Raw genomic sequence first — 288,358 nt, 5'->3', positions numbered from 1 at the left:
CCTCGATGAAAACAAGCTACATCTATGGGTAGCTACTTCCCATCTTCAACATACCCTTTTAGACATTGTACCAACTATAACGATAGACCCTTCTTCTAATTGAGGCTTTGCAAAACCTAGGTGGTTGTACCTCAAATTCACTTATATGGTACCAATGCTAAAACATACACTTGAATATTGTCAAAATTATAAAAACCCTAAATCTTATAACAATTATGCACACATCTTAGACATAGAATAGTTAATAACATGGCCAAAGAAATTGCTAAGCTAAGTGAGGGAATCCTTTTTAGTTCTTTAAAATTAAAGGGAAAAACATTTGATTAATGATGTTGATTTTAGCAAGACCCCAAATATGAAGCAACAAGAACAAGTGATCCTGTAGCTAATCAATGCCTTATCTATTGGGAAATTCCATGAATCAAACACATACATTCGTGATATCAATGACATATTTCATACACCCAGATATACAACTATCTTGTCACTTTGTGAATTAGACATTGATGTTCATAAAGGCCTCATTCTCATGAAATATCCTTCTCAAATAACCAACAACCCTGTCAAACATATCAAACATTTACTTGGCCCTTTGTTCCAATAGAAAAACATATCAGACATACAACCTTAAGGGGATGCAAATGTTTCTCAATTCTTTGTCCCTAAACCACATAAGACTTGAAGATCATAGAGATAGGATATGAGAATCAAAATGAAACTAAGAAATTTTTGCTCATTTGTATTCATTTCTTGGAAACTATACATTCAGATGCATGAAATTAAAACATAGAAATGCCTAACATATCAGAATTAGCTATATTATCTTCACTACTACTATTCATACAAGAGAAATATGCTAAATAATGTGGTGTCACAGTGATGAGAACTTATCAAAACTGGAACCCTGGGTTCACAAATTTGAGAACGCTAAAGATTGGAACACACATGGTATCACAACAATGAGTCATTTCTCCAAAAACTAGAACCAATGATGTGGTTTCATAGTCTAAACTACCAATGACCTTACAAATGGGAAAGAAAGAGAATAATATAGGAAGAATGAATTCCCAGATCCTCACTCATTTTCCCTCCCAAAAGCACAAAATATCTCCACCACTCAATGGATATCATAACTAATTGCAAAAGACAAAAATCTCTGAGAAGTTCCATCAAAAGTATTCAAATCATGAAAAACTAGAGGCAAAATACATCATTATGTATCAAATTTTGAACATACTAAGCCATCCAAACATATCAGGTGTATCACAAATGAATTGTGTAACTGTACTAATGAAATCATTTCCTGTAACTAAGCATCCCACTGAAAACACAAAAGCCCCTGTAGTGTGCACTAATGACCATCTATGCAAAAAACAACTCCAGAATCAGAAAGTTCATCTCTTGCCAACTTCAACTATATATTGGAGTCCATGTTTCAGTTCAATCTCACCCCTTGAATCTTTCTTTGAAAATAAAGCTCCTTTTATGGGTCTGAAATTGTACTTGGGAAAATATTTAACTTTTTTCAAAGTTAAAACTATAGATTTAAATCAAATTTATTTAAAATTTGAGCTTGCACGTTCAGAAGAGGAGAACAAATAATTTTTTTTTTTTTTAAAACCTATTGATCTCCCCTTATCTCTCTAACCCACTAGCACCATTTGTATGCCACATGGTGAAACAAGATTGGTCTCCTGATCGCTGGCAAGTCTCATGATTCTCGTCATTTTTCCATTTTTTCAGGAGGTCACCATGTTGCTATCAATGAGATCCTCCCATTTTCTAGTGGCGACATGGTGATCACTAGAATTTAGAAACTTTCTGATGCCTTTCAAAAGGCAGATGTCTTAAAGACATTTGACATATTGCATGCCTTAGTATTTAAATAGCTAAAAATATCCTTTCCCAGTGAATGTAGGATAAAATACTCAAACTATTTTCCCTTTGCTCCTAGTCTTTCTTCCATGGCAACAATATAGTTAGCATTCCTTATCAAAAAAAGTCACCAAGCAATGATGATTTTTGAAACACCCATCATCAGTGTATCAAGAGCTCCTTGAATAGCTCATTCTACCTCTTTCTTGGCATGGAAAGCAACTATTCATTGTGGGTTCCTTTAGGAGAAGATGTTGTGCAAGTGTAGATAAGGTGTTTGGATCCGAGTGTGTGTAGCAACACATGGAAAAATATTGTGGTCACGGATCTCGTAGCAACAAAAAATAATGAAATAGATTTTGTGGTTCCAATGCATACATTTTCAACCTTAGCTCTTCCAGACAAGTGCCCTGCTCTTCAAAGAAAGGGTTTCATGAGCATCAAATATGAAAGGTATTGATTTTTGACATCCACCTCTTACTATGGGTTTCCTTCATAGTATGTGCCTCTAGATCTCCTATGCTTACATCCAACCATGGAGCTCCCCTACCATTTTGAAAATCTTCCATTGTTGACACTTTCCTTCATAATTCCATGCCCCCCTATACATTAGCTCCTTCTCCATTGTGGAAATCTATGGACTCTCCCCTATTTAGATTGCACCTTTACACTTCCTCATGGATGCCCTATAGATTTTTTGGAGCTTCCTCTAGGGACATCAAACTAAGAGACGTAGAGTCACCAACAAGGTCTGACTGAAAGAAACTGTTTGGAAGTACAATATATAATATCCAATTAGAAAATATATTTAAAAAAAAAAAACCATGTTGAGGACTCCCATATGGACTTGGACTTCTATTTGTATCTCCCCCATCCTTCTGCATACTATCTGTACTATAAAAGAGGAAGCTAAGAGGGGAGTTCCATTAAGTGTCTGTAGTAGGGCTATTTACATCAGATGATGCCACCCCATCACTTTTTGAGTCTATTTTCCATTTCCTATGGTGTCCACATGAAATCAGTGATTTAAGGACAACAAACCAAATTTCCACTTCTTTTTTATCCTTGCATATCAAATCAAGAGATCTGTTGTTGTATATTAGCAAAAATGATTGATACTCCTTTTTAGGCCATGGATAGTTATGGAAAATTGTAGTGTGCTACCCAGGTAAAATTCTTGATACATGGCTTAGCTTCAAGTGCTTCTCCTCCTTACCTGAATACCATATCAAAAGTGACTCATCATTAGAAAGCTTGAGGATAGAACTTTGGCTTCCCCCTTCGTCCATACTTCAGCAAAAATGCCCCTTTTTTAGTGTAGTGACTGCCTCTGAAAAATAATCAAACATTGTTATACCAAGGAAACTTGGAACACATTATAAGTAAAGTACTCCACTACTATCTAAGCATAGCCTATCTTTATATAGTGGGAGTGCCATTGTTAGAAAATGGTATGTAACAACCCTATAGTGTGGAAGTAATAAAATTATATCTTAGATTACATGATGTTATCTAGAGCTCCCTTTTAACATGTGATACAACAAAAGATGCAATTAATTCATTTGGAAATTAATTTGTAACCATTGCAGGACCCGATTCCATAGTGAGTTAGTGGATTTCAAGGCACTTAAATGTAAATTTAACTCATCAGACATCTTTCTCATATGGAATCTTGATCAATTTACTCCACCATCCTTGATCAATCAAAAGCTTGGATTTCTAAAATCTAAACCAACCACATGTTGGGGTTGAATCCTCCTTTTCTTAGATAACAATAATCTTATTATTTCAAATCAATCCATCAATTTGAAGCAATCAGTCAGACCCCAAAGTGGGTCCGGCTAAAAAAATTTCATTTTTGAACAACTGATGATCTAATACTATTTTGATCAAAATTCAATCACTATCGCATCATTTACAACTGATCTTCAACATTTCTTGCAAACTGTTAACTTCATGCCAAGAGGTCCTTTGACTGGCTTTAAAAACTGACAAAAACACCTGATCGGGTTCTAAAATCAATCACACTGGTTCTCTATTCCACATACTCTAACCTTGTCGAATCTCGTCTCATGGTGAATTCTAACCTTAGGTCTTAAAGACACATGAAACTCCATAAGTGATGATTTAAACTTTTCATAGATCTGATTATCCTAGACCTTGAACACTTCCTACGACATTTCTTATAAATCTAACTATTTGATTATGAATATCCTTTTTAATCTCTACCATATCTTCAAGCACATCTTCATGTCTTGGTAAACTAATTTTAGATCTGAGATTTGATTCCATTTTAAAATAAAACTTCTACAACTTTCTTTTGGTGCTAAAAATCACTAAATAGAGGCAACCTTTTTAAACACTTGACTTCCATGAAAGAGAAACATGAAAACCAAAATACCTCAAGTGCTGATACAAGATCAAAATCTTGTAGAGTCACCACCTCATTACAAGAGGAATAAGAAATCACTGCAGTAATTTACTTTTTACACTCCACTTTCTTATAATTAGAAGATTACATACAACACTTCAAAACTTTATCAGCTAAGAACTTATATATTCTCTCTTCTTGCCTAAATCTTATCATAACTTTTAGATTTGCATAAATAAGCTGAAAACTCTTGAAAGAAGTTATATAAAACCAATTTGCACTAGTACAAAGATATTTAGAGAGTCACCACTCACAATTGTGAGAAAGATTTAGAACATGATTCATAACATGAAAAATCTAAACTAAATTTTCAACTTGTAGAACTTTGCAAATTGTTAAACACTTAGAAGAGATAAACCACTTTTAAACAATTATGACTTTGAATTTACAACAACACCTTGAAAACCAAAACTGACTGAATTGATTAAAAATAAAACTTGGTAACAATACAATATGCATTCAATCCTTCAAAGCTACTATTGTCCTAAACAAAGAATCATTGGGGAACACAAAACCTTGCATACAAAATTGAATATACACAATGTATTAGAGATTTCCAGCTCCTTATCAAGCAATTACAACATTGTCCCTAGCAGAGTCACCATTTTATTGGAGTTTTGAAATAGGCCTCAAATTACCTTGATGAGGACAAGATACATCTAGGGGCAGCTACTTCCCATTTCAACATACCCTTTCAGACACTGGGCCAACTATAAGTCTAGACCCTTCTACTTTATGCTCTACAAAGCCTAGGTGGGTGTACCTTAGATTTGCTTATATGGTACCAGTGCTAAAACATAGACTTGAATCTTGTCAGAGCAGATAAAAATATCTTCTAATACTTATGTACAAATCTTAGGAATGGAATAGCTAATAACATGGAAAATAAATTTCTACGCTAAGTGAGGGCATCCTTTTCAGTTCTTCAACATTAAAGGGAAAAACATTTGATTATTGATGTTGATTTTTAGCAAGACCCCAAATATGCAATAGTAAGAACAAGTGATCCTGTAGTTGATCAGTGCCTTATCTATTGGGAAATTCCATGAGTCAAACACATACATTTGTGATATCAATGCCATATTTTATACACCCAGATATCAGATCTATCTTGTCACTTTGTGAATCAGACATGAATGTTCATAAAGACCTCATTCTCATGAAATATCCTTCTCAAATAACCAACAACCCTGTCAAACACGTCAAGCATTTACTTGACCCTTTGTTCCAATAGCAAAACATATCAGACATACAAAATTAAAAGGATGCAAATGGGTCTCAATTCTTTGTCCCTAAACCACATAATACTTGTAGATCACAAAGATAGGAGATAAGAATCAAAATGAGACTAAGAAATTTTTGCTCATTTGTATTCATTTCTTTGAAACTATACATTCAGATGCATGAAATTAAAACATAGAAATGCCTAAAATATTATAATTAGCTTTATTATCTTCACTATTAATATTCATACAAGAGAAATATGCTAAATAATGTGGTGTCACAGTGATGATAACACATCAAAATTGGAACCCTAGTTTCACAAATCTGAGAACACTCAAGATTGGAACACACATGGTATCATAGCAGTGAGTCATTTCTCCAAAAGCTGGAACCATCAATACATTACAAATGACAAAGAAAGAGAATGATATAGGAAGAATGCATTGCCAGATCTGCTCTATGTCTGCCACATGTCCACTTGGAAAACTTCCTCAAGAAGTTATAAATAATCTCTCTAATCTCTCCCTTCAATTGGTAAATCAAATCCTCACTCATTTTTCCTCTTAAAAGAAAAAAATATCTCCACCACTCAATGGAAATCATAACTAATTTAAAAAGAAAAAGAATCTCTAAGAAGTTCCATCAAAAGTATGCAAATTGTGAAAAACTAGAGGCAAAATACATCATTATGTATCAAATTTTGAACATACTGAGCCATCCAAACATATCAAGTGTATCACAAATGAATTATGTAATTGTACTTATGAAATCATTTCCTATAACTAAGCATCTTGCTGAAAACACAAAACCCCTTGTAGCATGCACTGTTAGTTTGTGGTGATTGATTAGGAAAGTACTGTACATACTTCATAAATTTTTTGAAATTTTTTTGGGCGATGTCTGACATTGTGGATGACATATGGCTGACATGTTGTAACCCTAAAGTGTCATAAAATTACTTGTATAAAAGGGCTTAGAGTTAGGTATTTTCATTAAGTTGTGATGCAAAAATTGGTTCTTGTAGCTGTATTGAGCTATAAGGGATTACAGATTGTAATAAGGTTGTAATCACTAGATCGTAATAATATCATACTTGTTGTTTGGTGGATGTAGCCCAGGGATTGGATGAACCACATTAAATCTTGGTGTCTTGTGTTCTTTTTTGTGTGATCTATTATTTTCTATGATTGGTTATATTTGCATGTAATTGTTATTTCTGTCTATGGTTTAATCTTGCTTTGAGAATTAGGCTCCTTCTGTGGCTCTAAAATTGCACTTGGGAAAATATTTAACTTTTTTCAAAGTTAAAACTATAGCTTTAAATAAAATTTATTTAAAATTTGAGCTTGCATGTTCAGAAGAGGAGAACAAATATATATATATATATATATATATATATATATATATATAAACTTGCTGATCTCTCCTTATCTCTCCAAACCACCAGCACCATTTGTATGCTATGTGGCAAAACAAGATTGGTCCCCTAACCACTGGTGGGTCCCATGATTCTCATCATTTTTCCATTTTTTTAGGAGGTTGTCATGTCAGTATTGGCGAGATCCTCCCATTTTCTAGTGGTGACATGGTGACCATTAGAATTCAACAACTTTTTAGTGCCTTCTCCTCAGTCAAAACTATTGACTTCATCTCCATTGGCCATGACGGGCCCCTCCTTAGCTTCTACCTTTCAAAAGGTGGATGTATTAAAGACATTTGATATATTACACACCTTAGTATTTAAATAGCTAAAAATATCCTTTTCCAACAAATGTGGGATAAAAGACTCAGACTATTTTCCTTTGCTCCTAGTCTATCTTCCATGGTGGCAATATAGTTAGCATTCCTTATCAGAAAAAGGCATCAAGCAATGATGATTATTGAAACACCCATCATTAGTATATCAAGAGCTCCCTGAATAGCTCATTCTACCTCTTTCTTGGCATGGAAAGCTGCTTCTCGCTGCGACTTTCTTTAGGAGAAGATGTTCTGCAAGTGCAAATAAGGTGTTTAGATTTGAGTGTGTGTAGCAACACATGGAAAAATATTGTGGTCACGGATCTCACAGCAACAAAAAATAACAAAACAGATTTTGTGGTTCCAATGCATATGTTTTCAACCTTAGCTTTTCTAGATAAGCACCCTACTCTTTGAAGAAAAGGTGTCATCGACGTCGAATATGAAAGCTATTGACCATTGGCATCCACCTCTTGTTGTAGGTTTCCTTCATCTTATGTGCCTCTACATCTCCTATGCCTACCTCTAACCGTGGAGCTCCCCTACCATTTTGAAAATCTTCCATTGTTGACATCTTCCTTTAGAATTCCATGCCCCCCTTTGCATTAGCTCCTTCTCCATCGTGGAAAGCCATGGACTCTCCCCTGTTTAGACTGCACCTTTACACTTTCTCATGGACTCCATGCAGATGCCAGAAAGCTTCTACTAGGGACATCAAATTAAGAGATGTAGAGCCATCAACATAGTCTAACTAAAAGAAAACTTTTGGAAGTACAATATATAATATCCCATTAGAAAAGGCCTTTTTTTAAAACCATGTCGAGGACTCCCATATGGACATGGACTCCTATTTGTATCTCCATCATCCTTCTACATACTATCTATACTACCAAAGGGGAAGCTAAGAGGGGAGTTCCTTTGAGTGTATGTACGAGGGTTATTTGCATCAGATGATGACACCCCATCACTTTTTGATTTTATTTTCCATTTCTTATGGTGTCCATGTGAAATTAGTGCTTTAAGGCCAACAAACCAAAATTTTGCTTCTTCTTTATCCTTGCATATCAAATCAAGAGATCTATTGTTGTATATTAGTGAAAATGATTGATACTCCTTTTCAAGCCATGGATACCTATGGAAAATCATAGTGTGCTACCCAAGTACAATTCTTGATATATGGCTTAGCTTTAGGTGCTTCTCCTCCTTACTTGAATACCATATCAAAAGTGAGTCATCATTAGAAATCCTGAAAGGATAGAACTTTGGCTTCCCCCTTTGTCCATACTTCAACAAGTATGCCCCTTTTTTAGTGTAGTTACCGCCTCTAAAAAATAATCAAACATTGTTATACCAAGAAAAGTTGGAATACGTTGTAAGTAAATTACTTTGTTGCTATTTGAGTATAACCTATCTTTATATAGAAGGAGTGCCGTTGTTAGAAAATAGTAGGTAACGGCCCTGTAGGGTGGAAGCAATAAAATTATATCTCAAATTACATGACGTTATCTAGAGTTCCCTTTCAATATGTGATACAAAAAAAGGTGCAATAAATTCATCTGGAAATTAATTTGCAACCATTGCAAGACCCAATTCCATAGCGAGTTAGTGGATTTCAAGGCACTTAAATGTAAATTTAACTCATCGAACATCTTTCTCATATATAATCTTGATCAATTTACTCCACCATCCTTGATCAATCAAAATCTTGGATTACTAAAATCTCAACCAACCACACGTTGGGGTTGAATCCTCTTTTTTTTAGATAACAACAATCTTATTATTTCAAATCAATCCATCAATCTGAAGCAATTAGTTGGACCCCAAAGTGGGTCTGGCTATTTTAAAATTTTTTTTGAACAATTAACACCTTAAACTGATCCATTAATCATCTAATACTAATTTGATCAAAATTCAATCACTATCGCATCATTTACAACTAATCTTTAATGTTTCTCGCAAACTATTAACTTCATGCTAGGAGGTCCTTTGATCGACTTTAAAAACTAACAAAAACATTTGACTGAGCTCTAAAACCAATCACACTAATTCTCTATTCTGCATTTTGTAACCCTATCGAATCTCATCTAATGATGAATTCTCAATCAAAAGATATTGACTATTGAAGTTTCCCTCTCAAAATTGCTTGCAATAAAATATGTCAGAAAACAATAAAGCATGTTTTGTTTTTTCCTTAAAAATAGGACAAACTGACACTTGGGGGCACATAAACTAGGGCATTAGTTTACTATCATAAGGATAATATAAATCTAGGATTAGGGTCCATGATGAATAACATGATGAAAATGGAAAGTGGTTAAAGTGAGCTACTTAAAATTTGCAGACTGGAAGCATTGGCAAAAAAACATTTTTTGCAAATGAAATTGACCAAGGAAAGTGTGCAGACGAATTCATCAAGATTTGGAAATTGGCACACTTAAAGAATTTTTAGAGTAGAATGCAGTAATACAATCCATTCAATCTCACCTATCATATATTCAGAGATATGACATCACAAATAGGGGTAACACAAAATCTCCCTTTCTTTACACCAGTAAAAAGTTACAAATTGCATTTGGAATTATGTTCGAAAACTAATCAAATAGATTTTTCATAAGCTCAAAATTTAAACATAGCAAGTCTCTAACCTCTAAAATGTAATGCAAAAGGAATTTTTTCATTTTGGTTAATTGGGTCAAATCTATAACAAGTCAAACAACTCCTCCCATAATTCTAATCAATTCACATAAGCATGACAACAATAAATGACCAAATTTGAGGAATTCAAAACCTAGTCAAAAAAATTCAAAATGACTTGAAATATGAAACATAGGCTCTTTGGTATGGATACTAAACACTCCCAAAGAGATGAGTCATGAAACATTACCGGGTGTAAGATATTCAATTGAAAACAACGCTTCTTGTCACTATTTGACACTAGCAAAAATGTAGATTTGGACATTACTCAAAATGGAACTTCACAAAATGGCTCAAAATGACAATTTATCTTTATGGAACACATGGACACATTTAATGCAAGGTGTTAGAAGCATTAAACACCTCTTAGGCCTTGAAAGAATAGCTGGGTACACACTCATCAAAAAGTGCTTATAGGGCTTGATTTTTTCAATGGTACTCAAAATTAGGGCTTCAATTTTGAGTCCCAACATTTTCATTATCAAATTTCTTCTATTGAAGATTTTATCTACTTGATGTCTTCTACATACATCTATAATCTTCTCCATGGTACATCTCTCACTACTCATAATTTCTGTGACTGATAAGTATGGAAATCTCTTAAGTACATGAAATAATATATAATTGATCAATGATTGAAATCTAAACACACCATTTTTTATCCTCTTGATTTTCTCTAAGTTTTCAAGGAGTTGCATTCTCATAATTTTGCTAAGGCTAACTTTTTCCTTCTCAACACAAATCTTATAGGCTACATAGATGAATCTTGCTAACAATTTATCGAACTTAGAACTTGCACAAATGGAGTAAGCAATGTTTCTGCTTAGGAATCTTACATCATCTTGTTTAATAATGCAAATCATCATGGCCTTCCCATTATAAACTTCTTTTGTGTAGCTCTCAACCTTCTTCTTAACAAGTTTCTCACCTATAGGTACATTGCCTTGTTTGCTAAGACTAGTTACCTCATGAATAAGGTTGGCTGAAATGTCAACTACATTGTCTTCCATCCATAATTTTCCATCATGAATTCTAACTAGTATGATTTAAGTCCATTCATTGATGTCCAATTCTCAGTAGAAGTGATATTTGAAAAGGTCTAGTTCTTTCAAATGTTTAAATCTGGGCTTTACAATCATATCATGGTTAAAGATAATTTCCATATCTTTGTTCATATACTTTCTCCCAATACTTTCAAACTTGTTAAGATAACTTCCTATGTCTTCCAAATGTACTACATTATTTAGAGTAATGGATAATGCTGAATTAAAGTTTCCTTCTATGGGTTTCATAGAAACAACATCCAATATTGGTATCTCCTCATTCACAACATTATGAACTACTGACATATCCATGATTCTATCAATTATAAAAACTTTATCAAAAAAAATCTGCAGATAAATGATAAAATGCTTATTATGAAAATAGGGCTTAGTTCAAAATTGCCTTGTCAAGTCACTTTTGAGTGTTCTATGCTTCTAATGTGATTGCAATGAACTGGTAATCAAGTCTATACTCCATTTTATTCATTCAATTTGAACTTGCATTAATTGCATACTTTATAAACATGAAAAAGATACCAGTTACATTTTGAAATCAATTATCTACTCGAAATATTTGTTTGGTCTTCAAATGCTATCTAAAGTTTACCATAGCTTCCTTGCATCATGAAAATTCTCTAAGAATCTCCACTCTATGAAATTCTCTATAAAAATATAGTTTTCATCTTCTACTACAGAATTAACTTTCTTTATAATAACAATAACTCTTAATTCCTTCGCAACACATTTTGATAAGGTCCAAATTTCAAGTGACCTTAGATACCATCTAAACTTATCTTGATACACCTTTTCCCAACTTTTCTACCCATAGTTCAATCTCTAAATGAAGTTTCAACTTTTGGTGTTGTGAACAAGCTTAATTCAACTTAGTTGAATCAAACTCGATTACTGATTTCAATCTTCCCATCTCACCATCTTCTATCTTTTCTTCTAAGATGTCTAATCCTTTTACAAATGCCTCATTGAGTTCTTATCAAAGTTCACTTACTATATTTCTTTGTTCCTCATTGTCTTTCTTAGTTTTGGAGTTCCTTTCATGGTTCCTTCTATCATTCCTGACATTTCTTTCATTATTCCTTCTATTTCTGAAGTTTCTTCCATTGTTCCTTCTATCTTTAAATTTTTTGTCCATCCTACAATACTTTGTTGTATGTCCAAATTTGTTGCATAATTGACATACTGGAGTTTTGCTTCTAGGATTCTGTTGATCATTAGGTGCATGACAATTCTAGGCTATGTGTCCAAAGTTGTTACATTGATAACACACGATCTGTCTTCTTTCTTTATAAGGTCTTCCTTCTCTTAATGTCCTCTCATTATATCTTCTTCTATTTGTAGGGTTAGTATTTCTAGAAATTCTACTATTCATTCTATCACTATCATATTTAGGTTTACTAAAATCAATTTCTTTATGACCCGTACCATGACAATTATGACAATATAAATCTGTAACATGATTAAAAGACTTATTTGTACAATCTCTTTTCATATGACCTATTTCATTACATGAAAAATATTTACCTCTAAATTTATACTTGATTTCTTTAGGAGATTCTACTTGCTTTGGTTCATCCAATATCTCAACTTCCTTATCTTGTTCAACTTCTTTAGGTTTATCAAAAGATTGACTAGATTCAATTTTATCATCATATTTATCTTTTTCTTTCAGATCTGATCTATTTTCAAGTTTCTTTGTAGACATGTTAAATAGATAACCAAGACTAGTCTTATCATTTGTAGGTTTTTGAATTGACATTAAATCATCAATCTTTTCTCTGCTAGAATAAAGCTTTTCAAGTTGTTTCTTGCACTATGTTAATTCACCTTTCACAATAGTGTTGTACTTATGAAGTTCTTCATGATCTTCTTTCAATGTTTCAAATTTGGATTTCTTCTTCATCTGACTCACTCTAAAATCTATATTTTAAGTCTTAATATTAGATTCAACTTTTGTAGGATCATTCTTTAAAGTCAACTTTAAATTGGTAATCTTAAGTTCATGCTTCAAGATCTTGTACTTAGTCTTCAAGTTCTAATAATCATCATCACTAGTTTCAAATTTAGTAGATTTAGACTTGGATTTGAGATGTTCAATCTTGTCCTTAAATTTTTCAATATACACTTTGGAGTCTTCATATCTATCCTTCAACTTATCTCTTTCTTCAGTAAGGGGATTAATTTGTTCAAGTGCCACTTTTGGGTTCTTCATCAACTTTTCCATATCCATAGGACCTTACTCAAGCTATTAAGCCTCTTCTGAGTAATTGGACTTTGATACCAATTTGGAATGGAATGATAGGTGGAGGTAAGTTCAAAGGTGGAACTAAAGAAGATGATAAAACTTGGAATGGAAGTGGAAGAATTCTTGGTATCCCTTTATCACTATGAGGCTTGTAAAAATGACTAAGTTCTAGGAACTTATGTCCACTAGGTGAAGACCTTAAACCTCACTAAAATAGAGATGATGGATCAACATCTTCAAGTTTGTGTTAAATCGGAAAATGTACCTCTAGAAACCACACCTCTTCAAAAAGCACACCTGTGCACCTTTTGTCGGTGACAAATTTGGAAAATTTTCTAAATGCCTAAATTTTTTAGAAATTTCAAACATTAACTTGGGTTTTTGGGCAGAATGATTATGGACCCTCCTTCTAGCACCACTTCTATTGAGCTATCATTTTGCACAATGATGAATGAAACATATCCTTCTAAATCTCTCTCTTGAAAAGCTGATTAAAGACCAACTCAAAGGTTCCAGATGACTATTTTTCAACCTATTAGGTAACTTAATTGAAGATAAATGTGTATGTTCATGAGGAGGCCTTTGCTGGTTCTAACCAATTTGCACACTTATTTTTGAAATGTAACCACAAAAGAGATATATTTTTGTATTTTCTATTTTTTGATGAATGCAATTTATCAATGAAACTATATGAATTCCTATTTTAACCGAGTGTTTGAAAAGAAAATAAAAAAGACAGAGTAGTGATGTAAGAGCATCTTGGGTGTAAGAGAAATTTTGCATCACGCAAAAATATTTTCGTTTTAGTCTTTTCTATTTTAATAAGGACTAGTAGACAAGGTGGTTACTATTTATGGAAACTTGCTATTTTTAGTAAGTTTCTCATATGACCTTGGAATGTTCTCATTTTCTACATGAAAGTTCATTTTAGAGTTATAAGCCTACCATAAAAATCTCATTGCTCCAACTTAAGTATAATAGAAGTTATTGCAAATTTTCAACGGAAACATTTGCAAAAAAATCTTTAGGTTCACTATTGGAGGCCTTAGAGTTCTTGGATGAGGTCCAAAAACTCGATGAAAGGGTGCTTGTGCAATTCTAAGCGTGTAGATCTAGAGTTGGCATTTTTGAAAAGTGGTTATAATAGCCAATTAGAGCAACAGTTCGAGAGTTATGGCCTCCAGAAGTTGGGCTAGCAAAATTTCTAAAATAATTTGTCAAAGATGTATTTAGCTGACCCTATATGTATTATTAGGGTCTGTTGGCCCTAGGTATTAAGTTTGAGCATCTAGAACCTTCCAAGCAGCATAAAATTTCCTATTTAAGAAAGGCCCAAACATTGTCTAGGATAGCCCTGGGTGGTAGTTTGCAGCTTAGTCTTATAAATTACTATAATTGAAGTGCTCAAATGGGTTAGCATATTGCACTTATGAATTCTATAATTTCACATTTGTGGTGCAAATAAGAAGTCCATATTTTTTTCTCACAATTATTATTGTTTCTTTGTTTCTATTATGGTTTATGGTATTAAGGGGAGCACCCTTTATCAAGTGGTATCAAAGCTAGAGTTCTTGAGTGTGTGGACAAATCACCAACTGTGAGGTAGTTCACACTAGAACTATGGTTTGGGCTGAGCATGTAGATAGTTCACCAATCATGAGAAAATTTGCACTAGGGTTTTAGTAGAGGTGCAAAATATGCCTCCATGAAGAGAGCATGGTGGAAGAGCTGTAGGTGTTACACTTGAGGATTTTAGAGCCCTCCAAAGACAAATGCAAGCATTGGAAGAACAAATGCATAGAGTAATAAATCTTGTCGTAAGAGATGAAGCAAGAATTTGAACAAAATATAAGAAAATATCAAGGTAGATGCAGTTCTAAACCCAAAGGAAGAGAGGATTTTTAGCACCATCTCCAAGATTGGAAAAATACCTAAGTTTTAGGTTCCCACATTTTCAAGAAATCTTAACATAGAGGAGCTGATCAATTGGATCAATGAATTGGAGGAGCACTTTGAGTAGGAAGATATTGAGGATCCTAATAGGGTCAAGTTTGTGAAGGAAAAACTAAAGGGACATGCAAAGATCTAGTTGCAGGAGGTTTAGTTGGAGCAAAATAGAAAGGGAAAGTACAAAATCACTAGATGGGATCAGATGATAGCTAAACTGAAGAGATAATTCATTCCTATGTATTATGAGCTTTATCTATTGAAGAAAATGCAAGGGTTGAAGCAAGTGGGAAAATCTATTCAAGAGTATATCGAAGAGTTGTACTAAGTTCTCATTAGAATCAGCCATGTAGAAGCTGATAAGAAGAAAGTGGCCCGTTATATTAATGGGTTAAGGCCAAGTATTTAGGACAAGTTGAGTCTGGTTCAAATGAATAGTATTGAGGAGGCATACCAATTTTTGCTAAGAGTTGAGGAAAAATTGAGCAAGAAGTTTGATAACAAGAATAACAGAAGAGGTTGTGGTGGAAGATCTGGTGGAAGATCTTAGGGAGGTCGTAATGATGATAAAAAAAACAAGGATGATGCTAGAACTAGTAGTTAGAACCAGAGGGGAAACAATTCTAATCATTTTCATGATCAAAACAATAGAGATTAGAGAGAAAGAGGTAGAAGACAAGGATCTAGAAGAGAAGGCTTCCATGGGAAATATTTTCATTGTAGAGAGGAAGGACATATAGCATTTGAATGTTCCCATCGCCAAGGAAGAATAGATCAAAGAACAAAAGGGCAAGCCAGAGTTGCACATGTTGATGAAGATGCTAGATCCTCATATTCTAAAGATGCTGAAAGAGGAAAAGTCCTAGTTAACAGAAGAGTCTTGTTGAGTGGTGAGAATGAACCTAATTAAAGATGGAGCTTGTTTCACACAAGGTGGAAATGTGAAGATAAGTGTTGTAATGTGATCATTGACAGTGTAAGTATTGACAATATGGTGTCAGAAATGATGGTCTCAAAGTTGAAGCTGTAGACACCTAAAAATCCTTTAGAAAATAAAGTATTTTTATTTTCTGAAAAAGTCCTGATGACATCATCATTAATTAATTAATTAATTAATTTTCATGCCATTAAATCCCTTTATCTTAATTAAAAATATTTAATTAAGGAATCCCTCCCAAAAATGTTTAAATCTTATTTAAACATTATTTCCTTATTTATTAATTATTTAATTAATAAATTGACCAAAAATCCTAAAATAAATAAAAAATTTATTTTTTGCCCAAAACTTGGCCAATTTCCTTATGACCAATAACCTCTTCCAAAATCTTCTAATCCTTCTTTAATTTTGATTAAAGGCTAATCCCATCATTTCCTACCCCTAATCCCAACTCAAAATATTTAATTAAAGTTAAATATTAATCCTCATGTTTATTAAAAAAGTTTTAATAAATATCTCCTCAACCCAAACCCTTGAAATAAATAAAACTTTATTTATTTCCTAAAAATCTAATTTATCCTCATCCTGAGAAGTTCTAGACTCTTCTAGAAAGTCTTTATCCTCATCCTAGGAAATTCTAGACTATTCTAGAAAGTCTTTATCCTCATCCAAAGTCTAGACTCTTCTAGAAGATATCTTTAAACCTAATCCTAATCCCTTCCTAACCTTGTCACATTCCCTAAACATGGGTTAAGACTTACTAACCCAAGCCAAAAGTTAACAAATATCTCCTCCTTCACCCACCCTCATTAAATGCCATCCACTTGCCTATCCCTAAGCTAATCCTAAACCATCCTAATCCATCCTCTAATCATTTGCACAAGCCTAAGCAAGCTTAAAACCTTCCTAATCAAGTCCAAGTCAAATTTGCTCTCATCACCCTCAAAATATCTCAACCATAAAACTTTATGAAGTCCACTAGGTCATAAATGACTCTTACAAGTCATTATGAGGGTCTTTATGAAGGTTTTATCCCTTGAGCCTCCTTTGTTGACTCATCCTTCCCCTTTTCTCCATCCTCTCACCATGTGACATGTGTCACTCCTTGATTGGCTATAAGGAAGCACAATTCATGTGCTCTCCTCTCATGCAATCTAAGCCCTCCATAAGCTTTTTCCCATCCTTGCATCTTAGCCCTCAATCCCTCAAGCCTCTTGCCTATAAATTGGATCCTTCCCCTTTGCAAAACAACACAATCCATGAAGTAAAGTTATAATGCTATTTTGAGAGCCAAATCCATACTAAAGCCATCTATCCACACCAAAAATCCACAATCATCCATTGAAGCCTTTGGAAGCATATTGAGCATACATCCTATCCATTTAGATAAAGCTACTCAACAAGAGAGCTTCTTATTGAGAGAGTCCATTAAATGGCTCATATTCTCAATTGAGAGCTCATCTTAGTCTATCTTGAAGTTTATGAATTTTGTTTAGTTTGTAGAAGCTTTATTTAAATTTGGTTTCTATTAGCATACTAACATTGCTCATATACATTTTGGCACGCCCGGTGGGACCCCGCATGGGTCATTTTCATTAGCTTTTTTAGTCAAGTTTTGTATGTCATTTGCTGATTTTGGCTAATTTTTCTTGTTTTTGTGATTGGTAGGATTGTATAAATTGGTTTTGTAGGTCCACATGAGCATGAAGAAGACAAAGGAACTCATAATCTATCTCATAGTGTTTGCAGATTTTTCAAGCTTATAGGTGGACAAAGAACTTGAAATTCTTCTTCTTCTTCTTGTCTATATTCTTCTTATTCCATCTACTTCTTCTTCTTCTTCTTGTGGAAGATCTTGGCCATTTTTTTTTTATGGAAGCAAAATCATACACACTTCTTTTTAGTGCTTAAAATGAACCCCCAAATCATACTTAAATCCATTGAAAAATTAAAAATTTGCAAAAAAGAAAAAATCTTTTAACAAGTGAAACTAAACCAATCTAATCATTTGCATCCTTGCAACATCAAGGTTTTAGATACATTCATGAAAAATTAGGAACACTTCATTTTTGGGAATTTAAAAAGAACTTCAAGTTTCCATTTCAAAAGGTTCAAAATCAACACTAAGTGCACACTAAAGTTCTTTTAAAAAATCTCATGAAAACTAAGAGTCCTAAATGGTTGCCAAAAATTGTCCTAAAAGCTTTATTATTTGTTCCAAACAAATGTCTTATTGCAAAATCTTGAATGTTTCTTAGGATTTTCATGCATCAAAACAATCTAGGAATATCATTTTTGGGCTTAAAATATGCAAATTAGAACACAAAATCTTGAATGAAAACCAAAGTCCAAAGAGTCATTTTCACTTTTGAGTCCAAAAAAATCTTGAATGATCTAAGGTTAAAACAAAGCACTTCAAAGTTCTTAAAACAACACACAAAATCTCAATCTTGAATGCTCAAAAGAAAACACTTGAATGTTTAACCACTTTTCTTTGAATGCATGTTGCTAAAATCACTCTTGAATGCCATAGATTAAAATCAAATTTTCCTTGAATGCATGGTTAAAACAACAAATCCAATCTTGAATTCTAAGGATCAATTAACTATTGCAATATCAAACACTTCATTTGGAGCTTCTAAAAATTGAACAAAACAAATCTCTTTTCCACATGCAATCTAGGTAAAGTTTGATTTTTGGACATTTAAGAAACCTTGTTAAGTTAAAATAAAAATTTGCAAAAATCAATTTGAGTAATTCCTTGGACTCACCTCTTTTCAAATCACCCATCAAATATTAACCATTGGTTGCAATCTCAACGCCATTTATGGGGATGGGTCTACTTGAAAAAGGTGTTAAATGTTCCACAATCTAACTCACTCACTTGGTCTTTGAATTTTTGCTTTAACTTTATCAAAATTCTTAAATGATCAAAACTCTAGATTAAATCGATCACACTTCAAGTTTGGGCACTAAAATTGAACAACAACTGACGTGGAGAGCCTCTGGGCGTGCGCTTGAAATCGAATCTCACACACTTTTGTTTTGGGCTTAAAACAAACTCACACTCAATCTTGAATGCCTTAAAGAAAATTAATCGATACTTGACGTGGAGGGCCTCTGGGTGCGCGAGTTTGCTTTTTTTGACCCTAACTCTTCTTATTGTTTGCATTCTTCGATCGATTTACTTTTGTTGGCGCTTCAAGTTGGAATAAACATTGTATCTTAAACATGAGTGCTTGCAAAGTCTAGATCAAAAAACTTAAACGTCAGTTGGTAAAAGAACAAGCGTGTTTTTTAGCCCAAGGTCATCCAAGTCTTCTCTCCCCTTGTCGTCTTTCGAGGCCATCTTGGGTGCATAAGATTAGGATCCAAAACCTTGTTTCTTTTTAGGAGGCCTGCTTGGGGATTTCATCACCCCTTGGATGACCTCAACTCTAGCGTTCTGGCGGAGTATAAGAATCGGAAGGTGAATCGAAAGACACCTCTCTTGGGATCAAGATTTTGTCACTCGGGCTAAGCCTCAAGGAACTTTATACCCTTGAGAAGTGAAAGAGGAGAAGTGGGTTACCGCTCCTCTCGGCTGTGTGACATCTTTTTGGTCTCATCTACGGATTTGGGCCTCACGTACCTTGGGTATATCGAGGACTCCTTAGCTAAACCAACTGTCAGCCTTGTAGACAACCATCTAGGATGTTAATGTGTTTGAGGTGACTGATCAAAACATTTGTAGAACATACACACTCCTTGGTGCAAGTATCACTTTCTGAGAATCAAAAACTTCTATCTGGTTGTTTCTATCTATTGCTTGATCTTTTATTTGTTGAATGAATGTTTGCCAAACTTGGTCAATCCTAGCTTAGGGCATACTTAGCGTAGTCACTGCCTATTCCAGAAGTTGAACGAGTTGAAGCAAAACAACCAAGATCTCTCAAAGCCAAGCAGATTCCGAAATTGATGTCAGAGCAACCCAAACCCAAACAGAAGTTCCACAAAGTTAAACTCAAACCATCTCTAGCATACCAAGAACTTTCAGCCAAGAGAAAAGAAATAACACCAAGCCCACGAATTTCCAAACTCCACAAAGTAGAGGACAAAGCTACCGACGAAGCACTTCAAGAGGCCTGGTTAGAGCACACCATCAAATTTAGCCAACATCTAGGAGTTAATCCTACTTATGCCTTACCAACTAGGCATGATTTCTATGATTAGACACCCTTGTTTCTCCACATCTTCTTGGATAAGCTTCACTTTAGAGTCATTTTTGTAGAAAAGCTAGCCATCTTAGGTTATCCCCTTAAGCATTATTAGCTCATCCATCTCATTTAGAATCAAACCATCTAGCCAGCAATCAAAACCTCACATCCAAGCCTTAAAAATTGTTGTCACTTTTGCCAAAAGTTTGCCACTCCTAAAATCTTCCAAATCCATCAATCTCACCAAGGTTATCCCTTTGACAGAGCTTTGTCTAGGGTGATCCAGCTTTGTCACTTGTTATCCCTCATCACCTTGAGCTAAAGGTTGGGATCCACAAGTGGTCAATCTCGTGTTCTTCCTAAAGGATCATCAGTCTATCCTTAAGTTGACACAATCACCACCAAGCTTACACATAGGAAAGCAGACCTTTCGTGCTTTGGCAACATATCTTTGAAGTTAGAATCTCCAACCCAATCCTCCTTAGGTTTTGTCGTATAGCTTTGCCTTAACCTAGGAAATCATTTGCATAGAGAAGCCTTCCCCCTTTTGCATCCATCAGCATTATTGCATCTCATCCCTAGGAGCATTTTTCATGCCACCCGTCACTCGCTTAGCCAAGAAGAAAGAAACAATGGAGCCCTATCATTTGGATCGAACAGCCTCACCCCCCTTGAGCACTCAGCCATCCTTCAGCCCAGAGAAAGCTATGCCATCATGTACTGACATTGAAGCTTTCATGAACCAACCGGGAAATGCAGTGTTGGTAAATGCCATTATAGACAAGAACAAAGAGACAATCATGGCTAATTTTCGAAGGGAAAATGTAGGAACCTTTGACTTTGGAAGACCCCCTCCATTATCAGATCCATCTCACCCATTGTTTGGGCAGCTACCACCACCCATAGGCTCTTATGATCCAAATTATCCTCAATATATGCCAAAAGAAGAGCCTCCAGCCAATCCATATGATCCAACAGATCCAAACGTACCATCATCCACCCAAGTTGAAATCTCCATGCCACAAGCCAACCCAGCCACCACCACTCCATCCTTGGTTCATACCTCTCCGCTCCAAACCCCCTTTACCCAAAACAGCTCACCGTTCACCCCCTTCACTATTGCTGCTGCTGCTCCCCAACCCAGCCTTCCAAATCCACCCATCTCCCAAATCCGTGCTAGCATCTTTGGCCAACCTCAGCAATATACAACAGGGATGCCACCCATGGGGCCAAGTAATCAACCTTTCATCACCCCCAGCTTGTTCACTGCAGCCCAACACATAATCCCATCATTTCCATTAGGTCTTGGGAGCTCAATACCATTAGCCACAAATCTACAAGCTACTACCCTCACTCCACAAAGCTATCAAATCCCACAAGCTACTACCAATTTTCTACCAAGCTCTCAAGTGACCCCAGCCCCTGCCACCACTCTACCAAGCTTCCAAATCCAACCACAAAGCTATCAAACCCCATCAGTTCCATTCCCAAGCTTTCAATTCCCACCACCTCCACCACCAACTAATCCATTACCTCAAATTACCAACTACTTTTCAATGCCACTTCTAGGAGGTAATCCACCACCCTAGCCAACCACCAATTATTTGCAGATACCATCCCAAATGGGGGCACAACCCACATATATTGGTCAAACCCCACAAGCCCCCCGATCCTTTCCCCAAGCCTCTCAACCATCTTATACCTTACCTCCACAAAGCAATCCATTTATCCCACAGCCAGCTTATGTTCCTCAATCCCAACCTCAAATCCCATATCAACAGCAAGCCTCGCAGCACATGCAGCAATATGTGCCACCTACCCCTCAGCAACCTATCATCCACCATGCAGCTGCCCAAACAATGTACAATCCCTATCAGCAAATCCCTCATAGCCATCCATATTCAGTGGCCCCATCCAGCACATACCTACCTCAAGGCACTCCTACATTGGGGGCACCCCAGCCATCACCTATCAATTCAGAATCAGAGCAAATGAAGATAGCTCTGAAAGCCATCCAAGAAGGGAATGATCCGAAGACATTCAAGTTTGAGAATGTGTGTCCTTACCCATTTGACAGAGCCATTACCATGACACCATTTCCCAAACAATTTGAGGTACCCAAATTTGACAAATTCAGAGGAAAAGGAGACCCTGTCACACATATCAAAGAATTTTACATGCACTACCAGGACGTAGCATACAATGATGTCTTCCTCTTGCACCTTTTTCCCAAAAGCTTAGCTGGACCAGCTCTTGAATGGTTTTATAGAATCCCCTATGGCACAATTAAAAACTTTGCTGAATTATCTGAGGCATTTGTAGCCCAATATGCCCATCTTGTTGAAACAGAGCTATCAATAGTTGATCTTGTCCACACCAAGAAAAAAGGTGGAGAAAGCCTTGCCAAATACCTGCAAAGATGGCAAACCCTTACCACCCGCATATCCTGCACCTTGCCAGAACGCCATGTGGTGAAAATGTTTATTGATAATGCCCATCCTAGCTTGGCTCACCACATGACCATGAACTGTTTGCAAACCTACAAAGATATCAAAGAGAAAGGAATGATCCTTGAGCAAGGACTCATTAAAGATGGTGTGGTCAAGCTTTACAAGGAAGCCAACCAAAATCAATCACATTCCAATGACAAGTCTAGGTATTGGAACAAAAATAAGCACGTTGCAACAGATGGCGTCACTGACACCAGACATGTGAATATTGTTGGTCCTTCTCACAACCAGTCCAACCCACCATATCAACCAAAAAATAAACAAGCTATCAACTACCAACAACAGAATAACCAAAGCTATCAAAACCACAATCCAAGACCCAACTTCCAAGGGTCTAGCAATCAAGCTAATGCCATCAATGTAGCTACAGGACAAAAGCCTAGATTCCAACCTACACCTAGAAACTATACACCCCTTGGTGAACCATTGGATGTCATTTTTGAGAAATTAGTCAAAGAAAACCTCATCAAATTTCCTCCTACCCAGCAAATTGACCCAAGCCAATCCAAAGCTGCATGGTACAAAGATAATGAGTACTGCAAATTTCATAGGGTAAAAGGTCACACTACCCTCAGATGCATGAAACTAAAAGACTATGTGCAGGACCTCATTGATCGAAAGGAAATCACTGTTGGTGCCCAAACCTCTCCTAATGCAGGCTTACAGATCTATCAAAATGCTTTTCCTCCACACCACAACCAAAATCCTGGAAAAGCACCTATCCAAACCAACAACAACAACACCAACAACCGTCAGCCAAACCAACAGCATGGGAAGAACAATGACCACACTTCATCTTATATAGACTATGGTAGCCTTATAGGTTGTATATCCAAGAAAGAGCCTTCCATCAATGTTATCAATATCCAAGGACCAAACAATGAGTGTGCAGTCACCACTCGAAGAGCGCAATTTAACATCGCAGGCCCACTTGTTACACCAACACCATCAGCTCCATCAAAAAGCCAGTACAATATCTTGGAACACCTTGGGAACATGCCAGCCCAAATCTCCATTTTAGACCTTCTTTGCACTAGTCCTGTGTACAAGAGCATCCTTGACAGTGCTCTCATAGAATCTCGTGTCCCTTCTGATATCAATGCTACTGATTTTCGTAATCTTGTTGGACACCTCTCATCCTCATGTGCCCTATCGTTCAAATCCACCGACATACCCGTGGTCAACCCAGATCACACCCTTCCGCTTCGCATAGCCATCATGGTATCCAACTTTGCTGTAAAAAGAGTAATGATAGATAATGGATCAGCCTTGAATATTTGCACCCTAAAATTCATAAAACAAGCTGGGTATACTGAGGTAGATATCATCAGTGAGGTTATCACCATCAAAGCTTATGACAACTTGGAAAGAACCACAGAAGGAACTATTTTGCTGCCAATCAAGGTTGGGCCAGTCATCCAAGAGACACTCTGCCATGTTATTGATCTAAACCTACCATTTAACATCCTCCTAGGTCGCCCATGGATTCATACCATGAAAGCCGTTCCATCCACTTACCCTTTGCTTACTGCAATGCGGTTGAAGCTTTATATACAAACCATTGCCCTGGAATTGATATCGACACATCCATCGCCAGCTCATCCCACACTTATAATGACCCAAAAACCATCCTTGCCTCTACCCTGTCTACCGTGAAGATCAATAACAAAGTTTGTGGAGAGTATAGTCTGTCAGATGCATTTGCTGTCGGGGCACTCCCACTTGATCCACATGCCCATGGACGACTGACATATCACAAAGCTAAGGAAATTCCACCTCCTCGATACAAACATTTTGGCCCAACAACCTTTGTATCCTCAAAAATCCCTCTTCATGAGGAGCTCACTCCAGATATCAACAAATGGTTACATAAGGATGCACCTCAAAGAAATCAAGCACGCCTTGATCACTTCAGCCAAAAGTATCCCCAAGAACATAAGCTCATCACTGAAAAATGGAACTATCAAGGTGGTGGTCTAGGACCAGAAGAAAGAGGCATGCAGTGCCCCATCGACGCACACAAGTGGGAATCAAAGTCAGGTCTTGGCTTTGGCATACCCACAACTGGGGGCACCAATGAGAACGGTCACGCTTTTTCGAACATTCATCGCAACCTTGTCGAAATCGAAGACATTCCTGAGGAAGTTGAAAAGAGAGCCTACGACGATATCCTAGACCAAATCTCCCTCAGAGACTCTGTTCTCCAAGAATTATCCATCCACCTCATTGACCTACCACTCGCCCATCCACAACTCATAGATTGGGACCAACCAAGTGTCATACACATCGATGAGTTCACATCAGAGGAGGCACTTCTAAGATTCATGGGAGCTGAAACTCCTCACAAGAAAACAAAGCCAGATTCTGCCTATATCTACAAGCTAGATCCCAAGGGGTATTTTGGAGAAAATCCCCAACCTAGTTCCGATACACCCAAAACTGGAACTAAGGTGAATCTAAGACTAGCTAAGGCAACAAAGAGAACCCCTCAGCAAGAAAATCTAGAGCCACAAGAAGAACATGAGGATTTAGCATTGCCTCCTCAAGATAATCGACCAGAGGTGTCTTCTATTCTAATTGAGGACACTCGAGAAGTCAACATTGGTTCTTTAGAGATCCCCAGACTTGTTCACATTGCTGCATCCCTATCACAAGACCAAGTTGACCTCCTCTTTGAGGTCTTAAGAGAGAACATTGGCCGATTTGCATGGTCATATAAGGACATGCCAGGACTTGATCCAAAGCTTGTAGTTCATCATCTTGCAGTTGATCCAAAGATCAAGCCCGTCAGACAAAAGCTTAGAAAAATGCACCCCAAGGTGGCATTATTGGTCAAAGCTGAATTAGAAAGAATGTTAGCTGCTAAGGTTATCCGACCTATCGACTACTTAGAGTGGATCTCCAACATGGTCCCTGTCACTAAACCTTCTGGTGACATCAGAATCTGCACTGATTTTAGAGATCTTAACAAAGCTTGTCCAAAAGATGATTTTCCCTTGCCCAACATAGATATGATTGTAGATCTTACAGCTGGACATGAAATTTTGTCCCTCATGGATGGATTTTCTGGGTATAATCAAATCAAGATTGCAGAAGAGGATCAGCATAAGACAACATTCACTACCCCTTGGGGAACCTTTTGCTACAACATGATGCCTTTTGGCCTAAAGAATGCTGGGGCTACCTATCAAAGAGCTATGACAACCATTTTTCATGATCTCATCCATAGCATTTTGGAGGATTATGTGGATGATATCTTGGTCAAGTCTCATACCTTCATGGATCATCTTGCTGACTTGGAGAAAGTCTTTGATAGGTTAGCCAAATATCATCTCATGCTGAATCCCAAGAAATGTGTCTTTGGGGTCACATCTGGCAAGCTTCTAGGCTTCATAGTTTCTAAACGAGGTATAGAGATCGACCCTAAGAAGGTCAAGGCTATCTTAGACATGCCTCCTCCCCAGACACTGCGACAACTTCGCTCTCTTCAAGGAAAGCTCCAATCTGTTCGACGCTTCATCTCCTAGCTTGCAGATAAGTGTACACCATTTTCACATTTACTAAAGAAGGATGAGAATTTCAAGTGGGATCCTTTATGTCAGCGCAGCTTCGACCATCTCAAGCAGTATCTCATCAATCCCCCTATCTTGGTTCCACCAATTCTTGGTCGTCCCTTAATTTTGTACATATCAGCAACACCTACTGCTCTAGGGGCACTTCTAGCACAACTTGATGACTACAAAAGAGAAAGAGCCATCTACTACATCAGTAGAACCCTAGTTGGTTATGAACTCAATTATACTCCTATGGAAAAAGCTTGTTTGGCAGTTGTTTTCTCAACTCAAAAGCTTCGCCATTACATGCTAAGTCATACCATCCAACTAGTCTCCAAGATTGACCCTCTCAAGTATATGCTCTCTAGAACAACACTTACAGGCCGTTTGGCCAAATGGGTTATGCTCCTTAGTGAATTTGACATCCAGTATGTGGATAGAAAGGCAATCAAAGGGCAAGCTATAGCAGATCACCTAGCTGATGCACCTCTAATAGATGCTTATCCATTGATCACAGAATTTCCAGATGAGCATATCTGTCTAATTGAAGAACAACCCCCATGGAAACTTTATTTTGATGGCTCATACACATCTCATGGATCAGGGGCAGGAATATTGTTGGTCACACCTCAAGGAGATTACATTCCAAAATCCTTCAAGCTACAATTCCCTAGCACCAACAATATAGCTGAATATGAGGCCCTCATAGCAGGATTAAAGATAGCTACAGAATGGAACATTGTTGAGCTACAAATCTTTGGCGATTCTCAGCTCATCATCAAGCAAGCCCTAAATGAATATCAAACCAAAGATGAAAAGCTATTACCCTACAAAGAGCTAGTTGATTAGCTAACCCAACATTTTACAAAGCTTCAGTTTACACAAGTGCCTCGAATACAGAACAAAGCAGCAGATGCTATGGCTACTATAGGCTCGCTCTTGGAAATTCCCCAAGTAGCTACACAGTATGAGTTTTTAGTGGAGCAACTCCTCACACCTGCCTATGCGAATGAGGATTCAAACCGTGTTTGTATCTTGGTTGGTCCCTAATCCCCTTGGTACCATGAGATTCACGCTTACCTTAACGATGGTATCATATCCCCTCACCTCACACGTACCCAACGCCAGAACCTCATCCAAAAATCATCCCGCTATGTTATCATAGCCAATACCCTATATCGTCGAGGTTATCATGATACTCTCTCTTGATGTTTAGACCAAAATGAGGCCGCGATGGTGTTAAAGGAAGTACACTCTGGACTTTGCGGTGCCCACACGAGTGGTATTGTCCTAGCGTGACAAATCCTTAGAGTAGGCTACTATTGGCCTACCATTGAAGAAGACTCCTATGACTTTGTCAGAAAGTGTCTCCCATGTCAGCAGCATGCAAATCTTGTGCACGCTCCAGCACAGGATCTACAGCCTATTGCACCACCTTGGTCTTTCGCTTGTTGGGGCCTTGATCTAGTTGGAACTATCACACCCCTCTCATCTGATGGACATAAATGGATAATAACAGCTACAGACTATTTCACTAAATGGGTGGAAGTAGTCCCCCTAGTCTTAGCTACAGGAGTTTAGGTCTCCAAGTTCATCTTGTACCACATTGTTTGCCGCTTCAGCATCCCATCCACCATCTTCACTAACCACGGAGGTAACTTTGAAAATCTCAACATGGAAGAATTATGCACTTCCCTCCGCATCCATCACCGCTTTTCTAGCCCATATTTCCCACAAGGTAACGGCCAGGCAGAGGCAACTAACAAAACCCTCCTCAAAATTCTAAAGAAAGTTGTCAATGATTCCGGCCATGATTGGCACCTACAAATAAATCCAGCCCTATGGGCCTATCGAACTTCCTTCCATACATCCACAGGCACAACTCCATACTCCCTAGTCTATGGTGCCGAAGCAGTACTACCTATAGAGGTTGAACTTCCCTCCTTGCGCATATCTTTGCAAGGGCAAATATCAGATGAAGAATATAGAGTAGCTCGGCTCACCCAGCTAGATCTCTTAGACGAGAAGCGACAACAAGCCTATGATCATCTCACAGTCTATCAAACTCGTCTCAAAAGGAATTTCAACAAGAAGGTGCTTCCACGACACTTTCAGCCAGGTGACATGGTCCTTAAAGAAAACATGAAAGTCCAAGCAGATCGAGAAAAGAAAGGCAAGTTTGAACCTACATGGCTTGGTCCTTATGTTGTCACTGCTTCCTTTGGCTCCGGAGCTTATCAGCTATCTACACCAGAAGGAGAACTCTTGAATGATCCTACTAACATCATTCATCTCAAGAAGTTCTATGCTTGAAGATCCTTGGTATACCCAGCTTTTGAAAAATACAAAAAAAAAAAAAATAGTAAAGAGAAATAAGCGTCCAATGGTGAAAACTTGGCAATTCAAGCGCCTTGGATAGGTACCTTGGTGAAAACCTTGTAATTCAGGCACCTTGTGTACTAAAGACTAATCCATTATCTATCACTATCCTATCCCTCATCCATTCACCCACCATCCCATTAGACACACTTGCTTGTTCCCTTGATGTTCCAACCAAATATCCAAAATCTGATGAAGCTTGTAAATACCTCCTGTACAGCTTGTAAAATCTTGTACCAAAGCTTGTATTATACCTTGTAAATCTCATACCATACCTTGTATATCCAAATCTTGTCCAAAGCTTGTACCATACTCCAAATTGTAGATAATCTTGTATACTAGCTTGTATCCTATCACATGCACCCAAAGAATTCCATTTTCCTTAAGCTTTTCGCAAACCATCTACCTATCCACCTATCAACAATTATAGACATCCCATCCTTCACAAACATTTCCATCTCACAAAAAACCAAAACATGAACAAACTTGTACATTTGTAACATATCTTGGTCGGTCAACCTGTACATCCTCTTTAACTTAGTACCATTGTATCTATCCAGCTTTCGTGTCATTTCATCCTTGATCAGCATCTTGTACACACCACACAGCTTGTTTAGCTATTTCAATGCATCCTTTAGCTAGATCTCCTATCACCAAAGTGTTATCCTTCTTAGTTCAGCTTGCCAGATGCACCACTCATCCCGATCCACCAACTTAGGTGCTCTCTGATAGGTCCTTGCAGGATATAGCTTTCCTCAAGTCTAATCTTGGTCCGTTAGTACCTCGTCCTACCCATCTCGTTGGCAAATGGCTCTCTTTTGGATTTTCACTTTCTTTTGATTTGGAATCTCCCCTTTTGGGTCTTGAAGTATCTTTTCCAAGCAATCTCCTTGTTCCCTCCTCAAGGTTGCCACAATCTTCCATATCATGGTATGCTGCGAATGGGGCAATTAGAGTGTAAGGTCTTGATCAAGTCTTTCTTTTGTTTTTCTTTTCTGCTTGTGGGTTACCTAGTGTCGGTTCTGCACTGCTTCCTCTGGGATTCATGTGTGATGCTCAGGCAACCCTTGCGTGTTTGTTTCGAGTCAGTTTGTCAGTCCTCTGGACAGTTGGTGAACAGGCCTTGATGTTCTTGGTAACCTTGGCAATTAACCAATAGTCCTATAGAAAATCTAGTGCTCAACTACATACTGGTACTTCTCTTTGAAGTATCCCCCCGCTCAAAAAGCTTCAATGGTTTTCCTTCATCTCCATTATCCCCCATCCATATCCAGCATCCGTCTCTCCTACCCCAGCTGATGCATCAGTATCTCTTTGAATCACTCATCACTCTTAGCTTTAGGGATCCACAATCCTAGTCTTAGGGATCCACCAATCCAAATCAACCCACCAAGCCTCATCTTTCGAGATCCACAATCCTAGTCCTAGGGATCTCCGAAACCCATCTTCCGCCAATCTAACCCTTTGAAATCCTGTTGCATCAGCTTTATAATCCCCTCATCCATCTCCCTATCCTGGATTCTTTTTTATAGCGCTCTGCTCCTTCATCCTCTGCAATCCCTGAGATCTTAAGCTTGCTTCCTCTTATGCCTCTGATTCTCCCTTTATCATTCTCCCATAGTAAGAGTTTGAGCTAACTAAACCTCTTCTCTTAATCCAATTTGAGTCTCCTTGCTCATCCCATATTCTTGTATTTTTCAAGAAGCCACCAAGCCTCGCTTTCTCTCCCCGCTGCCTTCTTGGGGGGGCATCTCATAGTCCATTCCCTCCTCTTCTGCTCTAGCCTTGGGCATCTTATTTTCTTATCTTTGATGTCATGCCACTTGCGGCATCACATCAAAGAGGGGCAAAATGTAGACACCTAAAAATCCTTTAGAAAATAAAATATTTTTATTTTCTGAAAAAGTCCTGATGACATCATCATTTATTAATTAATTAATTATTTATTTAATTAATTAATTTTCATGCCATTAAATCCCTTTATCTTAATTAAAAATATTTAATTAAGGAATCCCTCCCAAAAATGTTTAAATCTTATTTAAACATTATTTTCTTATTTATTAATTATTTAATTAATAAATTGACCAAAAATCCTAAAATAAATAAAAAATTTATTTTTTGCCGAAAACTTGGCCAATTTCCTTATGACCAATAATCTCTTCCAAAATCTTCTAATCCTTCTTTAATTTTGATTAAAGGCTAATCCCATCATTTCCTACCCCTAATCCCAACTCAAAATATTTAATTAAAGTTAAATATTAATCCTCATGTTTATTAAATTTTTTTTAATAAATATCTCCTCAACCCAAACCCTTGAAATAAATAAAACTTTATTTATTTCCTAAAAATCTAATTTATCCTCATCCTAAGAAGTTCTAGACTCTTCTAGAAAGTCTTTATCCTCATCCTAGGAAATTCTAGACTATTCTAGAAAGTCTTTATCCTCATCCAAAGTCTAGACTCTTCTAGAAGATGTCTTTAAACCTAATCCTAATCCCTTCCTAACCTTGTCACATTCCCTAAACATGGGTTAAGACTTACTAACCCAAGCCAAAAGTTAACAAATATCTCCTCCTTCACCCACCCTCATTAAATGCCATCCACTTGCCTATCCCTAAGCTAATCCTAAACCATCCTAATCCATCCTCTAATCATTTGCACAAGCCTAAGAAAGCTTAAAACCTTCCTAATCAAGTCCAAGTTGAATTTGCTCTCATCACCCTCAAAATATCTCAACCATAAAACTTTATGAAGTCCACTAGGTCATAAATGACTCTTACAAGCCCTTTTATTGCTCTTACAAGTCATTATGAGGGTCTTTATGAAGGTTTTATCCCTTGAGCCTCCTTTGTTGACTCATCCTTCCCCTTTTCTCCATCCTCTCACCATGTGACATGTGTCACTCCTTGATTGGCTATAAGGAAGCACAATCCATGTGCTCTCCTCTCATGCAATCTAAGCCCTCCATAAGCTTTTTCCCATCCTTGCATCTTAGCCCTCAATCCCTCAAGCCTCTTGCCTATAAATTGGATCCTTCCCCTTTGCAAAACAACACAATCCATGAAGTAAAGTTATAATGCTATTTTGAGAGCCAAATCCATACTAAAGCCATCTATCCACACCAAAAATCCACAATCATCCATTGAAGCCTTTGGAAGCATATTGAGCATACATCCTATCCATTTAGATAAAGCTACTCAACAAGAGAGCTTCTTATTGAGAGAGTCCATTAAATGGCTCATATTCTCAATTGAGAGCTCATCTTAGTCTATCTTGAAGTTTATGAATTTTGTTTAGTTTGTAGAAGCTTTATTTAAATTTGGTTTCTATTAGCATACTAACATTGCTCATATACAGAAGCTAAAGAGATAGAAACACCCACATCCATACTGTATTGCTTGGGTACAAGATGACCACAAGGTCATGGTCAATGAGAAGTGCTTAGTGAAATTCAAGACTAGAAGCTACTAGGATGAGGTACTTTATGATATCATATCTATGGACATATGTCATATGTTGCTAGGTAGGCCATGGTATTTTGATAAGCATGCTATATACGATGGGCGAGCATCCATGAGGAGGTGAGGAAACACATCATAAAGATGAATACATAGGATAAAGTTAAGGCAGATGTGAAAAGAAGGTATAAGGAATTTTAGATTGGAGATGAAATCATGGTTCATTTGAGAAAAGAGCATTTTCTAGTGGGTACATATAATAAGTTGAAGATGAAGAAGTTTGGAACATGCAAGATAGTGAAAATGCATGATTCTTGAAATGCTTATGTAGTGGAGTTTCCTACTAAATTGAATATTTTACTAGAATTTAATATTTTAAATTTAACAGAGTATTATGAAGGAGGTGATGGAGATGAAGTTGCAGAAGCACAATGGAGTATTCCAACAGCTAGTTCAACTACAAAGGAGATTGAGGAGATACTAGACAGTTGTGTTGACAAAAGTAAAGGAACAAAACTTATGAGGAATACCTGGCCAAATGGAAAGGGAGGCCAATAGAGGATTCATCATGGCTAGCAAGAGACGAAGTTAACCATCTTGGTTTTCCTCTAAACACCTTAGACATGATGGAGTCACTTCTCAAATTGCCCTGGGTGTCTAATTTAGGAGCATCTTGGGTGTAAGAGCAATCTTGCATCACCCAAAAATATTTTCTTTTTAGTCTCTTCTATTTTTATAAGGACTAGTAGATAGAGTGATTATTATTTATAGGCACTTTCTAGTTTTAGTAAGTTTCTCATATGATCTTAGAATGTTCTCATTTTCTACATGAAGGTTCATTTAGAGTTATATGTCTATCATAAAAATCTCATTGCTCCAACTTAAGTATCAAAGAAGTTATTATAGATTTTTGGTGGAAAAATTTGCAAAAAAATCTTTAGGCTCATCATTGGAGGCCTTAGAGTGCCCAAATGAGGTCCAAAAACTGCACTTGTGCAATTTTAAGTCTATAGATTAGAATTTGGCATTTATGAAAAGTGGTTATAATAGCCAATCGGAGCAACGGTTTGAGAGTTATGGCCTTTAGAAGTTGGGCTACCAAAATTTCTAAAATAATTTGTCAAAGATGCATTTAGCCGACTCTATATGTAATGTTAGGGTCTGTTGGCCCTAGGTATTAAGTTTGAGCATCTAGAACCTTCCCAAGTGGCATAAGATTTCCCATTTAAGAAAGACTCGAACATTGTCTAGGACTATTCTGGGTGGTAGTTCACAGCTTAGTCTTATAGATTATTGTAATGAAGGTGCCCATGTGGGTTAACATATTGTACTTATGAATTTTGTAATTTTGCATTAGCAGTGCAAATAAGAAGTCAATATTTTGTTCTTGCAATTTTTGTTGTTTCTTTGTTTCTGTTATGGTTTATGGTATTAAGGGGAGCACCCTTCATCAAGTAACACAAGATTTTAATCAAATATCTAAATGATAAATTCCTAATGGACATAAGCCAAAGTAACAACATGTATGTGAATTAAATTATCAAAAGGATCTTGGTAGGAAACCAATAAAATTAGGAGCAATGCTTCCTGAACTCCACTAATGTAATCATTGATGGGAACTTCAACAATGATTGAAAGATGTTTCACATTTCATCAAATCATAAGGCCATGAAAAGTGTGCTCACATGAGACAAAATACTATGCAAGAACAAAGATGATCCTTTCTCCAATTTCTCACAATGACAAAATTCATTAACACAAGGAAAACACTAGAACTAAAAGATTGCACAATTATAATAACATAATAAAACCATTAGCTCCATCATTATTCATAAACATGCATTCACAAAAATAACACACTTTGACAATAATAACTACACTTAGGATGAGAGCACCAATAGCATATATTGTTGCATCAAAATAATGACCCAAAGTACATATTAGATCCATGTATTTAAAATAAAAATCCTTCTCCCATTGTGTTAGGAGTGAGAGTTCTTTAAATGAAAACTCATGCTAAAAAAATATAAAATAAAGCTAATTATATACAAATTAACTCTCTAAATGGTGCTAAGTAGGTCTCTACCCTTGTTTATATCAATTAATGGGTGCATAACCCTTTACATGGTAAAGAATAAAATAATGAGAAGATAAGAAGATATAAGCCATGAGATGATCTAGAAGTCTCTAGGAGCTGTAAAAATGGAAGCTCAACCTTCTCTAGGAATTTTTAGGATTTGAACTGCTATCAAAATACATTTCTAATGCACATATTTCTCTAAAATAGAAAATGGAAGTTAACTATCAGTGTACTACTTGTCTTCAAAACTGTTGGCACACCTTTGAGAAAAGAGAACCTGAGCACCTATAAACTTGCACATCTATGCACCTTGGTGACAGGTTCCAAAAATCTAAAAAATATTCTAAGTGTCGAAATTGGATTTCCAACATCTGGATTTTCTTCCCCTTAATACCAAAATGATGTCTGGATGCTTTTTCTTGAATTTATCTATTATCTTTGCTACCTCGCTAGCCTCTAGTAAATGAATGAATCATACTTATTCTTAACTTCTTTCCTATAGTTCCTTACTCCTATCCTTGTTTCCACAAAATCCTCAATCTTGGTATCTAGTTCAACAATGCTTCTTCCATTTTGAATACTTTTCATACATCCTCTTTTGATGAAGTATTTTCAAATGTATCTATGAATTTTTTAACTATCGATTGCACCAAGGAAAACTTGGTCTTTGACTCATCTTCGAAAATCTCAAGGCTAGCAACATTGTAGTACTTATTTACTTCCAAACATTGCTCTTGAGTTTTATCTTTTATTTTTTGGATTTCCTCATGTAATATTTCCATAACCTTATTTCCTAAGGATATCTTCTCTATCCAATCATCTAGCTTTTCTAGCTCCTCTACTAAGTATATTTCCATCAGCATCCAATACATTTTCCCCTTAATAGATCTGTGTGGTTTTATATTATTAACTTAGGTACAAACTTCATCTATGAGCCCAAAATCTTGGTTTATAATGAAAACTAATTTGTTAGTATTAATCTATATATTGTGTAATAGGCTCAAATTTCCCTATATTATTTGTACTCCTCTTTCTTAAAAACTGTGATGCCACTGCTGACATGCATCCAAAAATGAATCCATTTATGGTCCTAATTGCTTCCTTTCAACTGTATCTCAAAGAGAGATCATAGGATTATCTAGGTCAATGGGTCCCATCACCTCATTCAAATACCCTTTCAATAGATTGTTCTACTTTTGTAGCATTATAAGCTCCGATTCCTCCTAATCCATGTGTTTGCACACTTTCTTGAGGCCTATAGTGATCAATACATTTTTTGTATCCACTGTGGGCTTTCCCAAAATCACCTCCTTGATTTGGTAATCCTTTGGAGTGAGTTCTTTAGTGTTGACTTGAGGAGGAGGAATAGTGATATGGGCTAGAAGGTCTTGATCTTGATTCTTCATAATGAAGGCAAGTGTTCTAGCATCACCCTTAGGTGGATTAGGCTTCTTTATCACTTTTATCAATTCCTTCATTCCTTCCCCTTCTATTAGTTCCATCTGGTTCTTTTATCAAAACATGTCTTCCTTCTTTAGCCATGATGGTGTAGTCTCCATTGGTGACATATATTTGGGTGAAGAAGTTGGAAGTTGGTTCCAAAGTAGGCTCCTTTCCCTTATTACTCCTCTCCAAAGTCTTTGCATGTTGAGGGAGTTCTTCAGAGGGAGTTTAAGTGCTATGTTGGGCTAAGGATCTGGCCTCTATATCTGGGGGAAATGTTTGAGTTTCTTCTGCTATTGTCCCTTCTTTAGATACTTCATTGGAATGTAACTATTGATATTCTCCTTCCTCTGTGTTGTGACTTTCTCCTTTTTCTTGGATTGTCAAAGGAGGTGGAGCTATTGACCCTTTATCCATTACTACAACCATGTCCTATGATGGTGGTGGTAGAATGCTGAGAGGTCCTTGAGGCAGAGGAGGAAATTGATTTCAATCCTCTCCTAATGGCTCATTTGGTAGAGTATTCCTTATCTTCTCTCCTACCATCTTGGTGCCTGCTGGAATGAAATCAAAATCTCATAGGTCAAAAATATTGGCTCCTTTACCTTCCATATTAGCTATATAACTTTGTTGTTCATCTTTTGAAGTTTCAACCTAGATAGGCTCCCTAGGGGCAGATGGAGGTGTCTGTGTTGAGCTTCTCCTTCTCTCCTCCACCACCTTAGTTGAGAGAGTTCTCTTATTCAAGGGGAAAAATTCAATTTGTTCTCCTTCTTCCTCTTCCTCTGCTTCAAGAATCATTTTCTTTTCTTCTTTAATTTCCTCCCTTTTACCACTACCACTATTGTCTCTATTTATTTAGGAACTCTTAGGAATCAATGGGGAGGCTTCTTTCTCTAAGGTTCTTGATGGTGGGATACCTTTATCTTTTAGAGGTTCTACCTCCTTTTGCTCTAGTGGTTGTTGCTACTAAGCATGCTCTGGCTCTTATTCTGGCTCGACTTGCTAGGATTTTACCACTGTTTTCTTACCCTAGGGGTTGAACTTTTCATCTTTCACTTGCCTTTATTATTCTAGAAATACTCAACCTCCTGCTTATGCTGATATATGGTTTCTAGCCTCACTAGTGATTTAGTAGGGTAGGTTGGTATTGTGACTTTAGTTCCTTTTCCTTTGGTGAGCCTGGCTGTAGCTTGGAGAAATATGGCCTAGAGAATTGGATCCATCTGAAATGATTTACTGATCTATTCCCTCGTAAAATCTACTACATGTCTTCCTCGATGATCAATTCCATCATTTTCCTTGCATCCTATTTTTGCATTCATAATGGACCTATTGTAGATTTTATCCTTATTTTACTAGGGATACATTATTTTTAGCATATCCTTTTCTAAGGTCTTCAAGGGTATCACCATGTTTAGCACCTTTTATGCTAAATGTAGACATCCTATAATAGTCCCTAATGTGGACATCATAATCATCTACCACATTTGTCCAATGGTCCTCTAGGATTTCCTCATGTACAAAATTCTTTCCAATGAGATGTTGCACCATCTTGATGTTATCAAAATAGGGGCATATAGACTGATAATATTCCAAGGGATACTAATCCCACTTAGAGTCAAAGGTAAAAATATATTTTCTTCTTCTTTACCTCAAACACTCCAATGGTGATTGGCCAAACCCATGCCTTTTTTGTGTTATTTCCTCAATCTGCCATATGCAAAAGTGAGCTGGTTAGCTATCTCAAGTTGTATGAGTTAGTCTAAAGGGTACCATGGGAGATTCTTAGGGTATAGGAGAGTACCAACTACTGAGAGATAGGTAAAGGTCTTGAACTGGATGTAGTAGGCTCCTACTTCAGTTATTCTCGCCATTTCCTCTATTGACATCCATTTGGAATAATATCCTTTGATGAATCTAATGATGGAAAATATGAAACAATCATTTACTACCCTGTATTCCACACTTTACAGTGAGGGCTTCTTCTTCACCAACTATGGACATACTGTTAGAAACAATAGTCCACCAAGATAACTGAGAGTAGGGTGGGGAGGTAAATTTGTAATTCAATTAAAACATTTATCAACCTTAAATAATCTTAACCATTGAGTCAACAACCATAACAAGATGCACATACACAATTACACCATATATGTTAACTAGGGAACCCCTTGATCAGAGGGAAAATCCTAGTGGGAATGATGTCCACAAGATGATGTACTAATATAAATATTCCTTTTTAGAGGAAGGACCCTGTAAGGAGTCTATTACAACATTTAGTACATATGAGTCCCTATTAGGAGACTTTGAATCCCTGTTAGGAGATTTCAATCCTGTTAGGAGTTGTAGAAGGTAGAAGGACCCACTATCCAAATAACTTATGGGGCAAGACCACTGAACTCACCATCCAACTAATCTTTCAACTATTCCTTTTAGAATAATTGTGTGTATTGCATTTTAACTTCTTTCCTCTGTCTTGTCAACTAGACCAATCACTATCAGACCTTGTAGACTAGGTCACGAACCTCAAATTCAAATAGCAAACATTAGATCACACAATAAAAATTTGACAATGAAGTTTTCTCCACCTTTGCTTTGTTCTACTTATCTTCATATTATGCTCTTCATGTTGTTTACAACCATTCAATTTCATTCCTTATATAACAAAGAAAAATGTCCTTCCTTTATATCAAATCCAAAAAATAATTCCCTGAGTTGGCTGTTACACCTTCTCAATTAATTATTATAGAACCACATTAAGAACACATTACACTTAGCAATAACATTAATCTTTCACCTTGTAACTTGGATAGTTTTTTGTACATGTAACATTATGATGAGTGATCATAGCTACATCATCTTCAACAAGTCTTGTACACATCTGTAACTTTGACTTCCAAGAATAACAACTTTGCTAATAGATATGACAAGTTTACTATAACATGCTTCTATAAACACTATCTCAGAACAATCTTCACTAAACTTGCATAACTTCTTCCAAGCTTAATATCTTATGCTTCTAAGGCTAGCTGCATATACTAGACACTTATTACTATCTCCCTTTAACTTTGCTAGTGGAAGTACTCAACTATTTGTCTGTAGCAACTTGATCTTTCTGCTGTTCTTCTATTAGATGCCATAGAAAATTGCTATATTGACATTAATAAAAAACATAGTCATGAATATAGCATATCATCATGATAATGATCTAATAATGTTTCTACAATACTCCCCCATAGAAGTATCATCAACATTCATGCTTCCAACAATCTCCCCCTTTGGTATTGATGGCAATATAGATGAAAAATATATAGTTCCAAAATACCAACTGTAAAAGACTGTTAACCTTTCTTTTCTAATCCTCTTCATCAATCATTCTCCCCCATTGATATACCTTAATGTGCTCTATATTACTTGCAATCTCTCCCTTCAATGTACTCTATATCAAACTATTTTTCATGTTGTGATGTCTCCCCCATTGACATCAATGTTAAAGGTTTCAACAACCATCAATCTTTGCAACAAATCTCTTTAACTAGCTCAAGTGTCCAAATACACTATTCAAAATAACATCCAACAAGAGTCCTAGATGACTCTATCCATCATAGATACTCCCCCATTTAGGAAGCATCAACATTTAGTGTAGAAAAACAATAGTGCTCTGTTATACTAGACTGATGCACTCTTGCATCATCTACTCTAATGAAGGAAGCGGCATAACCCCTAACGTACCTCACAAATACTTTAAAGTTTCTTTGGGAAGAGGCTTAGCAAAAAAATCTGCAATCTACTCTTTGATTCTTACATATTTCAATCTTTCTTTATTCCTTACAACTTCACCTTGTTCATTCATCTTGTTCTTGAATACCCATTTTGTTCCTACCATGTTCTTATCTGTTGGTCTAGGGACCAATTCCCATGTCTCATTCTTCACTATCTAATTAAATTATTCTTTCATAGCTTGCTTCCAATAGTTATGTTTACATGCTTCATCTACATTCTTTGGTTCAACTTGAGATATCGGACATAGTTCTTCATTGATTCTTCTTATTGTCATCACACCTTTATCTCTACTTCTGATGATCTTCTCTAGTGGATGATTCTTTGTCATATTCTTACTAGAAGTAGGAGATGTTACCTCAACTCTTATATTTGTTGAATGTTCCAAGATTTTTTTATGCCTTTGCTCTCCTTCATTCTATAAATCATTATTAGTCTTGAAGAATACTTTATCATTAGTAAGAACATTCTCATCATCAGAATTGTAGTCAACTACTCTTTTTTGTATCCTTAATTTCTCATCAAATCTTGCATTTTCACTCTCTACAATACTCTTACTTCTTAGATTATAACATCTATAGGCTTTGATTTTCAATGAATAGCCAAGAAACATACCTTTGTCACTTCTAGCATCAAATTTACTAACATCATCATCTCTTTTGATATAACATTTTTCTTCCAAAATTTTTGAAATACTTAACTATGGGTGAGTGACCAACCTATAATTCATAAGGGGTCTTGTTTGTGTCTTTCCTAACTTGCACTCTGTTCATAGTGTAGACTAATATATCCATAGTTTCTCTTCAAAACATATTGGATACATCATTCTCAGCTAACATAGCTCTTGTTTCTTTTGTTAGTAACCTATTTCTTCTCTTTGCAATGCCATTTTTTTTAGGGGTTCTCAAAGCTAATAACTATCTTTTGATTCCATTAGCTTCACAAAAGATGTTAAACTTATTTAAAGTAAACTTTCCTCCTCTATCTTATCTTAACCATTTAATCTTCATGCCTGATTCATTATCAACTCTATTCTTGAATATCTTGAACTTATCAAATGCCTCATATTTTTCTTTAAGAAATGCAACCCACATTGTTTTAGAAAAGTCATCAAGTAAAATCATGAAATACCTTTCACAATAGAATCCTTTAGTCTTCGTAGGACCACTAAGATCTGTATGTACAATCTCCAACTTTGCTATAGTAGTAAACTTCTTGTTGGGAAAAGAAGTTCTCATACATGCTTTGCCAATACAAACTCCTTGCAAATTATGTTAGTGGGCTTAACAATCTTAGGAAAATCTCTAACTGCAACCATACTACTAGTTTTCACAATGCTATCAAAGTTTATATGAAAAAAATCTTATTCCATAACCAACTGTCATCTACCTTAGAAACCAAACATGTCATTTCAGTTGGATTTAGCTAAAATACATTACCTCTAGATTTGGTTCCTATTCCAATTACCTTTCCATTTTTGTCTTTGGTCATGCATGTCTTCTCTGTGAACTATAGCTGATAACCTTTATCCACTAGTTGTCCAACACTTAGAAGATTGTGTATCAAGCCATCAACAAAATATACATCCTCAGTGTTAGTCTTACCATCAAGAGTTATAGATCCAATACCTTTAACATGTTACACTACATTGTTTCCAACTCTGACAATGCATTCATCATGACTTTTGAAGTCAACAAACTTGTTCATATCATTAGTCATATGATGTCAAAAACAACTGTCAATTATCCATTAGATTTCTTTTCAACCTATGATACCAAAGCCATTTTCTTTGAACTTTCTTCTTTTATAGCTATAGATCCTATTTCATCATCACTAGCACTTACTGCTTGTTCATCCGAATCACCTTCTTTATTCGCATACAAACACTCTCTATCTCTTCTAGGTTTGAACTTTCCTTTATAATTTTTCTCTCTTTTAGAAAACTTAGATGCATAATGACCAAACTCGTTACAAGTCCAACATTTAAAATTTTTCTTACCATCATTTTCTCTTCTTACCAGAAGGGCTACTTCTTCTTCTATATTTCTATCCTCATCTGATCTTCTACTGCTGGCAAAGTCTCCTCTAGCACTTGTGCTCCTTGAAAAAATAGTCTGAATATTTAGGGCACTAAAAGCTATTTCTATTTTGGCCAATTGTCTAGATTGTCTAAGCTCATTCCCAACTACTTCAAGTCTCCAAAGTAGTGTCTCCTTTGTGAAATATTTAGTACAAGAGATCAACAACTATATCATTTGAACTTCTTTCTTAAATGGTAGCATTAAGATCTTCAATATATTCCATATCACCTCGTCATCTTCCTTGGTTTCTTCTTAAGATCTGATACTTGTAGTAATTTCTGTTATCCTACCTACATATGTTCTTATAGATTCATCTTCCCTCATTTAGCATCTTGAAGTGCACAAATCCAACTTTGTAGCCTCAATTTCTTTGAATTTTCATCACCTTCAAAAATATTTTCTAAAGCTTTCCAAATCTTATGAGAACTATCAAGTGATTTTACCTAGTTGTACTCAATTTCAGGAAGTGCAAACAATAGTGCTTCTCTAGCTCTCATGTCACACATGAAAAGTTCTCTCTCATCCTTGACACAAGTCTCCAACAAACTTTCAACAATAATTGTCTTTTCTAATTTTGTCAAGATCCAATAACCTGGACCCATACACAACATATGTGTCTTCATCTTTTCCTTCTAGCTATCATAATTTGCTCCATTGAACTTTAGACTATCCTTTTTGAATATGCTTTCTATGGATCTCCCAAAGTTGTTAAACTTTGTCTTCAAAGACTTGATGCTCTAATAGAAATTTTTAGAAGCAATAGTCTATCAAGATAACTGAGGGAGGGGCGGGGGGTGAATCAGTTATCTAATTAAAACATTTATCAACCTTAAATAATCTTAACCATTCAATCAAGAACCATAGCTAGATGCACATACATAATTACACCAAATATGTTAACTAGGGAAACCCCTAATCAGAGGAAAACCCAGTGGGAATGATGCCCACAAGATGATATAAATATTCCTTGTTAGAGGATGGATGCTGTTAGGAGTCTATTATCATATTTAATATATATGAGTCCTTGTTAGGATACTTTGAATCCCTATTAGGAGTTTTGCCAACCCTGTTATGAGTTGTAAAAGATAGAAGGACCCACTATCCAAACAACTTTTGGGGCAAGACCATTGAACTCATTGTCCAACTAATCTTTCAACTATTCCTTGCAAAATAATTGTCTATACTATACTTTAACTTCTTTCCTCTATCCTATCAATTGGACTAATCACTATCAGACCTTGTAGATTAGGTCATAGACCTTGAATCCAAATAATAAACTTTGTATCACACAAAAAATTGCTTTTCTTATCTTCACATTCCACTCTTCATGCTACTAATAATAATTCACTTTTCTTCCTTATGTAACAAAGGAAAATATCCTTCCTTTATATTGAATCCATAAAACAATTCCCAAAGTCATCTATTACACCTTCTCAATTAATTATTATAGGACCACATTTATAACATGTTACACTTAGTGATAACATTAATCTTTGACCTTGTAACTTAAATAACTTTCTGTACATGTAACATTATGATGAATGAGCTTAGCTACATCATCTCCAACAAGTCTTCTACACATCTTTAAATTCAACTTCTTAGAATAACTACTTTTCTAAGAGATATGACAAGTTTACCAGAACATGCTTCTATAAAATCTATCTTATAATAGTCTTTACCAAAACTTTTATAGATTCTTCTAGAATTAATATCTTATGCTTTTGAGGTCAGCTGTATATACTAGATACTTAGCAATATCTCCCCTAACCTCACTAGTGAAAGTACTCAATGATCTATTTGTACCAACTTTATCTTTCCGCTATTCTTCTCTAAGATACCACAGAAAACTATGATGTTGACATCAATGAGAAACACAATCATGAATGTAAAATATCATCATGATAATGATCTAATAATGTTTCTACAATATTTCCCCATAGAAGTATCATCATCATTCATGCTTCTAACATATACTACATAGGGCCAAGCATTCACATCTTGCATGCTTCCCTTCTTGTACAACCCTGCGTAGTCTATGATTCTATCTGCCAATAAATACATGATATAAGATGTTATGTAAAAGTGTGGGTTAGTCTTGAATGAGATCAGTTACTCATCCAAGTTGTCACTCAAGATGGTGGCCAATCAATATGCATGATGCATCTTGGTGGTTTTGATGGTCTCAATGAAGTGCACCATCCATGTCTCTAGGTGTCCTCCCATGGGAAGGCCCATAGATCTACTAAGGAGAACAATTGAATAACCAATATCATCTTTTATGTACCCTTAGGTTATGTCCACCTTTCCTACTCTCAGCCCAAGTGTATCCTATTAATCAAGAATGTTGATTGAACCAATTCCTTGGCCTCTTTCTTATTTTCTCTTTACCACCTATCCACCCCTTCATAGCATATTTTGAGGTATTGGTATTCCCTCAAGAGGTGGAAAAACTTCTCTATGTTTCATAGTCTAAGGTCGAGGACTATCTCTCCTATGACACTCTTTACAACCTTATCATCTAGCATGTAGTATTGAGCCAGTGTCATAATTAGTTCATAAGATTAGACAAATGTAAGGTGTGACATGGCATTTACTAACCCACTCCAAATCAATGTTGATAGCATTATTGATCTTTCATTTAGTTTATTGTAGATTATCAGGAAAATGTTCTAGTCAATGTGGCCAAGTTCCATGTTCTAGATATTTGCATGTTTGTCCTGGAACCTAGACTTTGTAGGAGCTCCTTGGTACTTGAATACTACAAGTTTAGGTGTCATTTTTGCTACCATAGAGGATGATGATGATGGCATTGTATCTGCACAAAAGAGGAAAAAATTAGTAATCTAATGTCGGAAGACTAAAATAGGATTCAACTAGAACCCAAACTATGGAGAAAGTGAGAAAAAACTCATCAAAATTGATAAACCACCCCCCCACCCCCCCGCCCCCCCCTTTGGTTAGTTTTATGCACTAGTGCACCTACCACACTTGTGTAGGTGTGCTAGTGTTTTTGCACTTTTTACTAAGTTAATATGCACAATTACATATATAACACACTTGTACACATGTGCAAGGTGTGCATGAGTGCAACTATGTAGATGCACTTATTTAGGTGTACTAAAAGGGGGGTTTTCTGCATGTTTTGAGAGTAGGTTATCTTTGTGGAGATGCACACCTAATTTATATTGCTTTTATACCTTATAGGTTGCAAGTATTGGATGTGCAGATTGGTGTAGGTGCAGAGCTCTTCAAGGTGTGAGTATACATGTCTAGAGGGGAGAGAAAAATACAATGAACAATGGAGGGGAGGTTAGGGTCTATTGTGCAAGTGTGGACCCCTTGAGGGTGCACAAGTACGTACCTTCACTTATGATGAAAAACTCTTCCCCTAAGCTGTTTTATTTTTTCTAACCTGTTTGACAGTGCCCGATCGAAGACCAAAGCTTTACCTAGACCCAAGGGAAGGTCCTAAATGATTGAGGCTTTGGACTAGACACCTTAGTGAGTTTTTGAAACTAGGGTATCCCCATTTTGTAACTCAAAATAGGGCATGCGTTGTGGGTACACAACAAGTAGAAGCACCATATGGTTGGGTTAGTATGCACATTGTAATAGAACCAAGTAATTTGTGGACCCCTGTAAAAGTAAAAGTGCCATTGTCATAACATTATATTAGAAACAAAAGAAAAATGTTTATAAATTATCTATCTATATTTTTCAATAAGAAAAAGGCTACATGAAGTTTGATTATAAAATATCAATTTATAAATTAGACACCTAATGTTGTGGAAACACACACTTGAATGACCTTACTCTCACTTCTTCATTATCCTTATTTTATGATGGATAATAAATGATTGGTGTAGTAAAGAAATCTCACACTATTAAGTTTTGAAAGGTTTTCACAAATATGAGCGATAAACTATATAAAGATAATGTGAAAATAAAAGGAGACCAAATATATCAAGTGTCATTTAATAGCTTAGTACTTGTCTTTAAGCAATATTGGTTTTCACTTTTTTTAGTAAATATAATTATAATTATTTTAATATATTTGTTATATGTATTTAATTTTTAATTTTTACTTTTTATATTTTTTATAATTATATTCAATGTATTTTTTAGGTGAGAAAGTATTATTTTTCTTATAAATAGTTCAAATAAGAAGCACGTATTTGTATAAGCAACATGTTATTCTTACATAAGTTTCACACATTGTAATACAAGTATATATCATATAAGTAGGATAATGATTTTATTATTTCACAATATAATATTTTTCCATTGTCTTTATCAAGCTTTTAGTAGTAGTTGTCTTTTACCTTATAAATTAATAGTCACTATAGTATTTACTATAATGCTACCATAATTTAAAAAAATACTATATTTATTTAGGTTTTATAATATTTTATTTTAAAAATAATATAATATTAAAATTCCAGTAAAGAAAATGAAAAAATTATTTAATAAATTTGATATTAGTAGTGGATGAATGAAATGACCACGATATATTTGTCAATTCAAACATGTAAGAAATATCTATTTATGGTATCAAAATTTTTATTTAAAAAATAAATAAATATTGTATTCTAATTCATTCAAAAATAAAATTTGAATTCAATAATAAGACAAATATAATAAAAAAAAATCAATATATTATAATTATAATAATTGTTCAACTTAACTAAATATATATAAGATGCAATAGTCTATATTGAAATCTTTTAATTCTTGGAATTTCTTATTTTTACTTTGCAAATAAAATTCATATTTTATATTGTTTCAGTTGCATATTATTTGCCTATAATTTGAGATAAACTCGTTTCCTTATAATTAACCATAAGACATACCATTAAATAAAATCACAATAACAATGGAGTATAGTTTAAAATGTAGTTTATAAATATCATATTCATAAACCTACAATCCACATATAAGATTTCAATTGATTCATACAATTAAAAGAGAGATAAATAATTGAAACAAATTAAAATGTTAAAAAATTAGCACATATATTTAAAAAAAATATAAGATCTGTATGAAACATCAAATATATGAAAAATTAATTGGTCAACTACAACTCATTTCATCACTAGTTAAGATGATTGTTTCAAAAAATGATGCAATACTACTTAGTCTACTGGTATAATAATATAAAGATTTTACGTTGTTCTTCAATGTGAGCTACATCAACTATAGAAACAACTATCCACTCATTTTATTATCAAGTAAGATCAAATAATAATTTTCTTATTTTTTCATAGCACACAACCACTAATTTATCAAGTGATTTCTAGACTATTTACAAAGTTCATTAACAAATGCTCATTATATTTTATTATTGCAACCAAATGATATTAATAATAATGAATACCATATCTAAAATAAGTTTTAAGTATTACTTTAATTAAGCCAATAGGCTTTTTATTGTGGCACACAATGGCCTGAAATTTGTCATACACCTGAAAAAAGCCAGATGTTAGATGTTGGAAATCAGTAACTGGAAATCAACAATTTGAAAATATATTAGCAAAGTATTCTTAAGCAATCATTGATTTGGAAAATATTTGCAGCAAACTATTCTTAAGAAATCAGTGAAAGAAAAATGTAATTTGTTTAGGTCCCATAATTTTGTAAATGGTTGTTTATGAAATTATAGCCCCACCTCTTTTCGATGTCCCCTTGCAAGGCACATGTAGTTACCTTATTTTTCCCTACATGTAGAACCTGCATGGACACTATATGCGACTCTTTACTATGAGAACTATAGGTTAGCCTAAGCATTTTTTTTGGCTGCTTTCTTTTAAGGTTTTATGCTCTAATGTAGTTGGAGGACTTCATACCACTACTACGTTGGGGTTTTTTCTTTAGTTAATGACAATGGCCGATGTGGAATAGGTGAATTTGGTGACACTAGAGTACACAAAATCACATGAATGATCATTCAAACATTGCTAATTACTAAACTCACCTAACATTGGAATGATCTTTTGTTGCATTGGTATCTTTCCTATTACACGTTTGAGCATTCTCACATTGTGGTTCAAGAAACTAGGATTTTTTTATCAAAAGATAAAAGATTTTCTAAACATGAAAAATAGGTTTACGTCCTCAAACATGTGATCCTATGTAATGGCTTTGGGCACCTTCTTCACGTTAATGGTCAAGAAAAGGGTTAAAAGTATGTTTGTAGAAGACACATTATGGATTTTTGGGACATAATATGCTCCATGTTGAGAGCTAGGTATGATTCTTCTTTCCTTTGTAAAGATTTTCCAATCATTGTCCTTCATCAACTTTAGAGTTTACCTTTTCCAAAACCCATAAGGTTTATGCTCGTAATTATTTAATTTTTAAGAAAAGGGTAATCAATTTTCGTTACTTGGGTGCATTTCAAAACCCTAAAAGCCCAATAAAAATCTTGTACTTTTTAAAAAAAAAGATTAAATTATGTAGATTAAAATAAACATATGATTAATCTTTGTTATCAATATTTTACTTCAAACTCTATGACCCAAAGAAGGAAAATGCTAGACCATATAAGAATTTCATCAAAATATGGACAACAAAAATTTTGTGAATGAAGAGTTTCCATTTTGTAGGAAGATTAGAGTGGAAGATTTGATAAAGAAGAAAGTATAGCATTTAGGCTGCTCAACTACGTTGTGTATGGAGATTCATGATATGGGCAATGGGGTTATGCATTTCTCATAATTAAATTCTTAGGCAATATTCTCAAAAAAATTGTATAATGGGAATTGGACAAGAGAATGATATTGAAGTTACATGAAATTAACAATAATAGATTTCCACAATCCATTTGTGTCCATTCTTACATGACTGACTAGAATAACGAATTAAATGGTCCACCACTTGTCGGTTTCATTTCTCTATGTTCGTGAAATCATTTTGTAAACAATTTGGAGAAGCTAGATGAAATAACATTTTAAACCCACAAATTATAAAATAAGAATTTTAAGCGATTGACAAACTTATAGAAGACATTGATAATTATATTCATGATGTAAACTTTAACTATACATGTATCATGATGAATGGTTGTAAACAAAAATAATAGATTGGTTGGTTACTTGTTGTATTTTGATTAAGTGCTATTTATGATACAAACATTCATGTTTCGACATTGGTCAACATTCCTTTGGTATATAAAGTTTTGACATGTGGTCAAATTGATAACTGAATATTGTTTTCAAATATAAGTTGTCTCGACACTTGTAAACCTAGTTTAATTCTTTTATTAATAAGTTTACTTTAGCATTTTTATTTAAGACATTATATTATATAGTTTTTGAAAAAATTATGCCTCATTTAGAATGGATTCTTGATATATTTCCATACAATCAACATAACATTTGGTTACAACAAAAAAGTATCTCCCTTTTTGTCACATTTAAGAAACTGTACAGGATATGCTGCTATCGACGTACACATTTCACCTTAGGACGGAAGTGATAGTTAAATTAAAATGATAAAATAAATTTTACATATGTTAGATTTACAAAATTGGCCCAAGTTGTCATGAACTATTGAACAATGAACAAATTCTTGAGTTGTTTAGCAGAGATACTCCATTTCTTTCTGAGAAATGCATCTCAAGGATTTGGCTAGAGTGGCAGGCATTGGGTCTAACAAATCAGAGGGAAAATGGGAGATCTTTTGACAGAGATGAGAGGAAATATGATGGAAAATGCAACAAAAAATATGGTTGCTTGTAGAGACACAACCTACATGGAAAATTGGAGTAGTGGAGGAAGCTAGCAAACATGGTGTTGATGTGAGAATGGGGAAAACTTAAGTATTCATCAAGATGAACCAATGCTTGAAGAATTAGGTAAAATCTTATAAATTCAACTTCCAGATGATGTTGTTGAGATTATTATAAATGTCAAACTAGAACTGTCATTTTTTCTTCTTTTGCGAGGTGTTTCTTCTGAAGCTAATATCATAAATGGGTCCATTTAAATTGGAAGAGCCATGAATGGGAAATTGAGGCTATGAGAGGGATTGGGAAGGGGTATGTCTCTTACATGTTTAAATTTTCTTGTCATGCTTAATCTAATTTGGAATTTTGAACATAGGTCATTTATGGGAAAATTTATTATTTTTAAGGTTGGAGTTATAATTTTCAGCTTGAAGGGCCATCCTTCTCACATTATCCCATATGGGTCAAAGTACCCTTCCTCAATTTAGCTTGACAACCATTTTTAAAGGATATTGTGACTAAATTGGGTAGATTAATTTGGTCCAAACACAACTTTGACCAATTTTCTAGTTTTAAGGGTTCATCCTAGAGTATGCATGGAAGTAGATCTCAAAAAGTCTCTACCCAATAAATTTAGACTAATTGGCCTAGGCCTTGAACTAGATCAACCACTGGTTTACTTGAACAAGCCAAGTGCTTTTTTTTATTATAGAAAAGAGGGTCATTTGATTCATGAATGTCCCATTATGAAAAGAAAACAAATGTTAGAATACACTTTTCATCCATTCAAACTTAAATTAACCATATTAGCAAGGTACAGTAAATCAACATGTAGAGATAAAACATGCAAGATCAACACATGACACAATGATTTATGTGGAAACCCAATTTGGGAAAAACCACTAGTAACATGCTACTTGATTTTCACTCTTCTAAAGTGATGCCCTGTTAAAAGCCTGCCCTATTAAAGGCTTACAACACACTGTTAAATGTGACCTTTTTAGAGGATTTTAACAAACTGTTAGGAATGGGCCTGGTTAAAGGACTTCTGAACATTCACTTGGAATGTCACCTTGTTAAAGGATTTATCTCATGGCTATTAAACCAACCTGAATCCATAGGATTTAAACTATCTGTTACAATTGCTAGAGAGTAACAATAATGACTTTTTGATCTAATACAACTTATAACATACTTTGCAGATTTCAGATCACTTCTTCAGTTCAGTCTTATTGCTTGGCTTTAATCATGTTAGCTCTGATAGCTTGTCTTCCTCTCAAGCTTCGTCTCCTTGAGTCTTCTTACTCATCATGCCAATGCATCGATATCTGAGGTCTTCTTATTGAAACAGAGTAACTATGCTCTCTTTCCTCTTTAGCATCTCCTTCAGCATTTTATGCTTTCATGCTTGATCGCCTCTCCCTCTCCTTCATGAACTTATGACTCCTTAAATAGAAATCTGATTTTCCTTTGTTGCTCAATTCTCCCTCTCCAATTTTAGGGTTTCTAATGGATTAGGTAGGATACAATGTATCTACCCCATATCTTGTTCTTATCTAGAAACTTCGTCTAGGTTCCAGTTGTAACCTCAAAAATGTTCTACATCGTGTTCTGTGCCACTAGCTCATCATTCTTATCTTCCATTTAATTCATAGACTTCTAGATAACAACCTTGTTGGCTTAGATCTGGCGAATCTTCAATTTTCAAAATAATGTAGCAACTTGACATTATTGATTTACTGGTGCTTAGCACCTCTGTGTTACTCGGGACTGTTGGTTTTACTGGTGCTCGACACCTCTGTGTTACTCGACACTTATTTATTCTTGGCACTTGTATTTGCTCGACACTTGATATCACTCGACACTTGTATTTTCTCGGCACTTGTATTTTCTCGACACTTGATATGACTCGACATCTGAAGTTTACTTGCTCGGCTTCAACTAGGAATCTGTTCGGCACCTACTAGCTTGCTCAGCTCCTTCTCTCTAATGATCTTAGTTGGGCTTTACAGATGTCTTAGCTAAATCCTTACATCTTTGATATGTTTTAGTGTGCCCATTCTTTGTGTCTTATAGTATGTCATCAACACACTTATTTCATTAATGGCTTGACTGATCCTTGTACTTCATTACAACATCATAACTTCAACCTTTCTCTTGGTGTTCTAGTTACATCTTATTGATTTCCTCATTCTTGTCAATCAACTAATTGATAGTATTTGGATCACTAAAGAAATTGTTATTCCTGCAAGTAGCAAGTTTGACAATGACAAAACAATGATTGAGAACATTCTTTACCAGTTCCATATGATCATTCCAACAACTTTCCTCATGATCTTTTCAATCATTTCCAACAACAAATTCAACCACCAAAAATTCTAATCCATATGTTTTGTAATGATAAACTGACATTTTGAACCATTTTGCGAAGTCCCATTTTGAGTTGTTTTCAGTCCTGCATTTTCTGTCGAAGTGTCAAACAGTGATCGAAGGGCATGTTTGCATTTGAATATGTTTTACCCAGTTAAGATTCATGACCTGCCACTTTGAGGATATTTAATATGCATACCAAAGAACCTATGTTCCAAGTTTCAAGTTATTTTGACATGTTTTGACTAGGTTTTGAATACCTCAATGTTGGTCAGTTGCATCTATTGTAAATATGCATATTGTTCATATTTTTGGCTAGCCCTATTTGAAAGACTATAACTTTTGACCAGTTGAACCAAATAAGAAAATTTATTTTGCATCATATTCTAGAGGTTAGAGAAATTCCACATTGTAGATTTGAGCTTATGAAGAATTCGTTTGATTAGTTTTCAAACATGATTCCATTTGCAATTTTTAAAGTTTCATTGGTAATCAGAAGTGTAGATTGATTGGGAGCCCTGTTCAAGATGTCATATCTTTGATTCCATGATTGGTGGGATCGAATGGTTTGTTCCCCTACATTCTACTCAAAAAATACTACAAGTGTGTCAGTTTGCAAGTCTTGATGAATCTGTTTGCACACTTTTTCGGGGGCTTTCCATCTGCAAAAAACACTATTTTACTGACCATCACTGTCCTGCAAATCCAAATAGCCAACTTTAGACCTTCCCCAAACTCACTCCATGATTCTTCATGAGCCCAAATCACAGAATCATATTCTCCTCATGACAATCTACCCATGCCCTAGTTTCCAGATCCTCGTGTGCCCATTTGCCCAGTTTTCAAGACCAAAACCAAACACAAATTCCAACCTTCTGACATGTTTATCTGCAGGTGATTTTAAGTAGGCAACTTTAGAGGTTGATATATTTTGACCTCAATGTTATCATCCGATGAGATTTGGCAGGCTTGTTGAACATGTCAAAGAGAACAAAGATCCTGAGTTTCAAAGCCTAGCTAGGTGTTTATGTCAGTTTTTAGGGCTAGGCAATAGGCCTTCCTGTTAGCAAATCATAGTTTTAAGAATAGTGATAAAATAAATTTTAAATGATTAGTTTTTGATCAAGTTTGATGCCAGACAGTTCAAGATGTTTAATGGATTAGTTTTCCATGATAGTTGTTTGGAAACAATTTTTTTTTAGCCGGACAGACTTTTGGGCACGACTGATTCCATTAGATTAACAATGACTATAAAAGCTTTAATGTAATTAAGTGGATGAATGTGCTTTTGTATATTGAGCACATCATGGAGTAAAAAAAAAAAAATCTCTCGAAGTCTTGTATTGAACTTTCATGATTGTACCTCGAAGGTCAAGAGATAATGGCAAACCTTGTCGTAATGACTTCCCATTGTCGGCAACATCCCTTGGTGCTAAAGATAAATTTATGTATTTACTATTGAGTGATGATTAGAAACAATTTTTTAAATTGGGCAAATAATTAGTGCATGTGAGAGGAAGTTCCATGCAGGTAGCTAAAGTTTCTAAACATCTCATGCAAAGGGAGAGGCAGTTGAGAGTTTCAATGAGGCGACTTTCCATGGAGAGAAGCTCCAGGAATAAGTAAAAATGAAGCCATAGCATGTATGGGCAATCCATGTTAAAGCTAGTGAAGGGATGGCATGTGCAGGGCACCTCACATTTTGGATGGAAGCTCACTCATTGAACAGGGGTCACCCATGATCTTGCAAGGAAATCCATGTTAAAATGAAGGCACTCAAATCCACGATTATCTCTAATATGGAGCATGCAGTAGATTTATCCACAAGCTTCACCTACACCCTACGTTGAAGGACCATATCATTGTAGGGAATGACATATAAAAGGTTTTAAATTTTATTTTTTTCCCTGCATTGCATTTTACAAAAGACCACAACTAGCATATATTTGAGCTACGACACAAGATGAAATGTAGTTTGGAGCACGGGGGAAGACATTCCATAGTGGCGATGTCATTTGTTGGAAAGAATCTACTTTTGAAGAAAATGAGATGGCATGTAAAGAAAATTGGCATCCCATATATGGAGAAAGCACAAGGCAAAGCCGCCCATGCATCTACGTTGACTAGTAGGAACACCCATGACAATGAAAAAAGAGCATCAATTTTAGATAAATGTTGTAGCATACAAAGGATTTAGGCAATGCTTAGGATATTTGTCCCATATGCATCTTGGGGTAGACATATTATGTGTATAAAAAAATAGACACTCGGTGCTTTATGTGACTTAAGGACACGAGCTCTAGTTGAGCTACTGCACACGTGGAGGGGCCCATTTGGCTGGCTAGTGTACAAAGTCAAATGTTTTGACTTACCAAGTGCCATAGGAGACCCATTGTAGGATCGAAATGCCAAGGCCAGAGGTTCACGATGTTATGCATGTTGTAGTGTCAAGAGCTTAAGTTTAATGGCCTATGATCTTATGATTGGCATAAGGTCGTAGGAGTCAAAAATCTCATGTGCGATATTATGACAGAGCCCTTGCCATGGGGTTGTAAGGCGAATATTTTAGCCCTCCAATGCTATGAAAATTTCCATGTCGTATGGTTGGAGATGCTTAATCTGAAGGCTCCGATGCCACGATCTTCTCGTGTGATCGGAGGTGCAGATTTTAAATGGAGAGATGCTACAATGGAGAGTATAAAAAGATTAATATGTGAATCATATAAAGGATGATTTCAAAATATGAATTTGAATTGAAAAGATGAAAGTCAAAACATTGTTGTATGATTGGGAATTCTAGGTGAATGGTATGCGATGTTATGATTTCATTGTAATATCGTAGATCAATAATATTTTCAAATTTCAGATAGAAAGACAAAGTGGGGCCCACCAGAGTGATGAGTAGAGAATTTGGGATAGATGTGTGGCAAAGGGGGAAAGTGTAAAATGATTTAAAATAAAATCCCATTTGTCTCCAATGCTCAAATTTTTAAAATTGAATATTTGATTTATTTTTAAAGTTTATATAGTTCATACTATGTGAACTTTTTAAATTTTTCAATTCTAATACTCTATTCAATCATGGAGGCCAGATTTTCAGAGTGGTCTCAGAGTGGCTATTTTTGTCCAAAATGTGAAGTATAATATACCTTCAGAACTGGAAAAGAGAAAATTTTCCATTGTTGAAGTTAGATTTTATGTAGGTCTTAGCCAGTAACAGCTACAAGAGGTTTTTGAATTTTAGGGGCTTCACAATGAATTGTGCAAATTTAATGTTGCAGATGAAATTGCAATCAGATATAGAGATATTTTCATCTAATTTGACTTCTCCAACAATTGTAAGGATGAATTGAATGTTTTTTGATGTAGTTGGGAGTAGTTATATTTTTGGCAACAACATAAGTTGATTTTCACGGCAAAGCAATTGAGACATGTTGAAATCAGATTTTTGGAGCCTTAGTATAGATTGTGATGATTTCTTTATATTTCTCCATGAGATAATTGCATATTTTTAAGTGGAATTATATAAGATATTTTTGCACCATTTATGGTTTTCAAGTGCAGGTAGATGGGGAAGTTCAGTTTCAGCAACTTCAGATTGAAGACTCTTTCAATGGGACAAATGTCAATTCCAAATTACAATTCTTGAAAGATCTTCTCTCCTATATATCTTCCTCTTTTGCTTATTGTAAGGGTTCCAATTCTTTGAAGATTTTAGGAGGATTGTGAGATCAGTCTGTTTCCAATTTCCTGAGATTTTCTCATAATTTTGATACCAATTTTCTCAGTGTTATCTTGTTGTGAACAACATATTGTATTCCTTTTGAGGCATTTTTTATATTACACAGTCATTTCTTTGTGTATTTTCTGAGTTTTGATATGCAGATGATGTATTGTTTTCAAGGAAATTAATACAAGGGTTTCACCTTTCTTAGTTTCATTCTGATTCTTATCTCCTTTTGTTATCTGTAATATTTTGTGTTTGAGAATGAAGAGCTTGGACTCAGTTGCAATCCATTAAGGTTGTATGTCATAATAGACTTGCTATTGGAACAAAGATCCATGTAAATGCTTGCTTATACTAACAAGATTGCAGGTTACACCAGAAGGATTTCATCATAAGTATGAGAGTTGTTATGAAGATTGATATCTATTTGCAAGTCAAATAGATAGATCATATGCCTGAATATATGAGTATACTTTAGGTATCCATCTGCATGTTAAGATTTAGTTGATGCCTAATGGATAAGGGACTAGCCATCTTGAAGGATACATATTCTCTGTTGTTGCACACCTGGATGATGTTGAGATACAAATCTTAATCGAATATCTTTCCTTTTGTATTTAAGAGTTAAAAGAGTTTTTCCTCACTTAGTTTATCAAGTTCATGTGCTCTGTTATTAGCTATTTCACCCATGAATTCTTGCATAAACATAGAAGATTAAGGGATTTTGTTTGTTTTCCAGATTCAGTTGTATGCTTTTACACTGGTGCCATATAAAGAATCTAAGGTCCACCCACCTATGTCTAATAGAGCCTGAAGAAGATAAAATATTTATCCTTATAGTTGGCCCAAGATTGCAGTCAAGTGCATCCACCATAGGAATTTGCTAACCTTAGATGTATTGGTCTGGTTTCTTGGTTATTTGCCAACAAAATGGCGACTCTGTTGGGGAATTTATGAAGAAATTCACTGTTAAAAGGACAAGAATCTCTGGTGTAAACTTAAATATTTCAGTCCTATAATTTTTATATTCATTTTTTTATGCAAGGTTTCATATTTCCCAGTAATGTTTTATTCTAAAGATTATTAATAGAAAAGTGAACACAAGGTTCTGTTGTACTTTTAAGTGTCAAGAATTTAGGTTTTCTTTCACTTTGTTAAGGGTGTGAATTTCCAAGGTTGTGTGTGGTTTTCAAATACCTATTATAAATTTTTGGACCAGCTTGTTGTTTTGTGCAAGTTGGAAAAATCTTTTCTCACTTAGTGAGTGGTGACTCAAAGCTATATCTCTGCACCAATGCAATTGTGAAGTTGAGGGTATTGTGAAGGTTGCAACAGTTGGAATGAAGATTTGAAGAATTTATCTGAGGCCCTTGGCAATAGTTGTAAAGAAAGTGGGTGATGTTGTGCAAGAATTACTAAATCAAGATGCGATTTGAATCTGTTGTTGTTCACAGCATTGAAGAGGTTTGCAAGCATCACATATAAGGTATTTTCCTCTTTCTTGGGTTTCTTTTTTAAGAAAGTAAGTGATATAGAAAGTTTTCTCCATCTAGTGATATCTTAGCACTAAGTAGGAGAAGTGTTTAATGCATCTCAACATATTCTATGAAAGGTTGTTTTAGAAAATGTATTTACATATGGGAATATGTTAGATATTTAAGTTTTTAGATGAGTTTTTAGATCTACTACAAATTATAAATTCTGAAATTTATTTTGGTGACTTGTAAGTTTGCAAGAGATGGCATGTAGTGCCTCTCTCATTTGACTTTTGTGCGTCATCCTAATGGATGCAACCTTGCTGATCTTTTGATGTCATGGGATCATGATTGTGACCCTGAGTGGTCTACATCGTTGAGGTGATTGGATGTTTGTTTCTGTGTCAGTTGCTTTGATTATGATTTTAGCTAATTTTGAGGTTATGATGTGATTTTTGGTATGATGAGGTTGTTCTATGATTACCTTGAGATGGGTGCAAAGATTGCACTATGTACTTTTACCATGCTACACTAGACTGGGTTCATGTAGCAGTGGTTAGTCATGTTTATGACTGTGTTCACCTATAGGTTTAAGTGCCTTTTCTTGTTGTGATAACAACTATTATTAAATGCATTAATGTTTAGAAATGGATTGTTCATGTGGGATTATTTGGTTATGTGTTGTGGACATTTACCTTGTTATATTTTGATCTGAGAGATATATGTTCTTATGTGATGCTTTATATTTGAGAGGACCTGAGGGTCAGATGTTATATTTTGATTTTAGTATCATAGATTTTAGACTATTATGCTATTCAGTTAATCATATTGCATGACGATGCCATTTTGAGATGACAGTGTATTTTATGATGATATCAGGTTATCTAGTATTTGGACATACCTCTGATTATGTTATGTGATGGATTTAATGCTATGGTTATTTACTTCATTCCTGTGTTGTTATGCTTTATGTGAACGTGAGTGATGTAAATATATTATTTTAAAATAATTAAATAAATGGTTAAAATAGGTTATTTAATGCATTTATTGTTTCGGCTACGTTATTATATGCAATTGCACTTGATTGTGTTGTTTAGTGTGCAGGGTTTATATCCCTGGCGATGGCACATGTAGTTAGTGATTCAGCCATTCATATTTTACCAATGTCATCCTTATATGGTTGACATATCCTTTATTAAAATGTTTAAATTAAACCTTTCGGTAATTATTAAATCCAAACTCATTTGCATTATGTGATTAGACCAGTAAGTGTGTCTGTGCATTTAGAGGTTCACATTGTTGTGAAAGTTATTAAGGAGATTTATGTATTTTTGTGGTTTTTGGGCTTTTTAATTGATTTATTTTTATTTTTGGTAGCTTTGCCATAGATGAATTCCTATTTATAAGAATAGCCCGTTTTCGTTTGGGTTGATTTGGGATTTAACTAGATTGGTTGGTTAAATGCCCTAATCGATTATTCACCCAAAAAGTGAATAAGTATCCAAAAAGGAATTTAATTCCTCACTTCTCACTTTCGAATTGAAAAGTGGAGAGTAAAACCCAAAATCCTCTTCATGAAGATTTACTGTTTTGTTCGTTGTGGGAGCTATGGGCGTGGCATTGTCGTGAGGTTGAGCTCGTTGGATCTAGCTTGAGAAAACCTTGGATTGCCATGATTTTTAGCTATTTCTATGAGATATTTATTTTATGGTTTAGATTTTCGTTTTGCCCTTTTGGCTGTGAGGTAGGGCTTTCCCATTTTATTATTTCGGCTCCGTTTCTGCTTCTATTTTTGGTAGCTGTTTGTTTGGAGGTTGAGAGCTAGTGTTCCCCTCCATTTTTGTATGCTAGTTCTACTCGGTTGGGTGGGTATGAACATTTCCCTATTTTTTTGGGATGAGGGTTTGGGTTTTTGGGCTGTTATGCTAGCCGTTTTTGCATACGGTGTTCGATTCCTTTTATTTTTGGATTTTTGAGGTTTTTGAACCCAAAGGCCAAATGGGTTTTAATTTTGGATTTTTTCTAACATTTGGAGTTTTTAACTCATTTTGCATGTCGCCATGTTTTCTCGAGTTTTCTTGGCACAATGTGGGTCATGGACTTGGATTATCCATTTGGATATCAATCTGACCACTTTTGCACTTTTATGTTGCATTGGGATGCATGTTGCATCTGTACTCCCGATGTTGTGTTTGGTTGAGTGATTTTATACTTGTTGTTATGGTTTTTTTTGGACCTTTACTTTCTTTCATGGACACTAGGATTTGTGTAGAATCCATACTCTTGGATTCAGGCCGGTTGAGTAAGTTCATGACTTTTGATCTTGTTACATCATTGAGATTCATGTAGAATCCATACTCTCAGATTGAGGCCAATTGAGTGATTTTATGATGTATGGTTTTACTAGCTTTGGGATTCGTGTAGAATCTGTCCTCTTGAGTTGCTTTCGGTTGGGTGTTTTGTTCTGCATTGTGTTCTCATTCCTATCCTTGTGTTATGATCTTCGTGATGGTGGTGCACCACACACGAGTACATGTGCATACATTTGTTGGGTGACTTGCAAGGCCCGATCCTCTGTGGATTTGTCGAAAGTTATGATCATTGGGGTTGGAATGGGAGTATGCATGCCCATGGGCACTTGTCGTAGGATGAGCATGGGTAGGGTAGGGTAGCATCTAGAGGGGGCTTCTATCTCACAGCTCAGTGTTCATGGCGTCAGAGGTTGACGGAGGATAAGAAGTTTTAAGCAAGTGATAACTAAATAAAATGTGTGATTGTTAATAAAGCTTAAGATAAGTAAAATGTGTGAGCACCCGATTAAGTTCGAGGAGATAATGTGTGAGCACCCATCTAAGTTTGAGGACACACGATCCAAGCTTGGGTTTTTCAATGCCAAGCTACTCTCCAAGATGTTAACCCCTACTTAGCAGCCTTTTGAGTGTCTGAACAGGACCTGTACTCCTTGCATTGTCTTAGGATCTTGGTTTAACCATCATATTGTTTGGCGTGAGTGTTAGCCTTGGATGTTGTGCTTTATGTGTGTTTGTGGTTGGATCATTATCTCCATCATCATGATGGGTGTGGACCTATGGGTGCCACGTGGTTGGGAGGCATAGCTACCTTCACCACTACTAGGGATCAGTGTACAGAGATGATCTTTGTCCTAGTGCGACCGTTGTTGGATGTTTTAACTTGGTACTTTGGGTTTCAGAGTATGCTTCCTTGTGATTTATGCTTTCATTGGGATGCTTGTATATCATGTTTAGATGATGTTAGTTTATTTGATGCATTCCCTTATTATGATGTTTAGCATATGATTAGATGATGTGATTTTCTTTAGTAGTATATCTATTGCTTATTGCTGTTTAGCATGTGATAGGTGATGTTATCTACTGTAGGATTATCTTATGCATTATCACTAGCATGTTAGATTTCCTTATGCTGATATTGTGCATATTTTAGTAGTGACGTCCCTATTATGACAGTACTGATGATCTGGTCGGTGGCTTGGGATGTTATGCATGAGGGATGGCTAGGACCCACGATGGTCTTATGATGCTATTGACAGTTGGGAGGATCCACATACTTAGTTTGGTTGTTTTGTTGTTGTGATGTTTATTTCAATATGTTCCTCTTTCCTTCCTATTAGTGCTTTCGAGTGTTCATTCCTCAATTTACATGGATCTGATACTCCCTGGTGTGGAGGTTTTTCTCTATGTTTTTCCCTTTTTTGTGTTTCTTGAAGTGTTTCCATGTTTCTAAGGGCGACATTTTGTCAGCATTGTGCGACATAAAAAAAGTATCGCACGCCTATACAAAATGTGTCGTACGATACTGTAAATTATCACATGACTTCTTGAGAAATGTCGTACGACACTGGAAGAGTGTCGCACGCCTTCTTGAGAAATGTTGTACAACACTAATAAAGTGTCACATGCCTTAAGGAGAAGTGTCGCCTTCCCTTAGTAAGAAGTGTCGCATGATTTTTTATAAAAACTTGCGCGGGCGGATAGCAGGCACTTTTCATTGCATTCCAAACTTTTTGAGGGTTGATATGGCTAACCTTTTGGGTGTTCTTCGACCCTATGCTGTTGCATTTCAAACTCTGTCGATTTCTCTTGAAATTCAATTTTTGTGTTTCTATTTTAGTCTCTTGGGGTTTAAGATATTTTAATATATGCGACGAATCTTTTGAGATAGGTTTTAGACCTCTCGGAGATAAGTTAAGGATTCTAAGAAATTTCAGGGCTTTAGAAATCTAGACTTAGCCAATTTTCAGGGCTTCAGGATTTTAGACTTAGCCAAATTTTAGAATTCTATATTTTACCCCAGCTTGGTGTTTTGTTGATGAGAGGTCATTTCTTGAGCCCTCATCTTGTTGTGGTGGTTGTTGGCTTTTGTTCAAGTGTGTCAGTTGGTAGTGGCGTTCAAAGATCTGTTGGTTGCTAGGATTGTGGTGAAGTCTTCCATTGTGATTGTTGTGACCCCTATATGATGTTTTCATGTGCATTCATACTTGTAAAAAAATAATAATTCTTGGCTTGTATTTCATGCTTGTTTCCAAGGATCTCCAGGCAGGGCATTACATGGCATATTTCTTTTCACCTAGTATGTAGTCCATTTACCAAAATCATAGATCCTTTTCTACCAAGAGATACACGCCATTATTTTTCAATGGTATCTATGGTTTCCCAAATGTCATTCCTGATGACATTAGAAAACATTTGTCTAAAGTCAGTGGGAACCATACTATTTCAGCTAGTCAGCATGTTCAAGTTTTCAGTGATTTAATGGGTGACTATGAGATTTCTCATGAGGATGTTTGCATGAAATTATTTGTTCAAAATTTAGAAGGTGATGCTAGAAATTGGTTTTTATTTTTACCAGCATGTTCTATTTCATCTTGGAGTGAGTTGATTGCAGCCTTCATGGAGCAATTTGGTGAGAGTGTGAGCTTATCGGATTCATATAGTAAACTTTTAAGGATTCATATTGAGGATGGTTAACTTGTCCCTCAATTTAATATCAGATTTGTAAGAACCTTGAATGAGATCCCTGAGAAATGTAGACCAGAGGATCAAGTATGTCTAATAGTTTATCTTGGTGCATTTGACAAGAAAATGAGCTACCGGTTAAGGGATAAGGAACCTCAAAATTTATATCAAGATTTTATGACTACTATGGACATTGAGAATAATTTTAAGTATGGACTTACTAGGAGTCATTTCTCTAAGGCTGCTTGCTTGCATAATGAAGACAAAAATTAGGAGTAGTATCGTGTTAAGTGTTCAAATACATATCAAAATGTCAACACCCCTGTTATAATGACTAATTAGATTGAAATTTCAAATCAGAATATGTGTGCAGAAAAGAATGAGCCTATTGCACATCAGGACACATATATTTGTGATGTTACAATAGTAGGATCTATTTCATACTTTAATAACAACGAGCAATGTGATGATATTATAGAACAAGGATTAGCTATAGCAGCGAATTCTTATAGTGCTGATTATGTACATGATGGTATTGCTAATGTTTCTAGATGTGAGGTTGCTACATATAAATCTCAATCTTGTGCCAGTGAGGAGGCTGAGTTGTGTCTCTAATGATGAGTTTGATGTTGTCAATCTAACATTCTATGAAAAGGTAACAAAAGATGAAGAATGTGAATCAAGGTTACCTTAGTCACAATCAGAAGAACATAATGCTGAAAGTGATCATATAAATGAAAATGATGAAGATAGTGATGTTGTGATGTCTTCATATGAGTCAGATGCAACAAGAGAAAAAGAAAGCAATAATGGAATTGAACATTCATATGAAAGTGAAGATATGATTTATTTTTCTAAATTTGAAAGTGAAAATGGATCTTAGTCTTTACATTTTACAAATTAGTTAGTCAATGAAGATTTTGAGAGTGATTTGTCCTTCATCTATGAAAATAAAGAAATGGTGAATCCAATTGATGATAATGAGTTTGAGTATGAAGACTCAAGGAAGGATTGTCAAATGTTTTTACATCAGACAGTAAAGTTGCAGCATGTAGTGAAGGGTTTAGGAATGAATCATGGTCTCTTCGTAATGGTTATCCTAAACAAGACAATGAAGAGAACATATTTATGGATACTATATGCATGGTAGAAGAAATAGAAAGTGAGTCTTTATTTGATTTTGATTTTTCTTCATATGCTGAGAGTCTTCATGAAGATGAAATGGGTGATGAATTTAAGGTTTATACTAATGCTTTATATGATCAAGATTTTGATGATGATTAGCCCGTCTTTTGTCAGAATGTTCAAAGAGGATCCTTGCATGGAGTGATCAATCCATTGTTTGAAGAGGACATGGAGTTTTTAGATTTAGTAGAGGATGAGTTTAATGGTGACACACTGTCATATTGCTGTAACAAATTAGATTGTTGTTCTTCCATTTGTGATAGTGAATATTTTGATGATGTTGCATTTTGTAAGCTCGATGGAACTATCTTTGAAAATAAGTCAGCACTTCATGATAAGTTTTATGATATTTCATATGAGGTAAGAACTGATCAACATTTCCATTGTGATGATGATGGTGACGTGTTAGATGAAGTGGTTATTGAGAATCTACCAACACCTTGCATGAAATTTTATGATGAATGCTTTAATATGATTGATCCATATGTTGATTGTGAAGAATCAATGGAGATCCCTAGATTGGTTTCAGTCATTCACAAGGATAGCATTGGTGAGTATAAATTTGTATACTCATTTGATTGTAAACCAGTTGTACTTGGAGATACACAATACCAAGGTGTGTTTGATCCTTTTCCAAAGTTTTATAGCATGCATATTTCATCTACTGAAGACAGTTATCAGTTTGATCCTGGTATATTTGAACATGCTGATCCCTATTTTCATAGTGAGCATTATGTTAAGGATATCCTTAGTATGCACTATGAAAGTCAAGAAAGTTATTTTGTTTTGCCAGCTGAGCCAATTGAAAAATTTTATGTGTTGGGTGAAACAAAGGATATTCAAAATTTTAGATTACCTCAAGGAAAAGTAAATGAGAATCAAGTATTTGATAGAGGTAAGAGGTTTGAAGAAGTTTGGGTGGCCCAAAGTCACCATCTTGTACAGTTAGAGTATTTTCCTTGTTTTCAAAAATTTTGTTCGGACAAAGTTTTTGAGTGATCTTCGTCATCCAAAGATATGATTTCCTACCATGACCGCAAGGGGCATGCATCCCCAGACAGAGCCACTATTGGTGCTCAAAATTTCTTTCCCATTTTGAGTGCCTATTCCAAATTTTGAGTTGCTTTGAACCCTTGTGAACGATTTTCATGCATATGTGCCCGGCTATTGTATTAATGCCTAAATGGTGTTTCATATTTGTAACACCCTTCTTTAAACCTATCCATATGTTTTGTAATGATAAAATGACATTTCAAACCATTTTGTGAAGTCCCATTTTGAGTTGTTTTTAGTCTTGCATTTTCTGCCGAAGTGTCAAATAGTGATCGAAGGGCATGTTTGCATTTGAATATCTTTTACCCAGTTAAGATTTATGACCCACCACTTTGAGTATATTTAATATGCATACCAAAGAACCTATTTTCTAAGTTTCAAGTCATTTTGACATGTTTTGACTAGGTTTTGAATGTCTAAAATTTGGTCAGTTGCATCTGTTGTAAATATGCATATTGTTCATATTTCCTGGTAGCCCTATTTGACAAACTATAACTTTTGACTTGTTGACCCAAATAAGAAAATTCCTTTTGCATCATATTCTAGAGGTTAAAGACTTTCCATGTTCTAGAATTTAGCTTATGACGAATCCGTTTGATCAGTTTTCAAATGTGATTCGATTTGCAATTTTTAAAGTTTCACTAGTAATCATAAGTGTAGATTGATTGGGAGCCTTGTTCGAGATGTCATATCTTTGATTTTGTGATTGGTGGGATTTAATGGTTTGTTACCCTACATTCTACTCCAAAAATACAATAAAGTGTGTCAGTTTGCAAGTCTTGACAAATCTGTCTGCACACTTTTTCGAGGCCTTTCCATTTGCAAAAAACACTATTTTACTGATGATCACTATCTTGGAAATCCAAATAGCCAACTTTAGACCTTCGCCAAACACGCTCCATGACTCTTCATGAGCCCAAATCATAGAATCATATTCTCCTCATGAAAATCTACCCGTGCCCCAGTTTTCAGATCCTCATCTGCCCATTTGCCCTATTTTCAAGACCAAAACGAAACAAAAATTCCAACCTTCTGACATGTTTATCTGGAGGTGATTTTAAGTAGGCAACTTCAGAGGTCGATATCTTTTGACCTCGATATCATCATCTGAAAAGATTTGGTAGGCCTATTGAACATGTTAGAGAGAACAGAGATCCTGAGTTTCAAAGCCTGGCTAGGTGTTTATGTTAGTTTTTAAGGCTAGGAAACATGCCTTCCTGTCAGCGAATCATAGTTTTAAGAATAGTTTGTGATCACTTTGTGATCAAGTTTGATGCTAGACAGTTCAAGATGTTTAATGGATTAGTTTTCCATGACAGTTGTTTGGAAACATAATTTTTTTAGCTGGACCCACTTTGCGGCCCAACTGATTCCATCAGATTAACAATGACTATAAAAGCATTAATGTAATTAAGTGGATGAATGTGCTTTAGTATATTGAGCACATTATGGAGTTAAAAAAAATCTCTCAAAGTCTTGTATTGAACTTTCATGATTATACCTCGAAGGTTAAGAGATAATGACAAACCTTGTCGTAATGACTTCCCATTGTCGACAACATCCCTTGGTGCTAAAGATAAATTTATGTATTTACTATTGAGTGATGATCAGAAACAATTTTTTAAATTGGGAAAATAATTAGTGCGTGTGAGAGGAAGTTCCATGCAGGTAGCTAAAGTTTCTAAACATCTCACACAAAGGGAGAGGTGGCTGAGAGTTTCAATGAGGCAACTTTCCATGGAGAGAAGCTCCATGCATAAGTAACAATGAAGCCATAGCATGTATGGGAAATCCATGTTAAAGCTAGTGAAGGGACCACATGTGTAGGGCACCTCACATTTTGGATGGAAGCTCACTCATTGAACAGGGGTCACCCATGATCTTGCAAGTAAATCCATGTTAAAATGAAGGCACTCAAATCCACGGTTATCTCTAATATTGAGTACCCAAAAGATTTATCCACAAGCTTCACCTACACCCCATGTTGAAGGACATGTAGTTTGGAGCACAGGGGAAGACATTCCATAGTGGCGATGTCATTTGTTGCAAAGAATTTGCTTTTGAAGAAAATGAGATGGCATGTAAAGAAAATTGGCATCCCACATATGGAGAAAGCACAAGGCAAAGCCACCCACACATCTAAATTGACTAGCAAGAATGCCCATGACAATGAAAAAAGAGCATCAATTTCAGATAAATGTTGTAGCATACAAAGGATTTAGGCGATGCTCAGGATATTTGTCCCATATGCATCCTGGGGTAGACATATTATGTGTATAAAAACATAGACACTCGGTGCTTTATGTGACTTAAGGACATGAGCTCTAGTTGAGCTACTACACACATGGAGTGGCCCATCCAGCTGGCTAGTGTGCAAAGTCAAATGTTTTGACTTACCAAGTACCACAGGAGACCCATCATAGGATCGAAATGCTGAGGCCAGGGGTTTGTGATGTTATGCATGTCGTAGTGTCAGAAGCTTAAGTTTAATGGCCTACGATCTTAGGACTGGCGTAAGGTCGTGGGAGTCAAAAATCTCATCTGTGATATTACGATAGAGCCCTTTCTGTGAAGTTGTAAAGCAAATATTTTAGCGCTCTAATGCCACAAAAAATTTCTATGTCGTATGGTCAGAGATGCTTAATCTGAAGGCTCTGATGCCACGATCTTCTCATGTGGTTAGAGGTGGGGATTTTCAATGGAGAGATGCTACGATGGAGAGTATAAAAAGATTAATATGTGAATCATATAAAGGATGATTTCAAAATATGAATTTGAATTGAAAAGATGAAAGTCGAAACATTTTCGTATGATTGAGAATTCTAGGTGAATGGTCTGTGATGTTACAATTTCATCATAATATCATAGATCAATACTATTTTCAAATTTCAAATAGAAAGACAAAGTGGGGCCTGCCAAAGTGATCAACAACGAATCTAGGATGGACATGTGGAAAAAGGAGAGAGTGTAAAATGATTTAAAATCAAATCCCATTTGTCTCCAATGCTCAACTTTTAAAAATTGAATATTTGATTTATTTTTAAAGTTTATATAGTTCATACTTTGTGAACTTTTTAAAATTTTCAATTCTAATACTCTGTTCAGTCATGGAGGCCAAATTTTTAGAGTGGTCTCAAAGGGGCTATTTTTTTCCAAAATGTGAAGTGTAATATATTGTCGAAAATGGAAAAGAGAAAATTTTCCATTTTTGAAGTTAGATTTTGTGCAAGTCTCAGCCAGTAACAGCTACAAGAGGTTTTCAGATTTTGGGGGCTTCATAGTGAATTATGCAAATTTAATGTTGCAGATGAAATTGCAATCAGATATAGAGATATTTTCATCTGATTTGACTTCTCCAACAATTGTAAGGATGAATTGAATGTTTTTTGATGCAGTTGGGAGCAGTTATGTTTTTGACAACAACACAAGTTGATTTTCACGAAAAAGCAATTGAGACATGTTGAAATCAGATTTTTGGAGCCTTAGTATAGATTGTGATGATTTCTTTATATTTCTCCATGAGATAATTGCATATTTTTAAGTGGAATTATATAAGATATTTTAGCATCATTTATGGTTTTCAAGTGCAGGTAGATGGGGAAGTTCAGTTTCAGTAACTTTAGATTGAAGACTCTTTCAGTGGGACAGATGTCAATTCCAGATTACAATTCCTAAAAGATCTTCTATCCTATATATCTTCCTCTTCTGCTTATTGTAAGGGTTCCAATTCATTGAAGATTTTAGGAGGATTGTGAGATCAGTTTGTTTCCAATTTCCTGAGATTTTCTCATAATTGTGATACCAATTTTCTCAGTGTTATCCTATTGTGAACAACATATTGTATTCCTTTTGAGGCATTTGTTATGTTACATAGTCATTTCTTTGTGTATTTTTTGAGTTTTGATCTATAGATGATGTATTATTTTCAAGGAAATTAATACAAGGGTTTCACCTTTCTTAGTTTCATTCTAATTCTAATCTCCTTCTTCTATTATCTATAATGTTTTGTGTTTGAGAACAAAGATCTTGGACTCAGTTGCAATCTGTTAAGGTTGTATGTTAGAATAGACCTTCTGTTGGAAAAAAGATCCATGTAAATGCTTGCTTATACTCACAGGATTGCAGGTTACACTAGAAGGATTTCATTATAAGTATGAGAGTTGTTATGAAGATTGATATGTATTTGCAATTCAAATAGATAGAACATATGCCTGAATATATGAGTATACTTTAGGTATCCATATGTATGTTAAGATTTAGTTGATACCCAATGCATAAGGGATTGGCCAGCTTGAAGGATACATATTCTTTGTTGTTGCATACCTGGATGATGTTGAGATACAATTCTTAATCGAATATCTTTCCTTTTGTGTTTAAGAGTTAAAAGTTTTTTCCCTCACTTAGTTTATCAAGTTCATGTGCTCTATTATCAGCTATTTTACCAATGAATGCTTGAATAAACATAGAAGATTAAGGTATTTTATCTATTTTCTAGATTTAATTATATGCTTTTACACTGGTGCATATAAAGAATCTGAGGTCCACTCACCTAGGTCTAATAGAGCTTGAAGAAGAAGAAGGATTTATCCTTATAGTTGGCCCAAGATTGTAGTCAAGTGCATCCACCATAGGAATTTTCTAACCTTAGATGTATTGGTCTGGTTTCTTGGTTATTTCCAAAACTATTAAATTAGGAGCCAACAGAGTCCAAGAGGTTAGAAGTAGTCTAAAAACCCTCAAGTAGAATCCCTCACTCAATGCTAAAGGTAGGATGACCAAGTTGGTGAAATTGAGAGTTTTTAAGGCAAGGGGAAGATGTCACTAGGAGGAGAGCAAGTTATAAAAAAATTAGTGTAATTAGATAGGGATGATTAGAGGATAATAAATAAACCCTCTTGAGGTTAGGGTGATAAATGGGAACACTAGTAGGGTATAAGAGAAGCCTAGGTGAGTCCTTAAAGAAGAAAGGGCTAGACAAAATCCAATTTACATCAGATTGGTATCCAAGCCACCAAAGATTTGGGGCTAGTGGCATGGCTTTACATAAGGAAGAGTTAGTAAGGTAGGAATACATGATGACTAAAGTAGAACTTTCCAAGTATATGAAGGAGAAAAGGAGAGGAATAGGCTCCTAGAGGATTCATTAGAGGAGATGAAGACAAAATTGGAGGAAGTTGCTGTGGTAGTTGAGAAGACAGATGAAGAAGGAGAAACAAGTGATAAAGCAAAGGGAAAGGTTGATGAGCAAGACATCATTCCTGAACCAGATCCTCCATTGACTAAGGATCCATTCCTAAAAGCCATCAAGGCATTGGGTGGAAAGGCCCTAGAAGAAGTCCCTTTATTTAATGGGAAGATAGACCTTGAACTTATGATGAAATGGATTGAAGGGATGGAAAACCACTTTGAGTGTGAAGTGGTCACTAAAGAACACAAGGTCAAGGTATCCAAATCTAGGCAAACAGGATCAACACTAACCTGAAGAGAGGGAGAAGATGGAAAATAAACCAATTAAAAATTGGAAAGCCATGGTGAGTAAGGTAAATGAATAATACCTTTCTAAAGATTATGAAATTCAATCGTACAAGAAAAGAGAAAGTTTAAGGTAAAAATATATAGATGTGGCAACATATACTAAAGAATTTCAGAAGTTATGTTTGAGATCACTGACTTAAGAAGAAGATCCTATTAAGGTTGCTAGGTGTCTATGTGGGTTAAAGTGTAACATACAATAAGAAATTAATTTATGGACACTTACACTAGTCCATAGATGTTTCCAATTGGCATTGATAGTGGAAGAAAAGAACAAGAAGAAATTAACCACCAACTTTAGAGGTAGAGATAGAGTCAAAGATGGTAGGAATTAAAGAGGTTATGGTGATAGAGGTTTAGATTTAGGGAACCAAGGGAAATTTTTTTAGTATGAATGCTAATGATACTACATTGGGGGAGTATCCTAAACATTGGAGAGTATTGATATGTTACATTCATGACTACATTTGTCATTGATGTCAACATAGCAGTAATTTTGTAAATACTAGAAGAATAGCAGTCAGTAATCTTATGATGCATAGAAGTTGAGGAAGTTTTAGATGATGCATAATGGAGGACATGTTCCTAAGGTTGCGTTAATGATGTGGTTAAGAGGACTAAGTCTGAGTCAATAGTGTACAGAAGGTACACTTGATTTACTGCAAGCAATGTAGAAATAGAGCATTCAAAAATTGAGTTTTGATAATCTATCACTATCTTTCATCTAATATGTAATGAAAAGATGAGTAGTCACACAGTAATAGAGGATAGTCATAGGATGATGCCAATGTGTGTGCAAGACATGGTTTCACATGTGTGAATTTTGGTATAGACTATGAGCCGACAATGCTATTATAATTATGAATTAATTATCTTATATTGATTATCTGGGAAAGCGTTAAGGCCAACTCAAGGAATTATTATGAAGATAAGTTATAAAGGAAAGTTTTGTTTCCTTATTTGTAATGTATCTTGAAGAAGAAGATCAAGTAGGATGCAGAGTATTAGTGCACAGTGTGAGAAGGAGCAAAATGCTTACTAGATGGATGTAACCAATCGAAGAGATCATTGGATGCATAGTATGAGATCTAGTTACAAGATCTGAGGGAGCATAAGTCTAGATGACATGACATAGATAGAGGAAGGAAGTACATTTCACTTCTATTATTGTACAAGGAATAATTCAAATATCATTTGGATAGCGGGTTCTTTGATCTTAACCTTGAAACTGTTCGGGCAATGGGTCCAGCTATCTTCCACAACTCCTAATAGGTTTGGCACAACTCCTAATAGGGTTGGAATCTCGTAATAGGGATTCCCTATTAGGGACTCACATGTATTGAATGTTGTAGTAGATTCCCAATTGGGTCTATCCTCTAACAAGGAATATTTATATTAGTACATCATCTTGTGGGTACCATCCCCACTAGGGTTTTCCCTCTAATCAAGGGTTTCCCTAGTTAATATATCTTGTTTTAATTGTGTATGAGTATCTTTTTGTGGTTTCATTTTATATTACTCACATGGTTAATTTTGTTTAAGGTTAATGTTGGTGATGATAGTTGGATAACTGATTCACCCTCCCTCTTAGTTATATCAATGGACTATATATTATAACAATTGGTATCAAAGCATCAGGACGTTGAAGATAAGGTTTAAAAAATTTGGGAGATCGATGGAAAAATATATTCAAGAATGAAAATCCAAGATTTGATGGGCCCAACTATGATAGTTGGAAGGAAAAGATGAAGATTCGTTTGCTATGCATGGGTTTAGTATGTTGGCTTTGACGAAAGATAAGAAGGAAATTGTTGAAGAGTCAAAGCTAGAGGAATGCAGTAAGGGAGAAAGAGACCTATTCATGTGTATCATAAGAACCAGAGAAGCTCTACTATCAACTTTTTTAGAGAATGAATATAATTAGATAAAGTTATTTCAAACTTCTCATGAAATTTGGAAAGCATGAGAAGTTAATTTTGAAGGTGATGCTCATGTAAAGAGAATGAGATTGCAAAATTGGATTTGCTAATTTCAAGATGCTAAGATGATGGAAGATGAATCTATAAGAAGTTATGTGGGAAGAATATTAGAAATTTTTGTAGGAATCTAGTCTCTTGGTGGAACTGAAGAAGATGATGAGGTTATATGGAAGATCTTAAAATGTTTAACACCACCATTCAAGGAAACAACTTAGATGATTCAACTAGTTATGCCCTGCACCAAATATTTCACAAATTAAACATTGCTTGGTGTTAGGAATAAGGTGTCTCAACCTTGGATAATTCCTATTCTTATTATTTGTTTTGTAAATGTATTTTTTTCAAATAATGTAATTAAGTATGAATGTACATGTCTATTTGGCATGTTGATGTGTCACTCCACTTGCATGTGTCGACATCTTGAACTATGACAAATTCCTATGATGGATTCCTATGATGGATTCTTATGATGGATTCCTATGATGAATTCCTATGATGCATAAGAGATATCTTTGGAATATTTAATTGTGTGTAAGGAAATCATGAATGAAACAGTTATGATAGGTTCCTATGATTCATAAGAACTATTTCTGGAAGGTTTAATTGTGTGTAAGGAAATAATAACTAAAATGGTAATGACAGATTCCTATGACATGTAAGAGATATCTTTGGAAGATTCCTTAAACACATTATATAAGAATTTTAAGGACTGTAGATAGTGGAGGAGAGTGTGATTAGCGTACTGTTGGTTGCTACTGGATAAGTCTTTTGTGTCTTGAAAGAGCTTGCACTATAAGTTTGTTGTAATCTTTCAGTTGAAGATAATACATTATGTAGGTTTTGGAGGGGTGAGGTTGTTTTACTAAAAGGTTTTTTCCCACCTGCATATCTTTGTGTTTATGTGTTATTATTTCTCTATCCATTTTTTGTATTCATGGTTGATTGCAATATTATTGTTTACATAATATTGAATCTATAACTATAAGGAATTTAAAAGAATTTGCACAATTCTTTCCTTAAGGGATTAGTATAGGAAGCTATTTCTCCACCTGAGTTTCCTAACAAGTGGTATCAAAGCTTGATCAACTTTTGATCCTAGTTGTTGGGTAGGATATTTGAGCTAATCTCAAGTTTGAGTGGAAGTTTTTGTGTAGAGCATTTTGAATCTTATTTGTAGATTAAGATGGCTAGTTCATCATATAGAAAAATGGAGGTGGATAAATTTAATGAAAATAATTTTGAGTTGCGGAAACTCAAGATGGAAGAATTTCTTGAAAATTGTGATCTAATAGAGGTGACTTCACTTGATGTGAGACCCAAAAAAATATCTCAAGTAGATTAGGATCTCAAGGATAAAAAAGCTAGGGGTCTCATTAGACTCTTTCTAGCTGATTCAATTCTACTGAATGTTCTTGACGAGAAGACCACAAATAGTTTGTGGACATAGCTTGGGTCTATGTATTAGGCCAAATCTCTAGTGAACAAGTTGTTCCTAAGGAAGAAGTTGCATTCTCTAAGAATGGAGGAAGGAGGATTTGATATAGATCATCTAAATGCTTTTAATTTACTAATTGCATAGTTAACATCATCTGGTGTCAAGATAGAGGAGGAGGATTGATGTATGATCCTATTATGTTCCTTGCCAGATTCATGGGACCATCTTTGGATGACTCTTGGAAGTACTTTAGTCATTTTTAGAATGTATTATGTGGTGTCTTCACTATTATCTAAGGAGATGAGGAGAAAGTCATCAGATTCGACTACAAAAGCTCTTACTATTCATGGTAGATCCAATGATAGAGGCAAGAAAAATGGAAAGTCTGGAAAGGGTAGATCCAAATCCCATGTAAAATCAAAGACTCATGGAAAGTCTAAGGAAAAATGTTGGAACTGTGATAAGACTGGGCAATTTCATAAAGATTATAAAGAGCCAAAGAAGAAGGAGGCCTCTGATTTAGGTTCAAAAAAATCTTAAGAAGATGTCAATGCTTTATTGAAGTCTTGGCAATGCATGCATTTGGTGATGTGTGGTTGATAGACTTGGGTGCTTATTTTGACATGACCTCTCATTGAAGCTAGTTCTCAAAGTATGAAGTTTTCAATGGTGGAAAGGTGTACTTGGGTGATGAGTCTCACCTAAAGATAGTTGGACAAGGATGAGTCACTATCAGATTCCCTGATGGATGAGTAAAAGGGATCAAAAGGGTAATGTGCATCCCTAGTTTGGCATGAAACCTATTATCTATAAGTATGCTAAATGATGTAGATGTGCAAGTTGTTTTTTTTAAAGATGGATGTAAGATGATGAGAGGAGCTATGGTGCTTACTAAGGGTACTAGGAGAGGTACTCTGTTTCAGCTTGATGCATGCATTTCTCAATGTAATAGTTTTTCTATTTCAAAGAAGAAAGTAGCTATCATTTCGTCCCCACCATCTGAATGAGTAGTAAAGAAGACTATGGTTATTGGTTCTGATGGCAGTGCAACATGTGTACCTAAGTTTACAAACACATTGGAAGGAAAGCTTCCTATAGAAAAGACAATGTTGTGGCATATGAGATTTGACCACATTGGTGAGAAGGGTCTTAGAACCCTAAAATAAAAGAACCTCATTGAGGGGTTAAATGATTGTAATCTTGATTTTGACTTCTAAAAACATTGTGTCTATGCTAAACAAAATCATGTTCAATTTTACTCTAGTTCTCACAAATCTTTTGATGTTTTGGATCTTATTCATTTTGATGTATTTAGTCCTGTAAAAGTTCTTTCAATCTCCAAGTCTATATTTTTTGTATCTTTCATAGATGATTACCATAGAAGGACATGGATTTATTTCCTAAAAAGTAAGACACAAGTCTTTAGTTAGTTCAAGGAATTTAAAGCCCTTGTAGAGAATTAGACTAGTAAGAAGATTAAGTGTATGAGAACTGACAATGGTAGTGAGCTTTTCTTAGCAGAGTTTGAATAGTTCTATAAAGAATGAGGTATCAAGAGGCATAAGACAACTCCTTATACCCCACAAAAAAATGGAGTTGTAAAAAGAATGAATAGGACACTGATGGAGAAGGCTAGGAGTATGCTTAGTGAAGTTGGTCTTAAACAACAGTTTTGGGTTGAAGTTGTGGCCACTACTTGCTATCTAGTTAATAGATCTCCTACATTAGCTCTTGTTAGTAAGAGACTCATGGAGGTGTGGTCTAGTAAGAATACTTTGATTAGACATCTTGTTTTTGGTTGTGAAGCTTACACACATGTTCCAAAGGAGAAAAGATCTAAGTTGGAAAATAAAGCTATCAAATGTATTTTTATCAGATACAGAGTTTGTATGAAAGGATACATGCTTTGGGACAGTGTGACTAGTAAGATTTTTTATAGTAGAAATTTTATTTTTAGTGAGCTAACATCTTCTCGTATTGTGCTACAACCAGATAAAAAGAAAAGAAGGAAGATATTGTTCAGTTGCCTCCTACCCTTGAGAAGACTGAATAGAAAGACCATGTTGGGTCTAATGATGAGGAGAGCTATAGTAGCTCTGATAGTTCAAAAGAAGAGGAATAACAACCTCAACCTTAGCCCTTGAGGAGATCCACAAGAGTAAGGAAGCAACTAGAAAGGTTTGGTTATTCTATGTTAGATTCCAGTTGTGCTTTTGCTTTGATTACTAACATTGATGAGATTGGATATGTGAAAGAGGCTTTGGGTATGGAAGATGCAAGTTCCTAGATTAAGGCCATGGATGATGAGATGGCTTCATTGGATAAAAACAAAACTTGGGACCTTGTGCCTTTTCTTAAGGGACAGAAACCTATTGGTAGAAAATGGGTGTTCAAGAAGAAATTTTGTGCAGATGGCAATGTTGAAAAGTACAAAGCTAGATTGGTTGCAAAAGGGTACTCATAGGTAGATGGAATAGATTATGGCAAAATATTCTCTCCTATTAAAAAGTTGACATCCATTAGATTTTTGTTATCTCTTGCTACATCATATAATCTAGAGATAGAACAGATGGATGTGAAGACAAATTTCCTTCATGGTGATTTGGAGGAAGAGATTTATATGTCACAACCTAAGCACTACAATGTTAAAGGTAAAGAATATTTGGTTTGCAGATTAAAGAAGTCTCTATATGGTTTGAAAAAATATCATAAGATGTGGTACCTTAAGTTTGATGCATTTGTGTTTTCAATTGGATTTGTAAGATCAAAATTAGTTCATTCTATTTACTTTAGAGTTGAAAATGATTGCCTTTTTAATGTTGCATTATATGTTGATGATATGTTGCTGTTTGGGAAAGGTAAGGATATGATTTCTAATTTTAAATCTCAATTGTCAGCATAGTTTGAGATGAAAGATCTTGGGGAAGTAAGGTACATCTTGTGTATGGAAATTAGTAGAGATAGGTCTAATAGAAAACTTTGGTTCAGTTAGAGTAAGTATGTGAAGTCTATGTTGGAAAGGTTCAACATGGCATATTGTAGACCATTTTGTGTTCCTATTTATATGGGAACAAAGTTGTTCGTAGATGATTGTACAAAATCTCCTAGTTAGGTGGAGGACATAAGTAGAGTACCTTATGCTAGTGCAATTGGCAATCTTATGTATGCTATGGTTTGTAGTAGACTAAACATTGCCCAAGTAGTGGGAGTTTTGAGCCAGTTTATGGCTAATCCTAGATGGGTACAATTGGATGCAGTTAAGTGAGGATTCAAATATTTGAGGGGTACATCAAATTACTCCATTTTCCATCAAGGTAACTCTTCTAGAGCTTTGAATTTAGTTTATATTTGTGGGTTTGTGGATTCAGATTTGGTAGGTGATAGTGACATCAAGAGATCCACTAGTGCTTATGTGCTCACTATGTTTGTGGTGCCATCAATTGGATGAGTAAGTGAAAACTTGTGGTTTCTTTATCCACTAAAAAAGCTAAGTACATGGATGCTACTCATGCTTGTAAGAAAGCCATTTGGCTTAGGAGATTATGTTCTAATATTGATTTTGATGTAGGATAGATTACTATTTGTTGCTATAGTCAGAGTGCTATTTGTGTTGCAAAGAATCCAAGTTTCCATGCCAGAACAAAGCACATTGATGTGCAGTTTCACTTTGTGAGAGATATGGTGGAATATGAAAGGGTAAATTTTGAGAAGGTAGTTACTATAAAGAATGTTGTAGATGCATTGACAAAACCAATGGGCATAGAGAAGTTCAGATGGTGTTCAGAGTCTATGAGCCTTTCGGCCTATAATTGTTAGTTCTTTTTATGTTCTTATTGCTCTTACAAGGTGTTTGACAAGTGGGAGAATGCTAAGAATGAGGTGTCTCAACCTTGGACAATTCCTATTCTTACTTTTTTTTTTTGTAAATGTATTTTTTGCAAATAATGTAATTAAGTGTGAGTGTACATGTCTAGTTGGCATGTTGATATGTCACTCCACTTGCATGTGTCAGCATCTTGAACTATGATGGATTCTTATGATGGATTCCTATGATGGATTCCTATGACAGATTCCTATAATGGATTCCTATGACAAATTCCTATGATGTGTAAGAGATATCTTTGGAATATTTAATTATGTGTAAGTAAATCATGATTGAAATGGTTATGATAGATTCCTATGATGTGTAAGAACTAATTTTGGAAGATTTAATTGTGTGTAAGGAAATCATAACCAAAACGGTTATGACAGATTCCTATGATGCACAAGAACTATCTTTGGAAGATGCCCTAAGCACATAATATAAGCACTTTGAGGGCTATAGATAGTGGAGGAGAGTATGAGTAGTGTATTGTTGGTTGCTATTGGATAAGTCTCCCATGTCTTGGAAGAGCTTGCACTATAAATGTGTTGTAATCTTTGAGTTGAAGATAATACATTGTGTAGGTTTTGGAGGGGTGGGGTTATTTTAGCAAAAGGTTTTTAATCACTAGCATATCTTTGTGTTTATGTGTTATTATTTCTCCATCTTTTTTCTATATTCATGGTTGATTGCAATATTATTGTTTACATAATATTGAATCTATAATTGTAAGGATTTTAAATGAATTTTCACAATACTTTCCTTAAGGGATTAGTGTGGGAAGCTATTTTGACACCTGAGTTTCCTTACACTTGGGTGATTAGAATCTATAGAAGAAGAAATGAGATAGTTTGTAGAATTAGCCAAAATTGAGATAACTTTTAGTGCTCTAAACATTATACCCAATTTGCCAAAAAATGCAAGTGCAAGGGGAGACTTTGCTAGTAGTAGCAGATCTAAAGAAGATAAGAAGATTGAAGAAGGAATAGCCCTTCTAGTAAGAAGAGAGAAAGATGGTAAGAAAATATTTAAATGTTGGACTTATGATGAATATGGTCATTATGGATCTAAATGTCCTAAAATTGAAAAAAAGTTTGGAGGAAAATTTAAGCCTAGAAGAGATAAGGATAGAAATTGTTTAAATGCTAATGAGGACAAAGAATCAGGTGAAAGTGATCAGAGTAAAAGTGATGATGAATTTGGATTTGTGGCTATCAAGGAAGGTGATCTTGTTAGAAAAATAAGAGAAGAGAGGTCTCAAGTTACCCAAGTTGAGAAAAAATTAGATTGGATAATTGATAGTGGATGTTCACATCACATGAATGGTGATATGAAAAAATTTGTTAAGTTTAGAAATCATGATGGAGGTATTTTTAGACTTGGTAACAATGTAACTTATCATATTATAGGGATTAGATCTATTAATCTTGATGGTAAAACTAACAGTAATGAATTTTACTTCATTGATGGTTTGAAACATAATTTTCTAAGTGTTGGATAGTTGGTAGACAAGGGATATCTATTGTAGTTTATAAAGAAGACTTGCAGTATCCAAGATAAAGATGGTAAGCTAATTGGTGCTGGAACTAGATCTAGAGGTAATGTATTTCAGTTGAATCCTATTGAAATAACATGTTTGGTTGCAAACGCTGACAATAGTTGGTTATGGCATAGAAGGTTTTGTCATATAAATTTTGATAATATTGTAAAAGGTAGCAGTACAATTGTAGTAAGAGATTTTCCTAAGATTATTAAGCTTACAAATGTTATCTACAAATAATGTACTTTGGCTAAGTAGAGGAAAGTTTCTTTTCCTAGAAAGAAGTTTTCTACAATAGAGAAATTGGAGATTATTCACATAGACCTAAGTGGTCTTTCAAGAACCAAAAGATTCTATGGTGAAAGGTACTTTATGATTTTTGTTGATGATTTCACTAGGATGGTGTTGGTAGCATTTCTTAAAGAGAAGTCTGAAGCTTTTGAGAAATTTAAGATATTCAAGAATAGAGTTGAAAATGAATCTGGTGTCAAGATTAAATGTTTGAGATCATACAAAGGAGGAGATTTTACCTCTAGAGAATTCAACATGTTCTATGAAGAGAATGGAATCAAAAGACATTTATCTTCACCTAGAACACCTAAAAAAAATAAGATTGCTAAAAGAAGGAACAAGCTAGTAGCAAAAGCAACAAGAGCATGTTATTTTGAGAATGATATCTCAAAGACATTTTGGAGAGAAGTAGTTAATGCTATAGTATATACTCTAAATGGAGTAAAGATCATGAAAGGTATGAGCAAGACACCCCATGAGTTATGGTTTGGTCATTCACCATCAATCAATATTCTAGAATATTTGGAAGTAAGTATTACATAAAGAGAAATGATGATATTGGTAAGTTTGATCCTAGAATTGATGAAGGTATGTTTCTTGGTTACTCATTAAAAGTAAAGCATACAGATGTTCCAACTATAGAACTAAGACAATAGTTAAGTGTGTAAATGTAAGGATTGATGAAAAGTTTGGTACTAAAGAGAAGACGGTCGATTTTAATTATAATGAAGAAGAAGATAATTCTAGATTGGTTTTAGATTAAGGTAAAAATAGATTTTGAGGGGACCCAAAACCCCTTTACATCATAGACTCAAAAGATATTCAAAGAAAGCCCAAAAATTCCAAAGGGATCTAAACTAGAAGCATGCTACAATAGAAAAACATTATATGTCTAGCAGCACCAACAAAAATCCAGAAAAGAAACCAACATGAACTTCTTAACTAGAAAAGGGGACTAAGAATTCCATTTCACTCCTTTTTTGTGAGAGCATAAATTCATATCAAATTGAGGAAGGGCCTTTTTAGATATTTTCCTAGTCATAGGTGTCTTCCCCTCCTCAACCATCACAGCCTTAGACTACTAATTTTGAGAATCCAAAATAGATGGAAACTTGTCCAAATTTTGATGAGGACCATTTGTCATCACTTCTTCCACCAGACTGGAACTAATACCAATAGTCTGATTACCAATTCTAGTAGTAACAATAGAGAGAAACTAATCCTTTTGACAAGGACTATCTATCATCACTTCTTCCATTAGATTGGAACTAATACCATTAGTCTAAAACTCATCCTTTTGACAAGGACTATCTATCATCACTTCTTCCATCAGATTGGAACTAATACCAATAGTCTGATTACCAATTCCAGTAGCAACAAGAGCAGAACCAAAAGAAATATTACGAAAGCCAACAGATATAAAATGACCAACTCTAATAGTCATAGCATAATGCAACTTAACTTGTCTAGAATTAGCAGTCTCAACACAAAAATCACTAGAATTATCTCGACTAGAGTCTGCACCAAGAACACTAGATTTAACACCTTGACCAGAAATAGTCTCAACCTCCTTTTGAAAGGTAATAGGACTACTAGTAGACAAGGGACCAACCCCATAAGAAACTTAGGCATCCATCTTGGAATTAGAAGCATTCACCATCTCAAAAGGAATAATTTCCAACATAAAGGATGGAGCCCCCTACTCTATAGATCCAGAAACCTCATCCATCAAAATAGAAGATTTGATCACTGAATAATGCTACTCCAATACATCCTTCCACTAGGAGGAGGGTCATTTATTTCTAGTTTTTCTAGTCTCACACTTAGCAACCATATGTCCAATATTTAAACATTTTTTACACCTAAAAGGGAGACCCTCATAATCAAGTGACTAAGTCCAAGAGCCCTTTGAATAACTTAAAATAATCTTAGTAGGGAGACCCTTTGAAACATCAATATCCACTAGAATCCTAGCTTAAGTAGAATGTAAATGCTCAAAAGATTGGGAATCAACCATAGAGAAATCCCCTAAAGCCTTGCCAATTTCTATAAAAATAGAATTCACCCAAAAATGAAGAGGAAGATTAGGAAGCCTTAGCCAAGTTGGGATTTTGAAAGACTCTATTTGAGGGTTAAAATTTGGATTCCATGGTTTAACCATTAAAGGAAATCAATTCTCCCAATAAAAGACCTGATCACAAAGAATAGCTTTCCTATCCTTAGGACTGAAAAAAGTAACAATGAAGAAACCTTTAACCAAAGGGAAAATATCGACAATAGCTATAATATATTGATCCCAATGCTTTGAAATCCAAGCATGGAGCTCTGAGAGAGTGGCCAAAAACCTTTAAAGTGACAAATAAAAGAATCCTTAGCCAAATCCCTAAAACATTCTTCAATTTCTAAAAGTGACTCATCCCCCAGATTAAGTGAAATTGGCTTATAGGTGGGGATCAAAGGAGATATAAAAGGTTTAGAAGCCTTTTGCAAACCCCTACCCTTGTGCAAGGACTCAACATATGAAAACCATTTCTTAACATCTACTACACGGGCAACCACCACATCATTCCCAAAAACCTTAGCATCAACACCAACACCCTTGCTAGATCCAACAAATACCACACTATTGCTAGAAGCCCTAGCACCATTTTTTCCACTTTCATAACCTATGCCCTTGCCAAATTCAAAGCCATCACACCACTACAACTAGTTATGACCATACCACTACTAGATCTAGCAACCACCACACCATTGCCAGAAGCCCTAGCACCATTTTCCCACTTTAGCAGCCAACACCCTTGCCACATTCAAAAGCCATCACACCACCAAAACCAGTAACAACCATATCATTTCTAGATCCAATATCCATTGCACCATTGCTAGAATCCCTAGTATCATTTTTATTACTTTTGTAGCCAGCACCCTTGCTAAATTTAGAAGCCATCACACCACCATTATTATATCTAGCAACCACCACACCATTGCCAGAAGCCCTAGCCCCATTTTTCTTGCTTTTGCAACTAGTGCCGTTGCCAGATTTAGAAGCCATCACACCACTAGAGCTAGATACAACCATACCATTGCCAGATCTAACAACTACCACATTTAACATAATCAGATTTCCACAATCCATTAGTATGTGAGCAATGTTTCTGGATTAGATTGTGTGAGTTTTTTTAGCATAAAAAAAAACTCACACAATCTAATCCAGAAACATTGCTCACAAACTACCACATTATTGCCAGAATCCCCAGCACCATTTTTATCACTTCTACAACCAACACCCTTGCCAGATTTAGAAGCCATCACACCACCAAAACTAGTAATGACCATACCACTACTAGATCCAACAACCACTGCACCATTGCCAGAAGCCCTAGCACCATTTTTATCACTTCTACAACCAACACCCTTGCCAGATTTAGAAGCCATCACACCACCAAAACTAGTAATGACCATACCACTACTAGATCCAACAACCACTGCACCATTGCCAGAAGCCCTAGCACCATTTTTCCCACTTCTATGGCTAGTGCCCTAGCTAGATTCAGAAGCACCATTTTTACCACTTTCACAACCAGTGCCCTTGCTAGATTCAAAAGCCATCACACCCCCAGAACCAGTTATGACCATATCACTACCAAAAATAGCAACCACTACACCATTTCTTCCATAATTCTAGATTTGTTAGATAGAATGATGAAGTTATTTTTGAGACTAATAATGACTTGTACAATGATGTAACTATTGAGCATAGAAAAAATTAGAGATCTAGAACTAGGACAGAGATAAGAGTTGAGATATCAATTCCTACTTCCAACAAAAACATGACAAAGAATCACCCTCTAGAGTAGATAATTTGGAGCAAGGATAAATGTGTGATGACAAGGAATAGAGTGAATGAGGAATTGTGTCTAATTTCTCAAGTGAACCTAAGAGTACAAATGATCACTGGATGCAAGTTATGAAAGAAGAACTAGATCAAATTATGAAGAATGAGACATGGAAATTAGTTCCTAGACCTAAAGACAAGAATGTGATAGGAACCAAATGGTTATTTAGAAATAAAATTAATGATCAAGGAGAAGTTGTGAGAAACAAGGTCAGACTTTTTTGAAAAGATTACTCACAAAAATACAGCTTAGATTATGAAGAAACATATGCACCTATGGCAAGAATGGAAGTAGTAAGGATGTTCTTTGCTTATGCAACAAGCAATAATTTAAAGGTTTATCATATGGATGTCAAGCCATCTTTTCTGAATGGAGAATTTGAAGAAGAATTCTACATTGAGAAACTTGATGGATTCCCTCTCACAAAAGATAAAGGTTCATATTCAGACTAAAGAAAAAACTATACAGTTTGAAGCAAGTACCTAGAACTTGGTATGCAAGGTTGGATAGGTATTTGTTTGAGCTTGATTTGTTAAAGGTACAAAAAATGGTAAATTGTATTTGAGGAAAATTAATGATGATTTATTTATCATTTTAATATTTGTGGATGACATAATATTTGGAGGAAATGATAAGGAAAGTAATAAGTTTTCTAAAGAGATAAAAAATGAATTTGAAATGAGCACGATAGGAGAAATGAAGTTTTTCCTAGGATTGGAGATTGCACAAAACCAAGATGGGATATTTATCTCACAAACCAAGTATCTGAAAGACTTGTTGAAAAGATTTGGTTTAGAAAGTTGCAAACTTGTTGGTACACCCATGATAACTAGTCACAATTTATCTAGTAAATATGAGACACCTACAGTTGAGAAGAAAAATTATAGATCTATGATTGGAGGATTGCAATATATAACTCACACTAGACTAGATATAAAAAATGTAGTTGTGATTGTAGAAATATTCAAGATGATCCTAAAGAGTATCATTATGCAATAGTAAAGAGGATATTTAGATATTTGAAGGGTACATTTGATTATAGAATTTGGTATGACAGATCAAATGATTTTACCTTGTGTGGATATATTGATGTATATTAGGAAGATAGTATGGATGATAGAAAGAGCACTAGTGGTGGAGCATTCTTTCCTAGAGGAAGATTAATTTCTTGGTTGAGAAAGAAACAAGACTGTATATCTTATAGTACAACTGAGGTAGAGTATGTTTCAAAAACAAATAACTGCAATCAAGTTATGTGGATGAAAAAAATGCAGAAGGAGATTGAGTTTGCAAAGCATGCTATCATTTATTGTGATAACACAAGTATAGTAAGTATTTCTAAGAATCTAGGATTGCATTCTAAGAAAAAGCACATATCCATTAAGTATCATGTTTTGAGAGAAAAGGCAACTGAAAAGGAAATAAGGTTGGAGTATGTAAGTAGTAAAGATTAGATTGCAGATATCTTTACAAAGCCCTTGGCTAAAGATACTTTTGAGTACCTAAGAGGTATGCTGGGGATTATGCCCCTACCTAATTTAGAGTAGATGATGCAAGGAGTGCATTAGTCTAGTGGTACAAAGCACTATTGTTAAACTGGACTGAATACCAATGCTTCCTGAATAGGGGAGTATCTAGTATGTACCGAGTCAAGGAGGAATCTTGGTAATTGGTATTGAAAAATGTCTTTGGAAAATCAACCTGGTTGATGATTTGAGTAGCTAATTAGCAATTGGTTTGGTATTTTGATTGACACCTATGATATTAATGTCAATGGGGGGAGAGATACACATGAAAAGAATCTCCTAATGCATGGGGGAGACTATGTATAAGAAGAACTCCTAAGTAATGGGAGATAGATATCTCTTTAGGGATTTTTAGAAAGATTTATGTAACAATGAAAGAATATAAACTTGATGTATTATGAGTTTTTTATTGTAAACAAATATTGAAAATCCTAAAAAAGAAGAATATGAACAGAGCAGTGTTCTAGAGAATTTCAGATTTGATTGATAAAGAGGATTTCAGAAGATGAGAACAACAACAATAGCAACAAAGTACTATCTAGTATTCTTGGAACTTAGATGTGTTTCATCTATGTTGTTGTCAATGAAAAAGTGAGAGATTGCTAGAATTAATGATGATGATACTACATTGGGGGATTATCCTAAGCATTGGAGAGTATTGGTATGTTGCATTCATGACTACATTTATGATTGATATCAACATAGCAGTAATTCTGTAAAGATTGGAAGAATAATAGTTAGTAATCTTATGATGCACAAAAGATGAGAAATTTTTAGATGATGCACAATGGAGAACATTTTCTTGGGGTTTTCCTAATGACATGGTTAAGAGGACTAAGTTTGAGTCAATAGTGTATGGAAGTTACTACTGATTTACTAGAAGCAGTGCAGAAACAGAGTATTGGAAAACAAGTTCTAATGATTTATCACAACCCTTCATTTGAGATGTAATGAAGAGATGCATAGTCACATATTAATAGAGGAAAGTCATAGGATGATGCCAATGTGTGTGCAAGGTGTGGTTCCATGTGTGAATTTTGGTATAAATTATGAGCTGAAAGTGCTATTGTAATTATGAATGAATGAATTATCTTATTTTAATTAACTGGGAAAGCCTCAAGGCTGACTCAAGGAATTATTATGAAGATAAGGTATAAAGGCAAGTTGTTTTCCTTATTTTTAATGTATCTTGAAGAAGAAGACCAAGTGGGATGCAAAGTATTAGTACGCAGTGTGAGAAGGAGCAAAATACTTACTAGGTGTGTGTAAGCAATCCAAGGGATCATTGAATGCATAATATGAGATCTAGTTACAAGATCTAAAGGAGTAGAAGTCTAGTTGATAGGACATATATAGATGAAGGAAGTAAATTTTAGTTCTATTATTCTACAAGGAATAATATAGAGATCATTTGGATAGTGGGTTCTTTGATCTTAACCTTGAAGCTATTTGTTTAGTGGGTCTAGCTGTCTTCCACAACTCCTAACAAGGTTGGAATCTCCTAACAGAGATTCAAAGTCTCCTAATAGGGACTCACATGTTCTCAACATTCTAACAAACTCTTAATAGGGTCTATCCTCTAAAAAGGAATATTTATATTAGTACATCACCTTGTGGGTACCATCCCCATTGGTGTTTTCCCTCTAATCAAGGGTTTTCCTAGTTAACATTGTTAGGATTAAACTACAAACATAAATGAAAATTACATGTAAACATAACCAATAACAAAATAATAATAGATCACATAGAAAAGAACACAGAGATCAAGATTTAATGTGGTTCACCTAATCCTTAGGCTATGTCCACCAAATAGCAAGTCCAATATTATTATAATCCAATGATTACAACCTAATTATAATCTATAATCCCTTACAGCTTAATACTATTGCAAGAACCAATTTTTTATTACAATAATGAAACAATCCCTAACCCTAAGCCCTTTTATACAAGTAATTTTATGCCACTTTAGCATTACAACATGTCGGCCATATGTAGGCCATACGTTAGCCACGACCCAAAAACCCAAAGAAATTATGAAGTATGTATAGTACTTCCCTAATTAGTCACCATAAAATAACAATCTCCCACTTGGGGACTGATCATATTCCAAACTAAACAATAATTTCCCACTTAGAGACTGATCATATAGCAAAACTACTACCTCATGGAGCTCCCAATGGATCAAACCACCCTGGACTCTACTGTTCATTTATGCATGTTCAGTCGAGAAGACCAACTAAAGCTAAAGAGGACTTCAACTTTTCCCTTGTTACAAAATTTGTAAACATATCTACTGGATTGTCATTTGTATGTATCTTGTCTAGCTTTAACTGTCCATCCTCCAAAACTAATCGAATGAAATGGAAACACAACTGTATGTGTCTTGTCTTTGAATGTAGAGCTGAATTCTTTGCAAGATGAATGGAACTCTGACTATCTGTAAATAAATAATTATCCCTCTAAGGGTGTCCCAATTCTTCTAAGAAGAACTAAAGCCATATCATCTCCTTGGCTACTTCTATAGAAGCAACATACTTTGCCTCTGTAGTGGATAAAACATTAACCTTTTGTAACCTAGAAACCCAACTCACAACAACCCCACCAATAGTAAAGACATAACTTGTAGTACTCTACCTGGTAACAATATCCCCCACCAAATTTGAGTCAAAATAGTCCTATAAATTAGTAGTAGAGCCCTCAAAGTGTAAACACTTATTGGATGTTCCTCTCAAAAATCTAAGAATCCATTTAACTTCATGCCAATGCTCAATTCCTGGATGACTCATATACCTGCTAATGACTCCCATTGCATGTGCAATGTACATACCATAGCATACATCAAGCTTCCTATAGCTAAAGCATAGGGTACCTTGGACATCTTATCCTCCTCATCTCGTGTCTTGGGACACATCTCCTTAGTCAACTTCAAATGACCAAGTAAAGGTGTGCTGACAACTTTAGCATTGTCCACAAAGAAATGTTGCAACACCTTCTCAACATAATCATCCTGAGATAGTGTCAATTTCTTGTTCTTCCTATCTCTACAAATCTTCATACCAAGGATTTTTTTTGCTATCCCCAAAGCCTTCATAGAAAATGCATCTGCTAATTGAAGTTTCAACCCCTTAATATGATCCATGTTAGACCCAACTATAAACATATCATCAACATATAAATATAAGATAATGTAGCTATCATCATCCAACCTCTTAAAATAAACACAATGATCTAAATGACATCTACTATATCCATGCTCATGCATAAAATTGTCAAATATCATATACCATTGCCGAGGTGCTTGCTTCAAGCAATATAAACTTTTCTTCAATCTGCATACTAAGTTCTCTTTACCTTTGACCTCTAATCCACATGGCTAAGCCATATATATCTCTACATCCAATTCACCATGAAGGAAGGTTGTTTTAACATTAAGCTACTCTAAATACAAATCTCCAGTAGCCACAATACTTAAAATAGTATGTATAGAAGTCATTTTAACAACAAGAGAGAATATCATATCAAAATCAATTCCTTTTTTCTATGCAAATCCTTTTACAACTAATCTGGCTTTAAATCGTTTCTTACCTTCATCCTCTTCTTTTAACCTGTAAACCCATTTATTCTATAAAGTCCTTTTACCTATAGGCAATTTGCATAAATCCTAAGTCTTATTTTTTAGTAAAGAGTCCATTTCATCTTTTATTAAAAAGTCCCACTGAATCTTAGTATCCACCTACACAACTTCATCATAACATTCAGGTTCACCAACATCTATTAGTAAAATAGAATACAAAGAGGGAGAAAATATTTTTTGAGGTCTAATTTGCCTTATTGACCATCTAACAGTCATTGGTGTGTGTGGTATTTGTTGTTGCAGTTGTTTCACATCATGAGGTGTTGCTAGAACATCATTTTTTGGAGTATCATCTAGCACTACATAGTCATCTTCTTTCTTCTCATGTTGCTACAACAAATCTTTGTACACCACTTTCTCATTGAATATGACATCCTTGCTTCTTACAGTTTTATGATTTTCAAAATCCCAAAGCTTATGACCAAATTCATTAATGCCATATCCAACAAATACACATTTCTTTTACTTAGCTTCCAGCTTGGTTCTATTTTTAGAATTTAGGTTTCTCAAAAGCTTCATAATCGAACGTTTTGAGAAAAGAATAGCTCACCTTCTTATCAGTCCATACTTCCTCTAGAATACCACAACCCAAAGGAGTAGAGGGACCTCTATTAATCAAAAATACATTAGTATTGACAACCTCTATCCACATGTGTAAGGACAACCTAACATGCAACCTCATCCTCCTTGCATGCTCCATTATCGTCTTGCTCATGCTTTTAGCCACTCCATTTTTTTCTGTGGAGTCCTTGGAATAGTTTTTTTTCTATGAATATGATTAGTGAAGTAATAATCTTCAAATTCATGATTGCAATACTCACCAACATTATCAAATATGAGACTTTTTAATTTCTTACCAGTCTCATTTTCAACCAAGCATTTTCATTTCTTAAAAGTTTCAAATACATCAGATTTCTATCTAAGCAAATAAACCCATACTTTTCTAGTTGTGTCATCAATAAATGTAACATAATAATGAGAGCCACCAAGGGAAGATACCTAAGTTAGTCCCCATACATCTATATGCACAAGCTCTAATTTATCTCTTTTATTTTCCTTCCCAGTCTTCACAAAACTTACTCTCTTTTATTTTCCATACACACAACTTTCACAGAAATCCATATTAACACATTCTAAACTTAGTAGAACTTTCTATGAATGAAGTACTTTCATACCTTTCTCACTCATGTGCCCAAGTCTATTGTGCCATAGAGCTGTATTAGAATTTACAAAAACTATTTATTCTCCCTGCTCAATTGTAGCAACTATTCCTGAACATTCATTTTTCTCTGAAACATTTAAAGTAGAAGGAACAATATCACCTATACAAAGATATAAGATGCCTACTTTCACACCTTTTACTATTACAAGGGAACCTTTTGAAACCTTCCAATTTTTATCATTAAAAGTAAGTACAAAACCCTCATCACTAAGTTGCCCTACTGAAATTAAATTCCTACTCAGCCTTGGAACATGTCTTACCTCATGTAGTAGCCAATGATTTCCATTCTGCAACTTAATCTTAACTTTTCCCCTTCTAATAATCTAACATGGTTCATTATCCCCCAAATAAACAAGCCCAAAATCTCCTTGGACATAATCAATGAAATAACCTCTATGAGGTGTAGCATGAAATGAAGCACTAGAATCTAAAACCCATGAATCATCAACACATTCTAAAGATAGAAGCAAAGCATCCTCTTCAAATTTGTTACTTACCACATTTGCCTCCTTGTCTCCATTTGGTTTATCTCCTTCATTTTTCTTTTGAGTCCAACAATATTTCTTTCTATGCCCTAGTTTCTCACAGTACCAATAGTCATTCGATCCTCTCAATTGAGACCTCCTCTCCTTTGACTTTCCTCTTGATTTCCCATGATTTTTAGAATTACTTCCTCTCTTGGTCATTTTGCCTTTGATTTGTGCATTCAAAGCACTTCCTAATGTAGATCCACCTAAGGATTTTCTATGAGTTTCCTAACTCAAAATAAAAATGACCACATTATCATATTTTAGGGTTCTAGATCCAAGAATAGAATTACTTACAACCATTACCAATCCATTCCAACTTTCAGGAAAAGAACACAAAATTAGGGGAGCCCTAATTTCTTCATCAAAATTGATACCCACATAAGATAACTAACTAGTAATAGTATTAAACTCATTTAAATAATCTGCAATAGATCTACCTTATGCCATTTTGATATTAAATAAATACTTATGAGAAATACCTTGTTTGAAGTAGAGGGCTTTTCATATAGTTTCGCTAGGTTTTGCATCAATTTTTCTATGATCTTTTCTTTTTTAATATTACATGCAACCAATGGTGCTAGGCATAATAGAATGCTTCCAAGTACCTTTCTGTCTTAAAGATCCAATTCATCATTTGACATAGATCCCTAATTCTTGGTTTTTCCTTCCAATGGCTTCCATAAATCCTTCTAATAAAGATAGTTTTCCATTTGCATCTTTCATTACTAAAAGTTTTTCCCATTAAACCTATCAACCCTCAGCTTACCCTCATCTACCATTGCTCCCACTCAACCATTGACTTTCCTATAGAGGATAACTAAAAAAACACAACCTCACTCTAATACCACTTGTTAGGATTAATCCATAGACATAAATAACAATTACATGCAAATATAACCAATAATAGAAAATAATAGATCACATAGAAAAGAACACATGACACCAAGATTTAACGCGGTTCACCCAATCCCTGAGCTACATCCACCAAACAACAAGTCCAATATTATTACAATCCTATGATTACAACTTGATTACAATCCTTAATCCCTTACATCTCAATATAGTCATAAGAACTAATTTTGCATCACAATAAGGAAACAATCCCTAATCCCAAGCCCTTTTATTCAAGTAATTTTATGCCACTTTAGGGTTACAACATGTTGGCCATATGTCAGCTATACGTTGGCCATAATGTCAGCTACAACCCAAAAATCTAAATAATTTATGAAGTATGTACAATACTTCCCTAATCAGTCACTAGAAACTAATAATCTCCCACTTGGGGACTGATCAAACTCCTCACTAAACAACAATGTCCTACTTAGAGACTAATCATGTAGCAATACTACTACCACATGGGGCTCCCACTAGATTAAACCACCTTGGACTCTACTATTTATTTATGCATGTTTAGTTGAAAAGACCAACTGAAGCTAAAGAGGAGTTCAACTTCTCCCTTGTTATGAACTTTGTAAACATATCTACTAGATTGTCATTTGTACATATCTTATCCAACTTTAAATGTCCATCCTCCAAAATTTATTGAATGAAATAGTACTGCAACTGTATGTGTTTTGTCTTTGAATGTAGAGCTGAATTCTTTGCAAGATGAATGGCACTCTGACTATTTATAAACAAATAATTATCCCTCTAAGGATGTCCCAATTCTTCCAAGAAGAACTAAAGCTATATCATCTCTTTTATCAACTAAAGTAGAGAATCCTACTTTGCAAACATGAAGTTCTATAAATAAAATTAGATGGAACACCCTACTTATAGGTTCCCTAAGAAAGATTCTACTTCCCAAGTGAGTGTGAAAAGAGTCAATTATGTGCAAGAAGAGTCTAGGAACAATAGTAAACCATTTGAAGTATCCTTAGAATTAGAAGAAGGGGAAAATATAATGATAAGAAGGATATTGATTAGGGAACTCATAAAGAAAGAACCAAGCCAATGAAGAACATTATTTAGGGTGAAGTGCAAGATGATGGGAAAAGTGGGTAAGGTCATCATATAATTAGGTTCCACAGATAATATTATATTAGAGGAGGCAACTAGCAAACTAAATATGAAAATAATTCCATATAGAAATCCCTAAAAGGTTATATGGCTCAACAAGGGGAAACATGTTCTTGTAACTAAAAAAGCATGGGTTAAATTTTAATAGGTAGGTATAAGGACAAGGTGTTATGTGAAATTCTACCTATGGATGCATGTCACCTTCTACTAGGAAGGCTGTGGAAATTTGATAGACAAGCAATGTATGATGGAACCAAAAATGCATACTAATTTAAGAAAGATGGTGTGATATTCAAGATTCAATATTTAATAGAAGAGGGAGAGGTGAAGTTCCTAAATCCTAATGTCCTCATGGTTGGTGAGAGAGATTTCTTAAAGACCTTGGAGGAAAGAGGAGTAGGGTTTTTCTTAGTATTGAAACCTAAGCAAGAAGTTGTGACAAGGCATGAAAGAAAACATAGCTACCCAAGGAAGTGCAAGAAATGGTTGAAGAGTACAAAGACATTATTAGTAATGGACAACCTTCTACCCTTCCTCCCAAGAGACTTGTTAGCCATCAAATTGACTTTATTCAAAGAGCCATCCTTTCCAAAAAAGCTACCTATAAAATGACCCCTCAATAAAATGAGGAAATTGCCAAGAAAATCCAATAACTCTTAGACCAAAGACTAATTAGGAATAGTATAAGCCCTTGTATTGTACATACTATTTTAGCACCTAAAAAGGGGGGACCTTGGAGACTTTGTACTAATTCAAGAGCCATTAATAGGATCACCATTGTAATACTCCAAAATTGGCACATTGCCATGCTAAACCAATTTTGGTCTATTAATCAATCTCAAAGTCCTATTTTACTAGGCAATCTTGATTCTAATAATCTCTACTCGACCTAAGTTCAAATGCAAAAAATCATTAATCTATATTAATCACTTTAATTAATTCCTAAATATTCATTGAATTGGCTAAATTAACCTTGTAATTGAATTAATTTAATTATAAGTCCTAGTACATTAACTAAATTAAATTCACCCCTTTAGCTAATATACATGAGGAATTAAATATATTTGATTTAATTAAATATCCTCATTCTAATTATTGAATTTAATTATTCAATTAATTAGAATATTCAATTATGAGGTCATATTTAATTTCCTTAAATCAAATATATTCTCCAAATCTTCTCTTTAGTTTAGAAATGGAAACTCTGAGTGGACTAAAATTAGAAAAGGAATTAAATTAGCTAACTCCTTATTCCACTCAAAAGTAATCAATTCACTTCCTTTTCATAAAGAAACTTTCTAATTTGATTAAATCTTCTTCAGATCTTGACCATTCATTCAAATTGATCTCAATTGTTGATCAAGTTCTTGTATTCTATTTAAGAAGTTCTTGTATTCTATTTAAGAAGCCCTCAATTCCTCATTTCGAATGTTGACAAGTGAATTGCATCAAACTTATGTTGTATTGTTGACTCAAGCATTCTTGCATTCTTAGTTTAGATTTCCACATTTCTTTCATATAGATTAATCATGCATGCATATAGATAAATCTATTATTTCTATTCTTAGATTTACTTGCATCTCATCTAACACAAATTCTATTGGAAATCTGATTGAAAAGCTCATTGTTGAAGATCAAAGAGGGAGATTGTTGCAAAGAAAAAAGATTGTTGTTAAAAGAATGTTTTCAATCATTGTTTTGTCATTGATGCCAAACTTTCTACTTGTAGGGATAAAATTTTCTTATAAGATCCAAGTACTATCACTTAGTTGATTGATGAAGAGGATTTGATCAACAAGATATAACAAGAGAACCTAGGGGAAAGGTTGAGTTATGATGTTGTAATGAAATGCAAGGATTAGTTAAGAAAATGGTTAAATGATGTATTGATAGAATTTTCAAAGATACAGAGGTTGGTCACACTTAGAAACATTGGAGGAAGAAGTTGTAACAAGGTTGACTGCAAAGCTTAAACTAAGATTATTAGTGAGTGTTGAGCAATTTAGTTGAAGCCGAGAAAAATCTTAGTTGGAGCTAAGTAACAAGAAATTCTAGTGTGTGTTGAGTGATCTTCAAGTGCCAAGTAAAGATTAGGTGCTGAGCATTAGAAATTTCTTAGTTGGTGCCGAGTGATCTTTAGGTGCCGAGCATTAGGAAAAACACAGTTGATGCTGAGTAACACAGTATATGTTGAGCACCAGTATTTCAATAGTGCCGAGCTGCTGCATTATTTCAAATGATGAAGATTTTCCAAATCTGAGCTGAGAAAGTGGTTACCTTGAATTTTGTGAATGAGTTGGAAGATAAGGATGATGAGCTGGTGGCATAGAATTCTATGTAAACCATTTTTGGGAAAATTCTAAAGGATTATTCAAGAAGTTTCTAGAGGAAAAAAAATATGGGTTAGATGCAATGAATCTTACCTAATCCATATGAATTGAAATTAAAGAATGGAAGAATCAAGAAAGAAAAGAAATCCAAGACTTCTATTTAAGGAGTCATAGACCAAGATGCAAAGAGCTGTTGATACTGTTGTTGCTAAAGAGCCAAATCTATGAAGTAGTTGGAAGGGTGTCAAGGAGAAGACATCTAGGAGAAGAAAGAGCATAGAGGGTCTACTTCTATAAGTGGTCATGAAGAGATGATTGCATTGGTACATTGAATGTGGAGACTTAAGGTGACTAAGCTTGAAAGTAGGGCAAACTGTCAAGAGTAGCAGAGATTCAAGGCCAGGAAAGAGTATGAGTTGAGAAGTGATCTGAGATCTACAAGATAAGTTGTATGTTGTGGTTAGGTCAAGATTTTCTAATACTCTCTAGCAATTGTATTAGATCTAAAAATCCTATGGACTTAGGTTGGTTTAATAGCCATTTGTAAACCTTTTAATAGGGTGACATTCCAAGTGAATGTTCTAAACTCCTCTAACAAGGCCCACTTCTAACAGGGTGGTTAAATCCTCTAACAAGGCTACATTTGATAGTATGTTGTAAGCCTTTAATAGAGCAAGCCTTTCACAGGGCATCACTTTAGAAGAGTGAGAATTGAGTAGCATGTTACTGGTGGTTTTTAACAAATTGGGTTTCCACATAAATCATTGTTTTATGTGTTGATTTCTTATGTGTTATGCCTGCATGTTGATTTATAGTAACTTGCTGATTAGAAAAGTTGAAGCTTGGATGAATGAATAGTTGAATGTGCTCACTACACTTAGTGAAAAGTTTGAATAGGAAAAGTTGAAGCTTGGATGAATGAATAGTTGAATGTGCTCACTACACTTAGTGAAAAGTTTGAATAGGACATTTGGACCTTGAATAACTAATTCACCCCCCTCCCCCCCTGCCAAGTTATTCTAAAGCATTTCTAACAAAATACTACATCTCATATAGCTTAAATCCTTCATTATAGATGTTTAGTTGCTAGCTTCTCATTCTGGGAGTCAATAGTATAGTCATTCTGGTTAGGAGGCAACAAATTGACCTATTGGTTATTTTAGATGAACAATCCAATGGTCATTCCAAAATGATTCTTAAAATAATGATCACATTGAAGTGTGGCTGATTAACATGCCATAATTAACACTCACATTTATGGCACCCACCATGGGGCCAAGAAATCAAGTTTTTGGCCTTATCTATTCTTTATTCTATAATATTTTAGTGTTATGTCACTATCATCTATACAATACCTCTGTTTCTTGTGTAAAAAATATCTTTCTTGCAAAAAGAAACTAAGATTTTGCTCCATGTCTACATTTCCTCATACAAAAAAGTGTATAATTGTGCAGTTTCATGTGCAGTACATGCCATTTTCTCATGTAGGCCTATGCAGGATTTTGCACAAAATTTGACATCAGTAAATGCAAAATGCATTTTTTAGATTCTATTTCTATCATGATGATTTAACTAATAGTTATTTCTAAAGCATTTAATTTTCAATTTCTAATTTTCAACAGTTTAATAGAAGTTTGTAGAATGCTTGTTGAAGATGCCCTATTACAAACTCTTAAACAATACTAATAGTTTAATTGTAGGACATTTTGTCAAAGATACACATGTCAAAGAATATATTCAAAAACACTAAAACATCATGTCTTCTTTACTCCTTACACATAGTTTAATAGGGATTGTGAACTTTTTAGGGCTCTAGATAAAGGAATAGGGGAGTATGCTTTTGCTAATTTGAAGTGATGCCCAAGAGTAAATCAACACATAGATGCCTTTGGAAGATGGTACCTAAGGGACGTAAGAAAGTTAGTGGTTCTCCCAAGAAAAGTGTTTAATAAAGAGATAATGATTTCTTTTTATGAGATCAAAGTCTTGGAATAGGACAAGTAGGGATTGATAAGCTAACTCAGTGATGAACATGTTCTACATGTTTGGGTAAGGTGACAAGGTAGAGGAGTTTGCTCTTTCCCCTTGTGGGAAATAAGAAACTTAGATCCTTAGATCCAAACCACTAGTCTAAGTAAACCTTTAGAGAGCCTACTAGAGTGATCTAACCTTTAGGAATGACCCAAGTGAGCACACACCTTTCATTGGTAATTCTGTATCACTATAATATAGAAGCTTTGTAAAGAAAAATACTCCAAAGCCATGTTAACTTATTCATCTTGATTCTTGATATCACATATCAAGAGGAGGCTCTGTCTATTGCACTGGCTGGCACTGGCCCCAGTCTTTCTAGTCAAGTGTGTGCACTTTTAGATGGTGGTGTGGGTTGTTGGGCTTAACTTCATTTGTGAAGCCAACAAGGATTAATATGAATGGAAGCCAAGTAAATTTTTTTAGATTGTTGCTACCTGGTTCACCTCTAAAAGGGGGCATAATCTTTGTGCAAGGAGGGGGAATAATATCTCTTGTAGGTACTCACGATAGGCATGTACCTGGACATTGGAAGGTGGTATACAAGCTTGAACCCTACCACAAGGGTGCTTATTTAGTGTATGTATTATTGAGTCCTTGGAATACACCAAATAAATGGGCATCCTCTAGTGGGGTGACATGACTATATGAGGTGAATGCATGTACATAAGTTGTGAGACAAAGGTTTTTCTTCCTCTACCATTTTTGGTTATATGGATAAAGCGTGTCTCTTTTTGAGTCTTTAAACTTGTCCAAATATTTTGAAAAAATAAAAGGTCAAGACTCCCTAATCCCTCTGAGTTTCTTGGTCCTTGGTTGGATTGTTTGTGACTACTTCTTGCTTCCTATGTTTGAAAACAATTGTTTACTTGAAAACCAAAACAATGTCCAAGATTTGAAAACTATGCTGATATCTGCCTAAAAATTGTAAACACAATTAGTCTTTTGGTCATAACTGTCAAAACCATTGAAAATCTCTTCGAGTTTAGTAAAATTTTTTTAGTCTATCCCTTTTCTTATGCCTAGTTCTGCAAATTTTCTGCAAAGAAAACTCTTTGTCAGCACTTCCTCACAAGGTTCTTTTTAGTTCCTCGCATGATTGTCTATGAATCTCCACGCAATGTTTTTCCAAATACTACCTTTTGATGCCAAAATTTTTCCTTTTTAATCAAACTATCAGATATTTTTACAGCTTTGTGCAAGTACTTGTTAGAATTCTTTAGAATAACTAAGAGGGGGGGTGAATCAGTTATTCGAGGTCCAAAATGCCCTATTAATACCTTTCTAATACTTTTATACCCTTTTCATCTGTTCAAACTTAAAACAGTCATATAAGCAAATTACTGTAAATCAACATGCAAAGATAAAACATTCAAGATCAACACATAACACAATGATTTACGTGGAAACCCAATTTGGGAAAAACCACCAGTAACATGCTACTTGATTCTCACTCTTCTGAAGTGATGCCTTGTTAAAAGCCTGCCCTATTAAAGGCTTACAACACACATTTTAAATGTGACCTTGTTAGAGGATTTCACCAAACTATTAGGAATGGGCCTGGTTAAAGGTCTTTAGAACATCCACTTGGAATGTCACCCTGTTAAAGGATTTATCTAATGGCTGTTAAACCAACCTAAGTCCATAGGATTTATCTTACTGTTACAATTGCTAGAAAGTAACGATAATGGTCTTTTGATCTGACATAACTTACAACATACTTTGCAGATTTCAGATCACTCTTTTAGTTCAATCCTTATGCTTGGCTTCAATCACTTTAGTTCAAACTTGCTTGTCACTCTCTCAAGCTTCGTCTCCTTGAGTTTACCTATTCATTTTGCTAATGCAATCATCCTTGTGGTCATCTATCCAAACAGAGTTCGTTAGCATTTCATGCTTTAATGCTTGACCAGGGCTCTCTCTCTCACTATCCCTTCTTTTTCACTCTCTTCCACACTGTTTTTTATTAACTTGTGTCTTCTTATATACAAGTCTAATTTTCCTTTGCCACTCAATTCTCCCTTTCTAATTTTAGGGTTTCAAAAATAGATTAGGTAGGATACAATGTATATACCCCATATCTTGTTTTCTTTGCCAACTGTACCTTAAAAATGTCCTACATGGTGTTCTGTGCCACCAAATCATCATTCTTATCCTCCTTTTAATTCACAGATTTCTAGATAACAATTTTGTCTGCTTTGATCTGACGAATCTTCAATTTTCTCAATGATGCAGCAACTCAGCATTATTTAGTTATTGGTGCTCGACACTTCTGTGTTACTTGGCATCATTGAGTTACTGGTGCTCGACACCTCTGTGTTACTCAGCACCTATACCTGCTCGACACTTGAACTTGCTCAGCACTTGAACTTGCTCAACACTTGAACTTACTCGGCACTTGAACTTGCTCAGCACTTTAACTTGTTCGACACTTGAACTTTCTCGGCACTTGAACTTGGTTTGAGCTTTACACAAGTCTTAGCTAAAACCTTAGATCTTTGATATGTTTCAGTGTGCTCATTCTTTGTATCTTTTAGTATGTCATACAATACACTATTTCATTAATGGCTTGATTGATCCTTATACTTCATTACAACATCATAAATTCAACCTTTCTCTAGGTGTTCTAGTTACATCTTATTGATTGCTTCCACCTTGACAATCAACTAATTGATAGTATTTGGATCACTAAAGGAATTGCCATCCCTGCAAGTAGCAAGTTTGACATCAATGACAAAACAATGATTGAGGAAATTCTTTACCAGTTCCATATATTATTCCAACAATTGTTCTTATGATCATTTCAATCATTTCCAACAATCTCCCTCTTTGGCATTGATGGCAAACCAAACTGATCAAGTAATCAATTTAGTTACCACCAAGATTGTATTGATTTGCCACATTTTTACTACTGATCACATATATCTCCCTCTTTCATATATATCTCCCTCTTACTTTGCATTGATCATTTTTCTACATATTTCTCCCTCTTTGACATAAATGCCAAAGATGTAGCATCTTTATTATGTAAAATATAAGCTTTGGCATCTTGTTGTCTTTCTCCCTCTGTCACCATGCTTGTGATTGATTTGGAGTTTCTGTTCCTGCTGTCATCCTTTGCATCAACTTGTCAATATTTCAATGATTTATTCCTGTTGATGCAAGGAAGCTTCCTTGTTGCCTTAAACTGCTTCAGTTAGGGGTATAGCCCCCAGCTTGCCTCTAAGATATTCATAGGCATCCTTAGGCAATGGTTTGGTGAAGATATCTATAGTTTGTTCCTTTGTATGAATGTATTCCAACTTCACTTGTTTGTCTTCTACCAATTCTCTGACATAATGATACTTGATTGCAATGTGCTTGGTTTTTGCATCCATCACTGGATTTTTGGATATGTTTATAGCACTTGTATTATCACAATATAATATCACCAATTTTGTTACTTCTTCTTTCATTCCATTCAATAGATGTGTAAGCCATACAATGTTTGTACAATTGACTGCAGCTGCCACATATTCTGATTCTGTAGTGGACTAGGATATACATGTTTGTTTCTTGCTAGTCCAGGTAACCAGCCTTTTGCTTAAAAATAATGCACCTCCACTTGTGCTTTTTCTGTCATCAATGTTTCCTCCCCAGTCTGCATCTATATATGTGTTGAGTTCAAATTTTCCATTCTTTTTGTAGTATAGACCAAAATCATCAGTCCCTTTGAGATATCTCATTATTCTTTTTACTGCTATGAGATGATTTTCTTTAGGATTAGCAAAGAATCTAGCCACTATTCCAACTACTAATGCTATGTCTGGTCTACTATGTACAACATATTGTAGTTTTCCAATCATGGATCTGTACATTGTTTGATTGACTTCAGCTGACTCATCATTTTTGGATAGCTTATTCCCTGTGGCCATTGGTGTGCTGACTGGTTTGGATTCCTCCAATCCAAATGTTTTAAGAATTTCTTTGATGTATTTTGATTGTGTAATAAATATTCCATGTTTGAGTTGATGAACTTGCAATCCAACAAAAAATTTGATTTCACCAAACATAGACATTTCAAATTCATGTTTCATTTTTTTTAGAAAAGTCTTTGCAAAGTACTTCCTTACCACCAAATACTATGTCATCCACAAAAATTTCAGATACAATAATGTCTTTACCTTCTTCTGCTTTGATGTACATGTTGCTGTTATCATTAGTTCTTTCAAATCCAATTTGCACTAGATACTTATGAAGTCTCTCATACCATGCTCTAGGTTCTTGTTTCAAACCATAGAGTGCTTTATGTAACTTACACACCATCTCCCTATTGTTTTCATCAACAAATCCTTCTAGTTGTTCAATGTAGACTTCTTCTTCTAGTATACCATTTAAGAAGGCAGATTTTACATCCATCTGATAGACTTTGAAATCTTTGTAGGTAGCATATGCAAGTAAAGTTCTTACTCCTTCCATTCTAGCAATAGGAGCGAATGTTTCTCCATAATCTATTCCTTCTTCTTGAGCATAACCCTTGCATACTAATCTGGCTTTATTTCTGGTAATCTCACCATTCTCATCTAGTTTGTTTTTGAATACCCATTTGGTGCCAATCACATTCTTGTCAATTGGTCTGGGGACCAAACTCCAGGTTTTATTTTTTCTTATTTGATCAATTTCTTCTTCCATATCTTTATACCAGTCGCCATCTTATAATGCACTTTATACTATCTTGGGTTCAAATTTGCTGATCAGACATGATTCATGTCTTAGTTTGTTCCTTGTCATTGGTCTTGCATCTTTGTCACCAATTATTTGTTCAGAAGGGTGATGTCTTTTTACATATTTGGATAATCTTGGCTCTGTCCTTGTTTCCCTGTTTGATCTTTCGGATTCAGGATCACTATGCTCTTCATTATCAGGTTGTTCTTCATCATGTATGCTGTCTTCTAAATTGGATTGTGCATTTTCTTCATTCTGTAACTCAGCTTCTGAATGCAGCTCGGCATTCACTGGTTGTGAATTAGCTGAAACTGACACTTGTTTTTGATTTTCAATTTGATTGACATCATCCTCATTAGCAGTTATTCCTTCATAAGAGTATACAAAGGTTGTGTATTCTTCCATTTTCTTTGGTTCTTCAGCTTGGACTTCTATGTGCTCATCAAAATTTATATTTGCACTTTCCACAATTTTGTTAGTGTTAACATTCAAACACTTATATGCCTTACTTCTTGTGGAGTAACCAAGAAATATACCTTCATCACATTTTACGTCAAATTTTCCATTTCTAACATCTCTAAGGATAAAATATTTGCAACAAAATATTTTGAAATGTTTTACATTTGGTGAGTAACCATACCATAATTCAAAAGGTGTTGTATTTGTACCTTTCTTGACTTGTACTCGGTTCAATGTATGAACCGCTGCACTTACAGCTTCTCTCCAGTATTTTAGAGCAACATTCTTTTCCATCATTAATGTTCTGGCACAGTCAATTACGGATCTATTTCTTCTTTCAGCAATTCCATTCTGTGGGGGAGTTCTAGGAGCTGATGTCTGTCTTTTGATTCCATTATCATTACAGAATATCTCAAATTCATTTGATGTAAATTCACCACCTCTATCTGATCTTAGACATTTCAAGCTTTTTCCAGTTTCCTTTTCAACTCTGGCCACATACCACTTAGACATTTGAAAAGCATCACATTTTTGTTTTAAGAACATAACAATCATCATCCTAGAATAGTCATCAAAAAATAACATTATGTATTTATCTACTCTATAGCTTTGTATTTCCATTGGACCACATAAGTCAGTGTGAACTAACTCAAGTATCTCTTTAGATGTATAGTTTTTTCTTTTGAAACTTGACTTCGTCATCTTTCCTAGTTGACATTGTGTACACATGATATTATTAGGCTTTTTCAATTTTGGTAGACCTCTAACTTTCTTCATTTTACTGACTTTGACCAGATTGTCAAAGTTGACATGACATAATCTTCTATGCCATAGCCATTCATCATCAAATTTTGCAAATAGATAGGAAGCATCATCAAGGTAAAATAAAATTACTCTTTGTTTGATCACCTTTTCCTATTAGTTTACCATCATTGCCATAGATTTTTGTAGTTTTATTTTCAAATTCTACTTTGCAACCTATATTGCCTAATTGTGAGACACTCAGTAAATTGTAGTTTAATCCTTCAACATAGTATGCATTGTCACATGAAATTTGGTCTGTGAGCTTAATGGAACCTTTTCCTCTAATTTGACATGGAGCATCATTACCAAATCTAACACTATTTCCATCATACTGAGTAAAGTTAACAAAATTAATTTTGTCTCCTGTCATGTGATGTGAGCATCCACTATCTATGATCCATCTGTCATTCTTGTTTATACATGTCACCAGTGCTATGGCTTCTTCTTCATCAAATTGGTCCTTCATGGCTACATAAACAACTTCATCATTATTGTCATCAAAATTTTCTTCAACAATATAACACTTCTTACCTTTTTCTTTGTAATCTCTCTTGTCATCATCTCTTCTATTCTTGTATTTTTTGCCTTCCTTGGAATCCTTTTTCTGTGGACATCTTGCAGCAATATGACCTACGTCATTGCAATTGAAACAAATGATAGGCATCTTACCTTTGAATTTTTCTTTGCCCCTATGAAATCTTCTAGCAAGTAATGCTTCCAATTGTTCCACATCTTCCTCATCAGTGCTACTGTCACTAGATACACACTTTATTTTTCTTCCTTTCCTTGATTTCACCTATTTGGCATCTTTTAGTGATAACTTGGCCTTAAAAGCAGATTGAACATTTTCAGGTATGTAGTTGTCAAAGTTAGATAACTCAAATGTAGTGAGTCTACCTATTATACCTTCAAAGCTTAGATTATTTCCTGGTATACATCTTAGCTCCTGTATTGCTGATACTCTAATAGCATAGATAGGGAGTAAGGTTCTTAAGAACTTACTATTAACAATATCTTCATCCAGTTGACCATTCAAGCATCTTATTGCACTTACCATTTCCTTTATTCTTGCACCATACTGAGCAACATTCTCATTTTCTTCCATTTTCATGTCATCAAATTTTCCTCTGAGACTTTCTCTTTTTGCTCTTTGTACATTTTGATCTCCTCCATAGATGTCTGATAGGGCTTTCCACATTTTGAATGTAGTGTCACATCCTTTAATATCATCAAATTCAGCATAGCTAAGTGCAGAGGCAATCTCCAGCATTGTCTGGTTGTGTTCTTGTTTTTTTTTCATGTCTTCGGCAATAGGAGCACCTGTTGGATCTACATGTTCAGTGACAATTGAATTTTGGGCATAATCTCCTATGGATCCAAGATGTAGCTTCATCAAACTTTTCCATGCAACAAAGTTGTCTTTGTTGAGCTTGGGAACTTCTCTCTTTGGCATTTTGATCTTTTCTGCTAGTAGTCCCTTTAAACTGAATCAACAGTTAGGCTTTGATGCCAATTTTTAGAATTCTTTAGAATAACTAAGAGGGGGGGTGAATCAGTTATTCGAGGTCCAAAATGCCCTATTAATACCTTTCTAATAATTTTATACCCTTTTCATCTGTTCAAATTTAAAACAGTCATATAAGCAAATTACTGTAAATTAACATGCAAAGATAAAACATTCAAAATCAACACATAACACAATGATTTACATGGAAACCCAATTTGGGAAAAACCACCAGTAACATGCTACTTGATTCTCACTCTTCTAAAGTGATGCCCTGTTAAAAGCTTGCCCTGTTAAAGGCTTACAACACACTGTTAAATGTGACCTTGTTAGAGGACTTCACCAAACTGTTAGGAATGGGCCTGGTTAAAGGTCTTTAGAACATCCACTTGGAATGTCAACCTGTTAAAGGATTTATCTAATGGCTATTAAACCAACCTAAGTCCATAGGATTTATCTTACTATTACAATTGCTATAAAGTAATGATAATGGTCTTTTGATCTGACATAACTTACAACATACTTTGCAAATTTCAGATCACTCTTTCAGTTCAATCCTTATGCTTGGCTTCAATCACTTTAGTTCTGACTTGCTTGTCACTCTCTCAAGCTTTGTCTCCTTGAGTTTACCCATTCATTCTGCTAATGCAATCATCCTTGTGGTCATCTATCCAAAAAGAGTTCCTCAAAATTTCATGCTTTAATGCTTGACTAGGGCTCTCTCTCTCACTATCCCTTCTTTTTCACTCTCTTCCACACTGGTTTTTATTAACTTTTGTCCTCTTATATACAAGTTTGATTTTCCTTTGCCGCTCAATTCTCTCTTTCTAATTTTAGGGTTTCAAAAATGGATTAGGTAGGATACAATGTATCTACCCCATATCTTGTTTTCTTTGCCAACTGTACCTTAAAAAAATTCTACATGGTGTTCTGTGCCACCAAATCATCATTCTTATCCTCCTTTTAATTCACAGATTTCTAGATAACAATTTTGTCAGCTTTGATCTGATGAATCTTTGATTTTCTCAATGATGCAGCAACTAGGCATTATTTAGTTACTGGTGCTCGACACTTCTATGTTACTTGACATCATCGAGTTACTGGTGCTCGACACCTCTGTGTTACTTGACAGCTATACCTACTTGGCACTTGAACTTGCTCGGCACTTGAACTTGGTTTGAGATTTACACAAGTCTTAGCTAAAACCTTAGATCTTTGATATGTTTCAGTGTGCTCATTCTTTGTATCTTTTAGTATGCCATCCAATACACTGTTTCATTAATGGCTTGACTGATCCTTATACTTCATTAGAACATCATAACTTCAACCTTTCTCTAGGTGTTCTAGTTACATCTTATTGATTGCTTCCACCTTGACAATCAACTAATTAATAGTATTTGGATCACTAAAGCAATTGTTATCCCTGCAAGTAGCAAGTTTGACATTAATGACAAAACAATGATTGAGGACATTCTTTACCAGTTCCATATATTATTCCAACAATTGTTCTTATGATCATTTCAATCATTTCCAACAGTACTCGTATGAGAAAACTGGTCAAAATTTGTTGTTCTAAAACTTTTCCTAGTTCTTTGTGCTTTGTCACATGGTTCTCTAGGAATCTTCATGTGGATGTTGTCCTAAAAGTGTCAAAACTACTTTTTCAACTATGTTTACATGCCTAGCTATCTGCACTTCCTCACTTTGAAGTCATTTCCTTGTGCAAATTTGTCAAAATCTATAAAAAATAGTGAGCTATTTTGAGCTCCCTCTGAAAAATTTGTTCCAAGTCTGATTCGTGTCTAGAATACTTAATCATTTCTCTATTTGCAATAGTGTAAAACAATGACTTCTTGTTTAGTTGATAATTTGGGATCTACACATGAACTAGTCTCCTTACTTTGTTATCTTATTTTGTCCTTTTGTTTTCATCATAGTTTGTTTCATGATAGTGATAACTCTTGGTTGTTCTAGCCATTACTTAGACAACTTGTACCTAAGTATACAACACCCTTATCTCATTTTGAGGCTACATTCTAGTGTGGTCCTTTTCTAGGCTTTTTCTTTTCATCATTTTCTATGAATGTTGTAACAAGAAGCTGTGGAAACATGTTTCATCCCCATAGAATTAGATGAGGTAGAGCTAGGGGTCATAATCACAATAGAGGCCACTTCTTAGTTTATACATGGTCTACATCTAGGAAATCCAGTGAGGAATCTTTGTGATCTCTCTCAACTATTAGACCACCTTGTGTTCAAAGAACATTTTCCATAAATTTACAACAAACTAGGAATTTGTTGTATGAACAAGATCCTAAAACTGGCAAAGCACATATGTCTCCAAACAACATAGTTGGATTCTTATTTAGGAGACCTTTTCAATCAACATATACAAAAACTTATCATATTCTTGACATGACTGATCAAGACCAAGAACATGGAGAACATAGTAGAGAACAAGATCACCAAAGGAATAAAAGACATAAAGAACCTTTTACTGATGAGAATGAGGAAAATGAAGAAATACCTCCTAAAGACCTCAAAAAATGTCATAAGGATAAACACTTCCAAAAATTTATGGTGATCTTGCTTAATGAAGATAAAGAGAAATACTTTCTCAAACTTTCTCAAGAGGGAGCCAAGCTACCTAATTACTTTAATATCAAAACAATTATTACACCTAAAGAGGAAACTAAAATCTCTAAGTTGCAAAAACAATGAAAGATCATGTAAGAATAGCTAGCCCAAATGATGCATGATAAGGAAAAACCTACAGAAACATATACCTTAGACGCTCTTTATTCATTTCCTTTTGATAAGAGTATAGATATGCCTCCTTTTCCAAAAGGAGTATAGTTACCCAAGTATGATAAATACTTCATAACCTTCGATCCCTAAAGATCATTTTTGGGAACTCGATGCTTAGTCTATGTAATTTATGCATAATTAGACATAACTCATGCATCTATTCTCATGAAGTCCAGATGGTCAAGCCATGAAATGGTTTTCATAGTTTCCTACTAGTATCAAAACATTTTATGAGATTACTAACATATTTGTTCAATAGTACTCACACAACATACAACATCCAATTAATATACCTGACTTGTGTAACCTTAAACAGAAGGTTGGGGAACCTTTCCTCACATTTCTTTGGAGGTGGTGACAACTTTACACCAAATATTCATGAAAGATTCCTGAAACAAATTTTTTTTTTACATCTTTACTAATAATATCTTACTTGACTTTGGGTATAAAGTTCAACTTTAATGTCTATGCACCTTTGAAGACATGGTCATACAAGCTATCTAAATGGAGGAATTCATGGTCAAAAAGGGTGAAATAACCCTTCAAAAGGACACTAAACAAGGATCAATTTATAGTAAAGATAAGACTAAGTATGTGAACAAGAGCTGAGAGGTAGTACATGATGGATTTATTGACAACATTACTCCTAAACCTGCTAAAGAAACTTTAAATCTTATAGACAATCTCAGAGTATCTAAGAATGCTAAGAAACCTCCTCTTGACAATAAGACATGTGGAAAAAAAATGAAGAATTCATCTTGGGTTATACGCCAAAAACAAGAATATACACCTCTTGGTGAACCTTTGGATGTGGTCTATAAGACCTTGCTACAATAGAAGCTAATTTATCCATTAGATAATTCTCATCCTTATGATCTGCAACCATGACCCCATGGTGGAATGAAACTAAATTTTGCAAATATAATCAAAACAAAGGTCACAAAACCAATAATTGCATCAAACTACATCACAAAGTTCAAGAATTAATTGGTGATGGTGAAATTATTGTGGATGGACATAATAAGAACTCAGATCACAAGGATTCCAAGATGCCATTCCCATCTTGTGAAAAGGGAGAAAACTCTAAATAGAAACCTCATAACAATTTCAACCATATGTACTCCAATGATGACGATGTGATCAACATGGTTGAACTTGTGGATTTTGAGTATTGTAACATCATCACCATCAAGGGAAAACAAGACAACACTAAACCTAAGATACCATTGTCTTACGGAGTGCTACATCTAATACATCTGATAAAGAACTGCACAATCTATTGTCAAGATAGTACTCAGAGGCCCTACACCTTCTGCTCCTGAGTTAGAACAAGACAAATACAAACCTCTTGTTGGTCCATCTAGAAAAGGTACAAAAATTACAACATCTTTTGTGGCTACTAGCTACAATATCCTTGATCAATTACAATACACAAGTGCTCAAACAACAATCTTTGAATTGCTCAAAATCTCACCTGCTCATAGGAAGATTCTTGAGAAAGCCCTGATTGAGGCAAATGTACCTTAAGATCTTGATCTTGACAGGTTCCAATCTATGGTAGGTCCTCTAACCTCACCTCACTATATGTCCTTCTTTGGGGAGGATGAAAATTCACCAAGTCATCCACACAACCAACCATTGCACATTGAAGTCATGATACACTAGAAGCATGTCTGTTGTGTGCTCATTAACAATGGGGTTGGTTTAAACATTGTCACTGCTACTTTGCTTAGACAATTGAGTTATTCTAAAGAGTCCATTGATCCTTGTCACAGGATAACCATCAAGGAATATGATGAAGTTGAGCATAAATCCTTAGGTCTCTTTGTGTTGCCTCTCTAAGTTGGTCCTGTAGAAAGGGATGTCACTTATCAAGTCCTTGACATCCCATTAGCATACAACATCCTACTAAGAAGACCATGGATACATGAAATGCAAGTTGTGCCTTCAACTTACCATCAGTGCATCAAGTTTCCATTTCACAACTTTGAAGTCACCATACTTGCAAATACTAGTTACAACTATAACATGCTAAAATATATTGAAAGCTTTGTGCCTACTAATAGGGAATCCAAAAACCATCATGCTGATAAGCTAAAACAAATTGAGTAGTCACTCAAGTTGAAAGAAACTAGGATGGATGAATATCACATAGAACTAGCTTTGTCTTTGACATCTCTTCCTGAGTCTCCTCATCATTATGTGAGACCATTTGAAGCAAAGAGACCATTGGTGCCATCACCTCAAATTAAGTACAATGGAAGCTACTATACCTCTCAAGGAGGAAGATGAAAACAAAGCCATTGCTGCATGGATATACAAAGATGAAACTCCAGTCGATCTGACATAATAGTCTCATGAGATTACTCCTAAAAAGTATGGTCCAGGTCTTAAACTAATGAAACACTTTGGCTACAAGAGGAATGGTTTGATTGGATGCAACAAAAATAGTCTGATTGATTCTGTCAAAGTGATAACTATAAGGTCTCAAGATAAATCTAGTCTAGGCTTTAAGAAGATTTGCTTCCATCTGGGGATTAACAAATTTATACCCGAACCTAAGTGTTCATTTGGACACGAGTCACAAGCTAAGTCAGATGACCATGAAGATGATGTTGACAATGAGGATCCTTATCCTTATCCAATTCCTATTGATCTTACTAAATTCTTCATAGAACCAGATGACTTTGTCCCATGTGTCAGTACTATGGATGGTGATAGTGATTCTTCTGATAACACTATTGATTCTCCCCATATCCAACAAGAACAAGGAGAGTCTAGTCATGCTTTAGTCATTGAGAGACTTTGTAAAAATCCAAATAATGAAGGAGAATGGGTCCCTATCACTACTTGTGATTTATAATTTTCTCCATGTAGTATAGATTCTCAAGAGTATGAATTCAACTCTTTATCAGAAGCAACTACAGATAAAGATATAGATCAAGTTCTTGTTTATAAAAATTGGCTTGAAGTAGGTGAATCATCTAGAGTTAGGTTAGATGAATCTCACCCAACTAGTGTCATCAAGTCTTCAATTAATGATATTAGAACTCTAAGGCTGTCAGAAACACTTGTGGACTAAGACACTCTAGGTCTCAAATTGCTTGTCTAAGCATTTGATGATTATACTATAAACACCATTGAACCTATCACATCTCTTTCACTCACCTATTGTGAACTCATAGACCGAAATTCTAATGCATCTAGTGAATTCCCTACATTCCAGAATGACTATGCTCTTTCCTACTATTTGAACATTTTCAAACCTACAACATCTTTGACTAGCAAAAAAAGTGTCAACATGGTTGAAGATGACATAAAATATCTCAGTCACATAATAAAAAAGTAAAAAAATAGAAGGTTAGATGGTGAAAACCACATTGTGGCACTATTAGAACCCAAACTATAAAAAAACAAAAGATGTATCCAAAGGTGAAAACCTCTCAGAGGCACCTATAGATGAGTTATTTGATGCACTTCCTAGTCATTTTTAGGAAAGATCATTAGTGTTGATAGAGTCAACACAACCAATCAACTTGGGAACAGAGGAACAACCTCACATGATACATCTTGCATAATCATTATCTCTAGAAGAAAAAGAGAAATTTATTACCTTCATCCAAGAGGAAAATTATTTTTTTGCATGGACATACTTAGAGATGCAAGGCTTGGATCCTAATCTCATAATGCATCATTTATCTATTGCACCAGGAGTTAAACTATTCAAACAAAAGCTTCAGAAAATGAATCCTCATGTTGCACTACTTGTTAAAGCTGAACTTGAAAAGATTATGAAAGCTAGTTTCATCCATGCTATTGATTACACTAAATGGATATCAAACATTGTTCTAGTCTCCAAACATGAAAAATCTATCAGAGTTTGTAAAGATTTCCAAAATCTAAACTTAGCATGTCCAAAGGATGATTTTTCACTCCCCAATATTGATATGATAGTGGATATGACAACAAGATATGAAATGTACTTACTCATGGATGATTTTTCTGGCTATAATAAGATCAAAATAACACTAGAAGATTAGTAAAAGACTACTTTCACTTGTGCATGGGGAACCTTCTATTAGAATGTGATCCCATTTGGTCTCAAAAATTTTGGTGCCATGTATCAAAGGGTAGTTACTACAATCTTCCATGATATGATGCATAAGATGATGGAAGACTATGTTGATGATACTTTGGTTAATAGTACAAAAAAAAACACTCACCTTCAAGATTGGGACCCATCCTAGATCATATGGAGAAATTTAGTCTAAGACTCAACCCCAAGAAATGTGCATTTGGTGTAACATCTAGAAATTTACTTATTTAGATTGTTTCTATAAAAATAATTGAGGTCGATCTAGAGAAAGTTCAAGCAATGATGGACATGCCTCCACCTCATAATATTAGTTAGATGAGGGGCTTACAAGGAAGACTTCAATCCATTCATAGATTTATCTCATAACTAGTAGATAGGTTAGAACATTTTACTAAGACTCTACATAAAGGTGTGAAATATAACTGGAGCCAAGATTGTGATCAGAGTCTAACCTAGATATAGTAATAGCTTGCTAATCCACTAATCTTAATGCCTCATATCTATGGGAAGCCTCTTAATTTGTACATCTTAGCATCATAGTAATCTCTTAATATCTTGCTAGCTCAAGAAGAAAATGATAACAAGAACAAAGCTATCTACTATTTGAGTTGCACACTAATTTATTATGAAATGAATTATAGTATCATTGAGAAGGCTTTCTTAGCAGTCATCTTTGCTTCCCAAAATTTGAGACACTACATGCTAGCTCATACCACATGACTAGTTGCTAAAATTGATCCACTAAAATACTAACTCAATAAGGAAGGTTAGCTAAGAGGGTCGTGATACTAAGCAAGTTTGGCATTCAATATGTTGAGAGAAAATCTATCAAAGGATAGGCAACTATTGATCAATTAGCAGAATACCAATGCAGAGTCTTCTTCTGCTAAACATTGAATTTCCTGATGAATCAATTCTAATGCTCACACACCAAACTTGGGTGATGTTCTTTGATGGTTCCTTTACACAATAGGGATCTAGTGTTGGGATCTTTTTCACAACACCATAGACGTGTTCATTGCCTAAGGTGTACAAGATTATTTTTCCTTGTACAAATAATATTGTAGAATATGAAGCTCTAATTAATAACATGAAGATTGTAGTTGAATGGAGAGTGGATGAATTGAATATCTTTGGTGATTCACAGCTCATAATCAACCAAGTCAATGATGTGTATCAGACGAAGGATGAGAAATTGATGCCTTATAAACACATGGTGGATGACCTAAAGAAATACTTTGCTCATATCACTTTTCAACAAATTCTTCAAATAGACAACAAAGCAGTTGATGCAATGGCTACTCTTGCTTCCACATTATAGATGCTAGAGAATGATCTTCGACATGAGTTCTTGGTGGAGATGTTACTCTACCTTGCCTATAATTCCCCTAAATCTTGGATGATCTATTCCATTGTAGGACATGACACATCCTAGTACCACTATATATACTCTTATCTATGTGACCAAACAATTTTGGACAATCTAACCTAGAATGGAAAATGTCACCTTATCTGCAATGCTTCATAGTATGTTATTATTGCTGATGACTTGTTTAGAAGAGGTCTCAACAGAACACTCCTTAGGTTTCTAGAACCAGATGAGTCCAAATATGCATTAATTGATGTACACAAGGGCATTTATAGATCTCACTCTTAATAGCTTGATAGTAGCTCATAAACTCATTAGACCTAGTTACTATTGGCCAAATATGGAGCAAGAGGCAATCAAATATGTCAAGTCCTACAAAAATCTCAGCTCCATGGAAATTTAACTCACACTCTAGCTAGGGAGCTATTCCATCTATCATGTTGTGGCCATTCCAATAATGGGCCTTTGATCTTGTGGGTCAGATTCACCCGTCTTCTTCAAATAGACACAAGTTCATCATTACAGCTACAAACTACTTCACTAAATGGGTAGAGACAGTCCCTTTCTTTATAGAAAATGGAAAAAATCTAGCTCTTTTCATTATGAACTACATTCTATGTAGGTATGGTGTACCTTCCTCCTTCATTACTAACAATGGAGGATAGTTTAAAAACAAAGATCTTGAGGAGTTGTGCAAAAAGTTTAGAATCATGCAACATTGGTCATTTATTTATTACCCCCAAGGTAATGGTCAAGTAGAGGCATCCAACAAGGTGATTCTTAAGATCTTGCATCACATAGTTAAAAAAATTGGAAGGGATTGGCACCTTCAGATTAATTCAACTTTATGGGCTCACAAAACTAGTATCAGAACTCCAACAGGTACAAGGCCCTTTTCTTTGGTATATGGAGTGGATGTTGTGCTTCTAATTGAGGTTGAGATTCCTACTTTGAGAATCTCCATGAAGGTCCTCATTACTAATGATGAATATAGAATATCTCAACTTCAAGAGCTCAAATTGTTAGATGAACATCGACAGGTGGCGTGTGATCATCTTTGAGCTTATAAAAAATGTATATCTAGAAGCTACAATAAGAAAGTTAAGCCACATGACTTCCAACCAGGTGATCTCATTCTTAGAGAAAACCCTAAGAATAAAAAACAATGGGTAAAGAAAGGGAAGTTTGAACCCAATTGGCTTGATCCATATATAGTTATTGTAGTGTTTGGATCTGGTGCCTACCAACTTTCTATACTTGAGGGAGAGGCACTCAAGGAGCAAGACTCTCTATCTAAAGCAATTCTATAGCTGACCTAATCTCAAAAAATCTCTATATATACTTAAAAGTCCTAAAAATTCATTATCTTGGTGAAAACCTAGCAATAGGCACCTTGGTAATACAAAAAAAATTGCAAAACTCAAAAATACAAAAAAAAATCAAAAATAAAAAAATACAAAAAAATTTAAAAAGAAAAAAGTGCCATTGGTGAAAACTTGGTAAATAGGCATCATGGTAGCAAAAAAAAAAGAATCTCTACCAAGGAGGTGAAAACCTGGTAAATAGGCACCTCTTGTTTCAAAAGCTACATCTTACAGTGCATCTTCTAGCTCCTATACATTTTCTTTACTACTTTAGTTCGCTACTTTTGCTAATGCATTCATGGATTGAATCTTGTTATAGACTTGGGGGAAACACCCTACAATTTCATAGGAATCTCTTTCACATCATTAGTCACCAGTTATTCTAACTATGTTAGCCTACTATCACTAATGTCACTCTAGAGATTCCTCTCATGGAAGAACTCTTGTTGTAGTCACCCGTTGTTCTAATTGTGTCTGTATACTATCACTAGTGGTACTCTAGAGATTCCTCTCCAAGAAAATCTCTTAAGGTTTAGCCACCATTTGTTCTAAGTGTGTCTATCTACTATTGCTTAGTTTCCTACTAAGGTTCTTCTTACTAAAGATTCCTCTTTGACTTTAGTCACTAGTTGTTCTAACAATGTCTATCTACTATCATCACCCTACTGAAGAGATTTATTTTATAAATGTTTTGAACATTGATACTTGACATAAATCTTATTACACAAACTAAACTAAAAATTTTGAACTTGTTTGGGATATGCTAAGCTTTTCTTTGGTTGTTTGGTTTTTTGTTTTATCATGTGTCTTCAAGAAACTTGATAATGTCTCTTTTGACTAGAGAAGTAAGGGCTGAGGGCATAATCTTTTCTTTTCTTTTTGTTTGATGGTCTAGTTCCAATTCTTTGAAGCATCCATATAAATGGGATGTCCACTATAAGAGCCTCTATCTTGTGTTGAATGGCTATTTGTACCTCAACTCCATTTATATGGATAACTCAGTGAACGTATGGGTCACTATGAGTATGCTTAGCACACTTCTATCTTAGGTTACAAATGTAAGGGTCATTGTAGACAAAATACTTACTACTTACTTAGCATGAGAAGGATCTCTCTTGTGTCTAGTGTGTCTGCATGCAAGAAACATTCTAGTAATCTTAGTATTTTTGTTGTGATGCTTATGTTCACTTTCTATATTAAAAAAGACAAATATTCTGGTCATTCTAGCTTCTTATGCCTTGAATGTTTACATTTAATCTCGAGAAAACTAGAACGTATGTCATATTCATATTTCCATGCTTACAATGTTAATGGGAATTGTATGACATTCGTGGATTTAACTAAATACTCAGTGATGATAATTTTATGAGCTTGGTAACTAGACTTAGAGTTGCATCTAGCATAGGGCTACATTGCATAAGCACATGGTTCAATCACCACTTTACTTCAATCCTTTGTGATGAGGGATTATTGGTTTATTAAAAGTGTCATGTTTCTTCATGACTACACAAGTGTTTAACTCTTTTCTTTGTCCTCTCAATCTTCATGGGATACTGGCCATTATCAACAAAATGGAACACTGCATGAGATGCTAGTTCATTCACATCACATTTCACATGCATACTATCATGATTCATCTTATCTACACTACATGCATACATCATATCAAATTTGCATTCATAATCATATCATTAACATCTCATGTACAACAAACTAAAAAGAAAGAAAGATGACAAATGCATAGATACTCAAATAAAATATCTCATATATATGTGAAGTCAACTGTGTACATCACTACAAAAATGAATGCTACTTGAGCATTGTCAATTTCAATATTATAAAAATGATGCTAGCACACCAATTAATACATAACCAAAGAAAAATTAGTACAAAACAAGCTAACTCTGTCCGTCTTCCTCACCCCTAGGTGGATGAGGAGGAGGCATCTCTAGTCTAGTTGGAGGTCATGTACCTCCCAAATCTCTAGCATACTATGAAAATCATGGCACTTGCTCTGCCTTAGATGGTACTATTGCAACATACATCGCATAATAGTATGCCACTCTCACTAATTGGAGCTAAATCTCATCTTGCTATTGCGCTGATCACTCTCATGATATGCAAGTCTCTCACTCCAGCTACTCTTGTAGCCCACAGATCTCTCAACCTTACTATAATATTTGACTATCCATAACAAAAAGTTATATCTACATCTCTCTCAATTGTAACTACATTATTCAAACTTTCTCTTTGAATCTACTTAGGGAATCCTAGGTTTGTACCATGATATTTCTACCTTGTGTCTTAGGGGTAGGCTAATCTTGCATATCCTCATTGCCCATCCCTCGATCTACTTACTAAGTTAGATGCTCCTCTATACGAGGCCTCTCTATGTCTCCCCCAATAGCTCCCAAGGTGTCCATCTCATTGCAAGGACATCTATGTCCTATACCATTGCCTCTAGAATTTGGATCTAACCCCATATAGTGAGGAGGAATAGGCACTTGTCATGTCCTCTATTTGAAATTCTCCTACTATGGCTGCTATGGCAGTGGCTATTGTGCTTATATTGGCTATATAAGTATGGCCATCCCTATTAGGTCTATGAATAATGGGAAAGGATGACTCAAAAAATGTGCTTGATATGCTAGAGTCATCCCCCCATCTACTACAAATGACATGTAACCCATTATGTCACCATAAGGGAACAAACATCGATCATCAATTGACCCTATTCTAATCTAATAGACCACCCACAATCTAGATCAGTAGCAAAACATGCATATGAGAACTACTCCTCTAAGATGTCCTAAGGTTAGTCATACTATTGCTAGACATGAGTAAGCATGAATCTCTCAATAACTTGTACAGAGCAACCAATTAGTGGTCAAGATGCAAACATATACCCTAGCTCTATGGGTGCATCATCCCATGCCTTTGTCCCTCTTTATGGTCTCCACACCACTATTACTAGGTCATCTAGTTGACCTCTCCACTACTCTATCTTCCCCAGAGTTGTCTAGGTCAATTGTCCCTAATATCTACATAAGTAGGGATCTAGAGCTTGTGTATCATTGGCATAGATGAGCCTCATAATGGGAAAATGCTCCCATGCCCACATCTAAAGAACATAGGCCCTTGAAGCCGTGCTCTGCCTCTCATGGCCAACTATCTTGTGCATTTGATGAAACATATGTGTGAGAATACACTGACCCCATCCATAATGTACTGACTAATTCTTCTACAACATCCATCCCCATCTACACTCAAGTCCATGTTGGCCTTTGTTTGGCATCAAAAATTAGTTAATGAATATACCTAGTATTGTTGCCAACCTGTGGGTGGGACCATATGTATGCATTAGCTCATCCCATGCAATGGCTTTGCCCATAATGAGGTCCTCCTAGAATATGGCCCTCAGTGCTGTTGTGCCTATCCGTGGCACTATGTCGTACACTACTTGTGGCCTTTGGAATGGGATCCATAGAATCTTATAGATGTCCTCAAAGATAATAGTCATCTCTCCCTAGGGAAAGTGAAATATGTTCATCTCCAAATGGAAAATCTCAACTAATGCTATCAATAGGTCATGATTGACTAGCAATGCAAGAATTTGACATAGATATGATAGCCCGAGGGCATCAATGTGTGCCATGTTAGCATCATCCAACTATCAAATCAAGGCTCCATAGGGTGGATAATGTGATCTAAATCTAATATCAAGAAAGCTAACCTAAAAAACATGAAAACAACATACATATGATCAGTCTTCGATAGGGAAAAATGACGAATGAAAGAACAATATATCAACAAGAAATCAAATTTCAAACATTAAATTTTGCACACTACACAAGTTTTTCACATAAGATTTCATCTTCTCATGCAAGATTTCATCTTCTCATGTGAGATTTCATCTTCTCATGTGAGATTGCACCTTTTTGCATGAGGAAACACATTCTCACATGAAAAAGTTCAAAATACTCAGTGCAATAACAACCAATTTTAGGGTTTTTTGGCATGAGAAGTGGGTCTCTTCCATGCAAAGAAACTCAACATGTGCAATGAAGAAGTACTAGGATGGTACTTCCTTTTGTGAAAAGAGATTTAGACCCATGAAAAAAATGAAATCTTCACACAAGATCCAACATGGAAACATTGGAAAAACCCTAAAAACATGCTAAAAATGATTGAGATTATCGATGACTCATTGGAGGTCCATAGTCCATCCTTTGGCTATGTTGCCTAGAATGCTCAAATTGATGAATACACACAAGGACCACATCTTTCTCCTTAGAGCTCTCTTCTTCACAAAAGACAAAAGCCCAATGAATTGAAAATGACCCTTTGGGCCCTTATATAGGTTTTGACCTGATTTTTCAAAGTGCTTTGATTGGCATGAAAATCACCCCCTAGCTAATTTGGTTGCTCTGAACCCATTTTTGGGATCAAATTCAAAATATGACACACTTAAATAGCTCAAAATCACATTAATTTTTTTTGGACTAACGCATTTGAATGCTTATAAAATCAATTTTTTTGATAATTTGTGAATCATGGAATCTTTTCAAATCACATTTTCTTCAAATTTTCTAGAAAAAGTCAACTCTAGTATACTTTGGTCAAACTTGGTCTTTTGGACCTTGAAATCACTCTAAATCAACTCCAAGCTTGCTTCATGCTTTTCTGATCTCTTCTACATTCTTTTGCATCTCAAATTTCTTCAATATTTCTCAATATACTACTCTACATCACTATTTTGGTGTGTCATCTTTCAATTTTTCTCCTGAAGGGGGTAGGATGATTACATCATTAAATCTTTCAAAATTGGCTCCAACTCATTCTGAATCTTATGTCCTTATCACTCAAGGCATCTCATCACTCAGGTTATCTTGTTACCCTCTATCTAGCATCTATGTTATCTATGTTATCTTTTGATTAACTGATCAATCTTATAATAGTCTTGTCAGAATTTGATGGACAAGTATCGAGAGAGTCTAACATTGACTCCTGGGGATCAAGCCACATTTTGGGGATGATTGTATGACTCATGATAGGTCTTGTTATCTTTTTCATGGACTAGTATTTAGGTGTTATATCTAGACTCTAGGTAATTAAGCTTTGTTCTAGAGACAATCCCAATTCTTGCTAAGGATTAAGCTTTGTTTTGGAGATAATCCTAAATTTTGTCAAAAATTAAGCCTCATTCTGGGGATAATTCTAAGCTCTTTCTTTCAATCACTATTTAATGGACATGTATCAAGATAGTCTAACCCTGACTCCTAAGGATTAAGCCTTATTCTTATTTTGGTTGCACAATGCATGCCCTATTTTGCCTACAAATGGGAACCCCCTACTTTATTTTTTAGCTCTTTGGATCTCTAGTATGGGGTTTAAATATTTTCTAGGGTTTTTCTAGTATTTTTAGCTAATTGGGTCTCTACTTGGAAACCTATATTTTTGAAAATCATGTTCTGGAGAGACAAAATAAAAATTGCATAGGAGAGAGGTGCACCACCACACCTAGCGCATCTCATTGGGTGTGCTAGTGTGCTTATTTATTTAGGAAAACACATTCCCCTTAAGAAGTGCACAATAGTGCACCCACATTGTTGTGCACCTCTAAGAGGTGCGCATGATCCTAGGTCTATAAAACCTGAGACTCCCCCCCTCTCCTTACCTTATTCTTTCCTCCAAGCCTCCATAGACCATACCTCCATAGCTCCCAAGCTGTGGTACTATGCTCAATCACTCTCTGTCACCTACACACAAAGGACAACTCTCATAATCAAGGGAGATTCCCAATTGGTTATAAGACAAGTGCAATTAGTATATTCTTGCAATGATAGGAGGTTTCTTGCTTACAGGAAGAGAGTATGGGATCTAATGGATGATTTTGAAGCTTTGAACAAAAAGTCCATTGCAAGGAGGAAAAACATGGTGGTAGATGCCCTCGCTATTTTAGCTAGCACATTACAACTAGTTGAAAGATCAAAATTGAAAATATTTTAGTAGAATTGGTTGCTACCCCATCTATCCCAAACAATATTATAAACTTCCAAGTCTTTTAGGATGATCAACATATACTCATATTTATCATGTGCAATGTCCACTTTATGGGCAAGAGATTGTTGATACTCTAGATGAAAAACTTGAGGATGATGGACTTGAAAATGATGATGGGATCCTCAAATTGGAAACTAACACTATTCCTAAGGGAATGGTTGAGTTGGAACACATTTTTGATCATGATGAATTAACACTTAATAGAAGAATGGTAAAAGAGAAGGCAACCAAGGAATTTGATTCATATAATTTGGGTACTGATGAAGCTCCTAGAATGGTAAGGGTTAGAAGGGCATGTAACTCATAGGAAAGGGAAGATATGCTCAAATTGCTTATAGCATATAAGGATCTCATTGCTTGGAGCTATGAAGAGCTTAAAACATATGTTCCTAAAATTATTACGCATGACATTCCACTAAAACCAAATGCCAAACCCTTTCATCAAAGGCCAAGACCTATTAATCCTATTATTTAACTATTGATAATGAAAGAAGTTAAGAAGTTGCTTGGTGTAGGAGCACTAGGGCCAAGCACAAAGGCCTATGAGGAAACTAGGCTCATTGAATAGATCCTAGGGGAATAAAGGACAAAAATGACCTTGAGAGGTCATTGGAATTGTAATAGAACCTTATTGGTCATTTAATCATGTTTTGAATATGTTTTTGATCACCTTGTAAAAAGATCAATATTATAAGCCTTAATGGCATTTTGGGGGTTAGTATAGGTCAAGATATGAGGATTTAATTCATAAGAGGATATTAAGAAGGCATTTAAATAATAAAAAATGCAAATATACCATGTATGGGTTGAGTTGACAAGGGTAGTTAGCAACTTGACAACTTTTATAAACTTGCAAATTGTAAACATACAGTTTTAGACTATTATAGGGAGTTGGGAGTTGGGAGTTGGTTATTTGGGTTGTTATTGGTTTGTAGGATTGTAGAGGATCCATTTAATGAGGATCAATGTGAGTATGAAGGTAAGAAGATTGGAATGGAGTTTGAAAGATTGTTTGTGTTGAGGAAAGAAATGTAAAACAATGTTTTGAATCAATGAAATTAAATTCTCTGCAAAGTGATTGCTTGCTGCCATAAGGAATAGTCATCCTTCTTGGCATAGTTAAAATCTCTTTTCAATATAAATTTGATTGTAAATGGAGTGAAATGTTATTAGTTTAAATTTTTTATCATTTCCATATAAGTTTGTGTGATTTTATGAAGTTTTGAATCAAGGGAAGTCAAGTTTGTATTGACTATTCCAGATTAACTTTGTGTGCAATCAACAAATTATTTTGAGGATTATATGATGCCCTAGGCTCTCCCACTATTTGTTATAGATATTACTTATGGGAGAGACATAATACAATTCATTATATGTTCTATTAGATGTTTGTATGAAGGGAAAGTTAGATTGAGAAGAAGATGATTATTGATTGAGCAAGTATAAATGAAGCTCATAATAAAATAGTCCCAGTATGGGGGCCATATCTCTCTAAAAAACTATTGTATTGGTACAAATTTGAAATATGTTGGAGAGAGCCAAGTTGCACCAAATATGACTAGAGTGATTGAAGAAATTTTATTAGCATAAAAAGTTATGAATGCCTGAGTTTGAGTCTATGTGAGGGACAATGACATGGTAGTTTGTCATGAATTTCCTTCATGAATGTGTTAGGAGAATTTTATGAAGGGAATAGGTATTGTGTGGGGATAAGAGGAAAATAGTTATTTTATGGAGGAATATTAGGATGGTTACAATGATGTAGAGCCTATGGTGGCACAAGACATTGTATGTGCACTCTAATAGAGAAGGAGTTGATGGGATCAATAAGAAGGATCCTAATGAAGATGCTTGATGGTTGTTATAGAAACACTTGGGAAGTCCCTCATAATATGAATGGTTGCAAGTCTACCTAGGGCCTTTGCATCAAGTGGTATCAGAGCAAGAAAAAGGTCTAGGATTGAGAGGATTGAAAGCCCTTTGTTGATGCTTGGAGTTGAAATATCCTCCTTGAATGTTCCAAAGTGGTGGCTAGAGATCGAATTAATCTTAGATTGGTGAGAAGAGATGGCTTTAATGAGGAGTAAAAGAGAAATTGTTAAGGAATTGAAGGAGTACCTATTTGGTGATAAGAAGGAGAGAGAAGAAAGAGAAAGAAAGAAGAAGGAAGAAGAAACAAGGAAGAATGAAATAGAATGGGTGAGGCAAGAAGATTTGAGAAGTCTAAGAAGGGTTTTGGAAGAGTAGGAAGAAGAGAGAAAAGAGAGGGATCTAGAGAAAGCCTTGGATGAAGGTGAAGAAAGATTGGAGAGACTTGAGGAGATACTCAAAGAAGCTACAAGTTTGCACTTAAGGTTGAAGAGGAAGAGTATAAGATGGCCTATTCAGAGACTAGTTGTAGTAGCAAGGATGAAGAGATGGGAAGAGGGTACTAGGATGGGTACTCTTAGAGTAGAAGATGCACCTATGATGAGAGGTGTAAAGGCTTGTGAAGAAATCTTGGTATATATTGGAGGAGATAGCATAGAGGAAGGCCTAGAAGGTCTTGAAGATAAGTTGGATTTATGGAATGAGTTTGTTGCTATAGTTGAAGAATGACAAGGTTATGGAGGTAGTTTGGAGGCACATGAGGGGGTAGCCTTGAAAGAGGACACTATGTTTGAAGATCAAGCTAAGATGCAAGATGAAGTTGCATAGAGTTACATGGGTCCATGAAGATCTATATTTGTAGAAGGTCAAGAAGAAGACCTTAATTATTTTTATTGACATGTGTTTCTTTATAGGTGTCCAAGAGGACTTGGAAATGTTTTAAAGCTGTAGAGTATGGTGTAGGAGCACCAAAGCCAAGCACAAGGGCCTATGAGGAAACTAGGGCCACTGAATAGATCCTATGGGAATAAAGGAAAAACTTGACCTTGAGAGGTCATTGGAATTGTAATAGGACCTTAATGGTCATTTAATCATGTTTTGAATATTAATGTGATCAAATTTCCACAATCCATGATAGTCATAATACTAAGTTTCTAGATTAGATTGTGTAAAGATTTTTTTCATCAACGTTTCAAATGAGACTATGTGATCCATCATCAGGATGAGAGAGCAAGAGGTGTGAAACAATGTAAGTAGCAGATTTGGTACAGGCTCACCAAATAAAGGAGACTAGGAAGAGAGGGATTGCACACAACCCAAAGCAAGAAAAATTAAATAAAATAAAGACAACAAAAATAGGGTGGAGACTAAACCAATGAAATCAACCGATATACAAAGTTAAAGCACAAAAGGAAGATAAAAAAGTGAATAATTATGACATGATAATAAACTAAAAACTAAAGCAGGGGGTGGGGGAAACTAACCAAGGAGGCACCACAAAATTGCAAGGAATAAGGTCAATAGAAGAAAAAAGGAAGGAAAGAAAGAAATTCAATCAAAAACTAGGAGAAGCCAAAGCATAGCACCTATATAAATATATAAAAGAGCCAATCTAAAACCTATAAATGTATATATAATAAAAACTTATATATATATATGTAATATATATATATATGTAATATATATATATATGTAATATATATATATATATTACATATATATATATATATATATTACATATATATATATGCAATATATATATATATATTACATATATATAAGTATATATTCTATATAATACTCATACAAAATATATAATTATATATGGCATGTATATAATATATACTTGTGTTGATATATATATATATATATACACACACACCCACAAGTATATGCTATATATGTATATATACATATATATATGTAATATATATATTATATAAATAAATAAATAAATATATTACATGTATATACATGCAAATCTAATACACATGTATATATAATAAGTATACATTATATATATATATATATATATATATATATATATATATAATGTGTACTTATAAACACCTAGATATATATATTTATAGAATATATATATCCCCCAGATGCATATAACGTAAGAGAATATTTAAAAAATATGTATGCTACGCTATATACATATATTACACATATATATAATATATACATATGCATGTGTGATCTAAAAAAGGCATATGTATAACATATATGTAAGCATGTATATGTAACCAATATATAGAGTATATACTTCTATATATGTAACATGTATATATTGCATATATATAAGTATATATTCTATCTAATAAATATAAAAATGTAATATATATATATATATATATATATATATATATATATATATATATATAGTATATATTATATACATGCATATATAAATATATATTTTGTATGAGTATTATATAGAATAGATACTTACATATATGTAATATATATTGCATATATATAAGTTTTTATTTTATTTACATTTATAGGTTTTAGATTGACTCTTTTATATATTTATAAAGGTGCTATGCTTTGGCTTCTCCTAGTTTTTGATTGAATTTCTTTCTTTCCTTCCTTTTTTCTTCTATTAACCTTATTCCTTGCAATTTTGCGGTGTCTCCTTGGTTAGTTCCCCCCACCCCTCGCTTTAGTCTTTAGTTTATTATCATGTCATAATTATTCAGTTTGTTATCTTCCTTTTGTGCTTTAACATTGTATCTTGGTTGATTTCATTAGTTTAGTCTCCACCCTATTTTTGTTGTCTTTATTTTATTTTATTTTTCTTGCTTTGGGCTGTGTTCAATTCATCTCTTCCTGGTCTCCTTTATTTGGCAAGCTTGTACCAATTTTGCTACTTACATTGTTTTACACGTCTTGCTCTCTCATCATGATGATGGATCATGTAGTGTGATTTGAAATGTTGATGAAAAAATCTTTACACAATCTAATCTAGAAACTTAGTATTATGTTTTGAATATGTTTTTGATCACTTTGTAAAAAGATTAATATTGTAAACCATAATGGCATTTGGGGATTAGTATAGGTCTAAATATGAGGATTTATTTCTTAAGAGGATATTTAGAAGACATTTAAATAATAGAAAAATGCAAATATACCATGTATGGCTTGAGTTGACAAGGGTAGTCAGCAACTTGACAACTTCTATAAACTTGCAAATTATAAACAAATAGTTTTAGACTATTGTAGGGAGTTGGGAGTTGGTTATTTGGGTTATTATCAATTTTTAGGAGTGTAGAGGATACATTTAATGAGGATCCACATGAGTATGAAGGTAGGAAGATTGTAGGGAGTTTGAGATATTTTTTGTGTTGAGGAAAGAAATATAAAACAAAGTTTTGAATCAATGAAATTAAATTCTTTGCAAAGTGATTGCTTGCTACCATAAGGAATGTTCATTCTTGTTGGCATGGTTAAAATCTCTTTTGAATATAAATTTGATTGTAAATGGAGTGAAATATTTTAGTTTAAGTTGTTTATCATTTCCATACAAGTTTGTGTGTTTTTATGAAGTTTTCAATCAAGGGAAGTCAAGTTTGTATTGACTATTCCAGATTAACTTTGTGTGTAATCAACAAATTATTTTGAGGATTATATGATGCCCTAGGCTCTCCTTTTGTCTATTATAGATGTTACTTGTGGTAGAGATCTAACACAATGCATTATATGTTCTATTAGATGTTTGTATGCAAGGAAAGTCAAATTGAGAAGAAGATGATTATTGATTGAGCAAGTGTGAATGAAGGACTATCTCAGAATAAAATAGTCCCAACATGGGGCCATATCTCCCTAATGAACTATTGGATCGAGCCAATTTGAAATATGTTGAAGAGGGCCAAGTTGCACCAAATCTAACTAGAGCGATCATAGAAATTTGATTAGGGTAAAAAGTTATGAATGTCTGAGTTTGGGTCTATGGAAGGGATAATGACATGGCAGTTTATGATGAATTTCCTTCATGAATGTGTTGGGAAAGTTTCATGAAGGGAATAAGTATTGTGTGGGGATAAGAGGAAAATAGTGATTGGATGGAGGGACATTGGGATGATTACAATGATTTAGAGCCTATGATGGCACAAGACATTTTATGTGTGCTCTAATAGAGGAGTTGATGGGATCAATGAGAATGATCCTAATGAAGATGCTTGATGGTTGTTGTAGAAACACTTGGGAAGTCCCTCACAGTATGAATGGTTGAAAGTCCACTTAGGGCCTTTGCATCATTGCTTGATGCCAAGATCATCTTTCCCATTTTTGATTCTATGTGGGTGGCTAGTTTGGTTCCTATGTGGAAAAATATTGGAGAGATTCATCTTTGTGTAGATTTCCACAATTTGAACCTTGCATCTCAAAAGGATAACTACCCTTTGCCCTCACTTGATGAATTTCTACAAATTTCCAATAGTTCCAAGGTGATGTCTTTCTTAGATGGATATTTGAGATATAATCTAGTAATGGTTGAAAAAGGGGATAGGCTAAAGATGGCCTTCACTACTAAGTGGGGGAATTTTTCCTACAAAAGAATGCCTTTGGGGTTGATTAATGTAGGGGTTACATTTCAACAAGCCATGGACAAAGCTTCTAAGGGGTTAGTAAATAAGTCTATAGTCATCTATATGGATGATTTAACTATATTTTCAAAGGATTGAAGCACTCACATTTTTGATTTAAGATAGTTATTCAATAGATGTTGTAAATATGGCATATCACTTAAACCAAAGAAATGTTCATTTGGGGTTACTAAAGGAATGCTCCTTCATTACATCATTTCTGAGGCTAGAATCTCAATTGATCCTGATAGAGTTGAAGCTATTATGAAATTTTCACCTTCGCATGGTTGAAAAGAACTTAAGGCTTTCTTTGTAAAGATAAATTTTGTGCAAAAGTTTATAAGTGGATTTTTAGAGATAGTTCATCCCCTTAATGATTTACTCAAAAAGGAAGAAACAATAGAATGGGTTCCAGAGGTAAAGAAATCATTTGAGGATATCAAAGTGGCCATTTCCATGACCCCAGTATTGGTGAATGTGGATTATGAACTACCTATCAAAATCTACTCTTTTGCTTCAAAACATTCATGTGCTAGGATTCTTATGCAGAAGAAAAAAAAGGAAGATGAAAGGCACATTGCCTTTATGAGTTTACCTCTAAGAAATCCTAAGTTGAATTATTCCAACCTTGAAAAACAATCTTTTTCCTTAATCAAAGTGGTAAAGAAGTTCTGCCATTATATGCTCAGGAGCAAGGCATATGTAATTATGCATGATCCTATGGTTAAGACATTACTAATGCAAAATGAACTAGGTGAAAGGCAAGGAAAATGGAAGGCAATCCTTCAAGAATTTGATTTAGAGATTGAACACATGAATCTAGTAAGAGGCCAAGGATTATAAAAAATGATAGTGGATAACCGGATCGAGGATGAAAAGAAATTTAGATTTGATGGTGAAACAAATGTGGAAGATCAAAAGAAGATTATAGTATCTCAAGATGATATTGACCAAGGTATAATAATAGATGTCTGGTACAAAGATATTGTTTACTATCTTTTACAAAATTAGTATCCCAATTGGATGAATAGTTCATAGTGTAGGGGATTCAAAATGAAGTGTGAATCCTACATGTTACATGATAGAAAATTATACAAGAGGAACTATGAAGGGATTTACCTAAAATTTTTGGTACATGAAGAAGTAAAAGAGGTTTTAGAAAAGTTTCATGATAAGTATGGTATAGGAGATGATTCAACAGAGGCTATCACTCATGATTTTAAGATCAAGTTATTTCTAGCCTATGACCCTTAAAGATACTTTTGAACATGTGCATAATTGTCACATTTGTTAGACTAGTGGTAATAGAGAAAGACATCCTGCAATGCCATTACAACCAATGTTTGAGATATGCCCCTTTGCAAAGTGGGAGATGGATTTCATTGGTCCAGTGAACCCACCATCATCAACTGAACACACTTTTATTCTCACAGCTACTGATTATTGTACATGCTAGACAAAAGTAGAGACTTTCATAAATTTCATGACTAAGGTGGTTACAGACTTCTTGGAAGAACACATTGTTACTAGATTTGGGATGTCGTTCTATCTAGTGTGTGATAATAGATCAAATTTTGCATTATTCTTTCTTACTCAATGGGCACTCAAAAGTTAGGTCATTATCAGGTTCTCTTCAAATTATTATCCACAAGGAAATGGTGTAGCTGAGTCTACAAATAAGAGCTTGATCATGGTAATAAGATGTTTGTTGAAGAAAAATACAAGAGATTAGCACACTCAACTCAAATATGAGCTATGGATAGACTGAGTTAGGGTCAAGAATGCTTTAGGAACATCTTCATATCTACTTGTCTATGGACAAGAACTAATATTCCCACTTAACCTCAGGATTCCTATTTTGAAATTCATGAGTGGGTATACTGAAGATGCTGACAAGGTGAAAATTAGAATAATGAATCTATTGGAGATGGATGAGAAATGGATATGGAGTATATGGTGAAACATCAGGCTATTGTTAAGAGGTGATTAACCAAGAGAACCACTATAAAATCTTTTAGAATATTTGACCTTGTTCTTCTTTGGGACAAGGCAAAAGAAAAGCTAGGCAACCACACTAAGTTTCAATGCTTGTGGATTGGTCTTATTAGATTGTGAAAATTATGGGAGAAAATAGTTCTAGGCTAATTTCCTTACAGGGGGAATTGGTTCCATTTTTAGTTAATGGGCAATTCCTAAAGCATGTATTTGAAGCCTATAAAAAATTCTTTCTACAAGTGTGTTTATTTTTGCAAGTTTGTTTGTTTTTGGTTGTGTGTTTACTTTCAATTATGTGTTTACTTTGAAAGTTGAGACAATCTAGGGGTTAGGTGCACTCAAGATTTTAATTTTGACATATCTCATAGAACATCTTTTTGGTTTCAAATTTTAGGGAGAGGTATTTCTTTGTCAAAACATTTTAATGATTTTTTTTCTTATACCAACTGAGGAATCGATGTTACTTAAAGTAATAGTGGAATTTCAGTCTTGAATTTAGAATTATAGATCGAAAAGTTTTCAAATCTTTAAAAATTTAAAAATCTACTATCTTAGTTTCTTTCAAACCAATATCTAAGGCAGCAAGGGATAGTTCAAACCATATAGGTTCAAATAGAAGGGTCTTCTTGAAGGAATTTCTAAGATCATTGTTTGTCGTGAGAGTGTATTAAAAGTTCTTAAAAGAGGAACACAAGGGATTTTCAATAAAGATTAAATCTAAGAAATAACACCAATGTCTTGGCCACATAGCCTAAGTGTGTTTAGGGTACAAAAAGAAAAGAAAAAAAAGAAAAAGGTGTCAAGATTAAAAGATTCTACAAAGTTTGAGAAAGGTAATTTGACTATATGGATGTGCACTCCAAATAGGCTATCCAGTATCAAAAAAATTGCTTCATCAAAGAATTACATGGTGACATGTGAGCTATGTGAAGCAAGTATTTAGAAGATTACCCAAAACTTTAAAAGTGATAACTTGTTAAGAGACCTCAAAACTAATTCTCTCATCTAGTCACACAAGGGATTGACAAACAAATTTTTTGAGAATTCTCAATGAATGGACTAGAAGGGGTGGAAGATTATTTCCTTTTGATAGATTGCATTCTTAGATGTTGAAAGAAAGGGATACACTACCTACACACTAAACTTGGAGATTCAAGATTTTGAGGTTTTGAATGTAAAGTGACTAAAAATATGCCTGGAGTATTGAGGATTTAGTTGATGTTTGACACATATCTGAGGAATGTTTGCTGATGAAGAAATACCTTTTGTCATTTCTTCCCTTTTTTTGGGGCTATTTGTTGTGTTTTCACAATGCACACCCCATTTTACTTAGAAATGGGGACCCCCTACTTTATTTTTTAGCTTTTTAGATCCCAAGTCTAGGAATTGAGTCTTTTCTAGGGTTTTTCCTAGTGTTTTTAGCTTATCGGGGTCTCTGCGTAGAAACCCAGATTCCAAAAATCATGTTTTGGGGACAAAAAATCAAAATTGCATATGAGAGAGGCACACAATTTCACCTATCACACCTCATTAGGTGTGCTAGTGCACTAGTTTCTTTAGGAAAACATATTACCCTTGGGAAGTGTGCAACAATGCACCCATGTAGCTGTGCACCTCCAAGAGGTCTGCACGAGCCCAGGTCTATAAAATTTAAGACTCCCCCCCTCTCCTTAACTTATTCTCTCCTTCAAGCCTCCACCAAACCAAACCTCCATAGCTCCTGATGTGTGTTTCTATGCCTAATCGCTCTCCATCAACTACACATATAGTACACATACATGAAAATAAACTAAGGTAAAGTAGTGTACCTTGCGCACCTCTTGAGGTGTGCAAGGAACACAACTTTATTTTTGCATTAACTAAAGAACACTTTAAAAAAAAGACTTAAAATAAACCTAAAATCCTAAGCTAAGTTTCACCTAGTATAAGGTACACAGGTGCACACCTATCCAAGGTGCACATTTGCACATCTTTATCGGGCTCAAACATCCCTAAAGATAATAAAGGGTGTGCACTTAGCATACCCCATGAGGTGTGCTAAGTGAAAAACCTTTCTTATTTTCACTTACCTTTGAGAAATAAGGGTGTGCACCTAGTGCAACTTTGAGGTGCACTAGGTGCACTAATATTTTGTCTTTCAAGGTTAGAAAATAGGGTTTTAGATTTTTTTTAATAGTTTTGTAAAATTGGCATTTTTGGGTTGTATTTTTTTGTCATCATTAGGATTATGTAGATTTTTTTTTTTGCCTCTAGACTAATGAATGTGTTTTTTGTGCATGTCTAATGGCTCCTTCATCGTCCTCTCTCACTAAAAAGATGGTCTTGAGACTAGTAGTTTTCAAGTTTCAAGGTGTTCCAGCAAAATTACACTTCTAGGATAAATATTTAGAGATCCAGGATAGTGAACCCAGCCATATCAATTGGAATGCTTTCTTAGTGTTGTGCAACATACCTACCCAGAGGTCTTCTATGATATCTACTCTTATCTGATCAAGGATAGTCAATGCAATGTCTCACCTAGTATTGGTAGAGTCTTCAAAATTGGGCATGCCACTAGTGAAGAACTATGTATTAGAAGAAAGTTTCATCAAAAGAATAACTGGGGAGATCATGCTAGATATAAGATCTAATAACATAGAAAATATATTCCATCTTTTGAGAGCATATTAGTACATTAGATTGACATATCATCAGGTGGAAAGGTGGTACAAAGAACATGGAGAGGAAACATAAAAAATTATTCAATCCTCATATCTCATTGAGAAGACTCATCTTGGACACAAAGTAGGAAAAGTGGACATGACAAGGGGCTATATGAAAGATGATATCAAATTTTTTATAGTACTTTTGAGTAGAGTCATGGGGTTACTAGTGTTAGATTAGGTGAAAAAATAATCTCCCAAGAACACCTGCATGCATAACCCTATCACATGGATGAAGCAAAGAATAGAGGCAAGGAAAAATCATGGAGGCCAAAAAGCCAGATCCATCTTGTGGACATGCAAAGAGCAATATCTCATATAATCCAATAAGTGAATCAATAAATTACAAAGAGGTGAATCCTTATAAAGGAATCACGAAACCCGAAAAGGGAAACTAAATCCTAAAAAAGCTAGGTTGCACAATATAATTAATAAAATATTAATTATATGCACCTACAAGATAGCTTAAGAAAACAAGAGTAATAGGAAACTTAATTAATTAAATCAAAGTGATTTAATTAATAAGTGCAAACAAATAATTACTCTAACACCCCTCCTTAAGCGAAGCTTGGGAGGAAGCTAACCTAGTACAGCTATGAAAGAAGAATTGGGTCCCGACAACAAGGCCTGATTAGGTACCCAATCACAAAAAAATCTCTATAAAGTGGAGAAATAGAGAAAAACACATGGGAAAACCCTACTCAAAAAAGAGATAGCAAAGAATGTTCTAGAAGAAGGAACAAAGAGATCAGAAGAGAATCATTGAAGCATGAAGAACCACAAAACTCTGTCAAAATGCTGATCTATAAAACCTCCATGGAAATAGAAGGCACAAACCATCAACCAAAGGAACCTCCATGGAAATAGAAGGCACGAACCATCAACCAAAGAAGCATAGAATAGCAATATAACCTCCCCTTAAGGTAGGTGAAGTGACAGGCAGCTGAAAAGATGGGCCAAAAATCTCCTACAACACAGGAGCCAAACACATCGAGAGTGAGGTACAAACACCAATAAAGGCACGTGTCATCGACACTGCATGAGAAAAAAGATAAAGAGGGCCTATAAGCGGCAAACAACTATCCCCCCCCATGGCACTTTATAAAATAGTGTGAGTACAATGAATCAAAATGATAAAAAGGATCCCAAAATGCAAGAGTGGCACTTTATCTCAGTGCGTTGCATAAAGATGCTTACAATGAATATCAACAATGATCATAAAAAGAACTAGATGAAGGAAACTAAGCCTCCAATCTAGGAAATGTCCCAAAGAAAGGAACAAGAAAGAGCATGAAGCATCTATGAAGCATGAAGCTGCAAACACTGTCAGAAGAAACTGATGGAATCCCCACTGAAATAGTGCATGACCAAGTAGAGAAGACAAAGTCTGAAGAGATGATTAATCGAAGAGGTGACCTCCAAAAGTAGGAATGAATGAGTTTCTATATAGTAGATGAACCATCTCACCAAAATGCATAGGTGCCTAGCCACTGCATCCACCTCGTACATAGGAACAAAAATTGAATACGTAGATCACTCAACCGAACCAGGGAAGCAATAGAGCCAACAGGTGAACCCCCCCATAATGCTGAACAGGGAGAGGGGTGATAGGAACACTGAAATGAAATGCCAAAAACATCTGCAAGAATAAGAATCAGGAGCACCAATAGTGCAATAGAAGTACAAGCATAGGATAAAGGGCAGTGTTACTGACACACTGCATGGGCTAATGTCATGGAAGAAAAATTCACTTGACAAAGGTGGATGAGCAAAAAATGGAAAAACATCATGACCCCCCATGGCACTTTATAACTGAGTGCGAGTACAAACAAACACAAGGTGTACAAGATCACAGATATGCAAAAGTAGACACTTTATCTCAGTGCGTTTACAGAAAAAAGAATGCAACAGAAGAAAAGCATACAATGCTCAAAAGTCAGAAAGAAGAGTGAGCCAAAAGAACAGAAGAAGAGATCCCAAGACCTGTAGAATCCAAGTAATCCACTAGAGTGTGAAAGTGCAAAACCCAGAGAAGAAAGAACTTGGAGCAGAATCTGGATAAAAGACCCCTGCAACTGGATAACTCATAGAACTAGCTTTCCAATGATATAAAGCGAGCCCAAAAAAGAGTTCGAATGAGCGAGATATGGCTCCCGAAAGGCAAAACTGGACATCACTATTAACAATAAAAAAACACTATCAAAATAGAAAATCCAAAAAAACCTAACCTCCATAATCAAAAAGAGTTCGGAAAGAGCTTTTCGATGATATAAAGAAGTCTAAAAAAGACCTCTGTATGGTCTAGATAGAGAAAAAATAGTGCGGAACGGTTAGAAAGGCTCCATGATATTTTTTTAGAGCTCATGGGGCTAAAAAAAAAGGGCCCCTGGGTGCATGGTGCATGCAGGGGGCTGGATCGGGGCTCCCGGTCACCCATGTAACCGCTGCGGGGCTTAAGAACCTGTCGAGCTAGAAGGCCGGAGTGGGGGGTGGCCGAGAGGTGGCGCTTAGTGCGGTAGAGGAGGCATTATGTTGCGGAGCATGGCCGTCAGCGGCGTCGTTGATTTAAAATATCGGCGGTAGTGGAGAAAAGCCGGTAGTCAAAAAATAGAGTCGCCGATGCAAAACCAGTCGCTAGGAAATAATAAAATCCATCGAAAAATAGGCCTGCATGCCGTGAATTAGTATCTCACATCAAAAAATGAGTCTGCGACTGGAAAATGGACTGCGACCCTTTTTTTTTTTGAAAATTCCTCGATCTATGTGTAGGAGGTCGTACGACCTTCTGAACAATTTTTTTTTTGCCTCCCAGACCAACGGTGTCGAAAATGGACAAATTTTATATGGATTCTAGAGTTTTTGGGCGCTCTGAGCACAACGGTGATGTCTGTTTGAGCCCAAAGTGACCAGAAAGAAAGGTCCCCCCTAAATCCACATAAAAAGCTTTTGAAACCCTTGAAATAAGAAGCTTTTGAAATGCTTCAAAAAACCACGAACAACGAGCAGCAAGCTTGCTCTGATACCATGTTAGATTAGGTGAAAAACTAATCTCCCAAGAACACTTGCATGCATAACCTTGTCACATGGATGAAGCAAAGAACAGAGGCAAGGAAAAATTATGGAGGCCAAAAAGTCAGATCCATCTTATGGACATGCAAAGAGCAATATCTCATATAATCCAATAAGTGAATCTGATGATGGGCCACACCACCCGTACCAACTCCCAACCAAAAAAATGCAATAATATGGAGACAAGAGAGATGACAAAATGCTTCATAAAACTTCCATTAATACTTGAAATTCATTAGAATATTCTCCAAATGGAAAAACTCCAAATTCTTACAATATAAGAGAGATTGGTCGCTAAGAGCTTCTACAAGAAATTACATCCGAAGAGCTTCTACTTGAAGAGCTTGTTTTGAAGAGCTTCTATTTCTCCAACTTCCATTAGAAGAGCTTCCATTTCTTGAACTTTTTCTTACAAATGATAATAGGCCTTTCTTAAATAGGCACTTACCACCCAAGGCATGATTTATCCACAACATTCTAGAATCTCCACAACCTTCTACAATATCTACAACCTTCTAGAATTTCCACCTAAATACAACTAAGCACCACTATGTGGCCCAATTAGAAAATTACATTTCTTTTGTGGATCACAACAAATATTAAATGCATGATGCCACCTACACACCTCAATTAATGGAATAAAAACTATTTTTATTATTTTTCTTTGCATGATGCCACCTACACACCTCAATTAATGGAATAACAGCTATTTTTATTATTTTTCTATGCATGATGCCACCTACACACCTCAATTAATGGAATAACAACTATTTTTATTATTTTTCTATTTACGCCACCTATGCATCTTGAAAATAGAAATTCCTCTTTTCTCCTTTTTCCCTTATTTTATTTTTAAATTATTTTTCCTTCTATTTTTGTCACTTTCTCTCTCCTCCACAATTTTTTTTTTTTTTTTTTAAAATTTTAATTTTCCCATGCAAGATGCTCCTGCATCAGAATCAATAAAATACAAAGAGGTGAATCCTTATAAAGGAATCACGAAACCTGAAAAGGGAAACTAAATCCTAAAAAAGCTAGGTTGCACAATATAATTAATAAAATATTAATTATATGCACCTACAAGATAGCTTAAGTAAACAAGAGTAATAGGCAACTTAATTAATTAAATCAAAGTGATTTAATTAATAAGTGCAAACAAATAATTACTCTAACAACTAGCATCAAGACACCTAAATATATGGATGATGCATTTTATTGAGACCATCTGAACAAAGAAGATGCCAATTGATTGGGTGTCAATTCTTACTGAGAACTTGGATGAACAATTGGTGGTAGTAAAGAACAATTAGAAGTTCTATATGACATCCTATTTGGTGTACTTATTAGTTGTAAGAGCAAAAAACTATTTAGGATTGTTCAAAAGGGGCAACATGCAAGATACGAATGCATGGTCTTATATAGTATACCCCCAGTTAGTGAAGAAAAATCTTTGAGAGCACAACAAAGAGTCCAAAATAGTGAATGATGCCTTCATTTTCACAATCATCCAATTTATTGAAGGGGATTATGCAAAAAGGATGTTTGATGAGGAAGTGCTAAAGATTACATAAATTGATGCCTATTACGTCCAATTTAAAAAATTCACTTATTTGAGGGTAGTGGGTATGACTATCAATCCCAAGAAGCTCCCTAGATATACATGTGATAGACTCATATTGTTGGAGATTGCACAACAACTCTTGTCTGTATATGATAGAGTAAGGAAGCAACACAAGAAAACTTGAGTATGGTCCATCATTATAGGTTTATTTAGTGTTGTCTAGAAGTAGGATATTTTGACTTTTGAGTCTGACTAGGATCAGTATCCCTTGGAGGAATATAAATCTCCTTGTCCCTATTTTGATAACATTGGCAGAGTCTAGTATTTGGCAAGAAAACAATTTCAACATGAAGATGCAATAGAGGATCATTGGATGAATGCAAAGGATAGCTACAAAATTTGTATAAGGGATTATTGTAGGATGACTCTCTATCTAGTAGGTAGTGTCTTGAAGATAAAGGTCCCTTTAAAGATAGTGTAACAAGATACTGAAGAGGTCCTAGATCCATTGTCCAATAAAGATAAGATATTTGACCAATCTATCATGAATGTATAGATCGATAAAGAGAAAAATTTAGATATTAATCATAGGGTGATGCATGCCATTCAATTGACCAAGGATTGGATTAAAAGACCATTCAAGATGGATCCAATTCCTCAAACTATAGCTTTCCAAGCTACGAATCACATAGTAAAAGATAGAGGAGCAAAGGTAATAGTGCTCACTTTCATAGCTTAGTCCCTAGTAAGGCTAGAAATAGTGTACAACCTCGAAAGAGAAGTTGGATACTATAGGGAATAGAAGGGTAAGGGTAAGAGGAAAGGAACTTCTCCCCAACAAGTTGAGCTAGAAGAAGGAACAACTCAAGGACTACTACAACAAGGGGTAGATAATCTACAAGGCTTAGAGAATGTAGAAGTCATGTAAATTCATGATAATCCTCAAGAGCCACTGCCAGATCAAGGGAAAGGAGCTGGAACAAAAGTACAAGAAGTGTCTCCCCTTGAACAAGAGGTACAAGCCTCCCCATCAGCTCTTAAGAGAAGAAAGATAAAAAATCTAGTTAAAAGGAGACAAAAGGTAATAAGAAAGGTTGCTCCTTTTCCATTAGTCATGGAATTCTAGAAGAAGAAGAAGAGGATGCTGAAGATGAAGAAGATAACCTTCCCTTGATTTAGAGGACTTGTCTTGCTAGGGATACAAAGTTAGAATGGAGAAGAAGATCCACTATTACACCACCCTCCATTCCTACATAGCTTGTTCAATCTACAACCTTTGAGGAAAAGTTGCAATAATGGATTGATGAACTAGGTGCTGAGTTGGTAGGTAATAAGATAAGAGATACTCCAAAAAATTAGCCTCAACAAGAGGATTGGAGTCAAAAACCACCTCAATCACTAGGACCTTTAATTTCTCCACCATCACCAAATCAAGTTTCATTTTGTGTGGATAAAGGTTCAACTACTCCTCTTCCTCTGGGTAATGAAGAATAGGAAAACCTGAACAAGAAGAAGAGCCACAATAAATACCCATCGATAAAGTGTCAGAGGAAGGAAAAATATATGAGCAACCTTAGTATACTTACCAAGACATAGAGGTGAGAAGTGTGGACTCAATAGATATAGAGGCTCCTGATGTGGATCTCTCACAAAAGGAAAAGACTTCAGAGAGGACTGATAAGGGAAAAGGCCTAGTAGAACAAACTCCTTCTTTAAAAGGTAAATCTCTAATGGAACATATTTTGAGATGCTTGAGGAAAGGGGTGATGATTAGAAACAAAAGACCACAATATTCCACTAAGGAATAAGGAATAAAAGAATTAATTGAAGCTCTCAAGAATCCCAAGTCACTCGTAAAAGATGCACAAATACTGGCCTTTGTAATGAGTGATCAAAATGAAGACTTGTTTTCCCATGTTGCTATCCCTCCTCCACATGTAGAAATTGAGGAATTGACTCCAAAATATTATCAAATTAGGGAGGCCGTGTTTGGGAAACCCATCATGGATACTGCCAAATTAAGGGTGACAATGAGAATCAAAGAAGTGCTTAGGCACTTAGACCAAGATGAGACAAAATTGATAACACTTCAAAAGTAGAATGAGATCCTAAAGGGATATTTGAATGAAGTATTTGGTCCATTAGATCCTAAAAATCCTAAGGAGATTTTAAATGTGGCACTTGAGAAAAGGGATACGGAGAATGTGCAACTTGATCCATTTTTGAAAGCTTTTTAGGAATGACAAAAAAGTTTTGAAGACAAAGGTGTGCTAATTATACAAGGAAATCTCAAAATACTACACCATATTAATAACAATGCAGATAAGCTAGTGTCTATTTTGAACCAAAATTTTAGGTTAATGGACAAAGTGCATACCTGGGGTAAAAACCTGCAAGAATTGCAATCAATAAAAGGTCAAAGATATCAAATGCTAATGGATGTATATACAATAGAAGAGTTAGATAAAAAAGATGATTGGATAGAGAATATTGTAGATGGCAATAAAGTAATGGAAAAATTACATGTAGATATTCATAAGCTCAAGGATCAAACCCAAGAGCAAATTTTGGAGGCAAAGAGACATTATAGTGATGCGTGCTTAGACATTTTTGAAGATGATTCAAGGGATAAATTGGTGACTGTAGAAGTAGTTGTTGAATAGTTTTGGAAGACTTTTGAAGAAGCTTCCACTAATTATGATATTAGATGGGCATTTATGACCTAAGAGGCATTATTAGATTTGGATGTAAACTCAGGAGATTTTGTAGAGACTCGCATCAAGGTGGGCAACTATAGGCAAAAAGTGAAGGATAGATATGAAGTATTAGATTTTCCATATTCAACCAAATTCACTAAGATTATAGAGAAATTCAAGAGAAAATACCCAAACATAGCTCTATTATAAAGGGGAACAAGACCTAGAAGCTAGAATTTCAAGTCAAAGGGGAACAAGACCTAGAAGCTACTTCTGAGGTGCACTTCTTTGAAGGTGTGCCAAAAGTTTTTGAGCATGTCAAAGGTGCATTGACAATTAATTGCCAGTTCCAAATTTAGAGCTTTCCATGCATCAAAAATGCATTCTAATGATAGTTTAACTCCTACAAACACCTAGTGAAGATGGAGCTTCTATTTTTGGTATCTCCAGAGACTCCCACATCATCTAATGGATTTATTCTTCTTATTTTATCATGATTTCTTTGTTTTAAGACATATAAAAGCTCATGGATCCATTAAATGATATAAATATGGATGGAGTCCTACTTAGCACTAGTTAGAGAGTTAGTTTATACATAAATAATTTTTTTATATTAGTTTAGAAGCATATGTTTGCATAAAGGGATCTCTCACTCTTAATAAAAATGGAGGAGAATATTTCTTATAAATATAGGAATGTATTATGTATTCTAAGCCATTATTTTGATGCAATAATATATGCTATTGGTGCTCACATTTAGAGTGTAGTTATTCCTTCCTGAGCGTGTTATATTTTGTGAATGTATGTTCATGGAGTCAAATTGAGCCAATAGTTTTATTGTATTATTTTGATAGAATGATCTATTGATTTTGATGTTTGCTATGGTTTTAAAAATTCTACTGATGTACTTAGTTTGAGAAGAGATCACCATATTGTTCCCGCATAGCTTTTTGTCTCACATGAGTGTACTTTTCGTGGCCTTGCAATTTGATGAAAAGTGAAACATCTTATAGTTAATAAATTTCCATCAATGATTGCATCAGTGGAATTGAGGAAGCATTGTTCCTATTTTCATTGGCTACCTACTAATATTTTCAAAGACTTAACTCACAGAAGTGTTGTTTCCATAGCTTATGTCTATTAGAAATTTAATTTTCAAGTAATTTTCTCAAATTTCTTGTTACCCTATCTTCATTATTTTCTTTTAAAAACACTTGGTTAATTTAGGAATTCATATAGTTGCATTGTTAGATTGAATTCACTAAAAAATAGAAAAATAAAAAATAATAATCCTTTTTGTGTGGTTATTCTTTTTAAATAGCAAACAAATTCAAATCTTATATGAAATTGGTCAAAACTAGCAAAGACCTCCGTATGAACAAATACATTTATCTTCAATTGAGTAGATTCTAGTAGGTTGCAAGATCACCTAGAACATTGGAGTTGATCCCAGATTAGCTTTTCAAGAGAGGAGTTCAAAAGGATTCTTTCCATTAAGCATCATGCAAAATGATAACTCAATAATTCTAGGAATAATTTATGAATTGTGATTAATCTTTTCATCTTCTAATGGACAGGTGTTGGGACAATCTAACACTGACTCTTAAGAATTGAGTCTCCTTCTGGGAACAATTCTATGAAGTTTGATAATCTTTGTTCTATCAATATCGGTATCTAGGCATTTTATTTGGATTCCCTAAGGTTAAGCTTTGTTCTAGAGATAACCTTAAAAAGCTTATCAATTTTGGTATCTAGGTGTTCTATCTAGATTCCCTAAGGTTAAACTTCATTCTAGAGATAACCTTAAAAAGCTTATCAATCGGTCTTTGTATCATCAATTTTGGAGCCAATCTCTCTTCTTGATCTATGCTTTATACTTCTAGTTTCTTTGAATCAAATGTGGTGCTAACAGATTCATTCAAAGAGGGGCAAATGTAATACCTCAAAATTTGCACATTGCCATGCTAATCTCTACTTGACCTAAGTGTCAAATGCAAAAAATTATTAATCTATATTAATCACTTACTTTAACTATTTCTTGAATATTCATTGAATTGGCTAAAAATTAACCTTTTAATTGAATTAGTGTAATTATAAGTCCTAGTTCTTTTATTAAATTAAATTCACCCCTTTAGCTAATATACATGAGGAATTGAATATATTTGATTTAATTAAATACACTAATTCTAATTATTGAATTTAATTATTCAATTAATTAGAATATTCAATTATCTTAAATCAAATATATTCTCCAAATCTTCACTTTAGTTCATAAATGGAAATTCTGAGTGGACTAAAATCAGAAAAGGAATTAAATTAGTGAGCTCCTTATTCTACTCAAAAGCAATAAGTTAACTTCCTTTTCATAAGGAAACTTTCTATTTTGATTGAATCTTCTTTAGATCTCGACCGTTCATTCAAATTGATCTCAATCATTGATCAAGTTCTTGGATTCTATTTAAGAAGCCCTCAATTCCTCATTTTGAAGGCTGATAAGTGAATTGCATCAAACTTCTGCTAAACTGTTGACTCAAGCATTCTTGCATTCTTACCTTACATTTCCACATTTCTTTCATATAGATTAATCATGCATACATATAGATAAATTTTTTATTTATGTTGTTAGAATTACTTGCATCTCATCTAGAATGAATACTACATCTCATATAGTTTAAAATTGTTCATTCTAAATATCTAGTTGCTAACTTCTTGTTCTAAGAGTGAATAGCATAATCATTCTAGTTAGGAGGCAACACATCAACATGTTGGTTATTTTGGATGAACAATCCAATGTTCATTCTAGAATGATTCTTTAGATAATTATCATGTTGTAGTGTGGTTGATTAACAGGCCATAATTAACACCCACAACAATTAGGTATAGGTTCCTAATACCTAGGATTGAAGATCTAATGGACTATTTAGGAGAACAAGGTATTTTACCAAGATAGTTCTCAAAAGTGGCTATTACCAAATAATGATAAGGGAAGGGGATGAATGGAAAAAAAACTTTAGGACTAAAAAAGCTTTGTATGAATGGTTTGTAATGCCATTTGTCTTATCAAATGCCCCATAAACTTTTATGAAGCCTATAAATGAGGTATTGAAGGACTACATTGGTAAGTTTGTTGTTGTCTATTTAGATGACATATTGATTTTTAGTAGAACTAAGGAGGAACATATTAAATATTTACAAATTATTTTCAAGAAATTGCATGAGGAAAAGCTAACGATAAATTTGGAGAAGTGTGACTTCATAGTAAGAAGTAGTGTACCTTGGGTTTGTTTTGTCTCAAGGGAACCTCACAATGCATCAAATTATGGTGGATGCCATCCTAAATTGGCCAAGTCCCAAAGTTGCAATAGAGTTGAGAAGCTTTCATGGTTTAGCCCAATATTATAGGAATTTTATGAAACATTTTAGTACTATTTGTGCTCCTATGTTAGACACTATTAAGGGAGGAATGAAGATAAAGTTCCATTGGACTCATCAAGAAAATAATGGGTTTGAAACAATCAAGAAGAGGATAGCTACTCAACCCATTCTTGTTCTACCTAGTTTTGACAAACTCTTCATAGTGGAGTGTGATGCTAGAAATGTGGCAATCAGGGTAGTCCTAAGCCAAGAATGGAGGATAGTGGCTTTTCATAGTGAGAAGCTCAAAGATGCCAAGAGGAAGTACTCTTCTTATGACTTGGAGTTTTATGCTCTAGTCCAAGCTTTAAGGAAGTGTAGGCATTACTTGCTTCCAAATGAGTTTGTGGTATATTCAAATAATCAAGCCCTCAATTTCCTCAACTCCCAAGATAAGCTCATTAGAAAACATTTGAAGTGGGTGAAATACCTACAAACTTACACCTTTAACATCAAACACAAGAAATGCATGTGTAAAATAAGGTAGCTAATGCCCTAAATAGGAGAATCCTCATAGTATAAGAGGTTCAATTACAAAGAATTGGTATTGATAGTTTGAAGGACATTTATGCTGATGATGAATATTTTGTAGAAATTTACAAGGTATGTAAGGAGTATAAGAACAATTTCTATCTTGAATTCTTTGGTTACACTTTGAAAAATGATTTGTTGTTTAAAAGAAATCAACTATGTGTCCCTAGGGTGATTATTTAAGGGTAGTCCAATATATGTCCCTAGGGTATCAATGGGGGATAATTTTATTCAAGAAAATTACAATGGGGACCTTAGTGGTCATTCTAGAGTCAATAAGACTCAAGATTTAATAACTAGGTTCTACTTTTAGCCTAAAATAAATAAGGATATCAGATAGTATGTTAAATATTGTCTAGTATGTGAAAAAGGAAAAGGCATATCTTCCAATTCAGGTCAATATCAGCCTCTTCCAATTCCTAGAAAGCCATGGGAGTGTTTAAGTATGGAATTTGTGGTAGGGTTATCAATAACTAAGTAATGGTTTGAAAATATTTATATTGTAGTGGACAAATTCAGCAAAACGACACATTTTTTCCCTTCTAAAATAATATATGATGCTTATCAAATTGCTCATTTTCTCTTCAAGGAGGTGGTAAGAATCCATGGCTTACCTTTGAGAATTGTTTTAGATAGGGACAAAAATTTTGTGAGCCATTTTTGGAAGATCTTGTGGCATAAACTAGGAACAAATAATTCTTTTGGTTCTACCTACCATCCTTAGACAAATGGTCAAACTGAGCTCATTAATAGGTGAATAGAATAAAATATGAATAGGATGAAAATGTGAGTGGGGTATGACATATGATGCAAGAGAGGGAATATAGGACCTATCCTTGATCCAAATTTCCCAAAGGAAAGATCAAAATGGATTAATCACAAAGAAGTGATCAATGCACAAATCAATCAAACAATGGAGAACATAAAGAAATGATGAAATCTTATAATCTACTATAGAAAGTATGTACTTGAAATCTTGAATGAATAGAAGACAAATACTAACCTCAAAGTAGGGAAAATATGGAAAATGCTAATTTATGATGTCTATGCATAGTTTCAGAGAATTCTACAACTTGCTTTGGACTAGAAATGCTGAGATAGAGAAAACCCAAAAAACTTTTATCTTTTTGAGGTTAGGTCAACCTTGACATAGATAGCTGGGCACAATCTTACCCTAGGGCACAATCGTACTCCTCATTAAAGATAATCCTTGACATGAACAACTTTTATAGAAATTTTGTTTGAAAAACTTAGAAGTTCACTGAAAAGGGTATCTAAATCCGAACTTCAATTCACTATCCTATACTTGTACCTACAAGAAAAATGGTTTTTTTTTGGATGGAGGTTTACCTTGGTAAAACCCTAGTTTGGAATCAACCTTGAAATGTAATTAAAATTGAAATATGTATAAACAAAGTAAATGGAATTATCCACCTTGCTGATGTTGAAATCCTTGTAGAGGATTCAAATCCTTGAATCCATAAGTATGGATGCTCCAAATGAATGTAGGATGTCTCAAATCAATGACGTTAGATATTCAACACCAATCTTGAATGGATCTTAGCATAGGAATATGTTTGAATGAAAGTGGATGGAGAAATATTCAACAAGAGGGCTCCATAGAGATTGAATCCTTAAATTGCTAACAATGGATATCCTTGATGAATTGGATGCTTGAATGCTTGAATGCTTGATAATGAATCATATGATATCATAATGCATCTTCTTCTAGTTAGCTTATGGTTCTTCTAGTTTTGTGTTAGAGAAAATGAGAGGAGGAGGCTTCCTTATATAGTGATCTAGGGCACAAAATTTTAGAGAGGGAAAAATTGGAGAATTAAATCCTAGTTAACCTTTACCCCTAGCAATGGACCTAGATTAAATGTAATTTAAGAGTTTACCATTCCAAAATTTGAAACAACCAACTCAAAAATGAAAAAATGAAACTTTATGAAGCTAAACATCTAGAAATATTTGAAACTTGAAATTTGGACCTAGGGTTAGGGTCAAGGTCGACTCTTCCCTAGGTCAAGGTTGAGGTTGACCTTGACCCTTCAAGTCATCATTGATCTAGAAAGTCAAAGTCTTTAGTTTCTCAGAAAAAGTTGTCCAAAAGAGGTTGGGAATAGGGAGAGAAGCAAAACAAAGGGGGAAAAGCCAAATCCATGCAAAGACCTATACAAGGCTCTTGACATGACCCTAGACCACTTATTTAGAGGAATAAGTTCTCTTATCATGGAAGTGCCTCCATTTTAAGATGATACATTAAGCCACCACTTTAGCAAGAGTATGGACTTGATGCAAACTCTTGGTAAAGGAGATCATAATGAAAATACAATATTATCAAAATGAAAGGGACAAATGAATCCTCTAGCTCCTAGGGACTCAAGTCTTCATCAACTCTAAGATCAAAATAAGATAGACAACTTTAGAAAAAAAGAAAGAGAAAAAGAGTGTGATTATCTCGCCCAATGAGAACTTATGTCCCATTGTGAACCACATAAGGAAATGACAACTAGAAAGATGGAATTAAACCACCTATTGAATATGGATACTCACTATTCAACCCGTCAAAGATTCACCCTCAATAATATTCTATTCCATAAGAGTAAAACCAAAAAAAAAAAGCAAAAGAGATCCAATCTTAAGGACATCTCCGATCTTAAGGGATCAAAACTTTTGAAATTGGAGGGATTAAGAGATCCTAAAATATAAATCCATGCTTTAAGGATTAGTAAATAATCCAAAAAGGGAGAAAAGTTATCTTGAAAAATAATATGTGTTTCAAAAAGTGCATGTGTGCAATAGGTGAGTAGAGAATATGCCCCCATGTTAAAGTCATTGCTAACACTTTAACATGAGAAATGAATTTAATGAAAATAGAAACAACTCCACTGATTATGTTTCTACTATGAAATTCCCCTTGATGAAGACAAATCAAGGGAAACCCAACATAAACATACATAGAACATAGAAGGAATCTACTAGTAGTAGGCTCAATATGATCATAAGATAATATATATGATGCAGAAGCATCCTGGGTTTCCTTGGAATCCTGCACTTTTTTTCATTCTACCAGTTGTTGCCGAGTAACTAGTTTCCAGTTGATGCCAAGTGACCAGTTTCCAGTTGATGCCAAGTGACTAGTTTCCAATTGATGCTGAGTGACCAGTTTCTAGTTGATGCCAAGTGACTAGTTTCTAGTTGATGCTGAGTGACCAGTTTTTAGTTGGTGCCGAGTGCCAATTTCCAATTGATCTCAAGTGATGCTGAGTGGTAGTTTCAGTTGATGCTGAGATCAAGTTTCCAGTTGATGCCAAGTCATCCAGTGGGTGCCAAGTTGTCTGTGTCTAGTTCCTGTTTGGGCTGACTTTGCTTGCATTTAATTTTGGTATAGGTAGTTATATTTGCTAAGAGCTGACTTGTGGCTTCTCTAAGTTCTAGAATGTTCTATAATCCATTTTGGAAAGTATAAATAGATTGCTTAGGCTTAGATTAGAGGGAGATTTTTGAGGAGAGTTTAAAAAGAGTAGGATATAAGTCTGGAAATGAAAATTTGAAGCTGAATCATGGATTTGGAAGTTGTATTCTATATCTGGCCCTAATCCAGAAGGCCTTACAGCTGGGCATGTATGCTATTTACTTGATGAATTAAATAAAGATAACTTGTTCTCTCTCCTTGGTGTTGTGTTTGTGTTGTGTTAATTCTTGCAAGGTGGTTTGGATAGCTAGGTGAGCCTTTGGCCCTAGTTATTCCTCCTCTTTCTTGCATTAGTTGGTATCAAAGCTTGAGGTTTATCCTTGTGGAGATTGGATCGTATAGAACCCTGATTTGGATTTAGTTGTAGGGTGGCAGATCTGCAGATTTGACCTATAACTTGTAGAGGGTAACAATCTTGCAGGAACCTGATTTGTAAAGATGGTTTGTGGTAGAGGAAATAATGTTGATAATGCTATATTGGATCAATTGAGACAAATTACAACCAGATTAGATGTTGTGGAGATAGCCCAAAGGAGAGGAGCACATCTTGATGATGTAAGTGACGATGACGCAATAGCACCAAACCATAATCCAGAACCTGAAGAAGACCAAGATGAAGCAAGATTGTTGAGAGTATTATCTAGAGCAAATTCAAAGCCTGCTATAGAAGTTGTTCCTTATGATGGAAAATTGGACACCAATGCTGTGTTGGATTGGATCTCTGATATGGAGAAGTTCTTTGAGTATGAAAACACTTTTGATAATAGAAAGGTGAAGATTGCAGTCACTAAGTGGAAAGGTCATGCATCTCTATGGTGGGAGCACTTGCAAACTAATAGACAAAGGAGAGGAAAGGAGAAGATTAGAACTTGGCCAAAGATGGTGAACAAGGTAAAGAACAAATTCCTTCCCGCTGATTACCAAGTTAGCTTGTTTAGAAAGATGCAAAATTTGAAGCAAAAAGACATGACTAGGTAAAAGCACAAACCTGTGTCACCTTTTGTAAAGAAACGTGATATCAGAATGTGACAGTTCAACATTAATGACAAAAAAAATGGTATTTGTGTTTAAAATATGAAGATGATGTAAACTGATGAAATGTGTAGAATTGTATGAATTTAATGCCTATAATTTTAATAATTTTTTTGACTAAGAATTTATTCATTTTATTTTATTTTGAAGTCCCTTTTTTAACTATAAAAAATATAGGATGTAGTTCCCGTCAAACAAGTATGTGCAAATCATCTTTTTTTGTTTTGATTTGAAAATATTTTATAGATGACATGTATAGCTAGTGAACAAAAAAATAAATAATTATTTTTGATGTATATTTTCTTTGTTATAAGTACTCAAGTTCGACCTTGTCAGAATCCAATAGTTTTTTCCTCCTGTCAAAACTTCCCTATCAAATCTATACCTTCTTGAAAAAAAATTACATATTTGTGAAGAGGATTATCTCCTCTAGTGATAAATATAATTTTTTTATTTTTTTGATATGATTTACTATTTTTTTTTCATTTTTTGAGAGAGCATCTTCAGAAATGTTGAAATATCGACTTATAATATTTTCAGATTATAACATATTATAACTAATCAAAACACTCAAAAAAATTTATATAATGATGATATAGAATCTGAGATCTATAAGAGGGTATTTTTAGTTTTTGAAAAATATTGAGTTTTGATAGAGAAATGAGATTTGACCAAAACAGGTTTTTGTATCACAAACGATGACACAAATTTGTGCTTTTACCCGATCGTGAAAAGCATACTGAGGAATTCTATAGACTGGACATCAGATCTGGACATGTGGATGATGATGTTGAGAAAATTGCAAGGTACATTAATGGATTGAGATCTAGAATACAAGATGAAATAAGTTTTGTGAAGCCAGAAAGTGTAGAAGAAGCATATCAATATGCCTTGAAAGCTGAGGAGATCTTAACAAAGAAGCATGAACAAAGATAGAGAGGTAGAGGTGGTAGATTCCATAGAGATAGAGGTAGATCTTATGGAGAAAGTGGTAGATTTGATAGTTCTATGCAGGATAAAGGAAAATCTGAATGGAAGAATGATGACAAAGGCAAGACTAAATGGAAAAGTGGTAATCCTTACCGAGGAGGCACTAATTCTTACAGAGGAAGAGGTAATTCTTATTCTAGAGGTGGATTTCATGGTAATTGTTTTAGATGTGGCAAAGAAGGGCATATATCCTTTGAATGTAGATCTTCTGAAGGTGGGTAGAATAATAGAAATTCTATGATTCAAGAAGATGATGAGGGTTCACCAAGTGGATCTAAGGCTGGAGAAAATTTGATGGCGAGAAGAACCTTATGTAATAAGGGAGGTGATGAAGAACCTGTTTTAAGGAAAAGTTTGTTCAAGACAAGATGTAAGATGGCTGAAAAATGCTGTAAAGTGATCATTGATAGTGGAAGTTCTACAAATCTAGCATCAAAAGATTTGGTTACCAAGTTGCAGTGGTAGAGGCTCAAACATCCCAAACCTTATCATGTTTCATGGATCAAAGATGAGCATAAGATATTGGTAAGTGAGCAATGCCTTGTGAAGTTCAAAATTGGACATTACTTTGATGAAGTTTTGTGTGATATTATGCCCATGGATTGTTGTCATATTTTGTTGGGTAGACCTTGGCAATATGATAGATATGCTATACATGATGGAAGATTGAATCAATATACTCTTTGGGTAAATGGGAAGAAAGAAACATTGTTGCCTTTGATCGAAAGTCTAGATGAGTTTAATTGTACAGCTATAAAAATTTGCATGGTTAATGGGAAACAATTTGAAAAGGAAGTGAAGAAGAATCAGGTTTGTTTTGCTATAATCCCAAGAAAATTGAGTTTTTTCAATGGAGACCAAGTGCCAGAAAATAATGTTAATCGAGTGCTAGTCAGTGGTGACCGAGTGACAGATGGTAGTATTGACCAAGTGCCAGGAGAAATTGCAGAGTTGCTGAATGAGTATAAAGGCATTATTGCTGAAGATATTCATGATGGTTTACCTCCTATAAGAAGTATAAGTTATTGTATGGATCTGATCCCTGGAACTAATTTTCCAAACAAAGCACCATATAGATTGACACCTGCAGAGAATGAAGCACCTAACAGACTAGTGCACGAGTTGTTGCAAAAAGGTTTGATCAGAGAAAGCTTGAGTCCATGTGCTATACCTACTGTATTAGCACCTAAAAAGAATGGAGAATGGAGAATGTGTACTGATTCTAGAGCCATGAACAACATAACAGTGAAATATAGGTTTCCTATGTTAAGGATGGATGGCATTATGGATTGTTTGAGTGGAGCAAAGTATTTTACCAAGATTGATTTGAAGAGTGGCTATCATCAGATTAGAATCAAAGATGGTAATGAATGGAAGACTGCTTTCAAGAAAAAAGATGGTTTGTATGAATGGTTGGTTATGCCTTTTGGTTTGACTAATGCACCTAGTACTTTCATGAGGTTGATGAATGAAGTTCTTAAAAGATTCTTGGGTAAGTTTGTGATTGTTTATTTGGATGATATTTTGATATTTAGCAAGATTGAGGAAAAACATCTTGAACATATTAGACAAGTATTACAGAGGTTGAAAGAGGAAAAGTTGTTGATTAATATGAAAAAGTGTTCTTTTATGCAAGAGGAGATTGTGTATCTAGGATTTGTGATTTCAGCTGATGGATTGAGGATGGATCCTGAGAAGGTTAAAGAAATTTTGGAATGGCCTACACCTGAGAATGTGAGTGAGATAAGATCATTTCATGGTTTGGCTAGTTTTTAAAAAAAGTTTATAAAGAATTTCAGTGCTATTTGCAATGCTATGAATAAAAAAATGAGGGGAGATAAAAAGGAATTCAAGTGGACACATGGAGCTGATAAGAGTTTTGAGACTTTAAAACAAAAGGTTGTTGAATTACTTGTATTGGCTTTACCTGATTTCAACAAAGTATTTCAAGTTGAATGTGATGCAAGTGGTAATGCAATAGGAGCTATATTAAGTCAAAAAGGTAAGCCAGTTGCTTTCTTTAGTGAAAAGTTGAATGATGCTAAAAATAAATATTCTATGTATGATCAAGAATTTTATGCCATTGTTCAAGCATTGAAGAAGTGGAGACATTATTTGATGCCTAAGGAGTTTCTTTTGTATACTAATCATAAAGCTTTACAATACTTGGGAAGTCAACATAAATTGAATCAAAGACATATGAAGTGGGTTGAGTACTTGCAGAGTTTTACATTTGTGATCAAGCATAAGAGTCCAGAGTTACTAACAAAGTTGCTGATGCATTGAGTAGAAGACGTTCTTTGTTGACTGAAATGAAGGTTGAAGTTCTTGGTTTTGATGAAATGAAAGAATTGTATGATGTTGATCCTAATTTTTTTGAGGTGTGGAGAGAGTGCAGAGCACCAAATCTGATAGATCACATAAGTAAGTATGATTAGTATTTCATTCAAGAAGGTATGTTGTTCAAAGGTATTCATTTGTGTATTCCTAGAAATCCTATGAGGTTGAATTTGATTAAGGAAAAACATAGTGGTGGATTAGCTAGACATTTTGGAATTGATAAGACATTGAGTTTGCTGAAAGAGAAATATTATTGGCCACAAATGTATAAGGATGTTTAGAAATTTGTAAAGAGTTGTGGAGTTTGTCAAGTTGCAAAAGGAGTGAGTCAAAATATTGGTTTGTATACACCTATTACTAATCTTGAGAAACCTTAGACTGACATTAGTATGGTTTTTGTTCTTGGACTGCCTAAAATAGTGGAGGGGTATGATTCTATATTTGTTGTAGTGGATAGATTTTCTAAGATGACTCATTTCATACCATGTAAGAAGAAATCAGATGCTGAGCATGTTGCTGAACTTTTCTTTAAAGAGATTGTGAGATTGCATGGATTACCAAAAATCATTATTTCAGATAGAGACAATAAGTTTGTTGGTTATTTTTGGAAGACTTTGTGGAAGAAGATGGGTACTGAATTGAATTTTAGTTCTACATTCCATCCACAAATAGATGGATAGACAGAGGTTGTGAATAAAAGCTTGAGTAATTTCCTGAGATGTTTAGTTGGGAATAAACCAAGTAATTGGGAGATGGTATTGGCACAAGCTGAATTTGTATATAACAATTCTATGAAGAGGAGTACAGGAAAGACACCTTTTGAGATTGTTACTAGAATGCATCCTAGAGGTATATCAGATTTGAGAGAAGTTTCTAGTGAAGAAAAGAGAAGTGCTATAGGAGAAGAATTTTTTGATTTTATGGAGTCTTTGCATAAAGAAGTGAAGTTGAGGTTGGAGAAAAGCATTCAGAAGTATAAGGAGAATGCTGATCAGTCTAGAAGACACCATGATTTTCAAGTTGGTGATGAGGTGATCGTTCATCTAAAGAAAGGAAGATTCCCAGTTGGAACATATAGCAAGCTGAAGATGAAGAAATTTGGACCTTGTAAGATCTTGAAGAAGTTTGATAGTGGTAATGCTTATGAAGTTGAGTTGCTTGATGACATGGATAAATCTCCTATATTCAATATTGTTGATTTTTATAAGTATCATGAGTTAGAGGATGAAGTTGTTGTACTTGATGATTATCCTAAGAAATAGATTGAGGAAGTTAAATAGATATTGGATCAAAGAGTTGGCAACCGTACAAGAGGAAAAGATTACTATGAATATTTGGTGAAGTGGAAGAATAGACCTATTGAAGATGCTTCATGGATTTCTCAATTTGAGTTGGATTCAGCTCAAGTTGGGACATCTCAATGATTTAGGAGAATCATTTCTTTCAACCCTGATTGCCTGATGTAGGAGCATCCTAGGTTTCCTTGGAATCCTGCACTTTTTTTCATTCTGCCAGTTGCTACAGAGTAACTAGTTTCTAGTTGATGTTGAATGACCAGTTTATAGTTGATGTCGAGTGACTAGTTTCTAGTTGATGCTGAGTGACCAGTTTCTAGTTGATGCCAAGTGACCAGTTTCTAGTTGGTGTCAAATGCCAATTTCCAGTTGATGCTGAGTGATGCTGAGTGCCAATTTTTTAGTTGATGTCGAGTGCCAATTTCTAGTGGATGCTGAGTGATGCCGAGTGCTAGTTTCCAGTTGATGCCGAGTCATCCAGTGGGTGCCAAGTTGTCTATGTCTGGTTCCTGTTTGGGCTGACTTTGCTCGCATTTAATTTTGGTATAGGTAGTTATATTTGTTGAGAGCTAACTTGTGGCTTCTCTAAGTTCTAGAATGTTTTGTAAGCCATTTTTGCAAGTATAAATAGAGTGCTTAGGCTTAGATTAGAGGGAGATTTTTGAGGAGAGTTTAAAAAGAGTAGGATATAAGTCTGGAAATGCAAATTTGAAGCTGGATTGTGGATTTGGAAGTTGTATTCTATATCTAGCCGTAACCCAGAAGGCCTTACAGCTGGGCATGTATGCTATTTACTTGATGAATTAAATAAAGATAACTTGTTCTCTCTCTTTGGTTTTGTGTTTGTGTTGTGTTTTCTGCTGTGTTAATTCTTGCAGGGTGGTTTGGATAGCTGGGTGAGCCTTTGGCCCTAGTTATTGCTCCTCTTGCCTGCGTCAATATATATGATATTATTGTAAATGAAGTGACATCATTACCCAAATAAAGTAGAAATAGAATAAAAAATAAGGAAAGATCACATAAGAGATACAAAGAAGAATATTTTTGGACCATGATCTAGAGACCAAAAAGAATTAGTGCTACCAAATCGTAGATCTAGGGATATTACACAAGGAAAGATTTACAAATAATAGCACAAGTACAATATAACATGAAACAACATATGGAAGAATAGAGATACATATAGAGGAATAGTACAATAGGTTAGATTCCTTTATCACCTTGCACCAACAGAGCAATAGGGGTCATATAAAAGAATCTAATAAAATTTATCAAACACATCATAGGAGAAGCAGAATACAATACAAAAACACACAAAAGGATACCATAAAGGACAAGCCAATCAAGCATGCTACCTACTCTCCTCATCTCATTCTATATCATTTAGGGAAGGTGGGTAACTCACAAGAGGGACTATATCCACCATAGTAGGAATGATAGTCAGTTCTAAACAAGGAATCTCTTGAGAATCACAATGTTCGATACTAGGTGTAAGTGTCAATTGTGAGGAAAGTATATTAGGTAAATCAATGTCAATGTCAATATCTTCATATTCATCATTAACATAATCAATATCATCAAGACTATATTCTTCAATCAAAATAGGATCTAAGATACAAATGGAATTTGTTGGTGTTTTGAAATGTCATAGTTTTAAATTATCCTGTTGAGAACATGATACATCTAGGGGTAGTTACTTCTCATCTTACACATACCCTTTCAGACATCAAGCCAACTATAAGGCTAGACACTTCTTCTACTTCAAGCTCTGTAAAATCTAGGCAGGTGGACCTCAAATTCACTTATATGCCAGTGCCAAAACATAAATTTGAATCTATCAAAGAAAAGTAAACCCTTATATCTTTTGTACTTATGTAAAGATCATAGACATGAAATAGCTAATGACATGACCTAAGAAATTGATAAGCTAAGTGAGGGAATCCTTTCAACTCTTAAATAGAAAGGGAAATGGATGATTATAATGTTGATTTGAGTAAAACCCCAAATATGTAGTAGTAAGAACAAGTTGATCTTGTACATGATTAGTACCTTATCCATTGGGAAATTCTATAAATCACGCACATACATCTATGATACCAGTGACATATTTCATACATCAAGATATCAGATCTATCCTAATCCCTTAATGAAATTGACATTAGTATTCATAAAGACCTTATTTTGATGAAGTATCCCTCTCCAATAACCAACAACCCCATCAAATACATCGAGCATTTATTTGGCTCTATGTTACAATAGCAAAGCATATCAGACATACAACCTCAGGGAGATGCAAAAGGGTCTAATTTCTTTGTTCCTAAACTTAAAAGCATTGAATATTATAGAGATAAGAGACAAGAATCAAAATGAAACTAACAAGATTCTTGCTCATTTTTATTCATTCTTTAAAACTATACATTTAGATGCATGTAAACAACTCATGAAACCACTAAATTGATTAGAACTATCTATATTAGCTTAACTACTACTATTCATTCAAGAGAAATATGCTTAAGAATTGTATCACAATCATGAAAACACATCAACTCTAGAACCTTGGTCTCACAAATATGAGAAAACTCAAGATTGGAACCCCCATGGTATTACAACAATAATTTTTTTTTCCTAGATCTGGAACCCCCATGTGGATCAGAAAGAGAAAGATTTATGAAAGGAGTAAAATCCTAGATCTAATTTGGAAGTGACATGTGTCCACTTGGATCTTCATTCCCTGCTATTTTAAAGCATCTCTCATCTTTCTATAACCAAAATATGATATGATTCTCATCATTGTTATGTAACAAACTTGAAATATCTCTTCTTCAATGATGAAAAACCTTGTGTTGCCAAAATATCTGAAATGAATTTGAAATGCTGATAATCCATCCACTAGACTAACTTGGAGGTGATGAAATCCACCCCTAACTATATTTTTTATACCTTTTATGTTCATCCAGTTCACCATTTCTCTGGAAATCAAATCTAAACTGTCCCAACTGAATGAAATTGAAAAAATGGATTCCTGAAACTAATCCTTGAATAACTTGAACCAGTGGCCTCCTGTATGAAAATAAGATCCAAAAATGGAACATTCATTCTCTCTCAATTTCGATGATATATAATATTTCTATATTAATTCATCAAAAATGCTTAGAATCTCATTTTGAAAATCAAGCTCCTATCATGGCTTTTTGGTTTGCATTTGCAGTTTGAATTTTATCTTATTTTTAAAGTTAAAACTTTAAATTATAACTCTCATTATATTTAAAATGCCTTTGTACCTACCTTTTTTGAAGATAATAATAAAAATTAATTTTCTACATTTTAATTTTTCCTTCCATTTTCAATCTGTGTCAAACTAGGTTTGATCGGCTAGACATGTGTTACCACTAGATTGGTTTGTCTCTATATATTCATTTGACACCAAACCTAGGTGCCATGTGTTACTATCTTATTAGTCCCTATCTTACTACATGGTGGCTTGTAATTTGGTTACGATGTCACCATCCTACTCAACATGGTGCTACATCATCATGACATAGCTATGTCATGACACATGACACCTCCCATCATGTCATCCTACCATGTCACCACCTTGTAATTGCACCATGTCATCTTGCTACATCACTGGTCAATATGTCACATGAAACCTTAGAATAGTGCCACTTCATCATGACATGTGTCAATTTTTTCCATGTCATCACCTCGAGAAGTGTGCCACATCTAGAGTCCCTTACCATGTGTCACTATTTGATTCCCCATTCTGGCTTGCCACATGCCAATTCTTGGTTTGTTGAGAAGATCCATGTCATCTTCCATGTCACAATCTTGGTTGCACATGTTCTTCAAAATTAGTTGATGCCACTGAGATGGTCATCCATGGGTGGGCCCACACATGAGATTGTGTCTTCAAAAGGCTCATGGTTTTAAGACAACAAGCTATGGAGTGTTTGCATATAAAAAAGACCATTTTTTCCATTGTACTATAAATGTGGGAAAAATATGCTTGGCAAAAATTCCTTTAATCCTGGATCCATCTGAACTTTTCCTGTTAAACCAAACCATGGAACCTAAAATGGATTATGTATGACATCACTTGTGAAGGAAGAGGTGGGTTTTTTTGGTTACAGATCCAAACTTTGAAAGTTTTCAACCAACCTTGCGAAGATTTCTTTATTGCATGACAATAATTTCAACTTAGCTTGTGACTCCCACCTTCTAATGTCAAGTATAAACCTCCTAATCTTTGTTGTATATGCCTTCCCCAAGTCCATGCAAGATACTGCCTTCCTTTTTCTATGCCTACAGATTGCACCCACCTTTCATCTTTTCTTCTAATCATTGTTCATTGTCATTAGTTCTAAACCAATTTATAATGGTGCAAAAAGCATTTGGGGGAATGCATATAAAATGACTTACACTTCTACTCCCAACACCTTTTCTTGCAAATCTTGCCATCTATTATTTTTTCAATGCTGCCCGACAGATTTCCACTCCACTTGTAAGCACATTCCACAAGTCCTTGATTGAATATGATTAACAAGGATGCCTGCACTAAGAGCATTAAGTGTAACATGTACTTGATCCCAAAGGATCCAAAGTTGTGATAAGTAAAGGAATTTACTTCATAGCTCTACTTTTGAAATGTAATGTTGATCCCAGATGTGGTTGGTGATCATGTTAGCAACATTTCAACTCAATTTACATTCTGAAAGGGAAGCAAATAAAATTCAAACATACTATTCTTTTTTCCATCAAGATTTGAATTAACATGATCTTTGGGACTTGGCTATTTGAAAAAATTCATATCAAGCCAACCAATTGGATTCAATATCAAGTAAGGTGGAAACAATACTTTGTGTGCTGATATTGCTCCCAATTTTGGTGTATGAATAGTTGGTTTGACTTATCCCCCTTTTATCCCTTTCTCATCCTTTGAAAATCTACCACACATACCAATCATCTATAGAATCCTCTTGCATCAAGATCTTATTGATGTATGTCTTGATCAACACAGACTGCGCCAAATTTTGAATCTGATTTTCTTTGTTCTTTAAAATCTTTTTAGTGGATGAGATATTTGCAAACTCCTTGCTTTTATGAAATTTTTCTCTTCCTTAATTATATTTAATTATACTTCCAAACATTTGGCATCATGCCTACACTTTGCACTTTCCTCTCAAATGTAGCTACTTAATTCATTAGAGACACAATTCCAATCAAACTCACTTGATATATCCTTTTGCACAAATCCTCCATTAATTTGAAAGACTCAAATCAATGAACAAACTATATTCAATTTCATCACAAATATGTGAGCATTATCATCAAAAATGTCTTTTTAAAAAACACCTTCAATTCCCAATGTCATACTAATATGATGAAATCAGTTAGACCCCAAAGTGGGTCTGGTCAAATTTTTTGTTTGTTTTTGAATAACTGACATCTCAAATTGATCTATTGAACATGTGACTTTGACTGAAATCAATCTACATAATTGATTCAACTTTTAAAACTCATTTTCACCTTATTTGTGAACTACCAATTTTGTGCCAAGGGGTCCTCTATCCAGCTTTAAAAATTGACCAAAACACCTGATTAGGCTTTAAAAATAGACAGACTAATTCACTATTCCACATTCTTGCACCTTGGAAAATATCATCCCATGAAGAATTTGGGGTCAAAAGATATTGACCATCAAAGTTTCCTTCTCAGAACCACTTGCAAGGGAAATATGTCAGAAAACCATAAAATGCATTCAGTTTTGGCTTCGAAATTAGGTCAAACTGACACTTGAGTGTGCAAAAATTAGGAAATTGGTTCATTGTCACTAGGGGAATACAAATCAGGGATTTAGACTCATGAAAAATAATAGGGCACATTAAGCAAGCGATCAAAGCGGGCTACTCAGATTTGCAAGACTGAGAACAATGGCAGAAGAGTGATTTTTGCAAATGGAATAGGCCTAGGAAAGTGTGTAGACAAATTCATCAAGATTTTTAAATTGGAACACTTAAAGAATTTTTAGAGTAGAATACATCAATAAAATCTATTTTATCTCACCTATCATGGATTTAGTGTTATGACATCTCAAACAAGGGTACCGATCAATCTACACTTCTTGACACCAGTAAAACTTTAGAAATTGCATTTAGAATTGTGTTCAAAAATTGATTTGTTATAAGATTAAATCAGAAACATAACAAGTTTTTGACTCTAGAATGAAATGAAAAAAGGAATTTTCTCATTTTGATCAACTAGGTCAAAGTTATAACAAGTCAAACATGGCCTCCTAGAATTTTGAACAATTTACATCAACACGACAACAAGAAACAACAAACTTTGAGGTATTCAAAACCTAATCAAAACATGCCAAAATGACTTAAAATATAAAACCTAGGTTCTTTGATAAGGATATTAAACACTCCAAAAGCAATGATTCATGAAATATTACTGGGTGTGAGATATTCAATTGCAAACTAGGCCTCCTGTTGTTGTTTGACACTAATGCAAAAATACAAATTTGGACATTTCTCAAAATGGAACTTCATAGAATGACTTGGAATGGAAATTTATCTTCATGGGGCACATGGAAATTCTAAATACAAGGTAGGCCCCAAAAGGATGGCTAGGTACACATGCATTAAAATTATTTTAAAGGGCTCAAAAGCTTGGAATGGTACTCAAATTGGGAAGGCCATTTTGAGTCCCAATAGAATTGTCATAATCATGCACCTTAACATTATTATTAGCAACAAATTCTTCTAACACATCATGCATAGGTTTATTAAAAGAAGGTAAATACTTTTTAAGAATAAAATTATGAGATTTAGCTTGAGCATGATGATTCTTATGATGTTCATTAGTAGATTGATTACATTTTTTCTTATTTGAAATGTGTTAAGAACTAGGAGGAGCAATTATTGGATCCTTCATAGGTTCTATAGGAGAATTAGTAGAATTATCAATAGACAAACAAGCAATACTAGGAGCTTGATTAACAAATTTAGAAGCCATAGATAAAGGAGGTATGGAAGGTGCAGGAAAAATACCATGATTAAGATCCATAGGAGGTAAGATTAACTTGAAAATATTACTATGCTTATAAGCTTGATATGAGTGGAAAAGATGACCAAGTTGAGAAGGACATGAAGATAATAAAGGCCAAAGGAAGTCAAGGGTATCATAATATCTGGGCCTAGAAGGGTGATATAAACCATGATTAACCATCTTCACTTCTTCATCATGGAAAAAATTAAGACATTTATGGATAGGTGAAGCAACAACATGCATGGCATTTAACCATGAAAAACCAAACTAAACTTGAAACTGTTTAGAAGTAGGAACAAAAATAAAGGTAGTATTCATAATTTTACTGCAAAGTTTAACATATAAATTAATAGAACCAAGTGATGGATATAGAAAACCATTACAAGTTTGAATCCACACATGAGATGTATCATAAGAATCACATTGTAATTTTTTCGAAAAAAGATTTTCTTGAGTAATAACATTGACTAAGGATGTAGGATCAACAAGAAAACCACAAGTACGTATCTAAGAAATCCTAGCATAAATTTAAAGGGGACCATAAGCAGCTTTAATAATCTCAAAATCATCAAAGGTAATCAAAAGTTCTCAAGGTCTTTTATTCTTAGATTATTGTCAATGTTTAGGTCAAGTCTTCAATTTAGGCTTATATTTTCCTTGAGGTTGAGATGAAACTAGAGATTGAAGTTGAGGTTAAGGCTGAGGTGGAGATATAAATTGAACATCATGCTCCACTTGATTAATAATGTGATTAAGATCATCCATCTTTGAATTATGCAAAATATCTATAGAAGGTGACTGAGCAATAGTATTAGTATCATATTGAGGTAAAGGATTCATATAGATTTGAAGATTTTGATAAGGAGGAGAAACAAATTTGTTCCCAGTACCCTAAAAATTATCAACAGACAAGGCACTAGAGTCAATTAAGTCTTGAACCCTATGTTTTAAAGAATAACATTTCTTAGTATCATGACCATTCTGACAATGATATTGATAAAAATCTTTTGCAGAAATGGATTTAGATGCAAGTGTAGCAGGTAAAAGAGGTCAAATAGGAGGTAAAGTAATCATATTAGTAGTTAAAAACCTATTCATAATAGAATGTAAAGATTTAGAAAGAGGAGTAAACATACAATTTAATCGAAAAATAGTAGATGTAGAAGTGGCATTATGAGATGCAACAACAACAACTTGATCAACAACTACATTCACTTGTTTGTTTATCTTGACATAATTGTTTAATTTTTGAAAATTATTGGGATTAGGAGTAGTGTCACATTTATCAATAGGAATAGGAGCCATTGCAATGTTTTTCTCAAATTGACTCACTTTTAATTGATAATGATGAAGCACTGCACAAAGTTGTTGAAATGAGGTAAATTTAGTAAGTAGAATCTTATCTCTAATATCCTGTTGTAAATTTGAAATAAAAATATGTTGAATATCAATATCAAGAATACGATAAGAAATCTAAGCATGTAAATGCTTAAATCTACCAATAAATTAAATCAATTTTTCCTTAGCACTTTGTTTACAATGCATCAAATTAGTCAAAGAAACTTGTGGGCCAATTTTGTTTTGAAATTATTGAATAAAAGCATTGGCAAGTTGTAGAAATGAATCAATAGAATAAGGAGGCAAGGAGCAAAACCATTGTAAAGCCTTGCCACAAAAGGTTCTAGAAAATAACTTAGCTAAAATCCTACGGTCATGAGCATAATCATTACAAAGGATTTGAAATGTTTTAACATGATGAACATGGTCTCCCTTACCATTGTAATTCTTAAGAAGAGGCATATCAGCTTGTTGAGGAATGAGAGTACGAATGATGTCTTGAGACAAAGGACTTCCCATGTCACACATAGGAATACTAAACTTGTTTTGAGTTAAAAATGCAAGTTGTTCTAAAGATGACACAATTTGAACCAAATTGATAATTGTTGAATCATTAGAAGAAATAGGAGGAATATAAGCATTAGAGACACTAGGTAAAGTGTATGAAGCTACAAGAATGGAAGACACAACTATACAAACACTTGGAACTATAGTTGGAAAAGGATTAGAATAAGTAAAAGGAACATTATGAAAAGAAGGTTGTGATGTAGGAAGGGACATAGGAGGAACACTCATAGGAATAGAGGGAACCTTTGCAGTCACCAAACAAGGAGTATAGGTAGGAATACTAGGTAAATGAACATAAGAAGGCTCTACACTAGTGACAGGAGGAATCAACCCTAAATCTTGAGCTTCTACACAAGGTGAGTAATACCATACAAAAGATTAACATCTTGATCACTATCATGAAGAAATTTCTTAAGAGCCTGTATAGCTTGAATATAATCTTGATTATGGTTTTCTTGAATGAGTCAATTACCCATTTTATCTAGTTCAATTGAAAGTTTTTAGACTTGTTGAAGAGGAAATCTTAAAGCATCATCCTCATCATGAGATGAGTGGGAAGAGTCTTTCTCTATAATAGGATTGTAATCATGAATAATCAAATTTTCATCTAGGATCCTAAGGAAAGGAGAAGAAGACTCAAGATCAAAGGCACCCATAAGTCTACAACTTCGTCTAACCAGAGTATTATAAGTAGGGATAGAAGTAGTAAAGATCATAAACTAATGCAATGCAAATGACCTAAGATAAGAAAACATAAAGCATGAATATTTTTGCAATTTGAAAGAGAGTTTGCAAATTTTTTTTTTGAAATATAGATGCAAGAAATTTAATTAGCATGCAAGATTTAACATAAAAAACAAATCTAACACAAAAAAGATAATATTAAAGTAAATAAAATACCAAAAAATACAATAGGGCATCTAATTCCACAAAAGAAAAGAGGGTAAGCATGTTGGGTTCACCAAAATGAATAGTTAAGGTGAACACACAAGATAATATGAAGAGAAATCTAACACTAAAAACACAATAGATCATCTAATTCCACAAAAGAAAAGAGGGTAAGCTTGTTAGTTTCACCAAAATGAATAGAATAAAATATGAATAGGATAAAAATGTGAGTGGGGTATGATATATGATGTGAGAGGGGGAATATAGGACGTATCCTTAATCCAAATTCCCAAAAGGAAAGATCAATACACAAATGAATCAAACAATGGAGAATATGAAGAAAGGAGGAAATCATATAATCTACTGTAGAAAGTATATATTAGAAATCTTGAATGAATAGAAGACAAATACTAACCTCAAAGTAGGGAAAATCTAGAAAATGTTGATTTCTGATGTCTGTGCATAGTTTCACGAAATCCTGCAAACTACTTCATACTAGTAATGCCAAGATAGAGAAAACCTAGAAAAATTTTGTCTTTTGAGGTCAGGTCGATGTTAACCCAAATATTGGGGCACAATCTTACCCCTCACTAAAGGTTGTCCCTAATCTAAGTAATTTTGATAGAAATTATATTACTAGATCTTGAAAGTTCACCTAAAAGGGTATCCAAATATGAACTTCAATTCACTATCCTATACTTCTACTTGCAAGAAAAATGATTTATTTTGGATGGGGAGTTTTCCTTGGTCAAACTTGTTGGCTCCTAAATTCACAATTTTTTAATAACCCAATGATAAGAACACATACACCTAGGGGTAGCTAGTTCCCATGTTCAATGTACCTATTTAGACACCTAGGCCAACTATAAGGCTATTCACTCCCCTTCTTCTTCTTTAGGCTTTGCAAGACTTAATTGGGTAGACCTTGGATTTTTTATATGGTACTAGTGTCAAAACATATAACTGAATCTATATAGTAGATAAAAACCCTTAAGTCTTCTATGCTTATGCTAAAAATAATGGATATGAAATAGCTAATGACATAACCTATGAATGTGATAAACTAAGTGAGGGAAAATTATTTTTATCTCTTCAACATGAAATGGAAAAGATATTTGATTAATATTGTTGATTATTAGCATAACCTAGGTATGCAACAACAAGAACATGTAATCTCCAAGCTAACCAATCCTTTATCCATTGGGCATAAACTAAGTTAGAATATACACATGGATGCCCAAAATATACTAGTTATACTCAGATATCTAATCTATCTATTCACCTTGCAAACATATATCTATCTTAAGAATGAAACTTGTACTTATTATATCCTCCTATGATCCTTGCAATTCTGTCAGCACATATCTAGCAAATTGCTTAAGTCTTTGACCCAAGAACAAGATATGTGAAGGCATACAACTTCAAAGCCAAGTTGCAACTAGACAATATGCACCTTGTACATAGTAAAAAAAAAACAACAAACCCATAGAAAAGGAAAAAATATCAGAATGAAACTTTAAAAAAAGCTCTCTATTAATTTCCTTGAAATCAATACATCATGGTGTATGAAAATACTTAGAAAAGACACAATGAATGACTATATAATTTAAATTCTTGAAAAACTCTACACTATTGTTCATAAAAAAGGAAATATGCTAAGGAATATGGTCTCACAGTAATAAAAGAAGCTTTCAATCTAATTGGAACCAATGAAGTGGTCACACAATAGTGAAAAATTTCCAAGAACTTGAACCCTTGCAATGAGAGAAAAATAGGAATATATAGACAAGAAGAGATGTCTAGATTAAAATATGATATTGCCAAGTGTACAATTGAAACTCTACCTCTACTATTGCAGAAGTTATCTCTTCCTTCCTCAACTAGAAATCAAATTTGATCATTGATTGTTGTAGAAATATCTTCTTAGAATAATTAGAAAACCCCCTTCTGAAGGAAAATAACATACACATCAAATAATACGTACAAGAGTTTCTAATCTAATTTTTTTGGTCCTCTTTTGTCCTTGCCATGGAAATCTTCAACTACTTTCATTGATAGAAACTTATCACTTGGAATTGCCCACTTACAATATCCAATTCTTTCTTGGTGGTCATCAGTGGATCTAATCTTATTAAAATTTGATCACAATATGATTTTTTTCCATATGAAATAATAAATCTTCATTATCATTGAGAATGCTCTAGAATTATAAAGCTAACTATAACTTTTTCCATTGAAGACCTGTGCAAAATCTCACTACAAAAATGAAAAATTTAGGTTCTCTTAGTTTTGGGAGTATATTATACTACATATTTCTAATAACAATAGTGCCATAATTATAAATTAAGGAAATTGTCTTTTCGTAATTATGGAAACTCATTGCAAGCTTCAAATCGCTCTCCAAAAGAAAGTACGATAGATATTATGGATTGGGATGTCAAAAATCGATGGGGAGAGAAAAGTAGGTTTTTTAATACCCACGAATCTCATAATAAGATGTTATGCGATTCTGGAGCACATCATACATGGGTTTATAATTTTAATCCCTATTACCTCAAAGGATTTAAGCAAGAGAGTAGCCATAGAGAATTTGAAAGTGATAAAGTTCTGATGCATATTTTTGAGGAAGAGAGGCCAAATAGTGGAGGAGTTGAAATGGGAGGTGATCTAAATTGGTTGGAACTAACAAGATTAGAGTACTTCAAGGACAAGATGGTGACCTGGTATCTTCTAAAAGAAGGGGGTTTTTTTTCCCTATATGATGTCCATGGCTGGGTACGATGAAAATTGTATGTTACAATTTGTGAATAATTGGAATGATAGGAAGGTTACAATCAATAGAATTGCATTTCAAGTCATGGAGGAGGTAATTTCCATGGCAATAGGACTCACAGTGAAGGGAAAAAAATGGAAGAAAGTTAGTAAAGTCTCATATGAGGCTAGCATGAATAACTTCTTTGCGGAGAATGAGGAGCCGATTCGCTACAGAGGAGGGTTTAAAAGGGATAAGTTACCTAAGCCCTGGGATGATATGTGTCTAGTCCTGATGAAGTATCTCACACTAGAAGGCAGGTTTGGAGTGTGCTATTATCATCATTTTCCTTTGTTGAATCACTTTAGAAATAGGGATTTCATTTCCATTCCATTTTTCCTTCTGCATTCGCTCGAAGATATGATTAATGATATTAGGGAAAAAAAGAATAAAGGCTTAAACTTCACCATTATTCATCAGGGTTTAATTTTCCATCTATATCAGTTCCACTTAGCTTTGTGTCCCCCGAGAGAGGTTGTAGTGAAAAACCACCACCATAGTCTGATTTCCCCCTCGAGCTCCAATATGGGGATGAAAATCCATACTCCTAGGCCATCTCCTAGCAAGGATACTAAGAAAAAGAAAAAACCTAACATAGCCCTACAACAAAAGGGAAACAAGAAAATTAAAGTTGATAAGGTGGTTGAGGTTGTTAGAGAGGATTCTGGTGAGGATATTGGGGAAAAAGTAAGAAGAAGGTCTGGTAGGTTAGCTCAGTCCCAGGCTAGGGTTAAGTAGAACTCCATTAGATACCCTGTTGAGGAAGTTGAAGAAGATAGCTTAGGCAATAATAGTGATAGAAGGGAGGAGGAAAATATTTCCAACTCCAAAAAGGATGAAGGTAATGAGGAAGGGGAAAAAGGTTTCAATTCTGGGAATATTTTGATGGATGATACTCAAACTCAAGTGTCTGATGACAAATAAAGGAATATTGCAACAACCCATGTTTCAGCCAGCTTCTCAGTTAAACCTATTTCTTTTTGTGATGAGATGAGCAAAAAGGATAATTCCCCAATTACCATTTCTTCCCCTATTAAGAAAATTTTGAAGATTTCCTCTAACCCATGGGTGCTGTAGGATAAACCACAGGGATAAAAAATGAAGGAGGTTGCTGCAAAGAAGGTCGAGGAGCATAAAGAGGAGACTAAGGCAGTGGAGGAGCATTACATGAACCTAGAGGAAAGGGCCAAAGCTTTTGAGGAGGGGTTTTTCACCTTCTCCAAGTTTGGACTTAAAGTTACTCATGCTACTGCAACTACCCTCCAATTGCTAGCACAGGAGAAGGAGGAAGCTACCTTGGACATGGAGGACAAAAAATTACACTTCAAGTTTCTTGCCAATGGCTAGGCCCAGATTCTAATTCATGCAAGGGGAAAAGGGAAAAAAGAAATTTAAGTCTTTTTTAGTTCTATTCAGTTATGGGGATCTAAGGATCCAAAGACTTTATATACTTTTTTGGCAGTTATGGTTTTGCTGGTAATCAACTATATTTAAGTTTTTATTGGGCCTGGGTGCCTTTATGGACTATGTGGTTTGTAGCTAGGTTGTTTCCTTTCTAGTTCTAGCTTTCTAGTCTATGGTATAAGTCTTTGCCTGTTGGTACTCCTGTTCTATTTGTCTATTTTTGTTACTGGCTGGTAATGTGTTGGTTACCAGCCTTTTGACTATTAAGGGCTGATCCCATTGTTTTTGGTTGCTTTTAATTTCAAAAACAATAGTGCCTCTAGAATTGATTTGAAAAACTAGGCCTCAGGATATGAACAGAGCTCTTTAAATTGAAAAATTGAAAAATCTATATATTCAAAACTATATAATAAATCAAATTCATTTAAATCTTCATCTTCAACGTTAGATATGCCTTCATTTTGAAAATATTTGACTTTAAATATTATATAATTTTCATTCTACCCTATCCTCCTATAACATGGTGCCACTTGTCCATTTTTCATTCATCAAATGCCTAGATGGGACCCACATCACCTTATGCAACATTTTGAATTCATTTGGATTTTTTATCTCCTCCATTGTAAGATCTTAACCTTAATATTTCTCTATATTGACGATACAATTTTTGAAACCTCCCATAACATCTTAACTCCATTTTTTATCTCCTGACTATATGACAAGGTGGACCATCATAACATCTTAGACTTATTTATTTCTCCCTACTATCTCTCAACAACATTGTAACATCTCAAGCCTTAATGTTTCAGTTCTCCAATCCTATGCCAATCTCATAACATCATATCTTCATTTTGTAGCATCTCTGATCTTACGATTATCATGAGTTCGTAAGCCTTCATCCTTTTTGATCTTACAATTTTCCATAGCTTTGGAACTCTCTCTCTCTCTCTCTCTCTCTCTCTCTCTAGCATCTAAATCTCATGATGGGTTTCCTGGGTTGCACCATGTGGCACCTCCTCCTACATGTGTTTTGAATGGTCAAAACTTGTTGACTTTAACTTGACAACAGTATGAGTGGTCCCCTCCACACAAGCTTCTACATCTTAAAAGACTTGTGTCTTTTAGACACCTCCTTATTGTGCATGGGTCTATAAAACTACTTGTAACTCCCTCTACATGATGAATATGGGACAATTTGTTTCAACCAAAGAAGAGAATATCCTCATAACTAGCTCTATATGTACAAATTTCCTCATGTCAATTGGGCCTTTTTTGAGGAACATCACTTTGAAAATTTGGCATAGAGTTGAGATATCTATTATGGGATTGATTCTTGTAGAGATCCATGAAATCTTCTTGAAGCTTCAATGCCTTCATTTCCAAAACACCTTGGCCTTACCTAACTGGGTCATATATAATGCACACACATCTTCTAATATTCTCATGGTAATTCATAAATGTATCGATAAGTCCTTAGTTTGCAAAGATCCCATGTAAGTTGACTGGTACCATCCAACTATATTATTATCAATGCTCATTTCTCTCAAACATCTCATCATTTTAAGTTGATAGTTTGCCCCATTAGCATCGGCTTCATCCTCTTCTTTAGTTCTATGACTCAAAAATAGAAAATAGTTTGTAACTTCCACAACACTTCCAATGTCCAAACCCATAAGTTATTCGGTGACAAGAGCGAGCATGGATTCTTTATAGGCTTTATAATTTTCAATACAATTAATCCATCAATCTGAAAAACTCTTAGTAGAGCTATGACCTCCTCAAAAGTGGAAACTGCACAAAAGATCTCATTCTAGTTTGAGGAATGAATTCTGCCATTTTTGTTGAACCATGGATTATTTTTTTGTATAAAAATATATTTCACTAGATTTTTGCAAGATGGCATATGAAAATTAAAATAGATGCAAAATCAATGCTATCCTAACTCTGACAAAAATATCATTCATGCCCCAAACTTTCCTATCGAATAGAATTAGTTGACCTTGTTCCTTTACATTCCATGCCATGGAGGTCTTCCTTCTTAGCCATGCCTACTTTGTAGATCTCCTTCACCCTTTGGCACATGTCATGTTCTCTATAGCTTGCTAGGATCTCAAGTATCTACTATTGTTAATTTAGGCATCACAATATGATCCAGAATGTTATGAAGTGTTGAAGATGACAAAGCTTATCCCACTTTGAGCCACATCTCCATCATTCTCTACATCATTTAGAGGATAATATTTTAAATAGGATCACTATTAAACTTTATCATGTATAACCATCTTTTGGATAGGAAGATGACCCATAGGTCTGAGAGAAACCTATGAACTTAGTGAATGAAATCTTCATTAGTGCAGCTACACTACTAGCCAAGTATGATTATATCCATGTTTACCATGAGATGGGGAAAACATATGGTAGGCATAACCTAGAAATTAATGCATCAAAATGTGGTTTGTTCATCTATAAGTGTGTTAACTTTGAGATAATTGATCATTGTTAGATATAACAACAAAAACCATGATGGAACCCGAATTCATGAGAGGCTTGCTTTTGGGATACTATATGACTTATATGTTCATGCTCAAGTATGGTGCTTTTGTACATTGTTAGATGATTTAATAGCACAATGAGCTCATTCATCTGGCTGGTCAGACATTAATTCACAACCTTTAATCAATAGATAGAACATTTAATACTATGAAATTTGAAGTTATAAATCAATGCTTACCCATTCTTATTTGATCAAAATTCACTTACACTCGAGGCATTCCATACACTATTAAAATGATAGATTAAGATTGACCATTAATTGATTATTTAAAACTCATTTGACCTTTCCAGTGAATTGCCAATTTTGTGCCAAGAGGTCCTCTAGCTGGCCTTAAAAATTGACAAAAATAGATAACTGGGCTTTGAAAGATGACATGTTGATTCTTTGTTCCATATTCTTACACCATGTCAGATCTCATGTCATGAAGACAACTAGGTCAAAAGATATTGATTGTCAAAGCCGCCCACTCAAAACTACCTACATACAAACATGTCAAAAAACTATAAAATGAGTTCAATTTTGGCTTCAAAAATAGGTCTAATTGACACTTGAGGGTACAAAAAATGGGGCATTAGTTCATTGTTATGAGGAGAATATGAATCTATGATTAGGGATCATTAAGAATAACTGAGAAATTTTGGAGAGCATGCAAAGTGAGGTACTCAAAATTATAAAACTAGAAACATCGGTAGGGCATTGATTTTTGCAAAAAGAATGAGCCTAGGAAAGTGTGCAAACTATTTTTTCAAGACTTGAAAATTGGAATACTTGAAGAATTTTTAGAGTTTAATACAATGGTATAATCAATTTTGTCTCATATATTATAGATTCAGAGTTATGACATCCCAAACAGGAGTAAGAATCAATCTGCACTTTATGACACCAGTAAAATTTTATAAGTTGCATTTGGAATTGTGTTTGAAAACTAGTCAAAAAAATTCATTATAGGCACAAATATAAAACATAGACAATGTCTGAACTCTAGAATACAATGTAAAAGGAATTTTCTCATTAGGATCAATTGGGTTAAAGTTACAATTGGTCAAACTGGGCTTCTTGAAAATCTAAGAAATGATGCATCAACATGACAACAGTAAATAATCAACTTTGAGGGATTCAAAATATTTAGCACATATAAAAATGACTTGAAAATAGAAAAATAGGTTGTTTGATATTCATACTAAACACTTCCAAAGTGATGAGTCATGAAACTTAATCGGGTGCAAGATATTCAAATGTAAACTAGGCTCCTTGTCGTTGTTTGACACTTGAGCAAAAATGTAGATATGAGCATTGCTCAAAATAGAACTTCATAGAATGACTTGGAATGGAACTTTATCATTATAAGATGTATGTAAATTCTGAGTGAAAAGTGCTAGAAATATTAAATACTTCATAGACCTCAAAATGATAGTCAAGTACACATGCAAGAAAAAGAACTTATAGGGGCTCAAAATGACTCAAAATTTTGGAACGGTATTCAAAACAAGAATGCAATTACGAGTCCCATCAAAACCCTAGTTTGGAATCAACCTTGATATGTAATTGAAATTGTAATATGTATTAACAAATTAAATGGAACTATTCACCTTGCATATGTTGAAATCCTTATGGAGGATTCAAATCCTTGAATACACAAGTATGGATGCTCCAAATGAATGTAGGATGTCTCAAATAAATGAAATTATATCTTCAACACCAATCTTGAATGGATCTTAGGATAGGAAGAGGATTGAATGAAAGTGGATGGAGAAATCTTTAACAAGAGGACTCCATAGATATTGAATCCTTTAATGGCTAATAATGAATATCCTTGATGAATTGGATACTTGAATGCTTGATAATGAATCATCCAAAATCATAATGCATCTTCTTCTAGTTAGCTTATGGTTCTTTTGGTTTTGTGTTAGAGAAAATGAGAGGAGTAGGGTTCCTTATATAGTGATCTATGTCATAAACTTCTAGAGAGGCCTACATTGGAGAATTAAATCCTACTTAACCTTAATCCCTAAAAATAGACCTAGATTAAATGAAATTTAAGAGTTTATCATTCTAAAATCTAAAATAGCCAACCTGAAAGTGGGAAAATGAAAATTTTTGAAGCCCAACTTCCTAAAATCTCTAGAACTTAAAATTTGGACCTAGGATTAGGGTCAAGATCAACTCTACCATAGGTTAGAGTTGAGGTCATCCTTGACCTAGGTTAGGGTAGAGTTTGAACTTGACCCTTTATTTCATCATTGACCCAGAAATTCAAAGTCTTCAATTTCTTAGAGAAATTTGTTAGAAAGAGGCTAGAAATAGGGAGAGAGAAGCATAACGAGGGGGAAATCTAGATCCATGGAAAGACCTATTCAAGGTGCTTGAAATGACCCTAGACCACTCACTCAGAGGGCTAAATGCTCTTATCATGGAAGTGCTTCCATTTTAAGATGATAGAATATGAGTCTTGGAAACTTGCTAAGGTGCCTTAAAAAGGAGTATCGCTAAGTTTGGGATCAACTCATTGGACACAATGAATATGCATACAATGATATAGTTAACAGAAAAAAGGGTAAAAGCCCATTTGAAATAGTTTATGGGTTACATCCTAGTAGAGTGTTTGAACTGAGAGAGATGAAATATGGTGCAAAAGGTAGTGGATATGATGAGGACTTTTCCCACTCCACAAGGGAGGTCCATTAAATAGCAAGGAATACCTTAATTGACAATGCTAAGAAACTCAAGAATAAGGTAGAGGATAGTAAAAGAGATGTATAATTCCAAATTAGGGATCTTGTGATGGTTCATCTAAACAAAGAAAGGTTACAAAAGAGAGTTCCTCATAAGCTTTAGATGAGAAGGTTGGACCTTTCCCTATGATTTCCAAGTATGGAAACAATGCATACAAGGTGGAAATTTTTGAAGACATTGGATTGTCATCAATTTTCAATGCTGTTGATCTAGTTAGGTACAAAGGCCCTACTCTATATGCTGATCAAATAATTAAGGAGGTCATTCAAGATGTAGAAGACCTACATTTAACTCCTCCACCACCTAATACAACTAAAAAGGTTCTTGACTTAAGGGTTTATAAGAAAATTAGGACAAAGGCTTATTTGGAACACCTTATAGAGTGGCATGACCAAGATGATGTAGAGACTACTTGGATAAAAGAAGAAGACTTCAAGAAGTTGGGGGCATAGACTCCAAATTTCTCAATCCAAGGATGGATTTAAATTTTGTGTTTGGGGGAGTATGGTGCAAGAGCACCTAGGTTAACTCCTAGTCCTAATTCATTATCTTTGTTTTTTTTTCTTATGCCAACTAGATAGTCATGTGTATTTTCTTCTAGATGGATTTGACTAGGCTTAATCCATTCTAGTTGTTTTTGAGTTGTTTTTGCTTACCTTGTATTTAGGTTGTTAGGAAGAAAGATTAGGGGTATGGGTCTTATACCCTAGGAATCTAGGGAAAGGTTGGTTTTAAGTTTAATTTTGCATCTATGGTGTTTTCACAAACTTTTACACAATTTGGAGGTCATATTTTGTTATTGGATGCAAAGTAATTGGGAAAGATGTCAAAAAGATGTAAATTTTAGCAAAAGTTGTCAATTATGTAAAATTGGTAAAAATATGAGAGTTGATGTTCTAAAGGATAAATCATGCCTAGAAAACATAAATAAACCATAATATTCCTCTCTAAAAGTTTCCAAGGGTTAGATGCAAAAGTTGCTAGGAGTTACTAAAAGTTATCAACAATTTTGAAAAGTTGCATGACAAGAATTGACATGAAATTTTCATAGCACAAGAATGAGGTTGTTAGTTAAGATAAATATCTAAAACCTCTTAAGGAACCTATCAAACTATGAAGGATACCCATTCCAAGGGTTGAAGTATGTAATAACTAGATTTGATTGACAAATTTTTGGGTATTTGATTGCTCGAATGCCCTAATGGATTGAATGATTTATATTTTCATTTGATCCTTGTAGTTCATGCTATTATAGTACCTTTTGGTTTATATTTCAAGTTGATATATGTTCATCTATTCATAGTTAGAAAATCTTTTGTAGATAGATAGTTTTTTGTTCTTGTTTTGACAATTTTGTGAAAAATGGCTCCCCCATGAACCCTAATCATGCAATCATCATGACCTTGAGGGTGATGGAAGTAGATTCATTGGAAAATTTACATAGCAAGGGAGAGGCCGAGACAAACTGGTCTTCTATTTTTCAAGTGATGCCATAAGCGAGCTTTCAATGCATGGCTATGTAGTTACAATGCTAGCAAGTTGATTTTGATGGATTAAATGTATTAGAAAGTTCAATCTAAGAATTAAAGAAGGAGAAGGGATTTATGAGGAAGGAAATTATGTGAGGGGAATCTCCCACTTCAATATTTTACAATTGTTTCATTAGACCCTAGCAAGTGCTAATATGAATTGCTTGAAACCATCATTTTTAGGCATAAAAGTTGCAAAGGTGTATATAGACAGGTTGAGGACCTAAGAACCACAAAAAATTAAGAATTAAAAAAAGGTATTCATATTGATAGTTATTTTTCCACCTTGCTAAGGGAAAATTGGTGTTAAATTTGAAAAACCTAGTTTGGAGGCCTAATTCTACTAGGCCTAATTAGGACAATTTTACCAAGATTGAAGGAATTCTTAATAAAATCTATTGATTTTGAGTCTAAGAGGGTAGAGGTAGTCTAAAATCCCTCAAGTTTAATTCCTCACTCCATGTTAAAGAAAGGGTGACCAAGTTAGTAAAATTAAGAGTTTGAAGGACAAGGGGAAGATGTCACTAGGAGGAGAGCAAGTTGTAAAAACATTGGTGTAACTAGGTAGGGAAGATTAGAGGATAAGATAGAAATCCTCTTGAGGCTAGGGTGACAAAGGGGAACCCTAGTAGGCTAGAAGAGAAGCCTAGGTGAGTCCATAGAGAGAAAGGGCTAGAAGAAATCTAGTTTACATCACATGGCAATGTAAGTGCAAGGAATCATCACTTCAAAGGCAAAATTGTCACCATTAGGGAGATTCTAAAAGATTACCCTAGTAACATCCACATTCAATCTTCAATTGCTTATGCATAGGCCAAATTAATCCAAATAGACACTTAGAAAGGCCAGGGGGCTAGAATCAAATCAAGACTTCATTGGATTAAAGAAGGTAATAAAGGCACCAAATATTTCTTCAATTACCTTAATTGTAAACATAAAAGAGAAATAATTGATATGATTAATGATGAATTAGATATCCCATAATTCAATCCCTCCAAGATTTGTAATGTTTTCAAGAATTTCTATGAGAATAATTTCCAAGATGACTATGTTGGAGTAAATGTTCCAATAGTAGTAAACAAAAATTGTTGCACATATGGAAAACCTTATTTAAATTTTTTGTTCTATTTTTTCTAATATTTTATCAAAGCTATCTTCCTATTAAGTTCTATCTATTGAAGAAGTTGTTAAGACTATGAGGCCTAGAGAAGAACCATTAGATGATTATGATTTCATTGAAGACTTTATTTTATGTTGAAGAGATCAATGCTTTGAAAAATTAGAAAAGATGTGGTAGAGGCTAGATGGGTACTCAAATAGTCTAAGGTGCTATTGGATTGGAGAAACTACATCTTTATGAGGTTTATGAAACACACATGTGTGGATTGGTCTCCAATATTTTAGGGAGATATGAAAATATAGAAGCTTTTCATCATACCTTTACGAGGGTTATGAGGAATTTCATGTGAAGATGATTTTTCTAATGGTGTTTTGAAGCTAGATAATAGCTATATGACTATAATAGTAGTTGGGAGCAACTTGAGGAAGTCTTACTCTTCTATGACCTATTTTCAAAGTTTAATTTTTACATATGCTTTCCTTAGTTGTCACATTAAGTGGGGGTGTTGGATTTAATGTTCCAATAGTAGTAAATAATTTTTTTTTGCACATGTGGAAAAACTTGTTTAAAACTTTTATTCTATTTTTTATTAGATTGTATATATTCAAGAGCATCTTAAAGATTATATCCATGATTTTATCCCTAATCAAATCAACTTTAAGTATAGTCTCTAGCTAGATAGAAGGTTGACTCTTGAAGATATGGAAAATGATCTTTTTTCAATGGCCTCTTATAAAATCCTAGACAATTATGGACTTCCTATGGAGTTCTATCAAGTCATGTGGCAACACATTAAGCAGGACTTCTATGACTTGTACTTCGAGTCCATAGAGAAGGGATTGTTGGGTCCTACCATCAATGGTGACCTATAATCAAATTTATTCCTAAATGAAAAAAGAAGATACCATTTCTAGATGGAATCCTATCACCTTGCTCAATACCTTCTACAAAATCATAACAAAATCCTTGTCTATTAGGATTAAACCTGTTGTACAAAAAATTGTTAGATCCAAGCAAACAAGGTTCATTGTTGGAAGATTCATTCTAAATAATCTCATGTTGGTATGGGAAACATGCAAAAAAAATCAATAAATATGGGACAAAATTATATTTTGATTATACTCAAGATTTTGACAAATTCTATGATAGAATACATTGAAGCTTTAGTCTTAAAATACTTCAGTGGTTGGGATTCAGACCTAAGTTTTGAGCCCATGTGTGAATGTTGTTCATGGATTCTAATGCTCAAATCATTGTTGATGATATGATAATGAATTCATTTCCACTACAATGGCCTATACAAAAGGTCTTCCCTCTATCTCTATACCTTTATACCCTTTTAGTTGATGCATTGGGGTATATGGTCCACTATGCCAATCATATGAAATGGATTTCAAGAGTCTCCATCCCTCGCGGTGTTACAATTATTAACTCACACTATTCTAATGACAACATTTTGTTTCTACAAAATTCTTCAAAAGTTATAATTAATACATTAGATATTTTAGAGTTATATTGTGGTAATTTTGGATCCAAGTTGGCTCATTAAAAAACTAAATTCTTGATGATTATATATAGTCTAATCCGTCATTGGATCCCTAGGGAATAGAAGAAAATCAAACATATGGAAATCATGAGGCATCTTGGTATACCTTTGGGTATTGGGGCATCTCTTTTAAATACATGGATATGGTATCTTGATAGGGTAAGGAATAAGCTATGTAATTGGGAATATGCATTTGTTTCCTTGGTTGGTAAAATACAGGTTGCCAATAAAATCTGTCTAGAAACTCATGTTGGATTCCTTCTAAAAAATTATGTGAGGACTATAACCCAATTTATTCGTCCATTCATATGGGCTCAATGGGATGACACTTGAGGTTTTATTACTACTTCTTGGTCTCATTGCATTCAGCCTATTGTAAAAGTGGATTGGGATTAATAGATCCAAGAATACAAGGCTTATGGTTGGCTTCCAAATGGATTATTAGAGTTGCTCATGGGAATGAACCTTGGAAGATACTCATTTGGAACCATATTGATCTAGCTACTATCAAAGGTAAATTTCACCATGTGGGATGACTTGATAAATTTCTTCACACCCATTTTTTTTCTCTATTAAGGCCTATTTTCCCCTTCAATCTATATGGAGGGGTTGGTAGCAAGCTTTCCATCTTCTAAGTTAGAAATTAAACTCTCTTCAAAATGACTTTAGTTTTTTCACTTTCTCTATATGGTGGAACATGCACATCTGATACCAAAATAAACTTGTTTTATTAATATTTCCAAAGAGTTCTTATTATCTATTTAAAATAGGCATCTATTCAGTGAGAGACCTTTAGGATTTTCATACCATGGATTGGTTATCATGGCATATTGTCAAAGCCAAATTCAATTTGAGTAACAATTATAATGTGTTCCTTTATTTTGTTCAATCTCTTGTTCCTTTGGATTTGTCTATGAAATTATGTACACCTATACAATGTAAGTTTTTCAAGGATTGGTGATATATTTTTGCATATCCTTTTTTCCATTTCACCTTAAAGAATTTTTACTTACATTTGCTTCCTTAGTTGCATGTGAAACACAAGCTGAATTCTAAATGGAAATGTAGGTTCAATGAATTTTTTTTGCTAAAATTGTTAGCTCAAATCTATAAGTCCAAAATTGATGTCAATGCCAAAGCTAGAAATTTAAACTTATTCTCAAATCTATCTGCTTGGAAGATTTTACATTGTAAAATGCCCATTGCAGACAAGCTGAAATGTATGATGGTCTAGTAGATCAATTGCCCATTTTTCATAAACTAGAAAGCATGAGACACATTTTTCGGGGATGTTGATTTGTGAAAAAATAATGGAATTCTACTTTTAATTATTTTCTTGCATTTTTGATCATAATTTAAGCTAAAAAGAGGTTCTTCTTGGGGATGGTTTGCATACAAATATTATTGCTAATGGTGTAAGATAGATTATATGGTTTCATATATGGAGGAAAAGATGTTTGACTATCTTTGATATTCACAATGATAATCGTCAGGAATTCGTAATTATAAGGGTTTACTCTATAATACCCATCCTTTGCTATCATTGTAACTTAATTGTTAAAGTTATATATGACACTTCTATAGATGTGTTAACCCTTATTTGATAGTTGAAATGTAGTACTTTGATATTTTGAGTAATTGATTACACCAAGTTGTAACAATTTCTCACTAGTAGTGAAGATGCTTTAATTTCTCTTAGTTAGTTAATAAAATTACTTTTATGATGATGCCATATGGCGTGTCTTAAAAAGATGTTTAATATATCCTCATGATGATGAGATATTCATGTTAGAATATGATGTTATTTATATTTAGGATTTACTATTATATTTACCCAAAACTTCCATGTGTATGGTGCATGTGTCTATTTTACATTTATTTTTGACATGCATCATATGGTTGAGGGAGGGAGTTGTAGGTACCTTCTAGTTGGGATCAAGTGTGTATGAAAGGATTAAAAAATAAAATTTTATTTTAAGGAGAGGTCTTTGCATGTTTGAAAACTAGAGACCCTAGGTAGAGTTTAACTCTTTATTAAGAATATTTGAGCTCATATCTACACACATAGGGTTTGGGAAGCAAAATCTGGAATTGGATCAAAAGAATTGTTGAAAGTTTTAGAGGGTTTAAATTTGCAGGTGTTCAAAGATTATTTTAGATTTTAGTTGTAGTTTTGAGGTAGGGTTTGGAAACCCATTATAGATTTTTATTGAAATATGTCTTCCTAGGTACTTTCATAATGCTTATTAAATTATTGTATTGATTTTTGGATAAAGAATTATGTTGTAGATTTTGATAAAATAAAATTTATTAATAAAAAAAACTTGACTGAAGAAAATTGTAGAAAATCTAGAAAATTATTATGATTGTATTATTTCAAAATCCTTTCTAATACAAGGAAAATTTGATTATAGAAAATTGGAAAAAAAAAGAACAAATTGAGCAACTAAGGTTTCAACTTTAAATTTTCCATTAGAACCATATGATTAGGTTGAATTTTATAAATAAATATAAATATTTTTCTTATATCTAATTTGGTTGCAAATTTATTGGAAACGCAAAAGATTAACTGAGAGGAAAATATGTTGTAACTAAACTTATGCGTGCATGTGAAAACAAATAAACTAAACATAGAAAACTCAGTATGGTATGATTACATGATTTGAGAGATCAAGGACATGCAAAAACATTAATTGTATGTTTATTTTTATTTCATAAAAATATAATTTAATTTTAGGATCTATTTATCAAAAAGAAGAAGTTTTTTGTAATGATTAATTAATTAATTTAGGAAATTAAAAGAAAAATTATCTATATATATATATATATATATACATTATTTATTTATTTTGAATTTAATAAATGAATACTATATATTTTCTTATAAGTGAGTTTTTTATATTAATTATTTTTTTAAACTTTTAGTGAGATATAATTATATATTTATGAATGCAAGTGGAGTTACAAATTAATAAATATATAATTGTGATTTTGTTATATTTTAAGGGAAGCTATAGTGGAGTTCACTATATAATCATCTAGTTATGAATATTTAATATTATGAGGGAAATTGTAGATAAATTAATTAAAATTAATAGTTATTGCTAATTTCATCATGAATTAAAGGAAAAGTAAATATTAATATTGAACTTAAATAGAAGAAACAATGCATTCACTTTCTTCTTTATAATGAATTTCCTTTTTACAATCACCATTAATGGTTGGTAGAAATTCATAGCTCGATAGAATCATTATTGCTAGATAGAGTCTTCAACAACTCAATGTCCAAATATAATACTTTAGTGTATCTCGACCTTTCTCAGAAGGGTCTTGCAACCTGACCTAGCTTGGTAAGGTCTATGATTTCCATGACCACTTAGTGATCCTTGTGCATCTTAAATGTTGATATGGATCTCTTCTTCTTCCTAGTTGAAATTGATGAGAGATGTCTTCTTCAGAGTCTCAGTTCTAGTTATTCCCATAGGGATTAATGTTGAGATGCTCGAGTTACCCAATTCTTGAGTGACATTTGCTTCATGACTTAGACTTGCATTCTCAGGAGATTTTTGTATCCATTGTGGCTTAATTTTCTTTCTAATATTGTCATCTTTGGCTTTCTTTTCATCTTCAATTCTTCTCGTGTTCATATTGTTCTTGGCAAGATATCCAAGTTCTACATAAATAAAGAATATTTTAGTGGTATCTATTTTCCTCATATGATGTTTAACATAGTTTGCTCCAATGTGCCCAAATTCATCATAGTAGTGGCATCTACACCATGTGTTGTAGTCCCATCCAAATATTGCTTTCACAATCTATTCTACTGGATTCAATATCTTGGTTTTGCATTTAGAAGATTTGTGTCCTTGTTTTTTGCAATTGTGATATTTACCTTCAAACTTAGGTTTCTCCTTGCATTCACTTGCTCTATGACCATGCTTATTGTAGCAGTAACACATTTCCTTGAATTTTTCTTTACCATTACTCCAATATTTGTTTTATGTATGACCTATCTTACTACAATGATTGCAAGTAGGCCTTTGAGTCTTTAGAGGTCCTTTTCTGGATGATTCACCTTCTTTTGTATAACCTAATCCTACTTTAACTTTGTGTCTATACTAATTTTGCTTATTTAATTGATTCATATTTTTTTGATATTTCAACATCTTTTCATTGGTTTTCTTTTCAATGTTTAGATCATTCTGTAGTCTTTCATCTTCTAACCTAAGATTCCTAAGTTCTTCATTTGTATTTGTGATCAATGAAGTCTATTTGCTAAAGGGATAAATTCTAAATTTCATTTTCCTTTTCTTCTATCTCTTCTTTGGCTTTCTCTTTTTCTTTCATGACTTCACATAATATTACTAATTAGATTTCTTGTTCTCTTTTCATCTTTCTAACTTCTTCTTGAAGACTGGAGTTCTTTTCTAATAGGTCTTTGATTGCTTCATCAACTTCATCTGAGTTTCTTTCTAGATAGATATCTTCAATTATTTCTTTAGTGTATATAATGCCATTCATTTGTATTGCAAGATCTTTCCTTCTTTTTAATGATTGAGAGAGTTTCTCCTTTTATTTCTTTAGTTTCCCAATGGTTAATTCAAGATCCAACTTTTCATTTTCAATAGCCTTATCTAGCTTGTATATGTCCATTACCTCTAATCTTTTCTCAAGCTATTAAAATTCTTCTATGAAAAGGTTACTAAGAGGGGAGAGGTGAATCAAGAAGCAATAAAAATTAATCTTATTTCACCAATTAATCCTTCATACAATATTATATCTAATTGCATGCATGAAAGAATTAAAGCAAATAAATATTCATAGAAATTTGACACAAGATATGGTAACCCAGAAACCTTCCAAATAGAAAGTAAAACTAGGGTGGGAATGATACCCACAAGCTTTAGTACTATAGTATAAAGTTGGCCTATTAAGGCTTACAATTGATCACTTTTGATGATTTTCCCTATTAGGAGCAATAAGGATTGTGAGGTCTACCTTGTGAAAGGATTTATAAAATATACAATGAAGTATGTACTTAGTAAAGAGATTTATCAAAGACTATTAAGTATACCTTGTTAAAGGATTTGACTAATGCACCTATTAGGATGAACCTGTGGTTGATATCTGATCTACAACTTTGATTTTTTGTTGAGATTCCTTGAATTGTAATGATCACCTTGTTGTGATAGATAATACTTTGCTGTCACTTATACTACTTGTAACCTTCTTTAATTCACACTTCTACTTATCATATTCTTAAACTCCTTATTTGGATATGATACAATGCATTACATATATACCAATCCAAATCATAACTTACTGGAGTTGGCTACAACACAAGTTTCACCAAAATCCACAAAGTTGGCCCAACTGCCGTAACTTAGGTTCTAAAGAAAAAACCATTGATGTTTTGATATTCAACAACTACTATCAATACTCAAAATTTTTTGACATTTAGTTGACGAAGAAGCTTGGTTCATATTGATCACTTCCAAGTAGCTTGAACTTGGTCAACATTATGTGACTCAGTAAACACTGTGGAACTTAGCATATACTGAATCACTCAGTCGACACTCTATGGCTAAATCAATACTAGATTAACATCACTAACACTGATGGCTTGGTAGATACTAAATAAGATGGTTAATACTATGAAACTCAGTTAACACTGTAAAAATTAGTTAATACTGGATTTTTCATCACTTACACTAAACAACTCAATAAATATTGCTACACTTGGCATAAACTATACATAGGTTCTAAAGCTCTATAGCAACTGAGAAACTTGGTAGCAATTTTATATTGACTAAGTGTGAGTCACTAATAGACAAATTAACCTTAATGTCAATAATTATCTATTTGTTATCATGCTTGTGACACTTGACATTTATTTGGAGGTGGTTGCTTTTTGGTTTTGATATTTGATTTGTACTTGGTATATGTTGTTGATTTGGGTATGCGATGTTGGTTTGGATGAGTATCTTTTGGACTTTATTTTCTCTTTATCATTAGTTTGTGTTACCCTTGAGGTAGATTTGGCTATTAGGATTCCTTATCTAGGATAGTTTAATGATTTGATTATTTGTGTCTAGATTGTGCATTATATCTTTGGCATGATGGGAGTGGGAGTTTGATTATATGACCACGTGGTCAAGAGGTAGTGTTTTCTTACCATTTGGGTCCCCTTTAGATTGATATATATTGGATGTTCATTGATACATTGTACCATTATCATTATTATTCTTATCTTGGAGACTTCTATTCATTTGATGTACCTATGTATCATGTGTTTTGAGATCCTACAAGATATTGTATTATATATTGATGTACTTGTATTTAGTATCATATACCTCATGACATGAGTAGTGGATGATGTTATCTAAATGTACTCTATCATATCAGCTATTTTATGTATGTGTATATGAGATTATCTATATTTTTATTCATTTTAGATTATGGACATTGTAATTGATACTTCAACTTATTAATAAAAATTTCTTAAATGTGACTCAACGTTAAAGAACCCTTAAGGAATGAAATCTGTATTGCAATTGCATTTCTGTAAATGTTATGCATGTGTATATTACTTCTGCATTGTTACTTTGATGTTGTTTAAAATAAAAAAATATTTTCATAAACTTTGTAACATACTAGATTTGTTTCTTTCGGGTTCCCAAGTGGTGTTACTTGGACATTTTCTATTGTTTGATATCTCTTTTTTCTTAACTACATGCTGATGTTGAAAATGACTTAAATTTGGACTTTCAAATTCAACGAGTTGAAGCCCAAATTACTTAACTACAATATAAAGAAGGTCAACATTGAACATCACTTTGAGACTACTTTTATATTGCTGATCTTTCTTTTTTGTTGCTTCTGATCTTTGTTATTTGTAGTGCTCTTGTTGTTACATGTTTCTCTTTTTGCATCCCTTTCTATGCATTTTTATTTATATGTGTTGATATATTTGCTACATGTCTTTTTATTTAGTACCTACAACTAATTCTTTTTGTATTCTTTAACTGCAATTTTTTGTAACTTTCGTTTAATCAATAAAAAAAGTCTGCCCTAGTGCTACAATTTCTTTCTCAAAATTAAAAATAATTGTTTGAATTGGAACAACTGACTTTAGATGGACCAACAAATCTCTTCAAAAATGATGTAATTTGAATTTGTAAACAATCATGTGCCTTCAAAATAGTACAATGACCTCAAGGAAAATAAATTTACAATTTTTTAAATCTTCCAAAATTCCAACACAACATTCAACATGAATCTTGACTTATTTGGGAATGACAACCAACATATATATATATATTTTTTCATACCATTTTTATGAGAAAGGCACAATATTTTGTGGATAAATGATATGGTTGGTTTCTAATAAATAATATAATAGTTGATTTTGGTTACAAATTAGGAATCTTTTATTGCAAAAAAGTTATCTTATCTATAGATAGAACATGGAATATCTTGTGATCTATCATGAGCACAAATTTGATGTTGCATCAATCCCAGAATGAGAACTAGAGTGGTTTTGTAGGTTTTCATACTCAAGGTAAAAACAACACCAAAGCTTAATGTTGATCTCCAAAATGAGGGTGGAAATTGAAAATGGATAGAATTAATCTCTTTTACCATTTATTTTTAATATTTTCTATTTAGTCCTTAAAAATTAAATTAAAGTATTTTTAATTTAATATTCAAATTTTTCTAAATTTTAATCATTAATTACCTCTTAGATAATCAATTTTTCTTTTATTTAAATATTTCCCTTCTTCAACCATGCATTTAGTAGTCACGTCTAGCTTCACCTATTACCTAGAATTTTAATTATCATTTTATTTTTGAACAAATTAAATAGCTTAATATCAATATGGGGTATATAGGTAGGCTTTAGATTCATTCAATTTAGAAAAAAATGAAAGTTACAATTTATCCTTTTAGAATCTCTTTTCCTTACACAATAGAAAATAGGGATGCTCAAGAATCTCTCTAGTCTTACAAGTGACACCTTTTCTTGGGAAGACCCTTACACAATGCTAGATTCTTTATAATAATTTTGTTTCTTATCTTTTTACACCACCATCTATAATAGTTTCAAGAATTAGTTTGAGCTTGGCTTCATCACCTAAACGAGGCAAACTAATAGAGTTAATCACATATTGTTTGAATGCCTTTTAATACATAATGGATGAAATACCTAATTTATTCTAGAGAAGATGAATTTACTTTGACATGTCTTCAAAAACTATATTAGGAGGCTCAATGCATGGAGCTATAAAGTCAAGAAAATACGAAGAGAAATCCCAATGCATAAATAAAAAATCAATAAGGGGTGTTGTAGAAGTCACACCATTGTCTCAAGAATAACCCATAAGTTGGGTGACCTAACTTTCTCCTCTACAAGATCTCATGAAGAAATAGAGAAATTCCAAAATAATGGAGATGGTAGACCAAAATGAGAGAAAGAGTACATGAAACCACAATGATAAAATATCTATCTTATAACAATATTGTGTGTCTCACTATCTTTTATGAGCACTGAGTCTTATATGAATAGAACTATTGTCCCTATGACACTAGAAGTAGATAAAGATAATAATAGAGGACAAAGATGGAGCATATAGTACATCACTAAATGAGCCATAATCAATGTTAATAGAACCTTTTCTTGAACTATAATGGCCTACATTTGATACCCTCATGTAAAATGACATTTTCATATGTTGACTTTAGCACAAAATCAAAAATTACTTTACCATTATTATCCCTATCATTTTCTAGCCAATCATCTAACTCAATATTAAATAGAAACTCTCATGAAGATGTTTTCTTAACATCCTATCATCCAAAACCATCAAGATGTACAAGTTGATGTTGGAGGAATTGTCAAACTATATCCACAACACCCAAATATGATGGCCCCTCTATGTAGATTCCACCAAAGTCCATATACATTTTTGAAACCCTCAATTTTCCTTCTTGGTAATTCTCACATACTCTTGACTTATATTATTGATCTCTAATGTAAATTAACTTATTATGTCACTAATTTTTCTAAACATTTTTTTAATATTAAAAAAAAAACAAGAGATTACATAGCATAAGTAATAAAATCACATATGTAAATAAGAAATACATTAACAATTACATCTCTCAAGGGTTCCATAATGATGAATCACATACAAAATTTTTATTAAGATTGAGTGCGATAGCTAAAAAATGCCCACATCATAGAATAACCATAAGTATGATATGAAATGAAATAATATACAAGTACATAAGATGCCACATAGCATAATCAAAATGCATAATCATCCTCTATATAAGTCACAGGGTATGAAATGCTAAAAGAATATACATCATGATACAATACAACATCTCATAGGATCTCAAATAATTCAAGTACAATAAATTAGAAAATGACCATAGAACAAAGCCACAAGATCAGAAGGATAGAACAATTACACAAATACATCTAGCATCAACATCTAGCTATTAAATTTCAATGGTATAGGAAACACTACCACTCAACCTTATGGAACCTAAATGGCCCACTCCCGCCATGCTGAGGGTATAATGTCAAGTCCCTAATGGATAAAAATTCATAGTCATAACAAGAATCTAGGTCAATTAATCTTGATAACAATCTATCTCAAAGGTACTAAGTACACAAGTAATACCTAATCCCAGAGGCAACAAAGATACGTAGGAAACCTACTATGTAAGTGGGAAAGTATCATTGCATGAGCCAACTCCAAAGTTATCCTAGTAGCCTCTTTGGACTCTAACCCCCTAGTTACTCTATATGACATCACTATCCTTTCTCACACACAAGGAATACTAACAAAGTAAGGTCCCAACCGAGCATCCTCTCTATTCCCATCCTAGCCTGTACTAGCACTTGAGGCATGGGTGAGGTAATACACTAACTCTTGTTAATTCATTTTAATCCCATTAATGAAATAATATCACTTATTAATAAAAATTACAATGGGTTACCCAAGAAACCTCTTTATGGCTCCAACCTCAAATGCAAGCCACATCCAAGCATACACATAGATAACCTACCCTAAGCTAAATTAATATCCTTTTCTTGATTCGAACCCTATGCATGAAGTATTTTCTTAAATTTCAAGCTTCTCGGTAAGGGTTTTCAATTCATTTTCTTTCACAAACATTTTAGTAACAAAGAATAATAACATTCAAAACAAGGATTTCAATTTAAAATATGATTTCCAAAAAAGATCCATAAACAAACACAAAGAAGACAGAGGTAACTTGAATGGATTTACTGTGATAAACTCAATAGAATTCCTACCTCAATTTGATGCTAAAATCTAATGGAAACTCAAAGAATGTAAAAGTTCACTTCTTCTACAATCTTTCCAAAAATTGCTCTTCCAAACTTGTGTGTGGAGAAATGAGCTCTCATCTCCTAATAAAGAATTTCTCAACCTAGGGTCTCAATTTTTCAAACATGCAAAAGCCTTTTCTTTTATTATTTTAATTTATTAAATTCTTTGTGCACACTTTTTGCTTTTCAATTAGAATAAAGTTTATTTAAATTATTCTCACTTTGTTTTTTTTTAAATAATAAGGTGTATATAGAAAATATATTTATTATTTAACTAATAATAATATATAAAGTTCACTATTAAAATGAAAATTTTAAATTAATTACTATTAAATTAAATAAATATAATTGCGCCAAATTTGTTCTTTTAATTAAATCTTTAAATCTATTCCTTCTGTTTAATTAATCACCCAATTAATAAAATACAATTAAAAATTAATTTTTCTTTAATTTTTTTTAAAATTAAATCATTTAAATAATATATTTGTTTGATATAATTATTACCAAAAATCATAGCAGACCCACAAACTGAAAGGAAAACTCATTGAAAAGATGAAGTACAAAATCAGACTCAAAGGTCAAAAATTTTGAATTCACATTAGTTGATGAATTTGGAAAGGTAAATAACTTGGATACCTGTCTTATGTTTTAAGACAATTGGCTCAGATTTAGGATTTGCACTTGAGAACTATATTCCCTCTTTACCATTGAGATATTGCAATAGGGTACACTCATCTTAGGAATTCAGGGAATTCAATGTCTAGAACCTAGAATCTACATAAAAGTTGAACATGTACATATGCATATATATCTAAACTAAATAGGCAATGATGATGAGTGGTACATCGTGTAGATCCCAACTAGCAAGTGACTATAAATCCCTGCCTCAACCACATTAGAAACATCAACCATAGAGTAAAACATACATGTACACCATATACATGCAAGGATGGGGTAAGTAAACATAAAAAAACATAAATAAATCATCCATCTAAGTCTCATCATGAAATAACTAAAATCGCTATATGAAAATATAAAGCATCATCATCAAAAGAATAACCATGACCACATGAAATAACCAAGTATCAAGTAGCTCATCAAATATATAATCCAAGATTGAAATAGCATCAAACAAATTAGGTAACCAAGTACTACTAAATCATAAAATCTAGCCTAAAGGAATTTGACAATATAAAATGAAAAGTAAACTAGGGGTAGGCACTACATCTGCCATTCATTTTTGCAACTCCTTGGACCTATTTTATATTGTTCATTTTATTTCTTCATTGTTTGGACTAGAGTTCTAATTAGATAAATTAAATTTTTATATATTTGATCTTTTATTATGAAAATTACTTTTTCTAAATTATATGTGCTAAATTTTTAACTTTATAATTTGTATAATTTTTTTTCTATTTTAATTGAATGACTCAATTAAAACCTTACTTGCACATTTAAGGTTTATGAAATTTGATATTTTGTGAACTATATTTCAACCTAGACTCCATCATTTTGACCCACACTCCAATGGTCTTAAGAAATAATGGTCTTATTAGATAATGGCAACCTACTTTGTTGTGCTTCTCATGCTCTTCATCCTGATGATGGATCACGTAGTGTGATTCAAAACATTGATGGTAAAAATCCTAACACAGTTGAATCTAGAAGCATATAAACAATATGATGGATTGTAGAAATTTTTTCTCTTTAATTCATTAAAAGTTGTACAACATCTATGGTTCATAATAGTTTATAACCAAGGGAATTTGTTTCCCAATAGTTTGAATTAATTCATTATTAATATGATTAGTTTTATCTCCTTTAATCTATTTTCCTTCCAAAGATCAATAAATGAAACCATTTCCAATTGTAACTACCTATTATAATTTATTTCATCCAATTCACTCCTATGGTAAACAGATTTGTCACTGTAAGATTGGTAATGAAACTAACCCTATTCACCCTATGAATAGTAAAAATTGTATAAATAGTTAGATAGGTTGCAATTGATCACTATCAACTTGCAACATTCCTTTGTAATTGAGAGGGGCAAGTCCCTCGTATAATAGGTGTATTTATCTTTTTGTGTACTTTTCACCTAAAAGCACAAAAGAACAAAAAACAAAAAACTAGATAAAGTGAATAGCAGAAACCCCACCGATAGACCTACACATACTAGATCAAATTTCCTCAAAGGGTAGGGTAATTGGTAATAGGGAGATTTTCAGTGTCAATGCATAGGATCTCTATTAGAAAAAATTTCATACTTGTAATTACTTCTTCTTCTTCCTATTTATGTGTAGTAGGTCTGCAACTTTGATTTTTCTTCAATGCTACAATAATATTTATCTTGAATGTGGAGTGCTGATGAGAAAGTATTTGATAATCTACAATATATAAGTCTATCAATTTTGGGACTACAAGTATGTTTGATATTGATATTGATATTTCCATGTCCACTGATGAGAGTTAAGATTTATATAATGTAAAGGGTCATGTCCTTATAGGGGCATGACTCTATGTGGCCAAAGGCCATGTAGGGTCATGACCCTACATGGTCACGATTGTTGGTAATCATAACCAAATGGTGATTTGATCCAAACTCATCATGCCCAATAATGAGCTTGATAATCCATGCTTGGTATTAATTAGAACAATACTTTAACATATATCAAAGGTAATAAAATTTGGAGCCCGATCCCTGATCGGTGATAACATAGATGTTATAATATCAATATTGAAGCAACTTGATATGAATTAGTGACAATAGTAAGAGAAGCCCAATCTGAATCATTAACATGTAACTTATATATACATATACATACATACATACATACATATATGTATGTATGTGTATGTATATATATATGTACACATATGCATATAATCATATGTGTACATATATAAGTATATATATATATATATATATATATATATATATATATATATATATATATATATATATATATATCAGTTTATATACAACATATTAGATTTAGATACTCATAATTACTTTGACTGATGCTAAACTTCAATACTCCCTCTTTAGAAAGGGAGATATAATATAAGAATATCTACATATAACACATTGTTTAACACTACCACTCTAAAAATAGAGACTCGTCAAATAATTTAAATCACCATGCTATGAACACTATTATAGCATATATTAAAATCTCTAATTGTGCAAAATAATATCTAGAGTAATCATAATGCATTTGTTATTCATGACTTCTGGCATGCTTGGAACAAACTATCATAATAACGTGCCTGTCATTTGTAAGATCGTCACCTTACAAAGATTACCTTCTAAATATATATGTCTCTAAAAGATCACCATCTTTCATTACATATCTAATGCAACTATTTAACTTAGAAGCATAAATACACATATAAACTAAAACTTAAGTTCAATATTCAAAAATTACAATTTGATCATATCAAGTTTACCTATGAAATATTCCAATTTAACATTGGCAAGAGGTTTTAGTAAGAATATTTGTTGTTTGCTCATCAATATTGATATACCATATCTTTGATTCAAAAGACAAATTTATAGATAACTAATTTATCTGAATACAACATTGCATATGTCACTTTATGTATTCAAACTTTGGAAATGCATGACTCTCCCTTTGATTCTTCACTATGAGATTCTCGTTCTACTTTATCTCTTTGTTCAACAACTTAAAATGTAAGATTTTCATCTATTTCATACTTAACTTCTACTAGGGTTTCTTGAATTTTCTCTCATTCTAGATAGAAGTTATTAGTGTGACCAAATTTGTCACATTTGAAGCATTGTACTTTGGACCAATCTCTTTTCCTATATGATTTGGTAAATTCCTTGTTATCTTGATGAATTCCCTTTCTTTTTCCTTTATTATTGGTACTATCTTGAAGAGCTTGAAATTATCGCTCTTGATTTGAAATGATTGCTCTCATAATTAATCTTGACTCATCTTGAGTGCATTCATTTTTGAGTAGCTCAAACTTAGGAAAATCTAGTCGAGAACTTAGTCCACGAATAAATATTTCCCAAGATAGTGGTAGTCATTTTAGGGATACAATTCTAAGCTCTTTGTCATACACCTCATTTCCAAAGGTCACAAGTTGATCTTTTAATCTTGATATTCTTAGGAAATAGGAAATAATAGTTTCTCCATTACTCATCTTGACATATAGTAGATCTTGCTTCAATGTCAACAATTGGCTAGTATTATTGATTTCAAAGGTGTTCTTCATAGTGGAGAACATCTCAAATGTTGTAAAAAAATAGGAAATAGAAGGGAGAATATGATCTTTAATGAAGTCTATAATAATTTTCATGGCCTTATTGTTGTGCCTTTTCCATGTCATTTTGTTTGGATCATTTTTAGGAATAGCTTTGTTTGATTCTACATAATCTTCTAATTCCATTCTCTTAGAACTATTCTTACTCAAATTTTCTATGAAGAAATTTTTTATGACCCCTCCAATCTATCCTCTAACCTTACGTGGTTGACCATTTTAATTTTGCAAATGAAATTCTAAAATGGCTAAGTCTGAAATTTTATATTAATTCAAAATAATAAAATTTCTTATTAGGATGGCTCTAATACCATGTTAATGCATAGGATCTCTGATAGAAATAATATCAAACATGTACTTCTTCTTCCTATTTGTGTGTAGTAGGTCTGAAACTTTGATTTATCTTCAATGCTACAATAATCTTTATCTTGAATGCCAAGTACTGATGAGAAAGTATTTGATAGTCTATAATATATAAGTATGTTGATTTTGGGACTACAAGTATGTTTGTTATTGATATTTCCTTTTCCATTGATGAGAGTTAACATTTATGTAATGTAAAGGGTCATGTCCTTGTAGGGGCATGACTCGTCACATAGGTTCATGACCCTACATGGTCATGACCATTGGTAATCATAACCAAATGTTGATTTGATCCAAACTAATAATGCTTGATAATGAGCTCACTAATACATGCTCGATATTAATTAGAACAACACTTTAACATATATTAAAGGCAATCAAATTTGGAGCTTGATCCCTCATTAGTGATAACATAGATGTCATAACATCAACATTGAAGGAACTCAATATGAATCAGTGATAGTATTAAGAGAAGCCTGATCTAAATCATGAACATGTAACTTATATATATACATATCTATATATATACGTATGCATATAATCATATGTGTATGCATATAAGTATAGATATATATTATTTTATATACGACATATTAGATTCATATACTCAAAATTACTTTGATTGATGCTAAACTTCAACATTGAGAAGATAAATATAATGATGAGAAAATATGGACAACAGAACTTGACATACAAAAAATATAGTATTTCAATATATTCATAACAAGATACCATGAAATGAATATGTATTTTCAAATAGGAAGACTATAAGATTGCATCATCATAAAAGGGATTACTGACTCAACATACAAGAAGTTATTCCATAAAAGATGAACACATTCAAGACAAATGACTAAATGAGTTCTTTATTATTTTCTTGAAAATATACAAGTTTAAGAACACTAAGCCTACAATGCAAATCAAAGAGTCTCTTTATAAATTTCTATAACATTTTCCCTTTGAAAAATTTCTCATCCTCTTACATTGCATAGGTCTTGTATTTATAGGCTTCCTGAAATAGCTAGCTTCATTCTAGATCAATAACTAACTCCACTTTGTACATTTTTAGAGAGGTTAATTAACCTTAATATTTTGGGCAAAAAAACTAGTTAATACCTTCACAAAATCACCTAATGCTATTATTTATGGAAACATAACTTATGAAACTTATACACTCTAAAAATAAGCCTTAATAATTGAACAACATCATAGCTACCATTCATGTCATAGGTGTTGTCAATGATTGTGCACAAGAACTTCACTTAATGGTTTACTAATAAAGTTCTCCATTGAGTATCTAACTGATGAACTTGTTGGTTATGATTATGAAGCTATCCCCATGATTCAACTCCACCACAAAGATTTTAATCATCCTCCAAAATATTCATTTGTGTATTTTGTGACATCCTCTATGTGTTTCCAACATTCACATTTGGAATGGAGAGGTTGAGTTGTTTGTATCATCATTTGGCAATCAATCCTAGCTGATATTTGTTCATGATATTTTTTGAGCACTAGGAGCTCCTCTCATGATGGTGATTTGATGGATGTTCCTTTCATTTATAGCTATCATTTTGGGATAGAAGTAAGTCATAATACACTAACAAATAGATGTGTGCAACTCCTTTTTGTATGGTTCCTATTTTGTCCTGTGTATCCACCTAATCACACATTCATTGAAATGCATCTCAAGCATTATTTTCGAAGTTTTTAACAAAGAAATTTCTTTCATATCTTCAATCATTCAATTTTATGGTGTTGACATTTTCTTGAGGTGGTTTGTATAACTTCCCATGTATCTAATACATACCATGATGAGTGCCCATATTCTATTCACCTATTTGGATACTACATATTGTAATTTAAGGGAGTTTTGATTTTATTAGAGGCACAATGGAATTTTGCCAATATTTAATCATGGACCACATGTTCCATAAGCCCCCACAAGTTATGGAATACTAAAAGTGTTAAATAGTCAAAGTTGACTTTTTTTCCCCAAGCTTAATTCTTCCTTTAGTGTGTCATGTTTAAGAGTAGCCTTCTATCATTCACATTCATAAAAATATGACAATACTTTATGATTGTATTCACTTCAATGTATTGTGATTTATTTGTCTAGTGAATCCACCCTATGCATGTCATATTTGGGGAGATTAATTTCATGAGACAATGATTCTTTAAACTCTAAGCCCTTACTCCCATAAACCATTCAATCGATAAGTTGGGGAAAGAAATTTGGTGGCAATTAATTTTTGAGGTGATAGCTCTTATAGACTATGTGCACACCCTCTGAAAATTGTATTCTAATTGTTGGAATTTACAAGTGGGAAGATTTACTTCTGAGAGTGTGGGGTGGGGGTGGGGGTTGAATCAAAAGTAACTAACATTAACCTTTTCAAAACCTTTTAAATGATATCATTCACATGCATCTAATTCATCTAATAACCCTGAAAGTAAAGACATGCATGAAAAAAAATAACACAATTTGGTAACCAAAAACCCTCCAAAATGAGAAGGTAAAATTGGGGTGGGGATGACACCCACAAAGTATCACTATAGCAATATGTAACTATTTAAGGTTAAAAAGTTTGACCACTTCCAGTGGTCTGCCCTATAAAAGGCCTGTCTTGTTAAAGACTTTACACCCTGTTAAAAGTGACTTGGTTAAAGGATTTACAAACATTCACTTGGAATGTTACCCTATCAAAAGATTTAGCACCTTGTCTAAAGTCTTACAACATGGCTATTAAACCAACCTATCATCATAGGATTTTCATTCCTAATACAATTGCTAGAGAGTATTAGAAAGTCTTGACCTGATGACTTGCAATCCTCAATTGTTGATTCTAAATCTTCATTTTTCTTTTATGATCCTTGCTTGATCTAATATGTCTCTCTTCGCAACTCTGATATTCTATTTTCAATCAACTAAATTTTGCAATGCTATTTTGATATTTCTAAGTCTTTACACCCTTTTACACCTTGCTATAATTTTTCCATACACTCTTTACAAGCACACATAATGGGGTTTCGTCCTCCTTTTAAAGGCTTCAAAGACTTAGGGTTAGGTATGAATCTACAATCAATATTTATTCTTCATTTCTTGCTCAATTCTTCAACTTTTCCTATTGGTTGCATACCTTCTCCATTTTTCTTATTGGTTGAATGCTGATTACATAGGCAATGCAAAAGATTTGATCTTATCTTCAAGATCTTTTGAGATTCATCCTAAGTCAGCTCAAAAAATAGTTTACATCTAAGTTTGTGAAGATACAAAATCATATGATGATTCTGTGTTACTTGACACTTACTAGTTGCTGGTGTTCAGCACATATAGGAATACTATCTCATTTAGCTCCTATAGTAATTCTATTTCACTCAGCATCTATACACTACTCGACACCTATAGTGACTCGGTATCACTTATCACTTGGCACTTGAACTTCCCTTAGCACCTAAAGTTCACTTGGCACCTATTGATTTCTCTAGCTTGACACACACTGCAGCTCAACTTCTATATTATACTTAGCATCATCTTAAGAATTGGTTAAGTGTGTTGACACTCAATTGTCAAAACCAATCTGAGACCAACAATCTCCCCCTTTGACATGAGTGGAAAAAAAACTTAACTAAACATTATGAATCTAATCTCTATGAGTATACTACACATTCTATTCGACATATGTACAAAAATTCCAAAAACTTGTTCAAAATTTTATATACCTCAAAATCTTGTAACTCCCCTAAGCTGATGTGTCATTTCTGTAACCAAAATTCCATTCCTAAAATCAAAGACTCTTGTGCTAAATTTGTCTCATGCTGATGTATCTAATACTCTTTGCCTTCTCTATACTCTATTTCTGCTTTCTTTGTACTCCCCCTTTTTCACATCTGCTTGTAGTTTTTGCATCCTTTTGGCTTTATTCACTTATTATTTCCTCAAAAGTTGAATATCTCCCCTTTTGGTATTCTTTATTACCTCCATCAAAGAGTGTAGTATCTCCCCATTCTTATTATATGCAATAATGAATATCTCGCCCTTTTTGACACTTATGTCAAAGGATCCTAAGAATGAATAGAATATTTAGCCAAAAATGTTTTATTTACCTCCATGATTATCTTCAAAGAAGCATCACAATTATCTAAGGAAATTTCTAGTGATTTGTGCTGGATGGCTGTCTTTGTTGCAAGATGTACAAGGTCTTCTAAGGCAGAAAGATTAGTATCTTTCTTTAAAAAAATTTCTACATAGGCCACTTCCTTATGTAATACGTCTAGGTGTGGGGTAATAGCAGATTGAATCTATATCAATTTGGCCTTGACATTGACCTCTTCTATTGTTAATACAACTAACTCCTTCTAGGTGTGAAGCATAGTTACAAAATGCTTCTCACTTTGAGCTAGATCTCTGGGTAGCTGTGTGCTAGAAATCTTAAGATTGTGTTCCAAGCTTAGTATTCTTTGGCTATTTTCTTGTGTGAAGAATGATGAGTCACAAAATTTGGATTATAATGAGAATATATTCTCAAGTACTATTTTCACTTTTTCAAAATTCTTAGCCAATTCCACTTGTGAAAGTGCTATCTCACTAGATATCTTCTCATTGAATTTCATTTGAAATTTCTTTTCAGACCACTCTAATAACTTAACATTTGTATCAAGGTCTTCATTTTGTACCTAGTCCACTATGTTGGGTAATTTCTCTATGATGGGCTTTGTTTCATCAAGTATTGGCAAGCTAAATGCATCAAGGAATATGTCTTTTATTTGCACTAATTCTTGGTTTTGTCTATACTCATTTTTGAGTATCTCCTACTTCTTCCTTCTCTCCAGTTCCTCTTGCACTTCATTTATCTATGCTAGGTTCATTGTCTTGCAATCATAACTAAGTATGACTATTTCCTCATCAAGTGTAGGGTCTCCATAGTGAAGTACCCTTGCTACCTTGGTGGAGCTTGAACCTAGTGCTGAGATTTGTAGTGGTACTACATTAGTGCTTGGCTATTTGGTAGGAGTCCCTAAGGTAGGCAAGTTCACTACTGTCTATATTTTCTCCCACTCTCTTTCCTTAGTGGTTTTCTCCTCTTATTTCTCTTCTCCTCTACTACCTTGATCAATAATAATGATTTGTGGAGGTGCACCTTGGCTTTGTGCTATAGAAACATCTTGTCCTATCTACTCCTTTGTTGGCTCCTCAACAATTGTTGTTGCTATGACTATATGATCAACTTTAGTAGTTGTATTCTATGCTACTTGCTCTTTTGGTTGATCTTCTATAGTTGTGGGATGTTGTGAAGGTGGTTCTTGTGTGTTCACCTTCTCCCTACAAATCTCTGCTACAACTTTTTGCAATTCTTCCACACTCACTAAAATAGGATTTGTACATAATTGTGATTGCAATGTAGTTTGGTGAAGGATCTTTTTGAGATCCTTTGTAGTTAGTGGATTGATGTTCTGACTTGAGTTGTCAGGAACATCCTTTACAATTATATTTTCTACAGGTGCTATATGTGGAGGATTTGGTGGTGGCAATTGGGTGTCTTGGACACTCTATTTTGGCTGCTACTTTTTAGCTGTTGCCTCTTCACCTTGCTATGTCTTCTCCACTTTTTCCTCTTCTTTTTCTTTCTCTCCTTCTTCCTCTTTTTCATTCTCTTCTTCATCCTCATTGTTTCTTCCCTCAAAGGGATCTTTGTACCCTTCCTTGATAGTTATCAATCCATAAATCAATTTCCACATTTGTGTGGACTTTTGCACAACATCTTCAATTTGATTTTGCAAAATTCTAAAGGCTTTGTATTTAGGTGCAAATTTGCTCCCATGTTTCTTGTTAGCCTTAATTATTTGACCTTTAGTTAGGTTAAGCATTACATGAGCCAATGTTGACTCCCTTAGTTCCTTCTCCATTTTAAGGCAATAATGTTATTTATTCTCTATAATGGAGCTTAGCTCCTTAGGCATAGAATTGTCTAGTTCAAGTGGGGTGGTCTTAAACTTAGCCATCATATTGTATATGGACTCTTCCACTATGTTTTTTTCTTCCCTTGAAAATTGATTAAAATCAATGGTCTTTACAATAGTTAGATCTACATTATCTCTAATGTTATTAGAAAAATTTTCCAATTTAGACTTGGTAGAATGCCCTACCAATCTAAATTGATCATCATCAAACTTTGTCTTTTCTTCATTTGACTCTGGGGGTGCAACATATTTTCTTCTCTTCTTTTGTTCCACATGCCCTATTTGATCTATGGCCTTTTGCTTCCCCTATTCCTTTTCCACTTGTGTTGTTGCCTTTGTATCTACCCTTGTAGTTGGCTTGGCTAGGCTCAACTTTGTTTCTTTCTTCTTCCCCTTTGGCTATGCAACTGACTGTTTCTATGCCTTTCTTTTCTTTGGCTCAACTTTGGGTGCTTCTTGCTCAACACCTTCCTCTTCTTCTACATCCTCCTATTGGCATTATGATTATTTTTGTCATTAGTGACAACATTTACTCAATTTTGTATGCTTACCAAGCATCCAAGTGGTTACCTTGTAAGCATTCAGAATTCTATAGTTTATACTGAGTAGACAGTGGCTATCGAGAAAATACAGATAATGTGAAGTCCAGTAGTGTCTACCAAGCTTGTCAATATCTACCATGCTTCATAGTGTCTACCAAGAAATGAAATATTTAGTGCAAACTAAGCAATGAAAGATTCAGTGCAAACCGAGCAATGAAAGATTCAGGGTTTACCGAGTGAAGTAAGGTAAACTTAGTGAACAGTATCTACCAGGTGACACTTCACCTATCAAGTCACCAGTGGATACCAAGTTTAGAACTAAATTGAGTGATTAGTATGGAATGAGCCTTCACTTATACCAAGTGCATGATGATGCTAAGTAATGTAGTGGATGCCAAGTATCAGAAGGTCACCGAGTCAGTTTAGTGAACCTGAGTTATTTACTATTGGGCCGACTTTGTAGTGTATTTTTTTACTTGTATTTTGGTTGACCTTGTAATTTTGTAAGTTTGAAAGATATATATGTAAGATTTATTGTAAGATATCAAGTAAGTATGTATGTATGAATGTATGATGCATGAAATGAGAAGGAATTGCAAAGTAATGAGAAGTATATGCAAAAGATCATCAGCAACAGTTCAAGGTACATAACAAGGTCAATTCAGAGATTGAAAAGTTATATCCATAACATAAGGTGATTAGTGCATAAAGGATCATATCAGCAATCAGTTGCAAGCAGATCCACTGCTTCATCCTAATAGGTGAATTAGATTTTCAAATCCTCTAACAAGGTAGACTTAATAGTCTTTCTACAAACCTCCTAACAGAGTGCATACTTCATTCTATGCTTGCAAATCCTCTAATAAGGTGGACCTGGCAGTCCTTTGTGCTCCTAATAGGGCAGATCACCATAGGTGGTCAATGTAAGCCTTAATAGGCCAACTTTATACTGTAATATTGAATTTTTGTGGGTATCGTCCCCACCCCAATTTTACTTTTTATTTGGAAGGTTTCTAGGTCACCAAAATATTGTGTTCTCTTGTTGTAATGATTGTTTTATGTTTTAGTACTAATGCATGCAGTAGTATAGATGGATGTGTGGTAAATTAATGAAAAGTTTTAAGGTTACTGATTCACCCCTCCCCTCTCAGTAACCTATCATTCCTTGAATATTTCCAACAATTGGTATCAGAGCTTTTTGGTTCTCAAGATAAAAGTTTAGCAGCTTGAGCAAAGATCTAAGGACAGATGGAGATATTTAGACTTGACAAGGCAATTGAAAATGAAAAGCTAGATTAGGAAATGGCCATGGCTCAACTTAAAGAAGCAAAGGAGAATCTTTCTCAATCCCTGAAGAGAAGGAAGGAACCTATAAGACAAATGAATGACCATCAGTATGTTGAAGAAAAGATTGAAGACCTTTTACCATCAAGCAGCTCAGATGAAGCTAATAAGGCAATCAAGGAACTTCTAGCAAAGAATGGCTCTCTACAGGAAGAAGTAAGAAAACTTAAAAGAGAACAAGAAATCCAATCAATCAGGCTATGTGAAGTTTTGGAACAAATAAACAAGGAAAATGAAGACTTGAAGGTAAGAAATAATCAATCCAATCAGCATGAAGACCTCATGGATCAAATATCTAGAGAAAATGAAGAAATCAAGATTCTCAAAGCATAGAATGAAAGAATAAGAAGTGATCTAAATAGTGAAAGGGAAATTAATGAAAGAATACTAAGAGAACTGAGATGTGAAAAGAAATTTTTTGAAAAATTAAAGAGTGACCTAAATACTAAAAAAAAAATCAATGAAAGAATGATGAAGTCACGAGAAGACATGAATCAACTAATTAAGCAAAATGAGTAGTATCTTCATAAGCAAAAAGATAAAGCAGGACTTGGATACAATGGAGAACAAGGTGAATCTTCCAAGCAAGGTGCAAAAAGGAATCTAAAATCCTCATGCAATCATTATGGAAAAATTGGTCACACATCTGGAGCAATGGAAAAGGAAAATTTAATGGAAAGTGCTATAACTATAATCAAAATGGTCACAAAGCCAATGAATGCAAGGAGAAACCAAAATTTGAAGGTAATTGTCACAAATGTGAGAAGCATAGTCACAAGGAATCTCAATGCAAATCCAAAACATTCAATCCAACTGAACAACTTGTAAAGGAAATATTTGGATGGGACTACAATACCTGGTGTAGATGTCATTATTCTAGAGAATATGGACACATTGGCAAAGATTGCTCAAGGCATCACTTGAGAAAAAGAGATACAATAGTAAGATGTTATACATACAATGAACTCAAACATATAGCCAAAAATTGCATGAATATAGGAAGAATTGAAGATGAAAAGAAAGCTAAAGCTGATAACATTTAGAAGTAGATGAGACAACAGTGGATTCCTAAATCTACCAAGGAAAAAATTTCAAATGGTGGCCATGCCACTCAAGAAGTGGGTGACTCCACCATTTCCAATTAGATTCATAAAGGAAGATCTAGAACTGTATCATCAAGCTATATCTACAACAGTTCCAAATGAAAGAGAGAAAATGATCCAATTAGTATTGTAGATACGCCAGGATCACAGAAAAGTTATCTTTCATTGAGTGCATCAGACTCTATTGAGAAAAGTAGTTAAAGATTTTACCAAGCAAGGTCGGGAGTAAAGGGATTTTGTTCATCTATTGAGTTGATACTCATGCCAAGTTAGGTTAGTGGATGACAGTCTATCATGCATTATGAAAACATGGTACCTAGCATTAATGGTGAACTCTTCATCAAAATGGGCATAATTCAACTTCATTTTCATCGTATTCTTAGAGCTAAAAGATTTTCAAGTGCATTCAAGCGATTTCAAAGTGATTTCGAGCAAATTTGTAGATAAAGAAGTTTGTTCGAAGATTTCCATCACTTACCAAGCAATAATGGCTTTCGCAAGCACAAACACCAGCAAGGAAAAATGTGGATCAAAAATTTTGGTCAAGGGTGTAGAATGGAAAGCACCAAACTTCAAGTTGGTTCTCACAGTTGTAGAGGCACTAGACCCTAATGGTGCATAGTCATGAATTCCACCAAAGGTAATTTTAATCAATGATATCTAAACTCATTTCAAATGTTTAATTAAAGAAATAGGAACCGTAGAAATGGATAGCATGTTAGAAGAAATGTGTGTTGATGGCTCTCTGAAACCCGAGCATAAACATATGAAGACAAAAGGGTTGATCCACATCTCCCATATGCCAAGAAGCTTCCAAATAAAATGGATCAAATATATCCTTAGCCATGTTCACAATGGTTAGTTATGGTTGGAGCAACCCATATTGATCACTAAGAAAATGATTCAAAAGATTACTGGCCTTTCCATACTTAGCAAAGCTAAAACTACCAAAACCCTAGGTCAGGCTGAACTTCAAAAGAAAACCCTAGCCAAGTGGGATGGTAGAGGCTTAAAGGTTAGCACCGTTATCAATGTAGAACTTAGATATGGAATTCATTTGATAGCTCACAAGATCTACAGTTCTAGTCATTTGAATAGTGTGCCGTGTGAGGCTGTAGACCTAGCATTTAAGGTTGTGAAGAAGAATTTGGAGTATGACTTGCCTGAGCTAATGCTAAGGCAACTGAACAAGAACATGGATAGTATCAAATCATCCAATAATAACCCATATAAATTTGGATCATTTTTGACATGTTTATTCTTCTATGTACAAAAATTCTTTCCCTCCAAAGGTTCTATCATATGGAGAAAGGATGTCCTCATTCTATATCAGATTAATGAGTTTATAGCAGAAATGGGTGTAAATTTTGACAGTATAATGGACAACTATTTTGAAGACTTCAAGGAGAGAATGAACAGTAGGTTCAGAATCCCTCCTAAACTTGTTGAAGATTACAAAGATGATGTTTGTTTTATGGTTGACTACGATAGAGTATACATTCAAACAGTCAGGCCTCGAGTTGCATGGTTAAAACCTCTACCTTATGAGGTAAACATTGATGAAACTAGGGATATTATTGAAGCATTAGTAAATGAGCTAGTAGATCCCAAGAAACCAATTTTTGGAACTTATGATGAGGCAAAAGCTAGAATAGAATTGGAGATCAAACTTCCACAAGAAATCAACAAAGGTAAAAGGAAGGTTGCTAAGTTAAAAATTGCTATTGAGCCTTTAATGATTACTTAGGGAAAAAGGTGAGGATGAAGAAGAGTAGCAGGAACCAAAAAATGAAAAAGAATAATCAGAAGAAGAGACAGAGCTAGCCAAGAAGAAAGGAAGGGTTATCATCACAAAACCCTCAAAGGCCTTCACAACTATTTTCACAAGAAGAGGTAAAGCTAAGAATAAGAATGAAGTGGTATTCAAAAAGCCCCAACTAACCTTCCAAGAGAGATTGAAACAAATGGAAGAGGGAGCTAGCATCACAAATTTTAAAGCTCTAAAGTTTGAAACAAGGACTGATGCAGAAAAGATGCAAATTGAGGAACTAGTACTTAATAAGATGGGAAAATGAAAATACTCCCTAGACCAGCTTGCCCCTCAAATCTCCAAAGAGCTGTTGGTAAGATTGCAACCAAGGTGGGAGTCAACCACCCAAATAGCCAAGGACATATATGAGAAATCCTTGAAGAATCTTCTATTAAATCTTACTGAGGCAAAAATAAAGGCAGCCATGAAGAACTATGAAGGTAAAATGATGATTAGATTTCACACATGTTTGATTCTAATTAAGGATATTGAGCATGTTGTAAGAGATGCAAAAAATATGTGGAAGAACATCTATCATCTACAAAAGACTAGTAATGATCCAGTTGTGATTGAGGATGATGGTGGTACTAGTAGTGATGAAGGAGATGACAATGCTCCAAGTACTAGTAATGATCAGGTACTAAGGTTTGATGATGAAGAAAAAGGGGGAAGAAGCTAAAGAGGAAGACAAGGAGGAAGAGGACGAAGAAGATGATCCAATGAAGATTGTAGCACAAGTCATTGCTTCCCTTCCTCACTCTCCACCTAAGACGGCCACATCATTAGGGTTGGAGACAGCTTTAGTAGGATTGACCACATCAGAAACATCATCTACTCTTGCTACCCCATAGCTCCAAGCATCCTCTATGGAAGTAAAAATTATTCATCTACCAAGATACAACCTTCTTTATCAGCACCCGAGCAATCAGTCACTACAACATCAACTATGTCAACCTCCTCTGATCAATGTATAGTAAGTTCTATAGTTCTTTCTACAATTTAGTCTACAACTCCAACAGTGAATATTCCAATATGTACACTACATATTTGTACATCATTTTTGGGAATCACACCAATTTTGGGCACAATTGGTACTTCTCTCAATTTTCCTCTAGTTGCATCTATTCAAGTTTTCTCTGCTAGTCCATCTATGTCAACTATTGTTTCTACTTCTAAATCCAAGGAAGTAAGCACAGAAGTAAAACCAAAAACTCCTCTAAAACTTTTTCTTACTGGAAAACAAATTGATGAAGATATAGATTTGGATACAGAAATTGTTATTCCTAAGATAGACTTGGACAATGCCTCAGCTAGAGAAATGAGAATGGTTAGTTAGCTTCTAGAAAAGAAAGCAAGATAGAAGCAACTCATAGAAGAAAGAGATAGAGAATACACTATAATTGAAAATGCTAAAAATATAATTACTGAAGCTATTGGTGTTGATGTTGATTCATCTCAACACATTTTGTTGCAATTAGAAGAGGTTGTAAATAATTTCAAAGAGGACACCTTCAGGCAAGAGAAACTCATTGAAAAGGTAGAAAAGAAATTTGACAATAATGTGCTTGAGCACATTTCTTAGCACATTGCAATAAAGAAATTTGAATTATACTCAATTTTGAGCAATCTTGAGCAAGCATTTACAAATGTAACATCACTTTTTGGAAAGCTCTGTGATGTTACCGAGTACACCAAAGAGATCAAAGAAAAATTAAATAAGTTAGATGTGGAAATGAAGGCTAGCGCTCAAAAATTATAGCTTGACCATAGTTCAAGCTCATCACACCACATGAAGGTGAAATTTTTGTCCAAAATGCAGGTAGAGTTACTTAGAGAAGAAGCCAAAGTAAGGTCTACACTGATTGACATCCAGAATATGATTCTTCTAGTCATGGACCAAATGTAGGAACACATTGCCTATTCAAAAACATTGATTCATGACAACAATTTTTCAATAATAGATCATATGATTGAACTTTCTACAGAAGTTCAAGTGGCTCTCTCCACCTACAAAATTTTGCAAGATAATTGGGATAAGACATTGTCTCTTATTCTAAAGTTACACTTTGAATTTCTCTCACATTTTAGTGTCTCAATTTAAATTTATTGTATATACATTCTTTGGCATTATTGTCAAAAAGGGGGAGATGAGATTGTTGGCAGGGGGAGATAAGATTAAGTAGGAGTTGTACAGGAAAATGAAGCAAAAGAAGTAAGAGAGACATTAGGGAGAAATAAAAATAAATTGACATTGTACAGATAAAAGCTATGCATGCCATATGTATGTGAGATATGTAAGATATGTATATAGTGCAGAGTAAATCAGAATGTCAATTTTGGTTCATAAGTGTTTTTTTCACTAATGCCAAAGGGGGAGATTGTTGGCATTATGATTAATTTTTTCATTAGTGACAACACTTGCTCAATTCTATATGCTTACTGAGCATCCAAGTGGTTACCTTGTAAGAATTTGCAGTTTTGTAGTTTACACTGAGTAGATAGTGGCTACTGAGCAAATACAAACAATGTGAAGTCCAACAGTGTCTACCAAGCTTCTTAGTATCTACCATGCTTCACAGTGTCTACTGAGCGATGAAAAATTTAGTGCAAACTAAGCAATGAAAGATTTAGTACAAACTGTGCAATGGAAGATTCAATTTTTATCAAGTGAAGCAAGGTAAACTCAATGAAAAATATCTACTAAGTGACACTTCATCTACCAAGTCACCATTCGTTATCAAGTTTAGAACTACATCGAGTGATTAGTATGGACTGAGCCTTCACTTCTACTGAGTCCATGATGATGTCGAGTAATGCAGTGGATGACGAGTATTAGAAGGTCACCGAGTTAGTTTAATGAACCTAAGTTATTTACTATTGGGCCAACTTTGTAATGTATTTGTTTACTTATATTTTGGCTGACCTTGAATTTTGTAAGTTTGAAAGGTATATATGTAAGATGTATTGTAAGATATCAAGTAAGTATGTATGTATGAATGTATGATGCATGAAATGAGAAGGAATTGTGAAGTAATGAGAAGTATATGTGAAAGATCATCAACAACAGTTTGAGGTACACAACAAGGTCAATTCAGAGATTGAAAATTTATATCCATCACATAAGGTGATTAGTGCATAAAGGATCATATCAGCAATCAGTTGCAAGTAGATCCACTACTTCATCCTAATAGGTGAATCAAATTTTTAAATCCTCTAACAAGGTAGACTTAATAGTCTTTGTAAAAACCTCCTAATAGAGTACATTCTTCATTGTATGTTTGCAAATCCTCTAACAAGGTGGACCTAGCAGTCCTTTGTGCTCGTAATAGGGCAGATCATGAGAAGTGGTCAATGTAAGCCTTAACAGGCCAACTTTATATTGTAGTATTGATGTTTTGTAGGTATCATCCCCACCCCAATTTTAGTTTCTATTTGGAAGGTTTCTAGATCACTAGAATATTGTGTTCTCTTGTGTAATGATTGTTTTATGTTTCAGTACTAATGCATGCAGTAGTATAGATGGATGCGTGGTAAATTAATGAAAATTTTTAAGGTTACTGATTCACCCCTCCCCTCTTAGTAACCTATCATTCCTTGAATATTTCCAACACCTCCCCCATTCCTTGGGTCAAACCAAGTCTTTCTTGTCCTTGTTCCTCTTCATCATCTTTTGCTTCTTCACCTTCTTCTTCTTTTATAGTGCCCTCACCAAATTTGGCCTTTGACTTCTTTACAAGTTTGTCTTTCTTGTTCAGTGTGGAGCCAGTCTTTAACTCCATATCCACCTTTTACCTTACCACATCATAGGTTCCAAAATGTGGTGCACTCTTGTCTACTTCCTCAGCTAGTAATGTTGTTATAGCTACTGATGCCTCATCTATATTTATTTCATAGCCAAGAGGTCTTAACCATCTAACTTTTTGTATGGTAGCTTGTATATAGGTTTAGTCAATATCTACAAGAAAGCATACATCATTTACATGTTTCTATACCAATGAAATTGGTATTCTTAGTCTTTTCTTCATGGTCTTCTTGAAGTCTTCAAAATAGCTAGTCATAAGGGTCTCAAAATTAGATCCCATCTATTCTATATATTCATTAACTTGAGCTATGAAAGACCTATTTTCTTTCCACACTAATTTACCAAAAGAAGGAAAATCATTCTGTACATAGATATACACAAATCAAAATAGCACCAAACTTGCATTTGGCTCCCTTGGTTCTTCTTATTGCTACAAAATTCTCATTAATTTGTTGTAATTGTAATTCTGCAAGATCATAAGTATGATCCTTTTTCATCAATTTATAACTCACATCCACTATAATACAAGGCACACTATTAGGTCTACTGAATTGGTAAAATTTGTGCAATATCTCTAACAAAAAAGTCAATGAGAGGGTCTTGAATGGTATCTATTGTCATTAATCTCTTGTTCCACTTGGCACCACTGTTGTTCTCAATTGCTTCCTTAGAATCACTTCTAAGGGTATTTGGCTGATCTAGGGTTGGGTGACCTATCACTCTATGTAAAACCCTTTTTATAATATTTACTGGACCATCCTCCAACCATAAGCTTCCATCATGTATCTTGCTAAGCACTAGCTTGATCCATTCAATTTTGAAAATTGTAGGGAATTCTATTGCAGATGTCAAACCCTTCTTCTCAACAATCTGGTACTCTTTCTTTAAAACTCCATTTTCACACAATTTCTCATAAGCTTATCTCATCTCCATGTCTCCTATGGCTCCAATCTTGCAATTGTAACATCTTCTAATGTCTTGAACCATAACTACCTTAGGGGGTATGATAGATAGGGCTCCAGCTGGGTCATTTTTATATGCTACGTCTAGTATTGGCTAGAAATCAGGCCGTTTCACTTCATTGGACACTAGTTGAACCTCAAACAACTCCTTCTCCCATGTTTTCTTAGAACTAGAAGCCATTTGTGTGATCTAGGGTTTGAACACAAAGATAATGTGAAACTGCATAACTCAACACAAATGTAAATACCTTGAATTTGATGAAATCATGCTAAATCACTATTGAAATCTTCTCAAACACTAGATTCTTTGCTATGAAGTTATTTTGCAGTCTTTTTCATATTTTCTCTTCATTTACAATGAAGAAAAATGATTGAAAATGAGATAATATACCCTATTTTTATAGCATTTAATGCTTAGTGCATTTACAACTATCCACTCAGCTTCTTAAGGATTTCTACATTACTCAACTTCGATTGGCTTTTCATCAGTCAACTTCCACAAGAGTATCCTTTACTTGGCTTCGATTGAAATTATTCTTTACTCAACTTCCACTACCAACTTGGCTGCTACTAATCATTCGGCTTCTACTATTTTTGATAATCAATCAGATTGTACTAGAATTTTACTCAGCATCTGAGGGCAACTTGATAACACTTATAAAATCTTGAAATTTTAACTTTTCATCTCTATTCATGCTAATCTCTTCCTTTTAGTACTTGCTTGTTTAGGAATTGATGTATGATAAAGCTTTGTAAATTAATCCCTCATGCCTTCTCTTTGCTTAGTTTGATGAAGTGTGACCACTTGACCTTTTAGGTGAAGTGATCCCTTCATTTGATGTGTTAGACCCATATTTATTCTTCCATGTTTTATTCATTTCTCATTTGATGTGTTCAATATCTACCTTCTCTATACCTTTGTTGTTCTTTGAGTGGGGTGCCTTTGACCTTGTTGGGCAATTCTTGCTGATATGACTAGTCTTCAAACAACTAAAGTATGTAGTTTGACTCAACCATCTATTGTAGTTTCCACTAAAATGTGTTCTTATGCAATTTTTAGGAATGTGTCTATATTCCTGATAGTAATGACAACTATACCAGTTGTTGTAGTCCCAATTGTAGTAATGTCCATGGTTATTTCCCCCTGTTGGCTGATTAGGTGTCCACATAGGCTTTGATCTACACTCAAAAGCTCTATGTCCATACTTCATGCAATTATAGTAGTGACCTTTGAATCTTAGTGTTCTGACAGTCCTAGTCCTGCAGTTATGTGCTTGATGTCCTTGCTTGTTGCAGTTATGATAGTGACTCACATTCTTAGGTTTATCATGTTGATGAGCATTATTGCTCATGTATACATTAGAGCTATGTCCTTTGTTACTATAGAAATGACAAGAAGGTTTAGTTTTCTCACCTTTGTTACTCCTTTCTTTTGCACTCTTGGATGATTCTCCTTGTTCAGTGTTGGTGTATCCTAGTCCTGAAGTATCATTACTAGCCCTTGGTGATTTTAGTAGCTTCTCAACATATTTGATGGCCTCATTAGGTTTTTTTAAGCTCTCTAGAAGTTCCTTCTCTCTTTTTAGGTCATTTTGTAGTTGTTCATTTTGCATCTTCATTGTAGAGATCTCAATGTCTTTGACATTTAGTTCATGATGTGCATTCATCATCTAGCTTAGGTTGTCTAGCTACATGTTGGAAATTCTTGGAAGCTCAATTGAATTTTCTTCTAGTCTGTTGGCAAGATTTCTCTTGTATTCTTCTAGCATAGCATATTCTTCAATGGTTCTTTTCTTCTGCTCAGTCACCTCTTAAAGCATCATGGCATGTGATTCTTGTTAAATCTTGAGTGTTCTGATTTTTTTTTCTTGGGCTCTATTCATCTCTATTAGGTTTTCTATTGCTACATCAAACTCTTTGGAATCTCCATTTGTAAATAGTTTTGAGGTTTCAATCTCCTTTTATTGTGTATCATTCTTAGCTATGGCAATCTCTCTTCTTTTCTTTAAGGATTTTCTTAGTTCCTCTCTAGCTTCCTCAAAAGCATGTAAAGCAACTTGTATATCAATTTCTTGATTCTCTATGGTCTTTCCAAGTTTGTAGACTTCCATTTCTAGATCTTTTCTCCAAGTTGTAAAGCTCCTCCTTGTGAGAACTTGGCTCTAATACCAATTGTTGGAATTCACAAGTGAGAAGATTTACTTCTAGGGGGTGGGGTGAATTAGAAGTAACTAACTTTAACCTTTTCAAAACCTTTTAATTGATATCATTCACATGCAACTAATTCATCTGATAAACATGAAAGTAAATACATGTATGAAAATAGATAATACAAGAATTTTGCAACTGAGAAACCCTCCAAAATGAGAAGATGAAACTGGGGTGGGGATGACACCCACAAAGTATCACTGCAACAATATATAACTATTTAAGGTTTCAAAGTTTGACCACTTTCAATGGTCTTCCCTATGAAAGGCCTATCCTGTTAAAGACTTTACACCCTGTTAAGAGTGACTTGATTAAAGGATTTACAAACATTCACTTGGAATGTTACCCTATTAAAGGATTTAAAACCTTGTCTAAAGGCTTACAACATGGCTATCAAAACCAAACTATCATCATAGGATTTTCATTCCTAATACAATTGGTAGAGAGTATTATAAAGTATTGACCTAATGACTAGCAATCCTCAATTGGTAATTTCAAATCTTCATTTTTCTTTGTTTGTTTTGATCCTTGCTTGATTTGATATGTCTCTCTTCACAACTTTGATACTCTATTCTCAATCAAATAAATTTTGCAATGTTGTTATGATCTTTCTATGTCTTTACACCCATTTTCACTTTGCTATAATTTTCCCATATCCTCTTCACATGTGCACATAATGGAGTTTTGTCCTCCTTTTAAAGGCTTTGAAGACTTAGGGTTAGGTATGAATCTACAATAAATATTTACTCTTCATTTCTTGCTCAATTCTTGCACTTTTCCTATTGGTTGCATGCCTTCTGCATTTTTTTTATTGCCTACATGTTGATTACATGGGTAATGCAAAATATTTTATCTTGTATTCAAGATCCTTCAAGATTTATCTTGAGTCAGCTCAAAAAATGGTTTACATCTGAGTTTATGAAGATACAAACTCATATGCTGATTCTGTGTTACTTAGTAGTTACTAATTGGTGATGCTCAACACATATAGGAATTATGTCTTTCTTGGCTCCTATAGAAATTCTATTTCACTTAGCATCTATACTTTTCTTGGCACCTATAGTAACTTGGCATTACTTATCACTTGGCACTTTAACTTTGCTTGACACTTGAAGTTCACTCGACACTATTGAATTCTCTAGCTCTACACACACTATAGTTAGGCTTCTGTATTATACTTGGCATCATCTTGAGAATTGGTTAAGTGTGTTGACACTCAATTCTCAAAACCAATCTTAGACCAACACTTCTACTTCATTAAGAAACACTTCTCTTAGACAACTTAATTTCATTAAGTAGTGACAACTTTATATTCATGCCAATGCATTTTCTTAGAAGTTTCAAATTCACCTTAACTAAATCCATTTGAGATGAACATGATAAAAATGCTAGTCAAAAGTAAAAGTTTGTGTAGCTATTTTTGTTCCACTTCTAAGAAATTTAATGTAGTAGGTTGATTGCTCTTGAAGCCAAATTCCCACCTACCCACTTAAAAAAATTCAACTTAGTAGGTGAGTTCAAATTTGAAATGAGAAGAAAAATGTTTTTGCCAAGAAGACAAAAGGAATGCATCAAGTTCATTAAGGTGTGGAAGAGTTGTTGAAGAGAGAAAAATAGAGTAGAGAAAAACATAGAGAAGGTAGTAAATTAGTAGATCAAGTTAGAGTTTAGAAGATAGAAGGAATTTTTAGTTTTGTGTTTGTAGTTGCATGTGTTGGATCCTTCTATTATTCTGTAAGTTCATTTTTTTGATTTTTTCAATGAAGTAGTGATTGCTTCAGGAATTGTTGTATGCAACCATTAGTGCTATAAGTTTGAAGTTTAAAGTTTTAGTATTTTTAAGTTTTTATGGTTTTCTAGTTGAAGTAGCATGCTCCTAGATTTTGTAATAGTTTTATCTTATTTGAATAGAAAGCAAGAAAGCAAGCAAGTAGACATAAAATCTTTGTTGTTCCCTTCTTCTATTTGTCATTGCATGGTATTTTGCATTTGAAAAGTTCATAATTGAAAGATTCATCCTTTGGCTCTCTACATTTTAGTAGTGGAAATATCCAAGCTCTAAGTCTAAGATACAAGAAACTTAGTTTGTTCCTTAACCAAGTTCTCTCTCTACTATCCTCACTGAGTTCACTTGGTATCCTTGTTGATCAAGTTCACTCAGTAACTGTTGAGCCAAGCACTGCCTTATCTTTGGTGATTGAGCTCACTTGACACCCTCTTGTGCTAAGTTTCCCTTAGTGCCAAGTTACTTGACTCCTTCATGTGTCAAGATTACTCCACACATACTGCCTATCACTTGACATCCATTACGTGCTGACCAAACTATCACTTGACACCTTCTTGTGTTCAGTACAATTTTAAGAGTTTGTATTTTTTTTAAACATGGTATCAGAGCTTTGAGGCTACACATCCATAGTGAGTTAGGACATTTATTTTTATGGGATATTTGACATGGCAGGAGATGTAGGAAAGATATGGCAACAACCACCATACTTTAATGGACAAAATTATGATACATAGGCAAAGAAGATGAAAACCATAATGGTAGCTAATGACTTATGTGAGTTTGTGATCAATGAGTTTAATGATGTTATAGTCCTAGAAGTGTATGCTTCCCTTGCAAATCCATAGAAGACTCAATTAAAAGAGTCAAGGAGAAAGGATGCAAAGGAATTAAGTCTAATTGAGGCAACAATAATAGAGACAATTTTTTCCAAGATTGCAGCAACAAATTATGCAAAGTTAGAGTAGTGAAGATATAGATGATTAGAAGGGATTTTGAGAACCTTCAAATGAGGGACAATGAACGTATTGCAGCGTTTAGCTCATGAATATCCACTTTGATAAACTAACTCAAATAAAATGGAGAAGATTATGAAGAGTAAAGGATTGTGGAAAAGATATTGAGGAGTTTACCTTAGAAATATGACAATCTTGTGATGACCATAGAGGAAGAAAAGGACCTCACCACATTGACCATGGATGATTTCATAGAAAATCTTCAAACCCATGAGCACTAGATTAATAGATAAAAAAAAACTTCCTAAGAGTATTCTTTCAAAGCTCAAAAAAATTCAAGAGGTAGGGGGAGAGGAAGAAATGGCTCCAATAGAGGCTCAAGTAGTAGAGGTCATGAAAAGAATGGTCAAAAGAATGTTGGTGTAGAAAGCTTAGGATGAGAAAGCAACCAAGAGGGAGAAAGCACCTCTCAAAACAACTCTAGAGGAAGTAAGAATAATTACAACTCCAACAAGAGAAATGTTGAATGCTACTTGTTGATATTTGATTGAAAATATTATTTGAGTAGAAGGATTATTGAAGAAGATTATGTATTTCAATCATTGTTTTGTCACTGATGTCAAACCTTCTACATGATGGTAGAATAATTTCTTATATGTTTCAAGAACTATCACTTAGTTTATTGATGAGGAGGATTTGATAAACAAGATGTAACAAAAGTACCTAGAGGAAAGGTTGAGTTATGATTATGCATTGAAGTGCAAGAATCAGTTAAGACAGTGATAACATAATGTATTGATGATCTACTTAAGGTTACAAAATAACTGGCTACAGTTAGAAAGTTTAGAAGAATATAGTTAAACAAAATTCATTTTCCAAGCTTGACCAAGTGGATAGTAGGTGTCAAGAAAAGTTAGTGCAAACCAAACAAAAAAAAAGTCAGTTGGAGCTGAGTGGATGCAAATTCTAGTGGATGCTGAGCAAGTTAGTAGATGCCAAATAATTTTCAATTGATGTCAAGTGCCAATAAAATCTAGTTGATGCCAAGTGATTTTATAGTATATGTCGAGTAATGTAGTATATGCCAAGCATTAGAAGATTGATAATGCTGAGTTGCTGCATTCTGACAAAAAATGAAGATTCTCTAAATAAAAGCTGAAAAGTTTATTTTCTTGGAACTTTTGAATTAGTAGGAAGATAAGATTGATGAGTTGGTGGCAAAAAATCTTATGTAAACTATTTTGGAGGTGAATTCAAATAGATTTCAAGAGAAGTTTCTAGAAAAGACAAGATATGGGGTAGATACATTGTATCCTACCTAATCCATCAAAAACCCTAATTTTGGTGATGGACAATGAGCAAGAAAAGTGTTCTAATTTCCTATATGTAGGAATGTTTGGTCATGAAGACAAGTAGTTAGAGAGTTTTAATGCAAAAATTTGATAAGGAGAAGGAAAAGGGTTTTTCTTCATCAAGTGACCCAAGTGAAGAAGTTTGCAATAGTGTACTCACCAAGAAGGCTTAAAGAGGATGAATGCTTGAAGGGTGAACAAATTGACAGAGTTGCAAAGATTGGAAGCCTAGCAGAATTGAGAATTGAACAATCATCTACAATTTGCAAGTAAGGTTGTAAGTTGTATTAGATCAAAGCTTTACTATTACCTTCTAGAAGTTGTATCAACCTAGGGTAAATCCTTTGGAGTAAGGTTGACGTAACAGTAATTGGAAAATCCTTTAATAGGGTAGCATTCCAAGTGAATGGTCTAAATTCCTCTAACAAGGCTCACTTTTGACAGGGTGTCTGAAATCCCTTAACCAGGTCACATTTAATAGTGTGTAACATTGGTGAAGAAGAAAGCCCTGAGGTATGGTACCTGGGCAATGGTTGTAGCAACCACATGAGTAGTAATGAAAGTTTATTCTCTTTCATTGATAGGAATTTTAAGTTTGAAATTAAGATGGGAAATAATGGAATCATTCCCATAGTGGGAAAAAGATATATCATGGTTTACACCAAGAAAGGTGAGAAGAAGGAGATACATAATATGTATTTTTCCCCTCGTATGAAGCACACCTTGATGAGTGTTAGAAAAATCATTCAAAATGGATACAAGGTGATGATGCAAAATGATAAGTGTGTCATTCATGAGAAGGATGGGAGTAATAGATTACTTGTAGCAGTCTAAATGACAAAGAATGAAATGTTCTTATTGAAGATAGAGACATGTTTCTCTTCTAAAGTAAAAGTTGCAGCTCCCCAACATGCATGTACAACAATACATTAGCAATTAGCTCTTAGGAGCATGATTGAAGACCACTCCAAGCTTTGGAATCTTAGGTATGGACATCTTGGCTTTGCTAGTTTAAATTTGTTGTCCAAGAAAATAATGGTAGATGGTTTGACAAACATAGTAGATTCTTATGAGAAGTGTGAGGCTTGCATTTTGGGTAAGTAACATAGGCTTTCTTTTAATTATATAAATTCTAGGAGGGCTAGAACACTGTTAGAATTGGTGCATTTTGATTTGTTAGGCCCTATGCAAACTACTTCTATTGGGGGAAGTTCTTATTTTATGACATTCATGACGATTTTAGTTGTAGGACACAAGTGTATTTTTTGAAGAACAAATCTAAAGCATTTGATAATTTTGTTGAATTTAAAGCCCTAGTTGAAAAAGAATGTGGACACTATGTAAAGGTCCTTAGATTAGATAGAGGAGGGGAGTATACCTCCAATATGTTTGGAAATTTTTGTAGGCAGAATGGCATAAAGAAAAAGCTTATAAGTAGTTATACTCTACAAAAAAATGGAGTGGTTGAGAGGAAAAATTAGACCATTGTTGAAATGGATAGAAGCATGATGAAAAAAAAAGGGCTCCCAACTGAATATTGGGGAGAAGATATAGCAATAGAAATATATTTGATCAATAAGTGCCCACAAAGTTAGTTCATGACAAGATTTCTCTTGAGCCATGGTCAAGGAACAAATGGATAGTTGAACACTTGAGAGTGTTTGGATGTGTAGCATATGCACATGTGCCTAAGGAACAAAGGTAAAAACTAGATGACAAAGGTGTGAAGTGAATCTTCATAGGGTACATCTCAAAATCAAATGCTTATAGGCTTTGTGATCCAATTGACAAGAAGATAATCATTTCAAGAGACATGGAGTTTCTTGAAAATCAGTCATGGAATGGCTCGATAGCTGAATCCTCAACCACTTCAAGTAAAGTTCCTACTATTGAAGAAGAAGAAGATGACATTAGTGATCAACAAGAAGATGGAGTAGAAAACATGGATTTCAAATAAAGGTAAAAAGGAAAGTAGCCCTTAACATGTCAAGCAATAGCTCCAAGAACATCAAGAAAACCTTGAGCTAGTATGCAAAATAGTAGTAGAAGCAATACTAAGAATTTAGATCCCACTCTTGCCTCCCTATTCCCAATAAAGACTAAAAGTATCAGGAAGATATACCAAGATCAAAGGTATGATGAAGATTATGATGAGAGTGTAAATGTTGCATTATTTTTCATAGTGATCCAATTTATTTTGAGGAAGCTATGAATGAAAAGAAATGGTGTAATGCCATGGATGGGGAAATAGATACCATTGAAAGAAATGAGAAATGGGAGCTAACTACTTTGCCTCCCAAGAAGCAAATAATTGGAGTGAAATGGGTTTACAAGACCAAGTGAAATGTTGAAGGAAAAATAGATAGGCATAAGGCATAATTAGTATTCAAGAGGTACAAGTAACAGTATGATAGAGATTATGATGAGAGATATACCCTAGTTGCATGAATGGAAACTAGGCATACTATCATAGAAATTAAAGGCCAACACAAATGGAAGGTATATCAAATGGATGTGAAGCCTACCTTCTTGAATGGTGTATTGAATGAAGAATTTTATGTGGAGTAGCCACCTGGTTATGAAATTGGAAGTGAAGAACAAAAAGTGTATATATTTAAGAGAGCTCTATATAAGCTCAAGCAAGCTCCATGTGCATGGTACAATAGGATTGACTCATATTTGATGAGCAATGACTTTAACAAAAGTGATGGTGAGCCCACACTATACACTTGTAATGTTGTCTCGTATGTAGATGACTTAATCTTCACTAAAAATGATAATTTACTAATTGGTGAGTTCAAAGAGGCCAAGAAGAATGAATTTGAAATGATAGACCTAGGTCTCTTGAAGTATTTTCTAGGCATAAAAGTAAAACAAATGTATGATGGCATCTTTATCTCTTAAGAAAAATATGCAAGGTAGATCTTGGAGAAATTCAAAATGTAGAACAATAAGATAGCCCATGCACCAAAAATAGTAGGTCTAAAGTTAAGCAAGGAAGATTGTAGAAAAAATGTGAATCCAACATTATACAAGAGTATGGTTGGAAGTTTGATGTATTTGACTACAACTCGGGTAGATATGATGCATGCAGTAAGTTTGATTTCCAAATTTATGAAAACACTAAAGGATTCCCATTGGCAAGCAAGAAAGAGGATCCTAAGTTATGTGAATAGTTCTAAGGGATTTGGGATTTTGTGTACTACTAATAATGATTTCAAGTTGGTTAGTTACATGGATAGTGATTGGGCTAGAAGTTTAGATGATAGGAAGAGAACTTTTGGATACATGTTTCATATGAGATTGGGTGCAATTTCATGGGCATCCAAGAAGCAGCCAATTGTTGCTCAATCTATTGTAGAGTTTGAATATGTAGCAATGAATATAGCAACATGTAAAGCTATTTGGTTAAGGAAGATCTTGACAGATTTAAATGAAAGGAAAGAGGATGGAACCAAAACATTTAATAACAACATCTCCTCAATTGTACTATCTAAGAAACTAGTCTTCCATGGGAGAAGAGTGTATATAGAGATCTGATATCACTTTATCAGAGAGTTGGTGGAGAATGGAGATATCAAGATGGAATTTTGAAAGTCTAAGCAGTAGCTAGTAGAAATCTTTACTAAGCCCTTAGGCATTGGAACTTTTGTGCACCTAAGAGAGAGCCTTGGTGTAGTTGATTTGGATCAAGAGTGATCCTTGTTCTTTTGGATTGGGACAAAGGGGGAGTATTAGAAATTTAATGTAGTATGTTGGTTTCCCTTGGAGCTAAAAACCCACCTACCCACCTAACAACATTCAACTCGATAGGTGAGTTAAAATTTGAAATGAGAGGGAAAATGTTTTTACTAGAAGTCAAATGAAATGAATTTGATTCATTTGACAAGTTGAAGAGTTGGAGTTAAAGAGAGAAAAGCGTAGAGTAGAGAAGGAAGTTTATTAGTAGATCAAGTCAGAGTTCAAAAGACAAAAGGAAGTTTTAGTTTCATATTTGCAGTTGCATGTGTTAGATCCTCTAGTTATTTTGTAAGTTCATTTTTTTTGACTTGTCATATGAAGCAGTGATTGCTGTAAACATTGTTGTATGCAGCCATTAGTGCTATAAGTTCATTCAAGTGTAGAATAGTTGTTGAAGAGAGTAGAGTAGAGCAAAGCATAGAGCAAAGCATAGAGAAAAGAAGGAAGTTGATCAATAGGTCAAGTCAAAATTTAGAAGACAGAAGGAAGTTTCAGTTTTGTGTTTGCAGTTGCACATGTTGGATCCTTTTGTTATTCTATAAGTTCATTTTTTTGTTTGTCCCATGAAGTAGTGATTTCTCTAGGCATTGTTGTATGTAGCCATTAGTGCTATAGGTTTGAAGTTTAAATTTTTTCCAATTTGAAGTTTTTAGGGTTTCTGGTTGAAGCTGAATGATCCCATATTTTGTAATAGTTTTATCTTATTTGAATAGAAAGAAAGTAAGCAAGCAGACATAAAAATTTTTGTTGTTCCCTTCTTCTATTAATCATTGCATGGTATTCTACATTTGAGAAGTTCATATTTGAAAGCTTCATCCTTTGGCTTTTTGTATTTTAATGGTGGAAATATCTAGGCTATAAGTCTAAGATACAACCAACTTAGTTTATTCCTTAGCCAAGTTCTCTTTGCTATCCTCACTAAGTTCTTTTGGTATCCTTTTTGACCGAGTTCACTTGGCAACCACTAAGCCAAGCTCACTCACCACCCTCTTGTGCTGAGTTTCCCTTAGTGTTGAGTTACTTGACTCTTTCATGTATCGAGTTCACTTGGCACCTACTGCCTATCACTTGACATCCATTGTGTGCTGAACAAACTATCACTCAACACCTTCTTGTGATGAGAAAAATTTAAGAGTCTGTGATTTATTTTTCACACCACTACCATATGCTCACTACTTTAATGACATTCTTTTAAACAAATAGTATTGTGTTCACACATCCACCACAATACCTACACTTGCAATTTCTTTTCTCTCATTCTTCTTATTGATAGGTGCCTACATTTTGGCATGGATATGAGAAATAAGTAACTTTGATACCTCTTATATTTGGGGAAAGAGGTTATGAATTAATTACAAAATGTATGTTTGAAGAACTTTTCTTAATTCTTTTTTGAGTAGGGAGGTTAAGAAGTCAAATGAAATCAAGTGTTTTGAACTCCATTTCTTAACCTCTTAAATTTTAAAGGTTAAACCTATTATAACTTGAGAATCAAGTGTTAATTAACCTATTATAACTAATGTCACATCCTCATATTATAAAATGATCGAATTTTCCCAATCAAAGGTTTATTTTTCAATTCACAATTTTGAATATCAAATAATTATTAATTACTTCTCCATGAAATAGAAACTACTTGAATATTCAATATATCTACTTGTATTGGAGGCCAAGTATTATTTTTTGATGAATAGTACCTTCCTTATATTAAAATAAATGCAATAAAGTTACATATTCACAAGAAAGGGGCATGGGGAAACAAGATCACCCCGTGAGTTCATACAGCCCAAGGCCATAGATCAACCATTCATCAAAAAACCTTAAGAAAAGAAAAAGCCTCAAGTTTCCAATGTAGTGCTAGTCGAGGGAGGAGGATCCTTATCTTCAGATCCCCACCTAGGGGTGGGGTGAGAAGATGGCTTAGGGGGAGCCCATCCATTAGAAACTACAACATCATCTTCTTCTTTTTCTCCTTCAAGCCTAAGAGTAGAAATGGCTAGATTTAGCTAAGGGAACACCCACTTGGGGTTTGAATGAGCAACGGGCCAACTGGTAGTAGGAGTAGGAGGAGCATCCATTTGGGATGACCCCAAACCAAACCTTCACAGGGGTGAGGTGGAGTGGTGTCAACCACCAGAGCCTCCAGGAGAGCAATGCTAACCAAAAGCACTATTGCTGGAGAGTGGCGCAACTAAGAGTGAGGTGTGTGAGAGTGGTGAGCAAAGATACTATGTCCTCGATGGAGATCATGAGGAGGGTCATGGTCACCGAAGGTAGAATCTAGCGAAACATGAGAAATTGTATAGGGGGCATTTCCCTAATGTGCCAACACCATGTATTTTAAAAAGCCTACTTTTAACCATTATGAATATTTGTATTAGGTTGCAATTCAATATGATAAATGAGTTTATAGTTAATATATCTCAAATCCTACGTGTGATTCATGTTCACATCCACAAGTGAGTTTATTAGGATACATAGTTAAAATGAATGTTTAGATTCAAGAAGATTTATAAATTCCTATTCATATCACAAAACCCATAGAAATGCATCGATTCATAATAGAGTTCTTAAGATTCACAATGATGTATGGATTCATAACGGTATATGAAACTCAAATTAGAAAGGTAGATCCATTTAGTTAAATGTGATAGGGTATATATTATCCTAATTAGCATACATCATGTCCCATTGACTTAAGGAAAAGATGTATACATATTTAATCCACTAGGATGATTATACTTTCCAAGGTTTCTAATTACATAGGAAAAGTTCCTTTTAGGATACTTCATATTTTGAGAAGATTTCTTTCGACTTTAGATGATTGAAGACCTTAATATATTATAGCCAATTTTTATCAATCCAATATTTTTTTGTTAGACATGTATGCAATCATGTAGATTCAACATATCTCATAAATTATTATGAAAATTTCTTCCATGTTAAATTAAAGATATGCTTCCAATTGAAAAACCCACAGACAACAATAAATGTTGGTACTTCCCTACAAATTGAAGGCAACAATGAAAAAAAAATATACAAAAATAAAACTTATTCCATTGCCTTACTGCCTTGCTAAATACATTACATATAGCCTCTATTTATAGAGGTTTGATAACTCTCTAGAATACAAACCATAATTATTACACATTATAATATAATATATTATTGTATAGAATTCAACATGGGCGGCTAAGTCAAGTGGTTGGAGTGACAAATTGTCTACTACCAACAATAGTGAGAGGTGAGCAGTTATTGGGGACAATTGAATGTTTTGTAGTGGAAATTAAATACTGCCAACAAATTTCAGCCATTAACAAGTTTTACATCATTAAATCCCATTTTCTCTCGTAGATATTGATAGGTACTCTTTGGTAATGCCTTAGTGAAAATATCTACCAATTGATCTTCAGATTTGTAGAACCCAAGGTAGTTTTCTCCATTGTCGACCAATTCTCTAATGAAGTGGTACCTTGTACCAATATGTTTGCTCCTCTTATGAAATACATGATTCTTAGATAATGCTATTTCTGATTTGTTATCACAAAAGATTGGTGTTGGTTCCTCTTGATGATGGTGAAGATCAAGAAAAATTCGATGCATCCATACTGCTTGACATTTTGTGGAAGTGGAAACAACATATTCTATTTTAGCCGATGAGATCATCACTATAGGTTGCTTCTTTGATGCCCTTGACATGACTCCTGATCCAAGGTGAAAGATATATCCAGAAGATCTCTTCTTTTCATCAATACTACTTGTAAAATCATTATTAGTATAACCAATCAAACCAAAAATGTTAGCTTCAAAATATAGCATTCCATATCCTGTTTTCCCTGCAATATATCTTACTATCCTTTTTCCAAATTGCCAGTGAGAATTTTGTGTTGACTTCATGAAATTTGAAATCAAACTGACACCAATAATGATGTTTGGCCTTTTAGTTGTCATATACATTAAAATTTCAACAAGTCTTTTAAACATAGTTGGATTAACATTTGAGCCCTTCTCTTCCTTGCTAAGTTTCATTCCTGTTGCAACTAGAGTTGATGTTGGATTGCATTTCATCATTTTAAATCTCTTCAAAAAATCCTTTATATACTTGGATTGAAAAATGAAGATACCTTTTTCATAATGAATAACTTTAATACCTAAGAAATATGTCATCAACCCTAAATTTTTCATTTCAAATTCTTTCATCATTTCTAACTTGAACATGTCTATTGATAGATTTCTAGTGAATATCAAGTCATCAACATACAAACACACAATCAAAATCTAACCTTCTGTATTAGTATTGACATATAATGTGGGCTCATTGTTACTTCTATTGAATTGATTATTTATCATGTATGAATCAATCTTCTTATACTAAGCCCTAGGAGATTGTTTCAAAAAATAAAGTGCCTTGTTTAGTTTATATACTTATTTTCATGCCCACAAACCTCATAACCAAGTGGTTATTTAACATACACCTCTTCATCAAGAAAACCATTCAAAAAAGCTGATTTTACATCCATTTGATACATTTTCCAATCATTTTGAGCAGCTATTTCTAAAATAGTTTGAACTGTGTCAACAACTAAAGAAAATGTTTCATTATAATCAACTCCATATTGTTGTGAAAAACCTTTAGCAACTAGTCTTGCCTTATGCTTAATAGTTTCACCTTTTGCTAGTTTTTAAGACTCATTTGACTCCTATAAATTATTTTCCTTTAGGTAAATCCATTAATTCCCATGTTTTATTTCTTTCAATAGAGCCAATTTCTTCATTCATTTCCTTGATCCATTTATCTTTTTTAATTGCTTTATCAAAATACAATGGATCACAAGAAAATAAAGCAAACTTTGAGCAAATGTCTACATTCTCTTCTTCTTGATCATATATCTCTTTTAAGCTTCTTGTGTTCTGACCTTTGTTACTTGGTTTTGAGTATGTATAATCTAATTTATCACTTATATTTGAACCTCGAGGTGAGGCTCCTTGCACAAAGTTCCTTGGTGGAGTATTAGGTGGTGATTGAGCTCATCGTTCCTTCAATTCATCATCACTTTGTTAGGATTAAACCACAAACAAAAATAACAATTACATGCAAATATAAACAATATCAAAAAATAATAGATCACATAGAAAATAACACAAGACACCAAGATTTAACATGGTTCACCAAATCCTTGGGCTACATCCACCAAACAATATGTCTGATATTATTATGATCCAGGGATTACAACCTGATTACAATCCATAATCCCTTATAGCTCAATACCACTACAAGAACCAAATTTTGCATCACGTTATGAAATAATCCCTATCCCTAAGCCTTTTTATAGAAGTATTTTTACTTCTTTAGGGTTATAATTAATAATTACATGTTGGCCCAAAATCCTGATAAAATAGGACCCAATATTTTTTGGCGACGATGCCTTAAGCCCCAAAGAATTTATGAAGTATGTATAATACTTTCCTAATTGGTTACCATAAACTAATAATCTCCCACTTGGGGATAGATCAGGCTCCACACTAAACAAAAATCTCTCACTTGGAGACTGATCCCGTAGCTATGCCGCTACTACATGAGGCTCCTGTTGGATCAAACCACCCTGGACTCTGCTATTGGTTTATGCATGTTCAGTTTAGAAGACCAACCAAAGCTGAAGAGGAGTTTAGCTTCTCCCTTATTACTACCTTTGTAAGAATATCTACTAGATTATCATCTATATGTGTCTTGTCCAACTTTAATTGTCCATTCTCCAAAACTAACTGAATGAAATTGTACCACAACTATATGTGTTTGGTCTTGGAATGCAGAGTTGAATTCTTCACAAGATGAATGACACTTTGACTATCTATAAAAAAAATAATTATCCTTCTGAGGATGGCCCAATTCTTTCAAGAATAATTGAAGCCATATCATCTCCTTGGCTACCTCTGTAGTAGCTACATACTCTGTCTTTGTAGTAAATAAAGCATTAACCTTTTATAACCTAGAAAATTAGTTCATGACTGCCCCACCAATAGTAAAGACATAACCTATAGTACTCCACCTAGTATCAATATCTCCTACCAAATATGAGTCAACATAACACTTTAAATTAGTAGTAGAGCCCCCAAAGTCTAAACACTTAGTGGATGTTCCTCTCAAATATCTGAGAATCCACTTGACTGCATTCAAATGCTCAAATCTTGGATGACTCATATGCTAACAACTCCCACTGCATGTGTAATATCTATCTTGGTAGATATCATAGCATACATCAACCTTCCTACAACTAAAGCATAGAGTACCTTGGACATCTTATCCACCTCTTCTTGTTTCTAGGGAGACATCTCCTTAGTCAACTTCAAATGACTAGGTAAAAGTGTGTTGATAGCTTTAGCATTCTCCATAGAGAAACATTGCAACACCATCTCAACATAATCAAATGGTGTCAATTTCTTGTTCTTCCTATCTTTGCAAATCTTCATACCAAGAAATTTTTTTGCTGTCCCCAAATCTTTCATAGAAAATGCATGTGCTAAGTGGTTTTTTAGACCTTAATATTATCCATGTTATACCCAACTACAAGCATATCATTAACATATAAACATAAAATAATATAGTTGTCATCATCTAACCTCTTAAAATAAACAAAATGATTTGAATGACACCTATTGTATCCATGCTCATGCATAAAACTGTCAAATTTCACCATTGCCGAGGTGCTTGCTTCAAGCCACATAAACTTTTCTTCAATTTGCACACTAAGTTCTCCTTACCTTTGACCTCAAATTCCCGTGGCTGAGCCATATATATATCTTCATCTAAATTACCATGAAGGAAGGTTGTCTTAACATCAAGTTACTCTAAATGAAAATATTTAGTAGCCACAATACTTAAAATAGTATGGATAGAAGTCACCTTAACAACAGGTGAAAATATTTCATCAAAATCAATGCCCTTTTTCAATGCAAATCCTTTTACAACTAACGTGGCTTTAAATATTTTCTTACCTCCTTCCTCTTCTTTCAACTTGTAAACCCACTTATTCTCTAAAGCTCTTTTACCTACAGGCAACTTGCATAAATCCCATGTCTTATTCTCTAGTAAAGAGTCCATTTTGTCTTTCATTGCAAACTCCCACTGAATCTTAGTATCCACTTGCACAACTTCATCATATTATTTAGGTTCACCAACATTAGTAAGTAAATTTGAATACAAAGAGGGAGAGAATATTTTTGGAGGTCTAATTTTTTTTGTTAACCATTTAACATTTACTAGTGTGTGTGGTATTTATTGTTGTGGTTGTTGCACATCATGAGGAATGGCTGGAACATCAACTTTTGGATTATCATCTAACACTACATAATCATCTTCTTTCTTCTAATGTTGCTACAATAGATCTTTGTACAACACTTTCTCATTGAATATGACATCCTTGCTTACAATTTTATAATTTTCAAAATCCCAAAGCCTATAACCAAATTCATTAATGCTATATCCAACAAATACACATTTCTTTGACTCAGCTTCCAGCTTAGTTCTATTTTTAGAATCTATATGAGCAAAAGCTTTGCAACCAAAGGTTTTGAGAAAAGAATAACTCACCTTCTTACCAGTCCATGCTTCCTCTGGAATACCATAACCGAAAGGAGTATAGGGAACTCTAGTACTCAAATATATAGCAATATTAATAGCCTCCACCCACATGTGTAAGGGAAACCCAACATGCAACCTCATGCTCCTTGCACACTCCATTGTAGTCCTATTCATGTGTTCAGCCATTCCATTTTCCTGTGGAGTCCTTGGAACAATTTTCTATCTATGAATACCATTATTGGAGCAAAAATCTTAAAATTCATGACTATAATATTCACCACCATTATCAAATTTGAGACATTATATTTTTTTACCAGTCTCATTTTCAACCAAGCATTTCCATTTCTTAAAAGTTTGAAATACATCAAATTTTTGTCTAGGGAAATAAACCCATACTTTTCTAGTTGTATCATCAATAAATGTACCATAATAATGAGATCCACCAAGGGAAGATACCTAAGCTGGTCCCCATACATCTATATGCACAAGCTCTAATTTCTCCTTTTTGTTTTCCTTCCTAGTCTTTACAAAACTCGCTCTCTTTTGTTTTCCATATACACAACTTTCACAAAAATCCATATTAACACATTTCAAACCTGGTAGAAATTTCTTTGAGTGAAGTACTTTCATACCTTTCTCACTCATGTGCCCAAGTCTTTTGTACCATAGCATTGTATCAGAATTTACAACAACTATTTATTCTCCCAACTCAAATGTAGCGACTTTTCCTGAACATTCATTTTTCTTTGAAACAATTAAAGTAAAAGGAACAATATGACCTGTACAAAGATATAAGGTGCCTACTTTCACACCTTTTGCTACTACAAGGAAACCTTTTGAAACCTTCCAATTTTTATCATTAAAAGTAACTACACAACCCTCATCACCAAGTTGCCTTGCTAAAATTAAATTCCTACTCAACCTTGGAACATGTCTTACCTCATGTTGTAGCCAGTGATTCCCATTCTGCAAATTAATCTTAACTTTTCCCTTTCCAACAATTTGACAGGGTTCATTATCAGCAAAATAAACAAGCCCAAAATCCCCTTGGACATAATCAATGAAATAACCTCTATGAGGCGTAGCATGAAATGAAGCACCAAAATCTAAAACCCATGAATCATCAAAACTTTTTAAAGATAGAAGCAAAGCATCCTCTTTGAATTTGTTACTTACCACATGTTCCTCCTTGTCTCCATCTAGTTTATCTCCTTCATTTTTCTTTTGATTCCAACAATCTTTCTTTTTATTCCCTGGTTTCCCATAGTACCAACAGTCATTCGATCCTCTCAATTAAGACTTCATCCCCTTTGACTTTCCTCTTTATTTTCCATGATTTCTAGGATTACTTCCCCTCTTAGTCATTTTCCCCCTACTTTTTGCATTAAAAGAACTTCTTAATGTAGATCCACCTAAGGTTTTCCTATGAGTTTCCTCACTCAAAACAACATCGATCACATCATCATATTTTAGGGTACTAGATCTAGGAACATAATTACTCACAACCATTACCATGCCATTCTAGCTTTCAGGCAAAGAACACAAAATCAAGAAAGCCCTAATTTCTTCATCAAAATTGATACCCACAGAAGATAACTGACTAGTAATAGTATTAAACTCATTTAAATGATCTGCAATAGATCCACTTTCTGCCATTTTCATATTAAATAAATGCATCATGAGAAATATATTGTTTGAAGCAAAGGGCTTTCATACAATGTCACTAGGGTTTTTATCAACTCTTCTATTGTCTTTTCTTTTGTAATATTAAATGTCACTGATGGTGCCAGGCATAATGAATTCTTCCAAATTCCTTTCTATATAAAAGATCCCATTCATCATTTGACATAGATTCCTAATTCTTTGCTTTTCCTTCTAACGGCTTCCATAAATCCTTCTAATAAAGATAGTCTTCCATTTGCATCTTCCATAACTAAAAGTTTTTCCCATTAAACCTATCAACCCTCAGCTTACACTCATCTTCCATTGCTCCCACTTGATTGTGAGACTCCCACTCAACTGTGAGACTTTCCTAAAGAGGATAATTGAAAAACAACCTCACTTTGATACCACTTGTTAGGATTAAACCATAGATAGAAATAATAATTACATACAAATATAAAAAATATCATAAAATAATAGATCACATAGAAAAGAATAGAAGACACCAAAATTTAACATGGTTCACCCAATCTTGGGCTACATCCACCAAATAAAAAGTCTAATATTATTATGATCCAGTGATTACAACTTGATTACAATCAATAATCCGTTATAGCTCAATACCATCGCAAGAACCAATATTTTCATCACCTTATGAAATAATCCCTAACCCTAAGCCCTTTTATACAAGTATTTTTATTGCTTTAGGGTTATAATTAATAATTACATGTCAGCCCAAAATTCAGATAAAATAGGGCCCAAATTTATCTTTTAGGGTGATGCCTCAAGCCCCAAAGAATTTATGAATTATGTACAATACTTTCCTGATTAGTCACCACAAACTAACACACTTTGTAATATTGGTGCTCCTCTTGTGACTTTTTTTTTATCATTTCCATGCCATGAATCTTCTTCTTCAAACTTAACATCCCTGCTAATGATCAATTTCTTTGAAATAGGGTTATGCAAACTAAGATACATTTTTCACTTTTATCATCCAATTTCCTTCTCAATTTAGATGGCACCAATGAATAAGAAACACATCCAAAAATTCTAAAATGAGATAAATTATGTTTCTTACCATTCCATGCTTCTTGTGGAATTGTGTTCTTAACACTCTTTGTAGGACTCCTATTCAAGATGTTTACAACATATGCTAATGCTTTTGCCCAAAATTCATTGGATAGATTTTTGGCCTTCAACATAGTCCTTGCCATTTCCATTATGGTTTTGTTCTTCCTCTCTACTACACCATTTTGTTGTGGTGTGTACCTTGTGGTAAATTGCTTCTTAATTCCATGAAATCTGAAAAATTCTAGAAACTTAATAGAATTAAATTCACCACCTCTATTAGATTATAATACCTTGATATAGAGACTACTTTTTTTTTCAACCAAAGTTTTGAGCTATAACCCCAATCATCATGTCACCACAATCACATAAACCCCAAGCCTCTAGTAGACGTCCTATACTAGTCAACACTAGTCAACCAAAAATCCAAAACAATAGCATAAAGAATACACAATGTAAACACATGTTTTGGTTTTTCTAAGTTTTCAAATTTGAATGTAAAAGTCTCATTTTACATTTTTCCAAATTATATCAAGTGGAGAAATTTCACTTTTTTCCTAACCCATGTATTTGTTTGATAGATAAAAGTTTCTCCCCAAAACTATTAGACACAATTTTATAATTGATCTAATAATATTTTGTTTATATAACATTGTTTGAAAATTGACACTCTCAATGAATCAAAACTTCGATTAAATATTCTAGTAACTAATCTTAATTAAACTAAGTTTAATTAAATTAATTATTAATATCTCTTCATAATTGACAAGCTCAATATCAATAATTTAAATCATTAAAAGAGTGATCCATTAATTTAGAACTTTATAATATTCATTTATAATTAATTATATATACATATATACTTATATATATATATATACACACATACATAAATATATATATATATATTAACATTTAATAATTAATGATATTGCAAAAAAATCGAGATTCATATCCAAATCTCATATGAAATAACGTTGCAAATTAAACTTTATATAATTTAAAACCAAACTCAAATCGCAATGCGATTTTAAAATTGCACGGCCCAATACATCCGCACCACAGGTACTCTGCAGATTGTAGGTACACTGCGGTCTCGTAGGCCTGCAATGGGTGGGGTATATAATACCCGCCCAACATCATATATATATATACATATGTATATACATATATATACATATGTATATACACATATGTATATACACATATGTATATACACATGTGTATACACATGTGTGTATGTGTACACACATGTGTATACATGTGTACACACATGTATATACACATGTGTACACACACATGTGTATACATGTGTACACACATGTATATACACATGTGTACACACACATGTGTATACACATATGTGTATACACATGTGTAGACACACATGTGTGTACACACATGTGTAGACACACATGTGTAGACACACATGTGTAGACACACATGTGTAGACACATGTGTATACACACATGTGTACACACATGTGTATACACACATGTGTACACACACATGTGTGTACACACATGTGTATGTGTGTATACACACATGTGTACACACACATGTGTGTACACACATGTGTATGTGTGTACACACACATGTGTGTACACACATGTGTATGTGTGTACACACATGTGTATGTGTGTATACACACATGTGTATATGTGTATATACATATGTATATACATATATATATATATATATATATATATATATATATATATATATATATATATATATATATATATATATATATATATTTTAAACGCAATTTTCAATAACATTTTTAAAAAAAATGTTCCCATGCGATATGAAATACTCAAGTTGTAGTCTCCCTATGTGTGCTCCCATGAAGCACTCAGTACACACATGTGTGTACACACGTGTGTACACACACGTGTGTACACACACGTGTGTACACACATGTGTGTATGTGTGTACACACGTGTGTGTACACACGTGTGTACACACATGTGTGTATACACATATACATATGTGTATATACATATATATATATATTTTAAATGCAATTTTCAATAACATTTTAAAAAAAAGTGTTCCCATGCGATATGAAATACTATTAACATGAAACTCTATCACGATTTGACAGTCGATTATTATATAAATAAATATATATATGTATATATATACATATGTATGTATATATATATGGGTATATATATTTATATATATGTGTGTGTATATATATATATACACGCAGAGTTTATCACCATGACAACACATACATACATACATACATACATACATAAATGAATATATATATATATATATATATAATGATATATACGTATATGTGTATGTAGATTCAAGAATATATATAGTTTACTTAGAAATTCTAATTTTCAGAATTTTCCTTTAAATCTTTGATCTTCAAATTTATCCAATAAATAATCTAATGGGTTTGGCTTATGAATTTAAACCCTAGCCCCATTTTCTTTCAGATCTATGCATATAAAGATTTCCACATAAATTCAATTGCCCATATTGAGAATGCATAAAAATATGAAATTCCTCAGAAGACATATGGAAGACACGAAGAAGACAAGGAATGCAAGATGCAAAATAGCATAAGTAAAATCACAAGAATCTACCTGGATTCTGATGCTAATTCGCTCTTCCTCAGAAAACCCACAGAGCAAGCTCCCTTCTTACGAATTCTTGAATCCTCCAATGCTCCAATTGCACTCCAAACGCTATGTCTAAGCTTTTAAGAATGCCTAAATATAAAGAGCTCTCAGAAAACCTCTAAAATGCTTCTAGAAATAGCTGGAAGGTGTCACCAACTAAGCATGGGTCTTTTCCAACCTTCAAGATGAGCCTTGGGCTTGTAAAACACCATGTGCTTAATTAATGCACTAACCCCCGTGTTGTTGACACATGAGAAATAGAAAAGTGCGTTAATTCTCATGCAAGCTTATAACTCCAATCCACTTTTATATAATTTCTATCTAAATATTTATAACTTTCATTTTAATTTTTATAACTTTTATTATTATTATTTATTTATTACTTTATTATTATTTTATTATTATTATTAATTTTAATTTCTAATTTTCTTTTATTTAATTCATTTTTCTTCAATAATTCTCATTTAATTAATTAAAATCAAAATATCAAATAACATGATATTTTATATTAATTTTCTTAAATAATTAATTTATTAATTAAATCCATTTATTAAGACTTTAATTAATAGATAATTCACCATAGACCTCCAAGATAAAATATGAAAACCCATCATAGAACAAATCATACAAAATCAGTCTAAAGGGTTAAAAATCACGAAATATGTCATCCGACACATTTGGTGGGTACTCAACTTTGATACTTGTCTTAACTCACTAGGACAGATGGTTTAAGGGTTTGGGATTTGGACTTGAAAATTTATCTCCCTTCTCTTATCATTGAGATAGGATAATAAGGTACGCTCATCCTGGCAATTTAGGGAAGTCGATACTCGATACCTACAATGTGCAAACAAACCATGCATGTACATACAATATATAATGCTAAGCTAAACAGATAATGGCAGGAAGTGGTGCATCATGTAGATCTCGACTAAGCAGGTGACTATGACTCCCTTCCTTAACCACAATAGAAATGCCATACAATAAGAAAACATGCACACCATACACATGCAAGTATGGGGTAAGTATCAATAATAAAACACATGAGATAATAAACCATCCATCTAATCATCAATAATAACTGAAAATAGTATAATGATCATCATCTATGCTTGAAATATAAAATCTAAATGATCTCATCATATAACCATTGAATCCATAACATAGTGTTTGATAGTGTCAAAACAATACCACTAATCCATCAACATAAAACTAGTCTATCACAGTCTGATAATAATAGCATCAATGTCCAGAAAAGATGTGAATAAGGGTAGGCACTACATCCACCTGCCCTTGGGTTAGGCTTACTCCTGGAAGCCTACAAAAAAATAGGGATATAACTCCCTCACTCTAGCTAGATCCTCCCAAGTAGCTGAAGAATCATCAGTAGGGTCCCATTGGATCCTTACTGGCTTGATGGTTTGACCCCTGAGGGTCAACCCCACTGCTCTAGAATACGAACCGGTTCCAAAGCCAGCTGCCCGTCCTCTGCCTGCAACACATTCCAATCAAAAACATGCACAATATCAGGAATATACTGCCTAAGCACTGAAACATGGAAAACATCATGAATGCAAGCTAGGCTGGGCAGTAGAGCACGACGGTAAGCAACCAGGCCAATCGTCTCTAGAATCTCGAATGGTCCCACAAAACGAGGTGCTAGCTTAGAACCCTTTCCATATCAAATCAGACTCTTTCATGGTCGCACTCTCAAGAAAACCTTATCTCCCACAAAAAACTGCTTATTAGTCCTATGAGCATTGACATACTTCTTCTGCCTATCCTGTGCCGTAGTCAAGTGTTCACGGATACGCACTACCTGTTGCTCCATATCACGAAGCATCTCAGGACCCAACAATATGCGATCCTCAAGACTGTCCCAACTCAATGGTGTATGACAAGGATGACCATATAATGCCTAAAATGGTGCCATAAAAATAGAACTATGATACCCGTTGTTGTAAGCAAACTCCACTAGATAGAGATAATCCTCCCAATGTGTCTACCTATCCATCACATACATTCGTAACATATCCTCCAAAACCTGATTCACCCTCTCTATCTGACCAAAAATCTCTCAATGATATGCCGAACTAAAGTTTAACTATGCTTCAAGCTCATGCTCCAGTGATGTCGAGAATACAGATGTGAATACAAGATCCCTATCAGAAATGATCTTTCTAGAAATACCATGTAATCTCACAATATCATGCATAAAGACATTAGCTATAGAAGCTACTATGTAGGAACACCTAATCGGTGAAAAATGTGCCACCTTAGTCAACCGATCAATGGTAACCATGATAGCATCATGATGTTGAACTGTCATAGGTAATCCTACAATAAAATCCATGGAGATGATATCCCACTTCCAAGAAGGAATGAGATTAGGCTGCAAAAGTCCAGCCGAATGTTGATGTTCTGCCTTAACTCTCTGACACTCAAGGCACCTAGCCCCAAAATCAGCAATATCTCACTTCATCCTAGACCAAAAGAACAAACGTCTCAAATCCGCATGCATATTCTTGACACATGGATGTGCTGAGTAAGGTGTACAATGGGCTTCTGCTAGAATCAAGGTGCGAAGCTCATCCAAAAATGGCACATAAATCCTCCCCAAATGTCTCAAAAGACCATCTGATTCTTGAACGTAACCTAAAAACCTACCTTCCAAAGATCTTCCTGAATCAATCTCTCTATACACTTCTTAATACCAGGAATCTATAGGAAGTGCCTAAAGAATATGACTCCTCAAATCCACACTAAGAGTCATCGATGATACCACATGTCTCCTGCGACTCAAAGCATCCGCCACCACATTCTCCTTACCCTGAATGTACTTAACCTCAAAATCATACTCGCATAGAAACTCCATCCATCACCTCTAGAGAGCATCCAAATTAGGCTTATTAAAAATGTACTGAAGACTACGATGATCGCTATGTAGCTCAAATTTGTGCCCAACAAGAAATGTCTCCACCTTGTCAAAGCATGAACTACTGCTGCTAACTCAAGATCATGTGTAGGATAATTTAACTAATGATCCTTGAGCTTGCATGATTCATACACAATCACCCATCCATTCTGCATCAACACTACCCCAATCCCTTCAAGAGAAGCATCTATAAATACCATGAAATTACCTTCTGGATCAAGTACAGCTAGAATCGGTGCACTGGTCAAAAGCTCCTTGAGCTTCTGAAAAGCTTCCTAACATTTCTCTGTCCATACGAACTCCTTTCCTTTCCTTTGAAGAGAAGTGATAGGATGTGCTATCCTAGAGAAGTTTTGGACAAATCTGCGATAATAACTGGCTAAACCCATGAAACTACGAATCTCTGACACATTAGTCGGTGTAGGCCAATCTATTATCACCTGAATCTTTGTAGGATCCACTGAAATACCATCACCTGAGATGACATGCCCTAAATACTAAATCTCTAATTTGAAGAATTCACACTTAGCTACATTAGCATAAAGCTGATTGTCCCTTAAACACTGCAATACCAACCGTAGGTATTCCTCATGCTCCTTCTGAGTCCTAGAATATATCAATATGTCATCCAGAAACACAAGTACAAACCTTTCAAGATATGATCAAAAAACACCATTCATCAAACTCATGAAAACTGATGGAGCATTAGTCAATCCAAAAGGTACCACTATGAACTCATAATGCCCATAACGAGTTCGAAAAGTAGACTTGTGAATATCTACTTCCTTAATGTGAAGTTGGTGGTATCCTGACTTAAGAGCAATTTTGGAGAATACCATAGCTCCCTTGATCTGATCAAATAAGTTATCAATCCTAGGTAAAGGATAACTGTTCTTAATAGTCACCTTATTCAACTATCTATAGTCAATACAAAGGTGCAAAGAACCATCTTTCTTCTTCACAAAGAGCACTGAAGCTCCCCATGGTGATACACTAGGTCAAATGCTCCTCGTAGCTCACCCAATTCTTGAGTAGTCATGCGATAAGGAGCTTTAGAAATAGGCTCCGCTCCAGGAATCAGATCAATACTAAAATCAATGTCCCTCTTAGGAGACATGACTGGAATCTCACTTGGAAAAACATCTGCGTACTCTTGGAAAATCGAGTGATCTAAAGTCTTCCTCATGGGATCTTCTTCATCAAGATCATTTACCATAACAACAAATATTTGACATCCCTTACGAAAACTTCGCTTCAATTGCATAGCAAAAATCATCTGCAGAGATATAGGTCTTGGTATCCCAACTATCAGCACATCATTCCCTTGGTCATCTTGGCACATAATGATCTTCTTTCTGCAATCTATACTGGCTCTATGAGATCCAAGCCAGTCCATGCCTAAAACTACATCATAGGAACCAAGGGGTATGACTCGAAGATCCACTGCCATATCGAAGCTTCCTAAACTAAGCCCACACTTATGAAATACAAAATCTATGGAGACCTTAATGCCTGAGGCTAGTTCCACTTGCCAACCAAGATCTTGCTTTGCCACATCCAAATTACACTTAGAAACTATAGATGGTGAAATAAATGAATCTATAGCTCCTGAATCAAACAATACTGAAAGAAATATACCTCTAATAGCACCTATGGTCTCAACCACTGTTCCCTAATGATCTGCCTGATGCTGATCAACTGCTACAAAGACTCTATGAGCTCTACCTGCATCACCAACTATAGGCTCTGAAACGGTAGGCCTAGGTCCTGAAAACTGAGGTGCTCACTGAGGACACTAAGCTACATAATGTCCAATCTGACCACATGCAAAACATTTCATAATTCTACTAGAACCTCTTCCCATAGGTGGTACATTAGATTGCTGGTGACTGTTCCTGCTAACAAAAGACTGGCTACTCTGAGCTGGCTGATTGGACTGATTCTGTCTATTGCGTTGAGCATTGTGGTTGTTCTTGTTGTTAGCACCTTTTCCACTACCTTGAGCTTGAGAATTTGAGCCCCTTTGTTGCTGTGTCTGTTGAGACTGCAGCTGATACTGTTTCCCCTTAGAGAAAGAGAACTTCTTGTTACCATTTGAATTGTAGTTGCTTTTAGATCTTGATGCTCCTGGTGCTCCAACAAAACCACCTTGACCAAGGTTGAAACTTTTCTCAACAAGGATAGCTCAATGCACCACATCCTTGAGCATTTTTGGCTCAAATACCGTAACTCTCCCAATAATATGGTTATTCAAAGCCCTAATAAAATGTTGTCTCAACTGGGCTAAATTTTCACTGAATCCTGAAAAAAGCATGAGCTCATAAAACTTACGCTCATACTCGGTCACTGACAAAGTGTACTGTCTTAGATTATGAAATTCATTAGCCCTTTTTTGTTTCCATTCCTCTGGTAGGAATCATTCACGAAAACTCTGTAGGAATAGTTCCCATGTGACACTGCTCATATTGATTCCCAACTTCTCCTCAATCGTCCACCAAGTGGCCCCAAAATTCTCTAGATTAGTGATCGAAAACCTTTCCTTAGCATTGCTATCGAACTCCTGGATGGAAAAATCCTATCGAGAGAAATAAGCCACTACTCGGCCACATAACCAGAACCTTGCCCATTAAAAGGCTTAACCTTGGATCTTGAAAGATCCTTCATCTGAGTGGACACAATGGACCTCTGAGAATCCTTCCGAGGACTCCTAGACCTGGGTCTATGCTCTTGTTCTGTCTAATGCACTTTAGGCTATTCTTGAATAGGAGGTAGATGTTCTAGAATAGTCTGCATCATCTATCTCAAACCAACCTCTTTAGACTCAGCTTGGTCCTCTCTACGGCTCTCTTCCTACTACCTACTAGAGTGCTCTTCCCTACTCTCTACACGAGCCGATCCCTCATGGGCAGACTCATGGGCACTGACAGCTCTGCCATGATGACAGCCTCTTCCACAGCCTCTACCACAACCTCTAACAGAAGACCTAGTCCAAGATACCATCCTAAAATAGTACAAGGTACTAAGTTCAGTTCTATGCTGTTTAAGTAAAATTTCCAATTTTGAAAACTAAGTGTTGAAGTATGAAAAATATACAAGTAATAGTTCAAGTTCTGTTTCAGTTCACCTAGTTTCAAATTGAACAGATGCACTTGATAGTTCAAAGTTCTAGTTGTTCCAAAATACCCAGAGCTCCCAATGTAGAAACTCAGGCTCTAATACCAAATGTAATGCCCCGCCAAGGGATCCAAAGAATTAACCTAGAATTTTCACTAAGTTTAGAAACAATTTTTTTTTTGAAAGTAAATACCACATATAACATGTGCACAATAACGGAAGCAATAGCAATGTCCATCTAAAAGTAAACATAACATACATAATAGATTACATTCTTTAAGATCCCTTAACATTGAATTACATACATGAATCCATCTAGTAAATCATCCACATGAAATAATAATGATACATCCAATATACAAATCTCCTTTCTGAATTACATTCCAAAATGCACAATCATCCATTGTACATGTCATAGGGTATGATAGGCGCAAAGAATATACATACATAGAATAAGGTACATCATCCTATTTTAATCCATGATACATCAAAGTAGAGATAATCGCATGATACACCATCATAGAAGATATAAACATCCATCATAAAGATCAAATAGAATAAACTAAGTGCACGATACCTTCCAACCATTAATAGCGTCATTAGACCATCGTGGATATTAGCCATCCCTTCATGTGTAACATCTCAAATCACCGAAGAGATCATTAGTACTAACATAGTAGGAATGCCACTCCTAATATATACAACATCATATGTAGAAAGTAATCTAACATGCAAATAAACACATAAGATAACATCATCCAACATATGCTAATCATCAATGAAAAAGGATACACATCCACAATCATGAAGGACGCATTAGCCACGATGTCTCAATGAATCTCAAAATGATAAGAGTGGAAAATACACTACCACCCGACCGCATGGTACCTAAGTGGTCCACTCCCACCGTGCCAAGGAGATAATCTCAAGTCCCAAACAGGCTATCAAAAATCACATAGCACATATCTCTATAAGTCTAGGAATCCTAAAAGTATACTAACTCAAAAGTTCCAAACACAAAATCTGACATCTAATCCCAGAGGCACACAATGACATGTAGGAACCTATGATGCAAGTGGGAAAGTGTCATCGCAATTATCACGTACAAGTTACCCTTGCAGTTAGCTAAATTCCAAAGGTCCATACTGATTTCATGTGGCCACTAGTATCCTCTCATACTGACAAGGCATACTATAGAATGCAAGGTCGCAACCATGCGTCTCACTACTCCCATCCTAGCCTGTACATGTGCTCAAGGTATGGGCAAAAAGGGGTTTATCTTTTTAGGTTCATTCTGTTAGTATTAGGTGTGAATATTATCAATTATTAATCCAACTCACAATGAGTTACCCTGGCAACCTCTTAGGGCCCCAACCCCCATTGCAAGCCACTTCCCGTCACTACATGCAGATATCCTACCCTAATACTCATGGACTCATAAATCTCAAAATCACAAAAGATAATCCATAATAAAATAATCAAATATGCATAAAAGCATCAAATCTCCATGAGCAAACATCCATAGAAAATCATGAACACAATAACTCTCTATTGGCAACTGAAGTATCACTGATAATCAAATATCCAATGGTTCTCAATAACCATAATATATATCTCAATTAGACTGATTGAAGACTCCAAAAATAGTTGAGTTAAACATGTCACAACCTGACATCATCAAGAATAAATCCACATCTCAGTCCCATCATGGTGACTAGAAAATAATCAAGGATAACTGATTGATGACCAAAATAATGGTTAAGTCAAGTGTCTCATACATAATAATCTCAACTATAAAAATCAGTAATCACATCCAATACATAGAGCATTCCATCACAAACCATTGTTGGGTTTATAAAAAATCGAGATTAAAACATCATCATGTCACCACAATCACATAACCGCCAAGCCTCTGGTAGACATCCTATACTGGTCAACACTAGTCAACCCAAAACCCAAAATAATAACATAAAAAATACACAATGTAAACACATGTTTTGGTTTTGCTAAGTTTTCAAATTTGAATGTAAAAGTCTCAGTTTACGTTTTTCCAAATTATATCAAGTGGAGAAATTTCACGTTTTTCCTAACCCATGTATTTATTTGATAGATAAAAGTTTCTCTTCAAAACTATTAGACTCAATTTTCTAATTGATCTAATAATATTTTGTTTATATAACATTCTTTGAAAATTAACATTCTCAATGAATCAAAACTTCGATTATATATTCTAGTAACTAATCTTAATTAAATTGAGTTTAATTAAATTAATTATTAATATCTCTTCATAATTGACAAGCTCAATATCAATATTTTAAATCATTAAAAGAGTGATCCATTAATTTAGAACTTTATAATATTCATTTATAATTAATTATATATACATATACATACATACATACATACATACATACATACATACATACATACATACATACATACATACATACATACATACATATATATATATATATATATATATATATATATATATATATATATTAACATTTAATAATTAATGATATTGCAACAAAATCGAGATTCATATCCAAATCTCATATGAAATAACATTGCAAATTAAACTTTATATAATTTAAAACCAAACTCAAATCGCAATGCGGTTTTAAAATCGCGTGGCCCAATACATCCGCACTGCAGGTACTTTATGGATCGCAGGTACACTGCGGTCTCGCAGGCCTGTGGTGAGTGGGGTATATAATACCTGCCCAACATCATATATATATATATATATTTTAATGCAATTTTCAATAACATTTAAAAAAAAAAACGTTCTCATGCGATATGAAATACTATTAACATGAAACTCTATCGCGATTTGACAGTCAATTATTATATAAATAAATATATATATATGTATATATATATACATATGTATGTATATATATATATATGGGTATATATATGTATATATATGTGTATATATATATATATATACATGCAAAGTTTATCATGATCACAACACATGCATACATATATGCATATAATGATATATATCTATATGTGTATGCAAATTCAAGAATATACATAGTTTACTTAGAAATTCTAATTTTTATAATTTTTCTTTAAATCTTTGATCTTCAAATTTATCCAATAAATAATCTAATGGGTTGGGCTTATGAATTTAAACCCTAGCCCCATTTTCTTTCAGATCTATGCATATAAAGATTTCCATATAAATTCAATTGCCCATATTGAGAATGCATAAAAATATGAAATTCCTCAGAAGACATATGGAAGACACGAAGAAGATAGGGAATGCAAGATGCGAAAATCGCATAAGTAAAATCACAAGAATCTACCCAAATTTTGATGCTAATTCTCTCTTCCTCAAAAGATCGGCAAAGCAAGCTCGCTTCTTCAGAAGTCTCGAATCCTCCAATGCTCCAATTGTACTCCAAACACTATGTCTAAGCTTCTAGGAATGCCTGAATATAAAGAGCTCTTAGGAAACCTTTAGAATGCTTCTAGAAATAGCTGGAAGGTGTCACCAACTAAGCATGGGTCTTTTCCAACCTTCAAGATGAGCCTTAGGGTTGTAGAAACCATGTGCTTAATTAATGCACTAACCCCCGTGTTGTTGACACATGAGAAATAGAAAAGTGCGTTAATTCTCATGCAAGCTTATAACTCCAATCCACTTTTATATAATTTCTATCTAAATATTTATAACTTTCATTTTAAATTTTATAACTTTTATTATTATTATTTATTTATTACTTTATTATTATTTTATTATTATTATTAATTTTAATTTCTAATTTTCTTTTATTTAATTCATTTTTCCTCAATAATTCTCATTTAATTAATTACAATCAAAATATCAAATAACATGATATTTTATATTAATTTTCTCAAATAATTAATTTATTAATTAAATCCATTTATTAAGACTTTAATTAATAGATAATTCACCATAGACCTCCAAGATAAAATATGAAAACCCATCATAGAACAAATCATACAAAATCAGTCTAAAGGGTTGAAAATCATGAAATATGTCATCTGACACATTCGGTGGCTACTCAACTCTGATACTTGTCCTAACTCACTAGGACAAATGGTTTAAGGGTTTGGGATTTGGACTTGAGAATTTATCTCCCTTCTCTTATCATTGAGATAGTATAATAGGGTATGCTCATCCTGGCAATTCAGGGAAGTTGATACTCGGCACCTGCAACTTGCAAAAAAACCATGCATGTACATACAATATATAATGCTAAGCTAAAAAGACAATGGCAGGAAGTGGTGCATCGTGTAGATCCCAACTAAGCAGGTGACTACGACTCCCTTCCTTAACCACATCAGAAATGCCATACAATAAGAAAACACACACACCATACACATGAAAGTATGGGGTAAGTATCCATAATAAAACACATGAGATAATAAACCATCCATCTAATCATCAATAATAACTGAAAATAGTACAATGATCATCATATATGCATGAAATGTAAAATCTAAATGATCTCATCATATAACCGCTGAATCCATAACATAATGTTTGATAGTGTCAAAATAATACCACTAATCCATCAACATAAAACTAGTCTATCACAGTCTGATAATAATAGCATCAATATCCAGAAAAGATGTGAACAAGGGTAGGCACTACATCCACCCCCCCTTGGGTTAGGCTTACTCCTAGAAGCCTACAAAAAAATAGGGATATAACTCCCTCACTCTAGCTGCATCCTCCCAAGTAGCTGAAGAATCATCAGTAGGGTCCCATTGGACCCTTACCTGCTCGATGGTTCGACCCCTGAGGGTCAACTCCCGCTGCTCTAGAATACAAACCGGTTCCAAAGCCAGCTTCCCATCCTCTACCTGCAACACATTCCAATCAAGAACATGCAGAATATTAGGAATATACTACCTAAGCACTGAAACATGGAACACATCATGAATGCAAGCTAGTCTAGGCGGTAGAGCAAGACGGTAAGCAATCGGGAAAATCCTCTCTAGAATCTCGAATGGTCCCACAAAATGAGGTGTTAGCTTAGAACCCTTTCCATATCGGATCAGACTCTTTCGCGGTTGCACTCTCAAGAAAACCTTATCTCCCACAACAAACTGCTCATCAGTCCTATGAGCATCAGCATACTTCTTTTTCCTATCTTGTGCCGTAGTCAAGTGCTCACGAATACGCACTACCTGTTGCTCCATATCATGAAAAATATTAGGACCCAACAGGATGTGATCCTCAAGACTGTCCCAACTCAATGGTGTACGACAATGATGACCATATAATGCCTGAAATGGTGCCATACCAATAGAACTATGATACCCGTTGTTATAAGCAAACCCACTAGATAGAGATAATCCTCCCAATGTGTCTGCCTATCCATCACATACATCCGTAACATATCCTCCAAAACCTGATTCACCCTCTCTATCTAATGATAAGTCTCTGGATGATATGCCAAACTAAAGTTTAACTGTGCTCCAAGCTCATGCTGTAGTGATGTCTAGAATATAGATGTGAATACAGGATCCCTGTCTGAAATGATCTTTCTAGGAATACCATGTAATCTCAAGACATTAGCTACAGAAGCTGCAGGAAGACCTAATCGGTGAAAAATGTGCCACCTTAGTCAACCGATCAATGGTAACCATGATAGCATCATGACATTGAACTATCATAGCTAATCCTACAATAAAATCCATGAAGATGATATCCCACTTCCAAGAAGGAATGAGATTAGGCTGCAAAAGTCCAGCCGGGTGTTGATGTTCTGCCTTAACTCTCTGACACTCAAGGCACCTAGCCACAAAATTAGCAATATCTCGCTTCATCCCATACCAAAAGAAAAAACATCTAAAATCGGCATGCATCTTCTTCACACTTGGATGTGCTGAGTAAGGTGTACGATGGGCTTCTACTAGAATCAAGATGCGAAGCTCATCCAAAAATGGCACATAAATCCTCCCCAAATGTCTCAAAAGACCATCTGATTCTCGAACATAGCCTACAAAATTAACTTCCAAAGATCTTCCTAAATCAATCTCTCTGCACACTTCCTGATACCAGGAATCCATAGGAAGTGCCTGAAGAATATGACTCCTCAAATCCACAATAAGAGTCATCGATGATACCACATGTCTCTTGCGACTCAAAGCATCCACCACAACATTCTCCTTACCTTGAATGTACTTCACCTCAAAATCATACTCACATAGAAACTCCATCTATCACCTCTGGCGAGAATTCAACTTAGGCTTAGTAAAAATGTACTGAAGACTATAATGATTGCTATGTAGCTCAAATTTGTGCCCCAACAAGAAATGTCTCCACCTTGTCAAAGCATGAACTACTGCTGCTAACTCAAGATTGTGTGTAGGATAATTTAACTCATGATCCTTGAGTTTGCGTGATTCATACGCAATCACCCGTCCATTCTCCATCAACACTGCTCCAATCCCTTCAAGAGAAGCATCTGTACATACCATGAAATCACCTTCTGGATCAGGTACAACTAGAATCGGTGCACTAGTCAAAAGCTCCTTGAGCTTCTGAAAAGCTTCCTCACATTTCTCAGTCCATATGAAATTCTTTCCTTTCCTTTGAAGAGAAGTGATAGGATGTGCTATCCTAGAGAAGTTTTGGACAAATCTGCGATAATAACTGGCTAAAACCATGAAACTACGAATCTTTGACACATTAGTCGGTGTAGGCCAATCTATTATCACCTGAATCTTTGCAGGATCCATTGAAATACCATCACTTGAGATGACATGCCCTAAATACTGAATCTCCAATTTGAAGAATTCACACTTAGCTGCATTAGCATAAAGTTAATTGTCCCTTAAACACTGCAATACCAACCGCAGGTGTTCCTCATGCTCCTTCTGAGTCCTAGAATATATCAATATGTCATCTAGAAACACAAGTACAAACCTGTCAAGATATGATCGAAAAACACCATTCATCAAACTCATGAAAATTGATGGAGCATTAGTCAATACAAAAGGTACCACTATGAACTCATAATGCCCATAACGAGTTCGAAAAGTAGTCTTGTGAATATCTGCTTCCTTAATGCGAAGTTGGTGGTATCTTGATTTAAGATCAATTTTGGAGAATACCGTAGCTCCCTTGATCTGATCAAATAAGTTATCAATCCTAGGTAAAGGATACCTGTTCTTAATAGTCACCTTATTCAACTGTCTATAGTCAATAGAAAGGGGCAAAGAACCATCTTTCTTCTTCACAAAGAGCACTGGAGCTCCCCATGGTGATACACTAGGTTGAATGCTCCCTGTAGCTCACCCAATTCCTAAGTAGTCATGCGATAAGGAGCTTTAGAAATAGGCTTCGCTCCAGGAATCAAATCAATACTAAAATCATTATCCCTCTTAGGAGGCATGCTTGGAATCTCACTTGGAAAAACATTTGCGTACTCCTGCAAAATTGGGTGATCTAAAGTCTTCCTCATGGGATCTTCTTCATCAAGATCATTTACCATAAAAGAAAATATCTGACATCCCTTACGGAAACTTCGCTTCAATTGCATAGCAGAAATCATTCACAGAGATATAGGCCTTGGTATCCCAACTATCAGCACATCATTCCCTTGGTCATCTTGGCACATAATGATCTTCTTTCTGCACTCTATACTGGCTCTATGAGATCCAAGCCAGTCCATGCCTAAAACCACATCATAGGAACCAAGGGTTATGACTCAAAGATCCACTGCCATATTGACGCTTCCTAAACTAAGCCCACACTTATGAACTATAGAATCTGTGGAGACCTTAATGCCTGAGGCTAGTTCCACTTGCCAACCAAGATCTTGCTTCATCGCATCCAGCTTACACTTAGAAACTATAGATGGTGAAATAAATGAATCTGTAGCTCTTAAATCAAACAATACTGGAAGAGATATACCTCTATTAGCACCTGTGGTCTCAACCATTGTTCCTTGATGATCTGCCTGATGCTGATCAACTGCTGCAAAGACTCTATGAGCTCTACCTGCATCACCAACTATAGGCTCTGAAATGGTAGGCCTAGGTCCTAAAAACTGAGGTGCTCACTGAGGACACTAAGCTGCATAATGTCCAATCTGACCACATGCAAAACATTCCGTATTTCTACCAGATTCTCTTCCCATAGGTGGTACATTAGATTGCTGGTGACTGTTCCTGCTAACAAAAGACTAGCTACTCTGAGCTGGCTGATTGGACTGATTCTGTCTATTGTGTTGAGCATTGCGGTTGTTCTTTGTGTTAGCACCTTTGCCACTGCCTTAAGCTTGGGAATTTGAGCCCTTCTGTTGCTGTGTCTGTTGAGATTGCTGCTGATACTGTTTCCCCTTAGAGAAAGAGAACTTCTTGTTACCACCTAAATTGTAGTTACTTTTAGATCCTGATGCTGCTGGCGCTCCTACAAAACCACCTTGACCAAGGTTGACACTTTGCTCAACAAGGATAGCTTGATGTACTGCATCCTTGAGCATTTTTGGCTCAAATACCTTAACTCCCCCAATAATACGGTTATTCAAACCCCTAAAAAAATGTTGTGTCAACTGAGCTAAATTTTCACTGAATCTTGAAAAAAGCATGAGCTCATAAAACTTACACTCATACTCGGTCACTGACAAAGTGTACTGTCTGAGATTATGAAATTCATCAGCCCTTTGTTGTTTCCATTCCTTTGGTAGGAATAGTTCATGAAAACTCTCTAAGAATAGTTCCTATGTGACACTGCTCATATCGATTCCCAACTTCTTCTCCTCAATCGTCCACCAAGTCGCCCCAAAATTCTATAGATTAGTGATTGCAAACCTTGCCTTAACATTGCTGTTGAACTCCTGCATGGAAAAAATCCTATCGAGTGAAATATGCCACTGCTCGGCCACATAACTAGAACATTGCCCATCAAATTCATCTGAGTGGACACAATGGACCTCTGACGATCCTTCCGAGGACTCCTAGACCTAGGTCTATGCTCTTGTTCTGTTTGATGCAATTTAGGCTATTCTTGAATAGGTGGTAGATGTTCTAGAATAGTCTACATCATCTATCTCAAACCAACCTCTTCAGACTCAGCTTGGTCCTCTCTATGGCTCTCTTCCTACTGCCTACTAGAGTGCTCTTCCCTGCTCTCTATACGAGCCGATCCCTCATGGGCAGACTCATGGGCATTGACAGCTCTGCCATGACCACAACCTCTTCCACGACCTCTACCATGGCCTCTAATAGAAGACCTAGTCCCAGATACCATCCTACAATAGTACAAGGTACTAAGTTTAGTTCTATGTTGTTTAAGTAAAATTTCCAGTTTTGAAAACTAAGTGTTGAAGTATGAAAAATATACAAGTAATAGTTCAAGTTTTCTTTCAGTTCACCTAGTTTTAAACTGAATAGATACACTTGATAGTTCAAAGTTCTAGTTATTCCAAAATACCCAGAGCTCCCAATGTAGAAACTCAGGCTCTGATACCAAATGTAATGCCCTGCCAAGGGATCCAAAGAATTAACTTAGAATTTTCAATAAGTTTAGAAACAATTTTTTTTGAAAGTAAATACCACATATAACATGTGCACAATAATGGAAGCAATAGCAATGTCCATCTAAAAGTAAACATAACATACATAACAGATTACATTCTTTAAGATCCCTTAACATTGAATTACATACATGAATCCATCTAGTACATCATCCACATGAAATAATAATGATACATCCAATATACAAATCTCCTTTCTGAATTACATTCCAGAATGCACAATCATCCACTGTACATGTCATAGGGTATGATAGGCAAAAAGAATATACATACATAGAATAAGGTACATCATCCTATTTTAATCCATGATACATCAAAGTAGAGATAATCACATGATACACCATCATACAAGATATAAACATCCATCATAAAGATCAAACTGAATAAACTAAGTGCACGATTTCTCCCAACTGTTAATAGCATCATTAGACCATCGTGGATCCTAGCCATCCCTCCGTGCATAACATCCCAAATCATCGAAGAGATCATCGGTACTAACATAGTAGGAATGTCATTCCTAATATATACAACATCATATGTAGAAAATAATCTAACATGCAAATAAAAGCATAAGATGACATCATCCAACATATGCTAATCATCAATGAAAAGGGATACACATCCACCATCATGAAGGACGCATCAGCCACGATGTCTCAATGAATCTCAAAATGATAAAAGTGGAAAATACACTACCACCCGACCCTGTGGTACCTCAATGGTCCACTCCCACCGTGCCGAGGAGATAATCTCAAGTCCCAAATAGGCTATCAAAAATCACGTAGCACATATCTCTATTATTCCAGGAATCCAAAAAATATACTAACTGAAAGGTTCCAAACACAAAATCTGACATCTAATCCCAGAGGCACACAATGACATGTAGGAACCTACGATGCAAGCGGGAAAGTGTCATCGCAATTATCACGTACAAGTTACCCTTGCAGTTAGCTAAACTCTGCAGGTCCATACTGATTTCATGCGGCCACTAGTATCCTCTCATACTGATGAGGCATACTACGGAATGCAAGGTCACAACCATGCGTCTCACTACTCCCATCCTAGCCTGTACAAGCGCTCAAGGCATGGGTGAGAACAAAGCACTTATCTTTTTAGGTTCATTCTATTAGTATTAGGTGTGAATGTTATCACTTATTAATCCAACTTACAATGAGTTACCTTGGCAGCCTCTTAGGGCCCCGACCCCCATTGCAAGCCACTTCCTGTCACTACATGCATATATCCTACCCTAATGCTCATGGACTCATAAGTCTCAAAATTACAAAAGATAATCCATAATAAAATTATCAAATATGCATAAAAGCATCAAATCTCCATGAGCAAACATCCATAGAAAATCATGAACACAATAGCTCTCTATTGGCAACTGAAGTATCACTGATAATCAAATATCCAATGGTTCTCAATAACCATAATATATATCTCAATCATACTGATCTAAGACTCCAAAAATAGTTGAGTTAGACATGTCACAACTTGACATCATCAAGAATAAATCCACATCTCAGTCCCATCATGGCGACTAGAAAATAATCAAGGATAATTGATCGATGAGCAAAATAATGGTTAAGTCAAGTGTCTCATACATAAGAATCTTAACTATAACAATCAGTAATCACATCCAATACATAGAGCATTCCATCACAAACCATGGTTGGGTTTATAAAGATCGAGATTAAAACATCATCATGTCACCACAATCACATAACTGCCAAGCCTCTGGTAGACATCCTATTCTGGTCAACACTAGTCAACCCAAAACCCAAAACAATAGCATAAAGAATACACAATGTAAACACATGTTTTGGTTTTGCTAAGTTTTAAAATTTGAATGTAAAAGTCTCAGTTTACATTTTTCCAAATTATATCAAGTGGAGAAATTTCACGTTTTTCCTAACCCATGTATTTGTTTGATAGATAAAAGTTTCTCCCCAAAACTATTAGACTCAATTTTCTAATTGATCTAATAATATTTTGTTTGTATAACATTGTTTGAAAATTAACACTCTCAATGAATCAAAACTTCGATTATATATTCTAGTAACTAATCTTAATTAAACTGAGTTTAATTAAATTAATTATTAATATCTCTTCATAATTGACAAGGTCAATATCAATATTTTAAATCATTAAAAGTGTGATCCATTAATTTAAAACTTTATAATATTCATTTATAATTAATTATATATACATATATATACATACATATATATATATACATAGATACATATATATATATATATATATATATAAACATTTAATAATTAATGATATTGTAACAAAATTGAGATTCATATCCAAATCTCATATGAAATAACGTTGCAAATTAAACTTTATATAATTTAAAACCAAACTCAAATCGCAATGCAATTTTAAAATTGCGCCGCCAAATACATCCACACCGCAGGTACTCTGTGGATTGCAGGTACACTGCAGTCTCACAGGCTTGCGGTGGGTGGGTATAAAATACCCGCCCAACATCATATATATATATATTTTTAACACGATTTTGAATAACGTTTTTAAAAAAAATGTTCTCATGCGATATGAAATACTATTAACATGAAACTCTATCGCGAGTTGACAGTTGATTATTATATAAATAAATAAATATATGTATATATATAAATATGTATGTATATATATATGGGTATATATATGTATATATATATACACGTAGAGTTTATCACCATCACAACACATACATATACATATATATGTATAAAATGATATATACGTATATGTGTATGCAGATTCAAGAATATACACAGTTTACTTAGAAATTCTAATTTTTAGAATTTTCCTTTAAATCTTTGATCCTCAAATTTATCCAATAAATAATCTAATGGGTTTGGCTTATCAATTTAAACCCTAGCCCCATTTTCTTTCAGATCTATGCATATAAAGATTTCCACATAAATTCAATTTCCCATATTGAGAATGCATAAAAATATGAAATTCCTTAGAAGTCATATGGAAGACACAAAGAAGACAGGGAGTGCAAGATGCGAAAATAGCATAAGTAAAATCACAAGAATCTACCCAAATTCTGATGCTAATTCTCCCTTCCTTTGAAAACTTGCAGAGCAAGCTCCCTTCTTCAGAATTCTCGAATCCTCCAATGCTCCAATTGCACTCCAAATGATATGTCTAAGCTTCTAGGAATGCCTAAATATAAAGAGCTCTCAGGAAACCTCTAGAATGCTTCTAGAAACAGCTAGAAGGTGTCACCAACTAAGCATGGGTCTTTTCCAACCTTCAAGATGAGCCTTAGGGTTGTAGACACCATGTGCTTAATTAATGCACTAACCCCCATGTTTTTGACACATGAGAAATAGAAAAGTGCGTTAATTCTCATGCAAGCTTATAACTCCAATCCACTTTTATATAATTTCTATCTAAATATTTATAACTTTCATTTTAAATTTTATAACTTTTATTATTATTATTTATTTATTACTTTATTATTATTTTATTATTATTATTAATTTTAATTTCTAATTTTCTTTTATTTAATTCATTTTTCCTCAATAATTCTCATTTAATTAATTACAATCAAAATATCAAATAACATGATATTTTATATTAATTTTCTCAAATAATTAATTTATTAATTAAATCCATTTATTAAGACTTTAATTAATAGATAATTCACCATAGACCTCCAAGATAAAATATGAAAACCCATCACAAAACAAATCATACAAAATCAGTCTAAAGGGTTAAAAATCACAAAATATGTCATCCGACACATTCGGTGGGTACTCAACTCTGATACTTGTCCTAACTCACTAGGACAAATGGTTTAAGGGTTTGGGATTTGGACTTGAGAATTTATCTCCCTTCTCTTATAATTGAGATAGTATAATAGGGTACACTCATCCTAGCAATTCAAGGAAGTCGATACTTGGTACCTGCAACCTGCAAAAAAACCATGCATGTACATACAATATATAATGCTAAGCTAAACAGACAATGGCAGGAAGTGGTGCATTGTGTAGATCTCGACTAAGTAGGTGACTACGACTCCCTTCCTTAACCACATCAGAAACACCATACAATAAGAAAACACACACACCATACACATGCAAGTATGGGGTAAGTATCCATAATAAAACACATGAGATAATAAACCATCCATCTAATCATAAATAATAACTAAAAATAGTATAATGATCATCATGTATGCATGAAATGTAAAATCTAAATGATCTCATCATATAACAACTGAATCCATAACATAATGTCTGATAGTGTCAAAACAATACCACTAATCCATCAACATAAAACTAGTCTATCACAGTCTGATAATAATAGCATCAATGTTTAGAAAAGATGTGAACGAGGGTAGGCACTACATGATTTCTTCTTTCTTCTTGATGTGAATGAGGGTAGGCACTACGCTGATCAACTGCTACAAAGACTCTATGAGATCTAACTGCATCACCAACTGTAGGCCTAGGTCCTAAAAACTGAGGTGCTCACTGAGGACACTAAGCTGCATAATTTCCAATCTAACCACATGCAAAACATTCTATATTTTTGCCAGAACCTCTTCCCATAGGTGGTACATTAGATTGCTGGTGACTATTCCTGCTAACAAAAGACTGGCTACTCTGAGCTGGCTGATTGGACTGATTTTGTCTATTGCATTGAGCATTGCGGTTGTTCTTTGTGTTAGCACCTTTGCCACCGCCTTGAGCTTGGGAATTTGAGCCCTTCTGTTGCTATGTCTGTTGAGACTGTTGCTGATACTGTTTCCCCTTAGAGAAAGAGAACTTCTTGTTACCACCTAAATTATAGTTACTTTTAGATCCTGATGCTGCTAGCGCTCTTACAAAACCACCTTGACCAAGGTTGACACTTTGCTCAACAAGGATAGCTCGATGCACCACATCCTTGGGCATTTTTGGCTCAAATACCTTAACTCCCCCAATAATATGGTTATTCAAACCCTTAATAAAATGTTGTGTCAACTGAGCTGAATTTTCACTGAATCCTGAAAAAGGCACGAGCTCATAAAACTTACGATCATACTCGGTCACTGACAAAGTGTACTGTCTAAGATTATTAAATTCATTGGCCCTTTGTTGTTTCCATTCCTCTGGTAGGAATCATTCACGGAAACTCTCTAGGAATAGTTCCCATGTGACACTGCACATATCGATTCCCAACTTCTTCTCCTCAATCGTCCACCAAGTGGCCCCAAAATTCTCTAGATTAGTGATCGCAAACCTTGCCTTAACATTGCTGTCAAACTCCTGCATGGCAAAAATCCTATCGAGAGAAATAAGCCACTGCTCAGCCACATAACTAGAACCTTGCCTATTAAAAGGCTTAACCTTGGATCTTGAAAGATCCTTCATCTGAGTGGACACAATGGACCTCTGACGATCCTTCCGAGGACTCCTAGACCTAGGTCTATGCTCTTGTTCTGTATGATGCACTTTAGGATGTTCTTGAATAGGAGGTAGACATTCTAGAATATTCTGCATCATCTGTCTCAAACCAACCTCTTCAGACTCGGCTTGGTCCTCTCTACAGCTCTCTTCTTGCTGCCTACTAGAGTGCTCTTCCCTGCTCTCTACATGAGATGATCCCTCATGGGCAGACTCATGGGCACTGATAGATCTGGCATGACCATGACCTCTTCCATGACCTCTACCACGGCCTCTAACAGAAGACCTAGTCCCAAATACCATCCTACAATAGTACAAGGTACTAAGTTCAGTTCTATGTTGTTTAAGTAAAATTTCAAGTTTTGAAAACTAAGTGTTGAAGTATGAAAAATATACAAGTAACAGTTCAAGTTCTATTTCAGTTCACCTAGTTTCAAATTGAACAGATACACTTGATAGTTCAAAGTTCTAGTTATTCCAAAATACCCAGAGCTCCCAATGTAGAAACTCAGGCTCTGACACCAAATGTAATGCCCCACCAAGGGATCAAAAGAATTAACCTAGAATTTTTACTAAGTTTAGAAACAATTTTTTTTTTTGAAAGTAAATACCACATATAACATGTGCACAATAACAGAAGCAATAGCAATGTCCATCTAAAAGTAAACATAACATACATCACAGATTACATTCTTTAAGATCCCTTAACGTTGAATTACATACATGAATCCATCTAGTACATCATCCACATGAAATAATAATGATACATCCAATATACAAATGTCTTTCTGAATTACATTCCAGAATGCACAATCATCCATTGTACATGTCATAGGTTATGATAGGCACAAAGAATATAATACATAGAATAAGGTACATCATCCTATTTTAATCCATGATACATCAAAATAGAGATAATCACCTGATACACCATGATAGAAGATATAAACATCCATCATAAAGATCAAACTGAATAAACTAAGTGCACGGTTCCTCCCAACCGTTAATAGCATCATTAGACCATCGTGGATCCTAGCCATCCCTCCATGCGTAACATCCCAAATCATCGAAGAGATCATTGGTACTAATATAGTAGGAATGTCACTCCTAATATATACAACATCATATGTAGAAAGTAATCTAACATGCAAATAAAAGAACAAGATAACATCATCCAACATATGCTAATAATCAATGAAAAAGGATTCACATCCACCATCATGAAGGACGCATCAGCCACGATGTCTCAATGAATCTCAAAATGATAAGAGTGGAAAATACACTACCACCCGACCACGTGGTACGTAAGTGGTCCACTCCCACCATGCCGAGGAGATAATCTCAAGTCCCAAACAGGCTATCAAAAATCACATAGCACATATCTCTATAAGTCCAATAATTCTAAAAGTATACTAACTGAAAGGTTCCAAACAAAAAATATGACATCTAATCCCAGAGGCACACAATGACATGTAGGAACCTATGATGCAAGCGGGAAAGTATCGTCGCAATTATCATGTACAAGTTACCCTGGCAGTTAGCTAAACTCCATGGGTCCATACTGATTTCATGCAGCCACTAGTATCCTCTCATACTAACGAGGCATAATACAGAATGCATGGTCGCAACCATGCATCTCACTACTCCCATCCTAGCTTGTACAAGCACTCAAGGCATGGGCAAGAAAAAAGCACTTATCTTTTTAGGTTCATTCTGTTAGTATTAGGTGTGAATGTTATCACTTATTAATCCAACTTACAATGAGTTACCCTGGCAGCCTATTAGGGCCCCGACCCCCATTGCAAGCCACTTCCCGTCAGTACATGCAAATATCCTACCCTAATGCTCATGGACTCATAAATCTGAAAATCACAAAAGATAATCCATAATAAAATCATCAAATATGCATAAAAGCATCAAATCTCCATGAGCAAACATCCATAGAAAATCATGAACACAATAGCTCTCTATTGGCAACTGAAGTATCACTGATAATCAAATATGCAATGGTTCTCAATAACCAAAATATATATCTCAATCATACTGATTGAAGACTCCAAAAATAGTTGAGTTAAACATGTCACAACCTAACATCATCAAGAATAAATCCACATCTCAGTGCCATTATGTCGACTAGAAAATAATCAAGGATAACTAATCGATGACCAAAATAATGGTTAAGTCAAGTGTCTCATACATAAGAATCTCAACTATAACAATCAGTAATCACATCCAATACATAGAGCATTCCATCACAAACCATGGTTGGGTTAATAAAGATCAAGATTAAAACATCATCATGTCACCACAATCACATAACCCCCAAGCCTTTGGTAGACGTCCTATACTGGTCAACACTAGTCAACCCAAAACCCAAAACAATAGCATAAAGAATACACAATGTAAACACATGTTTTGGTTTTGCTAAGTTTTCAAATTTGAATGTAAAAGTCTCAGTTTACGTTTTTCCAAATTATATCAAGTGGAGAAATTTCATGTTTTTCCTAACCCATGTATATGTTTGATAGATAAAAGTTTCTCCCCAAAACTATTAGACTCAATTTTCTAATTGATCTAATAATATTTTGTTTATATAACATTGTTTGAAAATTGACACTCTCAATGAATCAAAACTTCGATTATATATTCTAGTAACTAATCTTAATTAAACTGTGTTTAATTAAATTAATTATTAATATCTCTTCATAATTGACAAGGTCAATATCAATATTTTAAATCATTAAAAGAGTGATCCATTAATTTAGAACTTTATAATATTCATTTTTAATTAATTATATATATATATATATATATATTTATATATATATATATACATTCATACATTTAATAATTAATGATATTGCAACAAAATCGAGATTCATATCCAAATCTCATATGGAATAACATTGCAAATTAAACTTTATATAATTTAAAACCAAACTCAAATCACAATGCAATTTTAAAATTGCGCGGCCCAATACATCCGCACCGCAGGTACTCTGCAGATCGCAAGTACATTGCGGTCTCGCAGGCCTGCGGTGGGTGGGGTATATAATACCCGGCCAACATCATATATATATATATATATTGAACACGATTTTTAATAACATTTAAAAAAAAACTTTCTCATGCGATAGGAAATACTATTAACATGAAACTCTATCACGATTTGACAGTCGATTATTATATAAATAAATATATATATGTATATATATACATGTGTATGTATATATATATATATATATATATATGGGTATATATATGTATATATATATATATACACGCAAAGTTTATCACCATCACAACACATACATATATATATGTATATAATGATATATACGTATATGTGTATGCAGATTCAAGAATATACACAGTTTACTTAGAAATTTTAATTTTCAAAAATTTCCTTTAAATCTTTGATCTGCAAATTTATCCAATAAATAATCTAATGGGTTTGGCTTATGAATTTAAACCATAGCCCTGTTTTCTTTCAGATCTATGCATATAAAGATTTCCACATAAATTCAATTGCCCATATTGAGAATGCATAAAAATATGAAATTCCTCAAAAGACATATGGAAGACATGAAGAAGACAGGGAATGCAAGATGCGAAAATAGCATAAGTAAAATCACAAGAATCTACCCAGATTCTAATGCTAATTCTCTCTTCCTCAGAAAATTGCAAATTTATCCAATAAATAATCTAATGGGTTTGGCTTATGAATTTAAACCATAGCCCTGTTTTCTTTCAAATCTATGCATATAAATATTTCCACATAAATTCAATTGCCCGTATTGAGAATGCATAAAAATATGAAATTCCTCAAAAGACATATGGAAGACATGAAGAAGACAGGGAATGCAAGATGCGAAAATAGCATAAGTAAAATCACAAGAATCTACTTGGATTCTAATGCTAATTCTCTCTTCCTCAGAAAACCCGCAGAGCAAGCTCCCTTCTTTAGAATTCTCGAATCCTCCAATGCTCCAATTGCACTCCAAACGCTATGTCTAAGCTTCTAGGAATGCCTGAATATAAAGAGCTCTCAGGAAACCTCTAGAATACTTCTAGAAACAGCTGGAAGGTGTCACCAACTAAGCATGGGTCTTTTGTAACCTTCAAGATGAGCCTTAGGGTTGTAGACACCATGTGCTTAATTAATGCACTAACCCCTGTGTTGTTGTTACATGAGAAATAGAAAAGTGCATTAGTTCTCATGCAAGCTTATAACTCCAATCCACTTTTATATAATTTCTATCTAAATATTTATAACTTTCATTTTAAATTTTATAACTTTTATTATTATTATTTATTTATTACTTTATTATTATTTTATTATTATTATTAATTTTAATTTCTAATTTTCTTTTATTTAATTCATTTTTCCTCAATAATTCTCATTTAATTAATTACAATCAAAATATCAAATAACATGATATTTTATATTAATTTTCTCAAATAATTAATTTATTAATTAAATCCATTTATTAAGACTTTAATTAATAGATAATTCACCATAGACCTCCAAGATAAAATATGAAAACCCATCATAGAACAAATCATACAAAATCAGTCTAAAGGGTTAAAAATCACGAAATATGTCATCCGACACATTCGGTGGGTACTCAACTCTGATACTTGTCCTAACTCACTAGGAAAAATGGTTTAAGGGTTTGGGATTTGGACTTGAGAATTTATCTCCCTTCTCTTATCATTGAGATAGTATAATAGGGTTTGCTCATCCTAGCAATTTAGGAAAGTCGATACTTGGTACCTGCAACCTGCAAAAAAACCATGCATGTACATACAATATATAATGCTAAGCTAAACAGACAATGGCAAGAAGTGGTGCATCGTGTAGATCCCGACTAAGCAGGTGAGTACGACTCCCTTCCTTAACTACATCAGAAATGCCATACAATAAGAAAACACGCACACCATACACATGCAAGTATGGGGTAAGTATCCATAATAAAACACATGAGATAATAAACCATCCATCTAATCATCAATAATAACTGAAAATAGTATAATGATCATCATGTATGCATGAAATGTAAAATCTAAATGATCTCATCATATAACCACTGAATCCATAACATAATGTCTGATAGTGTTAAAACAATACCACTAATCCATCAACATAAAACTAGTCTATCACAGTCTGATAATAATAGCATCAATGTCCAGAAAAGATGTGAACGAGGGTAGGCACTACATGATTTCTTCTTTCTTCTTGATTTGGACTTCCATGTCCATCTATGCTTCTACCTCTTCCTCTTCCTTTGTAGTTTGATTTTCCTCTTCCTCTACCAAAAGATACTTGTGATCTAAAAGATTTCTCCAAAGAAGAATTGTTATTTCTATTCATTCTTGAATCATGAGATAAAAGTGAACCCATTAACTCATCAATAGAGAGTATTGTCAAATACTTAAATTCTTTAATGACAACAACAATGACATCAAATTTTCTAGCCAAACTATGAAGTATCTTTTTAACAACTTTTTGATCTGTCAAATCATCACCATATGATCTAATTTGATTAAACACAATCATTACTTGATTTAGAAATTGATCAACTGAGTTTGAATCCTTCATACACAACTTTTCAAAATCATGCTTAAAGTTTACAATTTAGCAATCTTAACCTTTGATGTCCCTTGATATGTTGTTTCTAAAATAACCCATGCAATTTTAGACTTTTTAGCTATAGAAACCTTAGGGAAAATGGATTCATCTAAAGATTGTTGAATTAGAAACAATGCTTTAGCATCCTTTTTCCTATTATCTTGTAATTTATCTTTTTCATCTTGTGATAATACAGACTCATCTTGTGGTTCATTAAAACCCTTTTGAATAAGATCCCATATGCCTTGAGAACAAAACAACATTTTCATTTTTATAGCCAAAAACTCATAATTTTTACTAGAAAATAGAGGAATTTGTGGTTGAGCTATACTACTTCTAGATGCCATAATAATAATCACTGTTACAACTATAGCTTACTATTTTAACTTGTGCTTTACAAAGAAAATATTTTAAACAAGGACAAGCTAATGACATATACCTTAAACCAGAAACAATTAAAGCACATATATCTCTCTTTAAATCAAAAAATCCTCATATTGGATTTCAGTCTTTGAAATTGGATCCATACCTTCTCTTAAATATCACAATAATCAGCTTTCATCTGTTTCTTTAAAGACATGTGTAATCTGTAATCAATATAAGATTAGAAAATCTCTCTTACAAAAAACAAATATCTCTCCTTTCTATTTTTAGACTCTTAAGGCTCTAATACCAATTCAAAGGCAACAATGAAAGACAAATACACAGAAATAAAAATTATTTCATTTCCTTACTGCCTTGTTGGATACATTACATAAATCCTCTATTTATAGAGGTATGAGAACTCTTTGGAATAAAAACCATAATTATTGCACATATTATACTATAATATATTATTGCATAAAATTCAATATGGGCGGCTAAGTCAAGTAGTTGGAACAATGGATTGTTTGTTACCGACAATAGTGGGAGGTGAGCAGTTATTATAGATGACTGAATGTTTTGCAGTGGAAATTAAATACTAACAACACAAATAAAAGGCACACCAACCATACCTTGCATACAAATACTTCTGTACCTAACCCTATGCTATCTATCGCTTTCAAATAATGGAGCCTTTTAAACAAATTTATTATGTTTCCACTATTGTAGTGTGCATTCCACCAAATGAAATTTTTTCGCATACACATAAAATACCCAGTTACATAATTTACATACCCAAACATCTCAGTGGGAGTGGGATCTAAACTTGTGATCTTTCTTTCAAGAGTACAAGTTCTCCACCACTAGGCCAACAAGATATTAAGATGAAAATTCTCAAGGGAAGCACTGAGCTTTTAATTAGTTACTATAATTTTTATTTTTATGATTTTTAAAAATTATAATTTTTTAAAACAATATTAGGGCTTCTTGACAATAATTTAAACTTGTTATCACTCAAAATTTATATATGTATTCACTTTTTGCAACTCAAAACTCTATTATGAATTTGGAAATCTAGCTTTACAACTCACCAGTTCAAAAATTGGTAGATTGAAAATTTAATTAATAAATGCAAAGACTAATCATGGCTGGTACTCATGGTTTCACCCATCTTTGTTTGTCAAACATGATGCATTATTGTGTGCTCATCTTTGTTTCTCAAACACAAATCATATGGATTGAGCATGATGTTGAAATGGGTAGCATCTAGGTTTTGACATAAAAATTGCATTTTCTTGAAATATTATTAACATTTTATGCTATTACAAGATAACAGTAGATTTACATCCACATGAGGAAAAAAAATCTACATGCACACACTATATGTCTTTATCAAAACCAACTTAAATCTTATACCAAAATTAATGAAAATACTTCTTTTGTCTTAGGATTTTCTTTTAATTTTGAATTAACAAGAATAAGCTACACCACCGACTTATAGATTCAGACTAAACATTGTCAACTTCATTGGTTAAGTCAATATAGGAAACAATAGCTAGAATCACTTATAACATCATTTTATAATGTTCTCTTCCATAACAAGGTTTCCTCTTTTGAAGTTATGTTTGCAAATGATTTTGGAGGTAAGGACATATGACTTCTATTCTAAGAAAATTATGTTTTCAAATATTTGGAAAATATAATTTAACAAATAAGAAAAATAATAAATAAAAAGATAAAATACTTCAAATCAAGATAATGAATTTTAAAATATCATACAAAAATAAAATTATTATTTAAAAATTAATTTTAGTCTAATAAGAAAATAATAACATAAAAAATATAAAGTATGACTAGCACCAATGAAAAAAAAGTCTCAATCTCACTTAAAAATAAATAAATAATTTAAAAAACATATTAAGTGAACTCTTAATACATTGAGTTGAGAATAAGAAAACAAGCCGAGGTCAAGAAAATACATCTAGTTCCTGAAAAATATTTGAAGGAGTAACAATTTGGATGCTATTCAAACCTTATTATATACTCTACACTCTCAATAGCACCTAAAAAAATCTCAATGGCACTTAGAAAGAAAAAACAATTATTTAAAACACATATTAAGTGAACTCTTAATACATTGAATTCATAATAAGGAAACAAGAAAACAAGCTTAGTTGAAGAAAAATATCTAGTTCCTGAAATGTTTTTTTTGAAGGACTAACAATTTTGATGTCATTCAAATCCTATAATATGCTCTATACTCTCTATCAGTGATTACCCACACTTGGTCTCTTGTGTAGCCGATCAAGCATATGCTCTTAATACATTGAATTAAAAATAAGAAAACAAGAAAAAAAACTTAGTTGAAGAAAAATATCTAGTTCTTGAAATGTTTTTTTTTTTGAAGGACTAACAATTTTGATGTCATTCAAATCCTATAATATGCTCTATACTCTCTATCAGTGATTACCCAAACTTGGTCTCACAGTTGGCCTCTTTGGGCTAGAAACCATAAGTGAAAGTCTCATGTCCAATCTTTCTCTAGCATTACAATAACCCCTCTATCAAAAACTCCCACATAGCTAACCTCAAATAATTTGAAGATGGTGATTGTATTATATATGGCATTGGAATTCCATCTACATGGATTATGCTATCACATGTATGTAATGTTAGTATATATGAGCTCCACCATCAAAACAAACCAGACATTTTATCTCTCAAGCTTTCAACTCCTTCGAGTAACTGTACAACTCCATTCAACAAGAAATATTTCATCAATTTAATATTATTTCCCTAAGCAATGAATGGCCTTACAAATTTCCATGTGTTAAAGTAAATCATTAAATTATTCTATTCTCATGTGTTAAGTAAATTATTAAATTATTCCATTCTCTGGACACTGTGAAAATGGATGAGAGAATGAATTGGATGGAGTGGTTGTAGGGGAGAGGACTAGGTACTTGAACATGTTCCAATAGGTGTGATAGGAGTTGTTGACTTGATACCTACACTTATTGAATCAATGCCCAATTTTTTGACAACATTGTACCAATACTTGTGACTATAGAGTTTTTATTGAATAAAATGTACCCTTAGCTATAGAAATTAACCAATGATGTGATGTCACATTAGTTGTGCAAGTATGGGTACGCTTTATGCACGACCATTGGTCTTACTTTTTGTTTAGGCTATTTTGGAAAACTTGGAAAAAAGCATGCTAATGTGGCATCATTATGGGTGATGTGGAATTGAAACCTTAGTTATAAGTAGATGAATTGTCAAATAAGCTACTATAAAAAATTAGGAGTGATTTGAAATTTCTATGTAGGATTTTGATAAGTGCGAAGTTAGGGTGTTCAAGTACTCGGTCCTCTCCCCTAAACACATGTCAATTGTGTGCACCCCATTTTCTCTTTCTCATCTTCCCTTTCTTCTTCCTCTTCTTTGTCTGTCTCATACTCCACCTCTTCTTCCTCTTCTTTTTCTTTCTTATACTCCTCATCTTCCTTTCCCTTTCCTTTCTTGTTCTTTGACTTACTTCCATATTAGATGTTTGGTTGGAATATTATAAGGATTCATTTTACTTGAGAAATTAAGGATTCAATTGTAATTTTCCAATGAATTGATATTTTTATTTTTGCAAGCTTGTATTTCTAGGTATAAAAATTATGAGGAACTGATTCTGATTTTGTTTTACTGTATTGTATGAATTGATATTTTTATGTTTAATAAGTTAAGCTTATATTGTGATTCAGCCCACTTTGAAAGTAAAAATGTTAAGAAATAAATTTATTAGGAATTGGAAAATTAATTATATTATCAAATTTTAATTTTAATATAATTGGTATTTAGTATTTGATAGGTTGAAGTCAAGATTAATTATTATTATGAGTTATGATTAATTATTATAATTATTTATTTAGTTAAGTAGACTCAACCCAAGACTTCTTATAAGAAGCTCACAATTTTACAGTTGTACCTTAACTATAGTTGATATAATTTTCTTTTTATAATTTTTATAATTTTTATTGTTCCTATTCATTTTATACATAACATAAATGACTCATTTAATTATTCTAATCTTTTTAATTGACAAATTCTAAAATGTAACAAGTAAAATTTATTTTTTACAAATTAGAGAATATATAAAGTAATTTAAGATTAATATTGTACAAATAAGGTATATTAGAAGAGGGGAAAAATGTGATTTATGCAAGTTCTAACTTTGGTATGATCTTGTTTATTATGAATAACTAATATTGTAATATTTGATAATAAAAATTTTCAATAAAGGGAGTGAATTTTTTATTATCTAGCTTTATCTAGATATGAATTCTTAGAAAAGGAAAGATTTACTCTAAAATTCTTGATAATTAAGTAATTGTTGGTTATATGCGAATTTATGTGAACTTGAAATTGTAGAAGGACATTAGATGTGGGATTATAAACTGATGAAAGTATTTTCAACAATTGTAACATTTGAGTCAATGGTCCATTTGGGCTGAAATTTTTATATGAAGTTAAATCTTCTAGAGTTTATGAAAGTGTCAATTTTGTTGGACCAAATCTTGACATATTTGTGGGCTAATTTCGACCATATGATGCCTCAAAATTAACTTTTGGAGTTTCTCTTTTTAGATTTTTACAAATTTGTTTTGTTAATAATTGTGTTAGTCACTCTTCACTTCTAGTTGAGATTTGGTCTCTTGTTAGGAAAAATTGATCAAGAATATGACTATGAACAATATTTATCCACCTCAATTCCTCAACGTTCATAATCTATACTATGTCAAGCATTTTAAGGTGTTTGTAATCAAACTTTAAAGCTATTTTCATACAATATATCCTTAAGGTCACTCTATTAGAGGTTTTAGAAAGGGCATTATCAATACCATTCTCCATAGATTTGAATAGGTGCTTCTTAAAATGATAGTGATTATTTTTCTTACTATCATAAACTTGTGGTGTATCCATGCTTAACTGATTGGAATTGATCAAATAAAAGCTTGCAAGATAAGAAATACCTTTAAATTAGCTATAGCTTTTGGCTTTAGATCTAGCAACATATTTTGGCTTCGTTGAGAAAAAATTATACTCAGGTTCCTTTTGTTGGAATTTAATGCAGTGGTTGTCTTGCCCCTGGAGCCAAATGCCCACCTACCACCCCAGATAGATTGCAGAACAGCTAGAAAAATTAATATGGGTAGGTGAGTTTTCAAATTTGGAAAAGAGGGGGAAATTTTGTGTGGTAGAAAATAAAAAGGAATGTCTCAGATTCATTCGACCAGACAGAGAGAAGTTAGAGGAAGAGAAAATCAAAAGTTGCAGAGAAGGAAGAAGAAAGGAGTTGATCAGCAGATCCAGTCATCAGAGTATAGAGAAAGAAGAAAGTTCATTCCATGCTTGTAGTTGCACATGTTTCTTCTTTGGTCATTCTATAAGTTTGTAGTTTATTGTGTGGTTCAACCTGTGAAGCAGTGATTGCTTCAGGTGCTATTGTATGCAGCCATTAGAGCTGCAAGTTTAAAGTTTAAAGGTTGAAGTTTCATCAGTTTGAATATTTAGGGTTATTTTAGGGTTTTCTAGTTGAAGCCGAATCCCAGATTTTGTAATAGTTTAAATCTCAATTGAATATAAAAGAAAAAAAGCATACTTGAATCTATATTTCTTCCTGTTCTATTCATTGCATTTGAGAAATTTGTTTGAAAGGTTAAAGCTTGGCTCTTTGGTTTTAATGGTGAAAGCATTGACGTTAGAATTTTTCTAAGTTATAAATTTTCCCAGTTGGAGCTGAGCTTACTTAGCATCTATTGTTGCCAAGTATTTTTTCTTTGAGTGCCAAGCTAACTCAGCACCTACTGCATTCTTCTTCAACTGCCGAGCATCCTGTCACTCGACACCTGTTGCCTATCACTCGACACCATCAAGTGTTGAGCAATCTGTGAATTGGCACCTTCAAGTGCCAAGAAAAATTGGCCCTTGGCACCTCCATGTGCTGAGTATATTTTTTTAGGTTTAGGGTTGTGAGTTATAAATTTAATTTATATTTTTCACATGGTATCAGAGCTTTGAGGCCTCACATCCATAGTGAGTTAGGGAAAAGTTTTTTCTAGAGTTTTTGACATGGCAGGAGATGTAGGAAAGATATGGTAGCATCCACCACCATTCAATGGACAAAACTATGATACATGGGCAAAGAAGATGAAAACCATAATGGTTGCAAATGATTTGTGGGAGTTTTTAGTTAATGGGTTCAATGATGTGACATACAAAACTTAGTATACTGCCCTCACAAATGCACAAAAGAATCATTTGAAAGAGTCAAGGAGGAAGGATGCTAAAGCATTAAGTTTGATTGAAGCAGCAATAACAGAGATAGTATTCCCTGAGATTGCAGCAACAAATTATGAAAAATAAGCATGGGATATCCTTGAGACAAAATTCAAGGGAACTGATAAAGTCCATACTGTAAAGCTACATAATATAAGGAGGGAGTTTGAGAATCTTCAGATGAAGGAAAATGAATCAGTTGCAGATTTTAGTTCAAGGACCTCCAATGTGATTAACCAACTAAAGTCAAATGGAGAAGACTATAGAGAGCAGAGGATAGTGGAAAAGATATTGAGGAGTTTACCTCATAAATATGACAATTTGGTCATGACCATAGAAGAGGCAAAAGACCTCACTGTTTTGACAATGGATGAATTGATGAGTACTCTTCAAACCCATGAGCATAGGATCAATAGATCTACATCTTCTTCTTCCCAAGAGAAAGCATTCAAGGCTCAATTAAATCCAAGAGGAAGGGAGAGAGGAAAAAATGGCTCAGGCATAAACTCTAGAGGCAAAGGTCGAGGTAATGGAGGACAAAGAAATGCTGCAGCAGAAAGTTCAAGAAGAGCGGATGGAGCAAGTAGCTCACAAAATACTTCAAGAGGAGGTAAGAAAAACTATAACTCAAATAAGAGTAATATGGAATGTTACTACTATCATAAATATGGGCATTATGCAAGTGAATGCTGGAAGAAGCAAAATGATTAGTCAGGACAAGAAAATGTGGTTGATGTGAACATGGAAAGTGGAAACAATGTCACTGCTTTCATCATGTGTAATGTTGGTGATGAAGGAAGCCCTGAGGTTTGGTACCTCAACAGTGGATGTAGTAACCACATTAGTGGTAATGAAATCTTGTTTTCATTCATTGACAAGAGTTTCAATTTTGAGATTAAAATGGGTAACAATGGAACCCTACCAGTTGTGAGCAAAGGATCTATTATGGTCCGCAAAAAGAAAGGTCAGAAGAAGGAAATACAAAATTTGTATTTTGCCCTTGGTATGAAGCACAATTTGATGAGCATTGGTCAGCTCATTCATAATGAATACAAAGTGCTGATGAAGAATGACACGTGTGTCATTCATGAAAAGGATGGGAGCAAGAACTTACTTGCAGCAGTTCAAATGACAAAGAATAGAATGTTTCCCTTGAGGATAGAGACATGTTTCTCATCTCAAGTTGGTACTGCACCTCACACACAATCAGCTCTAAGGAGTGTGATTGAAGACCCCTCACGGCTATGGCACCTTAGGTATGGTCATCTAGGCTATGTTGGTTTAAATTTATTGTCAAATGAAAGAATGGTAGAAGACTTTCCATGTATAGGAAATTCATGTGACAAGTGTAGGCTTGTATTTTGGGTAAGCAGCATAGGCTTCCCTTTAATTATGGATATTATAGGAGGGCTAGATATCCATTAGAGTTAGTGCATACTAACCTAGTTGGTCCTATGCAAGTTACTTCCATTGGGGGGATTACTTATTTTATGACATTTATTGATGATTTGAGTCATAGGACATGGATGTATTTCTTAAAGAATAAATCTGAAGCATTTAAAATATTTATAGAATTTAAAGCCTAGGCTAAAAGAGAATGTGGACACTATATCAAAGTCTTAAGATTAGATAGAGGAGGGGAGCATACCTCCAATTCTTTTGTAAATTTTTGTAGGAAACATGGTATAAAGAAAGATCTCTTAGCCAGCTATACACCACAATAGAATGGAGTGGCTGAAAGAAAGAACATGACCATTGTTTAAATGGCAAGGAGCATGATGAAAGAAAAAGGTCTCTCGACTGAATTTTGGGGAGAGGCTGTGGCAACAATAGTTTACCTAATTAATAGGTGTCCTACAAAGGCAGTCTGTGATAGAATTCCAATGGAAACATGGTTAGGAGGAAGATGGAAAATTGAACACCTAAGGGTGTTTGGATGTGTTGCATATGCACATGTGCCTAAAGAGAAAATACAAAAATTGGATGAAAAAGGAGTGAAGTGCATCTTCACAAGGTACAACTCAAAATCAAAGGCATACAGATTGTATGACCCATTGAACAACAAGATGACTCTTTCAAGAGATGTGAAATTTCTTGAAAATTAGTCTTGGTATGGACCGATTGATGAGTCACCAAGAACTTCTAGTAAAGTGCCATTTATGAGTGAAGAGGATGCTGATGAATAGTAATAAGGAGTAGATAGAAGAAAAGGCAAGCAACCTCAGTCATTGCCAAGCTCTTCTAGGCATGACTGAGTGTCAGTGTCGAGTAATAGTAAAGATCGAGCTGGTCAACAAAGTAGCAGTAGTGAAGATTTTGATCCCACACTCTCCTCCCTATTACCAAGAAAGACCAAGAGTCTTAGGGAGATATAACAACATGAAAGGTATGAAGATTATGATGAGAGTGTTAATTTTGCATTATTTTCTCATAGTGATCCAATATATTTTGAAGAAACTATTAAGGAGAAGAAATGGTGTAAGGCCATGAATGAGGAAATAGATGCTATAAAAAGGAATGAGACATGGGAGCTAATTGAATTGCCTCCAAAGAAGCAAGTGATTAGAGTGAAATGGGTCTATAAGACCAAATGCAATGCTGAAGGCAAGATTGATAGGCATAAGACAAGGTTGGTAATCAAGGGCTACAAATAGCAGTATGGAAGAGACTATGATGAGACATATGCCCCTGTTGCAAGAATGGAAACCATGCATGCTATCATAACAATTGCAGCTCAGCACAAGTGGAAGGTATTTCAAATGGATGAAGTCTGCCTTCCTAAATGGTGTATTGAAAGAAGAACTATATGTGGAGCAACCACCTGGTTATGAAATTGTAGGTGAAGAGAAAAAAGTATATAGATTGAAGAGATCTCTTTATGGGCTCAAGCAAGCTCCAAGGGCATGGTACAGTAGGATTGACTTGTATTTAATGAGTAATGGCTTTAGCAAAAGCAATGGTGAGCCTACTCTCTACATCAAGGCGGCAAATGGAAATGTGTTAATTATTGTCTTGTATGTAGATGATTTTATTTTTATTGGTAATGATAAGGCTCTAATTGGTGAGTTCAAAGAGGCCATGAAAAATGAATTTGAGATGATAGACCTAGGTCTCTTGAAATAGTTTCTAGGCATAGAAGTAAAACAAATGCATAATGGCATCTTCATCTCTCAAGAAAAATATGCGGGGCAGATCTTGGAGAGATTTAAAATGCAAAATAGTAAGGCAACCCCCATACCAAAACTAGTAGGTGTAAAGTTGAGCAAAGAAGAGAACAACAAAAGAGTGGATCCAACACTATACAAGAGTATGGTTGGAAGTTTAATATACTTAACTACAACTTGGCTAGACCTAATGCATGTAGTAAGTCTGATTTCTAGATTTATGGAAACACCAAAGGATTCCCATTGGCAAGCAAGAAAGAGGATCCTAAGGTATGTGAAAGGTACCAAGGGATTTGAAATTTTGTATACTGCATCAAATGAATTCAAGTTGGCAGGTTATATTGATAGTGATTGGGCTGGAAGTTTAGATGATAGAAAGAGCACTTCCAAATACATGTTTCATATGGGATCCGGTGCAATTTCATGGGCATCCAAGAAGCAACCTATTGTTGCTCAATCTACAGCAAAGTATAAATACATAGTAGAAAATGCAGTAGCATGTTAGGCTATTTGGCTAAGGAGGATCTTGACAGATTTGAATGAAAGGCAAGGGGATGGAACCATAATTTATTGTGACAACATCTCATCAATTGCATTTTCCAAAAACCTAGTCTTCCATGGGAGAAGCAAACATATTGAGATTAGATATCACTTCATTAGAGAGTTGGTGGAGGATGGGGATATCAAAATAGAATTTTGTAAGTCTGAGCAGCAGCTAGCAGACATTTTCACAAAGCCATTAGGCATTGGAACTTTTATACACCTAAGAGAGTGTCTTGGTGTAGTTTATGTGGATCAGTAGTGATCCTTGTTTTGTTTGGCTCGGGACAAAGGGGGAGTTTTGGAATATAATGCGGTCATTTTCTTTCCCCTAGAGCCAAACGCCCACCTACCACTCTTGACGGATTGTAGAACATCTAAAAAAATTAATACGGGTAGGTGAGTTTTCAAATTTGGAAAAGAGGGAAATTTTGTGTGGTAGAAAAAAAAAGGAATGTCTCAGATTCATTTGACCAGACAGACAAAAGTTAGAGGAAAAGCAGATCAGAAGTTGTAGAGAAGGAAGAAGAAAGAAGTTGATCAGTAGATCTAGTCATCAGAGTGCAAAGAAAGAAGAAAGTTCATTTCATGCCTGCACGTGTTTCTTCTCTGGTCATTCTATAAGTTTGTAGTTTATTTTGTGGTTTGACTTGTAAAGTAGTGGTTGATCCAGGTGCTATTGTATGTAGCCATTAGAGCTGCAAGTTTAAAGTTTAAAGGTTGAAGTTTCATCAGTTTGAATACTTAGGGTTATTTTAGGGTTTTCTGGTTGAAGCCGAATGCTCCCAGATTTTGTAGTAGTTTAAATCTCAGTTGAATAGAAAAGAAAGCAAGCATACTTAAATCTATTGTTCTTCCTCTTCTATTCATTGCATTTGAGAAATTTGTTTGAAAGGTTAAAGCTTGGCTCTTTGGTTTTAATGGTGAAAGCATTCACGTTGGAATTTTTCTAAGTTATAAATTTTCTTAGTTGGAGCCAAGCTTACTCGACATCCATTTTTGCCGAGCATTTTTTCTTTGAGTGTTGACTTAATTCAACACCTACTACATTCTTCTTCAAGTGCTAAACATCCTATCACTCGACACCTATGTCCTATCATTTGACACCATCAAGTGCTGAGCAATTTGTGACAGTGCCGAAAAAAATTGGCACTCAACACCTTCATGTGCTGAGAAGATTTTTTAGGTTTAGGGTTGTGAGTTTTAAATTTAATTTATATTTCTCACACCTTTTCATTCAATTTGTTGATTAACACATTTCTATTTTTCATGATGTACTATGATTGATTCCATATGTACTAGCTCAAGGTACTTTTAGTCCCTGCTGACAAAGGTAGGGACTAAAGTTTTCAATGCTCTATCCTAAATTAATCTTTGCCTCAGTCACTGTGTACACTTTCATAAATTTGGATATATACTAAGGTGGATCTTATCACAGATTAATCTGTAATTTCTGTATCAAATTTTCATTTTTTCCATTGGTTGCTTCTTAATTTCCCGCTGATCTTTTAAATTTGTCACTGATGAAAAAATCATTTATGGATTCATGGCAACTGATGTAAAGTGTCGCAAGTGGTGGCAGTCTTTTTGTAGAGAGGTTGACAAATGCCATTCTCCCATGGAGGGCATCAACATATTTCATGAATTACTATAGATTGCTTTATCAGTTGATTTTTGCTTTGCATTCTCTGCCACTATCAAAGGTAATGCTAATTTTTTTCCTTAATTAGTAGTGTGATTGTACACAATTTTGATATTCTCCTTATTGATTTTTTTTGATATATTTGTTCCTAGGCTTGCAGTGGTGTTGTGAATGTTGATATAAGTCTCATTTTCACATTTTTGCTATTTCATTAAGCCATATATATCGACTGTACTAACTCAAGTGGGTGTTTTTAATCATAAGGATTGAGTTTTTATAAATTTTCTTCCATTTGTTAATTGTGATTTTGTTTCTGTTGAAACTAAGGAATTTTATTTTTTTCACCTATTAATCTTTGTATTATAGCTTGCTAGTCAAGGCTTTGAACCCATATGTCAATTTTTATTTTACAGTTCACTATTTCCACAAACATATTATTCTTTGCCATTTTCTTGTAAACATGCCTGATGTAATACCCCAAAATTGGCTCATTGCCATTATACCAATTTTGGTCCATTCCTAATAATTTCAAAGTCCTATTCTAATAGGCAATTCTCATTCTACTATTCGCTACTTGACTTAATTGTCAGATGCAAAAAAAAACCTAAATCTGCATTCATCATGCTTATTATTTAATTCCTATAGTATTTACTCGTATTAGTCACATTAAACCTATTGATTAAATATTTAATTTAATTATTAAGTATTTATACTTTAATTAAATTATAATTATATCCTAAGGCTAATGTACTATGGAATTAAATTTATTTAATTTAATAAATATGCCTATCTTAATTAATTAAATGTAATTATTTAATTAAATGGGAAAGGTATTTCTAATTAATTAAAAGAAATTATTTAATTAAATGGAGTACTTACTTCTAAATAATTAAACAAAGTTATTTAATTAAATGGGAAGACATTCCTAATTAATTAAATGAAGTTATTTAATTAAACAAAAGTGTCTCTAATTAATTAAAGATTATTTAATTAAATAGAAAAAGTAATTATGAGAGCATATTTCATTTTATTAAATTAAATATCTCAACAAAATCTCTCTTCAGTTCAAAAAGGGGAATTTCCAGTTCACTATTGATAAAAAATGAGTTAACATAGTTAACTCCTTTTTCTACTCAAATTAAAACAGTTAACTCCTTATTTATCTCAAATTAAGTCTGTTAACTCCCTTTAATTTGGGAATCTCCCTTTATGACTGAAACTCATCTTTAATCCTGACCGTTGATCTGCATCGATCTCAACCGTTGATGGATTCCAGGAAACTCTATTTAAGAGACCCTCATCTCTTCATTTGGGGGAGGATGAATTGATTTGCTATTGAATTGTTGTTGAAATTCATGCTCATATTTACTTACATTTCTTGCATACATTCTCATTTTTAGTGTAATCTCATTTTAGTTTAATCATGCATATGCTTAATCTAGTTTGCTTCATTTGTTCTTAGATTACATTGCATCTTTCATTTCTTAGATTAATCTGTATACTCATTCTTAGCTTAATTCCAATGTCAAATCCTTCGTTCTTAGAGGGTCTAGTTGCCTACACCTCGATTCTGAGGATATTAAAAGGAAAAATCCCTTTAGATAGAAGGCAACAGGTCGCTTTGTAGGGAAAATTTTGGATGAACAATTCAATGTTCATTCCACGATGAATCCGCAAATAAGGACCGTGTTGAAGTGTGTGTGTCAGCATAGGCCGCATTTTCACGCATACATTTCTGGCGCCCACTGTGGGGCTCAAAAATCAATTTTTCTTGCCTCTTTCTGTATTTTTTAATCATTTTTTTGTTCTCTTTCCGTACGGTTCCGTATAGGTTCGAATCCTCGCGTGAAACTATTCATTTTCGCGCGAGGATCTAGAATCTTCGTGCGAAGATTCTTTCCGCATTGCGCAAGAAAGTTCTTTGGTGCGCAAATCTTCGCGCGAGACTTTTTTTTCGCGCGAGCCAAGTTTAATTTTGCACGAGCCAAATTTAATCTCACACGAGTTGAATTTGATTTCGCACGGGCCGTAAAAATTCTTCACGCGGACTGTCAGGAATTTCGCACGAAACTCTGCTGACAGAGGCAAAAAATTTTTGTATTGATTTGCGTGTTTTCTAATTTTTCTGCTGATTGTTAGCAGTTTCTAGTGTTTCTGTGTTTTTATTTTATTTTTTTGAACAACATAGTAGCGGTTTGTGGAATAATGGGAAAAGCGTGCTAAAGTTGTCAGAAATAGGTAAAAATCTACTAAGCGCGTTGCGAGGATCACCAGGTAATCTTCATCAGCTGATAACATTTCATTTGGATCTAAAACAAACATCTTTCATGTTGAGCTTGGGTGTTTCCTTCTGTACTTCCATTTTACAACACATGCATAAACTCATACTAGGGTGTAATCTCTGTTAGTATTCATTTAGCAGGCTTAGTCTTTAGTGATAGTTCTGATTAACTATCTTCGATTATTGGACTCGCTAATCTGCCGGCCCCTTGTTCCACCCTGTGGTTGCAAGCTCAGCACCACATTAAATACGGGAGGGGTCTACAGGACATAAGCGTTAAAGGCTCCACAAGGAAACCTTTTTGTGGTTTTTAGAACTCACTAATTTTTGAGTTGTGGACTCATTTTGGCTTTTGTGAGGGGTTAAATGTTCCACATCTTTGGACTCACCTCACATTAGTTAAAGCATTAAGTGTACCACCTTGTGCTTTTTGATTACTTTTAGATAGATTTGCTTTCAAGAATTAACATCTGTACACACATAGTAATTAAGCCCCCATGAACACTATTCATGGATCTTGAGGGAGTGGGTTCCTAGTGAAACTCTTCTCTAAGACGGATTCCTTATGGGTGGGGAGGATACTTTGAGCATCTCGTAGATAGATGAATCGTTGACTTGTTGATTAAGGCATCCTTTCTTCGGAGAGGTTGATAGATCATAGGAAGATGATATCATAGATCTTTAAGGGATAATCTTAGTCTAGCGTGTTGGATTAATCTATTTTCTTTGATTGGGCTAAAGGTGAAAAGGTGTCAGAACCTTGAATCTGGAAGCTAAGTTCCCTTGTGGTATACTATTGTGAGTTAGTCACCTTTAGAGAGGGTTAACCGTAGCAGAAAATCCCTCTACAGGGAAAACTGTGATGACGGAACCTCAAGCAGTAATAGCCATTTTTGCCATGGTAGTGACAACTGCTATATAAATGTTCTTGTGGAAGAAATCTCCATGGGTGTGGTTCATTGTGGGTTGTCAGATCTCCCTAGCAGCTCTTGAAGATTAAGTTCTCAGACTGTGTCAAAACCTCAGTGCGCCGGGATTGGAGGTCACCCTTATGAGCCATAAAAGTTGCAGAGTCAAACCATTACTAAATACCTTAGAGAAGCCAACTTTTATTTTTCTAAGGAATGTGTGCGATGATTGCAAAACTCTTTGAAAATGTACACAAATAGCTCTCTTAGGGATTAACACAAACTAAGTCACTTGATTGTTCATGCGCAAGGTTGCTTTTGCCCTTGCTCATTTTTTTCAGACTTGCTTGAAATCACTTGCTTGCTATTCTACGTGCCTATTTATCTGCCTAGTTATTGGATCGATCAAAATTTTTGTCAAAATTAGTCGCTGTTGTGAAACTATTCTGTCCATTCGTGTGAAATCATTTTTCTCTCGCACAAAATCATTTGGCTCTCGTGCGAAGCCATTTTTCCCTCGCGCAAAATTAAAGTTCTATTGCACATCTTCGCGCGATCTAGAAACATTCTCACGCGAAATCAAAAACTGTTATTCATCTTCGTGCGAGACAGAAACATCTTCGCGCGGCCCATAAAACTTCTTCGCACGACCCGTAAAGGTTTTTCGCACAAAATTTTGTATCAACATTTACAATCTGGGTCTGTTTTAGCTATCTGTGGCCTGCACACTGTCCTTTTTTGCATTCATTTATCGCTCTCTATTTGCAAACATTCCTGGAATAGCGATACTTCGCTTAATTGAAAACTTGTGTCTTATACCTTGACTAGTCTTGTCTCATACATCCTCGTCTTAATGCTTGCCATACTTTGTGCTGCAGTGATCATAATCTCTAGCTATTCTAGCCTTGAAATTAGACCATTTGTGCCTTAGTGAACAACATTCTTGTTACTATCTTGTCCTTTTTGAGACTCAGTCTTAGTATAGTCCTTGTCTAGGTTCTAGCTTCTTGTCCTTGCCTATGACTATCACAACCAGAAGTGGCAACGTGTTTTATCCTGATAAAATTAGACGTGGTCGTGCTAGGGGTTGTAATTGCAGTAGAGGTAGCTTACCTTTCGCTACGCAATCCATATCCAATTTGGCTAGTGAGGCGTCTTCACGGTCTTCCTCACCTGCAAGGTCATCTCAAGATCAACGAACATTTTCCAATTTGCAACAAATTGGGAATCTTTTTTACCAAAAGGATACTGAGATAGGTAGGAGTCCTGCATTCTCAAACACAATGTATGACCCTTTCTCCACGGACCCTTTTCAAACACAACGTACGAAAATTGAACAAGTTCCTATAATGACTAATCGTGAACCTGAATGGGGTAGCCATAGTCGATATCAAGAACAACCTAGGGATGACAAGGAGAAAGAGAAAGAAAATGACACTGATGAAGAACAAGAAGAGGTGGAAATCCTTCCTAAACACATAGCAAGATGTCGAAGAGAAAAAAACTTTCAGAAGGTCATGGGAATCCTAATCAACGAAGAGAAAGAAAAGTACTTTCTCAAACTTGCCCAAGAGGGAGCTAAATTGCCCACACATTTCAATTTGGAGACCATTTTCACACGTGAAGAAGAAACTGAGACCACTAAACTCCAAAAACAACTAAAAATTATGCAAGACCAATTGGCTCAGATGATGCATGAGAAAGAGAAACCCAAAAAGACATACACATTGGATGCTCTTTGTTCATTTCCATTTGACAAAAGTATAAACATGCCGCCTTTCCCAAGAGGTGTAGAACTACCCAAATATGACAAGTACTTTGGTACTACTGATCCCCAAGATCACTTGCAGGAATTTGGTGCTTTTTCTATGGAGTTTATACACAATCAAATGTACCTCATGTGTTTATTCCCTAGAAGCCTAGGTGGTCAAGCTTTGGAGTGGTTTTCACATTTACCTCCTAGTATCAAGACGTTTGACAAAATTGCTAATTCATTTGTTCAGCAATATTCTCATAACATTCAACACCCTATAAATATTTGAGATCTATGCAACCTTAAATAGAAGGTTGGTGAGCTTTTTCTCACTTTCCTCCAACGGTGGAGACAACTTTATACCAAGTACTCCCGTAAAATCCCAGAAATAGAGAAGCTCGACATTTTCACCGATAACCTCTTACCTGATTTCGGGTATATAGTCCAACTACAAGGTCCACATACCTTTGAAGAAATGATTACACAGGCTATCTGTATCAAAGAATTTATGGTCAAGAAAGGTGAGCTCACTCTTCAGAGAGACTCAAAACAAGGTTCCACTTCCAACAAGGATAAAACCAAACTGTTCAACAAGAACCGAGAAATTGTACATGATGGGGTTGTTGATAATGTCACACCAAAACCTACTAAAGCAACATTTAATCTCACAGACTACTTCAAAGCAGCCAAAAGTGCTAAGAAGCCTCCTCCTGACAATAAAATGTCTGGGAATAAACTGAGAAACTCATGGGAAACACGACCCAAGCGAGAGTATATGCCTTTAGGAGAACCTTTTGATGTGGTTTACAAAACATTGCTACAACACAAGCTTATCTCACCAATGGATAACCTTCGTCCCTATGATCCATAACCACGTCCACCATGGTGGAATGAGAACTCATTTTGTGAGTATCACCAAAACAAGGGACATAAAACCATCAACTATATAAAATTACGTCATAAAGTCCAGGACATGATTGATGCTGGTGAACTTGTGGTAGATGGACATAACAAAAAACTCGGACCACAAGGCGTTCAAAGAGCTTTTCCCACCTTATGAAAAAGGAGAGACTTCGAAACCAGAACCCTACAATAAGGTCAACTATACGTATTCCAATGATGACAATGTCATTCACATGGTTGAGCCTATAGATTTTGAATACTACAACGTTATTACCATAAAGGGGAAGCAAGATAACGATAAACCCAAGACACCATTTGTCTTGAGAGGCCCTACTTCCAATAACATGGATAATACGTCTTCGCAACACTGTGCTAACGCTATTACTCGCTCTCATGCAAAATTGGTGCTCAAAGGCCCTACACCTCCTACTTCAAATCTCGAACAACACAAGGAAAAAGCCCTTGCTGGTCCATTCGGTAAAGGTGCAAAACACACGACGAACTTGATTGCAACCAATTATAGTGTTCTAGATCAATTGAAACGAACCAATGCTCACATTTCTATATTTGAGCTGCTTAAAATCTCGCCCGCTCATAGGCAAATTCTAGACAAAGCCCTCATTGAGACAAACGTTCCTCAAGATCTTGATCTTGAACAATTTCAATCCATGGTAGGTCACCTGACCTGACCTCATCTTATGAACTTCTCCGGGAGGATGACAACTCACTGAATCACCCACACAATCAGCCTCTACACATTGAGGTTATGATCCACCGGACACATGTTCGTCGGGTACTCATTAACAATGGCGCTGGCCTAAATATTGTTTCTGTGGCTCTGCTTAGAAAATTGGGTTATTCTGAGGACTCTATTGATCCTCGACGAAAGATCACTATTAAAGCATACAATGAAGTAGAACGAAAGTCACTAGGTCTTGTGACTTTACCAATTCGCGTTGGTCCTGTCGAAAGGGATGTCACCTGTCAGGTGCTTGACATTCCCTTAGCCTACAACATTATGTTAGGATGGCCATGGATACATGAGATGGGCACTGTGCCATCCACATACCACTAATGCATTAAATTCCCATTTCATGGCTCTGATGTTACTATTCCTGCAACTACTAGCTACACTTGCAATATGCTCAAAGCTGCTGAATCTTTCATCCCTTCTAACCGTGAGTCTACTGATTGTCACAACAATAAGCTAAAACAAATTGAGTAGTCATTTAAATTGAAAGAAACTGGTATGGGAGAGTACCACATGGAACCAATGTTATCATTAACATCAATTCTAGAATCCCCTCGACATTTTGGGAGACCCTCACTAGCAAAGAAGCCATTCGTGTTGACACCTCAGACCAAGTTTAATGGTTCTTTTGTCAAAGCTTCAGTTCCCTTAGAAGAAGAAAGAAAAAATAGAGCCATTGTTGCATGGCTTTACAAAGAAGAGTCTCCAGTAGACCTAATAGAACAAGTTCAAGAAATCACTCCTAAGAAGTATGGACCTAGTCTTAAGCTTATGAAGCATTTTGGCTACAAGGGAACTGGCCCTATTGGGTGCAATAACAATGGTTTAATAGATCCTGTCAAAGCAATAGCTCGAAGCAACAGTGACACAACTGGCCTAGTGTTCAAGAAGGTCCCTTTCCATTTGGCATCCAATAAATTCATACTCGTACCTGAGAGTTCATCTGAAAATGAGTCACAATCTGAATCAGGTACTCAAAAGGAAGAATATGATGATGAGGATTCTTACCCTCATCCTATTCCTTATGATCTTGCTAAATTCTTTACTGAGCCAGATGACTTTGTGCCATGTGTTAGCACTTTGGATGATACTAGTGATTCTTCTGAGGACAATACTGAGAAACTTGAATATCATTCAGAAAAGGGAGAATCTAGTCAGTCATGTCATATTGAGTATTTGTGTAAGAATCCAGAGGCTGAAGGAGAGTATGTCCCTATCACTATTGGGGAGTTCTATAGTCTCTCACCATGTAGCACCGATTCTCATGAATATGAATTTGACAATCTTTCAGAAGCAACTACTGATAAAGACATTGCCTAAGTGCATGTCTATGAAAATCAAATCGAAGTGAGTGAAACGTCTAGGGATAGGTCACAGGGGTCTGATCCAACTAGTGTCTTAGAGTCATCAATTACTAACGTTCATACTCCAAGATGTTTGAATACACCTATGGGTGAGGTCGCCGTAGGTCTCGAATTGCTGGTCCACGCATTTAATAACTATACTGTGAATGCAATTGAACCAGCCACTACTCTCTCACTCGCACATCCCAAGCTTATAGACTGGAACCCCAATGCATCTAACGAAGTCCCCACATTCCAAAATGACTATACTCTTGCCTGTTACCTAAACTCTATTGAACTTGTAACGTCTTCCACCAATGAGTAGAGTGTCAACATGACTAAGGCTGACATCAAATATCTCAGTCACATAACTAAAAAGAAAAAATGCAAGAGGTTCGATGGTGAAAACCACATTGTGGCAGTTTCGGATCCAAAAATAGTAAAAACAAAAGACGTATCCAAGGGTGAAAACCTCTCTGAGGCACCCGCGGATGAGATATTTGATGTCCTTCCTAGTCACTTTAAGGAGAGATCATCAGTGTTAATAGAGCCAACAAAACCAATTAACCTAGGCACAGAAGAACATCCTCATGTGATACATTTGGCTCAGTCATTGTCAACTGAAGAAAAGGAACAATTCATTGCCTTTTTCAAGGGAAAGAAAATAAATTTTGCCTGGACATATTCTGACAATCCAGGATTGGATCCTGATCTTATTATGCATCACTTGTCCATAACGCTAGGCATAAAACCAGTTAAACAGAAGCTCCAGAAAATGCATCCTCATGTTGCATTGCTAGTCAAAGCCGAATTGGAGAAACTTCTGAAGGCTGGTTTCATTCGTGCAATTGATTATGCTGAATGGATATCCAATATTGTCCCTGTGTCCAAGCATGATAAGTCTATCAGAGTTTGTACAGATTTCTATGATCTTAACTTGGCATGTCCTAGAGACGACTTCCCACTCCCTAATATTGATATGATTGTGGACATGACAGCTGGCTATGAGATGTACTCACTTATGGATGTATTTTCTGGTATAATTAGATAAAAATTGCACTAGAAGATCAAGAGAAAATAGCCTTCACATGTGCATGGGGAACCTTTTGTTGGAATGTGATGCCATTTGGTTTAAAGAATGCTGGAGCTACATATCAGCGAGCTGTTACTACAATTTTCCATGACATGATGCATAGAACTATGGAGGACTATGTTGATGATACTTTGGTCAAAAGTGCTAAATGCAATACCCATTTGCATGATTTGGGACCAATCCTAGATCATATGGAAAAGTTTAGTCTTCGGCTCAATCCTAAGAAGTGTGCATTTGGTGTCACATCAGGAAAACTGTTAGGATATATTGTTTCTGCAAAGGGAATTGAAGTAGATCTAGAAAAAGTACAAGCAATAATGGACATGCCACCACTTTGAAACATTAGTCAGATGAGAGGACTACAGGGAAGGCTTCAATCTATTCATAGATTTATTTCACAATTGGCGGATAAATCACAACCCTTCACAAAGAACTTACATAAGGGTGTGAAATTCAATTGGAGCCAGGATTGCGAGCAAAGCTTAACACAGATTAAACAATATCTTGTCAATCCACCAATCCTGATGCCTCCTATGCATGGGAAACCTTTGCTTTTATACATTTCAGCTACTAAAACATCTTTGGGAATCCTGTTGGCTTAGGAAGACAATAATAGCAAAGAAAGAGCTATTTATTACTTGAGACGAACATTGGTCTCTTACGAGAAAAAATATAGTATTATTTAGAAAGCTTGCTTGGCAGTTGTCTTTGCTTCCCAAAAGTTGAGACACTTCATGCTTGCCCACACTACACGGCTTGTGGCTAAAATAGAACCATTAAAGTATTTGCTTAGTAAGGTAGCTCTCACAGGAAGATTGGCTAAATGGGTCATGATACTAAGTGAGTTCGACATCCAATATGTTGAACGCAAAGCTATAAAGGGATATGCAATTGCAGACCAGCTAGCTGAGGCACCCATACCGAGTCTTCTACCAATAAACATTGATTTTCTAGATGAGTCAATTCTAACACTCACTCACCATACATGGGTTATGTTCTTTGATGGATCCTTCACACAACAAGGATCAGGTGCTGGATTACTTTTCATCACACCACAGAAATACTCATTGCCCAAAGCATACAAGATTTTGTTTCCTTGTACAAATAACATTGCTGAATATGAAGCTTTGATCAATGGTATGAAAATTGTAGCTGAATGGAGAGTAGATCAATTGGATATCTTCGGTGACTCTCAGCTTGTCATCAACCAAGTAAATGATGTGTATCAAACAAAGGATGAAAAACTAATTCCTTATAAGCACATGGTTGATGACTTGACAAAATATTTTGCACACATCACCTTCCAACAGGTTCCATGTGCAGATAATAAAGCGGCTGATGCCATCGCCACTCTGGCCTCCCTTCTACAAATGCCAAAAAATGATCTCCGACATGAGTTCTTGGTGGAAGTGTTACACTACCCAGCCTATGACACACCTGATTCCAAGATGATCTATTCTATTATAGGACAAGAATCATCCTGCTACCATCGCATCTATTCCTACCTTCATAATCAAACCATTCTGGAAGGTCTGACCCGAAATGAGAAACATTACCTAATCCGTAATGCTTCACATTATGTCATTATTGCTGATGATCTATATAGGAGAGGTCTCGACGGAACACTCCTTAGGTGTTTAGAACCTGACGAGTCCAAACGTGCACTAATTGACGTTCACAAAGGCATTTGTGGATATCATTCCAATGGCCTAACACTAGCTCGCAAACTCCTTCGTGCTGGTTACTACTGGCCTAAAATGGAGCAAGAAGCTATTAAATATGCTAGGTCCTGCAAATAGTGTCAACTACACGAGAATATCATTCACGCTCCAGTTAGAGAGTTGATTCCCTCTACTTCAACATGGCCATTTCAACAATGGGCCTTTGACTTGGTGGGACAGATTCACCCAACCTTTTCTAATGGACATAAGTTCATTATCACCGCTACAGATTATTTCACGAAATGGGTAGAGGCAGTCCCTCTCACAATTGCTGATGGCAAAATTGTAGTGCTTTTTATCACAAACTACATCATCTGTAGATATGGTATACCATCCTCAATCATTACTGATAATGGAGGACAATTCAAAAATAAAGACCTTAAGGAACTGTGCAAGAAATTCAAAATTACAAAACATTGGTCTTCCATTTATTACCCCTAGGGTAATGGCCAAGCTAAGGCATCCAATAAGGCAATCCTCAAAATTATTCATCGTACGGTCAGTAAGTTAGGGCGAGACTGGCATCTCCAGATCAATCCAGCCCTATGGGCATATAAAACAAGCATTAGAACTGCAACGGGCATGACTCCTTTTACGTTGGTATATGGGGCAGATGCTGTGCTTCCGATAGAGGTCGAGATTCCTACCTTGAGAATCTCTATGAAAGGCCTTATCACAGATGATGACTATAGGATAGCCCGGCTTCAAGAACTTGTGTTGCTGGATGAATGACGACAAGTGGCCTGTGATCATGTATGAGCATATCAACAAAGAATGGCGCGAAGCTACAATAGGAGAATTAGGCCACGTGACTTCCAGTTGGGTGATCTCGTCCTAAGAGAGAATCCTAAGAATCAACAACAAAAAATGCAAAAGGGAAAGTTTGAACCAAACTGGCTAGGTCCTTACATCATTACTGTAGTATATGGATCTAGTGCTTATCAACTTTCCACAATTGAAGGAGAAGTGTTTAAAGAGCCTATGAACACTCTCCACCTGAAGCGGTTTTACAGTTGATTCAATCTCAACAAGCTCTCTGTACATATCTAAATGTCTTGAAAAAATCCTAAAAATAAAAAAATGTCCTGAAAAAATCCTAAAAATCAGAAAATGTCCTGAAAAAATCTTAAAAATCAGAAAATGTCCTGAAAAAAATCCTAAAAATCAGAAAATGTCCTGAAAAAAATCTTAAAAATTAGAAAAAGTCCTGAAAAAGTTGTTACCCTGGCAAAAACATTGCAATAGGTGCCTTTGTAATACCAAAAAAAAAAAAAAAAAAAAAAACCTGCCAAGAAGGTGAAAACCTGGTAAACAGTAGCCTCTTGTTAGTCACTTTCATGCTTTTTCTTTCCTGCTTTTCCTGCTCATGTATCCATGGATTGAGTCTTGTCATAGGTCGGGGGCATTCCCCTCTAGTGTCACTCTATTTGAGATTCTCCTCATAGAATCTCTTTCACGACAGTCACTAGTTGTTCTGACTGCGTCTGCCTATTGTCACCAGTGTCACTCTTTTTGAGATTTTTCTCATAGAATCTCCTTCATGACAGTCACTAGTTATTCTGACTACGTCTGCCTACTGTCACCTGTGTCACTCTTTTCAAGATTTTCCTCATAGAATCTCCTTCGTGACAGTCACCAGTTGTTCTGACTGCGTCTGCCTACTGTCGCTAGTGTCACTCTTTTCGAGATTCTCCTCATAGAATCTCTTTTGCAATGGTCACCAGTTGTTACAGCTGTGTCTACCTACCATTGCTCGAGTCATGTCTCAAGATTCCTTTTTTTTTTGGAAGATCTCTTTTGCGTTAGTCACCAGTCGTCCTGGCTGTGTTTGCCTACTTTTGCTTAGTTCTTCTTAAGTTCTTCATCATGAAGATTCATCTTTGACCTCAGTCACCAGTTGTTCTGACTGCGTCTGCCTACTATTGTCACCCTACTGAAGAGATTTCTTTCTTACATATTCTGTACATTGACACTTGACATCATCCTGAAAACATTAAACTAAATGATATACTTGTTTGGATATGTTGAGCATTTTCTCTTATTGCTTTGTTTTGCTTTATCATATCTCCTCGAGCAACATCGATGATGTCATCTTTGACTAGAGAAGTAATGACTGGGGGCATGATCTTTTCATATGCTTTATGTTTGCAGTTTAGTTCCAAAAACTTGATACATTCCTATAAGAGGGGTGTCCACTATAAGAGCCTCCATTTCATATTGGATGGCCGTGTGTACCTCGACTCCTTTTATACAGATATGTCAATGATATTGGTTCTTCTCCTTGTTTGTTGGAATGAACTCTTCATGCTATAGTACATACTGATACTCATCCTATTAAGTGAACGTACGGGTCACTGCGAGTATATTTAGCACACTTCTGTCTCAGGTTACGAATGCAAGGGTCATTGCAGACAACATGAATATTGAATACTTCGCATAAGAGGAATCTCCCATGTGTTTGGTGTGCCTATCATGCAAGCAACATTCAGGTCATCCTAGCATTCATGCTTTGATGCTTATGTTAACTTGTTACATTAAAAGGGACAAATGTTCTGGTCATTCTGGCTTCTTGTGCCTCAAATGCTTACATTTAATCCCGACATCCCAATAACGTATGTTACATTCATATTTTCATGATTGCAATGTCAGTAGAAATTGTATATCATACGAGCTTTATTTTATATCCAATGATGATAAATCATCAAGGCTTGGTAACCAGACCTAGGGCTGCATTTAACATAGTCTTGCATACTTCATTTACATTAGCACAGAATTCGACGGTAATCCTATTCATACTCCACATGCATCAGATTCCTCCACGGCTGCACAAGTGTTTGGTTCATCGATTCTCATTTCTCAATGGAATACTTGTGACTGTCAAACAAAAATGCACAACACTATGTCAGATGTCAGTTCATACATATGCGTTCTATCTAAACATACATCTCATGTACATCAGAGCAAAACAAAATAGACAATGACATGTACACAGGAATACTCGGCTCAAAATCTTGTATATATATATATCAAAGAATGGGTCAGTACAAAAAAAAAAATGGGTGCTACTCGAGCGCAATTGATCAAAAATGATACATCTGGTGCTGGCACACTAATCGATATATAGATAGAGATCAAAATAAAAGTCAGGCACAGAGCGTCTAACTCTATCTCAAACTCTCACCTCCAGGAGGAGCAGGAGGAATAGGGGCAGCAGGTGGCGGAGGCGGTGGTGGCATATCCAGCCTGATAGGAGGTCGTGCACCTCCTGACTCTCATGCATACTGAGAGAATCGTTGCACCTGCAATGTCTCATCAGGTACTGCACTAGTGTATGTAGCATAATAATATGCAGCTTGAGCAGATCTCATCCTGTGCTAGCTCTAGCCTCCGCTCTGTAGCCTCCGTGCGCTCTCTCTGGTGATCTGTCTCTCTCTGTCTCTCTACCAACTGTGCATCCTTGACTGCCACTGCAATTTGCAACTCTCCCAACTGTTGGGAGGCTGCATGAACCCGCTCTCGGTACCGCCATATTGCATCTTGTACCCCACCTACCGATTGATCTGATATATCCTCATCGACCATCTTTGGTGCATGCTGAGGTGGAGGTACCTGCTGCGGTGGAGGTACCTGCTACTGTGGGAGCTCCTGCTGAAGGGCCTGCTCCTCTGTCCTCTGCCTCCTCCGCCGACTATGTCCTGCTCCACTGCCCCTAGCACCTAGGTCTGATCCCATCTGCCATGGGGGAATAGGTATCTGCTGTACCCAGTGCTGGACCTGTGGTGGCACCTGTGGTTGTGCTTGCTACTGCTGTGATACCTATCCCTACCCCTGTACCTGCCCTGCCATCCCTAGTGGATCTGTGAAGTGTGGGAATGGATGGCTCATCAAAAATGCCTGATATGCAGGCGTCATCTTGGAATCTATTACCTCTGGTAGGTAGTCCCACTGAACTACAACAAGGCTACGAATATCTATCATGGATCGTCCTGGATCCATCTGTGGAGGCCATCCCCGCTCTATATCCTTCTACACCCTGGCATAGGCACAATACTCAGCCAAAATGTCCTGTGGTCAACCATACTGCCGCCACACTCGTGAGATGAAAAATCTCTCTATGACTGATGTCGTCCTGCCTGCCAGCGGTCGAGAACTAAACATCCACGGTAGCTCTCTCGAGGCATCATCCCAGTCCTCTGTCTCTCTCCATAGTTGCCATATAACAGACACCAGGTCATCGAGATGTGTTCGCCAATGCTCAGTCTTACCCAAGTGGGCATGGGTAATATGCCCTCGATATCTGCAGATGTAGGATTCCATGGGCTCCCAAGAATCCTCAAAAATTGGCCTACATACAGGGAGATGCTCCCAAGCCCAGATCTGTAGCACATAAACACCTGCTGCCATGGTCTTCTTCTCATGGAAGACAACCTCATGTATCTCATGAAAAAGATGTGCCAACATACACTAACCCCACCCAAAGATCTCAGCTGCCTCAACCATCCTACGGAGCATGACACCCCATCCACACTCCAACCCATGCTGTCCCCTGTCAAGATATAGGAAGCAGCTCAAGAAAATACCCAACACAGATGCTAACCTGTGTGTAGGTCCATAAGTATGCATCAGCTCATCCCAACTGATGGCCCTGCCTCTTGATAGCTCTCTCTCAAAAACAATGGATAGTGCCTCTATCCGTAATCGAGGCACTGTATCATACACAACCTGGGCACCGTGAAAGGGGATCCTCAAGATCCTCCATATGTCCTCTAGTGTGATGGTCATCTCACCCATCAGCAAATGAAATGTGTTTGTCTCCAAATGGAAACGCTCTACCAATGCAGTCAGTAAACTATGATTCACCATCACGGCTGGAATCCGACATAGTGAAGACAAACCCAATCGGGCAATGTGTGCCCGATCTATGTCATCCAAACTCTGCAATAACTCTCCATAAGGCGGATAAGGAGATCTAAATGATACGTCTCTGAATACCTCCTACATGTACAACAAAAAAAAATGACAAACAAACGATCAATATCAAGTCGAATCGAAGCATCAAAACAAAATAAAATGTGATTTCTAAATGTGAAAATCACAAAATTGGCATAGAATTTCGCATGAGATTGCTGAAATCTCGTGTGAAGACATATGGTTTCGCACGAAATAGTTCTCTCTTCGAGCAAAGAAACTCGCCTTCATGTGAAAATAGATCTCCTCGTGTGAAGATAGATCATCTCGCACGAGAAAAGAGGTTCTCTCGTGAAACAGGAATTGCCTCACGCGAAGAATCTCCATCTTCGCGCGAAGCCAAAATTGCCTCGCACGAAGATATTCCAGCCGTGCGCGAAGAAACAACACATCCTGTTTCTTCGCGCGAAGAAAGAATTGTACATCCTAAAACATGCTAAAAATGTGCATAAATGAACTTGAAATGCATGAAAACAACAGTACGAAGATGGAAGATCGATGACTCACCAGTGGTCCATAGTCCGCTGGTCGGCTATTTTTTTTGGAGTGCTCAAAATGATGATATCTCAAGTTCACTACCATGTCTATATTAGAGCTCAAAATCACTAAAAGACAAAAGCACAAATGAATTGAAAATGACCCTTCAAGCCATTAGATAGGTGTTGACCAAATTTTTCAAAGTGCTCGGATTTGCACAAAAATCACACCCTTGGCTAATTGGACCATTCTGGATCCATTTTCGAGATCAAATTCAAAATATGACACACTTAAGAGCCTTAAAAATGTATTTTAAAATTTTGGGGACTGACGTGATCGAACGCTTGTGCAGTCAAATCTTTCTGATACTTTATGATTCTTGGAATCCTTTCAACTTTACATTCTCCATATTTTCAAAATTCATTTTGAAAATAGTCAACTTAAGTCAACTATGGCTGACTCTAGTCAACTTTTCAAATCAACCCAATCTTTAGATTGTTCTGATCCCTTCTAGATTCTGCTGACATGATATACTGCTTCAAATCATATTTCTGGTGTGTTATCTTTCGATTTTGCTCCCAAGGGGGCATGATGATTACATCATTAAATACTTATTGCTCGGGGCATTTAGTTCCCATCTTATGTCTTAGTCACTTGGGGCATCTCATCACTTGGGGCTTTTTGTTCCCTTCTATCTGACATCTCTGCCATCTATCTTATCTTTTCATCAATTGATCAACCTTATAACAACTCTTCTCAGAGTTCGATGGATAGGTATTGGGATAGTCTAAACCCTGACTCTTGAGGATCAAACCTCGTTCTGGGGATGATTCTATGACTCATGATGAGACCTTGTTATCTTTTATCAATTTCAAGTATCTAGGTGTTCTATTTGGATCCTTGAAGGTTAAGCTCTGTTCTGGATATAATATTCTAAATACTATCAATTTCGGGTATCTAGGTGTTCTATCTAGATCCTTGAAGGTTAAGCTTCATTCTGGAGATAATTTTCTAAATGCTATCAATTTCGGGTATCTAGGTGTTCTATCTGGATCCTTGAAGGTTAAGCTTCATTTTGGAGATAATTTTCTAAATGCTATCAATTTCGGGTATCTAGGTGTTCTATCTGGATCCTTGAAGATTAAGCTTCGTTCTAGAGATAATCTTCTAAATGCTATCAATTTTAGGTATCTAGGTGTTCTATCTGGATCCTTGAAGATTAAACTCTGTTTTGGAGATAATCTTCTAAATGCTATTACTCTTAGGTATCTAAGTGTTCTACTTGAATCCCTTAGGATTAAGATCTGTTCTAGAGATGGTCCTTAAAAACTTATCAATTGGTCTCCATGTCATCAACTTTGGAACCAATCTCATCTTTGCATCATGCTTTCTGATTTTCTTTGAATTAAACGTGTTGTTCGCACATTCATTCAAAGAGGGGCAAAATGTAATACCCCAAAATTGGCTCATTGCCATTATACCAATTCTAGTCTATTCCTGATAATTTCAAAGTCCTATTCTAATAGGCAATTCTCATTCTGCTATTTGCTACTTGACTTAATTGTTAGATGCAAAAAAAAAAAACCTAAATCTGCATTCATCATGCTTATTATTTAATTCCTATAGTATTTACTCGTACAAGTCACATTAAACCTATTGATTAAATATTTAATTTAATTATTAAGTATTTATACTTTAATTAAATTATAATTATATCCTAAGGCTAATGTACTATGGAATTAAATTTATTTAATTTAATAAATACGCCTATCTCAATTAATTAAATGTAATTATTTAATTAAATGGAAAAGGCATTTCTAATTAATTAAAAGAAATTATTTAATTAAATGGAGTACTTACTTCTAAATAATTAAACAAAGTTATTTAATTAAATGGGAAGACATTCCTAATTAATTAAATGAAGTTATTTAATTAAACAAAAGTGTCTCTAATTAATTAAAGATTATTTAATTAAATAGAAAAAGTAATTATGAGAACATATTTTATTTTATTAAATTAAATATCTCAACAAAATCTCTCTTCAGTTCAAAAAGGGGAATTTCCAGTTCACTATTGATCAAAAATGAGTTAACACAGTTAACTCCTTTTTCTACTCAAATTAAAACAATTAACTCCTTATTTATCTCAAATTAAGTCTGTTAACTCCCTTTAATTTGGGAATCTCCCTTTATGACTGAAACTCATCTTCAATCCTGACCGTTGATCTGCATCGATCTCAACCGTTGATGGATTCCAGGAAACTCTATTTAAAAGACCCTCATCTCTTCATTTGGGGGAGGATGAATTGATTTGCTATCGAATTGCTGTTGAAATCCATTGTCAAATCCTTTGTTCTTAGAGGGTCTGGTTGCCTACACCTTGATTCTGAGGATATTAACAGGCAAAATCCCTTTAGATAGAAGACAACAGGTCGCTTTGTAGGGAAAATTTTGGATGAACAATTCAATGTTCATTCCGCGATGAATCTGCAAATAAGGACTGTGTTGAAGTGTGTGTGTTAGCATAGGCCGCATTTTCACGCATACACCTGATGGCCTTCACTATTACACATGTAGGCTTTTAGGGACAAATTTTGATTGTGGACCTAATTCATCAACTAAATGTAGCAATAATATTTAATCATCCAATAGCTTCCTTTTATGTGATTTTATCTTTCGAAAATCTTGATTTTATTTTAGGTAAAAATCCTTAAATACTGTGATATTGCAAAATGACTAAGTAACCTCTTGGACATTTTAAGCACTCATTTACTAATAAGTGAAGGTGGTGCCGACTTTAAATTATGTCCACCCAAAATGTTGGTTGGATTACCTAAGTTATAGCTTTTGTAATGTAAGAAAATAGAACTAGAATTAACCACCTGGACAGTGATAAATTAACCCATGCAAAATGTATTTGGTTTTCAACCATTTTGGAGTTCTTTCTAGTTTTCTTTACAGGTATTTGGATTATTTTATCCTTATTTATTACAACAATTCTATTTTAGACCATTGCATAGCTGATAACAAATGGAAGAGGGTGTTTAGGAGCTCACAAATGAGGTCACATATATTTAAGACCTCAACATAGAAAAGTCAAGTTGACATTAAAATCTTGTGACTTCGTTGAACAAGGGAGTAGAAGCAGAGTCAAAATATCAGGTTTCCAAATATTACAACAACAATTCTATAGAAGGCCATTATAACACTATAATCAAATTGATTAGCTCATGTTGAGATTGTCATTATTGTTCAGTCACCTTCAATTAATATGCATAACTCAAATTATACTTACAAAAATTAAATTTTGACTTTCCAAATTTTAGCTTGCACTCAATTGAAGTAAAATTATTCTTTGACTAACAAATTATTTATTTTTCTATTTTAAACTCTAATGGGTATAGGCATATATGAATTGGATGTTTGAATTAACTATCATATGGTGGTCATTTCAAGTAGAGGAAGATAATTTGACATAAATTAATATTGATGAAGGTTGCATCAAAATCCATTAAAAAAATGAAACCATCAAAATTTAATTTTCTCTTACTTTCTATCGGCATTGGTAGATCATAGGACATGTCTTACGTTGTGTTGGCATTTTTAAATTATAGCACTAACTTCCTATACCTATCTTGACTAATTTATATCAATAGAAAATAAATTATGCCTTATATAGTTATGTTTTATTTTTTATTGACATGACTATCATCAAACGAGGGGAAACATGGCTTAAACTTTTCAAAATAACTGAAACAGAGCAAAGAAGGTAGGAACATGAGAACCATTTTAGACATGTATAGAAAATGGGTAGGACATGAATTTTTATCCACCTATAATATTCCCATCTCTAGCAATGGTATTAAAATTCCCAAATACAAAGAAAATTTCATTTAATAACATTGATTTTAACCTTCAATTCAAAGCTTGTCATCAAGTTAACATTTTTCCCTAATTAAAACTATCTAAGTAATTTAAAAGCATTAAATCCCAACCAAATAATTATTAAATCTGAAATTAAAATATATATTTAGATGCCAATTTATTAAAAAGATGTGAATTCTACAAATACTGATACAACTTTTCTTTACAAAACTCTAACTAATTTAAAAGCATTAACTCCCAACCAAATAAAACTAAAATATATATTTAGTTGTCCATTTATTAAGAAATTGTGTCATCTCTCTGTATGTACTTATAGTTTACTTTGGTGGAAACCATATTCTTAAATAATTTTTTAAAGAACATATATTATTATTGTTGTATACCATAACATGAAACTTATTTTTTCTATAAATATTAGTTTGTACAGTGATGCCTAAGCAACATATATTTCTCCCCATCTCAAACAATTAGGGTTTGGACTTATAATGTACAATGAAATTCATCTTTGCAAAAATAATATGAACCTTTATTTTTTTACTAAGTGAACGCTTGTCATAAAATTGATGTAGCATCATTTTATCCTTTGAAATAATGAAGAGTTAACATTATCTTCAAATATTATTCACTATGTGACTTAGAGAATGATAATCTATCAATAGCAATTATAGTTGTGGTAATACAACATCAACCATTTTCCACCTGTATGCCAATCAATGAACTTATCAAGAGACTCGTTTGATATATGAAAGCTCATAGGCTTCTCATTTATGTGTTTCTAGGGGCATTATGCAATAATAATACTTCTTCCTACCCCACCATCCACCATAGGCAGGGACTTAAGCTAAACACAACCCTTGTTATAAATAGGGTTTAAAATTCATGAACTAATAAATATGCACATCATAGTGTAATTTTTTCTCTGAACTTAGTCTTTCTCAAATGTGATTACTTTATGATAGATGCACTTTAGATAAAGTGTCCAATGGCTATTGTACTAAATCTTTCATTGCAAGCCAACAACAAGTAAAGGTAGACTTTTTTTTTTTGGTAACAAAGATTCATACCTATTTTTAAATTAATTATATCTAACTATGATATTATATATTTCTATTTTTATATATTTTATGGGAGCTTATGTAGATATGAACTTGAGAAATTGTATGTCCCTAAGTATGCACTTTCTTAGTTATTGTATGAAGTACCTATGCCATCTTACAAGGGTTCTTCAATTGTAGTTGTGTCTTCTTTCTTTTGACCCATATTTTCCTTATTTTATTTCTTGTTTTTAATCCACAATTTTTTTTCCTTTTTGATCATTATCAATGGAATATTGATACCTGCACTTATATGAAAAGTGTTCATACTTTGAGCATATGTAACATGGTAGCAAGTGATCTCCTATGTTGAATAATTCCTGACCTACATTTAGTAGAAAGAGTCATAGGTTTCAACATTTGTAGAATTTCACAAGATCATTACCTTCAATTTCCTGATGGTACTCTATTTTCCCATTTGTATATGATCTAGCTTTGCAAACTTCATCTTTGTAACCATATTGATTGCACTTGTGACCAAATGTGTTGTAATTATAACAGCAAACATTGAATTATGTTCTTGCATTTGTCTCTTGTTTGAATTTTTAGTCATTTTTTTGTGATGATACATTTCAGAGTAGTGACAAATAGGATGGTAGTTCATCTTATTTGTTTCATCATGTTCAAACATTGGTTGCTTAGATTTTGAGGATTCACCTTTCTCTTTTGTGTTGTTGATGATATATCTCAAATTGGTAGTTTTTGACTAT

This window comes from Cupressus sempervirens, chromosome 10 (genome assembly GCF_028749045.1).
Source record: "Cupressus sempervirens isolate cs-2001-9-10 chromosome 10, ASM2874904v1, whole genome shotgun sequence".
Classification (NCBI taxonomy): domain Eukaryota; kingdom Viridiplantae; phylum Streptophyta; class Pinopsida; order Cupressales; family Cupressaceae; genus Cupressus; species Cupressus sempervirens.
The sequence above is the reverse complement of the archived record's forward strand: the minus strand, read 5'-3'. Positions refer to the sequence as shown.